We start from the raw sequence: 288,358 nt of genomic DNA, 5'->3' as shown, positions 1-288,358 counted from the left end.
CAGAATGAAGCCACATGATCCCAAGGTTCTCCATTTTTAAAAAAAAATCTTTCATAAATTCCAAATCAGCCACAGATTCACAAACTGACTCATCAAAAGGGTGGACCAATTTTGTCAGTTTTGTGTTTTGAAACATTGTGGTCTTCCACATGCAACAATTTTCTGTGGTTTTCCCATTGCCTCTGCAGCAGCCAGTTCACAGTGGACTCCAGATGATGAGTTTCTCCACACTCCCCTGTTCCTTTCCTCATATTCATCATCCCTCCTAATAAGATTTCTTTTGGTTTTGGTTTGTTTTTTAAATTGGCAGCAGCAAGATTGCTATAACATTGTAATGATATCATATTTCCAGCTTTCTTTTAAAAAACAATCTCAGGCCTCATTTATTGTAGAGATAGAAGAGAACAGGTGTAACATGGCTATGAAAAGGACTACAAACTTTTTTGAAAAAGGAAAGCTGGGAATTCAGATAATCTAATAGATAGATTGAAAGATGACTTGTGCGTGAATGGTGGACATCCCTACAGCTGTAGCAATTTGTGTAGGCACCTAATGTATTTGCATAAATTAGCCCAATCTTGTCAGATCTCAGAAGCTAAGCACGATTGGCCCTGGTTAGTATTGTATGGGAGTACCAAGAACACCAGAGTAGTGACACAGAGCCAGGCAATGGCAAACCACCTCTGAATATCTCTTTGTTTTGAAAGCCCTATGGGATCACAATAAGTCAGCCATGAAATGATGACAAAACAACAACAAAAAATAGATAATAGAATCACAGAGTTGGAAGGTACATCCAGAGTCATCTAGTTTAACTCCCTGCACAATGCAAGAAATTCACCTCCCCCCACACCTCAGTGATGCCTGTTCCATGACCAGAAGATGGCCCAAAAAACCCATACAACGCTCCAGGATCCCTGACCAAACTGGTCTGGAGGAAAATTGCATCAAGTCTGAAGTTGGGAGTAAGCAGTGAAGTGGCCAAGTTTGCAGATGACACTAAATTCTTCAGGGTGGTGAGAACCAGAGAGGATTGTGAGGAACTCCAAAGGGATCTGTTGAGGCTGGGTGAGTGGGCGTCAACGTGGCAGATGCGGTTCAATGTGGCCAAGTGCAAAGTAATGCACATTGGGGCCAAGAATCCCAGCTACAAATACAAGTTGATGGGTTGTGAACTGGCAGAGACTGACCAAGAGAGAGATCTTGGGGTCATGGTAGATAACTCACTGAAAATGTCTGGTGCAAACAATTTTATTAGTAACATATGGTAATCAATTTCTTACATCATTAATAACTACTTTTTTAAATCTATCCCATATATTACTTTCTATCTACCCCTTCCCCCGTTACTTGACCCCCGCCAGTGTTATAAACTTAAATATTAATATTAAAGGTACCCTTAATTAATAAGAACCAAAATTAATATCCTCCTCCCTCTTGTACTTAGTCATTATCAAAAATTGTCCGATGTCCTTTTATTTTCCACTCTTTTTCTACGTATCTTCTGAACTTTTTCCACACCATCTTAAATACTTCTAAATTATAGTCTCTTAAGGTTCTTTGTTAACTTGTCTATTTCACTCCATGTCATAACTTTTACAATCCAATCCCATTTCTCTGGTATTTTTTCCTGCTTCCACAACTGCGCATACAATGTCCTAGCAGCTGAGAGCAAGTACCAGATTAAAGTTCTATCTTCTTTTGGAAATTTTTCCATTTGTAATCCCAACAGAAAAGTCTCTGCAACTTTGTTATATTCATATCCAAAGATCTTAGAAATCTCTTGTTGAATCATCTGCCAATACTTTTTCGCTCTTTCACAAGTCCACCACATATGGTAGAAAGAACCTTCATGTTTTTTACATTTCCAACATCTGTCTGGCATCTTATTTTTCATCTTTGCCAACTTTTTAGGAGTCATATACCATCTGTACATCATCTTAAAACAATTTTCTTTGATACTCTGACATGCTGAGAGTTTCATAGAGTTCTTCCACAAATATTCCCATGTGTCCATCTGTATTTCTTTATTTACATTAATTGCCCACTTAATCATTTGAGATTTCACTACTTCATCTTCCGTAGACATTTTAAAAGTAACATAAATTTTCGAAATTAATTTTTCATTATCTCCAAGCAGAACTTTTTCCATTTCTGTTTGTTCTCATCTTATTCCTTCAGTTTTAAAATCACCTTCCACCACACTCTTTATTTGTTGCATTTGAAACCAATTATATTTATAATTCAGCTCCTCAGCAGCACTTTAATCAATTCCGCAGGGCTTGCAAAACCACTCTCTTTCTGCAAGCATATGAGGAACCCTGAAAGCGATATCTCGCCATCGAAATACGTCAACTGAATATAGCACCTTAACTTAATTTTAGCTGTAATTTAATGTAACTGTTTTAACTGTATGTATTAATTGTATTTTAAAATTGTTTTTAAATCATGGTATACCATGTCATGTTAGCCGCCCTGAGCCTGCTCCGGCGGGAAGGGCGGGATATAAATAAAAGTTTATTATTATTATTATTATTATTATTATTATTATTATTATTATTATTATTATTATTATTATTATTATTATTATTATTATTTTCAACTCTATTTTACCGCTTTGTATTTTTAATAGTTGATTGTATGACATCCATTTTCTCTCTCCTGACTCAGCTGTTATTTTTATTATTTCTGCTGGCACTATCCATAGTGGTTTTCTCTCATCGCCATATTTCTTATATTTCATCCAAATATTTAGCAGATTATTTCTTATGTAATGGTGAGAGAAAAAACCATCCATCTTTTTCTTCCCATAGTACATATAAGCGTGCCAGCCAAATTTATTTCCATGACCTTCCAACGTTAAAAGTTTTTTATTCAATAGCATCACCCAATCTTTTATCCACACTAAACAAACTGCTTCATGGTATATTCTTAAATCTGGTAATTGGAATCCTCCTCTTTCTTTAGCGTGTATTAAAACTTTCATTTTAATCCTTGGTTTCTTTCCAGCCCATATAAATTCTGAAATCTTTCTTTGCCATTTATTAAATTGTTTACTGTCTTTCACAACTGGAATAGTTTGGAATAAATACATTATTCTCGGCAAAATGTTCATCTCAATTGCAGCTATTCTACCAAGCAATGACAAATTAAGCTTGTTCCACTTTATTATATCTTCATCCATTTTATGTCATAACTTTTCATAATTATTTTTAAACAGATCAATGTTCTTCATTGTTATTTCCACACCCAAATATTTTATTTTAGAGGTAACTTCCCATCTCGTTAACCTCTGCAATTCCTTTTGTTTATTTACTTGCAAATTTTTATATAAAAGTTTTGATTTTTCTTTATTAACATAAAGTCCCACCAATTCTCCAAAATATTGTATTTTAGCTAACAACAAAGGTGTAACTTGTGTAGGATTTTCATTTATAAACATTATATAATCTGCAAATGCTCTATATTTATAGGTAAATCCTTTAATTCTCATTCCTTCTATTTCTTCATCGTCTTGTATTTGCATCAATAAGATTTCAAGAGTCATTATAAACAACAGTGGTGAAAGCGGACAACCTTGTCTTGTACCTTTGTTGATTATCATTTCATCTGTAAGATCTGCATTTATACATAGCCTTGCACATTGTTCAGTATATATTGCCTTTATCATTATTATAAAGTTTTCTCCCAACTTTATTTTTTCCGTTACTTCAAACATAAAGTCCCAGTTCAAATTGTCAAAAGCTTTCTTTGCATCCACAAAAAATAATGCAACTTCCTTCTCTGGATGTCTTTCATAATATTCTACAATATTTACAACAGTTCCAATATTGTCTCTTATTTGCCTTTAAGGGAGAAAACCTGCTTGATCTTCCTTTATAAAATTTATTAAATATTATTTAAGCCATTCTGCCAAGATTCTTGTGTATATCTTATAATCATTATTTAATAATGAAATTGGTCTATAATTCTTTACATTTGTGGCATCTCTTTCTTCCTTTGGAATCAATGAAATTACAGCTTCTTTCCATGTATTTTGTATTTTCCCATTTAATCTTATCACATTCATCAATTTTTGAAGTTTCTGTACTAATTCTTCTTTAAGCTTTTAAACATTTTTTGCCGTATATCCATCTGGTCCAGGTGCCTTTCCAATTTTCATTACATTAATCGCTACTTCAATTTCTATTTTTTCAACTGGATCATTCAAAATTTTTTACATATATTCAGTTAAGGGTGCTATTTTGATCTTTTGCAAATACACTTCGATCCTTTCTTTCTTTACTTTAACACCCTTAAATAATTTAGCATAATAATTAAAAAATTCTCTCTTTATTCCTTCTTGATCAGCCACAATTCTATTAATAATTTTACTTTCTCTCTTTTTCTTCAATTGCCAGGCCAAATATTCCCAGGTTTGTTTGCTCCCTCAAAAGATTTCTGTTGTAATTTTTGTTGTAAAAACTCTTGGGCATTCAATGAAATTGCTGAGCAGTCAGGTTAAAACGGATAAAAGGAAGTACTTCTTCACCCAAAGGGTGATTAACATGTGGAATTCACTGCCACAGGAAGTGGCGGCGGCCACAAGCATAGCCAATGGGCCATTGGCCTGATCCAACATGGCTTTGCTTATGTTCTTATGTGTGCCTGTAGAGGGGCGGGGCGACGTGGGTAATGGCGGATGCCTGAAAGAGCTTCTCCCGACAAACTGTCCCTTCGCGCTCCCCCCGCTCCCACAGAACGCGTCAATTTCACCTAGGCATGGGCAGACGCAGCGTTGGAACTCCTAAGGCTACCAAAAAATCGTCTTCTACTACTCAGCAGGTACTGACTTTCCCCCCAGCGAGCTCTGAAGTTCCCGCTCCCTCTCCTGGGCCTTCTCTTCCCCTGGGGAAAATGGCGTCTGACTCTCTCCTGAGCCCAGAAGAAAGCTCCCCACTAACCTTCCAGTCCTTCCAAGCAGCCATGACCCGGCTGGAAGAGACTATTGGGGAGAAAATCTCCAAAGCAACAGCCCCTATTCACTCTGAACTTAAAAAAATAAACAAAACATTGGTGGCTGTTACTCAAACTGCGAATGCAGCTTTTGAAATTGCTACTAAGGCACAGGAGGCAGTGGAGAGCCTCCAACACTCTGATTTATGGCTTCATGAAAAGGTCCTATATCTGGACAATAAATTAAGGGCGGCAAATTTAAAATTCAGAGGGCTGCCTGAGCAGGCCGAAGAAAATCAAGAGATCAAGACCTTCATGGTGTCCTGGCTGGCTTCTGCCCTCCATCTCCAAGATGGCATTGCCCCCCTTATTGACTCTGCTTATCGTTTAGGCGCTTTACAACCCAACTCAAAAGACTTTCCACGTGATATTCTGACTACAATTCCAGACTCTAGGACCAGAACCTCAATTCTACAAAAAGCCTGGTCTGAAGAAGGCTTACTTTACGACAGGAAAAAGATCCTTGTTCTGGCTGACCTTTCCCCAGAGACTTTGCAGCACAGAAAAGACATGAAACCCATCTTAAACTTACTGGCTGAACACAAGATCCGTTTTCGCTGGTCATCTCCTACCCAAATCTTGGTGGTTCACCAGGGTCTTCGTCTGACAGCCTTTGACTTTGCTTCTGGATGTGACCTTCTTACCCGCCTTCACATTGACCCGCCTTCAGCTACTGACCCAAACCTGGCTAATGGACTCCGACCATCTAACAAGCCATTTTTTTCTAAACCAAGAAGACGACGCTAGATGTACTCCATGTGGTCGACTAGCCTAATGTATATCCATATTTTTACTATAAGCCCACTGTTAGCATCATGCCCTAGCTCTATTTTCACATTCTAAAAAGGAGCGGGGGGAGGGGGAAAAATCTTTACTTTTAAAACTTCATTTGGTTGGGACAGTTGGGAGGTCCCTTTTTCTAGCCCTCCTCCTTTTGTTGTACTTTGACTGTTTAAGCAAAATTTCATTGTTCTCTACCCTGAGACAATGAACAGTTTAGAAAGTTTTGAGTTTTATTTAATGTTGTGTGTCTATTTTTTCTTTAGGAGGGAAAGCCATAAGCTGGAATGGTTCCTCCAGCTTGTTAGTTCTAACCACTTTTGGCCAGTTTTGCTAATCTTTAGTTGTGATTCATGTGTCAAATGGATCCCCCCAGCTAAACAATGGTCTTTAGAACCTTTGGCCGTTCAGAAATGTTTTATGAGGTTAAGTTTGAAGTATTCGGTTTATGCCTATGGCCTTGAACATTGGCTTATGTCCTTACTTCTAGTAGGTGTTGGCCTAAGGGTTTCATTGACTCCATATACTTTTGCCTTGAACTTCGTTTTTTCTACATCCACAGGTGTTGTTTATATTCTGCAAAAGGTGCACGTTGTTGTAATACAATGTTGGGTGTTACTTACCTGGTTATATCTTTTATATTTGGCTTTGAAGAAATTTAGTGCCTGGCTATTAGGCCCCCCAATGTTGCTTAAGCTTAAATTTTTACTACTTTACGATTGGTTATGGCTATGTCTGAGTTGAAATTAATCTCTCTTAATTGTAGAGGCCTTAATAATGTTATTAAGGCCAAAAGACTCTCCTCTGTGTTAACAAAATTACAACCTGACCTTCTTTTTTTACAGGAAACCCATATTAAAAAGACAAACTCAAACATCCTTCAAAATGGTTCCAAACACAGTTTATAGCTGCTGGCTCATCGAAGTCACGTGGCGTTGCTATTATACTATCTAGGAGAACTAGATTTGTCCTTTTGGCCCAAGAAGTTGACCCTCAGGGAAGATATATTTTCGTTAAGGGTATGCTTAATGATTCTTTATTTACTTTGGCTTCCCTATACGCCCCCAACTCAGCACAACTTACCTTCATAAAGTCCACTTTATCTAGACTTGCCCTCTTCCAGGAGGGGGCAGTTGTTATAGGTGGTGATTTTAACCAGATAATTGACCCTATCTGGGATAGATCTTTCAAGTCACCCCCCCCCACAACTGTTCCCTCCGCACCCCTGCAAACCATTTTTCAAAATTTTAATTTATGTGATATCTGGAGAATTCACAACCCTGGAGTTAAGGATTACACGTATTTTTCAGCTGTCCACAATATTTTTACAAGAATAGATTATTTCCTTATTTCTTCCTCTTTATTGAACCAAATTTCCCATACTAATATTGGCCTCAGAACTCTCTCTGACCACGCTTGGTTAGAGTGCACGTTAAGTACTGCCTCCCAGGATAAACCTTGTTATAATTGGTCATTGAATAGGTCACTTCTTTTAAATCAAGAATTTTGCACACAAATTGAGCAAGAGATCAATCTTTATTTTGAAAACAATTCTGAGTGCGGGGTCTCCGCCGACATTGTTTGGGACGCAATGAAGGCTGTTCTGCGAGGCAAGTGTATTTCTTTGAATTCGGCCTACAAAAAAAGAAAATTGGAGCTTAGCCAACATCAAATTATTGGATAACATCAAATTATTAGAACAAAAGCATAAACAAACCTGTTCAAAAAAGATTTACCACAAACTCTTGTTAGAAAGGAAAAAGTTAGATCTAATGGAATCCTCTACCATCAGGAAGAACCTTCTTTTTTTAAAACAGAGGTATTGGTACAATCACCCTCGCTCATTGAAATTATTATCTTAGAAACTCAGAAAAGAACTAGGGGAGAGACAAATTAATGTTATCATGGATCACACTGGTAAAAGGCATTCTTCTAATAAAAAAATCCTAGATGTCTTCCATGATTATTTTCAAAAGTTGTATACTTCAACTAATCCTTCTCCTTCTTCAATAGACCACCTATTACAGAACCAACCCATTCTTAATCGCCTATCACATGATCACCAACACTTTTTGGACTCTCCCATCTCCCCCATAGAGGTGCTTGACGCTATCAAATCTTCTAAGCCTAACAAAACACCAGGTAGGGATGGCTTGCCTTCAGAGTTTTACAAAAAATTCGGCCAGTCCCTAACTTCCCACTTTACTTCGATCTGTAATCTAGTGTTGGAGACTGGTCGTATGCCCTCTTCATGGTCTCAGGCGAAAATAATTCTCATACCCAAAAAAGATAAAGACCTCTTAAATACCAAATCCTATCGCCCTATTTCTTTACTTAATAACGACTATAAGTTATTTACGTCCATCTTAACAGCTAGACTGAACAAAATCATTGGTTCCTACATCCATATAAATCAATCAGGATTTATACCAAAGCGTGACATTACAGACAATACGAGACAAACAATTAACCTAATTCAATATTGTACCTTCCAAAACTTTGAATCTTGTATTTTAGCCCTGGACATTGAAAAGGCCTTTGATAGCGTAGAACCACTTTTTCTTCGCAAGGTCCTATACCATATGGGCTTTGGCCCAAAATTTATGAAGGTTATTGATTCCCTTTATTTGGATCCATCAGCCTTTTTACAAGTTAACGGTCAACAGTCCTCTGCGTTCAGTCTGGAGAGAGGGACACGCCAAGGCTGTCCCCTCTCTCCGGTTTTATTTGCATTGGTTATTGAACCGTTCGCAAACCTGATTCGTCTTTCTCCTGAAATCCCAGGCTTGTCGGTTCAAGGCTTCACATTTAAAATTAGCTTATTTGCCGATGACATAGTTTTATATATTTCAAATCCTCTGCAATCCTTAGACGCTATCTCCACTCTTTTAGACAATTTTGGTAAACTTTCTGGACTCCAAGTCAACCATTCTAAATCTATTCTTTACCCAATCAATATTTTTCCTAACTCAAAGAAAGAAATATCCACCAAATATCCCTTCCATTGGGTTACCGAAAACTGGCCATATTTAGGGCTAAAAATCCCTTTAAATCTCTCCAATTTATTAAAGACAAATTATAGTGCCACTTTATCAGACATTTCTATTACTTTGAAACAGTGGGACAAATTGCAACTGTCCTGGATGGAAAGAATCCAAACGGTCAAATCCTTTATTTTCCCACGTTTGTTATATCTGTTTCGGGCCCTTCCCATTGTGATACCTCAAAAGATGTTAAACTCCTGGCAACAAACCTTGACTTCCTTCATTTGGAAGTACAAAAAAGCCAGAATCAAACTAACTACTATTTGCAGATCTAGAGCAAAAGGAGGTCTGGCGGTCCCAGACATTACTCGCTACTACAAAGCTGTTATTCTCTCCCAAATGACTAAAATTTTATATCAACGCCCTCCCCCAGCATGGGCACTTATTGAAGAGGCCCATTTTACTCCCCTTAAATATTACGAACTATTATGGCTCAAGAAAAATGACCGTCCTTTGTAGCATTTTGTAAACCCATTTCTTAAGGCACTTCTTTCTACATGGGATTCAGAACGTTACATAAGAACATAAGAACATAAGAGAAGCCATGTTAGATCAGGCCAATGGCCCATCCAGTCCAACATTCTCTGTCACACAGCGGCCAAATATATATATATATATACACACACACACATACACACTGTGGCTAATAGCCACTGATGGACCTCTGCTCCATATTTTTATCTAACCCCCTCTTGAAGGTGGCCATGCTTGTGGCCGCCACCACCTCCTGTGGCAGTGAATTCCACATGTTAATCACCCTTTGGGTGAAGAAGTACTTCCTTTTATCCGTTTTAACCTGTCTGCTCAGCAATTTCATCGAATGCCCACGAGTTCTCGTATTGTGAGAAAGGGAGAAAAGTACTTCTTTCTCTACTTTCTCCATCCCATGCATTATCTTGTAAACCTCTATCATGTCACCCCTCAGTCGACGTTTCTCCAAGCTAAAGAGCCCTAAGCGTTTCAACCTTTCTTCATAGGGAAGGTGTTCCAGCCCTTTAATCATTCTAGTTGCCCTTTTCTGAACTTTCTCCAATGCTATAATATCCTTTTTGAGGTGCGGCGACCAGAACTGCACACAGTACTCCAAATGAGACCGCACCATCGATTTATACAGGGGCATTATGATACTGGCTGATTTATTTTCAATTCCCTTCCTAATAATTCCCAGCATGGCGTTGGCCTTTTTTATTGCAAACGCACACTGCCTTGACATTTTCAGTGAATTATCTACCACGACCCCAAGATCTCTCTCTTGGTCAGTCTCTGCCAGTTCACACCCCATCAACTTGTATTTGTAGCTGGGATTCTTGGCCCCAATGTGCATTACTTTGCACTTGGCCACATTGAACCGCATCTGCCACGTTGACGCCCACTCACCCAGCCTCAACAGATCCCTTTGGAGTTCCTCACAATCCTCTCTGGTTCTCACCACCCTGAACAATGTAGTGTCATCTGCAAATTTGGCCACTTCACTGCTCACTCCCAACTCTAAATCATTTATGAACAAGTTAAAGAGCATGGGACCCAGTACCGAGCCCTGCGGCACCCCACTGCTTACCGTCCTCCACTGCGAAGACTGCCCATTTATACTGACTCTCTGCTTCCTATTACTCAGCCAGTTTTTGATCCACAAGAGGACCTGTCCTTTTACTCCATGACTCTCAAGCTTTCTAAGGAGCCTTTGATGAGGAACTTTATCAAAAGCTTTCTGGAAGTCAAGGTAAACAACATCTATCGGGTCTCCTTTGTCCACAAGTTTGTTTACCCCCTCAAAGAACTGTAACAGGTTAGTGAGGCAAGATCTTCCCTTACAGAACCCATGCTGAGTCTTCCTCAATAACCTGTGTTCATCAATGTGCCCACTCATTCTGTCCTTGATAATGGTTTCTACCAACTTTCCCGGTATTGAAGTCAGACTGACTGGCCTGTAATTTCCTGGATCTCCTCTGGAACCCTTTTTAAAGATGGGGGTGACATTTGCTACCTTCCAGTCCTCAGGAACAGAGGCAGATTTCAATGAAAGATTACAGATTTTTGTTAGAAGATCCACAAGTTCAACTTTGAGTTCTTTCAGAACTCTCGGATGTATGCCATCTGGACCCGGTGACTTATTAGTTTTTAATTTGTCTATCAGTTGTAGGACCTCCTCTTTTGTCACCTCAATCTGACTCAGGTCTTTCAACACCCCTTCCAATATTAGTGGTTCTGGGGCGGGCAAACACTTCTCATCTTCCACGGTGAAGACGGAGGCAAAAAATGCATTCAGCTTCTCAGCCATTTCCCCATCCTCCTTCAGTAATCCTTTTACCCCATGGTCATCCAAGGGCCCCACTGCTTCCCTGGCTGGTTTCCTACTTCTAATATATTTGAAGAAATTTTTATTGTTGGTCTTTATGTTTTTTGCAATATGCTCCTCATAGTCCCTTTTTGCCTGCCTGATCACAGTCTTGCATTTGATTTGCCACTGCCTGTGTTCCCTTTTATTAATCTCACTTGGACTGGTTTTCCACCGCTTAAAGGAGTCCTTCTTACCTTTTACAGCTTCCATTACTTTGTTTGTTAACCATGCTGGCCTCTTCTTATACCTGTTTGTGCCTTTCCTAACTTGTGGTATGTATTTTATCTGAGCTTCTAGGATTATAGTTTTAAATAGTCTCCAAGCTTCCCCAAGGGTTTTGACCGTATTTACCTTTCCTTTCAGTTTCCTCCTCACATGCCTCCTCATCTCAGAGAATTTACCCCTTTTAAAGTTAAATGTGGTTGTGCCGGTCTTTTTGGGCAACTCCCTATTTATACAAACGGTGAAATCAATAACATTATGGTCACTGTTCCCAAGCGGCGCAATCACTTTTACGTCTCTCACTAAGTCTTGGGCATTACTTAGGACCAGATCCAGGATTGCCCCACCTCTGGTAGGTTCTGAGACCATCTGCTCCATAGCACAGTCATTGAGAGCATCAAGAAACTCAATCTCTTTCTCTCGACCAGAACACATATTGACCCAATCAATCTGCGGGTAGTTAAAATCACCTATTACGACACAGTTTTAACGTTCTTACCTTGCCCCAGGTTTTTCTATCATTTCTTCGTTTATCGGTCAAAAATGGTTTCTCCCGGCCCAACTCCCCTCTTCTTTTAAAACTTGGCGAGACTCCTCAATTGTTTTCCTTTTTGACCTCCTTTCCTCTTCTAGGCAAATTCTCTCTCTCTCTCTTTTTTTTCTCGGCTTGGCTTCACGAACGAAGATTTAAGAAGGGTGCAATAGTTCACATCTGCTGCAGGCTCGCTGGTGGCTGACAAGACCAATGCGGGACAGGCAGGTCCGGCCACAGTGGCTGCAGGGAAAAGTCTGATTTAGGGTTGGTGCTGTAGCAGTGCGATTCTTCCTCAATCTCCTTTTGTCCTCAAGACCAGCTATGCGTGCGTTCTCAAAAGAAGAGACAGCCTGGTGGATGGTGTGCCTCCATGCTTTGCGATCTGAGGCTAGGTCAGACCACTGGTGATGGTTGATGCGACAGGTGCCAAGGGATTTCTTCAAGGAGTCCTTGTACCTCTTCTTTGGTGCCCCTCTATTTCGATGGCCGGTGGAAAGTTCGCCATACAGGGCAATCTTGGGAAGGCGGTGGTTTTCCATCCTAGAAATATGCCCTGCCCAGCGCAGCTGCGTCTTCAACAGCAGTGCCTCGATGCTGGTAACCTCCGCCCTCTTGAGGACTTCAGTGTTGGTCACAAAGTCACTCCAGTGGATGTTGAGGATGGTGCGAAGGCAGCGCTGATGAAAGCGCTCGAGGAGTCGCAGGTGATGACGGTATAAAACCCACGATTCGGAGCCGTAGATGAGGGTTGTCATCACAACCGCTTTGTAAACATTGATCTTTGTGCCTTTTTTCAGATGCTTGTTGCTCCACACTCTTTTGTGCAGTCGGCCAAATGCACGGCTTGCCAGCCTGTTGTCAATCTCCTTGTCGATCTTGGCATCTGAGGAGATGATGCACCCCAGGTAGCTGAACTGCTGGACTGTCTTCAGAACTGATTCACCCACAGTGATGCAGGGAGGGTGATAATCTTCCTGGGGTGCAGGCTGGTGGAGAACTTCTGTCTTCTTCAGACTAACTTCTAGGCCGAATAGCTTGGCAGCCTCTGCAAAGCAGGACGTCATATGCTGCAGAGCTGATACCAAGTGGGAGACGAGTGCAGCATCATCAGCAAACAGTAGCTCTCGGATGAGTTTTTCCATTGTCTTGGAGTGGGCCTTTAGTCGCCTCAGGTTGAACAGGCTGCCATCGGTGCGATAGCGGATGTAGACACCATCATCATCATCTAGATCTACTGCAGCTCTTTGAAGCATCATGCTAAAGAAGATCGTAAAGAGAGTTGGCGCGAGAACGCAGCCTTGCTTTACACCTGTGCCTATTGGGAAGGTCTCCGAGAGGTCGTTGCAGTGTCTGACTTGGCCTCGTTGGTCTTCGTGTAGCTGGATGATCATGCTGAGGAACCTTGGGGGACATCCTAAACGTTCCAAGATTTGCCACAGGCCTTTCCTGCTAACGGTATCGAAAGCTTTGGTAAGGTCGACAAAAGTCACATACAGAGCCTTGTTTTGTTCCCTGCATTTCTCTTGGAGCTGCCTGAGAACAAATACCATGTCGGTGGTGCTCCTGTTAGCTCTGAAGCCGCACTGGCTCTCTGGGAGGAGTTCTTCTGCAATGGCGGGCACCAGTCTGTTCAGGAGTATTCTGGCAAGGATTTTGCCTGCGATGGAGAGCAGGGTTATCCCCCGGTAGTTGGAGCAGTCTGACTTTTCCCCTTTGTTCTTGTATAGGGTGATGATGATTGCATCGCGAAAGTCCTGTGGTAATTTGCCTTGTTCCCAGCAGGTGACAAGTACTTTGTGAAGTGAGCTATGTAGTACTGTGCCCCCATGCTTCCAGATCTCTGGTGGAATTCCATCAACTCCTGCTGCCTTGCCACTTTTCAGTTGCTTGATGGCTTTAACAGTCTCTTCTAGAGTGGGGATCTCATCCAACTCTGTTCTCACTGGTTGAAGTGGGGTGAGGTGAATTGCTGAATCTTGAACTACGCGGTTGGCACTGAAGAGAACCTGAAAATACTCCGACCACCGGTTCAATATGGATGCCTTTTCTGTGAGGAGCACTTGGCCGTCTGCACTACGCAAGGGACTCTGAGTCTGATATGATGGACCATATACTGCCTTCAGGGCTTCGTAGAACCCTCTTAAATCACCAGTGTCTGCACACAGCTGGGTTCTCTCTGCAAGCTTGGTCCACCACTCGTTCTGAATGTCTCGAAGCTTGCACTGGAGGTTGCTACATACAGCGCGAAAGGTTGCTTTTTTCCTAGGACAGGAGGGCTGAGCAAGATGTGCTTGGTAGGCAGATCTCTTTTTCGCCAGTAAATCTTGGATCTCTTGATTGTTCTCATCAAACCAGTCCTTGTTCTTCCTTGTGGAGAACCCGAGGACTTCTTCAGAGATCTGCAGGACGGTAGTTTTAAGGTGTTCCCAGAGTGCTTCTGGAGAAGGGTCTGTGGGGCAACTGGGGTCCTCAATTCTTGACTGGAGTTTTGCCTGGAAGGCAGCTTTAACTTCGGCTGACTGGAGACTGCCAACCTGAAACTTCCTCCGAGGGATACCTCCTCTCCTGGGTGTGGGTTTAAAGTGAAGACGGAGATTGCAGCGTACAAGACAATGATCCGTATGACATTCTGCACTGGGCATTACTCGGTGTGTAAGACATCTCGAAGGTCTCTCTGGCGCACCAGAATGTAGTCGATAAGGTGCCAGTGCTTGGACCGTGGGTGCATCCAGACTGTCTTCAGACTGTTCTTCTGCTGGAAGATAGTGTTGGTGATGGTGAGCTGGTGCTCCATGCAGAATTCTAGCAGGAGGCACCCGTTGTCATTGCAGTTGCCAATGCCGTGTTTGCCAAGTACTCCTTTCCAGGCTTCCGAGTCTTTACCTACTCTGGCATTGAAGTCGCCAAGGATGATCACCTTGTCCTCTGTAGGGGTCTTCCGTACGAGGTTGTGTAGATCAGCATAGAACTTGTTCTTTTCTGCAGGATCTGCTTGAAGGGTTGGGGCATACACACTGAAGAGTGTTGCATGCTGCTTGTTTTGAAGTGGGAGGCGCATGGACATGATGCGATCTGAGTGACCTGTTGGCAGGTTTTCGAGTTTGGAGGCAATGGAGTTCCTGACCATGAAGCCAATGCCAGAAAGGCGGCTCTCAGCCTTTGACTTACCTGACCAGTAGAGGGTATAGCCAGCACCGTGTTCTTGAAGACTACCTTCCTCAGGGAAACAGACCTCACTGAGAGCTGCTATGTCGATATTCAACCTGAGAAGTTCGTGGGCAACTAGAGCAGAGCGTCGTTCAGGGCGACCACTGTCTACTGTGTCAAGCATGGTTCTGATGTTCCAACACGCAAGCTTTAGTCTTTGCACACTTTGTGAGGCAGGTGCATGCCTTTTCTTTGTTGTTATTTTTTGACCGCAAGTAAGGATGCCCGTTGACCGCGGCTAGCCAACTGGGGTGGAGGAGACGAGCTTTGTTTAGGCCACCTTTTCTAGGCCCCTCTCCGTGTGGAGCAAGCAGTGCTGTCCCTAGATAAGGCTGCTTGGTCGTTCAGGGTGCTGCCGAAAAATGCTTTCGTCTCCGGGTTAGCATCAGGCGACCAATACCCTGAACCGCCTACATGCAGGATCGGGACTGCGGCTTCCAATGGCACCTTCCACCTGCCGTTTTGCCCCTTGCCCATCACTGCAGGACTTGATGCGTTGTGGGTTGTGTATGTGGATATGCCCTTCAGGCCAGCGCAGAGGAATTTTTTAGGTGAAGCCCAGTGTGCGCGGTACTGGCTCCACCCTTTCACCTGGGGGTCATCTGCCATGGCCCAGTAAGCCGGGACGCCGGCAGCGAGTCCTCCAGGTGGTAGGTGTTACATTTACGAGCTCTATCTGCCCGGGTTTGATGTTAGAGTTTTCCTTCTCTTAGGCTGGCAAGGTTGGTGGGCCCAGCCTGCCCATCCGGTTATACCGCCGGAGAATTCGGTCGCACCATGACGTAGCAAACTCTGTGAAAAATGGGGGGGACCAGCGAGAAGGTGTTGCTACGGATGCAGTAATGCAGGAGAGGCCATTGCAGTGACCATCTGCCAGGCATAGCCAGACAGTGACCACACGGCATTCACTACACCGGGAGAGGAGAGGCTATGTATTGCGCATACACTTTCCCTGGGGGGGTAGGATACCCAGAGAGAGCCCACCCCCCCAGGCAAATTCTACCCAAAGATAAATTAGACCAAAAATTACTAACCCCATTGCCTTGGTTCCAATATTTCCAAATTAGACATCTTCTCCAAGACACCCAACTAAAATCGTCACTTTCCCGCCCAACGACAGATTTTGAACATTTGATTCTCCATTTGCAAGATAACGTGCAGTCAAAGGGGCTTATTTCACGAATATATCGTATCCTTCTTACGAAATTGGAATCCTCACTTCCCTCTTACACGGCCCTTTGGCATAGGGATTGCGGGACCATACTTTCTCCAGACCAATGGGACTCTATCTGGGCTAGCGAAATTCTACACTCCAACATAATAAATATTTCACAACCGAACTTCAAACTTATGGCCCGTTGGTACCTTACTCCTACCCAACTTTCACATATGGTCACCTCGAACTCCCCTGATTGTTGGAGAGACTGTGGTCTCAAAGCCTCCTACATTCATTGCTGGTGGGATTGCCCCAAAATAAGACCCTTTTGGACTGCAATCTGCTCTCACCTTTCAACTTTATTGGATACCATAATTCCTGAAGACCCCACTGTGATACTTCTTAATCATTGGCCCGGTTCTAAATTGTCACCTTCGAAAAGATCTCTAATTGCCAAACTTTTAACAGCTGCAAAAACAACGGTAGCCCAATCTTGGAAAAACGCTAACAACTTGTCCCTTGATACCTGGCTCCTGAAAATTTGGGACCATATAGCAGTGGACAAAATCCAGGCGACATTAGACACTATCGACCCCTACCAGGCTTATTCCAAGTACATAGCGACCTGGTTCCCTATCTTAGAAAAAATCGATAGTGATCCATTTTATATTAATTCTTACAACAAATCTAAATTATATAAAGATTTTTTGTGGCTATAATTTACTTTAATATATTTAACTATGTAAGCCTACTATTGGTTTTTCCCTTTTATTTTCTATGTTTAATGTGTGTTATTGTATTGGTTATTTTTATTAATGTATGTAACTTTTATACTTATCTATGATATGTTCATTTTCAGAATTTTCATTAATAAAATCATTTGAAATTAAAAAAAAAATTGTGCCTGTACTTCTTTTTTTCTTTCCCACACATCTTTTGCTCCCTTTAGTGGTTGCTTTAATCTTTTACTGCTTGTAAAAAAAACCCCATAGAAAAAGTTAGGAATGATTGAAGTGACCACTAGAGGGAGCAAAGCCATGTGGAAAAGACCCCTCCCCCCCATGATGCTGTATAGGAATACAACTAACAAAATAACTCAGGGAGAAAAACTGTGTAATGACACAGCAGCAAGGAATATCTAACTGCATATAACTGTAAATAGTAGAAAAGCAACCCTTACTGTTGAGACAAAATTTTAATAGTGGACAACTTGTCTAAAGCTTGTCCAAACTGATCTTTTTCAACAGAAGACCCCTCCCACCAGATGACCTCACTTATGTTCAGCCCTGTGTGATATTATGGGCTGAGGAGAAGCACAGATTGTTGAATTTTTAAAAATCTTATTTTGTGAGATTGTTTCAATGGCTTTGGGAAAAATCTGTTGATTCAGCTGAAGGAGCCTGAAAACTGATGTGCCAACCGAAATATTAACTTTGCCAGCTGTATTAGGATAAGCAACTATCCATCAGAATCAGATTGCACAGGACTGGGTTCCAAGCTTAAGGGAACAGATCCCCCTCCTCCAAACAGGTTACATGACTGATCGTGTTATTCCTTGACCCACAGGCTGAAACTCATAATTGGAAGTCTCTGAAATGCACTGCTGATTGCTAAGAAAGCAAAAAGCCCCCAGGATGCAGGTAAACATTTGCAATTCTGATGATCAAGAAGACCAGTCCCACAACTGATAAGAACAGCTTGGACCAGCGTATTGTTTTGGGATACAGGGAAGATGGTACGGATGGGGAGATTCAGTCCCCTGGGTGCCAAAGGAGACATGAACAAGGGGGAAATTAAGTCATGCCTCTGACTCCACTTCTGAGAAGTGGTAGCATTGAAGAGAAATGCAGAAAAGTCCCAGAGAAAGGCATGTTTGGGTAACAGCTTTTGGTAATCTAGAAAAATCACCGACAGAAAAAATGGCTTAAAATGACACCACTATTTACTACAATTAATTAAAGTGAAAAATACTACCACTTACATATATAAAATTTACAGCAAAGCATCATACAAAATACAATTCAATTACAATTTGTATCCATTTACAGTAGCCACCGCTCCAGGATTCTATGTTGACACTGTCTCTTTAAAAGTTCTACAACCCGAGTTTATATGAAGGGAGCTAAACCAGGATCACTTTTTCTTGCTCCCAATGTCCACGTAAGTATCTAAGCTCCAATCGCTTCTTTAGATGAAATCCGTTCTTTATATTGCAGTGTGGCGTGCTGGTGAACAGATGGGAGAATCCACAGGAAATAACTGGAGAGAAAGAGAAGTCATCCTTCCGGAATTTAAAGATGGTTTTGAATGCCTTTGTCAGCTCAGTCCTTCATAATAAAACACATATTCTTCACAGAGCCGCAGAGACACACAATTCACTCATGGATTAATGCATAACCTTCCGTTGATATACTCTTCAGAGTCCTCTTTGCTCCCCAAATTCTGCCTTCAGTCTCCATCACAAAATCTCCAGGAATTTCCCAGCCTGAAACTGGTGATGTAGCCAGGCCTGGACCCAATGCATCCTCCATCAACTGCCAAAAATGGCCTGGCTCAGCTCTCACCCTCCGCCTTTTACTGACAGAACCAAGCCTAGAATAAAGTGGTTGCATAGCCACATCCATTCAGGGAGTCAGTTGCTTAAAGCTATAGGCACTCATTATTTTGGGATTTTTAAAGCCTCCCAATGTTTTTTTTTTTATTTTTATATTTTACATTTTCCTGCAAACCTGGGGCACTATTTAGACTTGTAAAAAGTTCTGTTTTGTCTATTCACCGCTTCAGTCACTGGATTTGTATCCTCAAATGTGACTGACTTAGCTGCTTAAGAATATCCAACTGAGGATATTCACAAGAAACTTGTGGGGAGAGGGCATTTGCCCAACTCTGATTCCTTCCCTCTCCTCCCTTCTCTGTCAAAATTCCATCCTCTCTTTCTGCCCTCAATCCTTATATATCAATCTTCCCTTACCCCCTTCTCCCCTCAGCCCTTCTATGTCAATCTTACCCCTCTTTCCCCCCACCCTCTTCTCTAGGAATCCTCTCTCTCCCACTGAATTTTCCCCCTGCCCTTCTCAGACATTGTCCTCCCTCTCCCCCCTTCTCAATCTGCCTCCTCTTTCTCTCCCCTCTGCCCCTCTATTTCTCTTCCCTAGACAATCTCCTTCCTGTTCTCTCTCCTTTCCCCCCTCCCTCAGGCAACCCCCCTTCTTTCTCCTTCTCTTCCCCAATACAGCCCCCCCTTTTCTCCTTTCCCCCCTCCCTCAGACAGTCTTCCCTTCTGTCCACCCTCCCTCAGACAATTTCCCTCTTCTTTATCCTTCTCTTCTCCTTCCTTAGAAAACCACCCTCTTTTTTCCCCCTACCATGAGAGCTGTGTGGCTGAAACTGCAGCAGGGCCCACAAGGAGAAAGTGTGGGCCCACAAGACTCACAGAGCGGATCCCATGTCCCTCCCCACTCTCTCTCTGGGCCAGCTGCAGCCCCTGGGTTCCACCACACTGCGTCCAGTGTTGCTTCTGGATTCTGCCATTGCTGTCAGGTCCAGCATGTCTCCTGGGCTCCACTACCAGGCCCAGGATGGCTCCTGGACTTTGCCATTGGGCCCAGTGTGAATCCCAGGTTTTACTTCCACCGGGCCCAACATGGCTCCCAGGCTCCACCATCACTGGGCGCAGTACAGCATGCAAACTGGAAACAAGCAAAAACCATGTCATTGTGTGTGTGTGTATGTGTGTGTGGGGATTTAACTCCCAATTTTTGCATAACTGAGGTTTCCTCCAAGTTTGGAGAAAAATCTCCATTCTCTTAGTGTGGGCCTGATCTCTGGATTTAGGTATCTGCAGACCTGCCTGCACTTGAGAAATAGATCTATAGATAATGATATCGAATAAAGGTTGCTGTGGCACAATAAAGCATTATAAACACTGTGGCATAAGCATTCATGAACCAGATCTCATTTGTATCAGATGCATGAAGTGTTAATGCTTATTCTCCTTCCCCTCTGCTCCCTCCCGCCCCTCTCTCACACATATACTTTCTTCTACAGTACAAATAACAGCATGGGGGATAATGTTTAAACCTTTTCTTCCCCTATCACCATGGCTTCATCCCCAAATCAGGGTTCCCCATGGTAGCTATTAATTTAAAAAACTGCAGGTGATCCTATCACTGATCTCCCACTGACCCTCAAAAAAGGTAGTCCTATTACCTGTTAAACTTTTAGCAAGAAATGCCCAGTTTGAAGCTTGCAGTCCACCACTGAGCTTCAGTTCAAAACTCATCAGCTGTTTTGTTTTGTTATGTGGCATAGAAAGACATATCTTTACAGTTTTGGAAAATATGTTATGTTATTTGAGATAATTTGTTGGGCAATTTAGTTTTTAAAACAGTGGCATTTATTGTTAAACTAGTTTCCCAAAACCAATTCTGGAGATAAATAATATCTAGTGTACTATACTTTGTTCTGGGAATGTCTGTGGCTACAGATGCAGTCAAACAGAAGATAACAAAGTCTCAGAAGAGATTAAATCATTCCTTATCAAAGCATTTAAAGATGGCAAATCAGAAGCCATCTGCATGCAAATGAGGAGGCTGAGGTGAGCTGAATACCAGCCATGTCTGGTTCCAAATACCTGTGCTATGAAACAGAGTTTGGAAGTTAGGAACTGTTAACCTATCGATGAGGCTAGTTAGGTTCCCAAAAGAGCTGGGTAGGCTTTTCCGGGGTGGGAAAAGCCATCTGTGCTGAACCAGCAACAGTGAATGAGGTCCCAACAGTGAATGAGGTCCCAACACTGACTACTGTTGGTACCACACCTTCCCACCACCTTCCTCCTTGTTGCATTAGTACAGAAGCAAAACAACAACAGCAATTAAATCTTGCTATTCCCTTCCATGGCTAGGGTTGCCAGCCTTTCGTGGGAAATCACTGGGAGACTGGGAGGAGTGGGACCTATCTAAGCAGCATCCTGTGACATCATGACATTGCTTCTGGCTGTGCAATTGGAAGTGAGTTCACTGAGTCAGAGAACACTCTAGAGTTTACCAGGAACTTTTTGTCCAGAGTTTCCCACATGGTGATTTCACTTCTGATTACGCAGCCAGAAGTGATGTTGTGAGTTATTATTCCCCCCGCCCCTTCCCCACTTCTCTATGGAACATCAGTAGGAGACCAAGGTCAATGGAGGGAGGTAGATGACACAAAAGCAGGCAATCTGGCCAGCCAGCCATGGCTCAGCACCCCTGCTCAAGTGGATGAGGGGTTTTTTTTACTTGTTAAAGGGTTAAAGTATATGTGTGTTGTAGGGTTGCCAATCCCCAGGTGGGGGCAGGGGATCCCCCGGTTTGGAGGCCCTCCCCCCACTTCAGGGTCATCAGAAAGTGGGGGGGGGGGGAAATATCTGCTGGGAGCTTTATTATTCCCTATGGAGATGTATTCCCATAGGAAATAATGGAGAATGGATCTGCAGGTATCTGGGGCTTTGGGGGGGGGCTGTTTTTTGAGGTAAAGGCCCCAAATTTGCAGCGTAGCATCTGGTGCCTCTCCCCTAAATACCCTCCAAGTTTCAAAAAGATTGGACCAAGGGGTCCAATTCTATGTTCCCCAAAAGAAGGTGCTCCTATCCTTCATTATTTCCTTTGGAAGGAAGGCATTTAAAAGGTATTCAGTCCCTTGAAATGTGATGGCCAGAACTCCCTTGGAGTTCAATTGTGCTTGTCACACCCTTGTTCATGACTCCACCCCCAAAGTCCTTAGATATTTCTTGAATTGGACTTGGCAACCCTAGTGTGGTGGGGATCAGAATTTAGCACCACCATTTTGAAGGCAGTGCTAAATACTGATCCCTCAAGAGATTTGCTACAGGCAGGCTGTGAAATGGGGACTTTGCCTGCAGCTGCCATGCTGTTTCTTCTTTAAATTGGAGAAAAGCATGTTCTTCTTTGCTCCAACTTAAAGGGAAAAGCCTGAGAGCCCCAAAACTTGTGCTTGGAAAGAGCATGATGCCATATGCAAACTCCCCCCAAAAGCAGGGATGTTTTGTGCTCCATCTGGAGGAGGGGAAAAAATCCTTGTGTGGAAGTAGCCATGCAAATAAATTTATAGTTCAATCCTGAGCAGGTCTACTCAGAAGTTCTGAGTCAGAATCCTATTCAGGTCTATTCAAACGAGCTATATTCAAGGAATTATATTTAGGTTTGCACTGTTAAATTATGAATACATACAGATAAAAACACAATTCGATATCAGATTCGATATCAGATTCATCTATTAAGAAATGGTTGAGGAAACTGCATCTTGTTTGGTGCTTTCTATCTTTCCAAGGCAAAATACTTAGAATAAGAAATTCAGAGGCCCTGACATGGCAGTCAGTCATTCTTCCTTACTAACAGTTCTGTAAAGTTAATGTGAGCAGACTACAAAGGCAGACAACGCTGCATAGCTCATATTTGGACAGTTCCATTTTGGCAAATCCATGATTTTGTAGGAGGTCTTTTCAAGGAATGACTGGAGACAGAAAATAGTTTCCTTTCCTTTCTTTTTCAGACTTCTCCAATAAAATGATATTGAGCAATGAGTAAAAGAGCACTCAGTTTCTGAAGGAAAATATGATAGAATTTAGCAACCAATAAGATTATATCTGGATCACTGTCTTGCATCAAATAGGGAATAACATTCCTTTGAGAATTACTGAATGATAAATGTGATAAAAGAGGTAAAATCCATTGATTCATAAAAACAGTATAAAAGGAACATTCCAGAGTTTTATGAGATAAAGTATTAATGTTACCTAGGCCACAAGCCCAAAGGTGATCTGCATATGGAATATTACAAAACCTCCCACGCAATGCTTCAGAAGGATTAGCGTTAAAACAAATTAGAACAAATGCTGTAGCATAATAAGGAACTGTTAAATATCTTGTATAGGACAGCAAGGGCTGAGGTGGTAAAATGTCAAAGAATTTGGCCAGCCAAATTCTATGAGCACTAATTACTTTACTATCATAATGGAGCTAGGTGAGACAAAGCTTGACAATATTGAGGGTCTCTGCCTTACCCAGCTGAAAAATTTCTTCTGTAAGGCCCAGCTACTGTAATCTAGTGTCAGCCATCTTCATCCATACTGACAGGCCTCGGATTCAACAGGAGCTCACAGAAGCACAGCTCCTGAACCTTTCTGAGAGTTGCTCCTCCTCTTTCCCACCTTGTCCATTGAATAGTAGGTGCAGTTGCATAACAATTCCTGGATGAACTCCACCATCTATTTTTCTATAAAATGACCCCTACATAGTGAGTTAAAAACATCTTATTTGAGAGAAAAGAGCAATCCATTCATGTCTATAGCAACAATAGTCTTTATTTTGAGCTTAAGAACACTAAGCCATGCTCTAGCTTCCAACAACTTTTGGCCTAGTTCAGCTCTGAGAGACACATCTGAAAAACACTGAGGGACTCCCATGATCCTACACAAAAACTGACAAAGGGGATGATCAATAGATCCTGAAATTACCAAGATCTAGATAGTAACATCATAGAGTAGCTGTGAAATTATTTTGAATTGAAAACCTGAATGAGACAGTAGTTTCTTAGAGTTCAAAGTTTTTATGAGAGCAATAAATCTCTGCACACTCCATTCTTTTATCCATCAGCCATTTGTGATCAAGCAGGTTTTCAGAGCACAACAGACCCCCACAAAACTTGTTTTTCAGAGACAAATCCATCACCAGACCTCTGACAAAAAAGTCTGGTTGCTTCAGAAGTGAATTCTTCATTCCTTAACTAAATAATATCCAGGCTTTCCTTCACCTGTAGTCTGCATTATAAATGAAGTTTTGTTTACATTTACATGTCTCCCAAAGTAGATAAAATACAGGACACTTTTTGTTCCTCTTCATCTAAGTCAGAAAGCAGTTGCATTACAATTACTTTCAGGCCTAGATATGGGGCACACAAGTTGGGTCTGGGGTTCCCTCCCCTCCACCCCCATGTTCTGAGTAACAGTCATGCATGAGCTTTTCAATTCCTGTATGCACAGTGCCTGATTTGGATCATGACTGTGAGATGTGTGTGGAAGGGGCTTCAGCTTTTCCTGACCTGACACAGTCCTGTGGGGCACTATTTGACCACAAACCCTATATTTCGAACTACATTTGTTTTCAAGCACGCTTTACTCTACAAAGTTTTATTCTTTCCTTATTTTTAGATATCCTGAATCTACCAGAATGTCTCCAAGTCTATGAAAGCAGATTTCCCTTTTGATTATTTCCTAGAGTCATTTTTAGCTAGAGTATCAAGCAGCCAATGTGCTTTTTAAGTGTTTCAGTATTTCAACAATACTATATTATCTTTATTTTCCAGCCTAGAAGGAGCAGTGCTGCTGTATTCCATTTTTGTCAAATTCCATAGCAGGTAAAGGAAGAAAATAGAAGAAAGGGAATGTGAAATTCCAAGAGATAATACATCGTGGCTCAAAGAAAACATATATGAGTTGGACTGGGGAAGAAGGAGAGTGATTTTTGCTGCAGGAGTTCTATTAGCCAAAGAAATAAGGTGACTTTTAGAATTAGGAGCATGCCTTTTTAGCAGTGGATCTTGTGCAACATAAATGTCCAAAAACACCTAATTGCAACTGCAGGTAAATGCAAATAGCAGTGAACATTCCATAAGCATGTGCAATTGTTTTGCTTTTACACACATGTAATATTTGGATCATGGTTCAGCATTAGGCCCCACTCTGCAGAAGAATCTATGTGTTAGCCTGCATTCTTCCATATCTCTACAGCCTTGACCACCAACCCGTAACATGCAAGGCATTTCTCGTTATGTCCTCTTGAGCATGTAGACTGACTGTTTTTGCCTATTTATTGCAAAGAGATCCGGTAAGCCATAGCTTTTGTGCTGCTGGCTCCCCATCTTTCCTGGCTGTCTGCCTACTGGTAACGCAAAGCATTTCCTTCTGTCCTCTGTGGGGAATGTGTGCTAGCTGATGTTGTCGACCTTATATGGGGGAATGCCATAGGTACTTCCTCTGCCCTGCCTTACAGCATGTGATGGAAAAGCTTTCTTCCTTATTCTTTAGCACATATGGAGCTCCTGATAACAGCATAGATTGAGCAAACAGGACACACTTCTGTAGAACCAGAAAACCCTCTCAAAGCCAGTGAAATAGTACAATGGTTGATGGAAAGGGGAAAGGCAAACCACACCAAAAAATGCCATTGGAGATGGTCCTGTTCTTGGCAACCTCATGTTGAGCATATCTGTCTCTTTTTACTGCCCTCTCACTTCCTGAAAAATCAAAACTGGACTGCAAATGTGTATGTTCAATTCTACATGTCAGAAATAACTGTTTGTATTTGGAACATTCTTAGTATTTATGAACTGGCTTTGCTCATGTGAGATTCTGATGAATCAATTTCCAAATGCTCACACCATACTGCTATCCATTATTGCTTTCATTCTAAACAAGCAAAGATAACATTTTGGGTACAATTTTGGAAGGGAAGTTTCTTCACTTCCTGACTAAGTTCTTCATTGAAAAGGGAAGGTTGATTCTGTTCCAGACGTTGAACCTAAGAAATTGCAGGAGGTATAGCAACAATGGTTAGCAAACCTATAACTGTGCAGATGTGGTTAGTAGACTATCTCAAGAAGTAGCATTTAAATTAACACAGCCTTAATATAACCTCAGTCTTTCTTAGCTTTGTCTTCAACACCTTTCCTTTTAGTTTAACTCCTTCACTCTCATCCCTATCCAATACAAAGCCCAAGTACACATTGTTATATGTATTCACCCTGAATCTTTGTTGTGGTTGACTTTCCTTCCTAGAGTGTTTTCCCATATATTAAAAAAAAGATTGAAAGTTACTTCCTGAGTCTCCTTTTTTGCACTTTGGTTACTGAGAGACATAGACCGAGTTCACACTCACCTTACGCTGCTCTCACATTCCTCTTCTCAGCAAAGCTTCCTTCCAATTTCCCACTATCTGCCCCGGGGCTGCAGCAAGGATTGGCGTTTTCGTGCAGCAAACAGAAATTGGCTTTTAGCCGTTTCTGTTTGCTGCAAGAAAACACCAATCGTTGCTGCAGCCCCCGGGGCAGATAGTGGAAAATCGGAAGGAAGCAGCGCTGAGAAGATGAATGTGAGAGAGGTATAAAGTGAGGCAAAATTGGTCATTATGAATTATCCTTCTATGACCTTGCCCCTCTAAGCTCACTCTGCCCAAAAAGAGAAAAGGGAGAAGTGGAATCTTTTCTGTATCTCACATAGGTATGCAGACTGCATCAATCAGAATTGTTGATGGGCCTTTAGCTATTCTTTAAATCTCTAGAGGATAGCTTGGAACTATTAAAAGGATACCTGGAGACCAAGATTCCAGGGTGTCCTTACACAACCTGTGCCATGGCAGGAGGGCCTTTTGGATATGCTTTGTATGTTAGTCAAGTTTTCCCTTTCCTGTACTACACTGGTATCTGCTCTCTGCTTCAGCAGACTAAAGGAAAACAAACACACACCAAAGCACAAGCTCATCATCCTACAGAGAAGTTTATCTAGACTAAGAAAATCTAACACTTTCATACATGCAGAGAAGGTTGGACACCCTTATATTACCCTATAAATTGCCATACACATTAATGGTAACATGCAAAAACAAAGACAATTTCTAAAATTACTTCCAGAACTGGCATATTCAGTATGTCTTGCAGCTTTCAGTTGCTGCTATTCATTCATCCCTGTCCAGGTTACTAATGCACACAAGGACATGTGCACTTCAATGAGATAGTGCTCAAAAGAAGAATATTATTGGGATCATGCACACCATTCCATCAAGAATTCTTTTTGCTTTGTGTTTCCTCAAAGCATACAAGAACTTTTATGCATCCCTGACCTTGGTGCAAAAAAAGAAGAGAAAGAGTGGAAAGCTGCCTCATATTGCACATACTCAAAATCCATCAATCAAAAGCAAAAGAATAGAGACACCAGTGACACTGTGCAACAAAACTCCAACCCTCCGTACCATAGAATGTACATGGGGTGGGGGGATGGGAAAAGAATTTACATGAATCTCTAACAATACTCACTACTTATTTATGGCAACCTAACACTGGAACCAAAACATGTGCTAAAGAAATACATCCTAGAATATATCCATTTCCTGTTTTACTGAAGCAATGAGATTATTTATATTATTTATTGGAAACATTCTTACATTGCCTTTCTACCCAGGTTACAGTCCACAAAACAATGAACAATCTAAACAAGTTTTTTTTTAATACATGGAGCTCCCTGGAGAGCGAATTCCATAATTTTGTCATGACCAGGAAGGCCCTTTCTTGTATTGCCACTAGAGATGGGCATAAACCAGTAAATGAATCACAGTTTGTGCACAAATTAGGCTGATTTGAGCTTCATTTTGAACTGATTTGTGGAATTCTATCATCCCCCAATCCTAAAATGAAACACATTTTCCCCATGTATCATTTGTTTCATTTTCACGGTTTGTTTGGAAGACTGCCTGGCACTGATTCAATTAATGCCAAGGCAATGCTGGGGGTGGACTTCTGGGAGCCCTAGAAACACCCATGGAGTTGTCCTTAGCTCAATAGGCAGTTCTAGGAGCCAACCACAGAGCTCCCATTCTGCTCTATGGGAGCAGACACCCAAACTCAGCTGCTTTCACTTTGCAGCACAAAGAGATTAGGGTTGGTTGTTACGAGAGAGCTGAAGCTGAGTTTTCCAGAGGGCACCTTCTTTTGGGGCTATAACTCAGACATTCCAAATCCAAACTTCACCAAACTTGGAGGGTGGGTGGAGGAGAGCCTGCTGAAGACTCCTGGTGAGTTTGGTGTCTCTAACTTGTGAGGGGGCTGTTCTACACCTCCCAAACCAAACCAAACATGAAATGGTTCAGAAAATCAAATGGACCACGAACCAACAGGGTTCAATCAAATGAACCACAAACCAAACCACCATTTTTCTGGTTTGTTGCCACCAGGGCTTTTTTTGTAGCAGGAACTACTTTGCATATTAGACCACACACCCTTGATGTAGCCAGTCCTCCTGGAGCTTAAAGTAGACCCTCTACTAAGAGCCCTGTAAGCTTTTGGATGATTGGCTACATCAGGGGTGTGTGGCCTAATCTGCAAAGGAGCTCCTGCTACAAAAAAACCATCTAGCCTTAGATGGTGGCCAAATAAAGGCTCCCTGGAGATGACTGCAGTAGTCAGATAGGATCATATGGGAGCAGACAATCCTGAAAGTATGGCATTCTTAAGCTGTACAGTGCTTTGAAGGCCAATCAATACCAGCACCTTGAATTGGTCAGGGAAGACAATTGGGAACAAGTGTAAATAGAACAAGATTGGAGTGCTATGGTACATGAGACTCATTCGAGTCATCACTCTGGCTGCAGCATTCTGCACCAATTGTAGCTTCTAAAATGCTTTCAAGGGCAAAGCCATGTACATTGCATTGAATCAAATCTGGATGATTAGTATTTGTTCTATAACTGTTCCAGTCTCTTCTACTTTAATGTAACATTCATTAATTTATGCAGCCAGAAAAAATAGTCTAACTGAGGTTTGCCAGGTCTCCCTTGATGGTGGAGACCTCTCACTATGGCAGCCCTCTATTCCTGCTTCTTCTTGGGCAGCAGGAAATTTAAAAAATCACTGGTATCATGCACAACCATAAAATCTCAGGCAATTTCTAGAGCAATGTGACATCTAGTTTTCCCTAGAAGTGATGTCATGCCACATGCAACATCAGAGCTCCTGTATTTCTACCTGCCCGTGTCCCTCCAGGTACTAGCCACCAGCTGGCAATCCTGAACTGATGTCTTAAGGTCCATATCTGGGACCATTATCATCAAAGTTTGAAGCTAAATTAGCAATTTGTAGGGAGACATGAAAAAAACAAGAATGATTATTTGTGTTCTTGGGGGCATCTGACTTGTCATTATTACAACTATTGTTAACAACCACTTTGTGAAAACAAGTCATACTAGATTTAATCTACAAGAGAAATTATTACATTCACATGTTCTTGCTTGGCTCAAATTATGGGACTTTGCAAACATATCCAACAAGCCCAAGTAAAATGAATAGCAGAGAAAGCAACACTAGACATATAAAAGATTTATACACAAAGTTGTAGAAGCAGGTATGGATCTACATAATACATTAATGGGCTACATAATGGCACTTGAAACACTTCTATAGTTTATAGACAAGGATGTACAGATTTTAAAGTTCAGTCAAGAAAGCGTGGGAGTTGTCAACATAAAGAAAGCAAATTTAGGAATAAAAACTATTCAGAACACAAAGTAAAACTACCCCATTTGGCTTTAATTGACTCTGTAGTTTCTGCATCTCAGTTTGTCTCAGATATTATTAATATGAAAACCAGGGCTATAGTCATGATTTTAAAAGTTGGGGGGCTTTTTAAAAAGTCAGGGGACACCCTTTCCCATCCACTGTGGTGCCTGCCACTTCTCAGAAGCTTTCTGGGGTAGGGGCAAAAGCTGGAGGCTCTGAAATTGGCCAAGTTGACGCAGCCAACTCTAAAACTTTGGAGTCAAGAACATAAGAGAAGCCATGTTGGATCAGGCCAATGGCCCATCCAGTCCAACACTCTGTGTTACACAGCGGCCAATATATATGTGTGTGTATACACACACACACACACACACATATATATACCGTGGCTAATAGCCACTGATGAACCTCTGCTCCATATTTTTATCCAATCCCCTCTTAAAGCTGCCACCTGTAAGCCAAAATGCCCTCAAAACGAGGATGGGGAATTGTCAGGTGGGCACCTGGCTTAATCAGGATCTTTTATCTATGTATACAGGATTCCATGTCCAGAAATTAATAGTTAAATTTATCAAGGACTCTAAGTAAAACAATTAAAATTTATTCCAGAAAAATATAATGTAATGTAAAATTTTATTTATATCCCGCCCTCCCCCGCCAGGGCAGGCTCAGGGCGGCTAACAACATTTAGGCATACATGCAAGGCAATGTGCTCATGAAACATACATACAGTCCTAGGAAAAATAGAGAGAGAGAGAGAGAGAGAGACAACACATGGATGGACAAACAGGGTGATAATTACTGATCATAGTCTTCCAGGAAGGCTCCAATGGTGACGCAAGAGGATGGGGGAAATAGGACCCTCAACTGATCAGGAATCGGTGGTGGATCTATACAGCAGAGATAGGGTACTGCTAGATGCACACATGAGTGGAGCTGGGTCAGAGGTTAAATAGACTACCTTAGACCCTCAGGAGATGGGAGTTACAGGGGCGGAAAAAGGGGAGGCTCTGCAGTGACCATAAGGGCTGGACTTCTGCAGTAGCCAATAGCAAGTTAATTGGTGGTACCTAATTGGGTACCCATAACTGACCAATGAACAAGCTTGGGCCCTGGTTACCTGATTGGACCTCCAGGTAACAATGGACCAAGGTGGGGATGCTCCAAGATGACTGTTGGGGAGAAGAATGGGGGAAATCACTGGGTGGAGGGGTACTTAAGACTATTAAACTTATATAAAAAGATGACAATGGATGGCCAAATTACTACCTAGGTAACACCTGGTTTATACAAAGAACTTGGCTCTGGTTGAAGATGGTCTTTCTCTTCTTCAGTGTTCTGCTTGACACCAGTCTTTGTCCTTAGTTCCATTGGACAAAGGCTTAGGCGTTCTGGCAGGGTCCACGCCTAAGCTTGATGGCCTCATGGATGGGTGACATCTGTTCAGTACGTGAGCTGAAATGGAGTCTTGGCACTGCTGGAAGATAGCTGGTGTTAGCCTCCCAAAGTGGATTCTATGGTCAAGGCTGAAAACCGCATGGCCTGGATAGCTCCTTGCAGCACACCTTCTTCTGCTCCAACGATAAAGATGGTGTTCGCACAAAGCGACTGAAAACCATCCGTTTTTCTTGCTAGCACTCCTCCAGAAACACAGAGTGCTGCTTTAGCGTTGTGGCTGTTAATACTCATAAGTCCTTTCCAGTCTGGCAGCCCAACCCACGTTCTCCTAGGAGATGTGTGTGTGAGTCAAAACTCCAGGCACCCTGGCAACCAGGCGGGTGACTACGATGTTCTGAATATTAGGAGTATTTTCTTACACACCACCTCCTGTGGAAATGAATTCCACGTGTTAATCACCCTTTGGGTGAAGAAGTACTTCCTTTTATCCATTTTAACCTGACTGCTCAGCAATTTCATTGAATGCCCACGAGTTCTTGTATTGTGAGAAAAGAAGAAAAGGACTTCTTTCTCTACTTTCCCCATCCCATGCATAATCTTGTAAACCTCTATCATGTCACCCCGCAGTCGACGTTTCTCCAAGCTAAGAAGGGACTGTATGTTGCAAGCAAGCAGGAGGTTTCCTTCCACCTCCCTCTTCCCCCACCCTGGCACTTTGCAACCAGCAGCTCCATCCGCCTCCTCCCACCCAGCCCATTCCACATGGCTTTCTCTGCCTCCCACTCCTCCACCTCCCTCCTCTCCACCTGCTGCTTTTGCTGCTGCAGTGCACTATGCACTGCTCAGCTTTTCCAGCTCCAGCTGCCACTGATGATGCTTCACTGATTCAGCCATGGCAAAAAGAGGGGGGGGGGAAGCAGTTGCACCCCAGAGGGCCCTTTGAGGGTTGGGGGCCCCTGCCTGGAAGTAAAGGGGCAGTGTCCACACAGCCCCTCTATAGCTACAGGCCTGATGAAGTCTATCAGGTGCTTCTGTTTGCTCTCAACTTTAAAGGGAACTGTGTGTCTCATTTGGCATATGAGAGGCTTTTGGATGGATTTTGGATGGTTTTGTGTTTTCATTGAGTGGACAATGGGTGGACTGCATTACCGGCTACTTCTTCCCAGAAGACATGCTGCACCCAGGCCTCATTTTGGGCAGGATCTCACAGGAGTGGAGCTCTGGAGCCTCTAAATTTTATAGTGTCCTTTCTTTCTTAAGCCCCTCCCCCCCAAATTGCTTCTGAGCTCCATTGTTCAAACCCCCTGTGAGAATTTTGCTGAACTCTTAAGATTTGACAAACTTTCTAGTATTTCCCCCCACAAAAAATAGGAAAATAATGAAAACATATTAAGCTGACAAATTGGAATCTTTATCATGCCACTGTGGCCACATAGGAGAAAGTAATTCAAAAAGTATGATGGGAGTAAGGTTTTATTATGACAATTACAATTCAAGAAGCATTTTAAGGTAGATGCTGAGCTGATATAATTTAGTACACCTTCTGGTGATGTCAGGGGTATGTGGCATATACAAATGAGTTATGCAAATGAGTCTTGCTGATGAGCTCTGGCACCTCTTTTTGTACTGAATGACCTGCCTGCAGCCTTACACCAGCGTTCAAGTTATGCAACAAGTCTGCACATATTTCATAGAGGAAGCTGGACATAAAGACCTGATATGAAGAATATGAGCCCCCTCATCTTTTTACATTTTGTAGAGATCTGGTGAACTTGAAAGGCTGCATGATGTTTTGTGTCAATTTGGTTCCTCCCACAAAAAGATACAACACAGATTTGTTTCTTGTTTTTGGATTTTGTGTGGACTGATATGGCAGTAGACAACTTTTTCAGCTTTTAAAAAGAGCTAGTGTGGCATAACAGATAGAGTGTTGGACTGGGAGACCTGGGTTCAAATTCCCGCTTCTGCCATGGAAGCTTACTGTGGGGCCTCAAGCCTGTTACAAATTCTCACCATGGCCTACCTAATGGGGTTGTTGTGAGAGAATGGAGGAGGGAAGAATGACGTTCTAAACCAATTTTAGTCCCAGTTTGGAGAAAAGTGGAATATAAATAAATAATGCAAATGCATCCTAAGCTGAGTTATACCCTTCTAGAAGTTCACTGAAGTCTTATGGGCATAGAAAAGTATAAATCTGCTTAGGATGGCACTGTGCTGGTAAATCAAAGTAGCTTACAACAGCAATTTCCCCTTTTCCGTTTTATCCTCAGAATAACCCTGTGAAGTAGGTTAGGCTGAAAGACAGTGACTGGCCCAAAATCACTCAGCAAGCTTCCATATCTCTTTTAAGTAAGGATTCAAACCTGGGTCTCCTATCATATCCCAAGACTCTAACCACTACACCATGATGATTTATAGCGAAATATATGGTCTACAACCTAGAACCCTGACCAATATTAGTGCAGTGCTGCTGCTGCCTGACTCTTCATTCCAACTTCTCAACGTCTATTTCATGCAGGTCAGCAAATGAGCTGGCTCCACTGGCACCAGAGTGGTTGGGTGAGCACATGAGAAAAGACAAAAGTGCCATCATAGGCAAGGACAGTCTTTTCCTTACCATTATATTTGCATCATACAGAAAGGCAAGTGTATAAGGCATGCAAAATAGTCTTGTTAAAGGAAAATACAGTGCCAGACAGTCAGTCAGTAAGTCACCTTCATTGGCATGTAGATAAATATAATGCAAGTTAAGGACAAGCAAAGCAGAGTACTTCAGAATCAGGTGCTCTTTCACAAACAATTTTCAGTTGACCTGTAAGAATGCCTCTTTTTATTTGTAAATAATGCTTTTTATTGCATAACATAGAAAAAAGGCATAAATAGAAGCAGTCCAGGAAAGAAAATATAAGCAGAATGCCATCCTAACCCTCACTCTGATTCATTATTAATAACAGATTGCTGAGCTGGCCTAAATCATTAGGAAGTCATTGTGCTGGGAATTAGCCTCTCTTTACATCCTGTATATTCAGAGGTAGAGTCAGGGCTTTTTTTGAGCAGGAATGCACAGGAACACAGTTCTGGCTGGCTTGATGTCAGAGGGTGTGGCCTAATATGCAAATAAGTTCCTGCTGGGCCTTTTCTATCAAAAGCTCTGCATGAAACACTGGTGACACCAGGGATGTGACCTAATATGCAAATGAGTTCATTCTGGGCTTTTTCTACAAAAAACGCCCTGGATGGAGTGATCCACAAATTGAGATTACAAATAAATAAATTTGGTCAGAGCTATAGTGCATAGCATTCTCCCCAAGGGTGGGTTTCTGGCCATCAGGAAAAATTTATTTCCCCCCATAAGGATACCTTGGAGTGGAATTTTCTTTCAGAATTTTTCATCAGTCAGAGGCTGGGAATTGTCACTTGAGAAATCAATGAGTCAGCTTGAAAAAAGGCCCAGTCAAGAAGAGTTATTATGTTTATTATTTAGAAGAAGACAAGGAGGAAGAGGAGATTGGATTTATACCCTGCCCTTCACTTGGAGTCTCAGAGAAGTTTATAATCTCCTTTCCCTTCCTCTCCCCACAACAGACACCCTGTGAGGAAGGTGGGGCTGAGAGAGCTCTTTTGAGAACTACTCTTGAGACAGCAGCTCTTTAAAGAACTGTTACTGACCCGAGGTCACTCAGCAGCTGCATGTAGAGGAGTGGGGAATAAAACCCGGTTCTTCCAGATTAGAGTCCCCACACTTAACCACTACACCAAACTGGCTATTTGCTAAAGCCAACTGCAGCCTTAAAGATATTTCTTAGCCATCAATATATAACTAGGTCACTGGCCACCTATCTGAAAGGACATAGCTGCCAGTAGAATGAATGTGACAAAATTAGGGTTGCCAAGTCCAATTTAAAAAATATCTGGGGACTTTGGGGGTGGAGCCAGGAGACATTAGGGATGGAGCCACGATCAAGGCTGTGACAAGCATAATTGAACTCCAAAGGGAGTTCTGGCCATCACATTTAAAGGGACGGCACACCTTTTCAATGCCTTCCTTCCATAGGAAATAATGAAAGATATGGGCACCTTCTTTTGGGGCTCATAGAATTGGACCCCCTGGTCCAATCTTTTTGAAACTTGGGGGGTATTTGGGGAGAGGCACTAGATGCTATACTGAAAATTTGGTGCCTCTACCTCAAAAAACAGCCCCCCCCCAGAGTCCCAGATACCCTCAGATCAATTCTCCATTATTTTCTATGGGAATAAGTCTCGCTAGGAAATAAAAGAATTCCCAGCAGACATTTCCCTTCCCTCTCCCCGTTTTCTGATGACCCTGAAGTGGGGGGAGGGCCTGCAAACCGGGGGATCTCCTGCCCCCACCTGGGAATTGGCAACCCTAGATAAAATACCTTCTTCTTGCACATTTGAAGAAGAGGTGGTTTTTATACCCCACTTTTCTGAACCCTAAGGACTCCCAGGCTTAGAATCACCTTCCCTTCCTCCCCCCACACCTTGTAAATTAGGTGGGGCTGAGAGAGTTCTGAGAAAACCATGACCCAACGTCACCCATCAGGCTTAATGTTGAGGAGTGGGGAATCAAACCCAGCTCTCCAGATTAGAGTCTGCCACTCTGAACCACTACACCATGCTGGCTCTCTCTGGGATTCAGATAATCAGCAAAGTTACCTTGAAATTTTAGCAGGTGTAGTATCAAAATATATCCAAAGGGGGTTGTTATCCACTGCATACTCTTAGCAAACACCTTGCGTTGTTATTAAACAGTTCTGAGGAATTGGGCATAAAACGTAAATAGCAGTTAGGTATTATAACTAGGCTAGTCAAAATCAGTGAAATGGGCATGCCAGATCCTCCATTATGTTACATGGATCTGTGATGTTCAAGAATAAGTCACAATTCTGTAAAATACAAGATATCTGAAAATGTTTGTCCATCTTCCTGGATAACAAAAACACATATCTTTGTTGCAATCAGTTGTATACATCTTACTCTGTGCTCAGTTCAATTTGTTGTGCGCTGAAAATCGGTGTCCCTGTTCTGTGTGCAAGATATAGGTCCTTGGCTTTCTCCATCCAAAAAACAACAACAATCAAGTCTGCTGTGCTCTTGAGCTGGCCTTCTTTTTTGTTTCCCTTGTTCTTGGTTTGAGGATAAGAATAATCACTGCTGAATGATTCACTTCAGCATTCTTTTATTTAAACTTGGTAACCAAATCTGGGAAAAGAAGGTCAAACATCTCATTAAAAATGAACAAACAAAAAACTTAAAAGCTCCATAGAAGTTAGTTTGAGAATCTCTCCAAACAACCCACCCACATTACAGAACAAACCCTGAGTAAGACAATGAAGACTCAAGGGGGGAGTGTGTGTGTGCGTGCGCAGATTGAGCATAACACTGAAAACTGTAAAGAAATTGTATTTGACCTTTTTACACCAGAAAATATCTTTAAGAATGGGTTCTAATGTAACATATAAAGTGAGGAGGGAAGTTCCATTTACAAGCACCATTTTCTCCCCATTCTCATCATACAGGCAGGCACCTATTTGAGGCTTTGGAGCTAGTACTCCATACTTTACATGATAATTGTGATTTTTACTTCTGATAAAAGCCCAAGGAACAAAGCATTTTTGCATCTAAACAAAATTCAAATGGTGAGCAGGGGGGGAAATTACCATTTTGAGCAAATGAAAGCTATAATTAAAATAGGAATTTTGTCAGCCAGTTTTGCATCCTTCCTCTTTGTTATTGCCCAGCAAAGCAAAACCAATGGTATGTTAGCCTCCCCTTTCTCTTCGTATCACTGCCCAACAAGTCATGGCATTATTGTCTTGATTATCTAAATAACAGTAATGGAAGATGACATTGCCTTTCAGGGGTAATGCCTTTCCTTCCCCTCAGTATTGTTATGAAGTGTTCTGAGTTGGTTGTGGCTACATTGCAAATGCAGAGTTCAGAAGCATATTCTTGTATTTTTGACTGAATGATTTACATTATTGTTGAAATGTTTTAAAGTAGGCACCCAGAAAATAAAATGCCTAAAGGAGAGATTAAGCTACTGAACCCTGTTATTAGATTTATTTGGTTTGTAATATTGGTGGGAGAGGAGAGACTAGAATGGAGGAACTACACAATATATTATGTAAGACACAAGGGCAACGTAGCTACTAAAAAAATTAAAGTAGCCTTTAGTAGAATTCCTTTTATTTGTCTCAGTTGCCTGCAAGCCAACTCGGTAGTAACTTTGCTGCGAGCTAGATGAAAAGTGTGCATACTTCAGATTTCTGCAGTGTACAGATTCTTTGTATTGTTCTGTGCTAGATACAGAAAATGTTTTTTTAAAGGGAGCAAAATTGTTTATTTTATTAATTATGTCTTGATTTTGATAGTGGGGAAACCACAAGACAGTCACCCTTGTTTCTTGATGGCCAGTTACCTGTGACTAAAACTGGAAGTTCATTTTCTACATCCAACAACATTCTACCCGCATGAGAAAATCATGTTTTTTTTCAGAATCAGTGATTGACAGTATTATAATGTCACTCAATAAACTGATAAATGCCATAATTTCTCACTGTGTCGTGAAGATTCTATGAATAATTTCTGGTTATCAGTTTCTGAATCCATACAGAATGACAGTGTAAGAATCAACAGAATGAATCATCTAATGCAACTAATTGGCCTGGTTGAAGCAATAACAATCCATGACAAAAACTCCTCCAGTATTCCTTTAGGGCCCTAATGATTTCAGAGATAATGTTAAAGGTGGATGAGAAAAAGAAAGGGTGAAAGAGCAGTGAAGGAATATTTTGGTATAGGAGATGATGGAGGGGAAGTGAGGAAGGAACTTGACAGCTAAAGGTATGAGTACAAAAGGAGAGTTAAGAAGATATTATTATTGGGTGAATTGAATAGAGTTGCCAGCCTCCCGGTCTGGGCTGGGGTTCCCCCACTTTTGCAGGCTCCTCCCTACTTGCAATGCCCCAAATGCAGTGCAATGACATTGCTCAGAAGTGACACCATCATGCTGCCAATGTTGCATGGTTTGTTGGCAAAGTTCTATGGTTATTTTGGGCTCAAACCATAGAGTTTTCCCTAAAACTAGAGCGTTGCCATGCAACATCTATAACATCATTTCCAGGTGGTATCATTGCATTGCACACACTTTGCACACATGTCAGAATCTCCCAAGGAGGCCAAAGGATCCCCCCACCAGGAAGAAGGTAGGCCCTGGCAATCCTAGAACTAAAAGAGGGCAAAAGGCAGAGGTAGTGTAGACTTCATCATGAAAACATATATACAGAATTTCTTGTATCCAAATTGTCTAGAAAAACCCTGTGGCCAAACTAAAAGCTTACAAAAGACAAGATAATCAGAATTATATATTTTAAGCCTTCTTAGAGGATGGAACTTTTTGTAAGACAAACAGAAATAGTCATTCCACAAACAGTTTGGATGCCAGTCCTATATTCTACATCAGTCTATGTGCACTACATCAGAATGGCTTGGAGTTCTTCTATCCTGATAGCTGAAATAGACAAGATTTTTTTTTAAATGGTGTTGGAATTTCAAAATAATGTCCCTCAGAACTCTGTCACCAATTCAGCTATCTAATCTACATCATGAAGTTCTGGTTATACATGCCCAAGGGAATGACATGCATCTGGAAAGGAGAAGGAAGCTTTTTCCTGTAGCCATTCTGAGATCAGGATGTTATGATACAGGGGCTCCCTAACATTTTAAAATCTGTAATATTTTAAAATGTTGTGACAGAGTAGCAGGCTCCACCATAAAATGGCTGCCACATAAGGTGGAGCCAAGCATGACATACAAGAGAAAAAGAGATGGGGAATATAAACACTCACAAACACATGCACACACACACATATAAACACACACAACCTAATGGGAGGTAACATACACATGAAAGATGATAACCAATAAGGAAAAGGAAAGATAAAACATGCACGCAAAGAGAAAGACTGAGAGGAGAAGGAAAGCTGTGCTCTTATTCTCTAGTGTTCCCTCTCCTCATCACCTTACAGATGATCCATGGGTCTTGTTTACAAGATCCTGGATCCTTCTCCACTGAGCAGTGAAGAGGATCCAAGTGAAAAGCCCCTTTATTGAAGGCAGGCAATCATTATGCATTCACAGAGGCCCTCCTTACTTTCCAGATACATGTTGTAGGCACCTGGCACCTGCATCATATTGGGGAACCCTGTTGTAACACATGATGTACATGGAGAAAAAGGAAGTGTTCTTGTGCAGTTGGTTAACTCCAGCATTGTACCAGCATTGCTGCCTCTATGTTCTCCCATAGCAGTTCCCAAATGCTGTTACAGAAATAGTCTTCCAACATTTTTTTACTCATTTTCGGAGGAAGCTCAGGATTGCCACTAGAATGAATAAGTAGCTGTGGCATCCAAGTGGGTGAGATGCTATTTGCTTCTACTCAGAAATGATATCCACAACTGAAGCAATATTTTGCCTCAGTTTTTAATGAAAAGATTGCATGGTGGCAGCTGCATTGAGTGATGTGCAAAATCTGGTTAGTCTAATCTTATTCGTATGTGTTAAAAGTCACTTCAGCTCTTTATATGGCTATCCAAGCATGTATCCATCCTGTCACACGAGCACAAATCTTTACTAAACCATTTATCCACTTGGAGTCAGTTTTCCCCCAGAAAATGTGTTCTGAGTTTCTTTTTCATACTACAAAGCAGGCCTTGGATTCAGTGGGAGCTCACAGGAACACAGCTCCTGAACCTTTCTGAGAGTTCCACCTCCTCCTTCTGAGAGTTCCACCTCCTTGTCCATTGAATAGTAGGTGCAGCTGCATAACAAGCCCTGGATGAGCTACACCACCTATTTTTCTACATAATGACCGCTGCTACAAAGTTTGAGCTCAAGAGCACATGTAAGATCAGCAAAGTTTAATTCTGGATATAAACTTTCATACTAGTTCACCATACTAAGAATACATGTATATAGTTGGAAAAACTATACAGGGTATATTCTAACTACCTGTTATATGTTTTTAAAAAGCATATATGATCAAACAAATCTCTGAAGGCTACCTTTTCTTTTTGAAAAGTCTTGAGAGGGGTTGACTTGGATTAGAAATGTGATAGGGAAAGGGACCACTGTTCCCTAAGCTGAATTAGCGTGAGCTAGCTCACAGATTTTTAGCCTCCAACTCACACATTTTTGTCATAGCTCAGGAAGGATGACCTCAGAGCACAATAATTTAGCTCACAACTTTAATGCCAGGAGCTCACAAACTAGAATTTTTGCTCACAGGACTCTGTAGCTTAGAGGGAACATTGAAAGGGACCACTTAACCCTTTTCCTGCTTGCCATTTTTCTCCTACTAATCATTATCCATGGTGCTTCCTCTTACATAGGATTCCACTCGTGTGTTTGTCCTAGCGAAATTGCTATCAGAAGCTTTTTACATGCATTTGTGTTGATAGAATGTACCTCAGCCACAGGATTTCCTGTAATCTGCCTTTAGCTCTCCTGCCGTTAAGTTTCACTACTTAGCATTTGGCTTCATATGAAGCACTCTGAGAAAACACAGTTGATTTCATTTAGACACTACCAGTCTGGGCTGGATGTGAACCAGCAACTTCAGGAATGAAAAGTTCATACCAACACATTGTGAAGGAAGCAAAGGAAAAGACAAACAGCATCTGTTAATATGCTGAAAGAGTGCATCCACCCTCCCCCCCAACACTTCAGCAATGCTTTTGGCAAGCACTCTATGCACTGATTATGCAATACAGAAGGATTAAGCAAATGGGCATATGGTTACTTTAATTCCAGGGTGTATTTGTGTGTTTTAATCTCAAACTGTCTATTTATAAGATCGGAACACAATTTAATTGTACAAGAAAGGAATTCTCTTATTAGCATAGAAAATACAAATACTATAAGGTGCATCAGCAGCTGGATTTATTTTAAAGTATAATTCTAAAATATCTTGTAATTATGAGTAGGGCTGTCAGTCAAAAAAGAGCATTGTAAGCTCTTGGAGGATTGGCTACATCAGGGGTGCATGGCCTAATATGCAAAGGAGCTCCTGCTAGAATTCTGCCGCTGGTTTTAACATAATAGAGGGGTGTTAAAAATTGAATTTTTAAAAAAAATTTCTGTGCTGAATTTAGATACTGGGGTGCACTTGTATGCCCTGTATCCTTGTTATCGATGGTCTTGCCATCCTGTTGCAGGAGTCCATGCTACAAGGTAATACAGGAAAGGAGAATGAGTTTCTCTTCATGCCAGAGCACATCGAGCACATCTTGGCATGAGCAATCCACATGAGAGATGCCATATGCTCTAAACTGTCTATTATTACTAACTACAGTCGCTAATTTGTAATATTTATCCCAGGTAGCTCACTCTCCCCAATTTATCCCTATTTTGTTTTGGAGGAGATGCCTTTGTTTTTTTTTTAAAAGTGCTTGTTCTTGTGTATACTAATATTGTCATTCTTGAGGCTTTCTGTACCTCCTCTGAGTTTTCAGAATTAGATCTCTGAATGGGATCTGAGGCATATTTACCCTAGTACACATGTATGTAAAGCACAATGACCATGTAATATGTTGCAACCAGTGAGGCTAATTTTCAAATGTTAAATATGCTGAAATATTATAGGACATAGTATAGATATTAAGGGCACATTACACAGACAAAAGCCTTTAATGATGGTGCAGAATACCTTAGGAAAGGGAGTAATCCTTGATATATAAAAAGAATGTCCCAGGAACACAAGATAATTGTTCAATTTTTGTTTGATGTGATAGTGACTTTGAAAGTGGAGGGGTAGTCTGCAATGAATTGACTATATGCCTTATTCACAAATGCTGCTTGAGAGTAGTAAAAGTTGAGATTACAACCATGAACCCAACATATGTTAGCACAAAATGGAAAGGACTTTTGAAGATGGTGATCTCCAGGTGAGTGGATGTGGCAGCCGGGAAACTCCTTGGCTAGAAAGCTTTTGCATATCCCTTTTTAACAGTTCAGTCTTAAGAAGAGTTGCATCCTTCTAAGCCTATTGACTTAAACGGACTTAGGGAAGTATTGTGCTGTCTATAACCTTCCATCAATTCCATTTAATTGAAGATGTTACCAATTTAGGAACTGGGTTGCTAATTTCTATTGCTGGTGCAAAAGCTCTTGGAAAGGGTCCAGTACAGGCAGGAAAATTGAATAGTAATGATGAAATAAATGTAGCTCAGAGAAAAGGACTTGTTAATTCTCAACATATGCAAGGAAATTTGACTAGGATTACTGTGGTAGGTTAGCTATTGTTGGAACCTGGGATGAAATCAGTGTAGTTTCAATTGCAGAAGCTTTGGATTTATATAACTGTGGCAACTTCTGAATATTTTTTACAGCCCTATACTCTGAAGAAATCCATACGCATGTGGCTTATGGCTATTTGTTATTAACAGCACATCTGTTTATCTTCTGTATGGTGGTATGAAACAGTTGTATGCTAAAAATCCATTCTGAGTCCCTGAGGCAAATTTGGAATTTGTGAAGTATGTGAGGCTGAAAGATTGTGACAAACTCAGGTTCATGTGGTGAGTTTTCATGGCAGAGCAGAGATCTAAACCTGCTCGTCCCAGGAGCTCGTCTGACACTGTAACCACCACACAACACTGGCTATCATGACTTGTAATAAATTTGGTGTATAACCTGGTATATTCCATCACGTAGTATATAACATCCCATTAAGCTCCTGTTAAAAGGGACATTTATTCCACACAAAAGGCAATCCTAACCACAGATGTTAACCACAGCAGCCATACTTACGAGGGACTCAGTGTATCAAATTATATGTGATTATTCCTCAGAATTAAATATTTTTCTGGGTTATTCTCTGGTTGAACACACTGTCTACTGTAATAATCAGTAGTCATTATGCTGCTATACACATCTGAATACCTGTTTCTAGTAGGAATGCATAATAAAGGCACAAAACCTTTTCTTTAAAAAATGGTGTCCAGCCACTGTATTGTCAAGTTCTGTGCAGCACTCATTAACTCCACCTCTTTTGATGTAAATCAAATTAGGCTTAAAAATAATTTTATTATAATAAATATATAAAAATACAATATTGGATCACAAACATGTACAAATGTTTCTGTTGGTAGGTACTACAGGTAAGTATAACGTAGATATAAACAAACTGCAGAAGTCATATCAATGATCTTTGCATGTACATCTTATACATCAATTATAATAATACAAACTAAAATTTAAAAATACATCATCTGTCTATATGTTGGATCCGTTATAATCAGTGAGATATTCAAAGATAGGCTACAATAGATAAATAAATTTTGATTAATATTGCTCAGTGTTCTCAGTTTGCGTATATGCACAGATTTTACTCATTATGAAAAAGTCCCATAGGCGTTGTTGCCAGTTTTCAATTGTAGGTAATGTTTTGTCTACTCACTTCACGGCTAGTGTTGTTTGTGCTACTGAAAGCAAAAAACATACTCTCTCTGTTTTTTGTTTGTCTTTACTAGGATCTACCCAGTTCCCCAGCAGCAAAACCTCTGGTCTTAAAGGTAAGTTAATATTAGTAATATACAAAATATGCTGAGCAAATTAGGCTTTATTTAATGATGAGCATATTCACAGCAAAGACTGGTCTTGCTAGAACTGACCTCCACTGGTCAGGCTGTATCTTTATACTCTACTGTGACCAGTGTTCCCTCTAAGCTGAGTTAATGTGAGCTAGCTCACAGATTTTTTGCCTCCAGCTCACACATTTCGTCTTAGCTCAGGAAAAATAGTCCCAGAGCAAACTTATGTATGCAGTAGCAAACAACTTTAATGCCAGTAGCTCATAACTTTTATGGCAGTAACTCACAAAGTAGAATTTTTGCTCACAAGATTCCATGGCTTAGAGGGAACATTGACTGTGACCATTAATTACATAGTCCTTAAGGCGCACAAGCTTTGGCATGAAAATAATCAGGCGCCAATATTTCAAAGATAGACACTCTCCCTCTTTCCCCCACGATTCAGTTTTCTCTAAAATCGAAAGTTAGCTGTCTCCAGTTAGACAGATAACAGGTGACCTTTGCTGCTCAGGAAAGGAATGCCTGTTGCTAGCCAAGGCAGAGAGATTACTTATAACAATGTTACAAAGAATGTGAGCATACATACAGAACCAAAGTGAATGCATGAAAATGCAAGATACATGAGAATGCCCGTTACATGATATCATGGCAAGACTCGGATCTTGACATGTATATAATATATTCATATGTTTATTGTATATAGTGCTACAGGCATCAAGAAACATAAAAATGCAACCACAGCAAACGCTCATTAAAATATTTAAAATTTAATTTTGAATAAAAATATTTTTAAAATCTCATAATCCTGAATTTATCTAAGAGTGAAATATCGGAATATTGTCCCACCTACTAAAAGCTCTCCCTCAGATCTGAAAGGGTGCCCTCTGGCCTTTCCAGGCTTTTATTGCTATGGTTACAGTTATTATTGTGCCAATTGAAATAGGCATATTTATTGTATCAGCCAGCTAAAAAAGCAAATATGAGGAGGAATTTTTAAAAGTGCAATAAAACTAAACTGTAAGTTGGTGCTGGTTTCCAAAAATGCTTAGTCCTTTGTACATTTAATTTACATATCTTGCCAACATCCTTTGAGTAATGGTGCTTTTTATTGTGTTTTCTTAGGGACTTTTTCTTGAGACTGTGCAATTGCAGTATTCTGTGCTGCTTCTACTCTTATCAGCCCTGATCCCTTTGCCTTCATTAACTGTTAACCTTTCCTAAGATAACAAGAGGAGACTCTTTAATTTTCTTTTGCCTGATGAAAAAGATTTGAGAGGCATACCAAGGCCACACAATTCACTTCCCTTAGATTCTCCCCTGCCTCCTTCAGTTGCTAGGTTTACGCCTGTGACATTTTCAAGAAAAGATAAAGCTATTCAAAATGATGACACTTTATACTTGGTTTGCTCCTGAGCTCAAAGTGAATCAACAGCAGCTGAATAAATGCCATCTCACAGAATTACAGGCTGCTATAATCCTGAGCTAACTAGCTTGACAGTAAGAGCTACTGAAATTCTGACTTGGACCTGCAACTGAATGAGATGGTAGAATGGATTTTTTTTTAACTTTAGATGGAAAGTAAGGGAGGGATCACACTTTTTCATATTTGTTCTTCCTTCAAGAAGAAAGCTGACTCAGCAGGAAGTGGGTTGAGAGAGAACCTACCTTCTTGCTATCTGAGGGTTTTTTCACATTAAAATGGCTTCTCCTGTCTGCATGTTGAAGTGCTGCAGTCTGTTTTATCACTTGCCAGACTGAGAACTCTTGCCGCAAAAATGCTCACCAGCAATACTCCCTCTAAGTTGTAGAGTCTTGTGAGCAAAAATTGTATTTTGTGAGCTACTGGCATTAAATTTGTGAGTTACTACATAAATTAGTTTGCTCTGGGGCCATTCTTCCTGAGCTAAGACAAAAATATGTGAGCCAGAGGTTTAAGAACTGTGAGCTAGCTCATGCTAACTCAGCTTAGAGGGAACATTGCTCACCAGGTGAGTTTATTCTGTTCAAATGCCAGGACCTACAAGTGAGGCAATCATCAGATCAGCTTGACCTCATATCACTCTTTGCTGCCTGAGCTGAACACTCAGCTGAGCAGCTGTGCAGTAGCCTTTGCAGATGTTTCCTTTCTCACAAATGATTTGCAGCAAGCAGCCACTTCAGTACTTGTGCAGTAAGGGGGAGGGGAACAATGTTCTTTTCAGGGTAGGTCATGAGTGGGCTGTTAAAAGTACACACTTTTAAATGCAGATCATTCACTTTTCTCCCAACCTTATACTTGGGATGCCCAGACACAGACAACAACCAGGAGGCAGTCAGTGTGGGTGAATTTATCTTGCTTGAGACAGTCTAAGGGTCAAACTAGACATTACCTTTTACTTGCAATCACAAACATGAACTGGGAAACTCACATTAAAAGTTCTCCATTTTGCTCTGGAGTACTATCATGAGGAAAGAGGGACTTCAGGCTTGCCTCTCATGCCATTTTCACCAGTAGGAATGGCCATGGTGAGGGCTGTTTTACCTTATCTCAGACTCCCCTGGTCCTAGGATCATTTAATTAAGAACATCTGGATACAGAGAAAGGGGGAACTGCCCCCCTTACAATTGTTTCCACTGGTGGAAATGGCACAGCAGGGAAGCCTGACGTCTCCCATCCCCCATTGCAGGGGTCTGGAGCGGAACACAGTAACTAATTTCTTTTAATGTTGAGTTCCCTGGTTATGCCCTGTGGTGCAGAGTGGTAAAGCAGCAGTACTATAGTACTGTGGTCTGAACACTCTGCTCACGACCTGAGTTCTTTTCCAGCGGAAGCTGGATTCAGGTAGCTGGCCCAAGGTTGACTCAGCCTTCTATCCTTCCGAGGTTGGTAAAATGAGTACCCAGCTTGTTGGGGGGAAAGTGTAAAAGACTGGGGAAGGCAATGGCAAACCACCTCATAAAAAGTCTGCCGTGAAAACGTTGTGAAAGCAACGTCACCTCAGAGTCAGAAACAACTGGTGCTTACACAGGGGATGTTTCCTTTTCCTTTCCTTTCCCTGGTTCATAGGTGTCACACATCCCTGACCCAACATCCAGTTTGGCCCAAAATAAATGTGAGCCAAGGATAACCATTGCTCATAACACCAAGGCTGCAATCAAGTGAAGAGCTACCTTTGTTCATGGCAGAGTACACCTATCCTCTTATTATTATTAGGGGATAAAAATCTAGTTGGAAGGAGTGATTGATGGGCAGATGTATGTCTGGAATCTAATTTTATAACTAAGGCACCATTTATTAGCCCTCAGTGCTCTACCCCTAACTTTCCCAACACTCTTTTATTTTTAAAACTTACAATTTTGTCATGCTCTGTAGCATCTCTTGAGAGAGAAAAAATACAAATACATGAGTTCACCTATCAAAGGGATCATTGTGTGATTGTAGGCAAATCATTTTTTCCCTGAATCCTAATAATACAACATAGAACAGTAACGGGATCTTTAAACCCCCAAAGACATTTTTATATATTAGTGGTTTTAAGTCTGTATGCTGTGGCTTCATAGCAGTGCATTCCTATACAAATACTAACATTTTAATAGGATTTATTTTTAATTATTAGCAAAACATGGCATAAAATTCCCTTGGGCATGCAGCATTATGCAGGCTTAAATTATATATTTTCCACCTACTTTATCCCCAAGTAAAAACCTGACCTGCAGGGTATAATGTCATACAGTTCACCCTCCAAAGCAGTCATTTTCTCCAAGGGGAACTGAACTCTGTAGTCTGGAGATCAGCCATAATTCTGGGAGATTTCCAGGCCCCAGCTGGAGGTTGAGTAACCCAAAGAGCAACGTGGAAAAGTGAAGAAAAAACACAGCCCAAAGGCATCCACGAACAACCAACCAACCCTGGAAAACTTATACCAGTATTATATTAAGTACAAATGCATATATAAATACAAATACAAAATTAAAACAAAACACGTAATCCCCTAAAACAAAGTCTTATCTCTCAGATGCAAAGTTGCTTTATAAAGCAGATGTCCAGGGGAAACAATTCTTGAAGAGCCGTGAGCAGGGATTCCAAGAGTAATTCTTTCAGTCAAGAAGGCGTATATGGAATGATATGTACAGCGATATTCCACTAAGGCGACACAACGCAACTTCATAATTTTAGAAGCCGAAAAATTGTAGACGCGAGAAGCAATGTATTGCTATTTCACAAAAGCAGCAGAGCGCATTTGAGCGACAGGGAAGTGCATATAGCCCTGTTTCACTGAAGCTTTAACAAGCTGCATAAGAGATAATATAATAGTGTCACCAACAAGCTTAAACACATAACAAATTATATATAACAAACAAATATATCTACGGACCTTCACTACTCAATACATTTATCAATACATTTATGAAATGGTCTTACAGCTAAGGTATTGTCATCTGATTTTAAAATTACAGTATCCAAAAAGGATATAGATTGGTTGTCAGTCTTGTAACTAAACTGAATAGATGGATGGATGCTATTCATCCAATCTATCCATGGACCCACTTTCTCAACATCAGAAAAAATGTCCATGACATCATCAATATACCGCTGAAACCATATCACAGATGAAAAAAATGGATTGATTAACGCATTACAATAGAATTCCTTCTCTAGATAATCCATGAACAAACAGGCGACACTGGGAGAAAAGGGGCTCCCCATGGAAACCCCTTTGACTTGTACACAGAAGGAATCCTCAAATCGAAAAAAATTATGTTCAAAAATTATGTTTATTAGCTCCAGAAGGAAATGAGTAGGAGGAGAACATTCATTTCTGGAATCTAGAATATTCTCCAACACAAGTCTCACCTCATCATGGGGAAAGTTAGTATACAAGGCATTGACATCAAGGGACACCAACATAGCATTCTCTGGTATTACAAAACCTATTTTAGTAATAAAATCAGTAGTATCCATGATGTAAGTAGGTGATAGTGGCACAAAAGGTTTCAGAAAAAAGTCCACATACTGACTAATAGGTTTTAAAAGAGAAGAGGAAGCAGAAACAACAGGTCTGTCAGGAGGGGGATGGCCAACCTTGTGGATTTTGGGGAGTATATAAAAAACCAGAGTGTGTGGAAATCGGTTACAAAGCCGTTGTTTAAGTTGGTCAGAAATATATCCCATGTTGTTAGCTTCAACCACAACAATTTGAATCAACCTCTTAACTCTATCAGTAAGGTCAAAATCTAGTAATTTTTAATAAGTATCATCATTCAGTTGACGGTGTATCTCTTTAAGATAATCAGAAGTGTTAAGGATCACAATACTATCACCTTTGTCAGCAGGTTTGATAGTGATAGAGTCATTGTCAATAAGGGACTATAACCGCGGTCAGACGCACCATCAAATCTGTCAGCAAGGCTTTCCTGTTTTGCCGAGTGCCTGTCCCGTCCTCCACCTTGCCGAGTGCCTGTCCCGTCGTTGACTGATCAGATGGCCCGGCCTTTGCGCATGTGCATAAACAATGCCGCTGATTGGCTCAACCTCAGGGACTATTTTCTAGAAATACGGACTAAACAATGATTGTGTCACAAAATTCAACCCCACAAAATTAAAAAGAAACATTTGCAGTTGCTCGGAATTCATCTGTTGTAGTGCTTAAAACGCCCAGGAGCCCTTCCGCCTTTTGCCGATCCTTTTGCGGTTATGCGTGTATCGCTAAGATTTTAAAAAAATGGCGCTGAACTGGGATGCAAGTTGAGACGACTCGCTAACGCTGGCGTGATCAGACAGGGGAAATCCGTTTTTGGCCCGTCGTCAAGCATTTAGAACCGGATTTTATCCGCTATCAAAAAAGTCCGACAGTAAGTCGCAGCATGACGGGATACCCACAACTCACCGATTACTCCCAGATGTTGTTGTATGGACGTGCACTTTCAATCCGATGAGCATGCGCTGCTGTGTCGGATAAAAATGTACGTCTGACCGCGGCCCAGGACTTGTTTGTCACTATTTGAGAAGTTACACCATCTGGATTTAAACTGTCTTTCCACCCGCTTATTTATATATGCATTTGTACTTAATATAATACTGGTATAAGTTTTCCAGAGTTGGTTGGTTGTTCCTGGATGCCTTTGGACTGTGTTTTTTCTTCCCAGCTGGAGGTTGGCAACCCTAAATTGGCACAACAAAGGATGCTAAGAGGGAATCCAGAGCTTCTCCCTGCACAGTTTTGCCAACTGAAGTCTATTCTTCCCCCAGTCTTTTGGCTTTCCCTTTCTCTTTATAGGACTAATTGCAGCATGGGAGGAAATCAATTTAAATTAGGAAAACTGCATAGAGTATAATAGTTTAATCTTGATCCCCTGTGTGGGCTCACTCCAAATTAGCCACCATGTAATCTCTATTTGTATTTGTTAAATGTTGGAAGGCTCCAGTTATTATGGCTCTTCCAGAATCTCGCTTAGTTTGACCTTCAATGGTTCCATCTATGAAGTAATTCAGGATTGTACATTTCCACTGCTGCTTTATTTTCCTCATTTCAAGTGTTTAGGCAACTTGAACAGTGAGATCCTATATCTGCGTGCTCAGAAGTAAGCCCCACCACGTTCATGGGTGCTTACTCCCAGTTGCATATGACGGCACCCCTAGTTACTTAACATACTATGTGATGAAATATAATTGCTGCTACTCATGAGGTTGCAGCTTCCAAAAACCATTTACTTATATATGCTAGTGTGCATAGAAAACTATTTTGAATGAAATATCAAGGCCAAAACAGATGTGAATGGCACATACATGTCTGACTGTTGAATACTGTTAATATCTAGTTTAGCCCTCAGTTAGTATCCACTTAGGGGTACTTGGGCACTTAAACTCCACTTCAGTGTAAGTAACTGATGCAATCGTAATCAGAGTTAGACTCTTCTAAACCTATTGACTTCAATGGTAGATAACTCACTGAAAATGTCAAGACAGTGTGCGTCTGCAATAAAAAAGGCCAACGCCATGCTGGGAATTATTAGGAAGGGAATTGAAAACAAATCAGCCAGTATCATAATGCCCCTGTATAAATTGATGGTGCGGTCTCATTTGGAGTACTGTGTGCAGTTCTGGTCGCCGCACCTCAAAAAGGATATTATAGCATTGGAGAAAGTCCAGAGAAGGGCAACTAGAATGATTAAAGGGCTGGAGCACTTTCCCTATGAAGAAAGGTTGAAACGCTTGGGACTCTTTAGCTTGGAGAAACGTCGACTGCGGGGTGACATGATAGAGGTTTACAAGATAATGCATGGGATGGAGAAAGTAGAGAAAGAAGTACTTTTCTCCCTTTCTCACAATACAAGAACTCGTGGGCATTCGATGAAATTGCTGAGCAGAAAGGTTAAAACGGATAAAAGGAAGTACTTCTTCACCCAAAGGGTGATTAACATGTGGAATTCACTGCCACAGGAGGTGGTGGCAGCCACAAGTATAGCCACCTTCAAGAGGGTTTTAGATAAAAATATGGAGCAGAGGTCCATCAGTGGCTATTAGCCACAGTGTATGTGTGTATATAAATTTTTTTGCCACTGTGTGATACAGAGTGTTGGACTTGATGGGCCGTTGGCCTGATCCAACATGGCTTCTCTTATGTTCTTATGTTCTAATGGTTAGAGAGCCTAATGTGGCCTGAAGTTTAAAGAAGATCTTAAAAACCTCCAGAAAAAGTTAATATATGCCCACTAAACCATGTTGTATTTTTGTAAAACAGGCTTGATTAGGGTGATGTTTCCATGAAGGATCCTTTCTACACATGGTTTTCTGTTTTTCTGGGGTTCTATGCCACCCATATCAGTTCACACAGAGAAGTGGCAGGCAAATGACTGTAGTTTTTACATTGTTCAAGAGCAGGCATAAATTAAATTGTACTGGATGCCCCTCCATTGTTGCCCACACATCTGTTAATCTCATCCTGTAACTGCCCTCAAAGACAGCTGGTATCCCTGATCTTCTTTTCTTCCTGATGAATCAGCTTGCCCTGAGACACATAGATCACCCCTTAGATTTCCATCGTTGAAAGAAATGTCACTGTGCTCAATATGTATGGCATCGTTGACAGAGTTCTTTACTTCACCAGCAATTAAGGGTAAGGCCAAGCAATGAATGTTGCGCATTCATTAACTGACTTATCCATAGCTAATATTAGAGTGAAACTTACGTTGAGCAATATAACCGCTCAGGTTCTAATATAACCACACCGGATTGCAGCTGATTCAGTTTGGGAACAATCCTAATAATTCTGGCAGGAAGACTGATATAATTAGGAACATGTTTTGGCATTTTTTGTATATCATTGCCTACAATTCACCCAGCATCTATCTGTTTTAATGAATCCAGATTTGTGATAAAATGCATTATTTTTGCACATCATGTTGGTTGAGACTAAAGGGAGGGATATACATCTCCTTGTTTCTCATCGCACAGAACAACTTGAGACAGTTACCCATCTCCAGCAATCAGTGTGTTGGCACAGATTTCTGCATGTACGTCTTTTGTTGGCTTGGGAACTGTACTTGCAAAGAGGCACTGCATATGCAGTTACTGGCGTAGTTCATTTTCAAGAAAAGATAAGGCTACTCAAAAGGGTGACACAATTATATATCTATTTCTGTTTGTATGTATTTACTTCATTTATTGTCTGCCTTTCTTTTTTAAGACTCAAGACAGATTACAGTGTTATAGGTGACAACACAATAAAGACAGTATAATACATATAATGAAAAAGATGAAAAAAAAACCTCCCTGGATTATACAAATTAAAGAATAATGGCATAGAAACAATACAATACAGTGCACAAGTAGGATTTCACAATTAGAGAATTAAGATCCAGTAAAATGGATTTCACAATTACAGGATGGTGAACTATAGACAATGTAATACTTCTGCTAAGCAATGCAGGATGAAGAGGGAGGAAAAGAAGGCTGCTTACAGTTTCACAGGCAATTAAAATCAAACCTTTATTATCTACACAGAAACTGCCTTCCTGAAGAATTCTACTTTACTACTTTCACATTCCCTCTATGCAAATGTCCACATGAATTGTTCCATTTTATACAGTTTGTGAAATGATAGAAATGTGGGTGCTTTTCTTATGTCAACAGGCAGGTCATTCTACAAGGCAGGGGCCACAACAGACACGGTTCAGGTATGGGCCACTGTGCTTGCATGTTTTCAGCCTCAGGAAGCTTTGCTCAAATGTCTCAGCCAAAGAACATACCAAGAGGTGATCTTGGAGATGCGGTTCCTAAACCATGAAGGGCTTTGTAGCTTAAAATACACCAACTTGTACACAGGATCTAATCAGAGACCAGTAGAGCAACTACAGATAGATGTAATGTGCATATTCTGGTTAGTTCCCAATAATAGATGAGATGTGGCATTCTGCAACTGCAAGAGTATCTAAATTGTCTTCAAGGGCAGACCCATATAGACTACATTACAAGTCAAACCTTGAGATCATTGTGGTATAGGTGCACATGACCAGATTGGCCTGGGTCAAGTTGAATGATAAATTGTTTTACTCAGAGCTAGAACTGAATCGACAAAATCTGAATAATTGCTGTTGGCTGAGAGCAGCATTTCAAGGCTGCTGTAGCCTGCACCCATTTTTATGAGGATCAGCCCTACGTAAGAACTTCAGTTTGGTGCTATCAACTCTGATACCATTTGATCAATTGTTCAGGGGTAGAGAAGATGGAATCCAGCTCCCTGTACCATTGCCTAACAGGAGGCTGGTGCTTCCAGATTTAACATTGCTGAACTTGGTCAGCTGAGGCATGAACTGCCCAGGCACATAGCTTTAATTGGGGAAATGCCTTTCATCTTTTTTGAAAAATTCCTTTTAAAAAGACAAAAAGAAAAAAAATACCAGCCCCAACTGAATGATTAGAACTAACACATCATATTAGGGTTAGGGTCATTTGTTTTTGTTCATTAATTTTCATTTTTCAGCTAAATTTGTCAGCTAAATGAGTATATTTTATTTCAGAAATAAACTGTAGTAATGTGGTTCTGCTAGTAGCCTAAATGCATGTAATTTAATTTTGCAAAGTCTTTCACAAAACATTAAAGGTCAAAGTGTATGAAAGAAGTGAGAGGAAATTCTAACAATTCTTTTATAGCACATGCATGCAGCAGTTTTAGAAAGAACAGATGGCAATTCTACACACTTCTGCTAACATATGGCTTAGTGGTCCAGATGCTTTAATAAATATATGAGTGTATAGGCTAAATTACTCAGTATTTTCGGAGGAGGGGGGACGCTTCCTATTTCAACCTAACAAATGTGCATAGAATGTTACACATTGTAGATAATGGATGTTTTATAAAGTTGTAGCAAACAAAAAGTCAGTATTCCCAAAAGACCAGAGTGTAGCCTCACTGATATCAAGAAGGGGTCTTGAATATTGTACTGGTTAAACTATGGCAAAGGGGACTTGGATGGAGATTTTCATTCAGACTATTAGCCTAATTGCAAACAGGCAAAATCCTGAGTTATTTGATAATTCTTCCATTAAGTGCAATTCGGAATAATGGTGAGTTTTTCCATAAATACATTGGCTGTTTTCCTTATGTAGTAGTGATGGTTCTCAAAGGCTGGGATATAAAGTGTGTGTATGTATGAAGGCTTTTCAGTTCTCTTTTCTGTGGTATAGCCCTTACACCCTTCTAACAGCCCTTGGGATCTCTGAAATGTCCCCTCAAGGTTTGATGTGTTGCCACCAGAAGAAAGAATCTGCCCCCCACAAACACTTTGTGATCATGCATAATCTTCTTTAACCCCAGACAAAAATTATTCCAGCCTTGTGTGCAGTTTTGATCATATCACATTTTAAGTTGGCATGTTAAGAAGAGTAGATAAAGGCTGACAGCAGAAGTCACAGCCTTTTTGAGCCTGTAGGCATCTTTTGAATGGCTGCTGAAGGAGTTCGAACCAATGACAACATGGCTGCCATGGGAGATAGAGCCAACCACAAAATGTCAGGGAGTGAGTTTATGCATAACTTTAATAGTAAGACTTTAACAGTATGATTTCTAAAATGAACACATTATTTAAAATGTTTTATTGCATACACACAGCTTATCTTCAATCACACAAACATCTTTGTGCTGTGGTGGCAACCAATGTTCCATCTAAGCCACAGCATCTTGTGAGCAAAAACTCTACTTTCTGAGCTACTGTATAAATTAGTATGCTCTGGGGTCATCCTTCCTGAACTTAGACAAAAATGTGTGAGCTGGAGGCTAAAAATCTGTGAGCTAGCTCATGCTAACTCTGCTTAGAGGGTACACTGGTGGCAACTGCTTCCCAAGCAATGCTACTATTTCTGTTTTTAAAATTCTGCTCAGCTCATCAGTTCCAGCTCTCCAATGGCCAATCAGAAGCCCTGCTAGACAAGAAGTAATCCCCTTTTGCCCTGCTCACTTTTAAAAAACAGTGGACACCCCAGAGGGTTTGATGGGCACCCTGGTAATCATGGGCACCACATTGGAGACCTCTGGCCTACATTGTTATACTTGAGCTGGGATTTAAACTCTGTTCAGTTCTGAAACTTACTCTTGTGTAACCATAGGATAGTCACTGAGTTTGATCCCACATGTTCTTTGTGACGATAATATTGAATATCCCCTTTATTGCCACCAAGTTCTTTTGGGGAAGAACAGGGTATAAATGTAATTAATAATAACGGAAAATGCAGAATGAAAGACTTCAGAAGAGTGCAGCAGAGATGGATAAAGTGGCAGTATTGTTGTGAAAGCAGCTTTCCATTAAGAATATAGCACATGTAAAAACCAAGCCATAAGGCAGTGGGAACTTGTTGTTTGGCATGTAGTGCCACTTGCTTAATCTAGTTCTGAGATAGGGCTGCTTGGTGGCCCTGACCTACTCTTCTAACGGGGAAAAAAAAGTCCCTTGTGTATCACAGTTTCACTAGGAAATTTATATTCCATCTACACCCATTTAGTTTTAACATGTTATCCAGGTGTGGCAACTAGGGATGGGCACAAACCAGCTCACAAAGTAAAGTTTGTCATGAATTCTGGCCAGTTCATGCTTTTACGAAGTGATGTTCATGGAAGGGAGACCAGCACAAACATTTCATGAACTTTGGTGCTGTTCGTGGTGGTTCATGAGTAGATACATTTCCAGACAGACTGTCTCTGCTCCATTAAACTGCTTACAAAACTCCAGGGCAACAGGGGCATGGAATTCTCCAGCCTTGGAAACACCAATAGGAGCCCCCCAAGGTTTAATAGACAATGCTGGCTGCCAATAACAGAGTTCCCATTCTGATCTATGGGATCAGAATGCTATATATCAGCTCAGCTCCGCAGCCTCTCTGTTGGCTGTGTTAGCAGTTAGATGGAGAGGCATGTTCATCAGTTATTTCTGATTGTGAACACCTTTTCCCTTCTGGGTTTTGAGTCTCAGATGGACTCAGGACCCACCCTGACTCTGTGCTCATGGTTGTTTCTCCTACTGCTTTTCCCCAGCCGCAAAACTGGATCAAAACTCAGAGATAGCTTTTAAAATCTGCCATTAATGTACATGGAGGAAGACACATCAACGTTTGCATTATGTTCACTGCATATCAAACAGTGCAGTCCACAGTACAGGTGACTTTTATTATACATATTCATATAAATAGGAGAATAATCAGAGCAGGTAGTGGCTGGATAATTTATGAACTAGCTGGCAGGTTTACACTTATGATTCTCCCCAGAGGGTCTGAAATGCTTTCTGCCAAAATGAACCGTTTCTAAAGACATCCTTTACCTTGTCTGAGTTTTAGGTTTATTTGCTGGGTGGGGGGGAGATGTACCTTCTATTGATGTACCTTCTATAGCAAAACAATGAAGGCTGATATTTTGTGGAGGAACATTATGTTAGCTTTGAAAACACAGCGGATTGTCAGACAGAAATTAAAATGATGCACAGCACAGCTGCCTGGATGCTGTGTTTTAAAACTGGGTTTTAGCGGTTTACGTTTGCTACGCAAGAGCCGCGGCACTTCCTGTAACTCCGGCGCAGATGGTGGGAAATCCAACCGGACGCTGCGGAGGGAACAGGATTGTGACTGCGAGGTAAGCTGTGTGCGAAAACGGTAAAATTCAAAGCAATATCTGCTCAACTATCCAGACTTCACTGCTCTGCCTACTTTTAAGTATCTCATCCTTTGATCTTAGGAGCACCCCCACCCCCCAGTTTTGTAAGGTGTTTTCCAAAGTGATGCAGCAAACTTCAAGTACCATCATTGGTACAGCATTGTTTATTTATTTCCTATTTATCTATTCATCTCACATGTGTTCCATCACCATTTTATTCTGAAGCAGCCCTGTGAGGCAGGTTTGGCTAAATGTGTGTGACTTGACCCAAGGGCACCCAGTGAACTTGCATGGCAGGTTTCCCTGGTCCTAGTTTGATTTGGGTGAACCTTGCTTTGAGTTAAATGAATCAAGATGTGGCAGAAATTTGTGTGTGTGTGTGTAAAGTGCCACTGTCACAGCTGACTTATGGCAATCCTAGCAAGGGGCTTCCAAGGCAAGTGAGAAGCAGAGGTGGTTTGCCATTACCTTCCTCTGCAAAGTCTTCCTTGGTGGTCTCCCCTTAATCTCATGAGATCAAGCTATACCATGCTGCCTTCCTTCCCCAAATTGTCCTCAACATGTTTTTTTTAATCACAGCAGAACTACAAAAATGTTTCCTTTGCCGTAAGACAGAAGGATACAGGCATGTTAGTAAAACAACTGTGCTAAGATTAAAGGCTTTCATGTATGTAAGCCAAAATGCCCTCAAAACGAGGTTGGGGAATTGTCAGGTAGGCACCTGGCTCACGCAGGATCATTTTACCTGTGTATACAGGATTAACACGTCCAGAAAAGTAATGCTTAACAGATTAGGGACTCTAAGTAAAACAATTAAAATTTATTCTAGAAAATATAGGCATACATACAAGACAATGTGCTCATGAAACATACATACAGTCCTAGGAAAAATAGAGAGAGATATAGAGACAACACATGGGTAGATAAACAGGGTGATAATTACCGATCGCAATCTTCAAGAAGGCTCCAATGGCGACATAAGAGGACGGGGGAAATGGACCCAAAACTGTGGCCAGAATCAGGGATGGATCTAGACAGCAGAACTGGGGTACTGCTAGATGCACACATGAGTGGAGTTGGGTCAGAGGTTAAATAGACTACCTTGGACCCTCAGGGGATGGGAGGCACACGGGTGGATGACAGGTGGTCAGCTGGTACATGACCTCGGAAAAGGGGAGGCTCTGCAGTGACCATAAGGGCTGGACTTCTGCAGTAGCCAATAGCAAGTTAATTGGTGGCACCTAATTGGGTGCCCATGACTGACCAATGAACAAGCATGGTCCATGGATACCTGGTTGAACTTTCAGGTTGCAATGGACCAGGGTGAGGCTCCAAAATGACAGTTGGGGAGGAGAATGGGATTGATTACTGGGTGGGGAGATGCTTAAGGCTATTAAACTTATCTAAAAGGGTGACAATAGAGAGCCAAATCATTGCCTAGGTAAAACCCCGTTTACACAAAGGAACTTGGATCTGGCTGAAGATGGTCTTCCTCTTCTTTTGTTTTCTTCCTGGCACCAGTCTTTGTCCTGAGTTCTGTTCAACAAAGGCTTGAGTGGTCTGGCAGGATCCACGCCTAAGATCTGACTTGGCCTTGCTGGTCTTCATGTAGCTGGATGATCATGCTGAGGAACCTTGGGGGACATCCTAAACATTCCAAGATTTGCCACAGGCCTTTCCTGCTAACGGTATTGAAAGCTTTGGTAAGGTCGACAAAAGTCACATATAGACCCTTGTTCTGTTCCCTGCATTTCTCTTGGAGCTGCCTGAGAACAAATACCACGTCGGTGGTGCTCCTGTTAGCTCTGAAGCCGCACTGGCTCTCTGGGAGGAGTTCTTCTGCAATGGTGGTCACCAGTCTGTTCAGGAGTATTCTGGCGAGGATTTTGCCTGCGATGGAGAGCAGGGTTATCTTCCGGTAGTTGGAGCAGTCTGACTTTTCCCCTTTGTTCTTGTGTAGAGTGATGATGATTGCATCGCGAAAGTCCTGTGGTAGTTTGCCTTGTTCCCAGCAGGTGACAAGTACTTTGTGAAGTGTGCTATATAGTACTGTGCCCCCATGCTTCCAGATCTCTGGTGGGATTCCATCAACTCCCTCTGCCTTACCACTTTTTGGTTGCTTGATGGCTTTAACAGTCTCTTCTAGGGTGGGGATCTCATCCAACTCTGTTTTCACTGGTTGAAGTGGGGTGAGGTGGATTGAAAAAAGCTTTCAAGTTCTTGGTTACTTCATGTGCTCTTTCTACGCTGCTCAGTATGATGTGGAGTGGGGAGAGAATTTACTTTAGGCTAGCAACAGATCTCAACCTGGCTCAGTCTACGAAAGGGCTATATTCCCAATTCCAACTACTTATGTAGCAGATCTGGGTGTGCATCTGGAATTATCAGGCAATTTGCCATCTGATGTTCTGCTTAGGATGGTCCAATAGCTATACCCAAATGCTTGATATGCTTCAGAGACATATTTTGGCCATGATTACATGTAAGCAATCCTTACAATCCTGATCTTGTTACTGGAAATGCATGGGAATATCTACTAAGATGCTGAGCTGCCCCTGAGCACTATATTCAGAAGTAAAGGCAGTGGCTATCTTACCATAGAGACACATTTCTATAGTTCAGGGAAGGAACCATGGTAGAATTTTGATATCCTAGTTGATTGCCTCATTCACCTCTAGTAAATAGGTATGTCCTCTTTCCTGTTGAGTTAACAATATTATTGCTAAATTCTCAAGAATTATAGATTTTTAAGCCATAGATAGCACTGAAAGAAGCAGCAGCTGAGTGCTGGTATGAAAATGTACATTTCATTCTTCTGCCTAGTATTTTTTCCTCCTATTTCCATAAAATGGCAGCTTCCTAAATTAACAATCACTGCATGTTAAGCCTGGCTAGCACACTCGTCACAAAGCTTCTCATGATGCTCACCTCATGAAACTTTAATGAGCATGATAAGCATGGCATGAATCATAGGGTAACCAAACTGCTGCTGTTATAGCTACATCTGCAGGGCACTGCAGAATTTGAAAATGGATATTTGATTTGATTTTGATTTCTTACTGATTTTATACTCATATATTTGGGAAACATTTAATATACACAAATGCAGAACTGGAACCTGTTGTTAGCGATTCTGCTCATGCTAATGATGATTTTCGAAAAACTCATGATCTTATACAGAAAGATGTTCATAGAAATTGATATGATGGAAATGGCATCAAAGTATTGAAAGAGATATAGAAAATAACAAAGAAGACTGGAATAGCTAGTAGTTGAAAGACCGGGGCGGGGGGGGGGGGGAGCTGAGCATTAAAAACTGGACAACCAAAGGCCAAAACTTATGGAATTAATGGAGTGTACAATTACAGAATGGTTGAATCAGGGAACCTTATTTTGCAGGTAGCTGGCAACCATTCTATTCTTACTTATATAAAGAATTAAATTTTTCTACAGATCTATCAAACTGTGCAGTATTTTTTTAAAATAAAATAGGACAGAATATACTTATTTTAGTATGGTTTGTGAAAGTTAGATTGTTAATGAATCTGAATTATAAGAGTTAATTTGAGTCCAGTTGCACTTTAGAGACCAACATTTTCAGGGAATATGTTTAGAAGAGTCAAAGCTCAGTTTGTCAGTTTTGCATCTTGAAATCTTATATACTTCAAAAATCTTGTTGGTCTGTAAGATGGCACTGCAATCAAATCTGTCTTCCACTCGAAACCAACACAGCTACCCTCCTGAAACTAATCTAAATTAGTTATTTATGCATTGACTATTCTTGGTGACAGTAAATTAGAAACTTAGAAAATAAAATGATAAAATAACACGGATTAACTTGGGCCAGAGATAATGTAGGGTAACATGAAAGAATATATAAAAACTTCAGCACTAGGATTACTAGGTCCAACTCAGGAAATACCTGGAGACCTAGGGAATGGCGCATGGAGACATTCCCATTCCCTGAAATAAATTTTAAAAAACCACTGCACTGCAGTTCCCCTGAATACAGTCTTCTTTTCCTCCTCCTCTTTTTTTGCCTTTGATTGGTTCCCCAGCAGCTGTATATCTCCTAAATGAAACTGAACACACCCACACTCACAAAGCAGACAAAATAAATAGTTTGCAAGCCCACACTTTTGTGATCTCACCGGGGCAATTGTACAAATGACTTTTCTCATGGGAGTTGCTGAATATGACAATCTGCTGTATTTCAACCAATTTCTTCAGACTAACACAGAAAAATGGAAGTAAGGAAGAGAGAGGCCTAAGGGGTGGAGTTTCCCCCCACCCCATAATCAGATTCTTTAACCTGATTAACTCTTTATGCTCCATCTTATGAAACAAATGACTTCTGAAACTATAATATAGTGGGTTCAATGCAATGAAGAGGTGCGGTGATAGTGATTATGGCTTTTTATTAGGTATAGCATAGTATAGGGCTGCACTCAAAGACTGGCTAACTGGGCCCACAGGGCCAACTATATACAACTCAGAGTTCCCGTGCAAGCACGTTATTGGATCGTTCAAATCAGCAGGGGACCCGTGATTGGAGCAGGGCAGCAGGGATTTGAATCCTGCTGCCCATTGTTCCCGAGTCCCCAAGCCCAGTTCTTCTGACTCCAATGTCTTTACTTTGGTCCACATACATAACAGAAACACATGAAAAACAATCAGGGACTGTGCTCTCTTCCTTTCTCACACACTCACCAAGAAGAGCCATGTGGCTCTGCCTGCTTGCCCCCCTCCCATGTAGCTTTTGCATCCTACTGAGATTTAAAGGCATACACACACATTCCAAAACACAGTTTGCAAGGTTCTTCTGAACCTGCCAAGATCTAAAGGCATATCATGGCTGTTGGGGCCTGGCTTCCCCCCACCAGCCAGATGGTTTGCGGTGGGGTGGAGCCTGCAAAACTGGGGGATCCCCTGCCTGAACCTGGGGCCTGGCAAACCTATAATCAGCACCTATCACACAAGACTCACTCTATTGAGAAGGAAGCATCCAAGATCACACCCAAACTCCTCACCATTGGCGTTAATAATGCCCCACCAAGAGTTGGGAGCTGGATTTCCAATCCCCACTGCTCCCCCCCCCCCAGTTGACTCAAGTACAGCACAAGGCTGGCAGGAAAAAATAAAGTAAAAAAACCTCACCATCAGTATGATAGTGTTATATCACTTCTGGGCAAACTTGGAAATAAAATCATACCTCTCTAGGGGTCACCAGAAATTCTACGGTAAAACCATAGTGTTTGAGGTGATTTCTGGAGAGACATGCTAATAGCATCCCCTATGCCCCTGCCCTCCCCAGCTTCCCAACCAGTTGTCAACTGCCAGCTGGCAACCCTACCTAGTATGGAGGCAGCACTTCCTGCTCTAGTGTGGTGCAGGAAAGCCATGATTGGTTCTTTGTTTTTGGGAGGAGATAGTTTTGGGAAGAAACAAGTGGATACCAGGAAACACATTAGTGGGCACCATGCTGGGGATCACAGTGCTAGGACTTTGTACACCAGAAATGAGGGCCTGTAAGAGCCAGATTTTAACATTCTGGCAAAATCCAAAAAGGTATCATTTATAGTGCTTTCCCCCTGCATCACTCTATGTTGAAAGCAACAAAAGAAACTATCATCAAGTACATCCAAGTTTTTTGTCAGCTTGTCTTTCATTCTCTCTTTAAAAAAAATAACCCAGGGGCTTCTGCAGGGAGCTTTCGTCCCTGAGTCTGCCTGCATCGGCATTAATGAAAAGAACTCAGCAGCTGATCATTCCTGCTGATACCATCTCAGGAGGTTAGAATGGCAGAGACCTGTTTGTGCAGGAAGAGAAGGGAATGAGGGAAAGCAATCAGAGGAACAGCAAAGAGGGAAAATTGAGTGTGTAAAAGAGAGAATAAGAAACTCGGGGCTCAAAAACATATTGTTGGGATTGTTTGATGAACTCAATGCAGTACCTACAGGTTGTTCAAATCCCTGTGGACTCAGTGAAAAATGTTTGCCAGTGGTTTTGAATTTAGCTAGGGTGAGGGAAAGAGAAGGAAGTTACTACCTTGGGTCTAGGTTTTCCTGGACTTCAACCTCAAGAAAATATGAACTAAATCTCTCTGACGTATAGGATGATGAGAAGTCAGTAGTCAAGGAATGTCTGGATGTGGAGAAAGAGCTGGAAAGCAAGTGATCAGCATACAAAATTACCTTCTAATTTCTGAGGTCTCTGTCATATGTCAGTGGGGTAGAGTAGATGAAGGGTCAAGAAGGGAATTTCTTATATTGAGAAACTTTGTGCAGCATTTCCTAGTCCCTCTAGCTATCCGTTTGCTTTTGACTGCATGGTCTCCACATGTAAACCTGCACCGGAAAAAAGGGTTTGGGGCCTAGCTCTGATAAGTAGATAGGGTTGCTAGGTCTTACCTGGCTCCAAGTGGCGGATTTTCTTCCCAGGTGGGGGAGCTGTGGTTTTCAGAGTTTTTTTCCAAATGCTAGAGCATTCCCCTCACCAAAGATGTGCCCAGCGTGATAATGTCACTTCCGGGTGATGTCATTGTGCCATGCATGTCATGGCACGCCAGCACTCTTCAGGAGTGGAACTTCCCCAACTGGCCAGTTCTATGGCAGCTGGTTGGAGACCCCAAAATCAAGGAACCCCCAACCCCGGCTGGAGGCGTGAAACCCTATTAGTAAAACACAGATACTTAGACCTTAGGCCAGACTGGACTAGCAGATAGCTGATGTGTACATATGCTTGTGTTTATTTGCACATTTAGCAAAGGCTCATGGGTCATGCTTTTGAAAAAGCCATCATGACAATGAGAGGCGGTATAAAGCAGGGCTGGGCTAGCTAAAAGGGCAAGAAGAGGAAACAGCTAAAGGTAGTGCTGTACAAAGGGCGAAGCTTGTTTTCTAGGTCAGAAAAGACAGGTCTGAAATTGCCAGCTGGGAATAGTTGAATAATCCTCCCTGGGAGAGCTGCAGTAACTGCAAAGAGCTGAAGAGCAAGAACTGCTGACAGCTGAACTCTCTATTGACTAAACTGAAATCAGCACCCAAGTACAGAGCTGTCCCCCTTTGTCATGCCAGGAGGAAAGGGGAACTGCTCCTAGGGCAACGAATAAGCTTGAAGAGTCATCCAGCATCTTCATAGGAAGAGTTCCTGCTGTTGCAAGAAGGCCTTGTTGACTCAGATCCAGGCTTAGCCACAGGAAGAACACACAGAGCTGTCTGTGCCTTCTTCAAAGTGGATTGTAAGCAGGACTCTGCTCTGAGACAATGGTTAGGGAACCAGTATTGATATTTTTGGGGAATGATTGCTGCAGTTGGTTTCTGTTATATTTAAATAAATTGGATTTACATTTTGAGTTTATGAATGTTACCCTAGACTTTGAGCTTAGCCCTTGGGACTCAAGGGCTTACACACACATACTGGTTTCCTTCCCATCGGCTGGGTCAAGGAGGACCAGATCATTAATCCTGTTTTGAATACCCAGTAATTTAAGTATAGATGCCAAGTTATGCAATTTCACATGCTATTCTACATAGCATTTTAATTTAATTTAAACATGTAGTTTTGTTTGAGGAAGCAATTCTGTAATCTGACACAAAACATGTCACAATTTAATTTATATTGATCGCTCTGCCTTGCTACCATATGATAACAATGTTATCCTGTTGTAAAAACTACACACTCCATATAATTATTGATTACAGACACTCTCATTTGTTCATTGAATGCTTTTGTATGCCATCTTTCAGCCAAAAAGCCTTCAAGGTGGCTAATGATAAAAATGTATAATAATAAATTAACATTAAAACAAAATCAATTTAAAACATTTACCACCAAAAATATCAGATACACTGAATCAACCAGCATTGCCTCATAACCAGGGACTTCCCCCTTCTGGCCTGGGGGTGGGAAAGAGCCTGCCAAATTGGGAGATCCTCCACTGGGACCTGGGGATTGGCAAGCCTACTGGTGCTGGGAAGTTACTGTTCTGGAAGAGGTGTATGAAGGACTGAGTAGTGACTCACAAAAGTTTATAACCTGCCACAAATTTTGTTGATCTTTGAGATGTTACTAGCTCTTTTCTACTGTTACAGACAGAGTAACAAGATGTCATGATTAGGGCTGCTAAGCTCCTGCCAGGGGCAGGGGATCCCCTGCCTGGGAAGGCCCCAACCCACCAGCAGGGAGCAGGCTGCTAGGGGGATCCCTGCCCCCAAAGAACTCTGTCCCCGGTGTGAGCATGCCCCTGGGAACGTTGCAAGGGGACACTCTAGGACTCACACTAAAAACTCTATGGTACCATAAATCCTAGAGCATTTCTGGTGTGATGCTCTAGGAATTGAAGTAAAACTCTGTGGTACCATAGAGTTTTTAGCACGAGTCCTAGAGCGTCCCCACGCAACATCCCCGACACAATGACATCCCATGTTTCTGAGTGAGAAAGGAGCTAATTCACCTTTCTCCTGTGTAGAACTATGCAGACTGTTCCCCTTTTGTTATGCTGGGAATTGCAATTAGGCTGGATGGGATTTTTACTGAGATATGGGGGTTCCTCTGTGTATGTCTGTATGTTTTGGTATCACCATCTTCACTCTAATGTGTGCCTTCTCCTTAAAGAGGGACATAATTAAATTTTTGCATCAATTGCCTCCACAGATGCTATCTCAGGCCATGTGGTTGACTCTCATGCAGATGAGGATGATTTCACTCCTGAACTAGGAATGGGCACATACCGGGAAGATGGAGATTTGTGAAGGTTCATGGTTTATTTATTCAGACTTTTATTCTGCCCTACCCTGCAAGCAGGCTAAGGGCAGGTTACATCATATCAAAGCACAATAACATTCCATAAAAACCATTAACTGTTAAAACATTCACTTCAATTAAAAAAAAACAGATACAGTAATTAAAACATAATAGCAGGTCAACAAATAACTACATTTGCACAATACTAAACCCATGTCAGGAGAACAACTGACCTGATAGTATGGGTCATAGGGTGGTCAGAACAGGAGAGGCTGAAGTTAATTGACATCTGCCACCTCAACCAAAGGCCTGGCAGAACAGCTCGATTGTATAGGTCCTGCAGAATTGCAATAAATCCCACAGGGCCTTGATCTCGATTAGGAGCATCTTCCACCAGGCTTGGGTCGAGCCTGAAAAGGCCCTGGCCCTGATTGAGGCAAGGTGGGCATCTTTGGGGCTGGGGACTACTAAGCAGTGCTAGACAGAAAAGCACAAGGCTCTTCGGGGCACATATGGGGAGAGACAGCTCCACAGGTATGCTAGTTCCTGGCTACATAAGGCTTTAAAGCAGGGGTGTCAAACATACAGCCTGTGGGCCAGAACCAGCCCGCTGAGCTCTTCCCACTGTATGTGTGTAGCAGTGAGGAAGAGAAGTCTCTTTCCCACCCATTGTTTTAATTTGGGTACATTGTGTGTCTGTCCCCTAAAACTATGCTCTTTGCTCTGGGACTGGAATGACAGTCCCCAGAGTGGAATGACAGGACACTGAGTAGATTGACAGCTCCTGGGATAAGCAGAAGTGTTCTGGGACTGGAATGAAAGTCCCCGTAGTGGAATGACAGCTCCTGGGAACAGAATCTGTGGTCTATGACTGGAATGGTGCCTGTGTTTTCCAGCTGATTCCAAACATCCCATCTTTTGGGGTCTTTGTCAGTGTACTGGCTGCCAGAGCCTTGGCTGGAAGGGAAGGCAGGTATTTGTTTCAGAGAGGTTGTATGGGTTTGCAAAGCTCACAATACCCAGCCATTTCATATTTTTATCTGGTGGCCTGGCCCGACAAAGTCCCATTTGTCAGATCCATCCCTCATAACAAAAGAGTTTAATATCCTTGCCTTAAAGGTTACTACCAGAACTTGAATCTGATTTAGTATTTAACAGGCAGCCAATGCAAATGGTGCAGCACTGGCTTAATGCGCACCCACGGAGACATTGCAGTCATCAGGTGCACTACTGCATTTTGTATCAGCTGTAGTTTCTGGATCAGGTTCAAGGGTAGGCCCGCATAGAGCGAGTTACAGTAGTCAAGTCTGAATTGTGTGTTACAGTAATCAAAACCATTGTGTGGATCACCATTTCCAAATCATGGGTGAGAGGTAGAGAACCAGTTGCTTGACCAGCTGAAGATGAAAAAAGGCTAATCTGGCAACATTAGTGACCTGGGCTTCCATAGAGAGGAAGGTATGGGATCACTCCCAGACTCCTCACCGCCCCACCAAGGACAGGGAGTTAGATTCCTGAACTCAACCCCTTGTGACTCAGGAACAAGACCTCTATCTTAGTTGGATTAAGTTTTAGTCGGCTCTGTTGTAACCAATCAGCCATGGCCTCCAATGCCATAGTCAAAGCATCCATGGCAGAGTCTGTCCATCAGCAGATATAACTTGGTGTCATCAGAATACTGGTGAAAACCCAGCCCAAACCTCCGGATGAGCTGGGCAAGGGGGCACATATAGATGCTAAACAGCATCAGGGAGAGGTTGCCACATATCCAATAGAAAAAGCACACAAAGTATTGTAACCAAAATCACTAATACAATGGACATTTTTGAGAATATGTGGAAATTAGGCGTTTGAAATATGACATATGGAAACCATTTGGGTGAATTGAGTTTATTGAATAGATTGAAATTTTTATTAATAATTTTGGTTATGACACTTCGTGTGTTTTTGCATTTGGATTCTTCTGGCATTATCTTCTCCTATATGCCACGTACCGTCAGGTAATGTGGTGATACCCTCTCCCCAAGCGCCACCCTCTTTCCTCAACCATGGAGAAAGAAGGACAGTCACTGTAAGGCTGCCCCCTGAATCCCTGCATTGGTGAGGTGGTGGGTCAACAGATCATAATTGACCATGTTGAATGTCGCTAAGTCAAGCAGTAACAGTAGTGCTGCCCCATTCTGATCCAGTTGTCTCTGGAGGTCATCTGAGGGGTCTCATGAACAAACCAGTTCGAGGTTGTGGTTCATGATATGGCTTCGCTTCAAAAGCCATTTAAAGAGTTCCCTTTAAATGGCTTTGGCAAGTTGTGCTGCTGCCACTGGGGTAGTGTGACTCACAAGTGAACGCAGAAGGTGCCTTCTGAATTCTCTTGCAAGTTGCACAGCAGCAGTGCAACTTGCAAAAACAATTCAAAGGGATCCCTTTAAATGGCTTTTGCAAGCTGTGACCCTCAAGTGAATTGAGAAGGCATTTAATGCCTTCTCAGTGCACTCACTGAGTTGCACCACTATGGCAGTGCAGCTTGAAAATGCTTTCATAGAATCATAGAGTTGGAAGGGATCTCCAGGGTCATCTAGTCCAACCCCCTGCACAATGCAGGAAACTCACAAATACCTCCCCCTAAATTCACTGGATCTTCATTGCTGTCAGATGGCCATCTAGCCTCTGTTTAAAAACCTCCAAGGAAGGCGAGCCCACCACCTCCCAAGGCAGCCTGTTCCACTGTGGAATCGCTCTAACTGTCAGGAAGTTCTTCCTAATGTTGAGCCAGAAATTCTTTTGATTTAATTTCAACTCATTGGTTCTGGTCCTACCTTCTGGGGCCATAGAAAACTGTGAGAAAATGACCTCTCTGTCACACACATAAGGTTGCCAGGGCGCCTGGAGAAGTGAGCTTGCATCCGCCTGGCCAGTGAATGCGAGTAAAGCTATCCAGGGGACTACATAAGACTCCCGTGTACCTATTACCAAGTATACAAGTGCTTGAGACGGGCACAGAGTGTCTGCAGCTGCACACAAACATTTCCCCGCTACCGCGTGGAATCCGCCATGGCGAGGAGGAGGCTACGCCGCAACGGAGCTGTCCAGGCGGACGGTGTTGAAGCGCTAAGCATGGAAACCACTGTGTTTCGCTTACACCACATGTAGCCATCTTCCTGCCTGGTTGGGTTTTCATTCCTTCCAAGTGGGAACCTCACATACACACCTTGAGTCATTCCTAGCCCGCAAGCAACCTATCTAGTTTATAAATGGATTAATGGTTCCACTATTAATCCTGATTGCCAAGTAATATCCTGAACAACAGGCTTCGCCCAGGAGATGATGAGAAAGAGGAAGGATCTCTCCTGATACATCCAAGCCCTTTTGTCTACACCGGAATACCTAGGTCCATATCTGATTCTCTATTGTCACATTCCCAGTTAATCCCATCTCATCCCAATCACCCAACTATCTACATACTGATATCATTGGAGCCGCCCCAGGCCCTGTCGCAACTTGGAAGTTTCCAGGATGCCCAGGATGAAGGTGATGTTCATTGGTTGAAGCATGCACCCAATCAGGTGTCACCATGGATTCGCCATTGGTCCAGCCGATGTCCAGCCTTCTTGGTCATCAGCGGACCCTCCCATTAACACTCCCCGTTACCTCCCATCCCCTCAGGACTAAGGTAACCCTATATAACCTGTGGACTAGCTACCCACAGGTGTGCTCTCTATGCAGCAATCCCCTTACCCCGCTGTATAGATCCATCCCCGATTCCTGATCAGTTTCGGGCCCATTCCCCCATTCCCTCATTCGTCGCCATCGGAGTCTTCCCTTGGAGTCTGCGAGAGGTAGTATTACCCTGTATGTCCATCCTTTTATGTTCCCCTATCGATCTCTCTATTTTTCCTAGACCTGTATGAATGTGTGAATGTTTTGTATTTTACCTTGTGTGAAAGAACTTTTATATCAAATAAATTACAATTGATTTTACTAAATTAGAGTCCTTTATTGAGCATTGACTCTCTGATTGGTTAAGCCTGGTATACACAGATAACAAAGATTCCTATTGGGACAACTGTCTCTCAGTCTAATTCCCCAATCTCATTTTGAGAGCAGTTTCCCTAACAGAAATTGGTGGAGAAAGCTTGGGCATTATCCTGTTTGTATGAACGCACGCGAGTCGACACGCGTGTCTTCATACAGACAGACGTAAGGTTGCACCGTTCAGAAAGTCTTGCTAGCGAGGCTATCGCGTGAGTGATTGAGTGAATGAGTTCTGTGTGAACGGCTCTAGCGAGCATTTCTATAAATTGTGGGTTGGGCTGCTCCCCTTTCTATCATTCAGCGTTGGACTTCTCAGCCGCACCTAGGAGGCCAGACACCTCGCAAGAGGACTGAGCCCGATAGAACGCAAGGGGGAAGTCCCGTGAAGCCTGGCCGCCGTCCCGAGGCCTTTCTAAACGCGTCTATCGTGGGAGGGAATGTCAGGATAGGTCAGAGCTGTTAAGATCTGGATAGAGCACCCTTCCCTTCTCCCTTTTCTTTAGAGCTTAGTGCACACACGCACACACACTACATACACACTCAGACACCTACACACACACACCCAAGTCCTTACACGAGTCTAGGCCAAGGCTAGTCTAAGGCACCCGACAGTCAAGAAGGCAGGCGGGCCAGTGGACCGATGCAATCTGACTGACGGGCAACATCTTGGGCCGAGGCGCAACCGGTGGTTGGCTCGTGCCTTCATTTTGGGTTGAGGCGCAGCCGGCGGCTGGCTCGTTACCCTAACTGTAGTTGAGGCGCAGCCGGCGGCTGGCTCACTACCCTTTTCTTGGATCGAGGCGCAGCCGGCGGCTGGCTCGTTCTTTTAACTGTAGTTGAGGCGCAGCCGGCGGCTGGCTCACTACCCTTTTCTTGGGTCGAGGCGCAGCCGGCGGCTGGCTCGTTACCCTAACTGTAGTTGAGGCGCAGCCGGCGGCTGGCTCACTACCCTTTTCTTGGATCGAGGTGCAGCCGGCGGCTGGCTCGTTCCCTTAACTGTAGTTGAGGCGCAGCCGGCGGCTGGCTCACTACCCTTTTCTTTGGTCGAGGCGCAGCCGGCGGCTGGCTCGTTACCCTAATTGTAGTTGAGGCGCAACCGGCGGTTGGCTCACTACCCTTCTCTTTGGTCGAGGCGCAGCCGGCGGCTGGCTTGACATTTAAACCCCTAACCAAAGTCAAACAAAGAAAACTAACTAACATACGCCGCCATGCAACGCTTGGCCAAGACGGAAGAAATCCCCAAGCTAGAAAAGTGGCTGATAAAGAAAGGAGATAACCCTTGGAAGAAGGGAGCCTTTGGCGAAGGCCCAGACCCCCTTCAGACCCTCCGAGAGACCTTAGACGAATTAAGCAAAGACAAAAAGATCAGCTCTGGAAAAAAAGATCTTTTTGCCACGTGGGGCTTGTTTGAAGCCCTACGAGATAGCACTACCCTGAATAGACAACTCAGGGAACAGCTTACACAAAGGGAAAAGCAGATAGAAAAGAAGGAACAAGAATTAGAGGCAAGCCTTAAGAGACATGCAGAGGTGCTGGAGGATGAGTTCCGGAAGCATACAGCGGAAAAGGAACTCATGCTCCAGACCCATGAGGCAGAAAAAGCAGAATTGCATAGAAAACACGCCGCAGAGATAAATAGACTGGCGGCGGAAAACAATAGCTTGGACCTCGATTGGCAACGCGCAAATCAAACCCTAGAGGAGATTAAAGCAGATAAACATACCCTAAACTTAGCCTGGAGTACAGTGTCCGCTCTAAATAAGGCCCAATCGCAAATAAAGGCGTTGGGAAAAGAGCTGGAACAAACTAAAGACCGAAATGACAAGTTGCAACATGCTGCTGAATACGTTGCAGAGAAAAACCGAAAAGCTAGAGAAGCAGCCAACCATGAGGCATGTAAAAAGGAGATTGCCGCCCTACAAAAGAAATTAGCTCTGAAAAGTGCTTTCATAGCTACCGCTTCGCCCTCTGGCCTCTATGATTGTACATCAGATGAGGAAAGTGAGGATGAGGAGGAAATACAACCCTGTGAGATTGCCCCCGCCCCAGTATGCCCGATGGTCACCCGACAAACCACCACTAGACAGGGGAACGGCAAGGAGACAGTACAGATAACTAAGGAGGTTAAGGATTGGAAAATTGAAGATATTAAAATGGCACACCAAATTCTCGGCCCATATAATAGGGAAACCTCCATCCGATGGATGATGCAAATGTACCGCGAATACCCGAACATAACCATCAGGGAGTTAAATCAGGTTTTGAGATTGGCCGTAAACGGCCCTCATGTAGAAAAGGTGAGAGAAAAATTGTTACTCTCAAAAACAGACGCCATAACCACCTTGGAGTGGATGGCTGAACTATTGAGAATCACTTGGAATGAAGAGAATGTTAAATATGTGTATACCCAGACCGTGCAAGGTCCAGATGAAGACCCTATGGTCTATCTAGCAAAAAAACAATTCTTAGCCTTAGCCGCCGAAGTAGTATTCCCGGAGGAAGAGGGTCAGGATCCCGACTACAATGACGCCGATTTTATAACAGATGTCATTAAAGGCCTCAACCCAGAAACGCGGCAGTCACTGGGACCCACACATGCACCTAACCCCGAATGGAGCACACTTCATGCCAATCTGGAAAATATTAGTAGATATATGGACACGTTTGCGCAAGGGAAAAAGAGTACTAAGAAGGACCGGGCTAAGGAGGCAGTCCATACTGTCACTTATGCTAACAACGGCCCTCACTCTCAATACCAGAAGGGGGAAATTAATCCCAGCCCATATAATCCTCAACAAACGGTAACAAATCCCCCGATAGTACAAAACCGGAAGGGTCAGGCACGGAACAATGGGAAATATGCGAAGCAGAGACAAGGAACGGAGGGAGAGATTCCCAATTATCAAGTGAGAGCTCCACCTCCGCCCGTCCAGCCTTCGGCTCCCTTACCCCCTCCCATGGCTCCGCCACCTCTGGCCCCACAACCCCATGTAATGACGGGTCCGTATGGGGAGGCATATCAAGACTTACAGGAGCATAGGAAAAGGTACAGGGACCCCCACCAACGGCGGTCTGAGCGAACGCAGTTTTGGAACGCAATGTCACCCGGAGAGCAGAATCAGCGGAAGGCGATTTGGAACTTTTTAGTGCAAGCAGGGGTGAACATGACCAATTTGGATCTAGCACCCACTGCTCACTTGATAGAAAAACAACAACAAATAGTGCAGGGATGGGGAAATCAGCAGTACGCTGCACCCCCACCCCCGCCTGCTCAGCCTTATTTCAATGCGCCTCAAGGGTTTTCTCAACCCGTAGCTGCAGTAACTCAACCCCCGCCTCCTCCAATGCACCCCACCGTTCAAGTGTACCCGGCGCCGATAGCTGCAGTTCAACAGCAAACGGTCGTCAACAGTCCGGAATATGAAGACCAGGGCTTGCGCTAGGGGTGCCCGGGACCCACTGATCTCCCCGAGGGAGTAATGGCTAAGCTTAAGCCAGACACCTGGGGGAGACCAATGGTACAGGCAGGCATTGGGGCTCCCGGGAGGATGAAATCTGCCAATTTGTTAGTAGATACAGGGGCATCGATTAGCGTGCTCCACCCGAAGTTAGTTACACAAGGAACCCAGACAGACAGAACTCTGGAACTGGCTGGGTATGCGGGAGGAAGCCACCTCTCACACATCTGGAGGAAGATTCCCATCACTATAGGGAGACTTAAATCTTCCACCTCAGCCTGCGCTAATGCAGGAGAAGATGATGGAATGATTGGGGCTCCCTTCCTAAAGAAAAACCATTTAACTGTGGACTTAGCCAACGGACTCCTGTGGCACATCCCAGGAGGCCCGGACTTTATTAATGCCATACACCGATGTGCTGCTCTAAAAGCGCCCTTCCCTGTGTGTTCAGTAATCGGAGATCTATGGACCCAAAAGTTTCCCGGGGTATGGATTGCTGACAAGGCGGAATGTGGAACTGTGAGAAACGCTTGTGTTCTCATAGAGGGCAAAGATCCTCCTCCCCAGCGTCAGTACAAATACCCCGCGGAAGCGGAAGCAGGAATAGGGAAAACAATTGAGGGTCTGTTGAAGTGGGACGTCATCCTCCCAATGCAGTCCATCTGCAACGCCCCCTTGTGGCCGGTCCTTAAGGCAGATGGAGTAACTTGGAGGATGACGGTGGACTTCAGAGCCCTCAATGCAGTGACTCCCCCGGTGGCCCCGGTGGTCGCCAAATATAACGAGATAGTGGCAGCCATTGCAGCGGGATCTAAGTTTTACAGCGTGGTGGACTTGGCCAACGCGTTCCACTCGATCCGCTTGCATGAGTCCTGCTGGTATAAATTCGCGTTTACTTTCCGCGGCCAGCAGTACGTATTCAAGCGGACCCCGCAGGGCTTCCATTCAAGCCCGAGCATTTGCCACGCGCACGTTGTACAGATGTGGGACCGACTGCTACCTGGATCAAGGGATTGCGTGCTCAGTTATGTAGATGACGTGCTGATCCATGCAGAAACAGAGGAAAAGGTCCGGGAGGTCACTGAGGAGGTCCTCAACCTCATCCAAGAAACTGGCTTTAAGGCAAGCAGGGAAAAGGCTCAGCTAGTAAAGACTGAGGTGAAGTACCTCGGTATCACACTAGGGGCAGAAGGGAGAACACCGGACTCGCAGAGAGTAGAAGTGATTTCCAAACTCCCCGCCCCCACAGACCCCCATTCACTAAGAGCTCTGTTAGGCACCTTTAACTTTTCCCGGGATTTCATAGAGATGTTCTCCGAGAAAGCCCGACCTCTTTATGAGCTCCTGAAGAAGGATGTGCAGTGGTACTGGGGACCGGAGCAGCAACGGGCGTTTGCAGAGCTCAAAAATGACCTCGCAAAGGCTCCGGCGCTCGCCCACCCCGATGTTACCCAGCCGTTTTTCATTCAGTTGGCTATCTCGGAGCACAGTCTGGGGGCTACTCTGATCCAGAGACGGGCGGGATCTCAGCGGGTGGTGGCTTACGCCTCCAGGAACCTTTCTTCCGTGGAGGAAAAATTCTCCCCCTGTGAGAAGGTCTGCCTCGCTCTGGTTTGGAGTTTAACCCATTGGGAGTTTATAATAGGAGGAGCAAGAGTGATAGTTCAAACCACTCATTCCCCTCTTAAGTATATCCTCTCAGGGAAAGTTAAAGATGGGCAAGTTTCAAACCAGAGGATCGCCCAGTGGACACTGGCGTTGACTAATAGAGGGGTAGATTTCCAGAAGGAGCAAAAGGAACCGCCCTCGCCCTATGGCCTCGTAGTTGAAGGGGAAGAGCATGAGTGCCCGCTGCCAGTGGTACAACATATACCCTGGCCGGTTAATGGAGGAATAACCCTAGCAGAAGCCCGACAACAAGAACTTGTTTGTTGGTTTTGTGATGGGTCTTCTTTCCATGTAAATGGCTCAGCTCGAACCGGCTACGGCGCCATTAGGGTGCAGGATTCCCTAGTCCTTAAAGGAACAGTCCGCCCTCATTCTAGCCAAGCTGCAGAAGTGGAGGCAGTGTTAGCAATCCTCCAGTTTGAACCTCTGGACGTGCCCCTAGCCATTTTTACCGATTCCCATTGGACGGTGCAGGCGATCACAGCCTGGTTGCCCATTTGGAAGAAACAGAATTGGCTGAATAGCGAGGGGAAACCGGTCGCGCACTCTCAGAAATGGCTGCAAATAGCTGAGAGAATAGAGGCGCGAACTGACTCTACCTACGTGACGCACGTCAAGGGACATCAGAGAAACTATACAGAGGAAGGGATGTGGAACAACAGGGTAGACGCTATTGCCAAAGAAGCTGCATTCGCAGACACCAATCCTTTCCGCGCACCCCCCACCTTTCCTCTACACCCGGTCACCACTCGGAACCAGAGCAAAGGGAGAGAAATCCTGATGGATTTGGGCGAGCTCCAGAAAGACGACCCAGAGATCCTGGAGCTCGCCAGGGCACAGAAGGATGAAACTGGGAAATACACCACCACTCAGCAAGATGGTATTTACTGGGCAGTAGATAGCCAGGGCGAGCAACACTGGATTGTACCCCTGCAGGTCAGAGGGGATTTAATCAAGTTTGTGCACGAGCAGGGACACCGCGGTGCAAATCTAACTTTGGAACGGGTAAAGGAGACGGGCTGGTGGCCAGGCATGCGCCAGGAAGTCGCACAGTGGGTTAATAATTGCCTTGCGTGTGCCATGGTTAATGCCGACACATCAGGACCCAAAGCTCCTATCCAACACCAAAGGATAGAGGGACCCTGGGCTCGAATACAAATTGATTTTATCGGCCCCCTTCCCCGCACAGCAAGAGGAAATCGATACTGCCTCACGGTGATCGATCCTTTTAGCAAATGGGTGGAGGCTTTCCCTTGTAAATATAACACTGCCGCTACAACTGCTAAAATTTTATTCAACCACCTATGGACGAGATGGGGGATCCCGAGGGTCATGGACTCGGATTTGGGGTCACACTTCATCGGGGAGGTCACAAAGGAATTGTGCAAAGCCTTGGGGGTGGAGCAGCGGTTTCACATTGCCGGGCACCCCCAAGCCTCAGGAGCGATTGAGAGGACAAACCGGACTATCAAGGAAGCCCTACGGAAAGTAGTAAAATCCACAGGCCGGGATTGGGACGAGAAGCTGCCCATTATCCTGATGGCGCTGAGGGGAACTACTGCCGTCCATGGTCACACACCGCATATGGTCATGACAGGAAGGAAAATGGTGTTACCAGAAGCTTTCTGGCTCAAAACACAACTTCCATCTGACTGGATGCCGGTGGTTGTGAATGACGCGTGGGTGCAATCGCTAGTCACGGAGGTCCACAATATCCACCTGGAGGTAGCTAAACAACTAGGAAAAACACAACAGGCCATGGATCAGAGACTAGGCTGGGTTAAAAACCCTCGGGTATGGGATCCAGGACAGCTTGTGCTATATAGGAAATTCTCGCAAAACGAGCACTCCCTGGAAGCCAAATGGTTAGGTCCGGTCCCAATAACACTGAGGATCAGCCCAGCAGTCTACCAAGTGGAGATCCAGAAAAAGAACGGAGAAACTTGGCGAAAGTACTTCCACTGTTCCCAACTCAAGGAATGGAAGGGGACTGCTCCCGCCAACACTAATCCGATTCAGCAACCTGAGGTGGCGCCGCTGCAGAAAAGAGCTGAAATCCGGCAAATCTCTGTTATGCCATGCCCCGAACCAGTAGATTTCTCCCTAAGCGACACATTCCTGACTATAGGAGTAACCTGAGCAAGTTAAAACATGGAGATTTCTGAGACAGAGACCTGTACACAGAAATCTAGGGGGGGCGGAGGAAATACAAACACAGCTATACAGCTATATAATATTAGGAACTGCAGCAAGTTTTTTTTTTTTCCCTCTTTCCTACCCTCCCCTCATACCCTATACTTTAAAACCCCCTCACTGCGTGTAGAAGCAGCAACAAGGGTCTACAGCACAACTTTATTTTTGTTCTAGGTACACAATATGGATTACCAGAAAACAAAGGTGAGATTTATATGGAAAGTAATGTATGCAATGTATTTAGTGTTAATGCTAATGCAGGAGGAATGTACAGCTGATAGAGCAGTATTGCCCACTATAGTTCCATTCTCTCATTGGAGATGTAAAACCAGTTTATACCCCAAGGAAGTCATGCTATGTAAAGTCATAAAATCTAACTACGGAGAAAATGACAGCAGACTTCCTAGAAGCAGTTATGACTTTCGCAGCTGTGATGAAGAATGGGTTAGACCACCAAATATGATTTTATTATGTGCTGGAACCAGAATGTTAACACAGGAATTGTACTGCTTTTCACATGAGGACACCATGAAACCCTTGGTGCCAATGCATTGTGTTTATGTTCCAAAAGGTCCACGAAAATTAACAACAACCCCCAATACAACCCCTAGTGCCGCCCCAGCCTCTAAAGGGTTTAATGAGGACATGGGACCATACTGCGAAATTGCAATCGTGTCGACCGCAGTATGGAAGGCAAAGGATCCTTTCAAATTTATATTATCAATTGGCTCACGAGTAGAAAAACCACTTGCGTTCTCGATACAGACCCCTAGTGGAGAGACGCACCATTACCAGCTAACAGCATGGACTGAAAGAAACTGGGTGGTTACTGATTCAGAATTAAAGACACAGGGACCTCCTGACTGGTTTATGGTGATAGACCCTCTGTGCCAGCAAGGGCCTGTGGAAGTTATGAAATTTACCCGATTGGGCACTTTCAACACGGAACTTCCGGTTGAGGAAGGGAACTATTCCCTCACGATAGCTAATCTCACTCAGCTCTATTTTAATCCGCTCATCGTAGACGCTGAGACCACCCTAAACGCTGATTCTCACATAATTGGCTCCCATGTGATTAAGCGAGATATAAGGGAGCAGGTTTTAATCCGCCCACAGATGGTACTAAAGGAAATCAGGGTCAGCCTGACGGGATTAAACACCATCGAAAAATTGCCACAATGTGCTCCCTACTTGGAACCCAGTAAAAGGGGTTGGGAAGCTTGGCTGCAGTTATGGGTGGGGAACACACCTCGCAGATCGAAACGATCTGTAGGAGACTGGGTAGCACCAGTTGCTGGAGGAGTAGCGGTCTTAGATTCTATAAATATAGAAACGCTAGCAAATAAATTTGCCTATGCTACTTCCTACATTTCTCAGCTGGGAAAACCCATTAATGACTCTTTCCACACCATCTCTGAAGTCCAGCATTCTATCAGCTCAATCTTAGTAAATTGGGAAAACCAAATTGAAAGGGATTTTGCCTTACTGTTGAGAGGCACTCAATCCCTACAGATAAATATTTCTTTGGCACTGGCGTGCACCCAGGCACAAGCTATGAATTTGGCCGTGACCATGGGCATGATCAGGCAGGCCACGGAGGGAAATATTCCATTAGAAATCAAGCAATTAATTAGACCAGAAATTCCCGCCCCGCAACTGGAATTGGAAGCCTGGTGGACCCTGGTCAATACATCTTTTTCTGTGGACAAGCAGGAACTGAGACTTCTCATCCTTATGCCCCCCGCAAAAAGGTTCTTTTATGTACACCCCGTTGTACCGTTAGGACTGCAAGTAGGGCCAACCGAAGTCTTGTATTCCTCAGACTCAGATAAATGGGCTAGGAATGACAACGGCAGTTGGGAAGCAGTAGATTTACAGGCATGTGTACATAAAGACAACTTGGGATTTATTTGTGATGAGCAGACTCTACAAACTCACCACCCCTGTGTGAACCCCCTAAGGGACTCTCCTCAAGAATGCAAATATGCGCTTAGGCAAGGGAATGCCTCCGCTTTTGTGTACTTGGGAAGAGGATGTGCTTGCGTGAGGACACACTGCGAGTATCTCATCATAAATACCTTCCACATCCAACCCATGTTGTCAGGTGTCAACAGATGTTTCTGCAACTTATCCTCCATTGTAGGATGTGATATAGAATTCACAGTCCCCATATGGACTAGGGAAGAAATCCTGTTGGCCCCTAGCCTGTTTAAATTTATTCAACCAGTCTTTCTGGGCATGGGGCTGCGAGCGATTAGATCCTTGCTGTCTCATCCCCTTTTACGACAAACCTTGCAAGACATTAAGAGGAGCGGAGATACAGCAGCCATGGTGGTTAAACACGATGGGCATGAAATCTCCGGGCTTCTAACACAAATCAAGGACACGGGAAAGCACTCGTTCCTTGACACGCTTCTTGGCTGGAGCCCGACTGGGTCAGCTGTGCTGAACGTAGTTTTACACCCTATCGTGGTCATCCTGGTCTTCCAAATTATACTCTGTATTGCAATAATTGTCTTGGGGTGCTGGCTGAGAAAGCAGCTAAAGAAGGTAGACGAGCTCCAAACCATGTGGAGGTATCGTCCCCTCGTCATTGAGAAGCCCTAAGAACCCCCTTTTAAAACCCCCTTCCCACTCATGCGAGGGGGGGGGATTTCCCCCTCAGTCCTTTTCCCAAGATCTTTCTTTTACTTGTAAGGGAGGGCTGTGTAGCCCAAGGGAAGGGGAGAGGGGAGAAAGGCGACGAAACCGAACCGTGGACTGCGGACCAGCAGTGGCAAGGTAGAACTTGCAAGGGATGCCTCCCGAGGGTTCAGAAATGTTCATTGGAAGACTCCCACATGTTGCGGGGTCCGCCTTGCCATTTCAGGCTCCCATCTGAACTGGATTGCGCCAGGCGCTTCAGTTCAACTGGCCCGCTGAGACCCCCGGTTCTGCAGCCCCACATGTTTCACAACAGCGGGGACCGGTCGGGTCACCGGCTAAAGCCTCCCGATCATCCCCCTCTGGTGCCTCGATCCCACCAAGTGACTAAAAGGTCATAATAAGTCAAATGGCGGCTCAGCCTACACTATATTCTAAACCCCTGCATCCTGTATGGGTTTGGAAAACTTCCCCCTCCTCATTCGCCCCTGGATAAAGTTTTAATGGTTGAAAACCCCACCGCCCCGTCACTCCCAAGTCACCCTGGACTTGAGGCATTTGCATAAACCTCTTCTGCACATGCACCAACTTTTGGACTGGGAAGCGAGGGACGATGGGAAATGCAGTCCCCACAGCCAGTCTAAAATTCTGAATGTCAATATCCCCTCACTCTGCTCCTATGGAAAGTTCTATCTTTCACCATGTAAAGGGTGGGCTGGTTAGCCCAAAGGGGGTGGGGTGAAGGAAGCCCAAATTGGGCAGAACAAACTCAGGGCATTCTTGCAAGTGTTGAATCACTTCTTGGTGGTCTAGATAGCAGTCCCACCAAGTGATCCATCACTACAAGGCCCGAAGTGACTCTGAGACAGAACCTGTTCTGACCCAGAGAGACTCCCAGCAGTCCAGTGTTTGAGCTCTGTGACTCTTCCGGCGCTCCGTGATCCTGAAGGAACACAGGGAACGGAGAGGGGAGGAAGTTGCAGATGCTCAAAGCATCAGGAACCTGGCGCAGCCTCTGTTCTGACCCAGTGGGACGCCCGAGCGTGCAGCCCTACCCACATAACTGTGGGAGGGACTCAGGCTGTGCATGAGCACCCGAACCGAGGAGCTTAGAGAAACCACCTCCCGCAGGCACCCTGCGTCCATCAACTAGCTTTTAGATGTAAGGCAACCCAGGTGAAAGAGCGATTTCGGGGTCACGGTTACACCTGAACAGGGACCTTTCCACGAGCCGCTCTTCCCGCAGGAGCGGACCTAACCCAGGTCCACTTATTTGGAAAATATTGTACAAATGTCTTACTCCCGACCTGCCTCAGGCTTAGTTCATCTGCATAACCGCGCCATGCGCATGCACTAACCCAAAAGGCAGAGCTGGGGACATCTGGGACATAGAGTTCCAACGCCACAAGTTGGCCATGTGCTGTTGATTTTGAGTTATTTTTCTATCTTTTACCAGTGATGTTGGGCCGCCGAGGCGACCCTGAGGGTTAAAAGAGGGCAGGCGGTGACACTTGGCCTCCGGAGCGCGGAGCTCCAGCTAAAAGTTCCGCCCACCTAAGGGTCTCAGGGGGCCAGAACAGACTCTGCACCAGGTGCCATACTTGCAGGGGCACCCTGAGTTTGTAAAGGCGCACGCGAGACCAGGCGGAATGCTTGAACCCGGCCCCCACCGGGAGAGCCAAACGCGCGAAAGCACCCTCAAGTCACAGTGACTCTGGTATTCCCCAAAAGAAAGAAGCGCCACATAATAGGAAAACTGCTTGAGGGTGACTACAAGCCTTTCTGAGGTGATTCTGAAAAGGGGCGCCCCACAATGGCCCAAGAGACTCATTTCCGAGCAAGAGGATATTTGCATATATGCCTCCCACTTGGTCTGCGTAATGAACTGTACGTCATCATTGCCTGGCGCCTCTGTAAACCGCCCTGTCTGCCGATAGACGGCGATGCAATGCGGAAGAAGTGACGTGGCAGTATATCAGTTACCATCTCCCGGGCGGGAGGGGTAGCATGAAATGAGGTCTCGAGTGGTTGTACTCATGTTTGCATGTTTTAAGATCTATTTTTATACCAAGAAAGGGTGCCCGCCCTTGGGTGGGCAGGCTTGTGGAAAAATTAGAGCAGGCTTTTGGAGAAATTGCGAGGCCGAACCAAGGAGTACGGAGTTGGAGGGAGCGAGAATCAAGTTACCCCTTTTTGCAAGGGCTCTTTTCTCGCTTCACCAAGAAACATCTCCCGGGCAAGGGCCTCTCCTGATGTGGTAGGTTCGGAGAAGCCCACCCAATGGAGTAACCGGCCAGCCTCAATACACTCCTCTCCATGATTTCCACCGCATGGTCAGGTTAGCGTGAGGAAGGGAAAATCTCCCACGCTGCTTTGCAAGGGGTCATTTGCATCTCCCCCGCCCACCGACGGGTTGTTGGCACCAGGATATGGGCACGACCTCACAGGAAGTGGGAACCAACATGCAACTCAGATCCCACCCCTGCCGGCCAGAACCTTGACTGACAGGCAGGGAACCTTAGGCCCAATACCAACTTGGACTAAGGTTCCCTTGTGTATATGTTTTACTTATTGAGGTTTATCTATCTTTTACCAAGTAAAGGGGGAGTCCCCCCCTCCCAGCCAGGGAGGGACTCCAAGAGGCCCTAAAAGAGAGCCACGCTTATAGCGGGCTCTCCGGAGCCCACACGGGCTCCCGATTAAAATGGGGAAAGCGGCCCTTGGATCAACTTCCCCGAACCTACAACGACAGGAGAGGCCTTTCCGCGGCCGTGCTCCCCGGTTCGGGTTGCTGATCCATGGGCCCGCACTTCCAGGCGTATGCTTTTCCCCTCCGCAAAGCCGGGGAGGCATGAGGAACGACATGTTTTGAGGTTGAAGGAAGCAATCTAAAGCTAACTAGAAAAGACTGTAAACTCATTAGGCAATCTGGTTTTGTAGAAATGTTTCAACAGAATTTGCTAAATGTTGTCCAACAGATGTATAAACATAAGCAAAGTATGTGAAGATTCCTCCCAGAATCCTATTGCTCCTTCATTTGCATGAGTACCCTGGAGACCCCTCTAGATAGGGTCTCCCCAGGTCATGTGAACGGACCCCCGACGAGGTCCGAGCAACGTCGGATATTTCCGTTTAGAGCATGCTCCGATAGAAACTTGGCTTCACTATGGGCAGCCTGGAGTCAAGGGGGGGTGGGATAAGCGACGCAGGCTACTCGGCGCCGCCAGCCTCTTCCCCTCCAGGAAAAAGAGACTACAGACAAGCCTAAAAAGAAGGGAAGCCTTTCCTGTCCCCAGCGCTGAAAGTTGTCGAGGGGGGGAGAAGAAGAAGCCTGAAGACCAAAGGTCAGAAAAGAGATAGATGAATTATGTATTAGCATAGTGTTAGGATTTTATAAGTATGAGATGTAACACGGAGATCTCGAATGATTTGCCTTGTGACTCCGTTGATAATATGTAATGTTTATTTCCTATCCAATCAACTATTGCAGCCTAGCCGGCCTAGACTGCGCGCATGATTTCGCTTTTAAGTAATCTTTGATTCAAATACTTTGTATTATGTGATTTTACCATGTGTTTTTATGGATTTTATAATGCTACATGAAATGCTGAGTATGCACAATGTATCCCAACAGGCCTCCCTGTAAGCATGAACGCCAAGGAAGGATCTGATGGCCCATTGGCATTTTTAAAATTGTGTTTTGAGTAGTTTTAAGATAGTGGCTCCAACCTTTTTGCAGGTAGCCGGTATTCCCTAGTAGACACTTCACGCTTCAAGGGCTCACCACCCGCTTACTGAAGCCCCCGTTTTTCTTTTTCTATCTTTTATGTATACGAGACTTTGCCACTAGACGGTGACGTCAGTCTCGAGGGGGGGAACTGTGAGAAAATGACCTCTCTGTCACACACATACGGTTGCCAGGGCGCCTGGAGAAGTGAGCTTGCATCCGCCTGGCCAGTGAATGCGAGTAAAGCTATCCAGGGGACTACATAAGACTCCCGTGTACCTATTACCAAGTATACAAGTGCTTGAGACGGGCACAGAGTGTCTGCAGCTGCACACAAACATTTCCCCGCTACCGCGTGGAATCCGCCATGGCGAGGAGGAGGCTACGCCGCAACGGAGCTGTCCAGGCGGACGGTGTTGAAGCGCTAAGCATGGAAACCACTGTGTTTCGCTTACACCACATGTAGCCATCTTCCTGCCTGGTTGGGTTTTCATTCCTTCCAAGTGGGAACCTCACGTACACACCTTGAGTCATTCCTAGCCCGCAAGCAACCTATCTAGTTTATAAATGGATTAATGGTTCCACTATTAATCCTGATTGCCAAGTAATATCCTGAACAACAGGCTTCGCCCAGGAGATGATGAGAAAGAGGAAGGATCTCTCCTGATACATCCAAGCCCTTTTGTCTACACCGGAATACCTAGGTCCATATCTGATTCTCTATTGTCACATTCCCAGTTAATCCCATCTCATCCCAATCACCCAACTATCTACATACTGATATCATTGGAGCCGCCCCAGGCCCTGTCGCAACTTGGAAGTTTCCAGGATGCCCAGGATGAAGGTGATGTTCATTGGTTGAAGCATGCACCCAATCAGGTGTCACCATGGATTCGCCATTGGTCCAGCCGATGTCCAGCCTTCTTGGTCATCAGCGGACCCTCCCATTAACACTCCCCGTTACCTCCCATCCCCTCAGGACTAAGGTAACCCTATATAACCTGTGGACTAGCTACCCACAGGTGTGCTCTCTATGCAGCAATCCCCTTACCCCGCTGTATAGATCCATCCCCGATTCCTGATCAGTTTCGGGCCCATTCCCCCATTCCCTCATTCGTCGCCATCGGAGTCTTCCCTTGGAGTCTGCGAGAGGTAGTATTACCCTGTATGTCCATCCTTTTATGTTCTCCTATCGATCTCTCTATTTTTCCTAGACCTGTATGAATGTGTGAATGTTTTGTATTTTACCTTGTGTGAAAGAACTTTTATATCAAATAAATTACAATTGATTTTACTAAATTAGAGTCCTTTATTGAGCATTGACTCTCTGATCGGTTAAGCCTGGTATACACAGATAACAAAGATTCCTATTGGGACAACTGTCTCTCAGTCTAATTCCCCAATCTCATTTTGAGAGCAGTTTCCCTAACAGAAATAATTCCACACCATCCTCTAGATGACAGCCATTCAAGTACTTGAAGATGGTGATCATATCACTTCTCAGCCAACTCCTCTCCAGGCTAAACATCCCCAGCTCCTTCAACCTTTCTTCATAGGACTTGGTCTCCAGACCCCTCACCATCTTCGTCACCCTCCTCTGGACCCGTTCCAGTTTCTCTATATCCTTCTTAAAATGTGGTACCCAAAACTGAACACAATACTCCAGGTGAGGTCTTACCAGAACAGAGTAAAGCAATACCATCACATCACGTGATCTGGACACTATACTTCTGTTGATACAGCCCAAAATGGCATTTGCCTTTTTAGCCACTGCATCACACTGTTGACTCATGTTCAGCATATGATCCACTAAGACCCCTCGATCCTTTTCACACATACTACTGCTAAGACAAGTCTTCCCCATCCTATAACCATGCATTGGATTTTTCCTACCTAAATGCAGAATTTTACATTTATCCCTGTTAAAATTCATTTTATTGAATTTAGCCCAGTTTTCCAACCTGTCAAGGTCATCATGTATCCTGTTTCTGTCTTCTACTGTATTTGCAACCCCTCCCAATTTAGTTTCATCGGCAGATTTAATAAGCATTCCCTTTATTCCTTTTCTCTGAGCCCCACTGCCAGCACCAACATGTCTGAAGACAAGAACCACACAAAACTCCCAAAAGCACCTGGGAGTTTTGTGGGAGGTTCTTGGGAGTAGGATGGCATGAACTGAGGCTTGTAAACCACAAACTGGGCCCAATTCATGATGAATGTTGGTTCATACCCATCCCTATCCTGAGCATCATCAGTATTAGCAAAACATCCTACATAATCTTCTCCTCAAAGTAGGCTGTGCAGGACTGCCACTCTTTTCAGCTACTCTTTTATTTAAAAATCAACATTTTATTGGATTTTAGCATTTGACAATGAATATAAACAGAATCATTGAAACATACAACATAAACATTATCATGACAGCATAAACCATCAAAGAATACATTATCAAAACAAATTTATTGTACAGTCAGAAACCAGCGTAGATAAAATCTGCAAAAAACAAAAGGTTAAAGTTATTAATTAAAAAAACACAGAATTAAAAATAATAAAATAGACAATAATATAAATAGGCAGTAATATAGTAGTATTTATGTAAACTCTGATAATGGAAGCAACTGACAGATTTTATAGGCTGTTGCACAAAGTTTTGTGACTGAGGCTGTAGTTGTTGGATTTTCGTCTTCTAAAAGTAGCCTAACATATTCCAAACTCATTCTTCCAGGTATTTTGTTGATCAAAGGGGTAATGGTCTTAGTACAAGAATCTTGATAAAAGGGACAACATAGAAGAATGTGATCTACACGACTTCTCCTTCATTGCAGGGACAAAGCCTTTTCCGAAAGAATACATTATATGCTCATGTTAGCAGGTTATCTTAACTGGAATAAAATATTATAAGAGTGCAGTGTATCAGGAGTATCAGGTAATATATTATAGAGTATCCTCAATGATAACCATAGAAGCTTCTCAGGTACAAGAACATACAGTGGGAAATTAAAATATGTTACACACCATCCCCGCACCACAAAGGACCTATTTTACAAAGCACAGATTGTAAAAGTGCTTCAAATCTACCTTTCTCCACTAACTTCAAAATAAGCTTTGTTGGTCTTAAAGGTACACTTGACTCCTACTTTGTTCAAAATAAAGCAGGAATCAAGGTTCACCTTTAAGACCAACCAATTTTTATTCAGAACATAAGCTTTTGTGCACTCTCTTAAGCACACTTCATCAGACGAGGGGATGCGTATTGTGAGCTGAAATACAAGCAGTCTGATAAACAAACTGGTCACATAGTCACATAAAACAGTGTGGCTAGGCCATTTGGATAGCTATAAAAGGTAATAAAATTCTCTGCCAAATGGTGTTTCTGCAAATCTAGGTGAATCACAAAAGGACATGTATATCCAACTTGTAGTCCACCCAATCAACTTATCAACATCAGTCTATACATATTAAACATCATTCTAGTCTGCCATTAGAAAACAAGCATACATAAAATGAAAATGGGTTGAGTATATGTAATGAGATAAATAGCCAATATCCCTTATCTGAGTATGTCAATATAAAACATTATTCTGATACACTATTATAAAAGAGAAATACATTGGAATACTGTGGATGTACGGCTATACTCACTGAGAGTGGGTTTAGCATATGTAATGAGACAAAAAACCAATGTCCCTGTTCAGTCCTGGAGAGGTGTTTGTTCCATGTTTCATAATAATTTGTAACTCAGCAATTTCTCTCTCCATTCTGTTCTTGAAGTTCCTTTGCAGTAAAACAGCTACCTTGAAGTCACCCATTGAATGCTTTGAAAGGTTAAAGTGTTCTCCCACAGATTTCTCAGTTCTATCATTCGTAATGTCAGATTTGTGTCCATTTATCCTTTGGCGTAGGGTTTGTCCTGTTTGCCCTATGTAGAGAACTGAAGGGCATTGTTGGCATTTAATGGCATATATAATGTTAGAAGATGAACAAGTGAATGAGTGACCACAAGGTAGCTGTTTTACTGCAAAGGAACTTCAAGAACAGAATGGAGAAACTGCTGAATTACAAATTATTATGAAACTTGGAAAAAACACCTCTCCAGGACTGAACAGGGACATTATGTATAGATTTAATAGATTAAATATGTATAGATTTAATAGATTAAATATGTATAGATTTAATATATTAAATATGTATAGATTTAATAGATTTTTAATGATGTTTAATATGTTGATAAGTTGATTGGGTGGACTACAAGTTGGATATACATGTCCTTTTGTGATTCACCTAGATTTGCAGAAACACCATTTGGCAGAGAATTTTATTACCTTTTATGGCTATCCAGACCAAATGGCCTAACCACAGTTTTATGTGACCATGTGATCAGTTAGTTTGCTTATATTTCAGCTCACAATACCTGATCCCCTCATCTGATGAAGTGTGCTTAAGAGAGCACACGAAAGCTTATGTTCTGAATAAAAATTGGTTGGTCTTAAAGGTGTGACTTGATTCCTGCTTTGCTCTACTGTTTCAGACCAACACAGCTGCCCACTTGGATCTTTGTTCAACATAAGCATTGAGTTAAGGAGACCATTTTTTCTCTAGCCACTAGATGTCATACTAGTCTTTCAAATTATCTCCACACCAATCTAAACAGGTATTTCATGGGGAATGTTCGTTAATGTAATGAGGATTTTACATCTCCTTTGCAATGAATATAAGCCATTCACTGGCTACTGTTCCTGGGATATTAAAAAACGCTACATTCATGAGAGGTTCTCAGTTCTTGAACCTGCTTTCAGTTAAGTATCTGAAGCAATTATAAAGAAGAGGGACTCTAACCATTCAAAGGGATGTCTGTATTAGCTTGTTGCAGCAAGAATGAAGAGACGGCTTGTGGCACCATCAATATTCAGACAATTTTATTCCAGCACAAGTGGTTGTGAATTAGAGCCCCCTTCTTCAGATGCAATGTAGCTGGCCTTAAATGGGCAGAGCTTTTAATTAGAAGGTATGACAAAAGATAAACAGCAGGTCAAAGAACTCTATAATTCAAGTGGGGTTGGCAACTCTGGGTTGGGAAATTCAAGGAGATTTGGAAGTGGAGCCTGGGGATGGTGAGGAGGGAAGGGTTTGGGGAAGAGAGGGACCTCAGTGTGGTGTATAATGGCATAGAACCCACCCTCCATGGCAGCCATAGCCCCATGGGAACTGATTGCTGTCATCTGGAGATCAGTTATACTTCCAGGAGATCTTCAGGCTCCACTTGAGGGTTGGCATCCCTAATTTTGAAGTACAGGGTGAAAGGTAGTCATATAACATCCATATCAAAGCATGTATTAAGTTTTTCACTGAATTGCCACAGCCAACCTTTTCTCATGGCAATAGAGACGATGGATTTAATGTAAGTGTGACCGCACCCCCAGAATTCAAAAGGGTAGTTTAATTATTTTCATTGGTCGTTTTCGCACTTAGCGTTTGCTCCCCTTATTCCGCGGCGCAATTATGTCCGGATCATTTTTCTCGTTTTCCCACTAGTGACTCTTTGCGGAGTCGCCTTCCCTGAAGCCCCGGCTCAAATTGTTTTCCCACTGGCATCGACTTGAGTTCGATGCCCTGTCAATCATTTTTTTTTAAGCGCAAGTCTGGTTGCGTAATGACGTACTAACGTAACATCGAGCTGTTCCCTCCCCTTCTTTTCGTGGACAAACCGCATTACGTGTGCTGCTGCTGCTTATGGATTGGCTGCAGCTGTAGAATCCTCCACAGCCCTTTATGTATTAACAGAAGCATTCACAGTGGAGAATCCTAGCACTAGATTCCCCCCCCCCCAAATTCTGAAGCACTAGATTCCCCCCCCCCCAAATTTCCTCCGCTCTCTTTCCCCTCCCCGGCTGGCGCTTGCAACGGGGACCTGACTGATTCCTGCTGCCAGAGCTCCCCCCCCGCCCCATTCTCTCCTTCCCCTTCTGTGGCGCGTGTGAAGAGCGAGCTCGCGTCTATTTTCTAACCGAGCGGAATGTAGCCAGGGAGAAGAATGCAGGACTCCAACTTCCCATTTTATACATGGCGATTTTGTGCAGGTCCAGAAATCCTGGTGGCACAGCTGAGGGAGGCATTCCCTTTTTAAAACACACACACATGAACGCTTTGGCCCGCACCGGCACTAGATTCCCCCCCCCCCAACAATGGTCGTTTTCGCATTATCGAGATAACGCAACAGCGAAATAACGCAACTAAAGTCAATAATAATAATAAAAAATTCTAACGAAACCAATTGAAGTGGCAATTGAGGCTATTCCAGGAGGGTTTTTTTTTTCTATTTGTTAATTTCGAAATATCGCTATTACGCAAAACTGTGAAGTTTAAAAAAAAATGGCCGTGCCGGCACTTTGGGGAAGCGCCGCGAAAGGCTGATGATTGGCCAAGGGGGTGGATGGGGTGGGAGGACGGAAAGGGAGAGGGTGCCGCCCACACAGCAGTCGATCCGGCGTGGATGGATTTCCCACAGAAAACTCCGCGGAGTGGATCCGGAGTGGATCCGGAGGTTTTCAAAAACTCCGGAAGGAGGTGGATCTAGATACTCCGGCGTGAAACCCCTGCAGCGCCGGAGCAAACCGCAGCGCCGGAGCAACAGGTGGGAAAACCAGGAAAAGATCCGGAGGTAAATGGGGTGCTACGCCGGAGTAAACGCTAGTGCGAAAACGGCCATTGTTTCTAGTCCTCCTTTCTCACTTGGACTCAAGGCAGATTACACAGAGTGAGTCACTACATTTGACAGGATAGGGCATACAATGAACAACACAATAGGTTTAGGGTTGTAGAACCAGTCAGAAATCTAAAAACAGAACTGCAGCAAAGCATAAGTATTAGCATGACACATGAAATTATGCAAAAAATACATAGTAGAATCCTAGTTTCAGCAAGCTAAAACAGTACTATAGACCATATCCAAGTAACTTTTTGAATAATTTGAATCAACTCTATTGCCTCCATAGAAAAGCCCTCCTGAATAATTCAATTTTGTATGGTTTGAGGGAAGCCAGGAGAGCGGGAGTCTTTCTGACCATCTTAGGCAGGCCATTCCACAAGGTGGGGGCCACAATGAAGGCAGCACTTGTATGGCCAATTGTTGATTTTGGCCATTTGCATGTTAGCACCTGCAGAAGACTTGCTCAGATGGTTGAGACTTCATGGCAGTGCTTAGTATATACTTTAGGCAGCCACCTGTGCCTGTTCCTGAGAACTTCATAAGTACTGCAGCTTGACTCACCTCATCACAACTTGGATAATGACCATTTATTTGTAAAACAGAAGATGAGTTTGATTCATCTACTCCCATCCATCTGGCCCTTGACCTATGTCCTCCATTCACAGTATTAAGCAAGACTCCCTTTTCCCCCTACTGCAGGAGGACTGGGAAATACCAGAAGCAACCACAATCTGATTTTTAGAACTCTATATGGCTTGAGACCAGCATATCCAATGGATCACCTTCTTCCATATGAACCTACCTGACCAATCCTATCACCGTAAGGAGGCCCTGCTTTGGGTGCCCCCACCATAGGGTTGCCAATCCCCAGGTAGGTAGCAGGGGAGCCCCTAGGGGTTCTGTGATTAAACCAGCCTCCAATATAATCAACAGATTTTCATTGAAATTTATAAAGGAAACATAAACAACCACTTAAAGCAGTGAATTGTACATAAGTTGAGTAAATGAGCAATAAATTTTTGGCACAAGGTTATCCTGTACAGGTGGTTAAACAAGCCTTGAATAAATCTAATAGGATTGAGAAATCTAAATTATTTTCTAGCAATCAAATCAATAAGGATAAGACTGTTTTAAGTTGTGCTTTTCAGTTTAACTCTTTATCTTATCAAATCCAGAACATTATTAAAAAACATTGGTTTTTAGTTAAGAAACCTGGCTGTGAATTACCACCTAGGATTAGTTACAAAAGGAGTAAGAACATTTATAATTTGCTGATTCATTCAGATTTTACTGACCATAATGAAGTAACACATGGTCATCATGCACCTTGTGGGACCTGTTTGGTATGCAATTTGTCTTTAAGCATCACTGAATTTGTGCATCCACAAACAGGTTTTAGGATCAAATTGAGGTCTATCACTACATGTTCCACTAGGGCTTGTATATATTTAATTTTATGCCCTTGTTCATTGGCATATGTGGGAAGTACTACATGGGTAGTACGTACACGCTTATTGGAACACAAGAGCAGATTAAAACATCAAACTGATTCAGCTCCTTTGGTGGAACATTTCACAGCAAAAAACCATGCTCCTGAGTCATTAAGATTTTTTGTTATTGAAAAATTCAACTCCAATGTATATAACAGAAATGATGTTACTAAATGGTTATTACAACGTGAGGCATTCTGGATTTTTAAATGCAATTCTCTTCAACCAAATGGTTTAAACAATGAATGTGATTTGTCTTGCTTTATATGAGTGTTTGCAGCATCTGTAGACTTGATGTGGCTCCTTTAAATGAATATGTTAACTTTTAACACCTGATAATGGGTTTATATTGCATGAATGTATAGTGGGTTTTAATGGTCGCTGGAGCACCTCATTATAAACATAACTTTCATTGTACTTGAAGGATTGATTTCCATTATCAAGTTTGTAATCTTTTGCATTAAGGTAAAATGGCTCAAATTGGTTATTTGAAACTATTTTTGTATGGATTATTTGTACACTTAGTTTGCATTCTTCTTCACTCAGCCTGTGGAAGCTTCAGAGAAACGGAGGCAGAGAGGCGCCGCCTTTGTAGCTGTCTGCTACTGTTAGCTTTTTTCTACAGCAGTTTGACTTGTGAAGAAGACTCTACTTTGCCAGTTCTTGGCTGAAAACATTTGGAGGCCTATTGGTCCCAAGAAAGACTGTGCATATTATAATACTTCACCTTATTTTGTCCTTATAAAGGACTGAGCATACTGTATGATTTCACCTTATGTACAATTCACAATTTGTTGATTATATTGGAGGCTGGTTTAATCACAGAACCCTTAGGGGCTCCCCTGCTAGTCATTTATCTGTGATTCTCTATTCATATTGGGTTATTTAATCCCCAGGTGGGGGCAGGGGATCCCCCGGTTTGGAGACCCTCCCAGGGTTGTTAGAAAGCGGGGGGAGGGGAGGGAAATGTCTGCTGAGAACGCTATTATTCCCTATGGAGATTTATTCCCATAGAAAATCATGGAGAATTGATCAGCGGGTATCTGGGGCTCTGGGAGGCCTGTGTTTTGGGGTAGAGGTACCAAATTTTCAGTATAGCATCTAGTGCCTCTCCCCAAAATACCCCCCAAGTTTCAAAAAGATTGGACCAGGGGGTCCAATTCTATGAGCCCCAAAAGAAGGTGCCCCTATGCTTCATTATTTCCAATGGAAGGAAGGAATTGAAATGTGATGGCCAGAACTCCCTTTGGAGTTCAATTATGCTTGTCACAGCCTTGATCTTGGCTCCACTCCAAATGTCTCCTGGCTCCACCCCCAAAGTCCCCAGATATTTCTTGAACTGGACTTGGCAACCCTACCTCACCATAAGAGGCTAGATGAGTGTCAGCCTAAAAATGGGCCTTCTTGGGGATGGTGCCAAAACGTTGGAACTTCCTCCCCAGGGAGATTCATCTGTCTTCCTCTACTGTTGTCTTCTGCCAGCAGGTGAAGACTTTTTTGTTTTGTTTGGCATACCCTCAGAAATCCTTATTGACCCTCTCTCTGTTTGGTGTAGTGGTTAAGTGTGCAGACTCTTATCTGGGAGAATCGGGTTTGATTCCCCACTTCTCCACTTGCACCTGCTGGAATGGCCTTGGGTCAGCCGTAGCTCTGGCAGAGGTTGTCCTTGAAAGGGCAGCTGCTGTGAGAGCCCTCTCCAGCCCCACCCACCTCACAGGGTGTCTGTTGTGGGGGAGGAAGGTAAAGGAGATTGTGAGCCGCTCTGAGACTCTTCGGAGTGGAGGGAGGGATATAAATCCAATATCTGTCTTCTAAATCCAATATCTTCTTTGTCTCATTTGTGTAAGTGATTTATTTATTGGATTTATATCCTGCCCTCCCTGCCGAAGCAGGCTCAGGGTGGCTCACAGCAATTAAACTAAATCAATAAAACAACAGATAAACATTAGAATTTAACAATTAAGACAAGTTAAACAATAACAATTAAATAATTTAAAACAATTTAAAACAGTTTTGGTGCTAGTATCATTAGTTCCAGTGTGTGTGTTTTATGGAATTGTTAAATATTTTCTATATGCTTTATTTAAATTGCTGCTTTAATGTTTTGAAGTTTGCCACCCTGAGGACCCTTTTGGGGTGAAAAGGTGGCACAGAAAATAATAATAATATTAATAATAATAATCATCATCCTTTGTCTCCCAGTTTAGCAGTGCATAACTATGTGTTTCCTTGGCAATTGTAACCAGAGTTTGAGAATTAGCTTCTGTCATTGTTGCTGTTTCTTTTCCTGACAGAACCTGAGGCATTAAAAGGGTGCAGCTTTCTGTGCCTCCACTGTATCAGACAAAGCAATACCTGCCTCTTTCCCAACAATATGCAACTTATAGAATACCAGTGCCTCCATCAAGAAACAGGGTGGGAGACCTACTGTGTAATCTGCCCCATAAGAAACTTGCTTTAAAAATGATCACAATTTTGTTTGGAAAACCCACAAAGCTTACTATAAGAATCTAATTGACATTGTTCTCTTTGATGGAAGACAAAACGTAGACATTATGAAAACAAAACCAGAAAAGTATGGGGCACATTTAAATTCTTAAGGGCTTCTGTTAAAAATATCACATTGAGGGTGAGAAGAAAAAGTAGTAGTAGTAGTAGAAGAAGAAGTAGAAGAAGAAGATGATGATATTGGATTTATATCCCGCCCTATACTCTGAATCTCAGAGCGGTCACAATCTCCTCTACCTTCTCCCCTCCCCACAACAGACACCCTGTGAGGTAGGTGGGGCTGAGAGAGCTTTTTACAGCAGCTGCCCTTTAAAGGACAACTCCTGTGAAAGCTATGGCTGATCCAAGGCCATTCCAGCAGGTGCAAGTGGAGGAGTGGGGAATCAAATCCAGTTCTCCCAGATAAGAGTCCATGCACTTAACCACTACACCAAACTAGCAAACAGTATATAAAACTGAAACAAAGGCTTAAAATGACTGGAATACAGAAAGCAAATGGTTTCATAAACAAAATTGAGAAGTTATAGGGTTGCCAACTCTGAATGGGGAAGTATCTGGGGATTTTGGGGGGTGGAGTTTGAGGAGAGTGGCATTTGAGATGGGGAGGAACTTCAATGGGGTATAAATGCCAGGGTTGCCCACATCCAGGTGTTGGCTGGAGATCTCCTGGGATGACAACTGATCTCCAGATGACAGGGATGAGTTCACCTGGAAAAAATAGCCACATTTGGAATGTGAACACTATGGCATCATACCCCATTGAAGTCCCTCCTCTCCCCATCCACCTCAGGATCCATCCTGCAAATCTCCAGGTATTTCCCAGTTCAGACAGAGCCAGCAGCACTAATAATGCCATAGAGTCTACCTTCCAAAGCAGCTATTTTCTCCAGATGAACCTATTTAGGTTCCCTGGAGATCGGGTGTAATCCCAGGAGTTTTTCAGCCACCACCTGGAGGTTGGTGACCATATTTGACCTTAAATAGAATTCGGTCGAACAAAAATTAAATGCCTTCTAAGCAATCATCCTTTTTATGTTGGAAAAGGCAATGCCTGGTGTACAACGAAGAAGACCCTGAAGGGGGCAGCAAGAAAACAATTAGGATAGTGAGGTCAGCACCTTCTCTCCTGTTAAATGTCATTCTTTGTTTGTCTCCAGATTGCTACTCTTAGGGCAATATCCCCCTTCTTCTCGGAAGTGCCACACTCAGTATTACCATCTCTCTCAGCTAGAGATGCAGTTAGGAACCTATCTCTGTCTCTCCTCTTTCTTATCAAGTATGTTGATTCCTAAATAAACCTTTATCTATTCTTTAAACAGGTGTGCATTGTTGCTGAGTTAATTACTCTGCCAACGCTTTATGCAGGAATAAATAATTTGGAATTAAAATTCAGAGTTTATTTATATTGTTATACAAATCTGCACATCTGAATGTCTTTAGCCAATAAAAGACATACCTCCAGGTGAAGGAGGAAGGAAAAAAAGTTTATTGCAATAAACCGAGAGTGGAGCTAAGTCAGTGTTATCAGGCTACTCTGGAAATTTTCAAAATGGTTACAATCTTATATACCTTTGATGACAAACTGGCACATGCTATCATATACACATACTAATTGTGTATCCTGCCTAGTTTGATCGCAAGAGTCAGCAACCCACTACTAATACAAGTTGCCAGCCTGGCATATCACTCCATTGGATAAAAGTGTGTTCTAGCAAGAAATTCAATACACATGTGTCTACTTTAACCAGATAAATCCAGTTTGGATTATGAGAACTCCTTATTGTTACCTAGAAACATAATAGAAATGCAGAAATACAGTAAGGCATGGTTCAAGTTATATTTATGTTATAGATAAGCCTGGAATGTTGGTACAGTCTTCTGTCTTCGCAGTCAAGCCTAGCTATGTGTTACCCCTTACAGATGTTACTTCAGCATACGTGGCTTTCTCAACTGATAAATATTTAATGCTTATGGAGATGGCATTTGCCAAAAACACCTTTTGGATCTCTTCTGGTCCCAAGGAGTAAAAGAACTGCAAATATTGCCCATTGGTACATACCAAAGCAATCGTTATTTTGTTACACATCATTCACAAGTCCCCAGTTCTTCAGCTATGGTTTTATACAATTCAGCTTCTGATTAATCAAAGGACAAAATGTCTTGTTCGTGACAAAATGGCTCAGTGGAGAAATGCTAATAGGCTGGGTCACATAGATCTCCATTGTAGGGTTGCCAAGTCCAACCCCAGAACTATCTGGGGACTTTGCGGGTGGAGCCAGGAGACACTGGGGTGGAGCTAGGGGGGAGGGGGGAAACAGCGCCGGGGAGCGTGGTGAGCCGCCCCGCAGCTGCCGCCTCTTCTCTGCTCGCCGTGGCTGCTCCTCCGAGATGGGCTCAGGCTGAGCCCATCTCGGAGGAGCAGCCACGGCGAGCAGAGAAGAGGTGGCAGTGGCATGGCAGCCTCACCCGCTCCACCTCTGGGGTGGAAGTGGGGTGTGTGTGGAGGCGGGCCGGGGGCATGGCAAGCCGCAAGTCCAGGTCCTAGAAGGGCCCGGATTTGTGGCTCGCCATGCTCCTGGCCTGCCTTGCCCTCCCCTTCTCTGGTTTTGCCTGCGCTGCTCTTGGCTGCTCCTCCGAGATGTTCTCAGCCTGGGCCCATCTCGGAGGAACAGCTGCGGTGGGCGGGGTGGGGGTGGCAGCGGCGCGGCGGCCTTGCCTGCTCCAGGATCGGGCAGCTCGCCATGCTGCCTGGCACCGTTTTCCTCCCTCCCCCCGCTTCCGTTTTTTTGGGGAGCGGGGGAAGAGGGTGGAAATCCTGGGGTCCCCCGCCAGGGCGGGAGGGTTGGGAAGCCTACTCCATTGGCAGATTTTGTGTTTAATTGGAGCAATGCAGTACATGGTCAGAACTGAAAAATCTCATTTGTGACAATTTCTGCAAGCCCCAAATTTGCAAACAATACCTCTTGAGCTTCTGAAAGTGCCACATTTGAGATTTGTGAGCTCCTCTGAGGGAGGAGGGGAAGGCAGCATTTATGGAAATAGAAAACTAGCATTGGTCAAGACAGTGGTCAACAGTAACATGTGAATAGATCCAAGTATCTTTTTCAATACAGGCCTTCCAAGTCCTTCAGGCTGATTGTAAGATACCACTCTTGAACTGCCAGGTATTTATATCTACCCACCCATTTGTACAGACCTAGTCATACAGAAGAATATTCACTGTGTCTCTGGGGTTGCCACGTATGGCTGGTGGGCTGAGTTTTGATGTAGTGACTCACAATTGGATGGGTCCTGCTCTATTTTAACCTGCTGTCAAGGGCAACACGGCTGCAATTCTAGTTGAAGAGGAGTGGCTAAAAAGAGTCCAGAGTAATACAGCTATGTTGGTCATGCTGTCCTGCTAGCAACCTTCTGACATTTATCTGAGCAGGCCTGATAAAGTTCTAACTCATCAGTCACCTGACATCCATGCTAATTTGTGATAATCAGTTTGGAACATTTTGGCCTGTTTTTTATTTTTTATTTATTATTATTATTATTATTATTATTATTATTATTATTATTATTATTATTATTATTATTATTATTATTATTATTATTATTATTATTATTTTAAAAAAACAGTTCTGTTGTTTCAAATTGGAACAGTTGGGCTTGCCAACACAGATTACTTTTACAAACTTTCTGCAGCTACGGTACTACTGACACTGAGTACAACTTGTAATTTCTGAACATTTGCTGTATTGTTACAAAGCAAATGGCTATCAATAGTCCTGCATGAACCTGAACTGCAGTGAGATCAATGCCAAGTCTCATTGTATAACTGCCAGGTGAAGGAGGTCGTCTAAGACATTACGCTGCCTAAGGACAAAACAAAACAAAACAATCTAAAAATTATATTTGGCTCTTAATGGTCCATGACAATTAGAATTAAAAACCATATTTTAGACCAGAAAAAGTTAATTAGACATTTTATTTAATATTACATATTCTAGTATTCTCTGTACAACAATTTGATATATGAAGGAATTGCTCCACATGGCAGTCATGTCTGCTTTAGTATCCTGATGTTACTGGATTAAACTTTTAAGAGGTTGGCAGAAACTTGTCCCAGGAGCTCCTTGTGAGCCCCAAAAAGGTGATATTGGGAGCTGAGGAACTCTTGTAGGCCACACAACTCCAGTGATGAAGGGACACTGAGTGAAATCACTTATCTGGCTTCTTCTACCCATGGTATCTTTCCTGATGCAAGAGGCTCTGCAGGAGCCAGAGGGGCAATTTTGCTCTTCAATACAGCCAGCTTTTTTGCATGCAGGCCTCTCAGCCTCTAGTGCCATCTTTTCAGAAGTTGCTAAAAAGGGTCTAGAAATTTGGATGACTGATTACCTTCTTTGCCAGTTTGGTGTAGTGATTGTGTGCAGATTCTTATCTGGGAGAACCGGGTTTGATTCCACACTCCTCCACTTGCAGCTGCTGGAATGGCCTTGGGTCAGTTATAGCTCTCGCAGGAGTTGTCCTTGAAATGGCAGCTTCTGGGAGAGCCCTCTCAGCCCCACTCACCTCACAGGGTGTCTGTTGTGGGGGGAGGAGGTATAGGAGATTGTAAACCACTCTGAGTCTCTGATTCAGAGAGAAGGGCAGGGAATAAATCTGTAGTCGTCTTCTTTGATCCATCATCATCCTGAAGAACAGTCACACAAGGTGAAGGGAGAGGAGTGAAGCCATAGAACAATCAGATGAGAGAGCCTTTCACTGTGTTAGAACAGTGTCTTTCATAAGTTGACAGAAAGCAGAATTCTCAGTGGCAGTTGTGTCAGCCAGTGCTTTCCGGTGATTTTTAAAATTTATTCTCTTTATTTATAGCAACTACTCAGCACAGAGTACAGATCTTGCTAAAGGGAAAAGATGATATTCTAAAACTATAGCTAGCTTTTCTGTCTACAGTGTTTTTGAAATAGATGAACAGGATCACACACAAAAAAATGCCAAGAAGATTTTAGCACTCTTCACATTATACACAGGGATGTACGGAATTTATGTTTGCATTAATCAATATTCCAAGGCTTGCCTAATCAAATGTTGTCAGTGAGCTATTCAAGACTTCTTACAATAACAATTATTTCAAATATTAAGCTTCTTGACCCAGACATTTCTAGAGAGACCTCCCTCTAGTGACTAAACATAGTAACTGGTGGCTCCTTTTCACCTATATTTAACCTGTGCTGCAGTAATCTGTGATTGGTTTTTCAAACCATTGAATGTAAGCACTTAAATTTAAGATAGTGCACTAAGTCTTCATTTTGCTTCAAATACTTCAGCTTACCTTGGGTTTGCAAAATTACCCTGGAAGAACTGAGACTAGAAATTATTTTCCTAGCCCACAATAATGCATTTCTATGGAAAATTCATCTGTAACCGCAGACTGTGGGTGTATTTTCCTCATAGCAACAGTGCATCTAAACTCTTCTAGTCTCTGCTTAATCATTTACTAGCACAATGAGTATTAATAAGAATACAGACTGCTCATTGCTCTAACACGTTCACTAAAAGAGAGGTTTTCCTGAGTAACTGTGCAGTGTGTCAGAGGGGAAAAATGTGGATTTGAGGGAGTTTGATTATAATTTTGGAATCACTTTCTGATAGTTACAAACAAACAAACAGTCCTATCTCTGCTTTTGCTGATAAAGAAGGAGCATCACATTATCTTTGTTTTGTCATAATTACATACCATTCTTTTTTCTGAAGTGGCGGACCTAGTTGCAGAATAGAAACACTTTAACACCCTTCTCCATATTTCTAATCCAAAATCTGACTGAAAGGTCATTATTCAGGCACAGAATAATTGTGTGCACATAATGGAATAGGTTGGGAAAGCACTAAAGGAGCTCCTGTAATGACAAGAAGCTGTGTTCATGCCCACCATAGGCAAACTTTCTTTCTTTTGGTGTCTGGACACCATCACAGAGGCAATGCTGAAGTCTCTTCTCACAGGTCCCTCTCTTTGCCTTTATGCTATACAAACTACCAGATTTTGTCCTATTAGAGTAGATTATGCATATGTTGCCCTAACGTTGTAATGGTAGTATACATATCAGGTCTGGTAAGAGGGCCAGGGAGGGGTACCCATCTAGTCATTGCTCCCATGCTGCCTGGCAAATGACTGCAATTGTGAGAGGCTTGTAAACATGCTCAGGATGAATAGTTTATTATAGCATTTCTGCTAGAACAGATGTAAGAGAGACCTGAAAGAAACAACTCTAAGTAGCATATTATCTTCCACTAGAGTATCTTTCCCTGATGTAATGGGGATAAATTATACCTTTAGAGAGCATCAATTACAGCCAATTACTCATATCTAGAACATAATGAGAATTACTGTGATGTTTTAATCAAGATGTAATTTAAAAAAAAACATGCAAAACTCTTGTAATTTATGAAGCTAAACAGTTGTGCAGTGTTTAGCAGGGAAGTATATGGATCGTGTTCTCATTTCAGCCCAATCAATTTGATGCTGAGTGAAGTATCATAGATAAATAAAATACATCTGTTTAGGAAGCAGTCACTGTAACATTTTGTGAGCATGAAAAATGTCTATATCATGGTGGGTAAACTGAATTAAGCATTGTAGTTGTGTCAAACATCTTCCTCACTACTTTAAAAATGACATGCTTTGGGCACAACAATGAAAAAAATCCACCAAGTTTGCAAGAAGCTAGAATTTATTAGAAACCCTGGACCAGGATTCAAAGAAAACTTTTTTCTGCTGGTTCAGGTTTCCAAAGAAGATGCTTATTTTCTTATGCATCAACCTCCATCTGTATATATCCTTTTAAGAATGGCTATGATAAACTTCATGGAGTCACAAAGAGTTGGGCTTGACTGTGCGGCTGAACAGCAACAAATGATAAACCTTTAATAAGGTTGGGTTTTAGGTAGGGAAAGTATAACCTGCTAACGAAGAACACAAGAACAAGATCAGACAAAAAGTCTATTTAACTTGGGTTTCCATAGTAGTCCATAGTACTTGGAAGCTATTTAAAACCATACTTTAAAGCCCAAATAGAATGCATTCCACAGGTTAGTAAAGGCACTTCTATAACTAAAAGAAGGCCTGCATGGTTAACAACACAAGTCAAGTAAACTATAAAAAGAGGCCTGTTTTAAAAAGTGGAACGTCTGCCCCAAGGAACTGGAGGGACCACTCCTGCAAAAGAAATGTGTATATATGGAGAAGGAAACCAGCCAGAAAAGCAATTGGGTCTTTGGATGACAAAGGAATAAAGGGATTGCTAAAGGAAGATGGGGAGATGGCAGAGAAGCTAAATGATTTTTTTTGCTTCTGTGTTCACTGCAGGCATGCCATAGCCCCTTTTTTCAGAAAGGGAGTCTGAAGAACTGAGACAAATTGAGCTGACTGGAGACAAAGTTCTAGACCAATTGGGGAAATTATTTATTTAAATGAATTTTTATAACATAGGGCTCAGGACAGTGTACGTTTAAAAAATCCAGTTCATATAAATTCGCAGTTAAAATAAAATTCATAACATGCATTTACAATTAATAAGTAACCTCAACTGTGCCAAAAATCAAACACTTAATTTAAAGTAGAAGAAATATTTCATTATATAAGTGCATAAACATCATAAATTTATACAACAGCATCAAGATAAATAAAAACAGAAAGTCCCACAAAGAGCATTACCATTCCACTGGGTGACTCTGAGGAAATTTTCCAGTCTTCAAAGGATGTATCACTCCAAAAACTGAATACAGTACAGAGTCCAACCTCAGAAATCGGCTTCAAAGGAAAATTCACCTTCACGCGATCACCAGCTTTATACCACTCTTCATTGATTACAGCGTCTTCATAAGCCGAACAAATAAACTTGTAACATCATCCTGACTAACTCTCATTCCCATTTTCAAATTTTCAAATGAAGCTGCTGAGGACAGCAACTGTTTCCATTATGGCTGGCGCCCTCTTCTTTTCTTCCATTTTTTTCCCACTTCAATCTGCTGCTTGCTCTGGTCATGAAATTGGCAACACAGTCTGGAGCAGGTTTAAGACAAAATTAGTGATGCCACCTGGAGATTATTTATTTAATATTTAATATAAAATATATTTAATAATATATTTATTTAATTAATAAAATTTATTAATTTTAACAATGTTATGATGTTGTTTTAAACTCCTGTTGTACATTGTCCAAAGCCCTGTGTACTCAGGGACTGGATGATATGTAAATTCAAGGTATTAGACAAACAAATAAAATAACTCAATCATCTCGAGACTGAGTTGCTTAACCGAGAGTGGCTTTCTAATCCATGATTGGCCCACAGATGTGAGATCTTCATCCTGCTTTTGATAGTGGTTATTCAACTCTGAGATCCTGTTCATCTATATCTATATATCTTCTGGTGTTAATAGTCACAGTTGTATATATTTTATTTTATGGATGAGTGTGTTATATATTTGTATATATGTATTGTATGTGGTATTTTGATTATTGGCATGCTATGTTAGCAGTAGGGATGGGCATGAACCAGAAAAATGATGGCTCTTTGGGGTTCATGGTTCATTTGATTAAATGAACTATGAACTTACACAGACTTTTTCTGTTTCCTGAACCGGTTCATGATTCAGTTTGTGAGTTCGGGAAGTGGTAAAAAGGCCCCCCAGTGGGCTAGAGATGCCAAACGTTCCTCACTCTGTTTTTGAAGTTTGGTGACAACTGGATATAAGGGAGTCAAGTTACACCTCCCCCTGCAAGCAGATGCCCCAGGAAAGTGCTCTCCTATGAATCAGAAGAGGTGTTTAAAAATTGTCCCATTATGTAGGTGGGAGGGGGAGGGAAAAGGAGTCCCTCAAAGCCTCCCCTAAAATCAGCCATGCAGCAAGCAACTCTAGACTCGTCTCTCTCATGATGACTAATTCTTCTTGCTGCAAAGGATGTGGCATATATACAATCTGCTCCCATAGAGCTCCCATAGAGCAGAATGGGAGCTCTGTGGTTGATTCCCAGACATTGGATTGTTACAAGAGGCTTGTAACCCTAAAAAAAATAGGAAGGACTACTCCTGAGGAAGCTCATTGACGAAATGAGCCTATATCAGGGTGCTCATTGGACCTTTCTTGTAATATTGTTATGTGAATGGACGTTTCTAGTGTAGTTGTAATGTATAAAAAGATGATATGATTCTATAAAGGTTTTTCTTAAATGGTTTTACTAAACATTGTTAGCCAGTACATCACAGTGTTTGTTTCTCTTATTGTCTGTAATATGAACCGTGATCCCAGTTTGTTGGTTATAGGAACTGATTGAATCAGCTCCAGGCTGTCTGGAGAATGAACCACTCTAACAAACCAAATGAACCTCCATGGGGGAGAGGCAGTTGGTTTTTGGATTTGGGACTGATATGAGCAAAAAATAGAATCACAGAAATGGAAGGGGCCATTCAGGCCATCTAGTCCAACCTCCTGCTCAATGCAGGACCAGCTTAGAGCATCCCTGACAAGTTTTTGTCCAGCCATTGTTTAAAGACTGCCAGTGAGGGGAAACTCACCACCTCTCTAGGTAGCTGATTCCACTGTTGAACAACTCTGACGGTCAAAATGTTTTTTTCCTAATATCCAGTCTTTACCTTACTGCTCTTAATTGAAAGCCATTATTGAGAGTTATGAACCAGTTCAAAATGAATCATGAACTGGCCTGGTTCATGTTCTAACTGTGGTTCAGTTCTCGGTTTGTGCCCATCTCTAATTAGCAGATATTCATTTGTCTCTGGAATTGCTTGTTTATTCTGTTTTGGTAGCTCTTTCATTTTGCTTAATGTTTGCATTTGGGACTGTTCCTTTATGCCTTTGATTTCTTTACTGCCAAACCTTGCATAAGAGGCATGGAGGAAGAATGGCATCTAGTTCCCTAGTGAAAATGGAAATAAAAATGTCACTACATTCTAATCAGAATGGAATTTAGCAATGGATTTACACTTTTTCATGCAGAACCCAGGAGATCCAACTGGAATCTGGCGGGTTCTGGAACTCTGTTTGGAAAGCTAAAAGGCTTTCTGGATGTCATGTGCAGAATCATCATGTTTTGTTGATCCTAGAAGCCTGTGCTCATGTGTGATGTGAACCTTCAGGGAAGCCTCCCTCAACTCTGTAGATAACAGACACCTTCAACACATATGTGGCATGGTTAATATAATTCAATGATGGAACTGAGACCCAGAATAGATTCTGAAATGAGTGGCAGAACTTTAGCAGAGTTCTGGATAAAAACAGGTGTGTCTTTTTCATAGCAGAAGCTGGTGGGTCCAGCCTATGGAGCCAAAGCTGACAAGGAGCTGTGCTTAAAAAAATGAAATGAAATACATTCCCACAACTACCCATATATTGGCATTTTTTCACCAATTTTAAACTTTATAACAAGACTTATGGAAAGATTCTAGTGTTTATAGAGGGAAACCATGTCAATTTCAATATGGTAAGAGCAGGTCAACAGTAGTTCAGAAGTTTACACACAAGCACAAGTTGACATATGTGAAGATTAAATATCATTTATTACTGAAAAGCTATAATGAAAAATGACTGATGATGAAATAACATGGAATACATATGCAGTTTTTTGGTAGCACCTTTTAAATCCTGTGCAGATATCCCATCCACACATTGACTAAATGCATGGAGAGGGAGGGAGGGCAGGAGTGCACTGGCCTCACTCCATGTCTCTGCATCAGTGTGTGAGCACAGTCCCTACACATGGAGAAGGTGTCAATGCACATGCTTCCTCCCCAAGATCAGCAATGCCGCTTTCCCAATTTTGCTGATCATGCAGAGGGAACATATATGCAGATGCTTCTCCACATGTGCTCAGAAGCCAGCAATCATAAGGAGGTGGGGGGAGCAGCACACTCATGTTTTCAGTGAACACATAGACAGGTTGCCTGCTTTAGCACTTAAATAAATATGAGGTTGCAGCAAGCAATATTTCCCTATGATGCAAATACAAATTTAGGATGTACAAATGTGAATTTAAGACTATTTTCTAAACCCAGCAAGGATGTGGGTTTCCTTCTGACTGCAGAAGTGATGCTCATCTGGTTTTCATGACAGATGTTTCTGATGCAGATGTGAATTCACAACCACACAGAATCATTAGACACACAAAACAAAATATGCTCCTCTTCAACCAATATCAATATAAAGCTTGTAGTGTTAATAGGTGTGGTGGTCTGAATAGGCTTCAAGCATGAACATAATCTTCGTCTTCCTTGGCTGTCTTCTTTCTTAGCTCAGCATGGAAAGTGTTCTCATTCTCCTTAGCTTTCATTTCTTTTTAACTTCTTTTTCCTTTTATGGGTAATTTTATCTTTCCTTGTTATTCCGATTTTTCTATTTTTCTTAAAAGAATAAGCATATTTAATTGTTACACTGTTAAATAAGAGTTTAAATCCCAAATTATTAAAATAATGTCTGACCAAATCTGTACTACTAATGGAGGTCTCTTTCCTTAGCAGCTCTTGGCTGAAGTTACCTACTCAACATTTGTGTAATATTAATACAGTCTCCTCATGTATATGCTTACACTACTTCATATTAAATCTACTATAAAACAGGATTTACAATGGATGTAGTTCTATAATCTCTCTGGGGTTTGAACATGTTAATTTCCCCTTCCTATCCCTCCCGCTTCTACTATTTCTCAACATCCCGTGCCTCCTTGAGCATGCCCAGTCCTCATTAGGTCATTTTGGATGGGGGATCTTTTTCTTTTGGTTGATCCTTTTCTGCATACCTGAGAAGTCTCCTGGATACACAGAAAACCTATGTTGTCTATACGTGGATTGGTTTTAATGTTTTCATGACTGGCACAAGTAATCTGTTTTGCTATTAGATATTGCAAGTAGGTACTCATGAAACACAGAATGCTTTTGTAATGTTACAACACCCTTTTCCATGCTTGTTGCATCTTCACTCCACCCTTTTAGTATAAATGATAACTTTTAATTTTTTAATCATTGACCAGAGATGTTTTAATCATTGACCAGAGACTCCATGATACGTTTTATTATGACAAGGGGTAGACTTGCAAGGACTTCTAGAGGCATCTTTTTTTTCTTTTTCAACAGTTCCATAGCCTTTTCCCTTTTCCTGCTTTCTTCTCTCCTTCATACCTGCTGGCCAAACAATCTTTGTCTGACATTAGGGTTGCCAGGTCCACATCAGTAAACACCTGGGGACTTTGGGGGTGGAGCCAGGAGACTTTCCCATCTCTTAAAAATAAATAAAAATACAGCAGTGCAGTTCCCCTGAATACAGTGTTCATTTCCTTGTCCTCTTTTTTGACTTCAAAGACTTTTCCAGCAGATGCAGTTCCACTAAATGAAAACGTAATTTGTCATACCCCCACAATCCCTTGTCCGGCTTTGAGTAGCATTTCCAAGCTTGGCTTTATTAAGGGCCATACACACTCACAAAGGAACCAAAAATCCTTTCTCAGACGCAAACAGCTTGCAAGCCTACACTTTAGTGACCTGCCTGGGACAATGGTATAAATTACATCAGGAAAGCTCCATATATAAAGTACATCAGGAAAGCTCCATATACAAAAGAACCTCCTCAGGAAAGCTCGTCCATTAACACGTCATAGCCTGGGAAATTCCTACAAGAGAATGACTCAGCCCTACTCCACCTTCCTGAGTAGATAATAATTCCTACCATTTATTTTTCTTTCCTCTCACTTTTAACACAGAGAAACCTCTTTCTGTGTTGTACCTCTGAGGATGCCGGTCACAGCTGCTGGCAAAACATCAGGTACTATTACGCCAAGACCACGGCCATACAGCCTGGAAAATCTACAACAACTAACTTCCTGGAAAACTCCCATATCCTCACCTTTTCTTGCTTCCTTCTCTTGTTCCCAGCCATCAACCAACCTGTCTTTTATCTGTTTCCCCATCTTCAGCTGTATTTGTTATTTATTTACTTTACCTTCACTCTGCCTCTAAACTTCAGCTATATTTACTATTAGCTATTTCATTCATACCCCACCATTTTCTGCAATGGGGATCCAAAGCAGCTTACATAATTATCCTCTGTGAGGTAAGTCAGCTTCAGCATGTGTAACTGGCCTCAGGTATCCCAGTGAGCTTCCATAGCAGATTGGTGATTCAAACCTGGGTCTTCCAGATCTAGGGTTGCCCCCTCCAGGTAAGGCAACCAAGAGAGAATCACAGAAACGGATTAAAACAAGAAAATAAGCTGTGAACAAAAGCTAACACCAATAACAAGAATTCATCAAATATTATTTCAAAAATTACAATATCACCATTCAAATCCAATATCACCATTCAAATACAATATAAAATAAATAAATAGCCTGAAAGTTCCTATGAAGCTTTTAAAAGTTCATAAAGTGAATCCAATTTCCAAATGAGGTCAATAAGCCTCTGCCAGAATTGTCGACTGAATCACCCTTTCTCCTCACATTTTTGTCAAAGAGGCACACTCAAAAGTCTCCACAAAGGTGCTTGAGATTTAGCTGCCCTGTTTCAAATGAGATGGACTTCTGAGTGTGCCTCTTTGACAAAGATGTGAGGAGAAATGGTGATTCAGTCGACAATACTGTCAGAGGCTTAAAGACACGGGTCCATGCCTGTATTTAAATGTGAAACTGACAAGACATGACTCTATATGGATTTTCACAAGATCTTTATTTAAGAATTGGGATTGCAGAAGCACTTTTCAAGAAAAGCAAAAGAGTGGAAAGGAAGATGCACCTCCGTTGGAATTTGGATGAGTGATGCACTTTATGAACTTTTTGAAGCTTCATAGGAACTTTCAGGCTATTTATTATTATATAGATGTTGTATTTGGATTTGAATGGTGATATTGTAATTTTTGAAATTATATTTTGATGAATTCTTGTTATTGGTGTTAGTTATTGTTCACAGTCTATTTTCTTGTACTAACCTCCAAGTAAGGCCTGGAGATTTCCTGAAATTACAACTAATTTCCAGATGACAGAAATTAATTTTCCTGGAGAAAATTACTATGATGGAGAATATGACATTATACTGCTGAGGTCCCTACCCCAAATCCCACCCTTCAATGAGCACCAGCCCCAAGCATTCAAGAATTCCTCAACCAAGACTGGAAACTCTTCTGAAACTAAACTCTAACCACTACACTAGTTTTTGTGCGGTGCTGAGCAGTGGCAAGCAGCCAGTCCTGGGTGAGTTATGCAGGTCATGTGGTAGCAAGATGCCCAGTGGTTGCTGTAGAGCCTGGCCCCAATCAATCTGCATTCAAAGGCCAAATCAGCCCTGGAAAGTACTCTTCCCCCTCCTCCTCCTGTACTTTCTGAGAGGCTTGAAGGCTTACCTAGAAGCACCCAGTGAGAGATTTGTTTCCTAAAGCTATGGGTGCTGCTTACATTATTAGGGGGGTATCTCACCAATGTCTGTCTTTCTTTAAGATTTCAGGGGGGGGGTTCTTCCAAACCTGGAGCATTTTTCAGGTTTGCAGAAGGATAGGTCTGTCTTGTCTGTACATGGCTCCAGTCACCTGATTTAGGTATCCACAGATTTGGTCATGTTGAGAATTAGATATACTGGTAGGGTTTCCAGGTCTTACCATTACTTTGGTGGGAGGATTTGTGGGGGCAGTCTGGAAGTGGGTGGTTACATAGCAAAGTGATGCCATTGCATCAGGGGCAACGTTCTAGTTTTGAGGCAAAACTCTGTGGTAAATTGGGCACCAAACCATAGTTTTGTACAAAAACTAGAGTGTTGCCATGCCACATTGCCTTCATGAAGATGTTTCTTCTAAGTGACATCACTGCACAGGAGACATTGCACAGCAATGTCCATGTTTGGGAGTGGGGTTTCTCCCACTGGCTAGCTGGCCAAAAGCAGGATGAAGCCCCCCAAACCAGCAATTTTCCTGCTAGGACTGGGAGAATAGCAACTCTATATACTGACAAGCTGGGACCAGCAAAAGCATCCCACCCTCTTGCTTTTTTCCTTTTCCCCACTTCTCTGTCAAGGATCCCTCTTCCTTTCTGCCAACCCCTTATCTATCAATCTTCTTTCACCCCTCCCCCCGCCTGTCTCCCCTCACCCATTCTATGTCAATCCCCCTTTCTCTTTCCCTCCCCACCATGCCAGGGCCTCTAGAAGCCACTGTGATAGCCACAGGGCCCTTGGGAGCTGCACCAATGATTATCAGGAGCTGCAACCACAGTGATCCAGGAGGCTACTTTTAGGCTGGCATCATCTGATAAGTCATTTCTGTGTCTGCAGACACTGTTCTATTTTTTTTTTGGGGGGGGTGTGATTTAATCCCCCCAATGCATTTTTAAATATTTTCAGATTTTTCTGCAATCCTAGGCCCCCCAAGTTTGCACAGCAGTCTGTTTTAGTTACTGTGGGCCCCATCTACAGATAAGTCCACACTTGTCTATTAGAATATAAGATACCTTCATTTGAGAAGCACATATTCAGTGTCCCAGTGGGATTTTTAAAAACTGACTCTTATAGATAGAAGACAAAACATGCCGTTATGCTGGTGAATATTCTCTCGTGAACTCCAAGAGGATTCTTACAAGTTTGCAGGTTTTATAAAATTCTTGCACAATGTTGTGACAGCATACTTAAAATACTTTGATTGAGCAATACTGACAAACATCTATTGAATGGACTACTGATGGTGTGTTTGACTTTCTTGAGGGCCCTGGGTGTATATAATGTATATGACCATTCATTATCCCCTATAGACTACTGCCTGTTTCACATACCTTTACGCTTTCTGTTTCAGAAAGTGGGATACAGGTCTGTAACCCTCTTTTTCTCTCACAACCCCCCCAGCAAAGTTAGCTGCAGTTTTCTGAATTATTCCAACTGCCTCCCCACCTGATCACTGTCAAGGCTTTTAAGTCCTCCTGAAGTCTTGTTCCTGTTGGAGAGTTTGGGTCCTCATGCTCCCCTCTCCCAAGATTAAAGATAGAAGAGATTCTGAGACAGAATTAAGAGGAATCTGCGTCCATACAAGAGGCCAAAAGCCAGCCTAGACATGGGAGGAGATTCCAATGAATTTTATGTTCAATGGTAACCTGCTGGGAATGGGGGATGAATCATATTGCTCTTTCCCATTGCTTGCAAGGGTCCACATTGTAGAGGGAAAATTGTGTGTAAGGGAGGAATGGGGAGGGGGGGGCATTGGTTTTGTTCGCCACTTCTCCCCCAAAATCCCTCCTGCTGCTTTTAAATGTCAGCAAACTGCATATGTCTTGAATTGTATATCCTGTTATTTGGTTATATTGCATATTTTGTAATGCTATGCCATGCTATGCTACTTGATGGGTCTCTGACCGTATTAAACAGAATGTCAGCAACAAAAACAGCACTGAGAGTTCTTTCTGTAACAATATAAAACACTAGATTTTCTAAAAATGAAAAACATTTTTTGGTCTGCAGTAGAAGAGCAATATTCAGTTCCAATAGCACCTTAAAGAATAACAGATTTCCAGGGAATAAGCTTTTGAGAGTCAAAGCTCTTTTCAAAAGATACTGATGAAGGGAACTGTGGTGGTGGAAAGTGCCACCAAGTTGCAAACCTCTTATTGAGACCCTGCTGGGTTTTCAAGGCAAGAGGTGTTTTGCCAGTGCCTTCCTCTGCACTGTAACCCTGCTTAGCTTCCAAGATCTGATTAGCCTGGGCTATCCAGGTTAGGGCAAGGGAGCTTTAGTAGTATCTTAGTACTTGATAAAAAATTGAAATTTTAATTCAAGGCAAGAGGTGAAAAAAGAGACGGCTATTCTTAGTAAACATGACTGTTCTTAGGCTTGGGGCTAGCTATTAGCCACTTGGGGCCCCACAGTGAGGTGAGGTCACCAACATGGCACCAGGATTCAGCTTCTTCTCAGAAACGATGAGTTGGTTTTAATACTCTCCTCTCTTCTCTACAAGAGCCCTGTGGCACAGAGTGGTAAAGCTGCAGTACTGCAGATAGAGTCCTCTGCTCATGACCTGTTCGATCCCAGCGGAAGCTGATTCAGGTAGTCAGCTCCAGGTTGACTCAGCCTTCCATCCTTCCGAGGTTGATAAAATGAGTACCCAGTTTGCTGGGGGGAAAGTGTAGATGATTGGGGAAGGCAATGGCAAACCACCCCGTAAAAAGTCTGCCGTGAAAATGTGAAAGCAACGTCACCCCAGAGTCGGAAACGACTGGTGCTTGCACAGGGGACCTTTCCTTTCCTTTTCCTCTTCACTACCCAAAGGAGTCGCACAGTGACTTACAATTGCCTTCCCTTCCTCTCCCTACAACAGACATGCTGTGAGGTAGGTGGGGCTGAGAGAGCTCTAAGAGAACTGTGACTGACCCAAGGTTACCCAGCTGGCTGCATGTGGAGGAGTAGGGAATCAAACCCTGATGCCATGTTGATTCTCAGCTGGAGACAGCATGCAAGGAGTTGGGAAGCATGACTTGTACAATATGTTGTTTCACTGGCCACATCTGAGGTGAATATGTGAGGTGTTTGCAACACTGCTGGGGCTCCATGCCCGTAGGAAGAAGAGCTAAAGGCGTACTCTGCTGTTGGCCAGGTCTGAGGTGAGCTGTTGAAGTGCTTGCAACAGGGTTCCCAGACACTGGCAGCACATGGGAAAAGGCAATGGAGTAATTTACACATACTGTTGCTTGTTCAGTCTGTGTTGCCAGTGGCTACATTTGTGCTGATCACTGGAGGCACTGGTAGCTCAGGACAACAACTGATCCTGTTAATGTGTGGACTTGTCTCCTCAGGAAGGTGAGTCTAAACAGGAACAGTAAGGAAGGGATCACAGTATCTCCATAAATGGGGCAACAATGTGGCAGATTAAGTTCAGCTTTGGTAAGTGTAAAGTGATGCACACTACAACAACAACAACTTCAAGTATATGCTCAAGTAGTATGAACTTGCTGAGGCTAAGAGGGAAAAAATCTTGGGATTTAGTTGTCAACCCAATTTGCTGCAGCAGTGAAAATATAAACTCTGTGTTAGGGATTATTAGGAAAGGGATTGAAAATGAAATGGCTGACATTATAATGTCCCTGTATAGATCAATGGTGTGGCCTCATTTGGAATATTATGTTCAGGTTCGTAGTTAAGTGGGAAGAGGGGAGGAGGGAGCAGCAGCGATGCCCTTTAGGGATGTGGTTCAGTCGTGCTGCTGCTGGCCTGCCCAGGTGCTGAGTGAGCATGCAGCGTGGTTTTACTCACTGATCGGTGTGTGTGTGTGCCTTTAGACAGCCTGGAGGGGTCCTCGATCGTCCTTCCAGACATTAAAATAGACCTGGGGTGGGGAAGGGAGGAAGGAGGAGGCACGGGGGAGGGGCAAACTAGGCGTTTGCCGGGGGGGGGGGAGGCTGAATTTGGTGCTCCACCCCGCCGGTGCCTTAGGCAACCACCTCGTTTGCCTGGTGGGCGAGCCAGCCCTGGCTGCACCAAAAGAAGAGGAATGTTTACTCTTCCCAGCTTTCACCTTTGCCAGTTAAAACCATGGCCACACTCCCTACTTGTTGTCTTTAGCTCTGAAAAGAAAAAAAATCAATGGTAAAAAATGAACTTCCCATTTTTTAAAAACAAGTTGGGTTCAGTTGGCAAAACAAACAGGAAACAGTCAAAGCCACTCTTCCTATCACCCCCCAAACTGTGATCTGAAGTGGGTCTCCATATAGCTTATGGTCAAACTAAAAAATGCAGCATCCCCAAGTTTGCCATGGTAACACGGTGCCACTGTAAAGCCTGCTTTTTAACTTAATACCAGTGACTACCATGGTCTTTTTCTTTGCATTTCTGCAAGAGCTCTAGCACGTGGAAATTTGTGCTGAATCCAAACCCAAGAACTGGCATGTAGTCATTTGACCCACAGAGATATAAAAATAAGGATGTAACTGTTATTGCAAGATCCTGATTAAAGATATGCATTTAGAAAGCAACTGATCACAATGTCTCTGTTAATTTCTAAACAGTAACTGATCGAAACCTCGCTTGACTTTTGGATCTGAACTGACTAGATCAGATCTTGTCTTTTTTTTTTTTTTTAAAGTGGTGTATGTTTGTAGTTGCATTCTGCTTTCCTTGTCATTTTTCAATTTCCATTTTCTGGAAGCAGTGAGGAGTTGGTCAGGGGCACAGTGTAGATCTGTGTCTCATAGGTACACTGCAAACAAGAACACTTAGATTCAGACATCTTATGATGTCATTCCCCTCACACTTAAAATTAAGACCCCATGCCAACCATCACTCATAGCAGAATGCTGACAGATGGAGGCAAAACTCATAACCACTCCTTAATTTTACTGATCTGTAAAAACATCATCCAGAGCGCAGCATCAGCTGGGATGGAGCGATTCATCAAATGGAATTAAATAAATAAATAATGGGAACCCTTTCCCCTCTGACTGCAATTTGGCATGCAGAACAACTTGAGAATGGTCTGCAGTCCTGAAGAATTTCATCCCATGGCAGGAGGCAGAAATGCTGAGGCCACAATTGAGCTTTGTGTTTTATTGCCTCTAGAACAGGAATGATTTCTTCTAGCTGTCTGAAGTTTGAGAGGAAGGACTTCTTGGATAAGGGCAGAATCCATAGGAATTTGATCTTAATAGTTTGGGAAACAATGGAGTTAAAGGCAGGAATGTGTTTCCCATTGAAAGGAATCCAAATACAACAAAACTTATGGAGTTGGGAGTGAGCAGTGAAGTGGCCAAGTTTGCAGATGACACTAAATTGTTCAGGGTGGTGAGAACCAGAGAGGATTGTGAGGCACTCCAAAGGGATCTGTTGAGGCTGGGTGAGTGGGCGTCAACATGGCAGATGAGGTTCAATGTGGCCAAGTGCAAAGTAATGCACATTGGCGCCAAGAATCCCAGCTACAAATACAAGTTGATGGGGTGTGAACTGGCAGAGACTGACCAAGAGAGAGATCTTGGGGCCGTGGTAGATAACTCACTGAAAATGTCAAGACAGTGTGTGATTGCAATAAAAAAGGCCAACGCCATGCTGGGAATTATTAGGAAGGGAATTGAAAACAAATCAGCTAGTATCATAATGCCCCTGTATAAATCAATGGTGCGGTCTCATTTGGAATACTGTGTGCAATTCTGGTCACTGTACCTCAAAAAGGATATTATAGCATTGGGAAAAGTCCAGAAAAGGGCAACTAGAATGATTAAAGGGTTAGAACACTTTCCCTATGAAGAAAAGTGCTTGGGGCTCTTTAGCTTGGAGAAACATTGACTGCGGGGTGACATGATAGAGGTTTACAAGATAATGCATGGGATGGAGAAAGTAGAGAAAGAAGCACTTTTCTCCCTTTCTCACAATACAAGAACTCGTGGGCATTCGATGAAATTGCTGAGCAGTCAGGTTAAAATGGATAAAAGGAAGTACTTCTTCACCCAAAGGGTGATTAACATGTGGAATTCACTGCCGCAGGAGGTGGTGGTGGCTATAAGCATAGACAGCTTCAAGAGGGGGTTAGATAAAAATATGGAGCAGAGGTCCATCAGTGGCTATTAGCCACAGTGTGTATATGTGTGTGTGTGTGTGTATATATATATATAATTTTTTTGGCCACTGTGTGACACAGAGTGTTGGACTGGATGGGCCATTGGCCTGATCCAACATGGCTTCTCTTATGTTCTTACCCTGTGATAACAATATTAAAGAATCCAAACAATTTTAATGTACAAAACAAGACAAACTGAAATAAAATTTCAATATGGACCCCTGTATTGTTTATAGTACAAGCTTATGCAGAGTTAGTCCAATCAAATCCTACAGACGGACTCTGCATAGGATTGTGCCATCTGTTTCTTGGTGAACACACAATAACTTGAGGTTGTAGATAAGCTTTTCATCCTTGTTATATCTTCTTGATTTATCCTTGACTTTGATTTTTGTTCAAAGTTAAAACTAGCTGATAGTCTGGAAACAATGCATATAATTTTGTTACATAGATTTATTGCAATTAAAACTTAAGATATAATGCAAAAACAACGACAGAGCTAACTTAACAATTTCAAAAACTGAAATTATGCTTTAAAAAGAGACAACACTAAATGGACTTTGAAATGACACTCTGGGGAAAAATACAGAATTGCATTATTCTGTGCTGAAGATATGAATACTGGACCATTCTGTAAAAAGTCTTTTTATAATAATAAAAAAGATGCTCTTTCCTGACTCGTAAAGAAGTTCCTACAGTTGCTATTTGAGGCAAGATTACTTTTTCTTCCCTGCACGTTTTCCTGGCTTTTTTTTCTGTACATCTGGGGTCTTCTTCTCTTGTTCTGCTCGAAGGGCGGCTTCTTCGGCTGCCAGTGCTTCTTGTCTTAAACGCTCAGCCTCTAGTAGCTTAGTTCTGTATGCCTCCCGGATGCTGAGAACCCTGCCTCGTGCTTCATCTAAGGTTGCCTATCCAAAAACAAATACACCCACCCAAGCACAAAATCAGTCTTTAGCTGTATCGTAAAAGACTTGTGTCTCTGCAGTAAGATTTAAAGTTCCTTCCTTATTGTATAAATTTCTTTTCCATTTTTCTTATTTTACTAGGTTTACTAGATTTTGCTATTTAATTATCGCAAACAGGAAAAGCCATTGAACTGCAAGTATATATTTAAAACTTCTTAGATGTACACCATAAAAAAATAATGTTGCCTTCCCTTTGGGCCAAAGTATATGTTCCCTGTGGCACCATTTAGTCTGGGGTTCCCCCATTCATGCAGAGCCCCACAAATGTGGCCTCCCTGTGGCTGTTTCACTTCAGAAAACCAGCACTACGGGGAAGGCTGAAGCTGTTTCCCCTGGGGTTGTATGCTTGAAGCAACTCAAGCCCCAGTGTGTTTAGGAACATTAGTTCTCCAATGTTATATCTGTGTGCAAAAAGGACAAAGACAAGCCAGGAGAATCCTGATCTGACTTGTGCCACAAGTAACTTGTAGTTTGGCCTTCTGTGTTAGAATTACAAACAACTGAAAGAGATTGCTTTAAAAATTCTTTAAAATTCTCCTTCCCTCCTTGTGAAGGTTTTGCACAGTTTGTTTCTCAGCACAACTCAAAGAACTAATTCTTAATTTTAAGACACTAAACAGTTTTGGGCCAGAGTACCTGAAGGACTACTTCCTCTGCTACTGTTCAACAGTTAAGATTTCTTTCCAAGTCCTGTTCTATGCCCCCACTTGCAGAAGTGAGGTGGGTAGCAACCACAAACAAGGTCTTTTCAGCGATGGTGCTTTAGCCTCTCAAATGGTCTTTGAGGTGACAGACACCTAACTTTACTGTCCTTTAGGTATCAGGCCAAAATAGGTATTTTTACCCAGACTTTTAACTGAAAGGTTTCGTCGTTTTAATTTAATTTTTTTGTCATCTGAATCTTTCCCGACGGCTTCTTAATGAGTAAGTATGTAAGTAAATTTTTATTTATACCCCGCCCTTCCCGCCAAGGCAGGCTCAGGGTGGCTTACAGGACATGATACGAAATCATGATATCATAATAACAGATAAAATCAATAACAGTATAAGTACAAATATAAATTATTATAAAAAGTTAAAACAATATTTGTCCGGTGCTATTTGTCCGGCAGCATAATATTTATTCTGGTTACATCTTAAAGGCTTCTTGAAAGAGGGCAGTTTTGCAGGCCCTGCGGAACTGATTGAAGTCCCGCAGGGCCCGCACCTCCTCCGGTAGCTGATTCCACCATTGGGGGGCTTTTATAGAGAAGGCCAGCTCCCTGGTCGTTTTAAGTTTGGCCTCCTTAGGCCCAGGGATTTCCAAAAGATTTTGTGAACTGGAGCGCAGTGCTCTCTGGGGAACATATGGAGAGAGGCGGTCCCTGAGGTAGGCAGGACCTCGGCCATATAGGGCTTTATAGGTGATAACCAGCACCTTGTAGCGAACCCGGTATACAATTGGCAGCCAGTGCAGTTCCTGCAGCCTAGGCCACACGTGTTCCCACCGAGGTAGTCCCACTAGTAGCCTGGCTGCTGCGTTCTGCACTAGCTGCAGTTTCCGCGTTTGGTACAGGGGCAGCCCCATGTAGAGGGCATTACAGTAGTCCAATCTTGAGGTGACCGTCGCATGGATCACTGTTGCCAGGTCGCCTCGCTCCAAGAAGGGGGCCAACTGCCTTGCCCGTCTAAGATGAAAAAAGGCGGATTTGGCAGTGGCCGCTATCTGGGCCCCCATTGTCAAGGAGGACTCCAGTAGCACTCCCAAGCTCCTGACTTCCCGCACTGGTACCAGTGGCGTGCCGTCAAAAGCTGGGAGGGGAATTCCCCCTTCCGGGGCGCTGTGGCCTAGGCAAAAGACCTCTGTCTTCGCTGGATTCAATTTCAACCCGCTCAGCTTGATCCAGTCAGCAACGGCTTGCAATGCCCGGTCCAGATCTATAGGGGCGTCAGCGGCTCGGCCTCCCATCAATAGATAGATACATCAGCATACTGGTGACAACCCAGCCCATGTCCCTGGGCAATCTGGGCAAGGGGACGCATAAAGATGTTAAATAGTATTGGAGAGAGAACCGCCCCCTGAGGCACTCCACAATTAAGTGGGTGCCTCTGAGACCGCTCTCCCCCAATCACCACCCTTTGTCCCCGACCTGCAAGGAAAGAGGAAAGCCACTGTAAGGCTAACCCCTGAATCCCTGCGTCGGCGAGGCGGCGGGTCAGCAGCTGATGATCGACCACATCGAACGCCGCTGATAGGTCTAGCAACAGCAATACCGCCACACTGCCTCGATCCAGATGTCGCCGGAGATCATCCATGAGGGCGACCAACACCGTCTCTGTCCCGTGGCCCGGGCGGAAGCCGGACTGAAAAGGATCTAAGGTGGAAGCGTCATCCAGGAAGCTCTGCAACTGCAACGCCACAGCCCTCTCTATTACTTTGCCCAAAAAGGGCAAATTTGAGACCGGCCGATAATGCGCCAATTCGGCCAGATCTGATGTAACTTTTTTCAAGAGAGGGCGGACCACTGCCTCCTTCAGAGCTCATTTTAAGCAGCTCATTGCATGCTTGTTGCTCTGACAGGTTCTTGGCTTGGTCATTTTTATGATTTTGTTGTATTTGTTTCTACTTGGCAAGTTACTTCCATTAGGTTCCTTTAAAGGCAGCACAAAAGTATTCTAATTAAATTAGTTCTGTTTTTTTCTTTGTCCTGTTATATATCTCTTGCCCCTGGAAAACCACACATAGATCTTTGCTTTCTTTTCATGTTATAGCAATATGATGCCATTTCCAAGGCATCAGCAATCTGACACCTTAAAGTGCCAAAAAAAGTTGTCCCCCACTCCCATTTGCTGATAAACAAACAAACAAACGAGGAAAGCTAAGAATATAATAGAAGTACAGAATATTAAGCAGACATTGTTACTGAAGCAAAACTGGGGGAGAGGGCATGGAGCAGCTGCTGCAGTTGCCCCACTTCTTAGGTGGAATCATGAGGGTTGGGGAGAGCCTATGTAGGCTCAGCATGGGAAAGCTAGCCAATCAAGGGGTGACTGGCTGGCCAGGTCTGGCTGTGGTCACTATCCCCTGATCAGTGTGGTCCAGCAAAAGTTCCCCACCTGCCCGACCTCTTGTTAAGACTGTATGGGATTAGCTAGGCACCAGTTATGTGGCTGAGCAGGAATTTTTTGGGCCTTGCTCAAATTGGCCATGGGGAGGCCCCTTTTTTGCCAGCTCCACATGGTCAGAGGGGGTGAGGCTTAAATAGGCTTGGTATCATTGGTTAGGCTCTAACTGGGATGGTGGGAAAAGTATGCATTGAAGGGGTTTCGAGCTGGCAAGCAACCCAAGATATCGGGGATAGGGGGGTTCCTCAATTGGGATACCTAGATGCTTGGCAGTCTGGGTGGCCTGGTTGGGGCCTCTTTGGGGTTGAGGAAGCATATTGACAAGCCTTAAGGCTATGCAGTCATGGGTGGGATATATGCTCCCATTTCCTCTACACCCTGGTGTGTGGCCCATGATGGGTAGGATCTGGAAGCTCCTGGACCTGGCTTTGAGTCAAGGAGGGTTTGCCCTGTTAGGAAGCTTGCTTTGAAAGCTCAATGCAACTCATGCTTTAAAATGTATGTAACGGTGCAGATCAGCTTATGTGTAAATAAAATTCCCAGTTTAACCCATAACTTGTGTAGTGTTTCATTTGAGGGGTGGGCGGGCAAAAGAACATCCACTTTCATCTAAACAACATTATCAAATATGGCTTCATGGGTTGCTTCCATCCCAAGTATAATTTTTCACAAATTTATTACATGTCAAAAGAGCAGACTGATTATATTGACACTTTAAAAAATTGTATACTTAGATGTTCATTCATAAATGACTTCATTCTATGCTCTTATAACATAAATTGCAACTTCCTCTCTCTCCTCAATAGGGAAATTACTATCTGGTAAGACTGCAAAGTGAGAGGAAATCTAGGAACCAATGCTGAGAGCCAACAATTGTTCAGAGTGCATTTAGCAGAAACACAGTCAGCAAGAACACCAAAGAAACAGAAGCCACCCCAAATAATCAATCAGATTATATATGGACTCACTTGTTGATCTTCATACATTTCAATCACATTTTGCTTCAGCTGATTTCTAGCTGTGTGTTCTTGCTGTCTGTGTTCCAGGACCATCTCTCGAAACTGCCTGAAGAGATTGATTTCTTCTGCTTTCCGCATCTCTTGCTCTTGAATAATAGATTCATTCTTCAGCACAGGCTCAGGAAGTGTTTTTCTGAGGGCAAAACAAAGTTGACACATTTCTTTCCAAAGGCATTGTAAGAGCTGGTTTGGAGGCCTGAAGAACAGTGTGCACAGGAGATGGTTTGTGGGGTGTGTCTGTGTGTGTAATCCAGAGTAATAAATAATAGCTGACTACAGATTATGCTCAAAGGGAACATACAGTGTACTGCTAAACAGAAATGCAACCCTAAGGCTTAGATAAGTTGGTTAAATTTTTTTACTTTTCAGTTCTAAAACTCAGACAAAAACTACGGATGTAACTTTATACAATGATGCATGCTGCACTTTACCTAATGTAGGGGGTAAGGTCCAGAGGCTCCCATTCTTTTCGCTGGGCTCCTAAGCCTGTTTCAGTAGCTGTTGGTGATGTCACTGGTTCTGCAACTGGAGAAGTAGTTTCTGACAAAAGAAAAATTGGCACTGGCATGTGATCAGTCAGTTTGCCAAGAAAACACTGCTGCCTTTTCTAGTACAGAATCTTTTTATACGCACTATAATGAACACTCTTCCATCCGATCGTCACTTTATGTACCCATCCCAGACCAGTGGCTGTAACACAGTTCTAGGTACTGGATATCATGATGCAGTTGCTAGGTGTGTCAGCAACACTTGTTTGAGTGTGTGGTTCCCCATACAACAAGGACAGCCTGCACACACTTTGACACAGGTGTCACTTTTGCAGAATGTGGATTACCATAGCTAATTATTAGTTTTATGAAAAAGGAAAGCATTTTAAAACTTGTATTAGAATATTATTGCTCCCCAAGTCGGAATGAAGAGTTGGGCACAAAGTACTGGTGTAACTAAGGGCCACTTTATTAAGTATAATAATAAACGGCAAGGGCAACCAGAACTGTGGCCTTGTCAGGGCCAGGGGTCTCAACAGACCGCTCCCCTGCCATTAGCGGATGAGAGACCCAGCCCCCAGCTGGAGCTGTGTGGCACAGCTCCTGCCAGGCTGGCCCAGCAAGGAGGCAAGCCCTAGAGCAGTGATGGCTAACCTTTTCAGCTTGGTGTGTCGAAAATTGGGAAAAAGTGTAGTCTTCCTCGGGTCGCGTGTCACTTCACCGTGTCACTTCAACCACACTCACCAAATGAGGGGGCCGCAGGAGAACCAGGCACAAAGGATCCAGTGCGCGGTCTGTGGCCTAGGTCAGACTAGGGTTGCCAAGTCCAATTCAAGAAATATCTGGGGGCTTTGGGGGCGGAGCCAGGAGACTTTGGGGGTGGAGCCAGGAGACATTGGGGTGGAGCCAGGAACAAGGGTGTGATAAGCATAATTGAACTCCAAGGGAGTTCTGGCCATCACATTTAAAGGGACAGCACACCTTTTAAAATGCCTTTCTTCCATAGGAAATAATGAAGGATAGGGGCACCATCTTTGGGGGCTCACAGAATTGGACCCCCTGGTCCAATCGTTTTGAAACTTGGGGGGGTATTTTGGGGAGAGGGGGATCCCCTGCCCCCACCTGGGGATTGGTAACCCTGCGGGAAAGGGTGTATCTTTTTTTCTTCCCGCCTTTTCTCCTCCAGCGCTTGCCAAGGGAAGCCAAGGGGGGCGACCCAATGCTCCCTTCCCCTTGCTCTTTTGCAACCCACACACAGCCCCCATCGCCCACCCCCTTCCTCCTCTTCCAAGCTGAAAGGGGCAGCTTGTCCTTTAAATCTGAAACCCCGCCTCCGGCAGGTGGCCATGAGAAAGAGCGAGAGAGCAAAGTGAGAAAGATCATGTTGGTTGCAAAAAAAAAAAACCAGGACCGGGTGGAGGAGGAGGAGGAGGAGGGGGGGGCAGCCCCACAACAGGCCAAAAGCGACGCCCCCTCGGGCATTGCACCCCACACACACTGCTGCAATGCCATCTCTGCCTCCCCCCCCAGCCGCTCCGTGCAAACAAACGGAAAAAAACACGCCTGCCTTGCTCCTGCATTTGCAAAGCCCCAGCATTGCAAAGGCGCGACCCGCCAAGGAGGGCACTTCTTTCCCCCCGCCTCTTTTTTTGCAATGCTCTTTTTTTCTTTCTTGCTGTACCCACCTATTTCCTCAGGCCCCGGGGAGGGCGGGAAAAGGGGGTTGCAAAGCTCGGCCCTGTTGCGAGGAGGAGGAGGCGCGTTTGGCTGCCTCTGCTTTGGGTGGGGGACGGGTTGCGCCAGGAGGCTGTCTCCTCCCACCCCCAGGTCAAGGCGAGGCGCTGGCAGCGTCGGCCAACCTTCCCTCCCACCCCCAACCTTCCCTCCCACCCCCACCCCCGGCCTGGAGCCGGGGAAAGAGGCGGCGGCGGCGGCAGCCCGCTGCGCTGCTGCCGCCTCTTCTCGCCTTCACCTTAGCAGCTGCTGCTCCTCCGAAGCTCAGCAGCCTCCGAAGGACTCGCGGCTCGCCACGCTCCTTGGTTTCCGGTGTGTCAGCCAAATTGCCTCGCGTGTCACCAGTGACACGCGTGTCATAGGTTCGCCATCATGGCCCTAGAGGGTCCAACACCAGACGCACATCTCAATGGAAGGCGCCCTCTAGTTGAGCCTCAAAGGACCATCTGCATTCTCCCACCCCGGGTCATCAAACCCCAAGGTAGATTCTGCCAGACCCCTAACTCCCCAAAAGGGGGATGCTTTCTGGTCCTCTCCTAGCCACACAGTACCATAAACCCAGTAAAAACCTGCCAAACTAAAGTGACCAACCTATTTAGCAGCACCTCCCTAAAGCCAAATCCACAATCCACTGACCTGCTATGTAGGGTAGGTGAAAAAACAACCCAGCAACTGCCGATTAGCTGGGAAGCAAAATTCCTACCTGGCCCCCCAATACTATGAGGTGACCAACACTTGCCTACATAACAAACAGGGCAAGAGGGAGGGCTGATCATACGCCAGAGACTGCAGAAGGGAGCAGATGGCACAGCCATTACAACGGCAAGCCCTGCCCCCTCAATTTTAATTATTTTTAAAAGAAATATTTAATTGTGTTTGTGTTCTTTATAAAGTTTATATCTCTGCTACCTATCTTAAATAAGATACACACATGGCCTGGCCCAACAAGGTCTCATTTATGTCAGATTCAGCCCTCATAACAAAAGAGTTCAACACCCCTGTTCTAATGCATTCACATTGCTGCCTGTTCTTCTTGTCTCCTTCCATTTTCTCATTGACTTTAGTGTAGACTTGCAAGTTGCTGTGGGGCTCTTTGTCTGTGTTACATCTTCTGTGCAGTGCTTAGATAATTGGCAACATACAAACAACAAGGATGATAAAAAATAATGACTATGCATTATAGTCATCTTAGTATATTGCACCTTAAAAGTTTTAAACTGCACAAAACCAAATTTTTACCCACTTTTCCAAAAATTCAAGGTGGCTTATATTACAACAGAATTACATGATGTAATCACCACAGAAACTGGGATTGTCTTATTGTAGCATTGAGAGAAAAACCCTAAACAGGACAATTCAGGATTTTATTCCCAGGGAAGTGTTCTTAAGATTGCATTGCTAGGTGCTTGAGACGTAGATATGTTAAATTCCCTTCTTTGCTGCTGTTGCTTTAGAACTCCGGCTGATTTTACACTGGGCAAAAAATCCAGTAATGCTGCGCTTCTGAAAGTGGCCACCTACATTACAATCCACCTTCACTTCTGTTTTGCTCTGGTGTTTTGACTGTCATTTACATTTAAAACCCTGAATTGGCTCTGAAAACATTTTCACCACTGAGTTGCTGCTGACTTTCCAAGATTACTTTTGAATGAGGGTTTTCCAGGAAGCTTTGGATCTAAGGCCATAAGTGTAAATGTTTTACTTCTGTTTGGCACATTGTTTAGTTAAGAGCAGATGTCCTTTTGAGCATCACTTGCTACTGGCTGTTGGTACCTATGATGTTTCTCAGACCTATAGATCAGCTATGATAATCTGATTTGTATTAATAAAATTGTTATAAGTAGTAGTGCATATGGCTAAAGCAGAAGATAATATAGGACAGAATGCTTAGGCAAAGTAGTTCTTTTTAAAAGAAAGCATTTGTTTTGACTCTTACCCTGGCTAGAGAAATTGCAAGCGCATTCCACAGGACAAAAGGTGCTGAGGCCATAAAGATGATACCTTTCCTGGGAAACAGGGCAATAAACTTGTTTCTCAAGAAAGAACAAAGGAACTCTTAAACCTGGCCCCTCCCCCCTTCATGGTTTCAATCAGCATTTAAGTTTGGCACGCATATCCTGCAGAAACATATATAAATCAATGACGAATCGCAGTAAAGCAAGCAGGTGTAGAGGAGAAAGTCCCGGAGCAAAATTTTGAGTGTAGATGAAAAAATATACTCCGGATTTAAGGCGATTTCAGTGCTCAGAAAATCAGATCCAAACATGAATGTAGAATCAGCCGGAGCCTCTGCACTCCTTATATTTGCACATAGAAATCAAGGATATTTAAGCAACCACCCTCTTTTTATAATTTTGAAATCTACTGTTACTATACTCTATACTAAATCTACTGTTACTATCTACTGTAACTATACTCTTATTTGTTCACAAAGAGACTGACTGAAAGATCTGTAGATTCTCTGATGTGCACATAGTGTTAAAGGGCCTCCTTATTCCTGTTCATGTTGGTGGCCAGCATCTCTATCTAATATTGGAACACAACCACAGTCTTCTCATGTGCAAATGTTTCAGTGTCCACTAGAATTTCATGCTCAAAATGGAGCCCCTGAAAATGGAATCACTGCATCATGACTCTGATGAAGATATATTTATTTTTAACAGCCAAACCTTGTGCTATCCTGCATCTTCTCGGATTGACATTGTATACATCCTAAAAGCACATCTTTTGTACTACTGCTCAGAAGGAAAATCTAAAAAGCTTGTGGCATTAGGTATCAATGATTGTCTTCCTGAGCACTAGCTTCAGGTAACCAATAGGGATGGCCATGAACTGGGAAAACATAGTTTGATTTGTGGTTAGTGGTGTGCCCGGTTCATGAACCATGGACCACCACAAACTGTTTGATGCTAAACAAACTGGTTCAGTTTGTGAGGTTTTTGGTGTGGCACAACCCCACCTCCTGGCATGCTAGAGACACCAAACTTGCCAGGAATCTCCGACTGCCTCTTCTCTACCTTCACTCCAAGTTTGGTGACCATTAGATTGTGGCACAGCTATATGCAATATGTTCCTTTCCAGATGTGAATCCCACATCTGGAAAGCTTTTCTTCAAGTGTTGCATAGACAAGAAGGGTTGTTTTACAGACACTCATACCTGCTTCTCCAGAACCCACCACAGTACTGGCAGGCTCAGCCTCAGCGTAGACCAAACCTTTCCGCACGCATTTATTGATAAACTGCATGCGCTCCTGAAAAGCCTGAGGAACAGAGATTTATTACACATAACTGAAAAACAGAACACTACAAGCTATATTCATTATCAAGCCTATTTTTGTACAAGAACATTTCAACACTGATAAAAGATATATTCAATAATATATGGATTTTATAAATGCAAAGGATTAAAAGGCATTATATAGTTGTGAAACCTCTAGCTGCCCTTGTACTGGTGAGCCAATATTATCAATATGGATTTGAAGACTAGCTTTCATAAGCAAAAACATGAAACTAGCACCAATATACATCAATTACATTTTTATTCTGCCCCTCTTCTAAGACATTCAGAGAGGCTTATGTAGTTCGTCTTTCCTCCATTTTACCTCAAATGAACTCTATGAGTTAGATTCACCTGTCACAGTATGATTTGCCCAGCATCACCCTGTGAGGAGCGTCATGGCTTCATGCTGATTTGAGTCCTCATTTTACCAGTTAAACTGCAAAGTCAGCCACTGCCAATCCAGTGTGTGTGTGTGTGTGCATGTGTATTTGGGGATGGGGGACTGCTGGTATGACTTTAGACTGGAGAACCAGTGCATTTTTTCCCCATCTCAACCTTTGACAGGGGAACTCTGCCAACCTGACCATAAAACAAATCTATCTATCTCTAGTAAGATAGCAGCATCGTGTACAAAGGCATAGAGCTCTAATAGTGAACAGTATGAAACAAGGGAGTATCACGTGGAAAACATAGGAGTGTCCCTATACTACAATTATTGCACCATTCTAAAGGTGTTTTAGTCACCAGAGAATCTATTATGCCAATATAGTTAAATATTTGGGTAGAAGCTATTGAAATTGGGCTGCAACTCTCATGTATACCAGGAGGTCACTGTAACCTAACTGGGACATCCTGTTCCATAGTCTGACAACTCGTATGTTTAGAATTGGGTGTACAATGTAGCCTCTAGCTGCTGTACACCAATTGCAATATATAACATATGGTAAAGTTTAGATTTTGGGCTGAGTAGATCAATTATTTTAATATGTGATAAAGTCTTTCCTGACAGCTGAGTAATGAGTCACAGAACTAAAGCATACACGTGGGTGAATGATTCATGTCAAACATTCAGCTGCAGTGTTTAGAAAAAAAACAAAAATCAATATTTCCCCCTCAGATTATGCAACTAAGCAATGATTAACTGCTAGCACTAAAACAACAAAGACAGTTTTTGTTAAGTTTAAAAAAAACATGCACACAAGGAACCAAAATATTTTAAAAGCAACTCTAAACAAGAGCAGATTAATAATGCTTACAAAAAAGAGCTAGTATTAAGATCAAAGTATTTGCCATCTTAGTATTATGTTTTGTTTTATGTTGACATTCAGTTGCAAACAAAAAGAGAGCCCTACTAGAATGGGCCAAAATCTTACACAGTTCAGTATTTTGACTGCAACATGCCAGAAGATTTAATAAACATTGTTTCTGGCAATAGCTAAATTAAGCTCTCAAATCAGAAAACAGAATGTAGGAGAAAAAATGGAATTGACATTGTAATAGTTCTAAAGGATGAAATATTTACTGTGCAAAAAGTAGTTCTATAATTGAGAATCATCAAATTGATTTAAACGCCCCCCCCCCCATCAAATCAAGTCACTAATGGAAAAGTTTGACTTAGAATAACATTTTATACTAGATTTTAAAGAGATGTATAGCACAATCCCATGTATATTTATTCAGAAGTAATTCCCACTGGGTTCAAGGAAACTTATTTCCTAGTAAGTGTGGGCTGCGATCTCATTTTGCAAAATTGTTATAAAAACTGTGGTTTTAAACTTAGAATTTATATTCAGTGTAATAAAAAGTATTCTGCCTCAGAGCATTCTTGAGTTTAAATAAATGAAGCTACTGCTTCAGTGGTGGATGCGCAAAACCCAAACAAAATAATGAAAAAAACTGAGGATTAAATACTTTATATTTGTTATAATTTAAGTGTAAAGGTTCACTAAAAAGCACTCTATCAAAACTGTATCTAAACTCTTGTATATGAATTTTCTCAGCTGTGAAATCTTAACAATTACCACCATCACCACTTTGGATCAAACCCCCAGTTAAAAGACTCCAGTTAACGGCAACATTTTGTCAAGATCCCTTGCCATCTGTTATTTATATGCTTGCTTGCTATGTCTGAAAGAAACAAAACTTAAAGATGCGCCCCATGAGGGAGGTCAGCGTCCAGCCCTGACTTGACCTTCAAGGTTGCTGTTATCTCATGGTAACTCTCTGTAACTGTCTCAACTTTCTGTGTAAACAAATTGTTTCGCTAAGTGCGAGCCTTCTTGCTTGAATTCTGGTGCAACCCTAACTGTCATAATGAAAATATATAATCTGTGCACCCCTCAGCTGTGTACTCAGCTGTACAGACCTGTGAGTGTCTGTAGTTCTGTTATTCAAATAAACACTTATCCTTGAAGAATGGAGAGTGCCTATTATTGAAGTCAGTATCAGAGCTGACACATTTCCCCCGTATTATTCAAAATTTTGGTCCTGGGCACATAAGGGTGGAACATCAGATCCCAGGCTACATTTTCCTCTCCGATACTTATCTGAAGCATCTCTTAATCCAGCTTAGCAGCTTTCCTGACATTCTGTGCAACTTCTTTGCTGAGGGCAAGTCTTCACAAGGCTGTCCTTACTGGCCCTTAGAATTCCTTCCTTTTAATTTAAGAATTCCTTTCATATATATATATATATATATATATATATATATATATATATATATATATATATATATATATATATATAAAGAATAGGTTGAGGTTGGTTACCTTGATAGCTCTTCCTGGTTCTGCAGCTTCCCATGCTTGCTTCATAGCTTTGATCTCATCAGCTCTCTCAGTATCTCTCTTTACATCCAATGCTTCTGCTTCATTTTGTTCAATGACAAAACGCAAGATCCAGTTGGGCTTGTTTGGATCAGACTGCTAGAAATAAAGGATTTAAGAGTACACCCATGAGGGTATCTATTGCTTCAGATGCATTACTTCTCAAATTGATGACAGCAATCACTGATAAACCTTATAGCAGGCTGCAATTGCCTACAAATGCCAAAGGGCAATGCTAGACTGTAATATCGTTGAACGTATATCCATACAGGCCAGTTTTGCAAATCATTCCACAAAATTCATTAGTCAACATACAGCATTCCTAGGCTTGCTTCCAGGCATGTCTGTCTTTGTGTTTGTACAAAGAAAATGCTAACTCAATTTTAGTGTTCTGCTGCTGTCAGATGATGTTCTATGGCATATAGCAACAGTGGTAGAATATGGAAGGATTTGAAATTACCCTAAATATGAGTTCTAACTTTAAAACTTGATTCCTAGACTATAATCTCCATTCAGACAAGCTGTTAACTAGGTGACTTTTGGTCAGTCACACACTCTAAGCCTAACCTATCTCAAAGGGTTGTCCTGAGGATAAAATGCAGAAGGATGTAAGCTGCTTTGAGTCCCTATTGAGGAGAAAGGTGGGATATGACATAAATAAAGAGTAAAAGATAGGGGCAGTTAAAAGGTACAATAGTTAATGTGTGGGAAGGAGAGAGGGAAGGAGGAGTGGAGAGGATATGGGGACTGGCAGGAGGAGGAAAACAGAATGGGTAGGGCATACAGGGGAAAGTGAAGAACCACTACAAGTCCTTCAAGTTCCCCACTGTGCAATCTGGTTAAGCCAACACTTGCTTAACCATTGGACCTGACTTGGTGACTGTCTCTACTCAACTCAAGTTTATCGGGGGTGGGGGTGGGGGGGGGAAGCTGAAGTAAGAGAGCAAAGACAGGTGGGCTGGTGGGTGGAAAAGAAAAAAAGGAAGCAGGAAAGGGGGGAAGGCTATGGGACTTTCAGGGAAGGGAAAGAGGAACTACTAAGGAGGGGAAAATGAGATGCCCCCACAAAGTCCTTGCAGGGCCCTGCTTGTCATATCTAACACTGTTCCTAATCATTTTTGACATACTAACAGCCAAGAAGAAAGGAAAAATCAATTCTTTTTCAGTTATCAAGTGCTTTCTCCATCTAGTTTTCTTATGGGGTTTGTTACTGGGCTGGCATAGACAGTAACTAGTGGCTGAAAATTTGGTGACTGGACTGGTGAAAAACGATGCAAGCTGACAAACTTCCAAACTGATAGTTTAATTAAAATACCTGTTTGTGTTACTTACATCCTCTTCCCAATTAAATAAGACATGTTGAAAGCTATTGAAGATATCAGGTTAAGGCATCTAAGGTTATTTTTCTTCTTTTTTCACTGTTAATGTTGCCAATATAAAAGATTTAACAAAACAACCAACTGTGAAATTAGTAACGAAAAAAATTCAAAAGCTTAATAACTATTTAACAAACGCTTAAAGCAATGCAATACTAATATTCCAATTTTATTCATTCAAGTCCATTTAAATGTGTCAATTTCTGACTTTTAAAACTCACGACGATTTACCCGCTCCAACAGGCTGAATTAAAGTGCTGGTCCTCCCAATATGGCCATGCGAAAAAGGTTCCTATAGTTTCCACATTTTTCTTAATCGCCCAAATTCATGGCTTTCAGTGTTCATAAAAGAACTTTTTGCAGACAAAGCTGAAGTGGGTATGACATAAGCCTCTGACAGGAACGCGCCTTTATTTCTGTTTCCGGGAAAACCCTTCTTCAGAGAGGCATACCCACTGTAAAAGTTCTTCCGCCAATCACTTGTGCACAGCACTCAAGCACAGATGGACTTGAATGAATAAAATTGGACTTGAATGAATAAAATTGTTGTATGGGATATTTACTATTGAAATTGTAACCGTGGGGTGTTTGTAATTAATTTACAGTATTTGGAATATTAATATTGCATTGCTTTAAGCGTTTGTTAAATAGTTATTAAGCTTTTGAATTTTTTTCATTATTCATTTCACAGTTGGTTGTTTTGTCTTTGTTCCTTACTGTGATACTCTAGGCGTTCTGAGTATAAGAGATTTGGCAAAATGGGGGACCTAAGACTCCCAAGAAGCAACAAAAAAACAAACGGAGACCTAACAGCTTTTATGAAAAACTTTTTTCCCTCTGGCCTATCTATATTAACACAGCTAAAAACACATGGAGAGGTCACAACAATAAGGGGGAGTCACTTGAATTGTTGTAATATATTTCCAAGCAACAAGAGGTGAGGCAGATGGGGAAGGCCTACACTTCTTAAGGAAGTTAGATAAAGAAATAAAATTGTGGTTGGATTTTCTACATTAAATATCTACTTGGACTACATTCTGTGGGAGAAAACAATAAAGAACACATTGCGAACCTATTGATTGTCATTACTGTGATGTTACTAATGTAAAGTGTGGTATTAACATTTTATTCCTCTGGCCAATAAGCATTATATCACGTGAAGACATCCTCCTTGAATAATATACTATGTTGCATTTCAAAACAGAAATCTATTTAGGTACAGAAGTGAACATAAGATAGCATTTTTTAATTGAACCAGTAAGAAAATATGAGTGATCTGGAATGGGGGAAAAATCAAATGTTGATCAAGTCCATCAATCAGAAAAGAAGATATGCCACACAGAACACTGATCAAATGTTGCTATTGCATTGAAACTGACTTCAAAAACAATCTCATTCATTTATTCTTACCTGTGATTCTGGTCTAGAGGATGCAGATGGAGGTTTTTCTTTGGCAGTTTTTTCTGCCTTGTCCGTTGCTTTGTCTTTTGTTTTTCTAGTTGTTTTTGAAGAGCCAGCAGATTTTTGCCCTTCTGTGTTGCTGTGAACATCTGGATTTAGGATGGATATACTCTCTTCATGTTTCTCAACAGCATGTGCTGCACACATAAAATGTATTTAAAAGACAATGAGAATACAATTAAACACTGGAAATACTCAGAACACAATTATACTTCCAATAAAACAGTAAAGAAATTAATTGAAAACACCTATCATTGTGCAAATACATAATCACAAATAATAACTATTGAAAAATATGTTACCAGGACTAATACAATTAAGACTGGCACTCTTATCCAAACATCTGTACTAGCATATCTATTATGAAACCATCATAACATTGTTATATTGAAGTATAAGATTGTTTTGATACTGTTCTGCTGACATAACTGTTTGTAATTATATGCCACCCAAAGTATTTCAAACTTCATGACAGTGATAGTACATGGATGATTCATGAGACTGAGAACCAGAGATGAATGAGAATTGGTTATATTCTACCCCCCAATTATATGCATCCACCCGCTGAATTCAAAGCATCTGCTACGTGTATGTATATTTATTGTGCCAATGTCCTATGCCCTACTTTTATCCTTTTAGCAATATGTTCTGTGATTACCTTGTAGATGGACTGGCAGATACTCTCCAACCAAAGGGCATAAGCCGGGTAAAGTTAACCACTAAGTCCCATTTATTTCAATATGATATATTTAAGCACATCCCTTTGAAATCCATACCTCAATGACATCCACAGTGTGTTGTGTATACTGGAATAGGGTTTGTGCACTGAAACAGGTTTAGATAATATGGCAACAAAAAGAGGATAATCATTGGTAATTCAACTTGCAAGTCAATCTCAATTAAACAAGCTCTACGTTTTCATTCTTGTCATTAAGTAACCAAAATCAGTAGCAAAACCTCTCCTTACAGTGGAGTTGAATCAGCTTAGTAGGTTTGTTATAGGCAGATGTCACCAAGAAAAACAGAGAGGTATTGTTTTAATGATCTGTACAAGCAGGATCTATAGTTAAATTATCCAAGAGGTCAGAAGCAATACACTTACAGTGATTCAAAACCAAGTAAAATGAACTGGAGCTGAAGCGGTCATTGTCAAAATTCAGAATGAGAGAAATGTAACCCCAGAGTAAATACATATTTGAAATAAAATATTGGCATTATAACTCAAAGAAGCAGTATGATTACACACACGATTCTATATTTAATTTTGCATTATCATTGTATATTGCTACAATAAATCAAGTTAGCATAGGTAAGCAATGCATGCATTATCCTATTCATCATGGCATATCCAGTGCTATGCCTTAATGAAGATATATGAGCCATTAATGTGCTAGCATGTTCACATTTCTGCCAATCCTACTCAACAACTTTAATGCTGAAGCAAAGCCAGTTCCATATAGTATGAGAAGCTGCACCTTCTCATCTTGCATGGCTTCTGCACTGCATCTCTCCCCCGCCCCATTCCCTTGAAATATCTATTTGTAGTAACAAGATAAGGCTTCCAATTGGTAGACTGGTGACATTTTGCAGTGGGTTGGAGTTGACCTGAAACCTAACAGTAGCCACTCTGAAGGTGTAAACTCCAGCTGTTCTACATTTATTTTGGAGTGAACCAATCAATTAATTATGTTTGAGATACCTTACTCCAGATTTGACCCAGAGTGTTGCTTGTGCTCATAAATGTATACTTATCTGGATGACTAGAACTATGTCAATATCTGGAAATGATAAATTGAAATGAGAGTGCCATTTCTTTGAGACTATTGGTTTCACATCAAGCTGCAGGCACAGTTTCTTCACCTACTGGTACTGCATACTGATCAAATGTTAGTAAAGCAACCAGCACAATATCATTTCTTTTCTAGGTCACATTTGTTGTGGTTGTTAATGATAGCATGAACACTCATCAATCTCAACATTCTGGTCTCAGTCCAGAATATCTGAAGGAAAAACAAGATGCTTACCTGAAACTGTTGTTCTTTTGAGATCATATGAATGCACAGACTACCACTTAAATAACAACTTCAACAGATAAGCAACATGTTTTTACTTTTCCACAGTCTCCAGGCATCACACTAATGGATCAAATGAATACCCATAATACCAGAGATTCAGCAAAACAGAATTGAGGACAGCTTGGTTGAAGGATGCAACTTCTCTGGCTCATATGATGACAGCCTAGTGTCTCATAAAGATTCATAAAATGTTTCATAAAGGCTGGTGCCAGATGGTTACTCAACAGGAAGAGGAATCTCTGTACTGACGGTGGTGGATGTAGCCACCATCCCATATAGTGAATTCTTTGGAAATGACGTACATCCAGCTTGTAACAGTGGTAGAACCTCTGCTGTTCCTTCTTAGGGCCCAAGTAAAATAACAAGAGGCATGTATTTTGTCAAAAGGCTACAGTTCTGTAAATACAGAAGGAAAGGACTCTCCTAATGTCCAAAGAGTGCAGCTCCTGTTCTGCACCTAATGAATATGATGAAAAAAAGGTAGGAAAGATAAGGTCCTGGTTGAGGTATAATCCAGATACCATCTTGGGCTTGAGACCCTGGAGAGCCGCTGCCAGTCTGAGAAGACAATACTGACTTTGATGGACCAAAGGTCTGATTCAGTAGAAGGCAGCTTCATATGTTCATATGTTTGGGCAAGAAAAAAATGCTTAGCTGGAGAACCACCTTTGTCTTGTGGAAACCTAGATAAGGGAATCATAAGATAAAAATCACAGGTGGCCAGTGGATTATAAATTTGTCCATGAGTTTGGTGAGGACAAAGTACAGGTTCCATGCAAGCAGCAGTGACTGAATTGGAGAATAAATTGAATAAAGTCCAACAAGAATTATTTCATTAAAGACTGAGAGAACCAGGTCTCAGATTCAGCAGGAGCTCACAGGAGCACAGCTCCTGAACCCTTCTGAGGGTTCCCCCTCCTCCTCCCCACCTTGTCCACTCAATAGTAGGTGCAGCTGCATAACAATCCCTGGATGAGCTCCACCACCTATTTTTCTACAAAGCGACCCCTGGAGAGAACAATGAATATCTATCCAAGGACATCCATTCAAGATGTCAAGTGGCAGAGACAGTAGCTACAGGAATGCTAAAAGATGAGTACACCAATCCTAGAGACTAAAAGTGGAGTAAATTACCTAAGATGGAACTGGACAGGTAGATGGATTCCATTCATGTTGTGAAGATGATAAAGCTTTTCCAGTTTGATTCATAGGACTCTCTGGTAGACAGCTTCTGTGTATTGAGTAGAATATTTTTCAAAACTTCCAAGAATTATTGGTCAGCTGAATTTGCCAGATGCTAGGTACATGGCATCTGGATGAAGGATCCTGTCACAGTGTTGAGAAAGAATATCCAGTATCTTTGGCTGATAAAATTGTAATGAGTTAGCTGCAGGACTTTTATTAACCATGGTTGGCATCAGTCAGTACAGTGTGATCAGAATACAGACTGTGCCATTTCTAACTTCCCTATGTCCTTGGTTACAGTGGGAATGGGAGGAAAGGAACAGAGCAAACATCATGACCAAGACTGTAAAAAGACATCTCTAAGGGACAAGAGATGTCTTGTCTTCTGACATTGGCTTCCTGCCCCAGAGATTTTTTGTGCAATCATAAAAAGGTCAATTTTTAGAACACTGAAAAATGGTGAATAGGTATATTTGATACTGAGCTCTCTCTGCTATGCTGTTGACTGACAGCACCTGCCAGAGTGTTGTCATCTCCAGTGAAATCAATGGTGATGGGAGTGAAATTGTACTTGATGCATCTTTCCTACAGGCAGCAGGCCAAGGTATTCAGAGTGGTGGACACCTGTACTATTTTACTTTGCAGCCTGGGGAGAAAGGCTTGAAGAGATTTGTATACCATCAGAAACTCTATGTGATTTATGCATAGCTTCCTTTCCTGAGATAATCAATGCCAACTGAGTTAAGTCCATGTCTTCGTAGATGACCCATTCGCAAATGGAAGTATCTGTAGTCAGGGTCAGATGTGAAGTTGGCGGTATAAAGGAACATCCCAGTCCATGTTATGCAAACAGTATACTAAAGGAGAGACTGTAATACCATTGGTGTTAGAAAGAGAAGGTTGAAAGAAACCAAAGCTGTAGAGGCCATATTGTAATGTAGATTACAGAAACAGCAGACATTAGACCTATTGGAACTGTCTCACCAGTTGCAATGGATTTCTGAAGAAGTGTAATGTTGAGTATATGAGGGCAGTCCTCATCTGGAAGAAGGTAAAGCCTCCCATTGGCAGAGTCCAGAAATATCACTATGATCTATAGAGCTGGGCAAGATAGGGATGGATAGAATTGGATGGGCTAGGGATTCTCTATATTCACCTGAAGCCCAAGGAGGCTAGATTATGCAAGGTAGTTCTCACATGGTAAAAAAAGATGAAAGAAAACTGTCAGAAGATAGTGAAAGGGAAGATGATGTCAGAAGAGACAGGATAAATGCCAGGGTCACTATCTTGAAATCTTGGTGTTGATGATCATGTATGAGGTGGAAATCCCCATCCAAGATGTAAAGTATCTGTAGTAGAATCCTAGACCCATCAGGAGAGTAAAACCAACTCTTATCACTTCTTTCTCTAACAAGGAAAGTTGAGTTGGGTAGGGTTGACACAAGCATTCCAGACTGGAGGGGGAATGAAGAAAGCTCTATGGCACACCCCAGCTTGGCAATGGCAAAGACCATCTAATGCTATGATTTCCCAGGTGGAAGATACTAACAGAAGTGGGGAATGGGAGACAGAAAGAAGTTGTGTGAATCTTCACACACCTCACATGGGGTCCAAGAATCATTTGGCCTTGTGTGAGAATATATGGGATTTGGATGGAAAGGAAGACTAGCAATTAGAGGAAAAGGGCTTGTGAAATAATGATCTTTCACATAGTGGGGATGGGCATCCGGATACAGCCAAGCCAAAAATATACCCCAAATTAGCAATCTCAGCTCAGCTCTATTCCAGTAAACAAACAACCCCAGAATTCTGGAAGTAATGAAAGGTCACAGGGAGAGAGCTCCCCCTGGAGTCCTTTAAATTTTTAAAAGAAATAACAAGAGGAAGGCATGATTTTACTGGCTTTCCAGGCATTATGCATTATGGTTTCCAGCCCTCCCTTCTTGGAGCTGCTGTGGCCAAACTGACCTGGGTCCTGATAGCCAACCTGTGGATTCCTGGCTGCAAACTGCAACTACCCATGGATTATGTGAGCATCCAGAAGTCATGTTAATATTAATGTTTATGTTTAATTTGATTTATACTTGCCAAGGCAGGCTCAGGGTGGCATACATCAAATCATAGTATACTATGATTGCAATCATAAAATCAATAAAACCATTAAACAGTACAAGTTAAAACAACTACAGTTGGTGCTAACAAATCAGATATTACTCATATTCTCAGGAAAACAGTTGTTCCAGAATTCTCCTACTGTCAACTGAAGGCTTGCCAGAAGAGAGCGGTCTTACAGGCCTTGCAGAACTGAGCGAAGTCCCGCAAAGCCCTAACCTCTTCCAGCAATTGCTTGCACTAGGAGGGGCTGCCACTGAAAAAGCCTGATCCCTGGTGGTCGACAGTCTTGCCTCTTTCAGCCCAGGGATCACTAGATGTTGAGATCCAGATCTTAGTACTCTCTGGGGAACGTGTAGGGACAGACGTGGCAGACAGACATGGCATCGCTTTCGCAGGTAAACAGATCCTTGGCCATATAGGACTTTAAAGGTAATAACCAGCACCTTGTAACGAATCTGGTACACTATTGGTAGCCAGTGCAGTTCCTGCAGCGCTGGCTGTACGTGCTCCCACTTGAACTGCCCCAATAGCAGCATAGCAGCCACGTTCTGCATTAGCTGAAGTTTCCGGGTTCACGACAAAGGCAGCTCCAAGTAGAGGGCATTACAGTAGTCCAATCTCGAGGTGACCATTGCATGAATCACAGTTACCAGTTTGCCATGGCCAAGGAAAGGAACAAACTGTTTCGCCTGCCTAAGATGAAAGAAGGTGGATTTCGCAGTTGCTGCTATCTGGGCCTCTATCATCAGGGAGGCTCCAAAAGCACCCCCAAGCTTCTGACCTTGGATGCCACTGTCAGTGGTGCCCCGTCAAAAGTTGGTAGGGGGATTTCCCTGCCCAAGCCGCCGCAACTCAGGCAAAGGACCTCTGTCTCTGTCGGGTTCAGCTTCAGTTGACTCAGCTTAAGCCAACCAGCCACGGCTTTCAGTGCCTGATCCAGACTTTCTGGGACATTGTCAGGTCGGCCGTCCATCAGTAGATAGAGCTGGGTGTCATCAGCGTACTGATGGCAACCTAGCCCATACCTCCGAACAATCTGGGCAAGGGGGCGCATGTAGATGTTAAACAACATTGGGGATAGAACCGCCCCGAGGCACACCACAGTTAAGCAGGTGTCTCTGGGACAACTCTTCCCCAATTAACACCCTTTGTCCCTGACCACATAGGAAAGAGGAAAGGTACTGTAAGGCTACCCTCTGAATCCCTGCGTTGGCGAAGTGGTGGGCTAGCAGCTGATGGTCGACCGTATCAAACGCAGCCAATAGGTCTAACAGCATCAGTACCGCCGAGCCTCCTCGAGCCAGATGCTGCTGGAGGTCATCCACTAGAACGATTAGAACTGTCTCTGACCCATGGCCTGGGTGGAAGCCGGCCTGATGGGAGTCTAGGATGGAAGCATCCTTCAGAAAACTCTGTAACTATAGTGCTACTGCCCTCTCAATAATTTCCCCCCAAAAGGATAAATTTGAGACTGGTCGGTAATGTGCCAATTTGGTCTAGGGTGGACTTTTTTAGGAGAGGGCGGACCATTTAAGAGATGTTGGAAAAAGCCCTTCCAAGAGAGATCTATTTACGATATCCCGTATAGGATATCGGAGCTTTAATCAACCAGGATGGGCACGGGTCCAGATCATATGTTGTTGGGTGTACTGTGGAGAGTATTCTGTCAACTTCCTCCAAACTGAGCATTTTAAAACGATCCAAAGCTGGTCCGGAAGACAGGCATGGAGCCTCGAGTTCATATACTGTTTCAACTGTAGCGAGGAGGTCGTGATGGAGTGACAAGATCTTGTCCTGTGAAAAAATTCACAAAAGCCTCACAGCCGCTATCCAATTCCCTACAATTTGGCCTGGCTTGTGGCAGTACTGTAAGCGACCGAATTACCCTAAATAATTGTGCCGGGCGCGATGTTGCAGACGTAACCTTGGCCGCAAAGAAAGCTTTCTTTGTGGCTTTGACTGCCATCTCATAGGACCTCATAAACTCTCTGTAAGATGTTCCGGTTGCTTAGTCTTGAGTCCGCCGCCACTGCCTCTCTAGCCATCTGAGCTCCTGTTTCATCAGCCGCAGCTCTGGGGTATACCATGGTGCAAGCTTAGAACAAGGGTGCAGAGGGTGCCATGGTGCGATCTTGTTGATGGTCCTGAATTGTCAATCATGCCACGACTCTACCAGGTCATCTAGAGAATCGCCAAGGGGCCAGGGACCCCTAAGAGTCATTTGGAACTCCTCAGGGTCCATCAGACTCTGCGCCTGAGCTAAAATACGCTCGCTGCCTAAACAGGCTTGAGGTGGGACATCCACATGGGCCTTTAGGGCATAGTGGTCTGACCATGGCACCGCTTCCGCAGAACCCGATCCACTACAACCCCCTCACAAAGATCAGATCCAGCATGTGCCCCGCCTGGTGAGCGGGTGTTGTAACAACTTGGGAGAGTCCCAGTGTCACCATGGATGACACTAGGTCCATCACCTGAATGGAGGCTGGGTCATTGGCATGGACATTGAAATCACCCAGGATAAAGAGCCTTGGGTGTTCCAATGCTCAGCCTGTCACAGCCTCCATCAGGGACAGTAAGGCACTGGCCGGTGCATTAGGCAGATGGTACACCAGCCAAACCGCCAATCCCTCCCCAACATCCCACACCAGGCCGACACATTCAGTGCCGGCAATCTTTGGTGGCGGGAGCACCTGAAAGGAGTAAGCCTCCCGTATGAATAGAGCCACCCCTTTCCCCTCCCACCCACTAGTCTGTGATTGGTGAAAGACTGAGTATCCTGGGGGGGGGGGGGTGACCTGGGAGAGAGTCACTGTCTCTCTGTCGTGCACCCAGGTCCCAGTCATGCAAGCCAGGTCCATATCCTGCTCGAGCAGGAAGTCATGAAGGACTGAGGTTTTATTATTTATGGACCTGGCATTACATAACAGCAATGATAGAGGTGAGTAATTCGACCTGGCCCTACTACCTGCTACCATTGGGATGGGACACAGACTAGAAGGAGGCCGAGCTTCTCCATATCTCTGCCACCTTCTTTTATTACTACATCTGTTCCCACCGCTAACTATACAGCATCCATTTCGGGTGCCAAAATTCCAAAACCTGAAAACTGTGTCCCAAAATAATTAAAAACAAACAAAAACAACAAAAAACTTAACTGAAATTCTGGCATAATAACATGCCCTGTAGAAAACCTAAGTCTGAAATTAAACTGGAAATGTTTGCAGCACACAACCCTATTACGTAGTACATGAGTAAAGCTCATTGTCTAGGTATAAGATTCCAGGGGAAGAGGATGTAAGACCTATAGATCTTGCTGTGAATCAGTTTCTTAATCCTTTCAAATATCTCATCTATCTTCTCACTGAAGAAGCCCTGTCCACAAACAAAAATCTTCAGTGCTTACTCTGGCCTCAGGTTGCAATAAAGTGAAGCCAAGCATGGGGATGAATAAAGATGGCAGTAGCCATGGTCTTCACACAGCAATCAGCTATGTACTTGGTGGTCATCAGCTGTTGATGCACAAGGTATAAGGGCTTTGACCCTGAAGATTATCGCAGTCTGTTTGACATCTTCAGGGAAATGTTCAAAAAAAGAACAAAACTGCTTACAAAGGAAGTGATGGTATTTTGCTGCAAACAGTTGCTAACATTGCTTTCAATTGCTTCTCTAACAATCTCTAGCATAGAATTTGCTGTTTCATTGTTAATGCTCACCGCATCAATATTTTAATTGAACTATTTTAATTGACCCACAATCTCCTCCCTGGTCAGTTGCTTCTAGTTCAGACCCCATCAATGTATAAGTAAAGTTAAGATTTTCCTTCCGTTTACACTTTTGTACAACCTCATTTGCCACACTAGCTGCCGATATCTCTGCTTGGAGGAATCCACTTGAGCTCATCACAATCTGTTTTTATTTTCATCAACCGGAATAATTTGGTGCTGTCTGCAAACTTGTCCGGTCCATTGCACATCCCCAGTTTATGATATAAATACCACTGAGCTCAATGCCACTTCATGCAGGTCTTCAATGCTTCCTTTCATTTTGTCCCTTTAAGCCTATATTATATTTAACAGTTTATTAATCCTTAAAACTAGATATCCTCTTATAACTTTGCTAAATGCTTTTTCAAAGTACAAGTATATAATATCTACTAGATTGTTGCTTGTTAAACTCCAAGACTGGTAAAGCAGATCTTCCGTTTTCAGAAGTCATGTAGAATCTTCTTCAGTAGGATGTCTTCTTCTTATATATAATAGTAATTCTACCTTTTTATAACGCCTCCCTTGAGACCAAATTAAAAAAAAGAATTAAAATGGAGGGCTGCAGGACAATTTCCCTTTTCTGGATCTGTGCTAATAAGAGGGTACATGTGAATAATAATGGCGAACCAAACTGACTTCTGCATAAGTACAATGTGACAGGGCGAGTCTATATACAGGAAATAGGAGGGTGCTTACTAAATCAGTCTACCAGAAGCATCAAAATCATTCATGCAAAATATTTTATTTATTTAAGATTTGTAAATAAATAAATAAAAATATGCACACATTATATACGAAGGCTAAATACATGGTGGGTCTGGCAGGCAGTCTGCCCTCGACCCAGGTTACAAAATAACACTCGTCTATCTAACATAGGGGTTTTTTCTACCTATACCCACGGTTCTTCACTCTTTACATACTCCTTCGTGCCTGTTGGCACAGCAACATCTTTCTTTTTTCATTAATACATTGTCTTTGCACTGTGGTAAGAGGCCCAGGCCCCGGGATTTCGAACGGTTGCCCCGGTGACTAATTGCTCTTTCTCTTAAAAGAATATTAAGGACTCATGATCATTATGGGGAGTGAGCACATGCAGATCCCTGGGCTCCTGGGAGAACAATCACAACCCTGCATAAAGGCACTTGGAAACCTAAAGCAAACTCAAAGGTTAGCTCATCTTCAGAGAAAGCATAGCTTTAGAAGAAACCCAGTTTTTATGGCTGCAGGGCTCGTCAGTAAAGCTGGGCTGCATTCCTTCCAGAACAGCACGAAGTCTTGCTCAGCAATAATACACAGACATGGGAGAAAACTCTGATAGGGCAAGAGATTTTTAATATGCTAAAATGGACTAGAGAGCATCATGGGTACATTGTTGAAAGAGCACAAGAAATTTACCCCTAGCTTATTCATTGAAAGACACAACTCCTAAACCCAATTTTACAAGGTTCCCTCGGTTTCCCAACCCTCTTCTGGTGCTGGTGCAACATACCCATATTCATTATAAACCAAAAGGGACTTCACACTGTAGGGCTGAATCTTGGCAATGCAAGCCTGCACTCTTTTACTTTTCCCCACCATCGGTCGGGGCCCGCGTGGGTCTCGATTTGACAGGGGCTCCCAAAACCAACGTGGACCGAATCCTAACCAGTAACAGGCCAGGGAAGGCCTGCTTCTTCCCGCTTTTGTTCCCAGGAGGCCCTGACATCAGGGTCTTCTACTTTCAAATTGTGAAAGAAAATGTACTTTGTGCAGTCCCATATACATGACTTCGGGAAGGGGGTTGGAGATTCCTTACATAACCGAGCCTCCTGACCTTACTACCATAATCCCTCAGCGTCTTTTCTAATCTCTTTGGAGCATGCCCCATCTTTTACAGGGGCTGTGCATATGTAAAACAGTTGTCTAAAGGCATTATGGGGAAAAAATTTTTCAGGCTTATTTTGGCGGTGATCCTTATTACCAGGTACTGTTACATATATATTGAATATGCGAAGGTGCGCCATTTCATTATTGATTGGTAGCAGCATTAGGCAGACTCACATTAGCATGTTATTATGAAAGTAGGTCTCTGCAAGGTAGGCTCTGAGTGCCAGCGATGTTTCAATATCTGGGGCCATGGCCTCCAGTGAGTCTATTTTGACCCGGGCTTGCCCGACAGGAAAGCAGGAGTGCCTGTCAAACCAGTGACTTTTTTCTTGTGTGGCCATGCATATTAGCAGTCTAAGTTTTCCGCAAAGACTGCTTGAAGGTCAGAGATTACAGACTCTATAATGTGGAGCCACTACAATACAGAAACTGCACTGAGTCGATCACAATGACCCCTACTTTTGTCGTAGACACAGTCTTCAGGTTGGGATCCCAACCACCCAATATAGTAAAGGAACAATTTTGAACATTAAAAAAAGGGGGGGGAAATGAAACTGGTGGGTTATTTTTCCCACAGTATCATTTCCTTGTTTGCAGCAGTTCCAGGGGTTGGGAGTGTGAGAAGCGTTCAGTGCATTTGATTTGCTTACGAACCCAGCAGACGATGGCTATGAATGCTCCCACTACCATGATCTGAAAAATTAAGATTATGATAATGGGGTGCAGCATAACATTAAGAATGTCCTTGGCCATAGGGCTCCATCCAAGAAATACCTCCAACCAAGAATGTTTTGCGTCAGAAATGTTGGCAGAGATTCTTGCTATTTGGGCTCCATTATGCAAAACAGTGAGTGCGGCATCTTCCCCCGCCTCTTTGACCTTTTTCAATGCTTGACTCAAGAGGGGGTGAGTGAGCAGGCTGCGAATGAGTTCTGTTCCTACAATCATCAAAGGAGAGGGCGGCTCCTTTGACTTTTCTGTTTGAAAGTCGATGCCTTTGCTTACCAAGGCTATCGTCCACTGTGCAATTCTGCTGTTAGTGACCTGCCCGTTCTGAATTCTTCCTGACAGAATATATTTCAACAGGGTGTGTATGGTCTGTACTATAACCTTTGCTCCCCCGATAATGAATTCCCACGGTTCCAGACTCCATACTAGGGCTAAGCATACCTTCTCGCAAGGGGTTAAGCGTTTCTCTGGCTGTGACAAGCTGCGGGATGCATAAGCCACATCTCTCATAGCCCCGTTTTGGTTTTGGCTCAGGTGGCAGTGATACTTTGCTCAGAGGTGGCCAACTGAATGTAAAATGGTTTCGTCATGTCAGGGTGTGCTAACGTAGAAAGCTTTTCTTGAGATCAGCAAAAGCTACCTGCTGTTCCTTCCCCCATTTCCACTGTGCTCTTTTGTTAAGTAGTGCATAGAGAGGATGGGCCTTATTGGCAAAATTCTCTATGAAGGCGTGTGAGAAACTGAACGTTACTAGCAGAGCTCTTAGTGAATGCGAATCAGTGGGGGCAGGGAGCTTTGCGATCACTTCTAACCTTTGTGCGTCTGGGGTTCTGCCTTCGGCTCCTAGTGTCAGTCCTAGGTATTTCACTTGTTTTTACCAGTTGTGCTTTCTCTTGGCTAGCCTTGAAGCCGGTGTCCTGCAATAAGCTCAGTATTTCCTGTGTGATTTCACGTCTTTTCCTGCTCATCTGAATGGATCAGGGTATCGTCCATGTAACTGATCACGTGGTCACGTGAGGAGCGGCTTAGCTTGTCCCACATCTGTGCTACATGCACATGACAGATGCTAGGGCTGGAATGGAAACCCTACGGTGTCTGTTTGAAGGAATACTGTTGTCCAAGGAATGTAAAGGCAAATTTGTACCAGCAAGATTCATGGAGCCTAATTGAATGAAACGCATTGGCCAAGTCCAAAATGCTACAATACCTTGACCCTGCCGCTATGGCTGCCAGGCTCTCATTGTATTTTGCCACTACCGGAGCCACCGCGAGAGTGATGACATTTAGCGCTCTGTAGTCTATTTTCATCCTCCATGTTACTCCAGGAACTCTTATCAGGTATTCTGACTCTGTGGCAGACACAGCCTAGGATCAGGAGGCCCTAGGTGGCATGAAAGCCAGATCCCTTGGCAGGCTTCCTTGCTTTAAATGTTCACACCACAAGGTCTTTACTCAGTGCTAGGATCCTATTTGGATGACAGTGGCTTCTCATCCTTTGCATCCACATGTGTTCTCCACAGTCTTGGGGCCTAGCTTCTGGGAGTAATAGTGATGCACCATAAAAAGGGCATAGGTGTCCAGTGCAGCCTCCCAGAACTGGTGTTCTGTTCTGTAGCTTTCCCCCTCTACCAGATACTCTGGGCAGGTCATTTCACTTCATTTTGGGAGCACTTAAAGTTCTTTGTTGCTCAGTACAAGTAATATGTACATATGAACATATGAAGCTGCCTTATACTGAATCAGACCCTTGGTCCATAAAAGTCAGTATTGTCTTCTCAGACTGGCAGTGGCTTTCCAGGGTCTCAAGCTGAGGATTTTCATGCCTACTTGCCTGGACCCTTTTTGGAGATGCTATGGATCCTGCTATGGATCTTCAGAAATGAAAAAGGAATCAGTGAAACCTCTGATGAATCTCGATAACATAAGGTAAGCAGAGGTGGTCATGCTATGAGGTTAACTACCTACATGATTGGGAAATATTTGTAGCCAGCTTTTAAAGATGGGTCTTGTAGAAATTATCAGTGGACAGGCATACCAAATCTCCTTAATCAACGTGCTGCCCATCCAGTAGTCCTTTTGCCATTTTGTGACTGAGGCTTGACCTGGATGGCCCAGACTAGCTCAATCTCATCAGATCTTGGAAGCTAAGCATGGTCGAATTTGGTATGGGAGACATCCAAGAAATATCAAGGGCATGACACAAAGGCAGGCAATAGCAAACCACCTTTGAATGTCTGTTGCCTTGAAAACCCCACAAGGTCTTGATAGCACTTTTCATCTTGCCACCACTTTATGACTGATCTGTTGACTTAGATTCCTGAGTGGCAACCAGTTCTTCAAGAAAACTGCAAAAGAGGTGGTCAGCTGTAGAGGAATGCTATTTTTGAAAAATGGCACGCTGAACATCATATTCACCAAAGAAAGCAGTTTAGTAGCATATATGATGCCGTTGTAGACCCAATTGTTCATTGGTAAATAAATGGGGATATAGTTTGAGCATTTGGTTAGTCCTTCCTGGTTGGATATTAATTTGTAGACAGTGGATACAACACAATGCCTATATGTCAGTCAACTGGAAGAATTCCATTAGAATGTGGGGAAATATTGGGGTCTCAGTCATAAATGAGATGTATGTTTCAAAAGAAGTTGTGCTGGTGGAAAAAACTGGCTGCCTCCTGGGTTATCAGGGCTGGGAGAGAATAGAACCATTTTTGTAAGTGTGTGTCAATGACTGCAAGGATAGTTAATGAAATCTTGGAAAGGCAGCAGGTCTTCATGAAGCCATAATGAGTACCTGCCAGGGCTTGGCTGGATTGGAGAGAGAAAGCAGTTGTCTCTTGCATTTCCAGTGATTTTTAGATCATACTAATGACACGAGGTGAAGTAATACTGTTCTATATCAAAGCATTTTAGGACTACCAGAAGATGATCTGATTGAAGGTCCAAAGTGCCCTTCACAGGGGCAGTCAGTGAACAGTTTCCAAGAACATCTTTGCACAGGAACAGCTGGGATATGAAGCTGGATATCTGGTACAACAGTTCCTGGGGATTGTTAAACTCACTCCTGTGAGAAGGGTCACTTCATTTTCATGGATTTCTCAAAGAGTCTGGCCTGGATGCCGAAGTCTGTATCCTGCCAGATACGGATAGCTTTTATTTATTTATACATTAGATTTGTGGATCACCCAATCCTTGAATGGTAGCAGCACGAAGTTCAAGTGACAGCCATAGAGGTTTCATGTTGAATCTCTTGTTTCCATTCTGCTTTGTGAGGGCATCAACTCCAATGCTGAGTGTATTTTCTTCCCATGTAGTGTAATCATGTTCACAGGGGGTCAGCTACAAGTGTTACAATGGAAATAGCCCACTGGAACAAAATATGGTTTCTATTGTAATGCTAGAGATCTGCCTGCACCACAAATTGGCAAGGGTCTAGGTCATGGAGAACTGAACAAGTACTGCTTTTGCTTTTTGAAAGTGTGTTGTACTTGAGCTGGAGTTATACTGAAATAGTTTGTGGTTCATCAAGAAATTACTCAAAGGATTGGTCATGGTAGAGAAGTTTTCAATGAAGAGGTAGTGGCAGTTTATAAGCTCTCAAAATAGCTACTGAGCTTTCCATGGTTCAGAGATGAGAGTTTGTCACTCCATCACAGCTTTTTACTTTGGGTGTGGTCCATCTGAAGGCTTTATGGAGATACTGCGTTTCTCAATACATCACTGGAGATGAGGTTAAGAGCACACTTCTTTTATTCAGCATGTGGTGGAGCAGTCCTACTCTGACCTGCCCTCCAAAGTTTTCCCAGCACCTGGAAGGGCTTTTCTCTTTCTCTGTTCAACTGCCACCATCACTTGACCTTTGTGGGAATTGCCCCCTGGGAGGGTCAGGACTCCCAGATTCCCTTCCACATTCTGATGCCTTACTTCTGCATCTCCCACTATCCATCATCTGGTTACCACAGGGACAGCTTACTGCCTTGTGCACCACTGGGGGAGTAGCCACTTGCCAACTGACTGTCGTCCCCTTCTCCTGATACTCCTTTTAAAATAGCATATCTGAGATGGTGGAGGTCTATGTGGCACAGAGAACCACTATCAGGATCGAAAGTTATAAAGCATTTATTAAAAAGAAAATGTCTGCAAACATACTTTTAGCACAGAAAAAGACTGAGAAAACGGTAAACCATAATTCCTCTCTATACATGTCCTTGCAGATGTTAAAGCTAAGGCAGGCTCTTTAGAGTAGGAAGTTCCAGGTGTTTTACAGGAGGTCCATTACTTTCAAGCCCCTTTCAGGTGTGTAGGCCAGCACACAACAAAGGCTGCCTCTCCCAGACCTCAGTTAAGAGTTCTGTCTGCCTCGAAAAAAGAGTGCTTCCTCCTTGCTCCCTGAGGTTTTATCATCTCCTCTTCTCCTCTCACTGACAAGATCAGACTGAGTCAAAGAAATATCCTGAAGTGTTCCTAGTACTTAATATCTCCAAATCTCTGTTCCCTTCTTTTTTGGGGGAGACTGGGCCATCCCATTGTCTCTAGCTATGGAGCAGAGGTCCATCAGTGGCTATTAGCCACAGTGTGTGTGTGTATATATAAATTTTTTTTGCCACTGTGTGATACAGAGTGTTGGGCTGGATGGGCCATTGGCCTGATCTAACATGGCTTCTCTTATGTTCTTAGCTAGACCTATAGGGTGGCTGAAGTGAGGGTGGAACACAATAAAATTGACTTTCCCCCTTCTCTACCCAGAGAACAAAAACTTCTAAAACTCAAAGTGAAAAAAAATGCATTTCTTCACCCAGCATGAAAATTGTACTTCCACATTCAATGGGATACTGGGTGTTATGTGGATATTGCTGTACAGATGAATATATTATTCTGTTAGCGATTTTGTAAAGGAGGGACTTTGAAGCTGACCATTTTTATCCTTTTTGTATATTTTAAAATTCTGCAAATCTCCCTTTTTCGAATATTTTTATTCTACTGTAACAACCATGCCTAAATATTTGAGTACTTTGTACATCGGATTTGAATGGACTGGCTTCCTAAATTGTTTTTATTGGTTATGTACAGTGTGGAGAAACGCCATCTGAGAGTGTTGGTGCTTCATCCAAAAAGGCAGGGATCAGTAAATCCATTCAGCAGGCTTTGTAGCCTTCCCCTCACTCCCCCCTCCCTTCCAGAGCCAAACCAACAACGCTAGGGGGAAAGTCTCCTAGAGAAGCAGGAAGTGCTGTTGTTCTTGCCATGTGCTAGGCAGGAAGAGTTTCTCAGTTTGCAGCAGGCGCTCGGGAAGGGAGGCTGCTTGCCTGTGAGCTCCTGCCTGTGGGGGAGGCCTGCTCAGGAAAATGAGGCCTCCAGGCAGTAAGACAAAGTAAGTCATTCAAAAAGGGCAGGGCATGTCTAGATCAGGGCCAACCGGATGCGTTTACAATCAACTTTTCTTTGTTATGCTGTTTGCTGTGCTTTGCTGTGCTGTGCTAACTTTTTAAATGCAACTGTTTTTGTTTTGTTTTTCTTCCCCTATCCTTTTCCCTTTTAAATAAATGCTTTTTCTGTTTAAAATGCTGGCAGTCAAACTCTGTACCACATAGATCCCCAAACCGCTTTAGACCACGCTGTTTTTATAAAGGGGGCCCCGGGGAAGGGGGAAGGCATGCAGGTGGATAAGGTGCCAATCCTCCAGGGGTGTCCCAAAGAAGCGCTGAGGTCCCTGTGAAACCCAAGTGCAGGGTGGCAGAGGACCTTGAGGCCTAACCTCACAGCTGGAGAGGGGGATTGGGAGTCCTGTTCCTCTCAATCTGAACCCCGGGACTGAGCAGGTGGTGGCAGCGAGCCCAAGGGGCAGGAGGAGAAATAGCTCCCTCCAGGAGTTGGCAACTCCATAGGGAGCAGACGGGACCGGGTCTGAAGGCAGAATCGGGCCGGTTCCGCCACATACAGTAATAATAAATAATTTGAATCTGAATATATTATTTAAATAAACCATAACAAAATAACAAATGTTATTTAAATAAATCATAACAAATCGATCCAACAGATCACAAGGCACATTGTTCATAGATGACCTGGACCATTTACACTATCATTCCATATGGATGAATTGTCTCAAACCAGATTCTTCCCAACTCCTGCTTGCTCTCCCCAGGAGCTTGAGAGCTGATTTGCAGCCTTTCTATTAAGTACCAATAGTCTGATATCATTTTGGTTAAAGTGGAACCCATCTTTTTTTTTTTGTACACAGCTAGTTTGTAACAAAATGTTCCTCGATGCCCTAGCACCACCATCTCATTCATATGTTGACAACACTCAATATTGTTTGCTTAGTCCGTCCTGTGTATACGGCAGGTAGAATGTCTAAAAATGCTACAGTTTTCCCCTCTTCCTCAAAATGACAACCTCCTGCCCCAAGATCTCATTCTCTATGAACAGAAGTGCTATCAGCATAAGAGTGATACACCCCTATGCTGTCAGTTTTTAAGGTGCACCGGGCTTCTGTTTTGTTTTGCTACCACATTCTACTACTGAAACACCTCTAGCATGTCTATCTTCACAAATAGTTTTGAGTTTAAGAGTCAAATCTTTCCATTAAATACATGAAATTTTTATGTTTGCAATAGGGAGGCAGGGACCTATTTATTACATTTCCACTATTTCAAAAACACTGCAGTCCCCTGGATTACTCTGCCCTGTTGTGGAACTCAAAGTTTCAAAATCATGCAAGGTTTTATGGTCAATGCTGTTTTTTGCATCATATCTTGTGATTCTATTGCTTTTAATGCTGTTGTAACTGCTACAGGGATCTGGTAGGATAGAAAAGAGGACCACAAATGTTTTCCATAATTTAATAATTGACAACTTGGTATAGCACTCTTACCTTTTCCCTCAGTACTATGTTGCTGTTGCTGTAATGTTGTTAGGACTTCCCAGCAGGTAACACTAAATATGTAGTTTTCTCAATTTGCTCTTGCAGTCAATTAGAGTAAGAAACTTTATCTGTTCCAAAAGGGTGTCTGAATCAACTACTGTGTTTACTGAATAATGAATGGTGATTAAAGACAACTGAACAATGGGTGGTGAGTCAACTGTTTCTTAGCCTCCTTAAGGGGCAAAGAAGGCCAGGCAAGGTGCCTAAGTCACTTGACTCCCTTACCTTTTTCTCGTTGCTTTGCTGCTGATGCGATGCTTCGTCGGTGGACTTCCCTCACATTTGCAGACCTCAGTGCTTGGGAATTACGTGCCAGTGCATATGATCAGTTAAAAAACAAACAAACAAACTGGAAATATCAGCCATAAATGCTTTACACACAAGTAATATCTTTCTTAAGGGACTGGATCTTCCTTGCAAACTTTGTAAATGTCCCATGAATCTGAAGCTATGAGTGGAAGTCCTTACATGTGCTAGACCCATCATAGGAATCACCAGTGGAAAAGAGGATGAAATACAGAGCAAGGTGAACCACTGCTCAACACTTGGATATATGGGAGATAAAAATATTAACCGTATTAGTAACTGAACTGTGTCTTGCAGGTCAGCCGCAAGTACTAGTGAGAAAATTTCTCTTAGGAATCGTGAGATAATAAAAAGATTTTTAAAAATGGGTGGCACATTATAAAGTTTTACAGAGTTTCAGATGTAATCATTTGTAATTTTGCCTTTGTATCTTTGGTAATCAAATGTACAAACAGATATTTGCAGATATAAAAATACTGAAATATTTAATTTTTTTCTTAAATGATTACATCAAAAGACTATTATTATTAGGCAGGATAATCAGAAGTGCTGATTGGAAAAGGATAAAGCATCCCCTTCATAACTTGTCTGCTTCATTATTTCTTCCTCCTGAAGATGCTTTTTTAGAAAAGACAATCTCCCCCCCCCCCAAAAAAAAAACAAAAACAAAAAACTGGACCTCTTATAAATGTACTGGGGTATAACTGTAACTCCTATCAAGAAAACACAGCCTAAAATGAACCTACAATGAAGAAGGGAGGAGCAGGTGCCTCAGCAAGTGTAGTGTAGTGGCTAGAGTGCTAGATTTTAACTGGTGAGACCTGGGTTCAAATTCCTGCTTAGTCAGTAAGTTCAGTGGGTGACCTTGCAGTGTTTACCAATCTTCAGGACGCAACTTTACATAATCCTCATACTGTGTCTAGGTCTACCAGGAAGAATCTGTATCAAATATGTGGAGTAATTTTCCCATTGGGGGCTCAGTTCCCAAGTGCTTAGGGGTCCAAATCAGATAAGGGCCATAATGCACAGGGAAAAGGCACATATAAGTTAGGTTGTGGGGATACAATGAAAACCTTATAGTACTCTGTTCTGAACTACTTGGAGGAAAACAGGGATAAAAATGTGACAGATATATTGATTTAATTTTATTTCTGTCCACATTTGTAGAAATTGCTTTGTCTTGGGTTACATATTATTATTTAGGTAGAAGTTTGTAGTACTGTTTTATGGCTAACTTGTGAAGAAAACACACCACATTTCTTGATTATGCATACCAGTATGCACAGTAGAGTCAGTTTGTGATAAAAAGTAACTCTCTTTAGGCCCGTGGTATGTTTATTTACGCGACATAGTGGACCTCACTGGGCAATTACCAAAAACCATGGAATCTTGAATCACATACTCCTAACAAGTATTACTGATATGAGTTTTACCTGTTGTGGATGACCTGTTATGAGGTTTTGGAGAGAAGACATTGTTTTTTGTTCTAGGTTTCTTTGAGATAACATAGCCAGCTTGTTTGTTTGATTCAATACCCCAGTATTGCCTACTCAACCAGTACGTGTAAGTCTGCCTTTTCTCTTCCTATTGCCATTCAAGGCAATTGAATGAAGGGGACAACTTGGAAGAGAAGGGGCTGCACTCCCCCTTGCTTTTCTCTCCACAGTGGTCCTTATAGCCAGATAGCTTTAGGCTGAGAGTGAATGGAAGACCTCCTTGATTTCCACTCACCACATTGCTCTCTCTCCCCTCACCTTCCCTCGATTCCCTTGCCTTGTTTCTTATCAAAAACCTGCACACAGGGATAGAATTCCACAGGGCTTCCAATTATCAGCTGTTTTTTCCCTGCAAAAATTCCCCTGGCAAGGGATGGACACAAACCAGAGAAATTGTGTTTCACTTTGTTGTGTGATTCATATGGTTGCCTGAACTGGTTCATGGTGCATTTGGTTTGGGAGGTGTAAAGCTCACTGGGAGTCTTCAGCAAGCTCTCTCCTCCACTTGCCTTCCAAGTTTGGAGAAAACTGGATTTGGAATGTCTGTTATTGTTTTCCAAACAAGGTGTCCCAGGAAAACTCAGCTTCAGCTCTCACAACAACTAATTCCTCTCTTCATGCTGCAGAACGGAAACTCCATGATTGGCTCCCAGAGCTGCCAATCAAGCTATGGACAACTGCTAAGGGTGTTTCTAGGACTCCCAGAAGTCCACCCCCAGCATTGCCTAGGAATTGATTGAATCAGTGCCAGCTGTCTGGGAAGGAAAGGAAAGGTCCCCTGTGCAAACACCAGTTGTTTCCGACTCTGGGGTGACGTTGCTTTCACAATGTTTTCACGGCAGACTTTTTATGGGGTGGTTTGCCATTGCCTTCCCCAGTCATCTACACTTTCCCCCCCCCCAGCAAGCTGGGTACTCATTTTACCGACCTCAGAAGGATGGAAGGCTGAGTCAACCTTGAGCTGGCTAGCTGAAAACCCAGCTGCCGCCAGGGATCGAACTCAGGTTGTGAGCAGAGTTTAGGACTGCAGGACTGCAGCTTTAAAACTCTGCACTTCGGGGCTCTTTGTCTGGGAAAATGAACCACAAAAATGAACCAAATAAATCACCAAGGTCCGAACCAGTTTGGAACAAACCATGAATTGGCCCAATTCCTGAACAAATTGTGATTTGTGAATCACTTTGTGCCCATGTCTAGTCACAATGTTATGCAGACACAAAAGTTTGTGCATCCTATTGTTCACCCTCTTTTGCCGATGTAACTAAACAAATTTTCCAATTGCAAGGCCTTACTTTCAGGAAATTGTTCTTTAAATCCCTAAGTTTCCCCCTTTCATCTAACAATAACTACAATTTTTTTAAAAAAGGTATTTATATCCTAGTTAGTACAGATCCTTCAAAGCTACTGTAGATGGCACTATTGTCTTATGCTACAAAGTTTCAAGATGTATACTGATGGTTCATAACAGAAATTTGCCATTTTTGGCTTTTTGAGCTTCTTCCAACAGCCTCTTCCTGAAAAATTATAGTTTTCGCAATCACACTGTACCGGTGCTTTACTTGTGAATATTCTAGATGAATTTAAGAAAAGATGTATGTAGTTCTGCATACCAAGTTTTGTTTGTAAATATCTGAACTATATTTTAAATGTACAACACGCTAAAATGGTCCGGCTCAGGGATTTGCTATTGATATGCCAACCGACAGAGATAGCGTCAAACAATAAGGTTACCGCCAGATGTACTGTTAGATTTAGAATTGTTCTAATTAAGTATTGATTGGTTTAATGTTTTAATGTTAATTCAAAGTTTTTATTACTGTACTATTTATTTTTGAATGCTGTTAGCCACCCTGAGCCTGCTGTGGTGGGAGAGGGCGGGATACAAATAAAATTTTACTTACTTACTTACTTCTTTCTTTAAAGTATGGAAAATGTTAGTATTGTTTCATGTTATAAAACATAATTTGTAATATGTATTCTGAAATTTAACCTGAAATTTAAGTCATAGAGGATCTAAAGGATGCAAGATTGTTTATGAAGCAATAGTGTGACTATATTCATGTCTCACCAGTGAATGCAGTTAGGCATGTTGTTAGTGGATAAGGAATCTTCCTCTGTTCAAACATACAAAAAACTATGCATAGCTGGCTAATTGGATGGAATGGACCCCAATAAAAATGGGTCACAGGAAATTCACAGTAATGTATCCTATTGTAATATATACACAACCTTCATTTTATTACTGTGAGTATACATCCACGTAATACTGCCTATACAGAAACTGGCATTGTGCCTTAAACCAAACATTAAGCAGAATACATCTTCAATGATTTTGTTTTACTCTCAGAAAAGTTTGAGTTGTAACTGAACCATGAATAACTACAATTAAGGGCTGATTTATGAGCTCCACAGGTTGCAACTAGGTCCCCCATTCTGTTACCCTCCCAGAAGTTAGATGTAAACTATAAGTTTCCCTCAATTCCCATACATGGTACCCAATTTGGACTGCTGCCACAGCATGTGGGGAGAAGGGGCTTCATTATGAGGCAAATAGTGCCTCCTGGGGGATTTCACGTGAGAAAAAACAGCATGGGGGAACCACTGAAGCTGCTTCTCACCACACACAACCAGTGTGAACAGCATCATATGAATCTCTAGGTTTGAATCTTGGCTTGGACAACAAAGCTCATTTGGTGGTCTATGAACAGCTACTCTCCCTCAGACAAGTGAACTCCACACTAGTGATGTTGAGAAAACAAAAGGAATAATCATATTCACATACACCATGTTGACTTGCTTAGGTAGCATGTAGCTTGGCATAGTACTACAAATGCCTCAGCTCAACTGATTTCCTAGGGGGTGGATGTGGACCCTCACCCACAAGTTCAAATCTGACCCAGTGTTGCATTCTTTGGATACTTTCAGGTAACTATATAGATGGGTGTATCTTATCATTTCCACTGGCATACAGACCTATTTGAATAATTATAAAAGATAGTTAAAAACAGTAAAAATAATTTCCCTATGTAGAACATTTTCCTACTTGCAGACTATGAAATTCAAACAACTCCCAAGAAAGCATTTGTAACATTATTCTAGAGACCAGAAGTGTAGCTAATATCAAAGTGTACGCTTGTCTTTTGTTACATTAACAACAATATACTTATTTCAGTCCAGATTCAATATTTTTGCTGTTAATATTATAACTAAAAATCTTGTCTTCATATGATGATTAAAGTTAACTTATAATTTGTCTGCTTCAGTATTTATTTAAGAAATTTCTATGCTGCCTGCTCCCAAGGTATAGTATTCAAGATAGGTTCCAAACTCATAAAACCAAACTCACAAAATAAGCACTAAAATAAGAGACAGTATCATTTCAAATGAAGACAAGCATGAATGACACACTTCCTCAGCCACATTCTAAAGGTTTAGCCAGAGAACTATTCATCCAGATTAATTTATGAGGAAAACAGTCTCATTATCGCCTTCATTATTGTACATTTGTCTGTGTACAATAGGGATAGCAAATGAAGACCTGCAAGTAACTAGCAGGGAGGGAGCACTCACCCTAATTTTTCTTCCTTGCCCCTCTCCCCTTCTCTATCAGTGCTTCTTCGCTCTCCTCTCTTTCTCTCCCACCCCTTCCCTGTCAATCTTCCCCCTCTTCTTCTCCCCCATCCCTTCTACAACAATGTTCCCTCACCCCTCTCATTCTAGTCCCACTCCTTCTCAGATAATCTTCACCCCTTTCTTTCTCTCCCTAACCTTCTCTGACAATCTCCTCCCTCTTTCTTTCCCCACTGCTCCTTCTTTTCAGCACCCTCCTATGACTAGGCCAGGTTTGGCTTCCCTCCTATGGCTAGGCCAGGTTTGGGCTTCTGCCAGACTTGGCTGTACTGCAGCTGTCCTTTCAGACCCTGCCCTGATCTCCATTTGGGCTGCTGCAGCTGCCCTTGCTCTGAGAGCCATGGCAGCAGAGCCCTGAGGAGCCAGTGCATCAGTGACAGGACCCTGGGAATCACCATGCTTGTGGCTGGTTGGCAGGAGCTGTGACTGCAGTGAAGATGCAAGAGGCTTCCTGGAGGCTGGAGTAATCTTATTATTGTGTTGGGACAGATCTAACCAGCCCAATGTATTTTTTTTTAATTTTTCAGATCTGTTTTTTGTCAGTGTGTGCCTGATTAGTAGATTTAACTATCTGCAGATTGGCCTGTACTTGATTATTAAATACATGAAGTTACACTTAGCATGCAGAAAATATCTACATATATTAGGTTGGATCAAACAATCTGCTTGCACAAAAACAATCATAGATCTACATGCAAGGATTATTACTCTTTTCTGCTTTACTATCCTCACAGCAGTAATTTCTGCCTGGGAAAGTTGTGGGGACAGGTCAAAAGTAATATTTATGAGGTAACTAAGGTATAGTGAGAAGGGGTAGGGGCTGTAATCAGTCCTTCCTCCTGTGAGCAGAGCTGGATTAGGCAGAAAAAATGACTGCACTTCCTTTCGCCTTCTCACCACACCCCACTGACTCAGATAGGCATTAGTCCACACAAGTCCCACAACCAGAGGAATTAAAAATGGCTGCTGGGAGAGGGGAAGGCAGGGGAGATGCACAACCATCAGTGCCTTCTGTTGCCAGATCATCCAAAACATTGATGGAGATCCTAATAGCCCTTTGTAAACTTATGCAAGAAGGGTTCACTGAATTTCATACTAATCCCAGGGATCACCTGCCCCCTGCAAACACCTTTTCAGGTGATGTAGAAAACTACAGCATGCTGGAGAAGATGGGAAATATCTAATCCATAAACAGAGCTTGCATAACTTAAAATCCAGCCCACTGGTCCCAATTTGGAGAAAGCTGCACCTGAGTCTCATGGAAATCAGCAGCATGGTACTTGAAGAAAAAGTACCACATTTTTCAGTGGGACTTAAGTACAATCAATTTTCTATCATTACATGTTACTAATATTTATCTGAAATGAAACCTTCCTTATCATTACATTACATTAGCATACTATCATTGCAGTTCTAACAAAGGAAGTTTCTGAAGCTACAATCCTATGAACATGTACCTTGGTGTAAGACCCAATGAACAAAGTGAGGCTTACGTCTCAGCAAACATGCATAGGATTACACTGCACATGTTTCCATTTAAAACCTTTTGATAACTTTACACATGTAACACAAGTTGACTTACCTTTAATTTCATTTTTTTCTAATTCTCTCAATGTCTGAACAAATGTCATTTGGCTTTCAGTAAGTGGCCAGCTGTTATGCAACACTTGCGCTTGTATAATATACTTGTGAGGCTGTTAAAATTGAAATGCAAAAAGTTACTATTTTATAATCTCCACAAGCCATTATTCCAAGTCTTATAAGGAACATGTTTTAACTTTCACCCGCTTTACTGCTATCACTCTGAGTTGGAAGAGGCAGAAAAAGAAGGTGGAGTTAAAGAAAAAGAGAAATAGGTTAAAAAATTTCACTGCTATTGAAAAAAAGTAAGAGAGAATCAAAAGGAAAAAACACACATGCTTTTCTGGCATTGTCAGATAATCAGACTTGTAAAACTGCAGTATGGTATGGTATAATGGTTGCAGTATTGACTAGGATCTGTGAGACCCAGGTTCTAAACCCTACTGTGCCATGGAAGCTTATTGGGTGATATAGGGCCAGTCACATACTTAGAGCCTAACCTACCTAACAGGATTGTTGTGAGAATAAAATGGAGGAGAGGAAAGGAATGATTTTGTTGGGAAATGATGTTGGGGAAACAGGTGGCGTATAAATAAAGCAAGTAAATAAATAAATAAATAAATAAATTCTGACAAAAAGCCCTCTTTCAAAATTCATCTTCATCAGCAAACTCCAATTCTATACAGCACATTTCATTAAAAACTTGGTTTGTTATTGGTGTAAATTCTGTTTATTTTGTTAATCTAACTCTTGAAAATCTTAGCTTCAGCTACAGAATTCAATTTTGGCACACAATGAAAGATGAAACAGCAGAGTTACTATTCAAGAGTTATCTGATCATCAGACTTGAGCTGAGTAACATCCTCGAGACCATTTTGGGATTTAGCAGAAAGGGGACAGAAGTCATGTTCCACTGACAGAAATCGCCCCCATCACTTAAAAATCTCTAGTGGACCCAAACTGTATTCAGCTGTTACCATGTGCTATTCTGAAAAAGTTTTATTCAGGATGTGAACTTTCCTTTGCATACACACTTCCTCAGACAGAATAGGATGGGAAAAGAAATTACTGCCCATCTTCTATATGTAAGATTGTTATTTCTGTTTCCTTCAGTCATTTTGTCTTGCTTTGCTGAAATATGTATATCAAATTTCAAATCATTCATTTTATTATGAGTAGAATTTTCCTGCTTCAAACATTATATATGCTGAAAATGGTCATACCTCAACTATATAGCTGCCCTGTGGCTGTGGAGTTAAACACTAAACAAACCCATGTTATAGAACTGGTCTGGGAAGCAGTGGCTGAACTGGAGTAGCTAAAGCCATTTCCTGTGCTTGGCAGCTAGGTCCCAACTGCCACAAGAACCTACTTTCTGCTTCAAAATGAGGCACAACAATGGGTGAATCTCATGGCATTCAGAGCCGGATAAAACCCTGTGGAGGTCCCTAGGCAGTCAAAATCTTGGGGAGGCCCTTGCAAATTATCTCAGAGTTGGAGCACCTGCCCTGCCCCCCATGGTCCCCATTGCAGGCTGCAGGCTCTTTCTTAAAAGTCCTTTTGACAACACTGCAGGGGAGAGGCAGAAAGACGCAAACTTGGTGACAATAGCAGCAGCAGCTGCACCAGGCAAGTTGGGCAAGGAATGGCTCAGTTGCTGGCTGTGCATGCAGGCTCTGAGGGCTGCAAGCAGGGGGAGAACCGTGGGGAAAAGCTGGCCCAGGGCCCCTCAAGGTATGGGGGCCCCTAGGCCAGTGCCTACTTGGCTTAATTGTTAATCCAGCCCTAATGGCACCTGAAGCTCTAAAGTCAAACAACAGTGGATTAGCTCTCAATCAAAAGTAGAGGAAGCAGTACTGTAAACACAGGGTAATCAAGTGCAAAGAGAGATGGATACCTGCATGTTTAATAATTCAGACAAAGAGAACTTTTGGCAGGTGTTGCCTTTTCACCTCAAGTGACACCTGCCAAAATCCTGCCTTGTACACAACTACTTTGCATTGCATCATCCTATGCAAAAAAGAAGGATGAAGTTCCACATGGTTTTTCACAACGATGTTTCTGTACTGTCTCTCAAATGGATTTCTTAGATCATTAACAGCTAATACTGTGTTTTGCTATTTTACACAGCAGCTTGTAAGACTGCTGTTTCTCCCACCCTTTTCAAAGTGTTCCACAGATGTGTAGAAATCTGTCACCTGCTGAGGTATACTGTCTTCTATGACAGGCACAAAAGTGACTGCTTCTTCTTCTACTAAAGCTGGTCCTTCCTGTAGAGGTTTGGTTGCAGCCTTGATGTTCTTCTGTCCTGATACAGTACCTTTTTTCTTCGAAGTTACAACTTCAGGTTCCTTTTTGACATTGCTTTGAATAACCTGACCTTTACTTGCTGGAAGAGATATAACAACATCAATCAAAGTCTTTTAGAATTTAATAGGAATTATTCTTGGCAAAATTAAGACTTAACTGGAATTTTGTATATTATAAGTGAAACTTGTTATCATTTTGTTATCACTTAATTCACTTTAAGAACTATTTATTTTTTACCAAATAGCATGTTTTGTACCAGAGACAGGACAAATTACATGGTGTTGTTGAGTCAGTGTTCAATGTATCTGTGTGTTTTTTTCCTAGTCAAGGGGGTGGGGGTCATAAGACTGACAAAAAGTACATAAAATAAATTATAGGCCATAACCCAAATGCCTACTTGAATCTTTTTTTTTACTTGTAAGAGGAATAAAATTTATGTGACAGCAAAATTATTTTAAAGAATATTCAGTGCATAATTATACTGTAGAAAACTGCAAGAGAGGCATCATTATTTTCATCAATTATTGTTCTTTAGGACTTTCCAGTCTGAAAATAGTCTGGAATTTTTTTTTAATCTCATCTTTTTTTGTCCAGCTGAAACAAAGCTGGGTACAAAACACTGCTTCATAGAACTGTTCAGGCATGAAGAAAATGTAACAGTCTTTTAAAACCCACTGAATTTCACTTAAAGCTGCAAAACTGGTTTTGAAGATTTAAAATGGAATTTATACACCAGATAATATTGGTCATACAAACTTAAAAACAAATATAAAGATGAAATCAAATTCTAACTAAATATTGGGTTAGTTTCACATCACAAAACTCAAATAATTTTGAAATGTTCCAAAAAAAGATGCTCAGGTTTGTGTCTGATAAAAGTTTTTGAAGGAATTAGATAACTACAGGACTGTCATTTCCGTCTACAGGCCCTTGCCACCCAAGTGTGGTATGTAGAGGTTAGGATGAAAGCTGGGCATTGTCAAGGATTTGGAAGTTGTAGCTGGAAGCCTGAGAGTCCTGAGATGAGACCTAACACAGGGAGCTGCAGTGGATTATACTTGGTCAGCAAAGAACCCTCTGCTTCTTGTGCTTCAGGTCTGGCATACACTAGCTCTTTAGTTTTTTGTGAGATACCTCAGTTCTGAAAGGAGTTCTGAAAGGCTGAATCCACTTCCTAGAGACCCATGTTTGAATCCTCACTCTGCAAAGGAAGCTTGGGCCAGTCATCCTTGCTCATCAGCGATGTTGTGAGGGCAGAGTGGAGGAGAGGACAATATATAAGCCACTTTGGGTCTCAATTATAGAAGAATTAGAGAAGCGGGGGTGGGGGAGTTAAAATGGAATAAATAAAGAGTACAGATTTCAAGTTCATAGTGTAGACATTATTATTTGTGCAAATTTGTGCAAATGTATTTGTGCAAATATTTTATGTCTCTTCATTAGTAATAAACAGGGGTGGAATTCTAGCAGGAGGTCCTTTGCATATTAGGCCACACCCCCAATGTAGTCAATCCTCCAAGAGCTTACAAAAAAGAGCCTTGTAAGCTCTGGAGGATTGGCTACATCAGGGTGTGTGGCCTAATATGCAAAGGAGTTCCTGCTAGAATTCCAGGAAGAAATATCCAACATTCAGTTTATAATACTTACACTGACTACTTAATGGTCTCTCATTAGATATGAAATGAAATGCAGGTATAACAGCATGGCCCTTCCCAACGGTGCTCACAATTTCTTCCTCACAATCTAGAATTTGAAGTTTAATTATTACATCTGATTTAGAGGTCTGTACTTGCACAGTAGAAATAACTGGTACTGTTGCTTTTACAGCATACCTATTGTGGAGAAAAATTCAGGACAGACATTTAAGTGAGCCAGGTTTAAGAAAAAATATCAGCTACTAAAATTATTACTATTCAAGAAAGGATACAATAACATAGATGTAAGTGATAAGATTATTTGTAGACATGCAACTGCCAAATTTGTAAGAGTGAAACTGAAATTAAAATTCTAATATTTAGCTAATCAGAATTGAGCTTGTTACTGTTCTTAAGAATAAAAAAAACAGATGGATCTATGTAAGTGAAAATTAGCACCTGGAACAGATTTTGCTTTTGCATAATAGAGTTCATAAAGCAAAGTATAGTAGTTTCTGAATATTATGGGTTGTTTAGGTTCAGATTCACATTTTGCTTATTTAGCTCCAATTCTTTATCATGTATTGTTTTGAGTAGGAAGCCAATGAAGGGAAAGTGGAATGCTCTGGAAATCTTTTCCACTGCAAGCTTGCAGAATACCCCCCAAATATGTGACTGCACAGAACACAACTTGATGAGCCACAATTAGAAGTAACTAAAGCACTGTTTATTCAGCAAAGCAGTAAGCAGTGTTATGGCCAGGTTTAGAGAAGACACAAAGTAATTCAGGATGTTGAAAAGCAAGGTTGACTGTGAAGAGTTCTTAAGACTTTGGGAATGTATCTGGAGAAATGCAGGTACAGGCAAATATAAAAGACAAAACAGATTTCACAGCTGATTTCTGAAGCTATCTGGAAATTTCTAGAGGAGCCAAGTTGTGCCCATTTTAACCATGGGCCAACAGAAGAATTAATATTTTTAATCATTGCATTAATACACAAAAATCCCAAATGCAATTCTGGTCACCGCACCTCAAAAAGGATATTATAGCATTGGAAAAAGTGCAGAAAAGGGCAACTAGAATGATTAAAGGGTTGGAACACTTTCCCTATGAAGAAAGGTTAAAACGCTTGGGGCTCTTTAGCTTGGAGAAACGTCGACTGTGGGGTGACATGACAGAGGTTTACAAGATTATGCATGGGATGGAGAAAGTAGAGAAAGAAGTACTTTTCTCCCTTTCTCACAATACAAGAACTCGTGGGCATTCGATGAAATTGCTGAGCAGACAGATTAAAACAGATAAAAGGAAGTACTTCTTCACCCAAAGGGTGATTAACATGTGGAATTTACTGCCACAGGAGGTGGTGGCGGATACAAGCATAGCCAGCTTCAAGAGGGGGTTAGATAAAAATATGGAGCAGAGGTCCATCAGTGGCTATTCGCCACAGTGTGTGTGTGTGTGTATATATATTTGGCCAGTGTGTAACACAGAGTGTTGGACTGGATGGGCCATTGGCCTGATCCAACATGGCTTCTCTATGTTCTTATGCACTTTCAAAACTTAAATGTACATCTCCATTAACATTTTGTACATTTTCTGAATTTTACCTGAAGACAATATGCTTATCATTTGGCACATAATAGTCTTTAACTTCCTTAACTGAATACACATTGTTTACAGTTTCACGAATGAGAACCGGAAGGGGCAGGTAGGAACCTATGAGCCGAAGCTTCCATTTCCCAGCTGTCACAGGTAGATCACCAGTTTGAACTTCAGCCATGAAGGTATAGCCCTTCTGAAATAAAACCAATAATTTTGTCAAAAACTCACATAAGTTAAATGATAGTTTAGAAAGCAATTATAGCAGCAATTGTCAATGGTAGTATCTTCCTATTCTTAATATGTTATTACTGACTAAACATATTTTAAAATATTTATTTCTAAGTCTCATTGAATTCAATTATCCTTATTTGCCAGTAAATACATTTAGGATTACAGTCTCTGTACATTCCAGTGTTGTCCTGCAAGAAGACATCTACAATATGAAAAATCCGAATTAAGCATTTTATCACTTTATCTAATAGTAAAGGACTGATCCTCAAGTGGATAGCTAAAATCTGTACAATGGGGCCACCGACAGCTACCATTCAGTATTCTTTAAATTCAGAGGATTCTCCAGGTGTGTGTGTGTGTGGGGGGGGGGGAACTTGAATAAGCCCACATTTGGGGTTAACAAATAAAAATAAATTTAGTAAAAGGGAACATTACAATAATGATGTCTGCACATGTGCAGATGTAGTAAAAAGAAAACCACCAGGGTTAGGCAACATTCCTGTTTGCTACGGCTGCCATCGTAGGGGGTAAGGAATGGGCAGTGGCCAGGACAAGAAAGCAACCAGCAGGAAGCAATGAATTGGAGTCAGCAGTGATGACAGAGAAGCCACTAATCTAAAATTTACACATCCGTAAAACAGAATACAGGATGAGTTAGACATTTAATTGAATTAGATGTTCTGAGTATGGAGGGGTACAAACCTGGAAAATGGTGGTTCGTGGTTTGTTTGATTGCTCGAACCGAATGAACCACAAACCAATTGAACCTACCTTGTTCCCAGAAGTGATTTGTGGATTTGTGGTTTGGCATGGCTGGGGGAGAAATTTAAATGCCTCCTCCTCCCTTCTGCAGCCCATAATCTCTCCATTGTACCCTATGGACCCATAAGGTACAATAGAGAGATCATGCCACTGCTGCGGCGCAACCTGAGAGAGAAGAGGTTTAAACTTTAAGCCCCTTTTCTGGAGTTGCACTGCAACCATGGCACAATCTCTCCATTGTACCCTATGGGCCCACAATTGAGGGATCTCATTCCCTGATCTCTCTTCCCTTCTCCAGTCAGCCAGCCCTGGCAGGCCAGCTAGGGAAATGAAGAAAGATCAGGGAGGGGTCCCCCAGATGGATCAGCTGAGGCTCTGCTGGGCTGTCCGTTTGAAACCAGACAGCCCAGAAGAACCTGCAAAACAGTTGGTTCTGCAAGAAGACCTCTCCCCACAGGCTCAACTGGGTTTGGGGGGAAGGCAGCTTGAGCTGCTTCCCCTCCCTGGATCAGCTTATACACGTGCCCTGCAGCCATGGCACACTTGTAAAAGCTGATTCAGGGAGGGAAAGCTGCCTTCCCTTGCTTTCCCCAGGGCAGAAGCCTTGAGGAAGCTGGGGTGGGGGAAGTTTAAACTGCCTCCCCTCCCAGGATTGGCTTCCACAGGTGGCCATGGAGTGCCTGTGGAAATAGATTCTGGGAGGGAAGGTGCCTGCAGCCTTCCCATGGGAGGTTTAGCGATGGTTCACTGGAAACATGTTTCATGAACCAGTGGTTCACAAGCAGAAACCAGCTTCACTCATGTTTCGGTTTGTGCCCATCCCTAGCTCTGAGTATAAGGAAAAGTTGCAAGATGGCCAATGTCTAGAGAAAAACAGGTTTCCTACCTGTAACTGATGATCTTTGAGTGGTCATCTGTGCAGTCACACCAATGGGGAGAGGCGCCGGCACCGACCCTGATCGGTAAACTTCAAAGCTGTGGATTTCCGCGCCCTTGTCGCAGCGCGCATGTGCAGAGTCCCCACTGCGCATGCTTGCTGGGACGGGAGCGGACATCCCGCCAGTTCCTTCTGACCTCTGCGTGAGCCCACCACAGATGGACCGGCAGCGGAGGGGAAGGAGGGTGGGTAGTGTGACTGCACAGATGACCACTCGAAGATCATCAGTTGCAGGTAGGAAACCTGTTTATCTTCTTCGTGGTCTCTGTGCATCACACCAATGGGAGACTAGCAAGCCAAGGACGTACCTGGAGGAGGGCGCAACGGTCCATCAGAAAGAGACATACTGGAGTACAGCACGGCCCACCGCAGAATCCTGACGCCACCTCATGACCAGCGCATAATATGACACGAAGGTATGCGCTGATACCCAGGTGGCAGCCTTGCAAATGTCCTGCAGCAGAACACCCTTCATGAACGCTGCTGAAGTCGCCATCACCCGTGTGGAATGGGCCCGCAGTGGCCCGGGGAGTGGCGTCTTATGCAGAAGATAACACAGCCGAATGGTGCCCGTTATCCACTTTGACAGCCTCTGGGATGAAATCCTTTGACCCAGAGAGGGTGCCGCATAGGACACAAAGAGCCGCGAATCCCGTCGGAGGGTCTTTGTGCGGTGCAGGTAGAACGCTAACGCCCGCCTCACGTCCAGGGCGTGCAGTCTCCGCTCGGCCTCCGTAGTTGGGTTCGGAAAGTACACAGGTAAGTTGATCCCAGCATTCAGATGAAAGGAGGAGATCACCTTAGGTAGGAAAGTGATGTCAGGGCGAAGCACTACACCCTCAGGGGAGAAGCAGAGATACGGTGCGTCATACCTCAGTGCCGCCAGATCGCCCACTCGCCTGGCCGATGTAACTGCCACCAGGAACACAATCTTCCACGCCAGCAGCTGGGGAGAACAAGTAGCCATAGGCTCGAACGGCTTGCCCACCAACACCTTAAGCACTAAGGTCAAGTCCCAAGCCAGCGCGGGCACCCGCACCGCTGAGTACAGCCGAGCGATACCCTTGAGGAACCTCTTAGTCTCTGGATGGGTAAAACCGAGCGCTCCTCAATCTGGGAATGCTCACTCAAAATGGCCGCCAGGTGCACCCTCACCGAGGACCCCAATCCAGCAGGGACAGCAAAAAATCGAAGACTGCAGGCAGGCCCGCCGTCCGCGGCTCCAGCCCCTCAGTCACAGAGAATTGGACAAACTTGGACCATTTGTAGGAGTACGACTTCCACGTAGAAAGCTTTTTACTGCTCAGAATCACGAACCGAGCTCTCTCGGACAACTGCGAGCGTCCAGACGCCACGCCGTTAACTTCAGATGGGGCACATCGTGGTGCACAACTTGCCCCCGATGTGACAGCAGCAGATCTGGAGCCTGCGGGAAATGGTGGAACGTCCCGTTGGCAAGACGCAGGACCATCGGGAACCATTGCTGCCTTGGCAACCATGGCGTCACCAGGATGCCCACCGGCTTCTCTCTCAGAATCTTTTGCACCACCCTGGTGATCAGGGGAAGAGGGGGAAAGAGATACACCTTGTGGTGAGTCCATGGAACGAGGAGACAGTCCCCTAGGGACATGGGGTCCGCCCAGCTCCTGGTGCAGAACAATTCACACTTTCTGTTGTCTCGAGTCGCGAATACATCCAGCGCAGGTGCTCCCCACCGATGAAAAACAGGTTGCAGGAAGTTCCAGTTGAGCTCCCACTCGTGGAGCGATGCTCCCCCCCGGCTGAGAAAATCCGCTTGGGTATTCTGGACCCCCAGGAGGTGGGTCGCGAGCAGCGACGTCCCCAGGGCCACGCTTGTTTCCCAAATCGTCATTGCCAGCCGGCAGAGTCTGAGGGACACCGTGCCCCCTTGACGGTTTATATATGCCATGGCCGTTGTATTGTCCGTTAGGACTGCCACCGCCCTTCCGCTGATGAGTGCCTGGAAGGACTGGACGGCGTGAAAAATGGCCAGCAGCTCTAGGAAGTTGATGTGCTGAAGGGCCTGATGGGCAGGCCACCGGTCCCCTACACACAGTCCCATCGCATGTGCGCCCCACCCCCAAAGGGACGTATCCGTCGTGATCGTAACGGATGGCTGTGGTCTGTGGAAAGGCGCGCCCTCCGTCAAGTTGTGCTCCTGTCCCTACCACTCGAGATCCGTCAACACCTCCGGAGGGACAGTCAGGAACTGATTCGGGGAGTCGAAGTTGAACCGGAACTCCTTGAGGAACCACAGTTGGAGTGGTCGTATGCGAAGCCTTGCAAACATCACAACCGAGGTAGTGGCTGCCATGAGTCCCAGTAGCCGCTGAATCCGGCGGGCGGGAACCGACGGATTCTGTTGGAGGGAGCGAACCGCTCGGACGATGGCGTCCGCTTGATCCAGAGGGAGGAACGCCTTGCAGGCCTTGGTGTCCAGCACCACTCCGATGAACTGCACTCTCTGCGACGGCTGAAGGTGCGATTTCTTCCAGTTGACCTGAAGCCCCAACTCGGCCAGAAGGGCGAGAGTGATGTCGATGTGCTGAAGCAGAGCCTTCCTTGATCCCGCTACTAGCAGCAAGTTGCCTATGTACGGGAATAGGGAAATCCCCTTCAGCCTCAGATGGGCGGCAATGACGACCATCGTCTTCGTAAACACTCTCGGGGCTGTAGAAAGGTCAAAGGGCAAGGCTCTGTACTGGAGGTGGGCATCCCCGATCGCGAAGCGCAGGAACTCCCGGTGTCGGGGGTGGATGGAGACGTGGAAATATGCGTCTTTCAGATCTAGAGTGGCCATCCATTCCCTGTGGTCCGGGAGCAGGAGGATGCAGGGCAGCAAGGTCATTCGAAATTTATTGTACCGAATGAACACGTTGAGGGCCCGAAGTTCCATAATTGGGCGAAGGCCGCCATCCTTCTTTGGGACAGCAAAATAGCGGGAGTAGAACCCACGACCGCGTTGGTCCTTCGGAACCTCTTTGATGGTGTGCTTGAGGAGGAGGGACCGAACCTCCTCCCGAAGGGCTGGGGAGGGTGAGGTGTAAGCGAATGTCAGGGTAGGAGGGTACTGGAAGAATTCTATCTCGTACCCCCATTGAATTATAGACAAGACCCACTGGTCTGATGTGTTGTGGGGCCAAGCCGGGAGGAAACTGGATAGGCGGATAGAGTCCGTGTCTGTGTGGGGGGGTGCAGGTGGTGGAGAGTCAAAGGCCCTGCTTGTGCTGCTTGGGGCCCTTCTGCCTGGAGGACTGGGCAGAAGACGGATAGTACTTCTGCTTAGCCTGGTATTGCGGCCTCGAAAATGTGGCTGCCGATTTTGGACGCCATGGACGCTCCGGAGATTTGGAGTAGGGCTTCTTCTGCCACTGCCGAGGCCACTGGCGCTTTGCTGGAGATGTGGAAACCCCCAGATTCCTAGATGTTTTAATACTCTTGTCCATCTCCTGAAGGACCGAGTCTGTAGTTGCACTGAAGAGGCCCGTACCGTCAAACGGAAGGTCTTCAATATACGCCTGCGTATCAGGTTGCAAAGCAGTGGATCTCAACCAGGAGTGCCGCCGCAAGGATATGGCCGTGGTCAAGGTCTTGGCACAGGCATCTCCCGAGTGCTTTGCAGAGTTCAGCTGCTGCTTAGCAAGAGCCATCCCCTTCTTCTGGAGCTTCTTCAGGGCACTGCTACTCTGTTCCGGCAGAGTGTTCAAAATGGGAGAGATCTGGTCCCACAAGGCATATTGGTACCTGCCCATGCAGGCTTAGTAATTCGCTATTTTGACCCCAAGAGACCCAGTTGAGTACAACCTCCGCCCCATAGCGTCCAGCTTATGGCCTTCCTTGTCAGGGGGCATGGAATGCGTCTTCTTCGCCTTAGAGGAGGACGACACTACAACTGAGTTGGGCTTAGGGTGCATATACAAAAACTCAGCAGTACTTTCTTGCAGACGGTACATGTGGTCCAGCCTGCGCGATGATACCGGCGTGGACGCTGGTTTGTCCCAGGATGACTTGGTCGTGTGTAGCATCACATTGGTGAGAGGCAGGGCAACCGCCGTCGAAGTGTCCCTTTGAACAATGTTAAAGACATTGTCCGTGACCACGGGCTGAAACTGTATGGTGGGTAGGGACAACACCTGCGCCATCCTCTTAATAAGATCACCGTAGGACTTGAGGTCCTCAGATGGGGAGATAGGATGATCCTCTGTGGGCTTTGATGGTGGAGAAGGTTCACCAGCGGAGGAAGCCCCTTGCTCTTCAGGGGAAGACTCTCTCAAGGACCTAGGAGACGCCCCAGGCGACTCTGACGGCTCTGAGGGGTGATGCAGGGGTGGTGACACCGGGCCCGCCGGCGTGGCCTTCGACTTGTCCAGAGAAACGGGCTGATCCGACTCCCGATGCCGATCGCAATGCTCGACCTCGGGCGGTTTCAATAGCGAAGCCGAATGGGGGTGCCGTGGAGTTCTACACGACATCCGAGACCGGTAGGAGGTCTCCGACATCTGGTCCCAGTCCATCTGTCTCGGTGGCAGCCAGGGAAAGGGGGGCTGCATCAGGTAGGCACCACAGAGATACTGCCATTGACGCTGATCCCACGGAATCTGCGACACTGGCCGGTGTGGAGAAGGATCCCTCCTTTTGTAGTGAGGAGAGCAGCTGCTCGATGACCGATCCCGATGTGAGTCCCGACGTCGATCCCGAACCGGACTGCACGAACGAGGAGTCGCCGGCCCCGGTGTGAGTCGACCTGATGGGCTCCTATCGATGCCGGACCGTTGAGCTGGGTCGATCTCGGAGTCCGAATCGGAGATGACCAACTGGGTTGACATCGAGGCAATCGGAGGGCTCGGCCGATGAATGGGTGAGGCGAAGAGCTTCAACGGGGGAACACCGGGTGTCGACGGCTCCGATGGCGATGCAGGGGAAGATTGCGAAGCTGATTTGTGCCTCGGCTTATCGGCCTTCTTCGGCTTCTTCACCTTCTCCACATGCGTCCCCTTATCCTCCTTGTGCCTTTTAGCGGGCATCGAGGATTCCGACACAACTGCCGAGCCCGAACGTTTGCAAGGGCGATCGGCGTCGGAGGGACCACTGTCGGTGTCGACCGATTTCGATGTCGACGGTTCCGCCAAGGGCTCTGCTTGATCGGAGGAGAGTTCACGAGGAGAAAGTGCCCTCTCCATGAGCGCTGCTGCAAGCCTCGCTGCCCTGTTCTTCTTCGTTTGTTTTGAGAACTTGGCGCAGTGGGCACAGGAGTCCGGTTTGTGCTGTTCCCCCAAGCACAACAGGCACAACTTGTCCAGAGAAACGGGCTGAGGGCACTGAGGGCACTGAGGTCATCTGGGAAAAACCAGCTGAATATCCCTGGGCCAAGGGAGGCCAGACTGAAAGCCACCCGGGATCGGGCCTTCTCTATTACTGCTCCACTACTGTGGAACCAACTTCCTGAGGAGGTGAGGGCCATACGATGTTTAGAGGGATTCCGTAGGGCCTGTAAGACCCACCTTTTCAGGATGGCCTTCAACTAGCGAAAATTAGTGGAAAACTGTGACAAAACTAGATATGCTGCTAGAAATGCTTTTACTCTTGAAATGTTTTTACTGCTGAAATTTATTGAAATCTGTTATAACGCCATATTATTATGTGAATTTTAATATTTTGTAATTGTTTTAACCGTGTTTTATAATTGCAACTGATGTAATGTGTGTTTTATGCTGTGAGCCGCCCTGAGCCTGCTTCGGCGGGGAGGGCGGGATAGAAATAAAAAATTATTATTATTATTATTATTATTATAACGAGTGACCATCCGGCGGTGCGATCTTGCTTCCGCACCTCGAGCAGCGACGGAAGAAGCCCCACCGCTTTTCCATGTGAGGATTAGGAAAAACCGGGTGGAAGGCCCAGGAGGGTGGGGGGGCACCCCAAAGGGCGGGAAAACTCACCCCACAGAACAACAGCTAACTACCTAACTCCAGAACAACAGCTAACTACCTAACTCCAGAACAACAGCTAACTACCTAACTACCTAACTAACACTATACTAATAACTAACACTAATACTAACTATACAACAATTTAAACGAAGTTTTAACGAAGTTCACCGACCGTAGCAAAAATATCAACTGATCAGCATGGCGGTCAGAAGAACTGGCAGGATGTCCGCTCCCGTCCCAGCGAGCATGCGCAGTGGGGAGTCTGCGTGTGCGCACTGCGACAGGGGCGTGGAAATCCACAGCTTTGAAGTTTACCGATCAGGGTCGGCGCCGGCGCCTCTCCCCATTGGTGTGATGCACAGAGACCACGAAGAAGATGCAAAAAAAAAAAAAAAAGCTGTTCTTTCACTTAGAACATAACAGTAAACAAGTGTCAAGGAGCTTGGCTGGGCCCCCTGGGTAATTGCTCCCACTTGGTACCCCTAAAAAATTTCCCAGGCCTGTGGGTCCCTGAGATTGGATGCACACAAGAAAACTAGACCTTTTAAAATCTTACTCAGTTCCGCAGGGCCTGTAAGACAACCCTCTTCCGGTTAGCCTACGCCTGACTGGATAAATGTAACTTACTAGATTTTTGTGATTTATACAGTATAGTTTTAATGTTGAAATTTTAAGGTTTTTAGGTCTTTAAATGCTTATTTTTTAATTGTAATAACTTTGCTCCTGTTTTATTGTTTTATCGTTTGCTGTGAGCCGCCCTGAGCCACTCTGTGGGAAGGGCGGGGTATAAGTTACAGAATAAATAAAATAAAATAAATAAAATGTATAAAGGTTTATTAATTTATTATGAGATTTGACTATGCAGTACAGTTGCTTTAGTTCAGCAACAAGAAAACAAAAAAGCTAACTATTCAATCTAATGCATTGCATACCTTGGTATTAGATGGCAACTCTCTTACAGCATAAAATCCAAGTGATAGCATAAAAAGTTTTCTATATGTTGCAGTACATTATGATGAAGCATAACACACCTAAGCATGACATTAGCCTAGCACTCTCTGGTCTATACTCTTCTTATAGTTTTCTGGCCTATGACTTCAGGTGGTTTCTCAGGTACAATGAAGGATCTTCTCAGGAATTTTTCAGAGGATGTTGGCAACTGCTAACCCCCCCCCCCCCAATTGTTATACAATGAGAACAGGTTCTCATGATTTTCCCAGTTACTACATTCTTGTGTTGGGGGTTGAAAGCAATAAGAATGGTGGTTTCAGGAACACTGAAATCACAAATACTTGTGAACAGAACTAGGCCTTCTACGATTCATGTTATCCTTTGAGAGGAAATTAGAGCGCTCAGCCTCACAACAAGCTTTCAAGTTCCCCAGAGCTCTTAGTCAGGCTGAGTGTTCTGTACCAAAAACAAACAAACAAAACAAAAAACAAGCAATCCTTGTAAACAAAGTCCCATTTAAAGATTATCTTCTTCCTTTTGCAGAAATCCTCTCTGACACCTAAATGGGCTCATGAGAATTGCTTGCCCCCAACCACTTAATAATATTCCCAATGTGATTTACATTGATTCTTTACCTGCTGTATCACATAAAAGTAACCTCTGGCTTTGGTAATATGAGGTATACCACTTTTCTGATTCTTTTCTTACACAGGTCCTGCATTCTGATTAGTGGTGCAGAGAATCTGATTAACTGCTGATTTTAATATTCCCAAAGGGAGAAAATAGTGGTGGGTTTGGTGGGTTTTTTTTTTTTTTGGCTTTTCTGCCTCAGTAGACTTTAGTGTATCTTGAAACCTATTTTGCACCCCAACCATCTAATAATTAAGTCACCAACACATCCTGTAAGACTATAAATTGCAGACCAAGGTCGTCTTCATTATGCCCTGAAAAATATTTCACTATCCCCCTCCTTTCCTCCCTCAGTCTGATAAGAAGAAGAAGAAGATGATGATGATATTGGATTTATATCCCGCCCTCCACTCCAAAGAGTCTCAGAGCGGCTCACAATCTCCTTTACCTTCCTCCCCCACAACAGGCACCCTGTGAGGTGGGTGGGGCTGGAGAGGGCTCTCACAGCAGCTGCCCTTTCAAGGACAACCTCTGCCAGAGCTATGGCTGACCCAAGGCCATGCTAGCAGGTGCAAGTGGAGGAGTGGGGAATCAAACCCGGTTCTCCCAGATTAGAGTCCGCACACTTAACCACTACACCAAACTTGCTAAGAGTTCTGAGGAAACTTGCTTACATACTGCTTTGTGTTAGTTTGGTTGGCTCTAATAAAAAGGTTATGACCTGACTGTTCATTTTAGAATTTATCTCTACCACATTTGTATTTCTTACTTTATTCCTTGTATAAAGATGTGGTGGCACTCTGAGGAAGATCCGAGGCATTTCCCTCAGTGTGTCATTGTCAACAACATGCAACGCACAAGTTGGTATAGCTGTATACACCTTTGGCACTATGATCATATCTTCTGGCACATAAAATACTTCCCTAAAACAAAACGGAGGAGAGAAAAGGTAAATAATGTATTTTAAAGGGATTCATAAAAATGCTCATGTCCCAGATCTATAGTTGTGCTGTTAAGCATAGCTTTGCTTCACAAGACTTGAATGGCTGGGTGAGGACATAACAGCAGCCATGCTGGATCAGGCCAATGGCCCATCCAGTCCAACATTATGTATCACACAGTTGCCAAAACCCAGATGTCATCAAGAGGTCCACCAGAAGCCCTCTTTGGATGAAGAACCACTTCCTTTTATCCATTCCAAGCCTACTGCTCATTAATTTCATTGAGTGTCCACAAATTCTTATACTGTGAGAAAGGCAGAAAAGTGCTTCTTTCTCTACCTTCTTTATCCTGTGCATAATTTTGTAAACCTCTATCATGTCGCCCCTCAGTCATCATTTGTCCAAGCTAAAGAGCCCTAACCTCCTTAACCTTTTCTCAAAGGCAAGGTGTTCCATCTCCTTAAACATTTTAGTTGCCCTTTTCTGCACCTTTTCCAGTGCTGTAATTTTTTTTAGGTGCAGTGACTAGAACTGTACACAGTATTCCAAATGAGGCTTCACCATTGTTTTATACAGGAGCATTATTATACCGGCTGATTTGTTTTCAGTCTCCTTTCTAATAATTTCCAGCATAGCATTTGCCTTTTTTATTGCAGTTACACATTGAGTTGACATTTTCAGTGAGTTATCTATCGTGACTCCAAGATAATCAGTAATAAGTTTGTACTTCCACACCAAGTTAGCTAATTAGTTAGCATTAGCCTGCCAGAAAGTGCCATTACTTCCTGTTCTCTTTTCAGGAAGATTAGGTCATTTGACTGCTGAAGAGAATCAGAAACAGTGGTGGATTGGTCTTTGTGACCCCTGGGAAAAATGTCAGTGAGCTGGTGGAGCAGGAGAGGTATATCTCCTGAGCCCCTCTCCTCCAAACCCCTCTGCTATCAGGCCAACTAGGAGGTGAGCAGGCTGGTGAGGATGGCACGGATGCAAGGAAGTGAGAGGTGGGCTCAGTGCTTGTCCTTGACAAAGTGCTTCCAAGAGAAGACAAAAACACTTCAGCCCTCTATCAGGTGAAGGGGCAGGGCTGAGGGAGGGGAGAGGTCATTTCTAGGCATGTTTTGTCCATTCAGTCCACCAGTCATCAGGAACATTTGCTTTTCATTATAAGGGTACAGACAGACACAGCAAAGGTAACAAACCTCCACACTGGTCATCTGTAAAAGTCAAACAGCATATGCATGCAGCCTCAACTCAGATTAGGGTCACAAAGAATTTAACCGCTCATCCCCTTCTCAGTTTTCCTATTTAAACTTGAGTTTGCCATGCTGCCTACTGTCTTTGGTTTTTATTCCTATACAAGCTGCTTCAGAAGCTAATGTTAGCTGAAAAGGTATTTAAATGCAAGAAAAAAAAATAAGAAATAAATGTGTCACTCAATAATGAAGAAATTCATGCAAAAAATATGCAGAACTTACCTGAAAACCACAAACCAAAAATTTGGTGGCTGGTCACCATATGTCACAGTATAATCAGCAAAAGATGTCTTAGTCCATTCATCTTCATGGCAGCGGTATTTTTGCACTGACTTGCAATTACTTTTAAATATATCTCTGATTAAAACACAACACCACAAGGACAGATGAATATCAATTGATATCATCATAAAGATTATTAGATTTCAAGTTTCCTTTGCTCTTTATTAGTCATTACAAGCTAACTCAAGCATGAATTTTATGAAAATTTTTGTGGAATCATTATATATGCTGACCTGTATTGAAAGTCATTTAAAAAAAATATCACAAGGGGCATGATCACACATCCTGAAAATGTGTTCAAGCCCACATTTCTTTTAGAATGTGGGAAATGGATGAATGCATGGGATGGGGTTAACAGCAAAACATATCCAGTTTGGCAGTAGTAGCTATAGTAGCACTTTAAGAATTAGATGTCATGCATCACAATATATATCAACTTAATATCATGAAAATTGAGCAGAATAACAAAAGGATCAACTAAAATAATAATTAGTGCATTCTTTGAACTTCAGGCATGAACTATATGAAAAATCTGGATTTAGGCCTGGTTATGGGACTGAAACAACCTTGTCACCCCGTGGATTACCTGCACTGGGAACCAGAGTGTGACTTTGTTGACTGACCTCTCAGAAGCTTTCAATACTATCTATCCTTTAAGACTGCCTTTCTGGGCTTGGATTGGAAGACACCTTTCTGTGGTGGTTGTGGTCATACCTGGAGAGCAGGTTTCAGAAGGTGGTGCTGAGGGACTGCTGCTCAGCCCCATGGCCCATGGTTTCATCTTGTCCTATACACTCTTCAACATCTACATGAAAATGTTAGGTGAGGTCATCAGGAGATCTGGGCTGGGCTGTTATCAATGTGAATGACCCTCAGCTCTATCTCATGCTTCCAGTTGATCCCAGGGAGACTGCAGTAATGGAGCCAGTGCCTGGAGGCAGTTTTGGAGATGTGGGCTAATAAACTGAAATGTAACCCTTAAAAGATTAAAGTGCTACTGGACAGCAAAAGGGCTAAACTGGGATTTATGTTACCAGTTCTGGGCAGGGTTGTGTCCTCCTTAAAAGAAAAGGTCCATAGTCTTTGGGGGGGGGGGTGTCTTGAACCCAAGCCTACAGCTGCCTAAGCAGGTGACAGCTGTGGCCAAGAGTGCTTTTTACCAGTTTTGACTGGTTAACTAGCTGCAAGCTTTCCTGGATAGAAAAGATCTGTTCACTGTGGTGCATGCCATGGATACATCTAGATTAGATTACTGCAATGAACTCTACATAAGGCTACCCTTGAAAAGCGTTTAGAAACTGACACTGAATCCTGCAGCAGGAATGTTGATGGAGTGGGTTGTAAGGCCTGTATCATTCCAGTCTTGGTCAGTCTACACTAGCTCCCAGGTACAAAACAAGATGCTAGTACTGACCTTTAAAGCCCTATATTGTGACCAACATACCTGAAGGACTGCCTAGTCCCTTGTGAACCCAACTGACCATTGTGGTCATCTTCAGAGGCCCTGCTTCAGTGGCTGCCTTCTGAGATTAGAGAAGTGGCAACTTGGGAGAGGGCCTTCTCAGTCACGGCATGAAAATTCTGGAACTCTTCCCCAGGGAGATTTGTTTGTCCCTCTTCTGTTGCCATCTTCCACCAGTGGATAAAGACTTTTTTTGTTTTATTTGACATTCCCTCAGTGATTCTGCCTTCCTAATGTTTTAATTGTTTTTATGTGATTGTGTGTATTTTAGCTCTGTTTCTAATTGTTTTTAATGATGTGTATTTTTTTGTGGGGAGTTGGTTTTAAATTATTTTAAAACGTGATTTTATTTTGTATGTTTCAATATGTTAGCCACCCTGCTGGCCCTCAGGAAGGCAGAAAGGCAGGATATAAATTTTGTAAATGAATAACTTTACAAATATCTCTAGAAAAATCAAGTTGCAGTTATGGTTGAACATATATGAACATATGAAGCTGCCTTATACTGAATCAGACCCTTGGTCCATTAAAGTCAGTATTGTCTTCTCAGACTGGCAGCGGCTCTCCAGGGTCTCAAGCTGAGGTTTTCCACACCTATTTGCCTGGACCCTTTTTTGGAGATGCCAGGGATTGAACCTGGGACCTTCTGCTTCCCAAGCAGATGCTCTACCACTGAGCCACCGTCCCTCCCTAAAGCCACCGTCCCTCCCAATTGGCAGAGATGTGCTTTAGATACCAGGACAAGCAATGTAATACTCATGGGTTGTATCTGGCCCTCCAAAAGTTTTTCTTATTGGTTATGCAGCGTAGCAGGACAATTATGCTGAAGGTCAAGAGAAGAGGGGGGATTTTTCCGAAGGGAACACAGAGTTCAGGTTATGTGGTGATGCAGAAGCCATAGTGCTCATCACCTCAAAAACGTCAACGAATACTGCTCAAAATTTGGCTCAATTAGAGTCCACAACTTTTGAAGTGTTTCTCTGACTTTAATATTCTCCTTGGTACCTGAAAATTTAAAAAGTTTGGAATTAGTAACCACTACCAAGAAAAAATATTGTCATTTATAATGCTCTGAGTAATTTCTTAATTTGCTATTTAACTAGTGATAGATGTACATAATAATAAGTCAAACAAGATGAGATGTAGGGAGACCCATGTTCAGATATCTTTGCAGGTTTTTAAAGTTTATAAGAGCTGCATGAAGGCATGATACAGATTGGGGCCTAGCAGCGTGAGAGGCAGGGCTTAATCCTACTCCCATACCTTTTTCTTGATGCAATTTACTCTTTTATTCCAGAGCTATTTGCCATATGGGGGAAAACAGATACTCATGTGACAGCTATAGCAAATAGAGTTGTGGGGATAGCCCTAGTCAGAAATGAGGAACCTGTCAGCTTCTGTGTCGCTAGAGCTGCCCTTCTCAATGGAAAAGATCTCCAGGTTGGGTTAATGAGTCAGGTTGGTGGTCGGAGTCTTAGTTTTTCTGAGGCAGGTGGTTTCTTAGAATGACCATCACTCCTACTCCCAGGATCTTGGGGGGAAATAAGACCAGGTTCTCTCTTTCCCTCCCATCTTTCCCTTGCCCCTCTCCTGAGCTTCTCCTCACTCCACACCCTTCTCTTTTATTCCCTCTCATCCCATGTCTTTCCCCCCAAGCCAATCCCATCACCCATACTCATCAACTTTTGGAGTTACAGCGACTTCCGGGGAGGGAAGCTGAGTTGTCTCTCGTAACGGGAGCAAGCTGAAGGTCTTGTTCGGGGTAGTGGAGGGCAAACCAAAGCCCACTGCCTACCTTTCTCAGTGAGAGAAAGGTCCAAGACTTGCACTAAAAACTTTAGAAGAGATTTACCTTGGCTGAAAAGGAGCTTTGGAGAAGGGTCCTTTGAGGCTTTGAGGAGTCTCAGAAGTTTGCAAAATTATCGTCTGCAAGATCTCTCAGAGCCATGGATTTGGCATAAGCTCGTCACGATCCTAACCTTCTGGGACATTTTTAAACAACTAAAGTCTTGGAAGACCAGTGGAACTTGGATAAACAGAGGAAAAAAGGTACAGAAACTCTTCTTTCACTCCGGAGCTATTTACAGACTAAAGAGACGTTTTAAAGGTGGAAATAAGGGGAAAATATAAAACTTGCAAGTAGAAGAAGGGAAGGGTGAAGTTTGGACTATTTTGACATAAAAGACAGTGTTAAAAACTGCTAAAAATTGAAGAGAAATCATTGTTGTGTCTACTTACGATTTGTGGAATGTAAACAACCATACTGCGCAGGAATATACTGGAACAGTCCTCTAACTCTACTGAGCAAGACAGGAAGTGCGTCAAGCAATCTATAAGGTTGAAGGTGACAGAGACAGGAAGCAGTAAAGAAAAAAGCCTACTCTACATCATAGAGAAACATCGGCAGCCATTGCTGGGAGGTCCAATTTAAAACATCGTTTTAAAAAGATTTGGGACTTTAAAAAGTGACAGAAACGACAGGGAAAAGGGTAAGAAGATAAGAACTATTGACTACATTATTGGTGGGCTCCTGGGGTGATTTTAAAAGGGGAAAAAAAATCTTTAAAAGGAGAAAAAATCGCGGCCGCCATTTTGGATTTTTTAAAGACTTTTTTGTTAAATATCTTTGCTTTGGGGGCTCAGAAACCAGCGAAATTGGGCTTGCTGGAAAGGGCAAGCCCTGCTCTATTGAACCTGACTGTCAGATTTTAAATTGGTGAGGTCAAAAATTTCGTCATTTTTTTAAAGGGGAAAAATTCTTCAAAAATTTATATCTGGGCCTGGGAAGCTCAGAAGAAAACAGAACAAAGTTTAATTGAGAGAGAAAATTTAGACCTTCTGAACTTGGTAGTCAAACTTGCAAATTGTGCGACGGAAATTTTTGATATTTTAATTGCATCCCCCTTGCTCTTTGCTTAAATGTCAGAGCCCAGGCAGCTCCGAACAAGAGCCCTTTCATTAGAAAAAATGCAAGACCAAATGGAGGCTATGGAAGCCAGGATTATGAAAGGAGTTAAGAAAATGATGGAAGAGTTGAAGAACTTACTACAGTGATTAAAAAAGAAGTGGATGACCTCAAAAACCAAATTGGGAAAATAGACAAGAAAGTACAGGAGGTGGAGGAGAAAGTTAAAACACATGATACCACCTTGCTGAAAGTACAAGAAAAAGTGACGATTCACGACTGCAAATTAATGGAAAATCAGCTACGTTTGAGAGGAGTACCTGAGGAAGAGAATGATGATTTGAAAGGATATATAACAAACATAATCGCAGAATTCTTAGAAGAAGACCCTGATAAGACTAAAAGCATGTATGATCACATGTATAGAGTCAACTCGTTATATGCCAAAAAAAATAACTTACCAAGAGATGTGGTTGTAAGATTCATGACAAAGGAAATGGTGGGAAGGATTATGAAGAGAAACTTTGAACAATCATTGATAGTAAGAGGTAGCAGAGTGAGAATTATGAAGGAGCTACCGAAAGAAGTGATAAATGACAGGAGAACATATAAAAAGTTGACAGAAAAATTGAAAGACAATGGCACAAGGTATAGATGGATAATCCCCGAGGGTGTGAGCTTTGAACTTCAGGGGAAGAGAGTCACGATCACAAATGCCCGAGAACTGAGGAGATTTTTTGAAGAAAATAAAGAATTTGCACCATGATGGATTACAAACTATTGTCTTGGAATGTTAATGGACTAAATTCACCACAAAAAAGAAGGGCAACTTTTCATTGGATTAAAAAGCAAAATTGTAATATAATTTGTTTGCAAGAAGTCCACATTAAACAAAAGGATTATAAATTTTTATGGAACAAACAATTGGGAAGGGAATTTTTTTCGTTAGCTGACCAGAAAAAAAGGGGAGTAGTTTTTTATATTAAACAAGACCTGGAGCCAAAATTGGTATTTAAAGATAAGGATGGAAGATTTGTAGCAGTGGAAATAACATCAAATGGGAAAAAAACGCTGTTATTGGGACTATATGCACCTAATGGTGCAAAAGATGTTTTTTTTAAAGACATTACACAACAACTAGATGAGTTGACCTACGATCAAATACTCTTAATGGGAGATTTTAATGGAACAGTTGAGAACTCATTGGATAGATCCGGAGGGAAAAAAAATAGTGGAAAAGAAGGAAAATTGCCAAAGTCTTTTTTTGAATTAGTAAAACAGGAAAATTTGGAGGACATATGGAGAAAGTTTAACCCTGAAGTGCGGGACTATACGTTTTTTTCTGCAAGACATAAGACATTTTCTAGAATTGACATGCTATGGGGAACCAGAGATTTAGGCCTCATAACAAGAAAGATAGAGATTTTGCCTAAAATTGGCACTGACCATAACCCAATAATGTGGATTACAAAACTGTCCAAAAGATTGAGAAGATGGAGATTGAATGAAGACTTGCTACAGAACAAAGAAACAGTGACTTTCCTAGGAAAAGAAACTAAAGAATTTTTCCAAGTGAATGATAAAGAAGATATCGATTTTCAGACGGTCTGGGATGCTTATAAAGCAGTAATGAGAGGGTTGCTGATTACTTTGAACAATAAAGATAAAAGGGAAAAAGAAAAACAACTACTGGATATTCAAAATGAAATAAAGAAAAAAGAAAGAGAGCTGAGGAAAAGACCAGGGAAAAAGAAAATTCTAAGGGAAATTTCAATATTGCAAACTCAACTAAGACATTTATTAAACAAAGAAGTAGAATGGAATTTGAAAAGGCTCCAGCAAAAATCGTTTGAAGGAGCAAATAAGACGGGGAAATACTTGGCGTGGCAGCTGAAAAAAAAGAGGGAAAATAAAATAATTAATAGAATTGTGATAGATGAAAGAGACGTAGTTACTCAAGAGGGAATAAAAAGAGAATTTTTTAAGTATTATGCCAAGCTGTTTAAAGGTGCTGAAGTAAAGAGAAAAAAGATAGACGAATATCTACAGAAAATAAAAATTGAGCCATTAACTGAGAATATGAGAAAAATTTTGAATGACCCAATTGAAAAAATAGAAATTGAGGCAGCAATCAACGTGATGAAAAATGATAAAGCTCCCGGGCCAGACGGTTATACAGCCAAGTATTTTAAAATGTTTAAAGATGAATTAATACCAAAATTACAGAAGCTGATGAATGCAATAAGAGTCAAAGGGAAGGTACCAAATACATGGAAAGAAGCTGTTATTTCTTTGATACCTAAAGAAGAAAGAGATGTTACAAATGTGAAAAATTACAGACCAATTTCACTTTTGAACAATGATTATAAAATATTTACAAGAATTCTGGCAGAACGTCTTAAGCAATATTTGATAAATTTTATAAAAGAGGACCAAGCCGGTTTTCTTCCCAAAAGACAAATAAGAGACAATATTAGAACTGTTGTAAATATTGTAGAATATTATGAAAGACATCCAGAAAAGGAAGTAGCGCTATTCTTTGCGGATGCAGAAAAAGCATTTGACAATTTAAATTGGGACTTTATGTTTGCAGTGATGGAAAAAATGGAGCTTGGAGAAAGTTTTATAAGAATGATAAAGGCAATATATTCTGAACAAAGTGCAAGGCTGTGCATCAACGCAGATCTTACAGATGAAATGAAAATTAGTAAAGGTACCAGACAAGGCTGCCCGCTTTCGCCATTGCTGTTTATAATGACTCTTGAAATTTTACTAATGCAGATTCAAGAAGAAAAAGATTTAGAAGGACTACAAATAAAAGGATTTACCTATAAATACAGAGCATTTGCAGATGATATAATGTTTATAAATGAAAATCCTTTACAAGTTACACCTTTGTTGTTAATGAGAATACAAGAGTTTGGGGAGTTGGCGGGACTTTATATAAACAAAGAAAAATCAAAAATCTTATGTAAGAATATGCAGAAAAATAGACAACAAGAACTACAAAGACTAACGGGTTGTGAAGTTACCTCTAAGGTAAAATACCTAGGGGTAGAGATAACAATGAAAAATATTGATTTGTTTAAGAACAATTATGAAAAGCTATGGCGTAAAATAGAAGAAGATATGCTAAAGTGGAACAAGCTCAATTTGTCACTGTTGGGTAGAATAGCTGCAGTAAAAATGAATATTTTACCAAGGATTATGTGTCTGTTTCAAACCATCCCCATTGTGAAAGATGCTAAGCAATTTGATAAATGGCGAAGAAAAATTTCGGAATTCGTGTGGGCCGGGAGGAAACCTAGAATTAAAATGAAAGTCCTGATAGATGCGAAAGAGAGAGGTGGATTCCAATTACCAGATTTGAAACTGTATCATGAAGCAATTTGTTTAGTATGGTTAAAAGAATGGATAACGTTATTAAATAAAAAACTTCTAATGTTAGAAGGCCATGGAAAAAAATTCGGCTGGCATGCATATTTGTACTATGAAAAAAAGAAGATGGACGGTCTTTTCTCTCACCATTATATAAGGAGTAGCTTATTAAATGTGTGGATAAAGTACAAGAAATATGGTGATGAGAGGAGACCTTTATGGATAGTGCCGGCTGAAGTGATAAAGTTAACGGCCAAAACAGTCAAGGAAAAACAACTATCATACAACCAGTTACTAAAAATACAAAGCGGGAAAATAGAATTGAAAACTGCAGAAGAACTAAACTATAAATATGATTGGTTTCAAATGCAACAAATAAAAAGTTTGATGGAGAATGATATCAAAGCTGAAGGAATAAGGAAAGAACAAACAGAAATGGAAAGAGTTCTGCTTGGAGATAATGAGAAATTAATTTCAAAAGTGTACAAATTACTTTTACAATGGGCTACAGAAGATGAAGTAGTGAAATCTCAAATGATAAAATGGGCAATTAATGTAAATAAAGAAATAAAGATGGAATCTTGGGAATATCTGTGGAAAAATTCCATGAAACTCGCAACATGTCATAGTATTAAAGAGAACTGTTTTAAGATGATGTATAGATGGTATATGACTCCAAAAAAATTAGTAAAGATGAACAATAAGATGCCAGATAGGTGCTGGAAATGTAAAAAGCATGAAGGTTCTTTCTACCATATGTGGTGGACTTGTGAAAGAGCTAAAATGTTTTGGCAAATGATTCAACAAGAGATATCTAAGATCCTGGGATATGAATTCAATAAAGAGGCAGAGACTTTTCTGCTGGGATTACAAATGGAAAAATTTCCAAAAGAAGATAGAACATTAATATGGTACTTGCTCTCAGCTGCTAGGACATTGTATGCGCAGTTGTGGAAGCAAGAAAAAATACCAGAAAAATGGGACTGGATTATGAAAGTTATGTCATGGAGTGAAATGGATAAATTAACAAGAAAATTAAGAGACTGTGATTTAGAACTTTTTAACCAAGAGTGGAAGAAATTCAGAAGATATGTAGAGAAAGAGTGGAAAATAAAAGGACATTGGACAATTTTTGAGGATTAAGATTTTTAAGATAACAATATAACTCTTGAAGGGGGTTCTTCTTCCCTATGTTTCTTTTTTGTTTCGTTTTTTTTTTCTTGATAGTTAAGGGTACCTTTAATATCTGTTTTTTTAAAGAAAATAACACTGGCGGGGGTCAAGTAATTGGGGGAGGGGTGGGAGAAAGTAAGATGTGGGGTAGAATGATGGTCTTTTTCTTAATATATATTAAGCTTTTTATAAGTTGTAGTTATAGTTCTACTACCATATGTTACTAATAAAAAAAAATTGTTTATCCAGAACTTTTGGAGTTACAGCTGTGTCTTCCTCGGATGCCCTCTCAGTCACCCCGGAGGAGCCGGTTCTGACTGGCTCAGAGCAGCACTTTCCCTCCTTGCCCAGCTGGAAATTCTCCCCAACAGGTGTAAGGTATCCCAGGGTCATGGGCTTGCGTGGTTGATGCTCCTGCCCCTTCGTCATTGGGAGAGGCAGTTGAGGCTTTGGGACTGTTCGGCCAGTCCACTGCCAGGTATCTGCCAATGCTTCGCACTCCTGCAATAGACTTGGGTTTTGAAAGGGGGCTTGGCAGCGACCTTGAGCTGATGAAGTTCAGCTGCCGGGCCTTGAGAGCCAGACAGGATCCTGTAGTTGCTTCGGGTTTTTTAAAGCAAAACATGCAAGAAGATTGAATTACAGATGTCTGGGCGAGCCAGTGTGGTGCAGTGGTTAAGGTTGTTGGACTAGTATATGGGAGACACAGGTTTGAATCTGCCATGGAAGCTTCCTGGTTGACCTTGGGTCAATTATATACTTTCAGTCTAACCCACCTCATAGGGTTGCTGTGAGGAGAAAATGGAGGAGGAGAATGATGTAAGCCACTTTGGGTCCCCATTTGGGAGAAAGGTGAGGTACAAATGAATTAAATAAATACATGGCATCTGATTTGGCCTTTGTTACATATAGACCAAGGCCATCTATGTTCTATTAGACTATGTTTTGCAGTACACACGTAACACAGTTAATGAGAGAATGTTAGCATATACACACTAAGAAATATTTGAGTAGGGTCTGAATGAGTGAGCCGGTTGTCAGTCCTGTTGTCTAAGATAATGACACTGATTTATGGCATATCATCCAATTTTAAACAAGCATCAAGTATTCATGATTTGCACCACACTGTAGATATAGCACATTCACATCGTATCAGCATCCTAGAATTTGAAGTGACAGCCTCCAGCATTCTGTAAGGAATTCAAAGAGCTAGGTTTGACTTTAAAATCCCAGAACTTTTGTCCAAGCATATCTATCAGTCCAGATCCTTCCTTATGAATCATCATGACAATGTCCACCAGTCGCCATACATCACAGCTGGTTAGGTCACTGATAAACTGAGGGTTTTTTGTAGTCTACTTAGGCGCACTAATGGCCTGTGGATGAAAAAAGGCTCTGGGCTAGCATAAAACACGATGTGATTATTACAAAAGTTTTTCAACTTTTGTAAAAGTCATGTTTGTAATGACTTATTTCTCTTTCTGGAATACACATTGGTAAACTGGAGCCCTCACCAAATAATGAAACTTGAGAAGTTGGAGAAACAGCAATCAAAAGTCAGGTTTCTTGCCAGGATTCAACTCCCTAAGGATTACTTGAACACAACTGTCACTATAAAGATGGGAAGCCACACACTCAGTTATCTTGCCTGCAATCTGATTCCCTCCTCTTTTGTAGTAAGCAGTTGTATTTTTGATGCTGCCATCTTGTTGAAATTTGAGGGAGAACAAACAGAACTGAGATCAAACCATGGAACAATATGAGGAAGTTCTGTGATCAGGATCTCCTATGCGTTTTGTTTTAAAGTTTGTAGGCTTGGAGAAAAGGCATGGCACCTGAGTGGGGACTAAATCTTTCCCCTCGTACAGCTTTACTAATGCAAATTGTCCTTGCCCTCTGGGGCAAACAGCTACTCAGGAAGATAGCATAGGAGAAAATATTGCCCCCCCATCTGATCTGATTTGATCCCCTCCTGTAGGTGGAATTGATGTGTTTTTTTAAAATGCAGATCATGAATATCTGATATATCATCTAGTTTGACTCTTAACCAAATAGTTTCACCTTACAAACTAAACTGCAACTAACTGTATGTTCATACCACATATATACAGAAACCTTTGCAGTATGTATGAGGTGTATGAGGATTCTGCATGAAATAAAAGTTATATATGTACAACCTTGTTTCAGCTAAGTTACATTAAGTTACATAAGGAATGGACTTCAGTGAAAGGTTGAAATAAGAGATATTATCCAGATGCTAGATGTCTATGTAGGAACAGAGTTGTCCATTTGAGTAGAAAAGGAGTCAGTAGGAAGAAGAATATTTGGTTAGAACTTTGTTTCATTGTTAAAATTCTTGACTGTGTATCAGATAGTTGTAAGAACAGCTCAAAGCAATGGTATTAGTAATGCTGAGGAATTATTCATTTAGTAAACGCCTCCTTGAAACTGTGGGGTGCAAACTGAAACAGACAGAGCAGAATGGACCTCACAGAGATCTGAGTTGTGGATCTTGCTTTTCCCTGGATGGGGAGAAATCCTAACCTGGTCTCCTGCCGTTAATTATCTGCCTCACATAAGTTCCTCTCCAAGCAGCCTGTATTGTAAGCACAGCAGCTTCTTCTTCAGGTGTGGAAACTTGGTTATGCCACTGAGAAACACTCATCTCTGTCGTCACTAAAAAAGAACAATATGGAAGTCATCTATCAGAGAAACTGTATCACTGTTAGGTTTGCCAGAAAACAACAATTTATTAAGAACATTTGTACGCTGCCTCACCAAACCAGTGCAAGGCAGATTGCAACAATAAAACAAAGCATGAAGCAAACATCAAATAAAAATAAACTACACTGACAGTAGATATCAATTAAACAATCCATACAAATAAAAAGCACCAAAAAGCCAATAAAAGCCAAGGCATAAAAGCACATAAAATGGAACAATCCAAAATGATACAGATAAACATTTCCCAGCTTGTGAGTGCTGACTCAAATGGTTCTCTGAAGGCAGTGAGTTGCAGGATTTTGCAGCTTTATTGTACATACTCTTGTTTTAAGTGGGTCTCTATACCATGTGAATTTAGACTTGTGGGTCACCATGCCAAAACATTTGGGAACTAGGGAACAGATAAAACAGTCCTTAGGCTAGCACTCAGGTTTTTTCTGCCTCTCTTCTCCCATGACACCTCCTCCCCCAAAAGCAAGAAAGATACATGATGTGTTGCCATCTTCAGCAGAAATGAGAACTCGTTCTCTCATTCATGTGCACTTCTCTAAACAGAGTTAATCTCTTATTCAATAAAAAGTTCATTATTTGATACTATGTGACATCGCTATGATAATTTAGATCATGTAGTAAAATCAGGGAGGGGTCTCCAAATGTTGAACTCGCAGGCCTACTGGAATTTTGAGAACAAGCAGTGTGTCTACCACACAACAGCTGCCATGGGAGTAGGGACCAATCACAAAGTGTTGATAGGTTTCAAACCAAGAGTCCTCTTATGGTGAAGCCAGTTATTTCTAAATGCTTGTGCCCTGTTGAAATAAAAGTGATGCCTTCTGGGATGTTCAGAAGCAACTCTTTGTCCAATTAAGTTAAATTTATTTATTTTATTTATTACTTTACATTTATATCCCGCCCTCTCCGCAAGCGGACTCAGGGCGGCTTACAACATCATAAAAACAATCAATTCAATAAAACATATAAAACCATAATTTACTTATCAATTTTAAAACTATTAGCGCTGTCCAGGATTAGTTCTTTGGTTTGGGGAAAAGATGGTTTAGTGGAGAAGGAAGTAGGTATAGCAAATACATTGAGAGGCACCATGGCACCCATGGGCATTTTGCTGAAGATCATTATAGTAAATAAATATTTAGAATAATCACTGCATTCAGAGATACACGAACTAACTGAAAAGATGTTTTACTCCTAGATATATACCTTTGTGTTATGTGTGGTTTTTTACATAACATATAAAATGTCAGTGTTTTTTAAAACCAAATTCTGAAATAATGTGTGCAGTCCCTTTTATGAACATTCTTTATAATATCTAATCTTCTTGAGACTCAATCACATGGCACATCAAGTCCAAAAATCAAAATAAGTACTGGCACTGCAACCTGATAGCCTCCTTATTTCGACAGACACTTACCACTGCCAGTCATAAACATACTTGGAGTTTGGAATAGCACAGTTTATAAAAGAGATATACTTTAATTTTCTGGCCTCCAATCCAAGCTTAAATTACAAAACATTGTCCTTGCATAAAGAATGTTAAGTTACCAAGCAATACTGTCACCACTATGCTGAGCATGTGTCATTATGCCATTAATAGAATGGGGTCATGGTTAAATAAGAGAATCTTCCTATATTCCAGGAGGTTTGTGATACTTTTTGTATTTCCCTGTAGAAACTGAAAATAAATCAGTGTCACAATGTCACTGTAAATAATCCATGATTTTTTAAACATATGGTATCATGATAAATTCCCAGAGAAAAATTAAGTCATGGCAAGATATCAGGGATGAAGGAATAAATATTCAAAGGTTGTTATATCACTAATTAGCTTCAAGATTAAAGAAGGTCATAAATACTGAAGGTGGAGCTTTAAGAGAGATGACAGAGTTTGAACAGTTGATCACAAAATAATATTTTTTTGCTATGCCTCTATCATAGAAAGTGCTTAGCTTGGAACCTCCCAACATTTTGAAGAGTCTCCCAACTTTGGGATTGGTTGAACCTCTCTTGCTCTACCTCCATGGCAGCCATTTTGTAGTTATGCCCACTTTTGTTTCTTGCAATCCCAAAGGTTTTCACATGCTCAATTTGACTCAGAAGCATAGGCTGGTTAATACTTTTTTGTCTAGAAGAAATATGACTGGAAGGGGAACACAATAGTCTTTGGCACTGGATAATTTTATAAGGCTGAGGTTAATGTTCAGTTGTAAACATTTCTCATGCAAGATGATGTTTTTTCCCTTTTTTGCTCAGGAGGGACAAAATGTCCCCTGAACCATTTCCTTATTTCTTACTTTTTCCAAGCCTGTTTGCAACCTTGGAAACCTTTTTTTTCCTGGTCAAATTGGTCTCCTCTTTTCCTGGTTCAAATTAGTCTCCTCTCTTCCTGTAAGCACCATGAAGCTATTACACAGAGAGATTTGGATACGTGCAGATGGCATGGAGGGCAAATCAACCTAATGCAAAGTGAGGGCAACTTCCTCACTTTCCATTAGCTGTATTTTTTCCCTCAATGGCATTGACACATAGCCAGTTCTCACTGGGCATGTGCCAGCTTTGCACGAAACGAAGAAACTAATCTGATCATTAAAAATTATAACGATAGAGTGCCAATGAGAACTTTAAAGGTGTTTGTCTTTGGAAAATACTGCCCCAAAGGAGATAAGGTTGGTGCTACAGCCAAAAAAAGGTGAAAAGAAAAATAGAGATATTTTAATTTCCTTTAAGCCCCCCAAAAAGTGGCCAAAAGAGTCACAGTTTGCCCAGCACAAAAATATTGATGAAACATGCCCCCTCATTCATCTGAACTCTAAAATTTGACACTATTTGGGGAGGGAAAATGGAGGATACGGTTTCACCTTATATTTGATTTGTTCCATTCCTTCCAGTTCTCCACTTTTGTCAGATGACAGTCAGGTGTGACAAAAGTGCTGTAGTCTGACATAAATAGAGTACTAGCTTTTTAAAATATGGTGAACAGTGTGCCAACAGCAAATAGAGAGAAATCAATCTCTCATTTAAAAATGAAAATCAGGGTAATACAACAGAAGTTGTTGGCTGTAGGTCCAGGATACACAAAAGAAAATTCTTCTTTGGATAGTGGAAATTTAGCTCATAGGATTCATTTCCACGAGAAATATCCTAATACATCCGTGAAGTTTTGGGGCAAATTCACAGAAGATGAGTCATGATTGCCAAAAAATGGAATCCCCAAGTTCAGAGGCTATATACTAGTAAATTTATTATTTATTTAAATCACCAGATTCAAGGAACAAATTACAGGAGACATTTATTCTAGCACACCTGGCTGGCCAGAAAAAGTACACATGATGGGTCTTTGATGTAGTCTAAACTTGAAAATTCACATCTTACAAACCAGATGCAATGTATTTACACTCAGTTTGGGAACATAAAAAAGTTATTTTTCACTAAGTTACTTTTGTATTGAGTGCCAGACACATGTCTTGCAAATTCAGGTAAGTGATGCGCTTTGTGTCAGGGACTAATTAAAATTGCAATCCAATTAAAGTTCAAGAAGGTGTATACACACACACACATTATTCAAATATTTCTCTGGTCTTGCACGCTGCTTGCATGAGTGTATTGGTGTTGGAATTATGGAACATTCTAGGAGTACAGTAAGAAATAGTGTTTTTGAGCACAAAGATACTTTAGCTTTTTTAAAAAAACCTTCGGGCAAAAAATGTAAAGTTTAATTTGCTCTGAAATTTTAGAGTACATGCCAAGACCATGACAAATATCCACAGATGCTTATTCTGTACATTCTGCACACACAAATCATGGCTGGGTCCAGTAGCGTAGTGGCTACCTGGCCCACACAGCACTGTGTGGGTAGTAAGTTTCTGGTAGTTACTACTGGGCATGCCCCTGATGAGTCCTCGTCCACCAGGGACATGACAGTGGAATGGGGGCTGAGACCTTTTACAGGGCTGTTTTGGTCTCCCAGTCCACGCCTGTTTCCTCCCTCCCCGCTGCCATAGTACTGCTTTGTCTAGCAAAATCCCAAAGCCATTAAGAGTTCAATGAGCATTCTTTTCTTAAAACTACAGGTGTTTCTGTTATTTGGAGGCATTTAATCTGTGTGGGTGGGTGGGTGGGTGTAAGATTTCAGGTTTTTCTGCAATTCTGGGACTTCCTTCAGATTTGTAGAGAACCCCCCTCTCTTCTCTGCCCCATCTCCATTTTGCAGCTCTATCAAATACCTTCTATAGCATGGGTTGGAAATAGTTATATTGATCCCTGCTTAATAATTGTTCATCTGCGTGACTGGCTTCTGTATTAGGAATGCAGATTTGGTGATATTCAGCTGCATTTTACCTTCACTCAATACATTATATCAACAATTTTTTTTTCTCCATACAATACCTGAGGATACAGTATCAGGCACTTCACTGTGTTTGAAATCCAAAGTGAAACATTTGTAAGCAAATTCATAGTTTGGAAGAACATTTCCTAACACTTGTTTTATCAAATGCCATAAAGCACTATTGAAAGCCTGAAATGCAAAAGAGAAATAAAATCAGCAAACTGCTATGAACAAATATTGCTAGAGTTCATACTCATAATTTTAAAATATATACACATGGATTTGTATCTTGTTAACACTCCACAAAATACGAAGTACATTTATTCCTACTAAATGAGATACAAAATGTGAAATTAAATGATCAGGAGATTTCAACTAATGAACTACATTAAAAAGCAATTGGAAGAACATGGACATTTTCTACAATTTAACAGAAAAATTAGGCACTTCTTTTTTCACCTTGAAGTGTTCTCTAGCTATTCCTGTTCCACAGAGGCCAGGAGGGCAGTGTGTTAATTCCAGACCCCTCATGGCTCTGGAAAGATCTGGCCAGTTACCAAAATTATTTAGCACACTTCCAATGGCTTTCATGATAGATGTGGCTTGCTCTATAAACCGGAAGCTCTCCTGAGGACAAAATGCATGAACAATCATTACTCAGATCAACAAGTATTCCAACAATACATTTTAAATACAATCCCCTAAGAGTGAATGAAGTTATCACACTCGTCCTCATCCTCATGCTGGTATTATTTGTTCAGAGGTCAAGACAGCTTACCAATTGATAAGTACATAGAAAAGACTGAGAAGGAATCAGTGTTATCAGGTTGTGCTTTTTGTAGCAGCATTATTGCCTTCTCTCATGGTTTGTGAAGTCAGAATACATATTTATGACAGTTACAGATACACTTGAGAGCTCCATTCCTCCCCACAAAATCCCCACCATTTAGCTACAACATTAATAAAAGCTATAGCCCAGTTAAAAATTCATATACAAATATAACCACCAAAATACCTGGAGGCAAAAAGTGCTGAAAACACAAGACTGCTAAATGGTGCAGGCTGTCTGTTGTTCAACAAAAGAAGTCCAGTATCTCCTTGGGCACACCTAATGTAGCTCTTTGCATCCTGGGCTTTGTTTTAATTACAGTAACCACATTGACTAGAATCAGCTACGACTGTGCCTTCTGGAGACAATTCTTTGTTGTGCCATTTTATCACTGCTTCAGTCTAACAATAATGGGGGGGGCATCACTTCAAACTAGATTTCATTCTTTGTCCTGTCTGAATTGCACAAGAACCAATGTTCATATTCTGTTCCTGTGTAAGCTGAATATATAATGATTAAATAGATGCTTTTTTTCTTATACTAAATGCAAAATGAAGTCTAGAATACTGCAGCATAACAGCTTTACTGCATTGCTTTCCAAAACTAAACACTGAGAGGAAAAATGTTAGAGCTCTCTAAAGTCAATAGTGATCAATGAATATAGCTCCAGTTGCTACGGTAACCACTACCTTGTCAAGACTTGGCAGAACAACATCCTCTTCACCAAACACACATGGCACCATACTGCACAGATGGATATGGTGCCCGATGGGAGAACTTGCAGTCAGGAGTAACACATGGCGTCTACATTTAAAAAAAAACACATGCACACAAATTAGCTAAATTACTTAATTATAACTGTAATTCTAAACAATCTCAATGCAAGTGAAGTTCTAATTGATTGTCTGCTTGAGTGTCAAAAGATTTATTGGGCAGAATAAAAGAATAGAAATATTTGAAATGATCCTCCCACCTGTTTTTCTCAGTAGGTCTTTGGGGTGGTTTACAAAGAACAATTTAAATAAAGAGATACAATAAGTATACAATAAACTACATTCTGGTCTGGTCCTGCATCTACTGGGGTAGCTTGCTGAGGGCCACATGTGACAATGCGCAAGAGAAGAGCCCAAGTCTAAGATAGTTTTGGCCCTGGACCTTTGGCTTATGCCTCTAGCCATGTCTGGACTTTTAATACCCAGAACAGAAAGGGAAAAAGAATCTCAGCCTTGATCTTAAACAGCTGGCTGAGACATTCCCACAATCCCCTCCCGTTAGGAGTGCTTTTGACACTTCCTACTTCCTGTTGCAGTCTACACCCTTCCTGAAAAACCATTCCTGAAGGTTGAGGAGATGTTGGGAATAGCAAGTTTTGTGTTGTATGGTGCAACAAGTAAAAAGCAGCAGAAATTGTTCTTTCTTCCGCTGCCTGAGCCATGTTTGCACAAGACAGCTACATGTGGGAGGAATTTCTGCTAATTCCCCATTCTGGCTTTTTCCCCTTTAGCATATCCCATGCCATTCCCAAAGATCACCTCAAGAACAGTAAAATTCTCTTCCACAAACTCACTCTATTCACAGTTCTTAAGGCTCCAACTGAATGAAAGAAGCATGATGTAGATCACCACCAGGCCAAATTGGCATTTCATCTATTTATTGGCATGTTATGTGAAGTAAATATTTATAACTACGTACATGTGATACTTAAGTGTATTGACTAAGAGCATGAGATGGGAAATCTGTTATTTAACTTTTACCTCAGCCAAGTGCTTTATAGCCAGAATCCAGTCACTATCCATTCAGTTTCATCCCCTATTGTGCAGTTCAGGATTAATAATAGTTGACTCCCTTGTTGTCAGTATTACAAAGATAGCAAGAAAGTGCAGTGCGGTAACTGAGAATGAATTTGGGATCAGGAATCTCCTGACTCACATCTCAGTTCTGCTGTGAGCTCACCAAGTAGCCTGAGACAAGTCTTCATTGATAATCATTGTCTGTATTGATGTTGAAAACTTTGAATAAAGCATATTTTACAATTTTTATCAAAAAAATCATTGATAATCCTCAATTTCCCATATCTGAGTCTGCAATGTGAACATAACTCCATTGACCTACCTTACAGGGTAGTAGGATAATACTAGGATTAGTAGGATAATACATATGAAGTGCATTAGTAGGATAATACATATGAAGTGCATTAAGCACTCTAAAACATTACATCAGTGCTAAATTATTTCAATTATTATTTCTTAATGGCTGTGCTAGAAAGGTACACAGACTGGCACATACCCAGGAGGGAGATTTATCATAGCAGCCTTGGTGGCATATGTATGAAGCTTTAGGATTAATTTTCCTGGAACCAGATTCTTCCATGAAAATTTTTCAACCAAAAGAAAGCCTTTGGGTATAAAGTGGTAATCTTTTTGTCCAACTGTTAAGATAAAAAGTGTACAGATAATAATATTTACAGTCATACTTTAATCATACATGATTCAGGCTCAGAATCACAAGAGCTGATGCCATAATAAATTTGTGGTTCCACAGAGCTATTGTTTTGATTGCAGCAGCTTCCCATGCCCAACAGGTCAGTTATAGCTCCTCAACACTCTGGTCCCAGTCTTACTGGACCCTACAATTTGTTGCAGGTCCCCATTTGTTTATCTTTATAGATATGTAGAACAACCCATTTTTGTTGCTTCTAAATATCATGAAAACAACCATTAGTTAATAATCAGTTTTTGAATAGTAGAGATGGGCAAAGTTAAAAATGAATGACCATTTTGGTTACTGATTCTACATTTCATCTCTGATAGAAAGCTAAATAAAGCCAAATTAGCACTTTGTATTTGAATTGTATATAGCACAAAATGTATTTCCTTAATTTTTCCTCTCAGTATATTATGGCGTGGTTCCAGGAAAATGGGTGGAATATATTTGAAGACACTACTAACAACAGCAACATGTTTTACTCAGGCAAAAAAGAAAACAAAGAAATATCCTTTTCCCTTTGCCCTCTTTGTACAGGTTAAAGCATTTAGCATACATGGGAGTATGAATGCTAGGGATATGCCTTTGGCATCTTTGTCTCAATGAATGGTCTCTATTCACGTGTGGATGAAATAAGGCCCATTAAAAGACTCTGAGGCTTAAAGAATGAATCTAATTTGAGCACCTTCCCTCACTGCACCCTTTGTCAATGTAATTTCTTTTGCATTCTGGGCAAAAAATGTGTCTCAAAAACTGTCATGTGTGTCTGTGTGAGCATGCAGGGGGCATCTTATTTTCCTCTCCACTACTATTCTCTCTTTATTTTTCTTGAAAGCTACCATAGCCTCTCCTGCTTTTCCTGCTTCATTCTCTCTCACCAGGCAACCTACCTATATATGCCCCCATGTATTCAGTTTTCCATTCTTCCCTCCTGCTGGCAGCCTCTTCCTGGGAAAGTCTGTCCCAGTTGTGCAGTGCCAGCTTCTAGGCTGGTTCAAGTTGTGTGATGGGGATCCGCACTGCAGATTATGCAAGGAATTGCAGGGGAACAGGCCTCACTTTTCCCTGGATCACCATCTTCAAACTATTTCCTTTTTTTGTCCCTCTGAAAGCCCCATATCCTCAGTTTTCCCTGTTTCCTTCTCTCCTTCTCACTCACCAACCTACCTTTTTTCTCTTCCCCATCTACAGCTATATTATTTATTTCACACATATCCCACCTTTCTCCATAATGGGGAACAAAAAAAGCGCTCACATCATTCTCCTCTCCTCCTTTTAGTTAGGATTTAACTTGTTTGTTCCCTGCCTGGCAGATCTACATTAGTTGTCAATGAATTATTAATTACTGGTTGAGAATTGTTGTGCTCTATTGAGATATCAGCTGTTGGATGTTAAGCTGAGTACACGATGGGTGCATAAGATCTGGCAGAAACAAATGGATCCTATTGGTTTCCAGAATGCTCTGTGGGATCTGATGCTCCTGGCAGCATGTCAGATGAGCTGGTGGAGGTCTGGCATAGCTGACTCTCTGAAGTCATCAACAATGTTGCTCCCTGATGCCCTCTTTGATCCCACACCAAACTAGCTCCATGGTATACCCCAGAGTTAAGGAGGATGAAATGGGAGCTAAGATGGCTAGAACAAGTATGATAGAATGAGACTGATTCCCCACTCGCCTTGTTCCAGTCTCAGTGCTCCTTTTCCTGCGGCACTTCAGCTGGATGTCACACAAGCTGCCCTGGGGCAGCAAGCTTCTCTTCAAGTTCCCTCCGCAGCAGGTAGGATCCTCTGAAAACCGATTTCTGCCTACCATGGAGAGAACTCGAAAAGAGATGGAGCAACTCATCACCCCAGGGCAGCATGTGCGAAATCCTGCAGAAGCACCGTGGGAAAAGTTGCAAAGAGACCAGAACAAAGTGAGTGGGGAATCGGTCTGAGTGTGGTTGTGACAAGGCAGCAAGAGCATCTTATAGAACACTTATGAAAATCTATGAGACGACAACAAAACTGCAAAGAAGGATTTATTTGCATCCTCCATTGCATCTGCGAGCTCTAACCCAGCATATTTAGAATAATCAGACCGCTAACTTCCCTTCTGCAGGGATCCCAAAGTGTTAGGGAACTGGATATTAGCTGTGAAGCTTTTGTGAGCTATTTCACAAAGTTCTGACATTCCACCAGCGCTTGAACTGGGAACCCTTTGGCCATCTTCTAGCCCAATATTGGACCAGTTCAGTCAACTCTCCCAGGATGAAGTCAGCAGGATCCTGGCGGCTGTGGACCCATGTCCGTCATGGCTGGTAAAGGCTAATGGATATGGAATACAGGATCCTCTGGGAGATATCATCTATCTCTGACTTCAAGGATTTTTCCAGGGACTTTAAAGGAGGCAATGGTGAGGCTGCTCTTGAGAAAGTCATCTTTGGACCCTTTGGTCCTACCCAACTACTGCCCAGTATTGAACCTTCCGCTCCTGTGCAAGGTAGTTGAGAGAGAGGTAGATGAACAGCTTCAGGTTTTCCTGGATGACTCCTCTATCCTGGAGTCATTCCAATCTGGCTTCCACCCCAGGTATAGGACAGAGATGGCCTTGATTGCCCTCACAAATGACCTCTGGAGATGCCTGGATTGAGGTGGGTCAGCACTGCTGTTGTTGCTTAACAGTAGTGTCTGACACAGTCAGTTACGATCTTATGATGCACTGCCTTGCCAATGCAAGGATACAGGAGATGACCTTACAGTGGCTGGTCTCCTTTCACCATAGTCGGGGACTGAGGGTGGTGTTTTGGGAAAGGGTTTCACTGTGTTACTTCTTGGTGTGTGGTGTCCCACAAGGGGTAATCCTTACCCCGAGATGGAGCAGAGGGACAAGCTATCTGTGTGGGCCATTTAGGGGCCAGCAGAGGCACATGGGTGCAGGACAGTGTGAGCTGTTTGTGAGGCATTCTGTGGGAGAGCAGACAGTGATGTGTCTGTCTGAGCTAAGAGGGCCTCTGAGGGTTTTAGCAGTTCTTTTCAACATTCCGAGCTGAAGTGGGTGCAGGACAAGGGGACTGAGCCAATAGGTGTGTACAGGTGCAGAGTGACAGGTGATGGGCCAATGGTTCTGGAGCACAGCATTCAACCAATGGGAGAGCTCAATTTTGCCAATACCACTACACTTTTATTATTGTAAAGGATGAACTTTGAGTCCAGGCGCAGCTTTAAGACCAACCAAGTTTTATTCAAGGTATGAGCTTCTGTGTAAGTGCCATACTTCCTCAGATGCACTGAAATGGAAGTATGTATGCACACGAAAGCTCATACCTTGAATAAAACTTGGTTGGTCTTAAAGGTGCCACAGGACTCAAACTTTATTCTATTGCTTCAGACCAATATGGCTGCCCATGGAGCTAGCTTTTATGTATGTAGTTTCAGTGCACGAGGAATGATCTAGCGAGTGGAATGGAACTAGCAAAATTTCAGTAAGAAAATTTGCTCAGGGTTTGGGAATAATTTCTTAGGTTACTTTCATTGCTACTGTGAATGCCAAGGTATTCAAAGTAGCAGCAAAAGAGCATTCATAGAGGAGATTCTCCATGCTTTCCCCTTGTACCTGCCATTCCCTGCTCTCCATCACCAGAATACTTTGTGCTTTTTTTTTTTTAAATGACAGTAGGCATATTGCTATAATACAATTACACTGTAATGATATATCTACTACTAGGGTTTTTTTTTTTTTTAAGTGTGGGGGGGAGAATGACAAAAAGTATAGCATAGGATGTGTGTGGAGAGGTGTGGAAATCCACACATCCATATGGATCCTAAACCTGCTTATAGTATGAACTTTACAGAAACACAGCATTGAGCTTGGGGAAAACCTGAAATGTGGACAACTGTACAATGTCATTTGGAAACAGCCCCTTCTGCCATTTTTAGGGGGATACAGAGCAAAATCTGCATATTAAATCCACTTTTGAATGAGTACTAGGCAAAAGCTTTGCACTCAGTAACATGCAAGAACAGGAGCGTTGAACCGGATCTGACATAAATGAGACTTTGCGGTGCTGGGCCATGAATGTAAAAAAAATGTAATACCAGGTAATGGAGATATAAACTTTATAAAGGATATAGACAAACAACTAAAGACATTATTTTTTACTTAAAATACAAACATGTTTAAAATTACTGCAGAATTTGATAACTGAATCCTCCAAATCTCCCCTCCCCCCTTAAAAGATGCCTACCTAAACTGGAAAGATGAGGGAAAAGTGAGATTTGGCAATGCAATTTTTAAAATAAAGCATCAAGGAAAAGCATAAAGATCACAGCAGAAACTTAAAATATAAACTTAAAATATTAAATGTTCTAAGCCTAGGAAAACATGAAATGGCTGGGCACTGCAAGGTTCTCCCACCTCCACCACACCATGGCTTGCCAATGTAATGTCCCTCGTTGCTTTTGAATTCCCAGGTTAGAGTACTCACTCAGGAACCTGTTCTCAGGCCATTCGGCAAAGACAAGTTAGCTCAAAACATCAACCGTTTATTTGCAAGTTGACAACTCCAGCAAGCAACAACTTAGGCAACATACAAAACTGGAAAATTAAATTACTTGAGCTCCACTCCATTGAAATTGCAAGACAGACTAAGTTGCAAGGAAAGTGTGGAATGGATTTTCCATTAAGGTTTCTGGGCCCAGATAGACTTCTCTGGGACTAGAATGACAGCCTGCAGAGTGAAATGACAGTCCCTGGGAAAGCAGAAGTGTTCTGGGATTGGAATGAGGGCTCCCAGAGTGGAATTCCATTTCCAGAACACTGCTGCTACTCTCAGGGGCTGTCATTCCACTCTGTGCCCTCTCATTCCAGTCCCAGAACACAGATTCTTTTGCTAGGGACTCTCTTGCTACTCTGGAGGCTGTCATTCCAGTTCCAGAATAATCTATCTGGGCACAAAGACCTTAAAAGAAAATCCATTCCCCATTTTCTTTGCAACTTTGCAAGCCCAGAAGAGCTTTCTGCCAAAGCAGGCAAAGGCAAGAGCTGGGAACTTTGACAGCCTCCAGCTTCAAAAGGTGAGAACAGGCAGCGGAGAGAGGGGGAGAAAAGAGCCGCGGGCTCGATTAAAGTTATGGGCGGGCCGGTTCACCTGTGCAAGAAGTTACACAAAATACTCTGAGTCAAAAAGTAAGAAATAGCAACAGGACTTCCAAAGACTTGGTAAAAATGGACACAATAAAACAGGGAAGGCAAACAAAGAAATAATATTGGAGCTCTAATTGGCTGTCTTTGAGTACCCTTTGGAGGAATCCAGGAGAATCAATATTAATATTTGCTTTCTGCTTAATACTCAGCTTACCTCCTGAATCTCCCCAGTGTACTAATGCCGAAAAACTAATTAGCATTTCAATAGGTTTCACACTGTCCACACACAAATAATAGGAGACACGATCATCTACCATCTATAAGGAGAAAAGGGATCCATGTTTAATTTCTGTTCAACATTGTTAACTAATATTTGACTTATGTTACAAACTCTGTGATTATAGGATATAAAGTGAATACTGACTTTGTTCAAAGTGTTTTCTTTAGCACATCCTTCAGCAATTAACTTGTTTTAACCATCGAAAATGTTTGAATTTCTCTTATGAAACATTTTATGTATGTTTTCCTGAACTATTGATTTTAATTTTAGGAAAACAGTACCATAACAAAGTAATTGGTTTGAGAGTTCTATAACTGAATATTAAGTAAGTACAACGAAATTATTAAATGCAACACATGCCTTGAAATCAAATTGGTTCATTAGCACAATTATGGTGTTCACTTGGTGGACTAAATCTTCGTGAACTAAATCTCTTGCAAGCTGAAATGTATTTTATATACTTATTTGGAGCATGCTAATCTACCCTCCCATGAAGGAGCTTAAGTGGTGCACATGGTTGTCCCCATCCTTTTTATCATGACCAGTGAAGTAGGTTATGCATTTTAATCCACTGTACTGCACAATGTAATTTGGTGATAACCAGGGCTTTTTTTGAGCAGGAACACAGTTCCAGCTGGATTGGTGTCAGGAGGTGTTACCTAATATGCAAATTAGTTCAAGTCAGGCCTTTTCTATTAAAAAGCCCTGTGAGAAACAATGATAATGTTGGGGGTGTGGCCTAATATGCAAATGCATTCTTGCTGGGCTTTTTCTAAAAAATACGCCCTGGTGATAACAGTTGTTCTTTGGAGTAAAGGGTTGCCAGGTCTTACCTAGATCCATTCTGGGATGTTCCTGCATGCATGCATGAAAAGAATTGCACACAAGAAGTGATGTCATCATGCCAGGCACATTGCACATGGATGCACTAGCATTCTGGCCAAAAACTCTTATGGTAACCACGATGAGCTTTGCATGATGACATAACTTCTGGATAATGTAATCACAATGATGTCGACATAAGAGTGAGCTGACTTTAGGGATCAAACCATTATTGTATCTATATTAAATTACCTTTGATCTGTTGGCAGATATTTTTAATGTCAATGACTGAGCTGTATGCTTTGAATCAATCTTTCTTATACTGGCCTGTTGTTCTAAGTAACATTTTATTGGTTAACAAAATACATTTAAAGCACATATGTAAAATTATGCTACAGTTTGCTGGTTACATAGAGATCAATAAACCATGCAATTTATACACTTACCCTAAAATCTGATTTCTGATAGCTGTAAGCATAGGTATTGGGTTTATGGAAAACATAGATATTCCTAGATGGGAAATAAAGAACAAGGTGCTTATTTAAGCATTAATTATGAACAAATCTCTTTCTTGTGCCACATTTTGTTTAATTACAGTGCTGACTCATATAGTCACTCTATCTCCTTAACAGTTATTCAGCATTGGCAGATTACAACAAATCAAACTTTGTAACTGGGAATATAATTTCTCTGTCTCTGAGAACATACAGAGAAAATCATCTGAATATTCTGATTGTGTCCCCTCCCTCACTTATGACTAGTTGCCAGATGTGAGGGTTTTCTACCAAGTGACAGGGGAAACCAGCTTTAAAACTATTTAAGTACCTTTTAAGAAAAAGGGATTTGATATTCTGTGCTTTAAGATTTTTGCAGCACTAGAGTCACAGCCAACAGTAGCTTTCATTTTTAGCCTGAACTTTTCCTGTGCCTCAGAAGCAGCATTTCTAAACACTAAAGCTGCAGATGCAGAACAGCAGTATGTACATTGTCAGTAAGACATGTTTGGTATGATTGGCAACAAGCAGGGCTTTCTTTGTAGCAGGAACTCCTTTGCATATTAGGCTGCACCACCTCCCCCCTCCGATGTAGCCAATCCTCCTCGAGCTTACAGTAGGCCCTGCACTAAGAGCCCTGTAAGCTCTTAGAGGATTGGCTACATCAAACTCTTGGAGGATTGCTACAAAAAAAGTCCTGGCATCAAGAAGCATAATAAAATACTTTAGCCTACCAAGTAGTAGTGTGGTAATGTACTGGCCTGTATAGAAGATTAACAGTGCAATCCTTTAGTTAGTTACTCACATTTAAACTAATTGAAATCAGTGAGCTCCAACTGGAATAACTGCATTGGATCACATTTGTTAGGCTTGGATCCAGTCAACAGATGGTATTGACAAATGTGGATTTTTTTGCATTATCATATCTCAGAAATCCCTTTCAATCTGCATGGACAAATAACTAGATGTGTTGGGGGGTGACTGGCCGAACTGCTCCTCCTTCCTCTTTCATCAGCAGAACTGTGCTTTTAGAAGAAGCCTCCTCCCTGCCTACCCCACCTCCTTCTTGCAACTACCCTCCACCTGTCCTTCCACCTCCTCTTTGTCTACTCCAACTCGACCTATACAGTTTTTTACCCATGTGACTTCCCCCAACTTTTGACATCATTTTTCTGGGGATTGAAAGGGGCTACTGAATGCAGGGAAAACCTCTGTGCATCTTCTGATAATGACTGGATGCATCAGTGGCAATACAACACTATAAATTAGACAACATAACAATATTTCTTACTGAAAACAAGTACAGAAATCTTCATAGTCTATCCATATTTCTTTTGAAATGGGATTCTTTTCTGTCTCAATTTCTTCCTGAGACTTATTTATCAAATAATTGCCTAAGCCAGGATCAGTTAATTCTAACAACTGAACAGCATCAGTACTTATTTTTTCAGTCGATTCATCTGTAAAGGTAAGAAAGAAATGCAGTGAGATGTCCATAAGACTATGTTCTACGTGTGAACCTAAAAGACACACACAAGACAAAGTTCATAATCTTTTTTTTTTGTTTAAAACAATTTTATTTTAGTAACATATGGTAACAATCATTTCTTTGCATTATTAATTACTTCTTTTTATCTATCCCATATATTACTTTTCTAACCTCCCCTCCCCCCATTGCTTGACCCATGACGGTGTTGTATACTTAAAATACTAATATTTAAAGGTACCCTTAACTAATAAAACAAAAAATTCTATTTTTCTTTCTTTTTAGACTTAATCATTATCAAAAATTGTCCAATGTCCTTTTATTTTCCACTCTTTTTCTATATAACTTCTAAACTTCTTCCACTCCAACTTAAAAGTTTCTAGATCATAGTGTCTTAAAATTCTTGTTACTTTGTCCATTTCACTCCACGTTATAACTTTTATAATCCAATCCCATCTCTCTGGTATTCTTTCTTGCTTCCACAACTGTGCATACAATGTCCTAGCAGCTGAGAGCAAGTACCAAATTATAGTTCTATCTTCTTTTGGAAATTTTTCCATATATAATCCCAACAGAAAAGTCTCTGGAACTTTCTTGATTTCATATAGCAAGATCCTAGATATTTCTTGTTGAATCATCTGCCAATATTATTTTGCGCTTTCACAAGTCCACCGCATATGCTAAAAAGAACCTTCATGTTTTTTACACTTCTAACATCTATCTGGCATCTTATTGCCAACTTTTTAGGAGTTATATACCATCTATACATCATTTTAAAACAGTTCTCTTTAATACTATGACATGTTGAAAGCTTTATAGAATTCTTCCAAAGATATCCCCAAATTTCCATCTGTATTTCTTTATTTACATTAATTGCCCACTTAATCATTTGAGATTTCCATAACGGTTTTCTCTCATCACCATATTTCTTATATTTCATCCACGTATTCAACAAATTATTTCTTATATAATGGTGAGAGAAAAAACCATCCATCTTTTTTTTTCATAGTACATATAGGCGTGCAAGCCGAATTTATTTCCATGACCTTCCAATGCCAAAAGTTTTCTGTTTAATAGCATCACCCATTCTTTTATCCACACTAAGCAGACTGCTTCATGATATAATTTTAAATCTGGTAATTGGAATCCTCCTCTTGCATCTGTTAAAATTTTCATTTTGATCCTTGGTTTCTTCCCAGCCCACACAAATTCTGAGATCTTCCTCTGCCATCTGTTAAACTGTTTGCTGCTGAGCTGAGCTGCTTCTCATAAATGGAGCAGGCTGGAATTGCTGTTCGGGGTAGTGGAAAGCAAATTAATGCCTACTGCCTACTTTTCTCAGTCAGAGATTAGTCCAAGATATGCACAGAAAACTTTGAGGAGATTTACCTTGGCTAAAAGGGAGTCCCGGGGGTGGGGTGGGGCTCCTTTGAGGCTTTGAGGGGTCTCCAGAGAAGAGTTGCATTTTCATCATCTGCAGAAGTTTCCAGAGTCATTTATTTGACATAAGCTCGACAGAATCCTAACCTTCTTGGACATTACTAAACATCTAAAGCTACACAAGACCGGTGTGGATCTGGATAATTTGCAGAAAAGGTACAGATTACTATCTTTCATTCCGGGACTATTTAAAATTAAACAGAATAAATTCAAAAGGTGGGAAATGGAAATCTAGAAAGCTTGGAAGAAAAAGGGATGAAGAAGTGAAATTTGGACTTTTTAAATTTAAAGGACAGTGCTAAAAGTGAGAAGGAATTTATTATTTGCTCTACTTGCGGTTTTGAAAAAAGAGCACCATCGTCACAGACCTGCAGCATACACAGTCAACACAGGAAGTAAGTCAAGTATCGTGAGATCTCTCTACCAGCGAAAACGGGATTTGGTGGCAAGTAAAGCAGGAAGCATTAGATAAAAAGCCTACTCTAGGACTATAATACCATAGAAAAACATCGGCGGCCATTGCAAGGAGATCAAAATTAAAATAATAATGTTAAGGTGTTTGGGACATTAATAATTGTTGGAAATAATTGGGGTGGTGTTGAAAGGATAAATACAATTGGACATTATTGTTAATATTGGATTTTAGAAGCTTTTAAAGGAAAAAAGAATTTTTTTTTAAAGAGAAGCAGAAAGTTGCGACTGCCATTTTGAAAGAAATAAAAATGTTAAAAATTAATATCTCAGCCTAGGAGGCTCTAGTCAGATTGAGGTGACAAAAGAGGAGGTCCTACAACTGATAGACAAATTAAAAACTAATAAGTCACCGGGTCCGGATGGCATACATCCGAGAGTTCTGAAAGAACTCAAAGTTGAACTTGTGGATCTTCTAACAAAAATCTGTAATCTTTCATTGAAATCTGCCTCCGTTCCTGAGGACTGGAAGGTAGCAAATGTCACCCCCATCTTTAAAAAAGGTTCCAGAGGAGACCCGGGAAATTACAGGCCAGTCAGTCTGACTTCAATACCGGGAAAGTTGGTAGAAACCATTATCAAGGACAGAATGAGTAGGCACATTGATGAACATGGGTTATTGAGGAAGACTCAGCATGGGTTCTGCAAGGGAAGATCTTGCCTCACTAACCTGTTACATTTCTTTGAGGGGGTGAACAAACATGTGGACAAAGGAGACCCGATAGATGTTGTTTACCTTGACTTCCAGAAAGCTTTTGATAAAGTTCCTCATCAAAGGCTCCTTAGAAAGCTTGAGAGTCATGGAGTAAAAGGACAGGTCCTCTTGTGGATCAAAAACTGGCTGAGTAATAGGAAGCAGAAAGTGAGTATAAATGGGCAGTCTTCGCAGTGGAGGACGGTAAGCAGTGGGGTGCCGCAGGGCTCGGTACTGGGTCCCATGCTCTTTAACTTGTTCATAAATGATTTAGAGTTGGGAGTGAGCAGTAAAGTGGCCAAGTTTGCGGATGACACTAAATTGTTCAGGGTGGTAAGAACCAGAGAGGATTGTGAGGAACTCCAAAGGGATCTGTTGAGGCTGGGTGAGTGGGCGTCAACGTGGCAGATGCGGTTCAATGTGGCCAAGTGCAAAGTAATGCACACTGGGGCCAAGAATCCCAGCTACAAATACAAGTTGATGGGGTGTGAACTGGCAGAGACTGACCAAGAGAGAGATCTTGGGGTCGTGGTAGATAACTCACTGAAAATGTCAAGACAGTGTGCGTTTGCAATAAAAAAGGCCAACGCCATGCTGGGAATTATTAGGAAGGGAATTGAAAACAAATCAGCCAGTATCATAATGCCCCTGTATAAATCGATGGTGCGGTCTCATTTGGAGTACTGTGTGCAGTTCTGGTCGCCGCACCTCAAAAAGGATATTATAGCATTGGAGAAAGTCCAGAGAAGGGCAACTAGAATGATTAAAGGGCTGTAGCACTTTCCCTATGAAGAAAGGTTGAAACGCTTGGGACTCTTTTGCTTGGAGAAACGTCGACTGTGGGGTGACATGATAGAGGTTTACAAGATAATGCATGGGATGGAGAAAGTAGAGAAAGAAGTACTTTTCTCCCTTTCTCACAATACAAGAACTCGTGGGCATTCGATGAAATTGCTGAGCAGACAGGTTAAAACGGATAAAAGGAAGTACTTCTTCACCCAAAGGGTGATTAACATGTGGAATTCACTGCCACAGGAGGTGGTGGCAGCCACAAGTATAGCCATCTTCAAGAAGGGTTTAGATAAAAATATGGAGCACAGGTCCATCAGTGGCTATTAGCCACAGTGTATGTGTGTATATAAAATTTTTTGCCACTGTGTGACACAGAGTGTTGGACTTGATGGGCCGTTGGCCTGATCCAACATGGCTTCTCTTATGTTTTTATGTTCTCTGAGGATGGCGAAATTAGGCTTGTTGGAAAAAGCAAGCGCTAATCTTTTGAATTTGATAGTTAAATTTTAAATTGGTGAGAACAAAACTTTTGTTGTTTTTAAATGTCAGAGCATAAGCAAACCCATACAAGGGCAACTTCTTTGGAGAAAATGCAGGAACAATTAGAGGCAATGGAGGCCAGAATGATGAAAGGTATGAAAGACATGATAACTGCCTCTAAGAAAGAAATTATAGAAGAGATTTAAAAAGATATTGAGGATCTCAGAAATGAGACGGAGGAAACATCTAAGAAAGTGCAGGAGGTAGAAGGGAGAATGAAAGTACATGATTCCACCTTGTTGAAAATACAAGAAAAAGTGGCAATCCATGACTGCAAATTAATGGAGACTCAGATACGTCTGAGAGGAGTACCTGAAAAGGAAGAGAGTGACTTGAAAGAATATATAATAAAAATAATTGCAGAATTTTTGGAGGAAGATCCTGAAGAGACTAAAAACATGTATGACTATATGTATAGAGTGAATTCATTCTATGCCAAAAAAAATAATCTACCAAGAGAAATGGTGGGAAAGATCATGAACAAAAATTTTGAAAATACATTGATAGTGGCAGTTAGTAGAGTAAGAATCATGAAGGAATTACCAAAGCAAGTGATAAATGACAGAAGAACATACAATAAACTGACAGAGAAATTACGGGACAATGAAATGAGGTATAGATGGATAATACCTGAAGGTTTGAGCTTTGAAATTCAGGGAAAAAGAATTACAATTACAAATGAACAGGAACTGCGTAGATTTGATGAAGAAAATAAAGAATTTGCACCATGATGGATTACAAATTATTATCTTGGAATGTAAATGGACTAAATTCACCGCAAAAAAGAAGGGCAACATTTCATTGGATTAAAAAGCAAAATTGTAATATAGTTTGTCTACAAGAAGTACATATCAAGCAAAAGGATTATAAATTTTTATGGAATAAACAATTGGGATTAGAATTTTATTCCTTGGCTGAGCAGAAGAAAAGGGGAGTGATTTTTTATGTTAAACAGGAATTGGATCCGAACTTAGTATTTAAAGATAAAAATGGAAGATTTGTAGCAGTAGAAATAAATTTGAATGGGAAAAAAAGTTATTGGGATTGTACGCGCCAAATGGAGTGAAAGCTGTATTTTTAAAGGATATTACACAACAACTTGATGAACTGACATATGATCAAGTTTTGATAATGGGGGACTTTAATGGAACAATTCAGAATGCATTGGATAGATCTGGACAAAAAAAATAATAAAGAAGGAAAATTGCCAAAATCTTTTTTTGAATTGGTTAAACAAGAAAATTTGGAAGATATATGGAGGAAATTTAATCCTGATGTACGGGAGTATACCTTTTTTCAGCAAGACAATTTTTCAGCAATTTTCTAGAATTGACATGTTGTGGGGCACTAAAGATATGGGCCTTATAACAAAGAAAATTGAGATTTTGCCTAAAATAGGAGCTGATCATAACCCAATAATGTGGATTACAAATTCGTTGAAAAAATTAAGAAGATGGAGATTAAATGAAGATTTACTACAGAATAAAAAATAGTGACATCTCTAGAAAACGAGACCAAAGCTTTCTTCCAAATAAACAACAGAGAAGATATTAAATTCCAGACGGTGTGGGATGCCTATAAGGCAGTAATGAGAGGAATAGTGATAACATTGAACAATAAAGATAAGAGGGCAAAAGATAAACAGATGTTGGACATTCAAAATGAAATAAAGACAAAATAAGGTGAATTAAGGAAAAGGCCAGGGGAAAAGAAAATTATGAGGGAGATTACAATATTACAAACACAAATTAGACATTTGTTAAATAAAGAACTGGAATGGAATTTGAAAAAAATTACAGCAAAAGTCTTTTGAGGGAGCAAATAAACCTGGAAAGTACCTAGCCTGGCAATTGAAAAAAAAAAAAAGTGAGAAAGTAAAATTATTAGTAAGATTGTGGTTGATGGAAGAGAGATGGTGGATGAAGAAGAAATAAAAAGAGAATTTTTTAAATATTATGCTAAACTATTTAAGGGTGTTAAAATAAAGAAAGAAAAGATAGAACTGTATTTACAAAATATTAAATTAGCACCCTTAACAGAAAATATGAAAGAAGTTTTGAATGCGCCAATTGAAAGAATAGAGATTGAAGCAGCGATCAATGTAATGAAAATTGGAAAGGCACCTGGGCCAGATGGATATACAGCAAAGTTTATTAAAACATTTAAAGAGGAATTAATACTGAAGTTCCAAAAATTGATGAACATGATAAGATTAAAAGGTAAAATACCAAATAAATGGAAGGAAGCAGTGATTTTGTTAATTCCAAAAGAAGATAGAGATGTCACAAATGTAAAAAATTATAGACCGATTTCATTATTGAATAATGACTATAAAATATACACAAGAATACTGGCAGAATGACTTAAGCAATATTTGATAAACTTTATAAAGGAAGATCAAGCAGGGTTTCTCCCCAAAAGACAGATAAGAGACAATATTAGGACTGTTGTAAATATTGTAGAATATTATGAAAGACATCCAGAAAAGGAAGTAGCATTATTCTTTGTGGATGCAGAGAAAGCATTTGATAATCTAAACTGGGACTTTATGTTTGCAGTTATGGAGAAAATGGAGTTGGGAGAAAGATCTATAAGGATGATAAAAGCAATATATACTGAACAACGTGCAAAGCTATGTATAAATGCAGACCTTACAGAAGATATGATAATTAGTAAAGGTACAAGACAAGGGTGTCCGCTCTCTCCACTGTTGTTTATAATGACACTTGAAATCTTGCTGATGCAAATTCAAGAAGACAAAGAAATAGAAGGATTAAAAATAAAAGGATTTATTTATAAATATAGAGCATTTGCAGATGATATAATGTTTACAAATGAAAATCCAACTCATGTCCAATCCAAACCTTGCTATTAGCTAAAATACAAGAATATGGAGAACTGGCGGAATTTTATATAAATAAAGAAAAATCAAAAATTTTATGTAAGAATATGCAAGTAAGTAAACAAAAGGAGTTACAAAAGCTAACAAGTTGTGAAGTTACCTCGAAGGTAAAATATTTGGGTGTGGAGGTAACAATGAAGAACATTGATTTGTTTAAAAATAATTATGAGAAGCTATGGCGTAAAATGGATGAAGACATGATAAAATGGAATAAACTTAATTTGTCATTGCTGGGAAGAATAGCTGCAATTAAAATGAATATTTTACCAAGAATAATGTATTTATTTCAAACTATTCCGATTGTGAAGGACAGCAAACAGTTTAACAGATGGCAGAGGAAGATTTCAGAATTTGTGTGGGCTGGGAAGAAGCCAAGGATCAAAATAAAAATTTTAACAGATGCAAAAGAAAGAGGAGGATTCCAGTGACAACGTTCATAATCTTTAATAGTTTAAAATAAGACAAAGAGGGCATGCTCAAAGAGGGTGCATTCACACTACACTAAATAATGTGCTTTGCAACTGTGTAAGAACTGCAAAAATCCAATTGCAAAACTCATTATTTAGCGTAGTGTGAATGCACCCAGCAAAAGAGATGCCAAGTATATGCTTGCAATAAACTAATGCAGATTTTACACTGGGCAAAAGATCCAGTAATGCTGCGCTTTCAAAAGTGATCATCTACATTACAATGTGCCTTAACTTCTGTCTTGCTCTGGTATTTTGATTGTCATTTACATTTAAATTCCTGAATTGGCTCTGACACTGTTTTCAGCACGGAGTTGCCCCTGACTTTCCAAGACTACTTTTGTATGAGGGTTTTCCAGGAAGCTCATTCCACAGGACCATAAAGATATCTTTCCTGGGAAACAGGGCAATAAACTCGTTTCTCAAGAAAGAACAAAGGAACTCTTAAACCTGCCCCCCTCCTCCCCTCCAGTAAAGCAAGCAAATGCGGAGGGGAAGTTTAGGAGCAAAATTTTGAGTGTAGATGAAAATTATACTCTGGATTTCTAGAAGCCGATTTCAGTGCTCAGAAAATCAGACCCAAACATGAATGTAGAATCAGCCTCTGTCTCCCCCTCTCCAAGCAGAACTTTTTGTCATTAAAGAAAAGCAACCAATGAGTTACTGGTGATACAAGTAGGCAGGAACACAAGTGCAGCACTATGAATGTGCAGCCATTTATTTTAAATGGCATCCTGCTACATTTTTATGAATTTGGGTAAATAACTGGCATTTTCTCAATGTGCTTTCCTAAGCTGTTTGATATTTGCTTTTGTGGTGTCTGACAACAAGGATTTTTTAAATATGCTGTTTCCATTATTAATATTCATTACAGAATTGTATAGGTCAAACTACTAAAACCAATTTAAAATTCTCTTCTAATACTAATAAAATAAATTAAAAATTATGTTCTAATAATTTGCATTACATTACAAGAGAGTTTTGTGCCTTGGAAACAGAGATGTTGGCAACATGTTTAACTGCATAGGCTGGAATACAAATTTGACCTGCTCAAAACATGTGTTACAAACTGATCTGCACTTCCCAGAAGTTTTCTACAGCTTGATATGTAAAATGAGATTCCACACATGGGCATGAACCAGCAACTCCATACATGCATGTACAGATTTTAAAAAATGTTAACTCCTTACTCTAGATGCAACACTACACTGCTGTGAACTACATGCCCAGCAGTGTCATGCTAAGCAGAGTGATATCCTTCTATTGAAATCAATGAGCTAAGAGGGTTTTATTCTGCTCAGAACAGCACTGCGCTGCAGATCAGCTAAGAAGCCACTTGTTTGGTGAGTATCTGCTCTCTGTTTAGTTGGTTCTTCTCTTGATTGTTTCTTGCAAACATTTTATGTAGTGTCTGTACCTAGACATGGGGCCAAACTTACACTCCCTTTTGCTCAGAAATACAAATATCAGAATACTATAATGCTCATCTTCAGTATAAAAGTGATCAATACAGTCGTTTATTATTTGTCTGACATAGGTTGTATATTTTTATACAGTTTACATATCTCTTCTTGTTCCCAGGAGTGCTCCTTTTAGCAGAGTTGAACTGGTTAAGTTTCCAGCTTGGTGGTGCTGGGAACTATAGTTGCAGGGTGTGCAATAAGGCACATGCACTTAGCTGTAGCACCACTTGTGTGTGCATGTGCAGGCATTACAAGCTCAAACACAGTTCCTGGAAACATCAGATTTCCCCTTTAAATGCTTGCCATAAACTTTTCTTTTTTGCTCATTAATACAAAACCAGTTCTAAACCAAATGAAAGAGTTTATCTATAATAGCTTGAAACAAAATTCTGCAACGCTCATGCAGCACATATGTTGAAAATTGATTTTCAGAAGGGATTGAAAAAAGAAAGAATAAATGTTTTCTTGGCAGATATTCTGAAGTTTGTAAATGAACCAATAAAGATTATGGATACCATAATCTTCTTCATGAAAATACTGGATAAATAAAAAGCTGCAGACTACAGCTTTCACCTCTAGAGGTCTCTCTATATCAGCATTGAAATCTTATTCTGCAAATGCTTGTACGGAAGTTACTGAATTTGAGTGTCATCTTTGATTCAGTTCAACACGGCAAACTTCCTTTATGGTTTCTTCACACTTGGAAGTAAACTGCAGCCATTCTTTACCGTTGACCACATTAATAAAATCTGAAACATTTTGAGCTACCTGTTCCTATAGCAATTGTGAAAAAATGGCATAGAATGAAAAAGTGGGTAAGGGAAAGAAAAAATGATCTTGTACAAAAATTAAACAGAGTGAAACAATACACATTTTTGCGTATCCCTACCTGTAGGCTGATCTAGAATGTCTCAAGAAAAAAAATTAAGCCATAATATATGCATTATGGGATAGACTAATTCAAACTTCAGATTAGGGATGGGTATGAACCAGGGAAAATAGTGGTTCATTTCATTTGATTTCTGACCCAGTTATTGGTTCACTGGTTTGTAAGGGGTAAAACTCACTGGGAGTCTTCAGCAGGCTCTCATCCACCTGCCCTCCAAGTTTGGCAAAGACTGGGTTTTGAATGTCTGAGTTATAGCCCTCCAAGCAGGTGCCCCATGGAAAGCTCAGCTTCTGCTGTCTTCATGATTGGCTCCCAGCCACATTGTTGGTTACCAATGAGCTACCAAGTTCAATTCAAGGCTGAAGCTGTCATCTATGAATGTTCTTAATGGCCTTGGGCCCTCATACCTTCAGAACCAGCTCTTTAGCTATATTCCTCGGTGGCAGCTGCATACATGTGAGCAAAGTTTTTAGAAGGCACTACCTTTCAAATAGGTAAAATTGGCAACTGCCTATTCATGCACATTTTCTGTGGTGGCTCCCATCACGGAACAGCCTATGACAGGTTATCAGGAAGGCTAGCGTGCTTCTATCATTTCACAGAATGTGCAAACTATAAATATTTAAGAGGGAATACTTATAAAGGGATCAGAACTATAATATAAGGATATTAGGTAGTCTATTTCAATGTTCATTACACGTATCACCCCCTTTTAAATGCAGTGTCTTCATCCTTTGTAATCTTCCTGCAATACAGTTTGTCAAGCTTCAGACAGTTTCACTCCTAAAAATATTTTTCTTCAGTGACAGTTTTGTTGTCTTAGATGAAAATTCCTCAACATGGTGCCAACCAGTACTTCTCCTAGTGCATAACAAGCTTTTCTGATGGGTTTTTAAGTTGTAAGCTTCCCTGAGCCCACTTGTGGGAAAGGGTGCAAATTAAATTAATAAATAACATACAATAAATATGGGTGGGGCTTTTTAAGACAGGGCTTATTGGCTACACTAATTAAAATAAAAGAGGTTTCCATGGTTGCAGTAGTGGCTGCAGCCTCTGAAGAATCAAGAGGACTGGTAAGCATCTAGGTCTATGCTTCCATCCCCACTTCAGGTTTTCCTTCATTTCTTTTTTATTCCCCTTTTACTATTTTTTTTGCAAGGTGAGGAGGGAGGTATTGTATTTGGCTCCATTCTGGATGCTGCTCACCTCCCCCTCTTCAAAGTCCAAAGGCCCCCAAAGGCCAAAGAGACAGGGGACCTTTATCTTAGACAATTCTTTAATTTCTACTATTTTCAATTCTATAATCAGCCCTAGTGCACTGTTTTGTTTATTACAGACCTTTCCTGTTTGATTGTTTCTCCTATTTTGTAATCTGACTTTCTCAGTGAGAAGGATAAGCTATACATGAAGTTAGTAAAAATAAAATAAATAATAAACTCAATTTAGTTAACAGACTTTCAGAACTATCCTAAACAAACATTTATAGCATGGATCACACATAACGCACACACAGCCTCCTCAAACCAGGATGATACCTTATTTATTCACACTGCATTTAAGCTTTCATATTTTCAGAATTCACATACTATATCTGAGATTCTATACTGCGGCTTGTTAAACTGTTCTTATTCCCTCTTCCATCTGAAAAATGTTTCTAAAATAATCATAGTACATACATTTGTTCAGAGACTGTATTCTGACAACTTGAATTACAGAATAATTTCACCTCTATCAATTTACCATGTTGTATTAATCTTAAAGTTTTCACAAACAATAAAATAATAGCATTTCCTGAACTAGTGCTCTATTTTAAGCAAAAAAACCCACAAATATGTTTACCTTTTAAGGTTCCTTCTATAATATGTTGCTGACCAAAATTAGATTCCTACAAAATGGGAAAAAACTTGTTTATAACCATTTTAAAATAATTGCAAAATCACAGCATTATCAAAAGATTTTCAGAAGCAATTACTGCAAATGGGCTATTATGTACTTTATTAACAGTTGCAATACATGCATGATCAGTGGACTTAAAATGGTAGAACTCCATTGTTCAGGGTAGCACTGTAAATCATCTACATCAAAGTTGCAATCATCAGCATACATGTTGTTCTGCTGTCAAGTCACAGATTACTTTTGGTAATCTTGTAGGGCAGCAGTGGCTAAACTTGTTTACCTTAAGAGCCACATGGAATAAATGGCAGATGTTTGAGAGCCGCAAGACAGGAAGGCAGGCAGGAAGATAGATGAGGGGAACAAGGGAGGAAGACATGGAAAGAAAGCAACTTTAACTTTAAATGTATTCTCCAAGCTGCCAGCTGGCTTGGCTTGGAGAAGTGATTTAGAGACAAATGCCTTCTCCAAGCCAGCCAGTGGGGTAGTGAGGGCTTTGGAGTCACATAACATGTATGAAAGAGCCTCATGTGGCTCCCAAGTCAGAGTATGGTCATACTGTTGGATTTTCAAAGCAAGCAATGTTTAGAAGTGGTTTGCCATTGCTTTCCTCCATGCTACAACCCTGGTATTCCTTGGAGGTCTCCCATTCAAATACTAGCCAGAGCCTGCTTACTTCCAGTATCTGGCGAGACTGGGCTAGCCAGAACTAGTCAGCATACATACTTGGAAGTAAAATTGATTACAACAAAATGGGTCTTACTTCTGGGCAAAGATGGTTAGGAACACGTTTCAAATATTGAATTACTGAAAATAAATGCTAGGCTCGATTCTCAGGCTATTTACTCTGAAGGCAGTTTCAGAAGATGGAGTGGCAGCTTATACAATCACAGGAGATATAGTGATCTATCTATTAGATATTTTCATTCTGCCTCCTCCTCACCCTTGCTGTCTTCCCAACCCCCAAGTGAAGGCATTCACTTCCCCTATTTTTGTTATCTTCCCACCCACCCAATACCCATCCCTCAACCGCCTCTTCCTCACAACTATCCCTGCACCCTTGGGACTCCACTACTTCTCCCACCCATGGCATTCACTCACTCCCCCACACACCTCCAGGTGGAACCTGAAGATCTCCTAGTATCACAACTGAACTCCAGACAACAGGTATCTCTCTCTCTGGAGAAGATAACTGCTTTGGAGGCATTATATGCAGCTGAGGCCTCCTCCTCCCCAAACTCTGGCTTCCTTAGACTCCATCACAAAATCTCCAAGAATTTCCCACCAACGTGGAGCTGGCAACCCTAGTGAGGACTGGTCCCAATGAGTTTTCCCTCAAAGGCCAAAATAAGCCTGGAGTGGACTCCTCTCCCTGACTTCTACTGACAGAACCAAGCTTGGAATACTATGGTTGCCTAGCAACATCCACTGAGGGAAAATAGGAGGCCCAGCAGGACAGGCCAATAGGACACTAAGGCAGCTTCCCCAGTGGCCCAATCCTTGTCTGTCCTGTAGCTGGGGTGTAGGGTTGCTCTCCGTCGAGATTGAGTGACATGTGGCTCAGCCAAAGGGAGGGGAGGTGACTCATCGCCAAGACAGCTTGCCTTGAATATAGGATTTAGACACTGATTCTCTCCCCAATTGGAACCCAAAGTAGATTACAACATTAGCCACTGTTCCATTTTATTTTCACAGAAATTGTTGTGAAGGAAGTTAGGCTGAGAGTGCGTTACTGGCCAAATGCATCCAGCAAACTTCAAAACAGAAGGGATATTCATGGGTGCCATAACATCTAATTCTGGGTATGGACAATATAAACTTTATAAAGGACTCAGGCAAACCCAATTAACAATATTATTTTTTACTCAAAAGACAAGCATGCTTAAAATATTAACATTCTTATAGTACTTCCTTAAACTATCTCCTAATGCCACCTTTTATTTATTTATTTATTTATTTATTTATTTATTTATTTATTTATTTATTTATTTATTTATTTATTTCCTCCCTCCCTCCTTCGGCTTATATTCTGCCCTCCCCACCAAAGCAGGCTCAGGGCGGCTTACATTTCATAAAAGCCACATAAAAACCAGTAACGATATAAACCTCAATCATAAAAATATAAAAATACCCTCCTACTTCTACCACCTATTACTCAATAGCACTGGGTCAGCATACAGGGACATAAAGCACAGCCTCTGTAATCTGACAATGAAAGTAATCAGTTGTTTAGAGGCTGGATAAGAGGCCTGGATAAGAGGCCCAAAGAGCATATGTTTGACACATCTGCTCTAACCTCTGTACTGCATCTGTTCTTCCCAGGACTGTCTCTTGCCATACTATCCACTAAAGATCTGCCTCTCAAATCCAGCTTTCTGTGTTCCCGCTTCAGAGGTGAGGTGCCTAGTGACTAGAGGCAGGGCACTCTTTGTGGGGTCAGTTTGTATTTGGAATGCCCTCCCCCTTAAGGTTCACCTGGCACCTACTTTTATTTTATTTTAGGTGCCAGGCCCAAACACATCTTTTAACCCATGGTTTTAATTAGGGGTTTTATTTTATCAGCTTTTAAATAGCCTGCTTCTGTTTTTATGGAGAGTTTTATGCTGCTTATGTTCAATCACTTGCTTTTAATGGCTTTTAAAAATACTGTGGTGGTTTTAATTTTAAGCTGCCTCAAGCAGAACAGGACTGTGAAGAGGAGAAATATTCTAAATTAATATTTGTAGCCACCAATCATACCATTTGGCCAATGCTACTGTACTCCCTTGCTTCCACATTTCCATAACATGGGCAGAGGAGATTATTGTTGACCACCTCATGATTACTATCACAAAGGAACAACAGTGTAGAAAACTACAAACTGAAATGTATCACTGCAAAATATATCTAAAACTTTGTGGACACAGTGGGTAACATTACATATAAGAACTGTAGTATATATGTATTGTACCATAACAGGAGTCTGGTGTCTGGTAATCTTCCAGTTTCAAAGAGAACCCTCTTCTTCAGATGTTTTTTGTAACAGTATCAGAAGAACATCATACTGGCATCTGAATTTATTGTATTTGAAGCTGTACATTTTATATCATTTTTACAAAGCTTCTGTTATTATATTATGTTCACTGGTGTATTTCAGCATCAGTATTTTTGTCTGGTCTTAACAGTCTGAACAATGGCTCTCTATGGGAACACTGTCACTCTATGGTGAGGTGATAATGGCTTCTGATTATCAACAGGTTGCCTCAGCCAACACCGAATTATTTCTGTTAGGACAATTATTAATCACACTTCCCATTTCAGCCCAATTAATTAAAAAAAAATTATGGCAAATACTGCAATCCTAGGCCAGTCACAACTCTACCTACACAATATGGTCCCATCAGCCCTACTCTAACATTACTCTCCCACCTCCAAGCCCACTTGTCATCCAAGCACTGGATATCACTTTGGAAGAAAAATTTAAGTCCATATTTTTGCACTTCTCTTTTACAAACCAGTTTCTTCCTAGTCCTATAAACATAACAGAGATTTTTCAAAACAAGATTTAAGCAAAGGTCAAAACAAAATCAAGTTGCTACGCCTGCCTTTTTTAATAATTATGTGAGACACTTCTCTATCTTTAGGGTTTGTAGAATCTTTCGGGCTCAAGTGCCGTGTTCTACTGGAGAAAATTTTCCTTCCAGACGTTTCGTTCTCAGCTGCGGAGAACATCCTCAGTGGCGTTGCAGCCGGAGCAGGCGCTCTGACCTTCTTGGCTGCTGTGCATTGAGTGGGGCCAGGGCTGCTGGAGAGCTGCTATTTATAGGCTGGAGGGGCTGTGATGAAAGGGCAATTGGTTTGTGGATGTGCCCATTGTTTGGTGGGGCTTCCTGGAAGGGTAGTGATAAGGAAACTGGCTGTTGAATGTGACCATTGTTCTGTGTTAATTGCTGGGAGGGTTGGAAGGGGTGTGAAGATAAGGAAGACTGTGATGATTGTTCTGTGTAATGTGCTGGTTGTTCTGTGACTTTCTGCAATTTATGGTCTGTAGGGTGTTTTGCAGAGCTGGGTACCAAGATTGGTGAATGAAAATGCCTTCTTCCTTTCTGTTAAAATTGTGCTGGTGTTTGTAAATCTCAGAAAGGAAGAAGGCATTTTCATTCACCAATCTTGGTACCCAGCTCTTCAAAACACCCTACAGACCGGCTGCAACGCCACTGAGGATGTTCTCCACAGCTGAGAACGAAACGTCTGGAAGGAAAACTTTCTCCAGTAGAACACGGCACTTGAGCCCGAAAGATTCTACAAACCCTAATGATGTTACCAGCCGTGAAAACCTGAACTTCTCTATCTGTTTTGCATCCCACTATTTTGTCATTGTCTCTCAGGAATTTGTCCTTGACCTTTCTTGCTCACATACCCTTTCAAAAGAAAACCAGAGTTCTATAATTATATTATTTGGTGCAGACTGGAAACATAACTGACAATTAAATGACAACTTAAGAGCATTTAAAGCTGCAGGCACAGCAGTTTATCTTTTAATTAATTACTTTCAAGATACTGATCAAAACCCAGCAACTCTTAAACTGAAAATAATGACAGACAATAGTCAATAAAAAATCTCTTACATATAATATAAAAATCTATTACATATTACATATATATACATATACATACACACACACATATAAGTCCCTGCTTATTATATCTTATTATTCCTGCTTATTATATCTGCTTATTATATCTTTCTTTTTGTCATGCACAGGTAAGATTTCAATACATGATCATATACTGGGGGGAAAAAACAGCCATTTGTGAACTGCCAGTTCCCATAGCAAGATGCCAGTCATGTGTTACAAAAGTCCTTCTGTATCATATGTGGCCCCACAGGCCCTATCAATCAAAATGGGCTTCAAGTTCTGTACTAGGAACATAATTCTAAGGAATGTAGGGGCCTGATTAGAGCTAGGATGGCAGTGCATAGACAGAAGAGGCTTAAGCCTTTTTCCTGCACCATTTTCCAGACATGAAGCAATCCTGGGAAGCCAGTATTTGCCCCTTGGGGAAACATGTATGCAGTGACAGCTACATGTTACGTTCTCCGACATGACAAACAGCAGCTCTGTGGGGTCATCTGAGATCAGGAAAACAATACTGCATCCATAGTTTCAGCCCTCTCTCCTTGTGAATATAACCCTGTCACACAGAACTGTGGGGAACACAAGGCTGATAAGCACTACACTCATGGAAAACAAAGCAAGTACTTTATAAAATGTGCAGTTAATGTAAAGAAATTCACAGCCACAAGTTGCAGTAATTGGAAATCTGATTAGATAGCTTTAAAAGAGAATAAGGCAAATTCATGGCAGACAAAGTCATTAATTTAATTGGTTTTGACTGCTGATTGTTGTTTTATGACGTAACCTGCCCTGAGCCTGTTCTATGGGAAGGGCGGGTTAAAAATTGAATAAAATAAAAATAAGTAAATAAAATAGCTACCAGCAAGAGTGGTAAAATGGAACCTCTTTGTTCAAAGGCAATGAACCCTTGAACACCTGGTGCTCCAGAGACAATAACAGTGGGAGGCCCTACTAACACATTTTTCTGTGAATATTTATTTCAATTAAAAGAAAACATTTGCTGGTTGTTCTGAGACTTTCTGCAATTGTTCTGTGGAATTTGTGGAATTGTTCTGTGGAATTTGTTTGTTGATTGTTCTGTGGAATTTGCTGGTTGTTCTGAGACTTTCTGCAATTTATAGTCTGTATAGTCCTACAGACTATAAATTGCAGAAATTCTCAGAACAACCAGCACAGAACAATCAGCACAGTCAACAACCATCTTCCTTATCTTCAAACCCCTTCCAACCCTCTCAGCAATTAACACGGAACAATGGTCACATTCAACAGCCAGTTTCCTTATCACTACCATTCCAGTAAGCCCCACCAAACAATGGGCACATCCACAAACCAATTGCCCTTTCATCACACCCCCTCCAGCCTACAAATAGCAGCTCTCCAGCAGCCCTGGCCCCACTCAATGCACAGCAGCCAAGAAGGTCTGAGCGCCTGCTCCGGCTGCAACGCCACTGAGGATGTTCTCCACAGCTGAGAACGAAATGTCTGGAAGGAAAACTTTCTCCAGCAGAACACGGCACTTGATCCCGAAAGATTCTACAAACTCTAATAATATACACTTGTCACAATCTTACCAATATAAAGAGAACAGTTCGCATAAGAAAAGAATAAAGGTCTAACCTGGGAATTTTCATCTGTACTCGTGGGATTCATATCTGTAGAAGCGTCAAGTACATTTTCATCATTTTCAGTGACAAATGAAAGGCTACATGCAGGAAGTGATCCCTTTTTAAATGTAGATGGTGGGAAATGGCTATATAAAATAAAAGCAAATCAACCATCAACTCTAAAACTTAAAATATTTGCACATATTATGTATCTCATAATTTCTGCCATAGTTCTGCAGTGTTCTTATACCGAAAAATTGCAACAAAAAATGAACACTAGAAGTTCCAATATTTCCAAAGGATAGTGGAATCCGCTCCTGAAATAATACTATGCTCTGCTTCAAAGATTCTCCAGTTCAAAGAGATTCCAATGCACTCTGATGTGATATCACTCAATACAGTTAGATCCGAACTCTCCCTTTCTGTGAGTGGAAGGACAACTCTGCTTGCGTAAAAAGGAATGATGATTTTTTACTGATTCCTCCTTGTCGGCACACATCTCCATTTAACATCCTATGCCATTTCTAACAGTCCCTTTGGAGGGGGGGAGGGGAATAGTTCAAATTACCACAACAGGAAGGAGGAGGCAGGAATTATCAGATTTTAAATATACATTCTTCAGTATATTAATGAGGCATTAGTTACTGTTACTCCATCTTCATACACAATGACCAAAATCCAATGCACAGTTAAGAGTACCTGTACTGTAAATGGCCTACTTACGTATCTCTTGGTATAGGTATTGGAGAAAGTTTAAAGTTCAGAAAAGGACTAGCAATCTCAATAAATTGGTCAGGCTTTTTAAAGATAGGTTCTGAAAAAGAAAGGAGCACAAAAGAATTCCAACTTGAAATTCAAAAATGAAACAAGCAACTTTCAAATAAAATTGTTCCCTATGAACATATAAAATAAAATAGCCCTAGTCAAAGGAATGAGTTCACAGAAGGTTCATATTCTAAAGATGTCCAGTTTCAAGAGGTTGTTTTTTTAAACCTGTTATTTTCCATGGCTAAAGGGGCTGTGCCAACTTTTAACACTACAGATTTAACTTTAATAAAACTCCTTCATATGTAACCACAAATCATGGCAAAGAATTTAATTATTTCTGCATTTGCAAACTATAATTAGGTTTGGAGGAGAACAAGCCATTTAGCCAAAACGGACCATGGACTATTCCAATGTGGAAGCGATTGTGTGAGAGATGAATTAGGGAGAGAAAATGAATGAGGCCAGGCATTTCCAAAGTTTGCTCCCCTACTGACACATGAATGCAGCCAGGTTCAAGTGAGGAAGCTTTTAAAAATTCACAATTTGTCAAAGGGGAACAGGTATCTCTAAGAAAAAGAAAGAGACCAGTTGTGTATGCAGATCTCTCTTCACGGATTTCTGGACTGTAGGTGTACTTTGCAATAAGTATTATAGCAGCAGTTCACCTGAAGCATATTCATACACGTGTTGGGTAGAAACATTCTGCAAGTATCTGTATAATACCCAGTATGTGCCAAATACTGACTCTTCAAAAAGATGTGTGAATTACTGAAGGTAATTATGCTCCAAGTATGTCCTTCATATTTTGCATGCTGAGAAAGGCCGGAAAAGTAAAGCACTCAACAAGAACCAGAGGATAGTATTTACTTCATTACTAGTATTTGTTTCTCTGATATAACATAGCAAAATACATTCTTAATTTTTGTATAGAAGAATTTTGAGCTGGAAAGCAAAATCCTTGTTTGAATGAATGAAGACAAATACAAATATGATATTTTGGCTCACAGATAATTAGAAACACAACACAAAAGCTTAGAAAAGAAAAACCTTGGGGCTCATCTGTCACAATAGTTTCCTTTTTTTGGCGGATAAGCTTCCAACGAGGTACAGGCAGTGGCTTCAGTGGTGCTATCAGAGGACATGCCCTTGCTCTGCTTATCAGTGCTGGATGACTGTATATATGTGAGAGACCATACTGACGTAACTTCTCAGAAGAATCAGCCTGCAAAACACAAAGAAGTACAATATTCAAAGGAGGCTATGTTACAGTGTGAAATACCAAAACGAGAAACACTCTAATTCTGGAACAATTGTAAGATTCTTTTTCACATTAAGAGGTCAATTGTATGTTCAGTAATTGGAAGGAGCAGGATTAAATACTGAGCTATCAAAATCGGGACAATTGATGCTGTGCCCATGTTAATAAGAAGTCTCTTAGTGAACCACCCATAGTGCTAAGGACAATTAGAGTAGTCTGATTTCTCTTGCTTTGGCAAGTTAGCATACCAAGTAGGTATCTATTGGGGTGCCCACTGGAACAACTGAGCAGTTTTACAAAGGCTGAATATTCCCAGGTTCAGAATGAAACAGAACAGTCACTTTTTAGTTCTCCCAAATATGGCCAGAAAAGACAGAAGGCCAACAGATTAATTATAGCATGGTCCACTTTGAATTAACCCTTGTTACAACCTGAACTTTAGCAAGATCTCACATTGTCTTCAGTAATACATGGGAATCAGGCTATCAATGACTACTAGTCAAGATCTACTACCTCAAGTACCAGAGGCAGTATGCCTCTTTTTATCAGTTGCTTGGGAGCATGGGCAAGAGGATGCTGTTGCAGTCATCTTGCTTGTGGGCTTCCTAAAAGCAGCTGGTTGCCTGCAGTGTGAACAAAAAGCTGGACTTGATGGGCCTTTGGTTTGATCCAGCAGCACTCTTCTTTTATTCTTATCTGTTCTTGAACAGAAATACCATAGGTGATGGGTTTCCAGGTACCCATATGTTGTCACATAATACTTACAGAAGGAATGAGATACAACTTTCATCTTTAAAGTTGCAGGGGGGCATCTGAACTAGACACGGAGAAAAATTATCTACAAAGACCACCTTTGCAAATGTATGTACCTTTCTCTGAACTGGTATATTTATAAATTGTTTTAATCCTGTTATTAAGGAGCCATTACAGTGGAGTGCCAGACAACAAAGTTGGAGAGCCAGGTCTAACTCCCTCTTCAGCTATGAAACCCACTGAATGGAGTGACTTCAAGCTGATCTCTCTATCTCTCCCTCTCTCTCTCTGCCAAACCTACTTGTGAGGGTAAAATAGAGGAAAGGGGGAGAGAATGATGTATACTATTTCAGAGCTCTTTAGATGAAGAGGAGGAAAAATGTTACAGTTCATATTCAGAAGACAATATATATATAAAAAATTCTTACCATTTTCCCTAATTCAAAGATCTTTCTTTCAGATACATAAAGAGGCGAATAGCAAGCATACAGCACCATTTGTGGTTGCAGTGGAGCTGCAGAACCTATTAAAAAGAACCCATTAAACCTATTAAAAAGTAAGAAAAATGATATTAATACTGAAGTACATAATTAAGCATTCCTGGTTAAGAGCTATGATTCTTAAAAAAAAAAAAAGACAAAAAATAGAGGCAGAATAATCTCTTTCTCCGGTTTACTAATCTGAAACAAGCACTGGTAATGACACAGAATAAGTGGTTTCACTGTCCCAGTCAAGAAGAGTTAGGGCTTGATTCTTAAACTGCACATACTTTTTAAAACCTTAAGATCACACACAGAGTAAAAAATTTACAATGCAAACATAAGTGGTCTACTCAGATTCCTACTGAAGCTTACTTAATAGGACTTATTCCCAGAAAAGCATATTTAGGATTCATGCATTAAAAACTCTGATAAAGATTAGCTACAATCCTTATATACAAAGATCTCATTTAATGTTTGTTACTTAATTTTTAAGTTTTCATTTGTTTTAAAATATTTTCCATGAATGACATATAATTGAGAACTCTTCAATATTAAAACACGAGGCTACATTAACTTCATTTGCTGTCTCTCATGTGACTAAATCTTCTTAGCAAGTAGAAGGGAAAGTTGCAGGGAAGATTGCCGTTCTAAAACAGAAAGTAGAGAGCCTGGCCCTTGATCCTTCTTTCCACTGGTAAGGAGATGTTCCTGTTGTGGTAAATACATGACAGTGTAGCAGGCAAAAGTATGCTAGAAAAAAATGAGTATTTCAGGAATCTCCAGTCTTTCCTGTCTGCAGGGAGAGAGAAGTGAGAGACTTCAGAATTCCAAAGAGGCAGAGCTAACTTCCTGGTAGCCTAAGGTTGCCAAGTCCCCTTGTTGCGCCAGCTAGGGGATTTGGGGGGTGTTCTGGGAATGGATGGAATGTTGCCACCTGGAAGTAACATCATTTTATTTATTTTATTTATTTATCTAAGATTTATATCCCGCCCTTCCCACTAGGTGGCTCAGGGCGGCTTACAACATATAAAACTAACATAAAATCTAAAATTAAGCATTAAAATCAACATTTCATAAGTTATAGTTAAAAATCTAAACATTTGTTATATACATAGACATTAAAATCACAAAGCGGACCTACAGCTACACTCATCAGTTGCATGTTCAATATTCGATGTTCCGTGTTTGATGTTCAGTACTCAGTGCTCTATGCCGATTAGTTGTGGGCCAGCCGGAAGAGGGATGTCTTACAGGCCCTGCGGAATTGGGTAAGATCCCGCAGGGCCCTTACCTCTTCCGGCATTGTGTTGGTGACGTTGAGGCAACACTCTGGTTTTGGGGCAAAACTCTATGGTAAAATTGGCATCAAACCAGACTTTGGCCCTAAAACCAGAGGATCCGCAGGCAACACCCCTGATGCAATGACGTTACTTCCATGTGATGTTATTGAATCGGGGAAAGAGATAAAACATACAATATTTAAGTTGGGTACCGCTATATGTCTAGGAACATATATGATTTACCATCAAGAAACATCTGAAGAGAACTAGGAAAATCAGTAGACATCAATCGTGCAGAATGAACTCCTGGCTTTATTTTTTCCCCATCCTTGCTTCTCTTCTTTCCAACTTCTTTTTGTTCTGACTTTTCGGCTGAAGAAAAGTAATGCATGCACGAATATCATCATACTTACACAACATTTAGTAGTCTTTCTCAAACAATGGCCATTGAAATCACAGACTGATGCACTGAAAATCATAGATTGATTCATTCAAAAATTATTTCCCTAACTCTGATAAAGGTTTAAAGGCACCAAATGTCATACATACCCAACGGCTTATCACTCATGAATCTTACCCAGATATATGTCCAGATTTCTTTTATCATTATTGGCAACCATAGACATCATTGAGGACATCAATGTAGATTACTGAATTAGAATTACTAACCTCAAGGCAGAGTCTGGAGATCTCCCATAATTACAACAGATCTCCATATTACAAAGATCAGTTCTCCTGGAGGAAAGGCAGACTATGGTATACTACATGTCCTAGCGTGACATTACATACAACTGAGCTCCCACCCCTTCCCACAGTCCACTCTCCACAGAAACCACCCTAAAACTCCAGGAAATTCCCAAGCCAGAGATGGAAACATGCACTGACTCCCAACAGATCTGCATGTTATGACAGAAGGTTCACTGGCTGGAAAATTAAGAAAAGGTTTAGCATTATGACAATCCATTGCTCTGTTTAGTTTATAGAAGAGAAACTCTTAACAAAGAAATATAATACAGTTTCTTATTTGCCAAAGTAAAAGTTTAAAAGAAAAGTCCATTTAATATGTAAAAATGAAGGGGAGGGGGAATGTTGTGATATCACTTTCAGATTGGTTCCTGGAAGTGACATCACAGTGTCATAAAATGTTCTAGGAATTTCCCAAATATCTATGGTAAAAAGAAGTGAGAATACACAATCCTGTTTTTCCCCAGTTTCCATTCCCACCTACCCCCCCACTGCTGGAGTTGTTAATCAAGAGAGGGCAAATCTAGGAGAAGAAGATGAAGATATTGGCCTTATATCCCACCCTCCACTCCGAAGAGTCTCAGAACGGCTCACAATCTCCTTTACCTTCCTCCCCCGCAACAGACACCGTGTGAGGTGGGTGGGGCTGGAGAGGGCTCTCACAGCAGGTGCCCTTTCAAGGACAACCTCTGCCAGAGCTACGGCTGACTCAAGGCCATTCCAGCAGGTGCAAGTGGAGGAGTGGGGAATCAAACCTGGTTCTCCCAGATAAGAGTCTGCACACTTAACCACTACACCAAACTAGCTCACACACAGTTCAGTTATGTATCTTTCAGTCCCACACATGCTAATGTTGCATTAAAATAAATGCGCTTAAGTGTACCTATTCAGTGCTGGAACTTAGTCCCAGAAAATAGGTGAGCATGCTTAAAATCTGTTGACTTCAAAAGGATGCATAGACACCAATTTGCAACATTCAACAAAGTCCCTGTAGTATCTCTGACCAGCAATTCCCATGCAAAACATTTAATGTAATTACTTGATTACAGAGAAAGTGGCAGAAAAATATACTGTCTCTGAACATGAACCAGTAAGTTATCTTAAAGTTGCAGTAAAGTCTGTATACCTTTGCTAGTTTTCTCAGCTTTATCTGTTTTCTCTGGCTTTTCTGTCTGCTTAATGGGAGTTGGGGTGTCATTTTTAATGTCAGAACCTTTTTTTGTATCTGCAAATGATGATTTGGGTTCAGCAAGTGACTCTTCTGGCAGCTTAAATTCTGGAACTACATCTCTTATGAATTCCCAAACTTTATCCAAATATCCAGACCTTTAAAAACACACATCAGCATTACTGATTTTAAAATGTAATTACTGCCTGTTGCTCAGTTATTGCAAATGCAGTACAATTGTTGTTGTTCAGTTGCACAGTCGAGTCCGACTCTTTGCAACCCCATGTACAAAGAGTACAATACAACTCATAATTTAATTCATTGGTCTACAGGAGCCAATAAAAATGTCCACATTACATTTTGCTATTGTTTAAATGATGTGGTTATTACCACAACAACTCTACACACAGTAGATTTCACTCCCCTGATGGCAATTCTTTCTGGTTCTTTGAAAAGAAAGGTAAGCAAGCACAGTCATTCTTCTAGACTATAGAGAAAGGATGTAGTAAAATAAAGAATACAAGTTATCAACTAAAATAAAGATCAATCAATCAATAATTTATTATAGTCATAAACAGTATGAATAGTAAAATAAATAATACAACTTATCAAGTTGTACAGTAAACCCACTTACAAATAAATAAAAACAAATAAGCTGAATCAAGCCGGTTCAACAGCTATCAGTAACCACAGAAAAATAGATATAGATTTTCTCCTATACATTATACATGAAAAACATTTGCCACTAGGTGGACACAACAAATCAAAATTATATGTATGACCACAATTGTTAATATGTAGTTAAAGGAAACACAGAGAGTGTCAACTATGATGGCGTCACAGCTGGAGTAAAACTGGCAGACAGAAATATAATAAAAAGTCTTAAACAATGAACCTGAGTTCATTTCCACATACACAAAAGAGTGGATTTTTAAAAAATGACTTTTCATATAATGGATTTTGATGGCTTTAAAGGCTTGTGTCACAATACAGATCTATTCCACCCACCATACCAGTTGGCCCAAATGCGAGGAAATCAAAAGAAATGAACTCCTTTCAAAAGTAAGACTTACCGGAGAGGAATAATTTCTGGTATCCATCCAGTAAGTGCATGCAGAACTGTGAATTCTCCCAGTTCTCTTTTTCTGACTTCATTTATGCTGCAATAAATCAAAAATATACCTATAAAACACACAAATTCTATTCAAAATTTAAACTCTGTTATCTGCATTAACTCTATGGTGTTCTTCCTTGTTTCCTATATAATTTTCATTGTTCATACATTTAACTTGCAAGAAAAGATCAATACTCAGAGATGCACTTATAGGACAGTAATCACTCCTTAAAAGGTTGCAGAGCTTCTTTCTGATTTCCTAGAAACAAGAGCCCAGCAGATGGTCAAGCTGTACTCACATCTATTTAGGTTTTCAATACTCTAAACTAGAGACTAGAGATGAATGAAAACATTTTGGATATCTTTCTCTTAGCAGTATGAGTTCTCAAATGTGAAACAATTTTTTACACTGCAATAAGTCTATTAATATCATAGGATTCACTTATATAATTTGCATTCTCAATTTTTATGACATTACATTGCCAAACTGCATGGTCTCAGTACAATTCTGCAACTTAACATTTATCTGCATTAATCTTGTTAACTCTTTATTGATTTTGTACTCAGAACAGTAGCTTCAAATTTTACTCAGAACAGTAGCTTCAAAGGTATTGTTAGGTAGATGAAACAGCAAAAAAATATAAAGCAAAATACTATGGAAATACTGGTTGACTAAGAACCAAGGGTGGAAAATCACTGGCACCTGATGCTATAATTGCAGTAAACTCTTCAACCGTGAACAAATATAAAAATCCACATAATGGCGGATACTTATAATAGAGCCATGGGCTACTTCTCATGTGGACAGCCAAACCCGTGGCATGGAGCCAACCACAGCTGTCATTTAAGGTTCTGATAATGCAGGAGAAACCTCAGGTTGGCAGAAAAAGCATAAATTGCCCAAAACAACAACAAAACCAAAACATATGAAGGGTGTAACATCTTTCCCACCAAAACCTTACTTGTAACACCTTTCCCACCAAAACTTTACTTGTAACACCTTTCCCACCAAAACTTTACATGCAATATCAATCTGTGCAAAGATATTAATAAAAAAACAAATGATTGGCTTTTGGTGGTATTTTAGATTGCTGCAATGTTCAAAAACTAGCAATGGTTAGAATGAGGAGCATGTGGAGGCAGCAGCTAGCAGGAAGAGGGGGCAAGATGAATGGGATCCAGCCAAGAGGCAGAGGGAGAACTAGAGGCAATAGAGAGGAAAAATGGTATTTCTCATGAGTCTTCCCAGGTGCCCTTCTTAAAAACAATTGTTTTCCCAGTTTATTAGTATTCCCTCATTTTAGTGGTTATGGGCTTTGACAAAATATGTCTAGAGCAGCAACCTCTCTGAACAAATCAGAGCTGTTTGTCCTTTAATATAAAGAGGCACTGCCTCATACCATGGCAGAGGATTTTCTTGTTTTTGCTGTATCATAAGGTTGAAAAAAAACACCCATTACTAGGTCATTAATTCACAGCAAACAAAGAAGCACCTGCTGTTTGTATTGGGTTTTTTTTAGTTTACTACTCTTTATCTAAAAAAATGACAGACAAGTGGCTCAGGAAGCATACTCTGTGTTTGCTAGTTTAATGATGGCTTTGGATAATATCAGTGGCCAAAGTTCAATTTCACAGGTTGTAGCTGGAAGCAACATGTAATTGTCTTCGCTGAAAGGTATACTGTCATCCACAATAATTTTTCGCCAGCTTCCCTATAGAAGAGAGAAAAAGGAAATGGAATATTATGGGGTAGAAATGAAACAACGAATTAACATTCAAAAAAATCTGTGTGGCATTTAAGGTATTACAGATAGGTTTTAAAAGGAAAACAAATTTGAAAGTCCAGTAGATTCCATCTATACAATATATACCAACATTCCTAGTATTTTTGGAAATGTTCCGCAGAATATCGATAAGCTCTTCCTCAACTGTCATATGTTTAAGTTTAATTTTATTGGATTTATATCCCGCCCTCCCCGCCGGAGCAGGCTCAGGGCGGCTCACAACACGTAAAAACAGAACAGTTCACATTATATTAAAACCCTTAAAACAGTTAAAACATTCTGGTGCTAATATCAGTTGACACTATTATGTTTCAGATGGTGTTCAGGATGTAAGATATCATTCCCTAGTCCCATATCAGTCATTCTGGATTAAAGGCCGGCCGAAATAGTGTCGTTTTACAGGTCTTGTGGAACTGGGCAAGGTCCATTATGGAGCAGAGGTCCATCAGTGGCTATTAGCCACAGTGTGTGTATATATATATGTGTGTGTGTGTGTATTTAATTTTTTTTGCCACTGTGTGACACAGAGTGTTGGACTGGATGGGCCATTGGCCTGATCCAACATGGCTTCTCTTATGTTCTTAAGGTCTCGCAAGGCCCTAACTTTTTCCAGCAACTGATTCCACCAGAAGGGGGCAGCAATCAAGAAGGCTCTCTCTTGAGTTGACTTTAATCTTCCCTCCCTTAGCCCGGGGATCACTAATAGATGCTGTATCCCAGATCTAAGTACCCTCTGGGGAACATGTGGGGAGAGATGGTCCATAAGGTAAGCAGGTCCTGGGCCATATAGGGCTTTAAAGGTGATAACCAGCACCTTGTAGCAAATCCAGTATACTATTGACAGCCAGTGCAGTTCCCACAGCCTCGGCTGTATGTGCTCCCACTTGGGGAGCCCCAATAGCAGCCTAGCCGCCACATTCTGCATTAGCTGCAGTTTCTGGGTTCAAGACAGGGGCAGCCCCATGTAGAGGGTATTATAGTAGTCCAATCTCAAGGTGACCATTGAATGGATCACAGTTGCTACGTTGCAGTGCTTGAGGAAGGGAACCAACTGCCTCACTCGCCTGAGATGGGAAAAGGCGGATTTGGCAGTGGCTGCTATCTAAGCCTCTATTGACAAGGACGGCTCCAGCAGCACCCCCAAGCGCCTGACCTTGGACGTCGTTGTCAATTGCGCCCCATCAAGAGCTGGGAAGGGAATCTCCCTGCCCGGACCACCACAACGCAAACAAAGGACCTCCGTCTTTGTCGGATTCAGCTTCAGTTGACACAGCCTAAGCCATCCAACCACAGCTTGCAGCACCAGGTCCAGATTTTCTGGGACACAGCCAAACCGGCCATCCATCAGTAGATAGAACTAGGTGTCATCAGCATACTGATGGCAACCCAGTCCATACCACCGGGCAATCTGAGCAAGGGGGCACATATAGATGTTAAACAACATCGGGGAGAGCACCGCCCCCTGAGGCACATCACAATTAAGTGAATGTCTCTGGGACGATTGTCCCCTGATCACCACCCTTTATCCCCGACCATAAAGGAAAGAGAAAAGCCATTGCAAGGCCAATGCCTGAATCCCTGCGTCGGCAAGACAGTGAGTCAGCAGCTGATGGTCGACCGTATCGAACGCAGCCGATAGATCTAACAGCATCAGTACTGCTTAACCGCCTTGGTCCAGATGCCACTGGAGGTCCTCCGCTAGGGTGACCAGTACTGTCTCCATCCCATGACCTGGGCAGAAACTGGACTGATGGGAATCTAGGATGGAAGCATCCTCCAGAAAACTCTGTAACTGTAGCGCTACTGCCCTCTCAATAATCTTGCCAAAAAAGGGCAAGTTCCAGACCAGCCGGTAATGGGCTAATTCAGCTTGATCCAGTGTGGTTTTTTTCAGGAAAGGGCAAACCACTGCCTCTTTCAGAGGCATTGGAAAAAGCCCTTCGGAGAGGGATCTATTTACGATGTCTTGCATAGGCTACTGTAGCTCCATCTGGCAAACTTTAATGAGCCAGGATGGGCAGGGGTCCAGATCACACGGTGTTGGGCGCACAGTGGAGAGAATTCTGTCAACTTCCTCCAGGCTAAGTGTTGTAAAGCAATCCAAAACTGGTCCAGAAGACAGGCACGGAGCCTTGAGTTCACATACTGTTTCAAAAGTGGCAGGGAGCCTCGAGTTCACATACTGTTTCAAAAGTGGCAGGGAGGTCGTGATGGAGCAATGAGATCTTATCTGCGAAAAAAGTTGCAAAAGCCTCGCAGCCAATATCCAATTCCCTATGATTTGGTCTGCCTTCTAATTGTGGAATTGCAGCACAAACAGTATAGGATGCTTTAAAAGCACTCATTAGAGAGAAATGTATTTCTGCAGCTTCTAAACTATGTAAGGATAGACTGCAATTGGTTTCACAACTGCAACTGACTATCCAGAAATTGGAATGTAAACACAAACAGACAGGTTCCAATAAAATCTATCAAAAGCTGCAAATAGAACGGAAGAAGCTAGATATGATGGAAACCTCTAGAATCAAAAGAAACTTACTCTTTACAAAACAACAGTATTGGTTCAAAAATCCTAGGTCACTAAAACTGCTTTCTTGGAAGCTTAGGACACAAATCGCAGGTAGACAAATTAAAATGATTAAGGACCCCACAGGGCATTTACATTCTTCAACAGTAGATATTGTTAATGTTTTTAAAGATTTTTATATGAAATTGTACAAAACTACCAATCCTGGTCCAATAGCAATACAAAATTTCCTGCATTCCAATCAACTTATAAAACAATTATCTGAGGCCCATAAGGCATATATAGATTCAGAGATAACTGCTGAGGAGATTTATATGGCACTACAGGGTTCTAAGAATAATAAAAACCCCGGTAGGGATGGACTCCCTGTCGAATTTTATAAAAAATTCCAAACATCTCTCATATCTCATTTAACAGATTATGTAATTTAGTGCTACAGGGTGGTCATATACCAGACACCTTGGGTCAAGCAAAGATAGTTTTGATCCCAAAAAAAGACCAAGACCCTCTGTGTCCGAAATCCTATCGTCCCATTTCCCTCTTAAATTCTGACTATAAATTATATTCTTCTGTCTTGTCTAAAAGACTTAATAATATAATTTCTTGCTACATACATAAAAAACAGTCAGGCTTTATTGTAAATAGGGAAATTACTGATAATATAAGACAGACGGTTAATATTATCCAATTAGCCAAAAACCGGTTTACATTTGCGGCGCAAAAGCCGTGGGACTTTGCGGCTCTTCCAGGTGCTCCGCAGCAATTAGTGCGAAAACCGTGCAGACACTGCGCGGTGAAGAGGGATGTCGCTCTGGCTTAAGGTAAGTGCGAAAACGCCAATTGTTTCCTATTAATTAGCCAGGTTTTGATCTGCAAGAGGACTTGTCCTTGTACCCCATGACTCTTGAGCTTACTTAGGCACCTTTGAGGAATTTTATCAAAAGCTTTCTGGAAGTCAAGTTAAACAACGTGGCATTAGGTGTTCTATTTTAGATAGGGCTAAATCCTTTTGCAAGGCAGATTCCATGTTTGTGTTAAGAAGGGCTCTATGGGGAAAGAAGTATCTACTTCCACCCTTAGAAGATGGGTTGGGTTGTATCCATCCAGCGTTCAAAGTCATAATGACACATTTTTCAAGGGGAACAGCAGCTTCTGCAGCATACTGGGCTTTTTCCTCCTTAAAGGTGGTCTGTTGTACATCTGGAGATTGGTGTATTCTTTCACCAAGCACTACCATATTGATAAGGCATCCTCTGCAGATGCAGCTTTAGTAGAAGCGATTTGCATTGTACCTTTTCAGACTAAGGTTCTTTGTGTCCCTCCCTCTCAAGGAATGTTGCTTTTTTAAGTCCCATGGGTTCAGACTGCCTTACCCTGGAGCACTGGAGAATGGAAGCTTTGTTTCACTTACCATGAATCTCTCTTCTTGGTGGTCCTAGGGTGGGGAAGTCTCTTTCTTCCTTGTCAGTTCACTAGGTTTTGCCTGTGACCTGTTTAAGGTATGCTGCCAGATCCTGGGGTCTAAATCTGATCAGTGGGTCTCCTGTAAGTTTCCTGCTAGATTCCTGCCCAGGTTCTCCCACTTCTCTCTGCTGGGTGCTTCTCTCTCTCTCTCTCTTTTTTTTTTGGTCTGACGGTTGTGCGGGGGTTTGTCCTGTTTGTGGTTCTTCTATGTTTCATTCATGAGAAGTGGACTGCTTCAGATCCAGACTGGGACCTGAAGAAAAGTTCTTCCCTCAATGGGATCAAAATTTCCAGTGACCCTGCCTGCCTCCAGGGAGGAGCTATTTCTCATAGGTTCATTTTTATAAAAAATTTTATTCAACACCACAGAAAAACGAACATAAAATAGAGTTGTATACATACAAAATAGTCAAAAGAGTCATTCTTAAATATATGTATACATATATCCTCAGAAACCGATAGACAAATTATAACCAAATATTTCAAATTAAAACCAAAAGGCCTGCCCAAAACTAACCGTATTTACAATAGTAACAGAAATTTATAACTCTCACATTTCAAGAGCGAATTTACATAGCAAGGATCGTTATCTAACTTCTCAATTATCGGAAACCATTTTGCAATAAACTTTTCATGGGCCATGCAGGGATCTATAGAATTAAGACCTGATGCTATTTTTTCCATGGCCATATGGTCCCAAATTTTGGAAAACCATTGATCAACGCTTAAATAATTAAGGCTTTTCTATGTGGTAGCTATGACAGATTTCGCTGCTGTCAGCAGAGTTACCAACAATGAGCGATACCTAGATGGAATTTTCGATTTTCACACTGGGGGGTGGTAAGCAGTGGGGTACCACAGGGCTCAGTACTGGGTCTAATGCTTTTTAACTTGTTCATAAATGATTTAGAGTTGGGAGTAAGCAGCAAAGTGGCTAAGTTTGCTGATGACACTAAATTGTTCAGGGTGGTGAGAGCCAGGGAGGATTGTAAGGCACTCCAAAAGGATCTGTCAAGGCTGGGTGAGTGGGCATCAACATGGCAAATGAGGTTCAACATGGCCAAATGCAAAGTAATGCACATTGGGGCCAAAAATCCTAACTGTAAATACACACTGATGGGGTCTGAACTGGCGGAGACTGACCAAGAGAGAGATCTTGGAGTCGTGGTAGATAACTCACGGAAAATGTCGAGACAGTGTGGAACTGCAATAAAAAAGGCCAATGCTATGCTGGGGATTATTAGGAAGGGAATTGAAAACAAAGCAGTCAGTATCATAATGCCCCTGTATAAATCAATGGTGGGGCTTCATGTGAAATTCTGCTCACCAAACCTCAAAAAAAGTCCAGGAAAAGGCAACTAAAATGGTTAAAGGGTTGGAATACTTTCTCTGTGAAGAAAGATTAAAGTGCTTGGGACTCTTTAGCTTGGAGAAACATCGACTGAGGGGTGACATGACAGAGGTTTACAAGATTATGCATGGGATAGAGAAGGTAGAGAAAGAAGTACCTTTGTCCCTTTCTCACAATATAAGAACTTGTAGACACTCAATGAAATTGCTGAGCAGTTGAGTTAGAACTGATAAAAGGAACTACTTCTTTACCCAAAGGGTGATTAATACATGGAATTCATTGCCACAGGAGGTGGTGGCAGCTACAAGCATAGACAGCTTCAAGAACGGATTGGATAAACACATGGAGCAGAGATCCATCAGTGTCTATTAGTCACAGGGTATAGATGGAACTCTCTGTCTGGGGCAGTGATGCTCTAAATTCTTGGTGCTTGGGGAGGCAACAGAGGGAGGGCTTCTAGTGTCCTCGCCCCACTGGTGGACCTCCTGATGGCAGTGGCACTTTTTTTTGCCTCTATGTGACACAGAGTGTTGGACTGGATGGGCCATTGGTCTGATCCAACATGGCTGTGCCTAGTTTACATTCATTCTCTTTCTTGAGGATATTTGGGATTAGGATGGAAAGAGGAGAGGACTAATTCCTCCAACCTATGAAAGCTTGAATTGACCTCTGGAACAAAGTTTGGGTCAGTATGTAGGACCACCCTGTTGCTATGAAAAATGCAGAGCTCTTTATCTACAGAGAGGGCCTGAAGCTCTGACACTGTCCTAGCAGACAGATGCCTACCAGGAAGATGGTCTTAAAGTAAACTGGCCGGTGGCTATGGGCTAAAAGGGGGCATGAGAGACAGCTTTCAGTACCATGTTGAGATTCCAGGAGGGAAACCAATGGGAACAAATAGGGTTCAAGAGGAACTTCCTGACATGTGGTTGGTGAAAGAACTCCACCTCTTCTTGGCCCCTCTAACTGTGGAAATGTCATTTAAGGATGCTTGTAAAAAAAAGGTAAAGGTAGTCAGACCCCTGTGCAAGCACCAGTCGTTTCCTACTCTGGGGTGACATTGCTGTCACAACGTTTTCATGGCAGACTTTTTTATGAGGTGGTTTGCCATTGCCTTCCCCAGTCATCTACACTTTTCCCTCAACAAGCTGGGTACTCATTTTACCGACCTCGGAAGGATGAGTCAACCTGGAGCTGGCTACCTTAACCCAGCTTCCACCGGGATCAAACTCAGGTCATGAGCAGAGCTTAGGACTGCAGTACTGCAGCTTTACCACTCTGTGCCACAGGGCTCTTAAGGATGCTTGTACTCAAACCCTTACCCAAACCTGGTTGGGGAAAGGCTAAGAGGTCATCCACTTCAATCCCATGGTGATCTAGTCTTCTGCCAAAACACCAGGATTGAAAAACCTGCCAAGCAGTGTCAGCCTATTGGTCAGCCATTCCTAGAGGCCACTAAGACATCTATAACTTTATCTGAGTAACTTATCTGCCTAAACTGAGACTGCTGAACCTCCAGGCTGTGAGTCTTAACATCTCAGGCTGAGGATGGAGCAGGGGCCCTTGATGTAGAAGGTCCTTCCTGACTGGAAGGTGTCATAGTTTCTTGGAGTAAAGTCTCATCAGGTCCTAGAACCACGGATGACATGACCAAAATGAGGCTATTAGAATTACTTCCGTTCTTAGGTCTATGATCCTCTAGAGTCTAGACTACCCTCTGAATTAAATGAGTAGGAGGGACAGCATACCGGAGTTGATCTGGCCACTTGCAGCTTCGAGCATCTGCTCCTATGGCTTGAGGACATCTCTTCTGTGTCATGAATTTTGGAACCTGATGGCTGATTTCTGATCCAAAGAGGTCCACCTTTACTGAACCAAATTTGTGGCAGACATGAAGGAAGATCTCCCTGTTCGACATCCATTATGAGTGATTCAGGGACGGCCAACTGAGCCAGTTCATCAGGGTGTTGGATGCTCCCACCACATGGATAGTTTTGCAGGACTGTAAATGGGTCTCTGCCCAAAACAAAACCTTGGTCATCTCCACGTGAAGAGAGCTGGGTCTTGTGCCTGATGTAGCATCTGGCAGTCATGTTGTTTGTGTAGACAAGGGCATCCTTCCCAATCAACCACTCTTGGAAAGATAACAGGCCCTACCTGATCACCTTGAGTTCCAGGAAGCTGATACTCTGATTGGCCTCGTTCTGGGACCGGAGCCCGAGTCACCTTCTTTGGGAATGGGCATTCCACCCTTGAAGGTTGGCATCCATGGTCAGAAGTGTCCTGTTTGGTTCTCAGAGGGGTGACCCTGCTAGGGGTCTGGGAGGACGCATCCACCCATTGAAAATCCTTCAAGAGGTTGTCTAGAACACGGATGGCCAATGGTAGCTCTCCAGATGTTTTTTGCCTACAACTCCCATCAGCCCCAGTCAGCATGGCCAATGGCTGGGGCTGATGGGAGTTGTAGGCAAAAAACATCTGGAGAGCTACTGTTGGCCATCTCTGGTCTAGAAGCTTGATCCTCAAGTGCCTCCTCAGTGCTAATACTTCCTTGAAGAGAAAAATGAGCCTCTGGAGAGGACAAGCATGAAAACTTGCCCATGGAATTACATCCTGACTGGAGACAAGCAGCCTCAATAGATTCACTGGAAGCATAACCTCCAAGTGGGGCTGCTGACTGATCTCTCTCATCAGGGAAAATATATTTTTCCTCCTCTATCTCTCGGCTTGGCTTCGCGAACGAAGATTTAAGAAGGGTGCAATAGTCCACGTTTGCTGCAGGCTCGCTGGTGGCTGACAAGACCAATGTGGGACAGGCAGGTCCGGCCACAGTGGCTGCAGGGAAAAGTCTGATTTAGGGTTGGTCCTGTAGCAGTGCGATTCTTCCTCAATCTCCTTTTGTCCTCAAGACCAGCTATGCGTGCGTTCTCAAAGGAAGAGACAGCCTGGTGGATGGTGTGCCTCCATGCTTTGCGATCTGAGGCTAGGTCAGACCACTGGTGATGGTTGATGTGACAGGTGCTAAGGGATTTCTTCAAGGAGTCCTTGTACCTCTTCTTTGGTGCCCCTCTATTTCGATGGCCGGTGGAGAGTTCGCCATACAGGGCAATCTTGGGAAGGCGGTGGTTTTCCATCCTAGAAATATGCCCTGCCCAGCACAGCTGCGTCTTCAACAGCAGTGCCTCGATGCTGGTAACCTCTGCCCGCTTGAGGACTTCAGTGTTGGTCACAAAGTCACTCCAGTGGATGTTGAGGATGGTGCGAAGGCAGCGCTGATGAAAGCGCTCAAGGAGTCGCAGGTGATGACGGTATAAAACCCACGATTTGGAGCCATAGATGAGGGTTGTCATCACAACCGCTTTGTAAACATTGATCTTTGTGCCTTTTTTCAGATGCTTGTTGCTCCACACTCTTTTGTGCAGTCGGCCAAATGCACGGTTTGCCTTTGCCAGCCTGTTGTCAATCTCCTTGTCGATCTTGGCATCTGAGGAGATGATGCACCCCAGGTAGCTGAACTGCTGGACTGTCTTCAGAACTGATTCACCCACAGTGATGCAGGGAGGGTGATAATCTTCCTGGGGTGCAGGCTGGTGGAGAACTTCTGTCTTCTTCAGACTAACTTCTAGGCCAAATAGCTTGGCAGCCTCTGCAAAGCAGGACGTCATATGCTGCAGAGCTGATACCGAGTGGGAGACGAGTGCAGCATCATCAGCAAACAGTAGCTCTCGGATGAGTTTTTCCATTGTCTTGGAGTGTGCCTTTAGTCGCCTCAGGTTGAACAGGCTGCCATCGGTGCGATAGCGGATGTAGACACCATCGTCCTCATCTAGATCTACTGCGGCTCTTTGAAGCATCATGCTAAAGAAGATTGTAAAGAGAGTTGGCGCGAGAACGCAGCCTTGCTTTACACCTGTGCCTATTGGGAAGGGCTCCGAGAGGTCGTTGCAGTGTCTGACTTGGCCTCGCTGGTCTTCGTGTAGCTGGATGATCATGCTGAGGAACCTTGGGGGACATCCTAAACGTTCCAAGATTTGCCACAGGCCTTTCCTGCTAACGGTATCGAAAGCTTTGGTAAGGTCGACAAAAGTCACATACAGAGCCTTGTTCTGTTCCCTGCATTTCTCTTGGAGCTGCCTGAGAACAAATACCATGTCGGTGGTGCTCCTGTTAGCTCTGAAGCCGCACTGGCTCTCTGGGAGGAGTTCTTCTGCAATGGTGGGCACCAGTCTGTTCAGGAGTATTCTGGCAAGGATTTTGCCTGCGATGGAGAGCAGGGTTATCCCCCGGTAGTTGGAGCAGTCTGACTTTTCCCCTTTGTTCTTGTATAGGGTGATGATGATTGCATCGCGAAAGTCCTGTGGTAATTTGCCTTGTTCCCAGCAGGTGACAAGTACTTTGTGAAGTGAGCTATGTAGTACTGTGCCCCCATGCTTCCAGATCTCTGGTGGAATTCCATCAACTCCTGCTGCCTTGCCACTTTTCAGTTGCTTGATGGCTTTAACAGTCTCTTCTAGGGTGGGGATCTCATCCAACTCTGTTTTCACCGGTTGAAGTGGGGTGAGGTGGATTGCTGAATCTTGAACTACGCGGTTGGCACTGAAGAGAACCTGAAAATACTCCGACCACCGGTTCAATATGGATGCCTTGTCTGTGAGGAGCACTTGGCCGTCTGCACTATGCAAGGGACTCTGAGCCTGATATGAGGGACTATATACTGCCTTCAGGGCTTCGTAGAACCCTCTTAAATCACCAGTGTCTGCACACAGCTGGGTTCTCTCTGCAAGCTTGGTCCACCACTCGTTCTGAATGTCTCGAAGCTTGCGCTGGAGGTTGCTACATGCAGCGCGAAAGGTTGCTTTTTTCCCAGGACAGGAGGGCTGAGCAAGATGTGCTTGGTAGGCAGATCTCTTTTTTGCCAGTAATTCTTGGATCTCTTGATTGTTCTCATCAAACCAGTCCTTGTTCTTCCTTGTGGAGAACCCGAGGACTTCTTCAGAGATCTGCAGGACGGTAGTTTTTAGGTGTTCCCAGAGTGCTTCTGGAGAAGGGTCTGTGGGGCAACTGAGGTCCTCAATTCTTGACTGGAGTTTTGCCTGGAAGGCAGCTTTAACTTCGGCTGACTGGAGGCTGCCAACCTGAAGCTTCCTCCGAGGGATACCTCCTCTCCTGGGTGTGGGTTTAAAGTGAAGACGGAGATTGCAGCGTACAAGACGATGATCCGTATGACATTCTGCGCTGGGCATTACTCGGGTGTGTAAGACATCTCGAAGGTCTCTCTGGCGCACCAGAATGTAGTCGATAAGGTGCCAATGCTTGGACCGTGGGTGCATCCAGGTTGTCTTCAGACTGTTCTTCTGCTGGAAGATAGTGTTGGTGATGGTGAGCTGGTGCTCCATGCAGAATTCTAGCAGGAGGCGCCCGTTGTCATTGCAGTTGCCAATGCCGTGTTTGCCAAGTACTCCTTTCCAGGCTTCCGAGTCTTTACCTACTCTGGCATTGAAGTCGCCAAGGATGATCACCTTGTCCTCTGTAGGGGTCTTCCGTACGAGGTTGCGTAGATCAGTAGGTCTTCTGTACGAGGTTGCGTAGATCAGCAAGGACAAGCATGAAAACTTGCCCATGGAATTACATCCTGACTGGAGACAAGCAGCCTCAATAGATTCACTGGAAGCATAACCTCCAAGTGGGGCTGCTGACTGATCTCTCTCATCAGGGAAAATATATTTTTCCTCCTCTATTGAGACAGGAAGACTTGGTCCTGAACAGTATTTATGACAACACCCAGCTGAAGCACCCTCTGGGTTGCTGACAGATGACTTCCAACATCTGCAAAATGTTGAAAGTGACCTCTGATATTTGGCAGGTCTGGTTGGTTGTCAGAGTCACATGGCAGAGTTCTCCTTTGCATCTTGGGAGCTCTGATAGTTCATTTGATTTTTTAAAAAAGAGTAAGAGACCCCAGCTGATTTGGGCTGCCAATGGCCCTTGGAGGACTTAGAGGGTCAAAAACTAGTGTTTCTCTTGGCCTGATTCCTCACAGGCAGCTACTCCACCTCCAGGCTTCTGCTTGAGCTGGCTCAAGCAATTAATTCCACACCAGTTGCTGCACAGGCACCTTTTGATCCGCAGCTACCTCCCATTCCCCTCGTGGCGACCGGATCTCAAAAAAACCAGATCTGGTTGTTGTGAGGGGAATGGGACTTAGCTGTGGATCAAAAGTTGCCTGTGCAGCCGCTAGTGGGGAATCAATTACTGAAACCTTTATTAGGCATTTGTTCATAGTAATCCAGATAAGAGGAAGTAGGAGACAATACAATTATATTATAAAAGAAGATGCCATTTAAAACTATAAACATCTAAATTTAGTAAAAAATCAAGGATAGACTAAAAAAAGATCCTGTCAATACCTTGTTTCTTCCCTAAGCCGATACACCCATCCCACTCAATTTTATTATTTCCCAACAGTGAAAATTGTCAAGAAAATAGTAATATTCGTTGAGACATGCATACAAGTAGAGTAAAGACATATTTGTTTAGAGTTAAAACAACACAGATCTTACTTTCCAACTTTGCTGGAAATACTCCACCTCAGTTAATAGCATCCAAATAGACAGCCGTGTTGGTCTGAAGTAGCAGAACAAAATAGGAGTCGATTGCACCTTTAAGACCAACTTAGTTTTATTCCGAACTTAAGCTTTCGTGTGCATGCTCACTGTACCTCATTCCTCGTCTGAAGAAGTGTGCATGCACATGTAAGCTTACGTTCTGAATAAAACTGTTGGTCTTAAAGGTGCAATCGACCCCTATTTTGTTCAGTTAATAGCAATACTGGGGGAGGGGGAAATAAACTGAAAGGGATAAGATGGGATGGAATTGGAAGAGTGAATGGAGAGGGAGGAACAGGTAAGGCTAAAAAAAAAAGCAAAGTAGAGGGAAGGATGTATCAAAGAGGTGGGAAAGAAACAGTGGATGCCAGGGGAAGAGATGGGAGGGAGGATAAGGTGGTGGAGAGGAGGAAGAAGTGGGGAATGGATCACTTGAGCTGACTCAAGCAGAAGCCTGGAGGTGGAGCAACTGCCCATGAAGAATCAGTCTTGGTGTCATGAAAGGAATGGAAATGTTTCTTTGGTTTAGCTTCCATTTTAATGTCATCTCTGAAGAGACTGACACCATGGAATGGGACACCAGTCACATGAGCCTGGAAAGAAGAACTGACTTTCCAATTCTCGGTGTAAAACAATTTTATTTAGTAACATATGGTAATAAATTTCAATTTCTTACATCATTAATAACTACTTCTTTTTCTATCCCATATATTACTTTCAATCCACCCCACCCCGCGTTACATGACCCCCGCCGGTGTTCTATACTTAAAATACTAATATTAAAGGTACCCTTAATTAATAAGAACCAAAATTAATATCCTCCTCCCCCTTATACTTAATCATTATCAAAAATTGTCCAATGTCCTTTTATATTCCACTCTTTTTCTTCGTATCTTCTAAACTTTTTCCACTCCATCTTAAATACTTCCAAATCATAGTCTCTTAAGGTTCTTGTTAACTTGACCATTTCACTCCATGTCATAACTTTTACAATCCAATCCCATTTCTTTGGTATTTTCTCTTGCTTCCACAACTGCGCATACAATGTCCTAGCAGCCAAGAGCAAGTACCAGATTAAAGTTCTATCTTCTTTTGGAAATTTTTCCATTTGTAATCGCAACAGAAAAGTCTCTGCAACTTTATTAAATTCATATCCCAAGATCTTAGAAATCTCTTGTTGAATCATCTGCCAATAATTTTTCGCCCTTTCACAAGTCCATTGTCATGGGCTGGGGCTGGGTCAGGCAAAGTCCAGGGGCAGTCCAAGGTCTGTAGCCGGTGAGCAAAGAGGGTCCAAGGCGCCAAAACCAAATCACAGTCCAGGTATCGGTCAGAGGTTCAGAAGCCGAAGTCAGGGGGTCCAGAAGTCAAAGCCAAAGTCAGGGGGTCCAGAAGCCAAAGTCCAAATGCCGAAGTGGATGCTAGAACGTCAGGTAAGTGACTAGTTGCTTCCACAAAGCCTCCTCCCAAAGCCCACAGCTATATAGCCCTCTGCTGTCTGTTGCCCATTTGGGCTAATTGCTGGCTCAGAGAGGCAGCCAGGATCCTGCTGAGACTCAAGCATCCTCACTCCTAGAAGGGCCAGAATCCTTTCAAAACTCAGGGCTCAGGGAGCATCTTGCTCGTGAGCGTGCCGCACTCCTCCGATCCCTGAGGTCCTGACGAAGGCGGTCACGCACACGAGCCACCCGAGAGGGCAAGGCAGGGGGGCTTGGATCTTCTCCAGCAGGAGGCAGGGACACTGGTGCAGGTGGCAGGGGCACAGTTTTTTCTGCAGGCTCAGCTTCTTCTGCAGGGTCCCCAGTACCCATGACATCTATCACATATGGCAGAAAGAACCTTCATGTTTTTTACATTTCCAACATCTATCTGGCATCTTATTGTTCATCTTTGCCAACTTTTTAGGAGTCATGTATCACTGTACATCATCTTAAAACAATTTTCTTTAATACTCTGACATGCTGAGAGTTTCATGGAGTTCTTCCACAAATATTCCCATGTATCCATCTGTATTTCTTTATTTACATTAATTGCCCACTTAATCATTTGAGATTTAACTACTTCATCTTCCATAGACCACTTTAAAAGTAACTTATAGATTTTCGAAATTAATTTTTCATTATCTCCAAGCAGAACCTTTGTTCTCGTCTTATTCCTTCAGTTTTGATATCATTATCCACCAAACTTTTTATTTGTTGCATTTGGAACCAATCATATTTTTAGTCAACTCTTCAGCAGTTTTCAGTTCTATTTTTCCACTTTGTATTTTTAATAATTGATTATATGACAACCACTTTTCTTCACCTATCTCAGACGTTATTTCTATTACTTCAGCTGGCACTATCCATGACGGTTTTCTCTCATCCCCATACTTTTTATATTTCATCCATGTATTTAGCAAGTTATTTCTTATATAATGGTGATAGAAAAAATCGTTCATCTTCTTTTTTCCATAATACAAATATGCGTGCCAGCCAAATTTATTTCCGTGACCTTCCAGCACTAAGAGTTTTTTGTTTAACAGCGTTATCCATTCTTTTATCCACACTAAACAAACTGCTTCCTGATGTAATTTTAAATTCGGTAGTTGAAATCCACCTCTCTCTTTTGCATCTGTCAAAATTTTCATGTTAATCCTTGGTTTCTTCCCAGCCCACACAAATTCCAAAATTTTTCTTCGCCATTTATTAAATTGTTTACTTTTTTCACAATGGGAATAGTTTGAAACAAATACATTATTCTTGGTAGAATATTCATTTTAATTGCAGCTATTATACCCAACAGTGACAAATTAAGTTTATTCCATTTTAACATATCTTCATCCATTTTACGGCATAGCTTCTCATAATTATTTTTAAATAGATCAATATTCTTCATTGTTATCTCCACACCCATATATTTTACCTTGGAGGAGACTTCACAGCCCGTTAATTTCTGTAATTCTTGTTGCTTATTTATTTGCATATTTTTACATAGAAGTTTTGGTTTTTCTTTATTAATACAAAGTCCCGCCAATTCCCCATATTCTTGCATTTTAGCTATCAACAAAGGTGTGACATGTATAGGGTTTTAATTTATAAACATTATATCCTCTGCAAATGCTCTGTATTTGTAAGTAAATCCTTTTATTTTTAATCCTTCTATTTCTTTATCGTCTTGGATCTGCATCAGTAATATTTCAAGAGTCATTATAAACAACAATGGGGAAAGCGGACAACCTTGTCTTGTACCTTTGCTAATTATCATATCTTCTGTAAGGTCTATGTTGATACATAACCTTGCACGTTGTTCATTATATACTGCTTTTATCATTCTTATAAAGCTTTCTCCCAACTTCATTTTCTCCATTACTGCAAACATAAAGTCTCCGTTTAAATTGTCAAATGCTTTCTCTGCATCCACAGAAAATAATGCTACTTCCTTTGCTGGATGTCTTTCATAATATTCTACAATATTTACAACAGTTCTAATATTGTCTCTTATTTGTCTTCTGGGAAGAAACCCCACTTGATCTTCCTTTATAAAATGTTATTTAAGCCGGTCTGTATATATTTTACAGTCATTTAATAGTGAAATTGGTCTGTAATTTTTAACATTCGTGACATCTCTCTTCCTTTGGTATCAACGAAATAACAGCTTCCTTCCATGTATTTGGTATTTTCCCTTTCATTCTTATCATATTCATCAACTTCCACAATTTTGGTATTAACTCATCTTTAAAGGTTTTAAAATATTTAGCAGTATATCCATCTGGCCCAGGTGCCTTTCCATTTTTCATTGCATTAATTGCTGCTTCAATTTCAATTTTTTCAATTGGATCATTCAAAACTTTTTGCATATTTTCTGTTAAGGGTTCTATTTTTATCTTTTGTAGATACTCATCAATCTTTTCTTTCTTTATTTTAATACCTTTAAACAACTTGGCATAATACTTTAAAAATTCTCTTTTTATTCCCTCTTGGCTGACCACCTCTCTTCCATCTACCACAATTTTATTAATAATTTTATTCTCTCTCTTTTTCTTCAGTTGCCAAGCCAAATACTTTCCAGGTTTATTTGCTCCCTCAAAAGATTTCTGCTGCAGTCTTTCCAAATTCCATTCCAATTCTTTATTTAACAAATGCCTCATTTGCGTTTCTAATATTGTAATTTCCCTTATAATTTTCTTTTTCCTGGCCTTTTTCTCAGCTCCCCTTCTTTTTTCTTTATTTCATTTTGAATGTCCAACAACTGTTTTTCTTTTGCTCTCTTATCTTTATTATTCAAAGTAATCAATATTCCTCTCATTACTGCTTTATAAGCATCCCAGACCGTCTGAAATTCTATATCCTCTGTGTCATTAACTTGAAAGAAAGCTTTAGTTTCATTTTCTATGTATGTCACACTTCTTTATTCTGTAGTAAATCTTCATTCAATCTCCATCTTCTCAACTTCTTAGACAATTTTGTAATCCACATTATTGGGTTATAGTCAGCCCCAATTTTGTGTAATATTTCTATTTTCCTTGTTATAAGACCTAAATCTTTAGTACCCCACAACATGTCAATTCTGGAAAAAGTTTTATGTTTTGCTGAAAAAAAAGTATAGTCCCGCACTTCAGGGTTAAATTTCCTCCATATATCTTCCAAATATTCTTGTTTAACCAATTCAAAAAAAGACTTTGGCAATTTCCCTTCTTTGTTATTATTCCCCACCCCCCAGACCTGTCCAATGAATTCTTAATTGTTCCATTAAAGTCTCCCATTATCAAAACTTGATCATAAGTCAGTTCATCAAATTGTTGTATAATGTCTTTAAAAAAAAACATCCTTTGCACCATTAGGCACATACAGTCCCAATAACAACTTTTTTTGCATTTAAAATATTTCTACTGCAACAAATCTTCCTTATCTTTAAATACTAATTTTGGATCCAATTCTTGTTTAATATAAAAAAATCACTCCCCTTTTCTTCTGTTCAGCCAATGAAAAAAAATTCTAACCCCAATTGTTTGTTCCATAAAAATTTGTAATCCTTTTGTTTAATATGCACTTCTTGTAAACAAACTATATTACAATTTTGCTTTTTAACCCAATGAAACGTTGCCCTTCTTTTTTGTGGTGAATTTAGTCCATTTACATTCCAAGACAATAATTTGTAATCCATCATGGTGCAAATTCTTTATGTTCTTCATAAAATCTACGCAGTTCCTGTGCATTTGTGATTGTGATTCTTTTCCCCTGAAGTTCAAAGCTCAAACCTTCAGGTATTATCCATCTAAACCTCATGTCATTGTCCGATAATTTTTCTGTCAGTTTTTTATATGTTCTATCATTTATCACTTGCCTTGGCAACTCCTTCATAATTCTTACTCTGCTGCCTCTTACTATCAATGTCTTTTCAAAATTTTTATTCAAGATCTTTCCCACCATTTCTTTTGTCATGTATCTTATGACAACATCTCTTGGCAAATTATTTTTCTTGACATAGAGTGAGTTCACTCTACACATATAGTCATACATATATCTATTTCCTTCAGGATCTTCCTCCAAAAACTCTGCAATTATTTTTATTATGTACTCTTTCAGATCAGATTCTTCATCTTCTGGTACACCTCTCAGACGAATCTGTGTCTCCATCAACTTGCAGTCATGTATTGTTACCTTCTCTTGTAATTTTAATAAGGTGGAATGTGTGTCTTCACTTTCTCTTCCACTTCTTGTACTTTTTTGTTATTACTACAGTCTCATTCCTGAGATTCTCTATTTCTTTTTTTAATTCTTTTTTTGAGTCCTCAATATCCTTTCTTATTTCTTTTTTAGAGGCAGTTATCATTTCTTTCTCCCCCTTCATTATCCTGGCTTCCATTACATCTAATTGGGCTTGCATTTTCTCCATTGAAGCGGATCTAGCACGGGTTTGCTTCGGGTCTGACATATAAAAAAGATCGACATTTTTTATCTCACCAAATTAAATTTGGACCATCAGGTTCAATAAAGTGAAGCTTGCCCTTTCCAATGAACCCAATTTCACCGTCCTCTGAGCCTCTCAGGCTCAGATATTAATGTTTAAAATTTTTATTTTTCCCAAAATGACGGTCGCGACTTTTGCTTCACTTTAAAAATTTTCCCTCCTTTCCCTTTAACCAATTCAAATCTTCACCACCACTATCCAATAGTCCTTATTTTATAATTGCCAATTCAATTGACTCCACCAATTTTTATTGTCCCAGTCACTTTAAAAATGTTGTTAAAACTTTGTCCTCCCAGCCATGGCCACCGATGTTTCTCTCTGATATTATAATCCTAGAGTAGGCTGTTTACTTCTCTGACTTCCTTCTTCTTTCTTTAGTACTTCCTGCTTTTCCTGACACCGAGTCTTGTTTCACTGGTAGAGAAATCTCACGATGTCTGACGTACTTCCTATGTTGACTATGAGTGCTGCAGATCTGTGACGATGGGGCTGCCTCCTCAACCGCAGATAGACTAAACAATAAATTCCTTTCTCCTTTTAGCACTGTCTTTTAAATTTACAAAGTTCAAATTTAGCCCTTTTCTTCTTCTCCTTTCAGGCTTCCATTATTTCCAACTCCCACCTTTTAATTTTGTTTTGTTTAACTTTAATTAGTCCCCGAGTGAAAGATAGCAATCAGTACCTTTTTTCTTGTAGTTTATCCAGACCAACACCAGTCTTTTGTAGTTTAGATGTTTAAAGTTGTAAAAGAAGATTCGGATCCTGTTGAGGTTATGTCAAATAAATGACTCTGGAAACTTCTGCAGATGATGAATATGCAACTTCTCTCCGGAGATCCCTCAAAGCCTCAAAGGAGCACCCCCCGAGACTCCCTTTCAGCCAAGGTAAGTCTCCTCAAAGTATCTGTGCATATCTTGGACAATTCTCTAGCTGAGAAAAGTAGGCAGTATGCATTGATTTGCCTTCTACTACCCCGAACAGAAGTGCCAGCCTGCCCCCTTTAAAGAAAGCAGCTCAGCTCACCATTTTCCAATCCCGGAAGTGAACTGACTTCCCAATTCTGAAGCTAGGTAGTCCACTTAGCTGCAACACTGGATGTCACTGCCATGGCTGAAAGCTGAATCACTTCAAGTAATGCATCTGTGGAAAAAGACATAGCTAGGGTGATCTTTAGTTCATTCTTCAGACTTTTGAGAATGTCATAATCCACTGCTGAAAGATCTGAAGCCCTGGAGAAAAGGGAACTGGCTGTGGAGGCCCTCAAAGTGTCTGAAGAGGCCTCAAAGTTCTTGCACAAGTATTGTTCAATCTTCTGACACCAAAGAGCAGAAATAAGAGATGATCAGATGGTTAGCCTTTGTTTGATGTGTCTGGCTCTTGTACTTCTTTCTTGCCATATGAAATCTCCATGGTGCAGAGCACCTTGAGAAAAAACTTGAGAAAGACTTCCTACAGAAAAAGTCAAGTCTGCATGGTGGTTACTCACCGCTTTTCCTCATTTGAAGATTTTATCTTATTTTTAACAATTTATTGATAGCATATGGTTACAAAGCTTAATTATTTCTTAATTATTTCAGTATTAGCCCATATGACATTTCAATCCCCCCTCCCTCCAATGTTGACTTCCCCGAGGTTATAAATTCAAATTCAGTACTAAAGGTACTACTAACTGATCAAAATTCAAAATTCAATATATATGTTCTTACTACTAAAAAATTGTCCAATGTCTTTTTACTTTCCACTCCTTCTCCATATATCCTTTAAATTTCCTCCACTCCCTTTTAAATATCTCTAGATCATAGTCTCTTAGTGTTCTAGCTAGTTTGTCCATTTCACACCACGATAAAACTTTCATGGTCCAGTCCCATTTCTCTGGTATTTTTTCTTGCTTCCAAAGCTGCGCATACAATGTCCTAGCAGCTGACAGCAAGTACCAAATTAGAGTCCTGTCTTCCTTTGGAAATTTTTCTAATTGTAATCCAAGCAAAAACGTCTCTGCAGTTTTCTTGAAGTCATAGCCCAGAATTTGGGAGATTTCTTGTATCATCTTCCAGTATTCTTTCGCTTTTTCACAAGTCCACCACATATGGAAGAAAGAACCTTCATGTTTTTTACATTTCCAACATCTATCCAACATTTTCTTGCTCATCTTAGCCAGTTTTTTTGGAGTCATATACCACCTATACATCATCTTAAAACAGTTCTCTTTTATACTCTGACAAGTTGATATCTTCATTGAGTTCTTCCAAAGGTGTTCCCATGCATCCATTTGTATTTCTCTATTCACATTGATTGCCCATTTGACCATTTGAGACTTTACTACTACTTCTTCTGTAGACCATTTCAATAATAACATATACTTTTGATATCAGTTTTTCATTATCACCAAGCAGGACCCTTTCCAGTTCTGTTTGTTCTCGTCTAATTCCCTCCGATTTAATATCATTTTCCATCAAGCTTTTAATTTGTTGCATTTGAAACCAGTCATACTTATTATTTAGCTCTTCCGAGGATTTTAATTCAATTTTGTCTCCTTGAATCTTGAGCAGTTGATTATATGACATTTCTCTTTCTTCATCGGATTCAGCTGTTATTTTTATTACTTCTGCTGGCACTATCCACAGCGGTTTTCTCTCGTCACCGTATTTCTTATATTTTGTCCAAGTACTTAGTAAAGTATTTCTAACATAATGGTGAGAGAAAAAACCGTCCATTTTATTCTTCCCATAATACATGTATGCGTGCCAGCCGAATTTATTTCCGTGGGCTTCTAACCATAAAGGTTTTTTGTCTAACAGCATTATCCAATCTTTGATCCATATCAAACAAACTGCATCATGATACAATCTTAAATCAGGAAGTTGGAAAGCCCCTCTCTCTTTGGCATCCGTTAAGATCTTCATCTTAATCCTTGGTTTCTTTCCGGCCCAAATAAAATCAGAAATTTTCCTTTGGCATTTGTTAAATTGTTTGGTATCTTTTACAATCGGGATGGTTTGAAACAAATATATTATTCTTGGCAAAATATTCATCTTAATTGCAGCTATCCTGCCCAGTAAGGACAAGTTAAGCCTATTCCATTTCATCAAATCTTTGTCCATCTTACACCACAGTTTTTCATAATTATTTTTGAATAGATCAATGTTATTCATTGTTATCTCTTTTCCAAGGTATTTAACTTTGGTTGTGACTTCACAACCCGTCACCTTTTGTATTCTTTTATTTTATTTGGTTGCATGTTTTTACATAAGAATTTTGATTTCTCTTTGAGCGTTTTCGCACTCACCTTCAGCCGGCGCGACGCCCCTCTTCACCGCGCAGGATCTGCGCGGATTTCGCACTAAATGCCGCGGAGCAGCCGGAAGAGCCGGAAAGTCCCGGCGCTTTTGCGGTGCAAACGGAAACCACCAAAAAGCAGTTTCCGTTTGCGCGGCAAAAGCGCCGGGACTTTCCGGCTCTTCCGGCTGCTCTGCGGCGTTTAGTGCGAAATCCGCACAGATCCTGTGCGGTGAAGAGGGGCGTCGCGCCGGCTGAAGGTGAGTGCGAAAACGCCCTTTGTTTATATATAATCCTGCTAATTCTCCATACGCTTTTATCTTAGCTAGCAACAATGGTGACACTTGAATCGGATTCTCCAGTATAAACACTATATCATCTGCAAAAGCTTTATATTTATAAGAGAATCTCCTGATTTTTAAACCTTTTATTTCTTCGTCTTTTTGAATTTGTTGTAGCAAAATTTCAAGAGTCATTATAAACAACAATGGTGATAACGGACATCCTTGCCTTGTTCCTTTACTCACTTTCAATTCTTTGGTAAGATTTGCATTTATGCATAGTTTTGCATACTGGTCCATATATATTGCTCTTGTCATTTTTATAAATTGTTCCCCTAAATTAATTTTTTCCATTACCGCAAACATAAAATCCCAATTCAAGTTGTCAAAGGCTTTCTCTGCGTCGACAAAAAATAAGGCCGCTTCCTTTTCTGGATGCTTCTCATAGTATTCCACAACATTGATTACAGCTCTTACATTGTCTCTTATTTGTCTTTTAGGAAGAAATCCGGCTTGGTCTTTGTTTATAAAATTGATCAAATATTGCTTCAATCGCTCTGCTAAAATTCTTGAGTAGATCTTATAGTCATTAGTCAATAATGAGATTGGTCTGTAATTCTTTACATTTGTGATATCTCTGTCTTCCTTAGGAATCAAAGAAATTACAGCTTCCCTCCAGGTCTTTGGAATTTTCCCTTCTTCTCTTATCGTATTTAACAACTTCAACAGTTTGGGTGTTAATTCATCCTTAAGAGATTTATAAAATTTTGATGTAAATCCATCTGGCCCTGGAGCTTTACCCTCATTCATTGCTTTTATTGCTGCTTCTACTTCAATTTTCTCTATTGGGTCATTTAATGTCTTTTTCATATAATCCGTCAGAGGCGCCACCTGAATGTTCCGCAAATACTCTTCTACTTTTTCTTTACTAATGTTCACACCTTTAAATAAATTTGCATAATATTTAAAAAATTCTCTTTTGATTCCTTCTTGATCCACTATTGCTTTCCCATTAGCCATAATTTTATTTATAGTCTTATTTTCCTTCTTTTTTTTTAATTGCCAGGCCAAATATTTACCAGGTTTGTTTGCACTTTCAAACGATTTCGGTTTCAGATTTTTTTAAGTTCCATTCTAGTTCTTTGTTCAGCAAGTGCTTAACTTGGGATTGTAATATCGTAATTTCTTTTATTAATTTCTTTTTCCCTGGTCTTTTTTTCAAGTCCCTTTCTTTTTTATTTATTTCATTTTGCAATGCTGACAATCTTTCTTCTTTTGCTCTTTTATCTTTATTATTCAATGTAATTAATAGTCCCCTCATTACTGCTTTGTAAGTGTCCCATACTGTTTGAAATTCCATATCTTCCGTTTCATTTATTTGGAAGAATGCTGCAGTCTCCTTTTCTAAGAATGACACATTGTCTTTATCTTGTAGTAAATCCTCATTAATTCTCCATCTTCTTGTTTTCCTTTGCAATTTTGTAGACCAACATATTGGGTTATGGTCCGCCCAGACCTTTGGTAGAATCTCAATTTTTTTTGTTATGAGGCCCAAGCTTTGGGAACCCCATAACATGTCTATTCTGGAGAAAGAATTATGTCTTGCTGAAAAAAATGTATAGTCTCTTACTTTGGAGTTAAACTTTCTCCAAATGTCTTCCAAATTTTCCTGTTTAATCAACTCAAAGAAAGATTTGGGTAGCTTCCCTTCTTTTTCATTCTTCTTTTGGCTTGATCTATCAAGATTATTTTGTATTGTCCCATTAAAATCGCCCATCATCAATACCTGATCGTATGCCTTTTCATCCATTTGTCGATTTATGTCCTTAAAGAATTTATCTTTCGCCCCATTGGGCGCATATAATCCTAATAATAACGTTTTTTTGGCCTCTATCATCACCTCGACAGCAATATATCTTCCTTTTTATCTTTAAAAATTAATTTTGGCTCAAGTTGTTCTTTGATGTAGAAGACCACCCCTCTTTTCTTTTGCTCTGCTAATGAAAAAAATTCCAACCCCAAATTTATATTCCACAAAAATTTACTGTCTTTGCGTTGTATATGAACTTCCTATAAACAGATTATATTACATTTTTGTTTTTTAATCCAATGAAATGTTCTCCTTCTTTTCTGTGGTGAATTTAGTCCATTTATATTCCAAGATAATAGTTTGTACTCCATTATGATGTTGATTCTTTGTTTTCTTCAAAAAAGCTATGCATCTCTTGTTCACTCCTTATTGTAATCCTTTTGCCATTTTGTTCAAATCCAAGACCTTCCGGTATTATCCATCTATATCTTGTGCCCTCTGCACGCAGCTGGTCCGTTAACTTCTTGTATTTCTTCCTATCACTGATCACTTGTCTTGGTAGCTCTTTCATTATTTTAACTTTGCTCCCTTCTATAGTCCAGGCTTTTTGGTAACCTTTACTCAAAATCCTCTCTGCCACCTCTTTTGATCTTAGTCTTATGACAATGTCTTTTGGCAGGCCTTTATTTTTCACGTATACTGAGTTGACTCTATAGGCACCCTCCAGCATACTCTTAAATTTATCAGGGTCTTCTTCTAAGTATTCAGTGATGATGTTCACCATATAGCCCTTTAAGTCTGCCTCTTCCTTTTCAGGTACCCTCTCAGACGAACTTGTGTTTCCATCAACTTGCAGTCATGTATTGTGACCTTCTCTTGAAGTTTTAACAAGGCAGAGGCCTGTGTATCCACTTTCACCTCTACCTCCTTCACTCTATTTTGTGTCTCTTCCTTAAAACCCTCTATCTCTTTTCTAAGATCTCCAACTCCTTTTTAAAAGTCTTTTTTCATTGCCATTTGCAATTTGTCCATCGCTTTTAACATTTTCGCCTCCAGAGCATCAAATTGGGATTGCATCTTGTCAAATGATTGGGCTCTTGCACGAGTTATTCTTCCTACTGACATATAAAAAGTCACCAAACCTTTAAAAAATCGCCAAGTAGAATTTAGCACCCAGTCCAATAGCTTAGAACAAGTTCTTTCAAATGAGGTTAATTTCGTTTTCCTCCCATCTTCCTAAGCAAAGATATTGAATTTTAACAATTTTGACAGTTTTTCTCCCTTTTAAAATGGCAATCGTTCTTTCTCTATGGTAAAGTTCAAATCCAGAGAGGCCTTTCTTGGTCTTTATCTCAATTCCTTCCTGGTTCAAAGGTCGGATGTCACAGCTTTTGTAATCCTTACAGACTCTGTATTATTGGCCAGCCCCTTTTATTTTTACTTCCTGGTACAGCTTGCTCTAATCTCGTGCCTAGGTCTCGCAGTCTTTGAACTTCATGAAGAAACCGAAGCCACAGGAATCCAAAACAATGTATCTTTTCTTCAAACATCTTTCAAGGCTATTATTTTTACAGCATCCAATTTTCACAGGCTGAATTCACTTCCAATTATGCCTTCATTCAGTTCAGTCTATTTAGAGTTCAACAGTTTGTGGGCGTAAATACACAACAAATCTCTATTCTTCTTTGTGCGTCACCAACCGCGAGCTGCCAACTCCCTCTCTTATTTTCAAATTCTTTTACTGCTGTTCACTTTCAAAGTTACAGAGTTCAAGCTTAACAAGGTAAAGGTTTTTTTTATTCAATTATGCTTTGCCTTCGTCTGTTTATAATCCACTCAATGTTTAAACTGTATTCAAAGTCTCTCAGAGTGAAGATAAGAATAGATTAATGTACCTTGGAGATATTCACAACACCACGGCTCTCGTTATCTTGCAATTAAAGTCAGTCCGTTTTATAGTGTTTGGATTCCGACAGGCTTGAGTCAAATTAATGACTTTAAAATCACTGCAGATAATGGTTGACAAGTCCTATAAACGCCGGACATCAAAACCTGAAGGAGACAGCTCCCTGTCTCTCCCAGATCGATATCAACAGCTAAAGGAAAGAAACGTCTTCTTGGATTAACCCTTGACTAGGGTTAATGGGCATAGACCCCCCCAAAGAGGTCTTTAATACCCTGAACAGTGAAAATAAAATCCCCCTTTGTTAGGGAGCTGCAGCCTGTCTTCCAGCCAAACAGGAAGCCCATTTGAAGATTTTATCTTGTCTCTTGATGAAGAAGAGTCTGAAGAATCAGAATTATCAGACTCCAAGCCCATTAGGGAACTTGGATCTCTAACATAATACTCAGAAGGAACCCCCTCTGGTTTCTTTGCATGCAGGGGAGAATATGAGGATCTGCTTTCTCCCCTTCTCCCAGAGGTAGAACTGGGAGGTGAGTGGCGCCTAACTCTGTTTGGGGGTCTGGCAGAATCATGAGGGCTGGATTGAGCTCCAAAGGGAGGCTTTAATTTCTTTTTGCATTTCACCCTTAATCCATGCTAAAAGGTTGGCATGGGCATCACCCCCCCCCCACCAAGGTCTGAAACAAAGGTTTCTACTGAGTCCAACCCCTGTGATGAACCATGGGCGGATGTAGGAGAGGAGGACAGAGGAAGATCTAGGCCATGGGCCAACCCCTCCTGAAGTGCATTGTCCGAAAGGTCAACCAGTGCTGCCATTCCCACCTTATTTCCTTAAATTTCTATCCTGCCCTCTTCACAAAAGGACTCAGAGCAGCTAACAATCAGTTCATACATTTATATTACAGTGGCTTTCCTCCTTCCTCGAAGGACGGGGACAAAGGGTGGCCATTGGGGGGGAACGGTCCCGGAGGCACCCACTAGTATGTGGGGTCCCACAAGGGGCAGTTCTCTCCCCGATGTTATTTAACATCTATATGCGCCCCCTTGCCCAGATTGCCCGGAGGTTTGGACTTGGGTGCCATCAATATGCTGATGACACCCAACTCTACCTGCTAATGGATGGCCGGCCTGGCGCCGTCCCAGAAAGCCTGGACCTAGCATTGCAAGCCGTGGCAGGCTGGCTCAGACTGAGTGGGCTGAAGTTGAATCCAACGAAGACAGAGGTCCTGTGCTTGGGTCGCGGTGCCCTGGGAGGGGAAATCCCCTTGCCAGTCCTTGACGGTGTGCAGCTTAAAGCGGCACACAAGGTCAAGAGCCTGGGGGTTCTTCTGGAGCCTTCATTATCAATGGAGGCACAGATAGCGGCCGCTGCCAAGTCCGCGTTCTTTCATCTTCGTCGGGCGAAGCAGTTGGCCCCCTTCCTAGAGCGCCGCGACCTAGCAACAGTGATCCATGCTACGGTCACCTCGAGACTGGACTACTGCAACGCCCTCTACATGGGGCTGCCCTTGTGCCGAATTCGGCGGCTGCAGCTGGTGCAGAACGCGGCGGCTAGGCTGTTGCTGGGGCTCCCAAGGTGGGAGCACATACAGCCGGGGCTGCGCGGACTGCACTGGTTGCCAGTGGCATACCGAGTTCGCTACAAGGTGCTGGTTATTACCTTTAAAGCCCTATATGGCCGAGGACCTACCTACCTAAGGGATCGTCTCTCCCCATATGAGCCCCAGAGGGCACTGAGGTCATCTGGGAAAAACCAGCTGAATATCCCTGGGCCAAGGGAGGCCAGACTGAAAGCCACCAGGGACCGGGCCTTCTCTATTACTGCTCCACTACTGTGGAACCAACTCCCTGAGGAGGTGAGGGCCCTACGATGTTTAGAGGGATTCCGTAGGGCCTGTAAGACCCACCTTTTCAAGATGGCCTTCAACTAGCGAAAAAACTGTGACAAATCTAGATATGCTGCTAGAAATGCTTTTATTCTTGAAACGTTTTTACTTCTGAAATTTATTGAAACCTGTTTATAACGCCATACTGTTATGTTAATTTTAATACTCTGTAATTGTTTTAACCATGTTTTATAAGTATAATTGATGTAATGTGTGTTTTATGTTGTGAGCCGCCCTGAGCCTGCTCCGGCGGGGAGGGCGGGATAGAAATAAAAAATTATTATATTATTATTATTATTATATTTAGAGTTTAAAACCAATAAAATACAATTACAATTAAAACATTCCATGATGCTGTACAACTTTGATAAAGGTGGGCTCTTTTTTCCTGATGATGATCATATAGTAATTGTAGCTCTTTAGCTGTGTGGGGTGGCAGTCCTCTCCGGTTTAGATGTTAAAGGCCTGTCGGAACAGTTCAGTTTTGCAGGCCCTGTGGAAAGTAGAGAGATCCCGCAGGGCTCTTATGGCCTCCAGGAGGGCTTTCCACATTTCTGGTGCTGCCACCGAGAAGGCCCTAGCCCTTGTGGAACACAGCCTGGCCTCCTTTGGTCCAGGGATGGACAGTAGGTTTTGTGTCCCTAAACACAGTGCTCTCTGGGAAACATGCAGAGAAAGGCAGTCCCATAGATAGGCAGGCCCCCGACCATAAAGGGCTTTAAAGGTCAATACCAACACCTTGAAACGGACTCGGAACATAACAGGTAGCCAGTGCAGCTCTTAGTTTGCTCTGGGGCCATTTTTCCTCAGCTAAGACAAAAATTTGTGAGTTGAAAGCTAAAAAAATGTGAGCTAGCTCACATTAACTCAGCTTAGAGGGAACACTAACAAGCAGCCCGATAAGTGTGCTAAAAATAACTGTAAGGCAGCAGGAGCTACACTACAGCTGCCGCCAACACTCTGCAGGCCTTGGAGCAACTGGGGATGCTCCTAACATGAAGTCCCTGCAACTGTCACCTGTTAAGGAGTAGTGGGGGGACCATGCCTGTGCAATCTACCTTGATGATGATCCAACAGCTTTTCAGAAATGTCTCAAGCTGGCCCCCTTTACTCATGAGGAAGAGCCTGATGGCTTAATTCTCCTCCAACTCAGAAGAAAAGGGGGGGAGTTGGAGTGACAGGAAGGCCCCTGCTTCCTCAGCTCCTGCCATGAGGCAGCCCTCTCTCTTAGGAAAAATCCAGCCCAGGCCCTCCAAGATGGGGGAGAAGGAAGAGAAGAGGACAGATGACACAGAAAAAATAGAAGAGACTAAAAAATAAAATTATAAATTTATTGTTAGTTAGGGGAATCACAGAGCTCATAAGGAGCTCAGCCAGAGACGTCAAACTGCCTTGCAGGAAGGGCCAAGACTGGAACCTGGAGAGAAGCTCCTCCCCCAAGGGGATCAAAATTGCCAGTGACCCTGCCTGCCTCCAGGGAGGAGCTATTTCCCCTGGACCACCAGAGAATACCATAGAGAAGCAGGGCCAATTACTGCACCCTACAACATATGTACACAATGTACATTCTGTCTTAAAACAAAGGGTATGGCTCCAGTGTTATAAAGATACATATTGGTGATTTTAGTAACATGTAAAGAGTCCAAGATAAAGCTTACTGTTCATGCAAAACATTTATTTATTCATTTATGCTGCTTTTCTTCTCCTCCGTTTTAACCCATGCACAATGGACAGCTTTATATTGTTTTCTTTTATTCTTGGCATTACATACAAAGTTGAAGTGGTGTGAATGATTACACATGTTAAACTTAACCACTTTTGTCTGAATTTTAAAAAGTTTACCTTTTAAAAAACCTTAACTCCTTCATAGCATTGTCACATTTGATTTTGACACGTTTTTTCATTCAACTTTAGCAAACAACTGTATACCAAACTAATATATTTTGGAAGACAGATAAGTACTTACCATCCAATAGAGTTTTACCACATATTTTCCATAGCTATTATACAATGGCATATGTCCTTTGACAGCTTTGCATAATGAGTATATATGTTCCCATGGTTTCCATAATAGTGTAGGCATTTCACTTATATTAGCTTTACCATCACCACTTAGAACACTTGCATTATATATTCTCCAGGCTGCACAAATTTCACAGATTATCCATCTCATCAGCTAAAGACAGTGGGTAGAAAATTAAAAAAAAGTCAGATATAACAAATCTGAAAGCACTAGTTATTTTTCATGAAGTACACAATGATGTATTCATTTATTATTATTTGTGAATTATGGAAAGGGAAATAAAGGCCCAAATGCTATTTTATTTATAAAGCACCAGAATTTCATGAAAGTGTTCACTATTAATGGGCAGCACAGATTTTTTGGTGAGTTGAGTAAAAAAATAAAGCAGAGAAATGTTTGAAGTATATGAAAAAGCAAAAACAAATTCTTTATATTGTGAGCAGATATTTTGATTTTTTAATTATCTGTGTTCTGAAATAACCAGTCCACTATACCATGCATGCCATATAAAAAGCCACTACTGCTTCTAGGTATCAACTCACAGGCCTTCTGAATAATATTGCATGTCCTTCTGAATAATATTATTTAGCTATTATGGTTTATTCATTTACATGCAATCCTATCACTAAGGTTTAGTGGTTTTTGAAAACCTTACAATGTTTTAAAAATATAAGATGTGAACTGAGAATCAGCAATGATATATGCAGATAAAATGTGTCTGATATCTATAAAGTTTATTTTAAAAAATCCAAACATAGATATGAAAAATTCTCTGCCTTTCTGTATCCAATAAATATCTGCATTTTAGTGTTTTATTCATTACAGACTGCACTTTGGGTAAACAGAAAATTGCAAGCAATAAACTCCAATAATTTCCTAGCAGTGACTTTAAAAATGTGGTTGAACAAAGCAGGAGTCAAGTTTCACCTTTAAGACCAACCAATTTTTATTTAGAATGTAAGCTTTCGTGTGCTCTTAAGCACACTTCATCAGACGAGGAATCCAGCACAGTGAGCAAAGCCATACATAGCTGAGCAGAGCCAGCTTAAGAGCACACGAAAGCTTACGTTCTAAATAAAAATTGGTTGGTCTTAAAGGTACAACTTGACTCCTGCTTTGTTCAACTGCTTCTGACCAACATGGATCTATTTAAAAATGTGGGTAGCTGCAAGCAGTCTGATGCAGACTCCTGCAACCTTAAATGAAATCCTTCAAGATGCTTTGTTTTAAGCACAGTTGAATATAACTACATGAATTACTGCGTTCCATATAATTTCCGATATATTTGTATATTTCAGATATATTTGTATATTTTCTGTACTTTTCAGAGAAAAGTCAAACTGTGTACAATTTATTTTAAAATCAGAACTATAATGTAAATTGCAGCAAAGTTTTTCTCTCTTTCCAGTCTTTCTGTTTGCTGATGAAGTCAATATTAGTTTCCATACTGGCACTGCCTTTATTCACTATTATACAAAAAACTTAACCGTAACATATAGGAAGACAATGGACAGCTCATGCTGCTCCTGACATTGTGATTACAGTTCCTGGTGGCAGCACTTCTATAGGACACTTTTGCAACAGAAACTGTACCATCATGGGCTGTGGAAATTGATTCACATCCAAGATTTTTGGGATGTCGGTGTCTGACTCATGCATATACATAGTCCAACCTAAAGGCATACACTGCTACATGTTCCTCTGTCAATACCCTTTTTAAAAAGTCATGAGTAACTTCTGAGTTGCACATTCTAATAGAAATAATCTATCAGAAGGCAGCCTTAAATGCAGTATAACGTTTACATTGGTATAAGATTTGCTTTTGATCAAACACTTTTCCTACAACCTCAAATTTTATTTTTTAAAGCTGAGGAATGTGTTCGGTCCAGGCAGTCCTTATATTTCCTTTGCCAACACTTGTTAGTAATTTGTCAAAACTTCTGCATAAAGAAAGTCTTGAAAAATTCACAGATGAATAGTCAGACATACAGCATCCTTTTTAACGTCCTGAGATTAAATGGACCCTTCCACCAAGTGACAATATAGATCGAGGTAAATGTTTTTATAAACAATGTAAAATTTTGATTCTCTAATTATGCCATAACACAAAAATGAATTTCCATTTGCTCCATTTTTATATCAAAGGACTTTGCCTATTTTGCTACAATGAATGTCTTCAATTTACTTACAAATTCATATATTTTATTTAAAAACTTATTGTTTACATACCTCACTGCCCATTAAATGTTCATTGGCTGAAAAGAGGTCAAACCAGTTTTCATTTTTCACTACCACAGGAACCTTAAAAGATAAGTTTTTAATTACATTCATTATAAATTGTTTAGGAAAAAGTCAGGACATTTGAATGAAGGTTATGTTTTAAATCAGTGGTCTCCAACCTTTTTGGCACCAGGGACCGATTTTGCTGCCACTGCCGCCGTCATGGTCTGCCCTAGGGTTACCAAGTTCAATTCAAGAAATATCTGGGGACTTTGGGGGTGGAGCCAGGAGCAAGGGTGTGACAAGCATAACTGAAGTCCAAAGGGAGTTCTGGCCATCACTTTTAAAGGGACCGCACACTTTTTTAAATGCCTTCCTTCCATAGGAAATAATGAAGGATAGGGGCACCTTCTTTTGGGGCTCATAGAATTGGATCCCCTGGTCCAATCTTTTTGAAACTTGAGGTTATTTTGCAGAGAGGCACTGGATGCTATGCTACAATTTTGGTGCCTCTATCTCAAAATACAGCCCCTCCAGAGCCCCAGATACCCACGGATCAATTCTCCATTATTCCCTATGGGAATAAGTCTCCATAGGGAATAATAGAGTTCCCAGCAGGTATTTCCCTCCCCTCCCCCTGCTTTCTGATGACCCTGAAGCGGAGGAGGGCCTCCAGTCTGGGGGATCCCCTGCCCCCACCTGGGTTTTGGCAACCCTAGCCCACCCCCTCCCCTCCCTTCCCCAACGTTGCATTGTGTTTCGCCCCCTTCCCTGCCCTCGCAAGGAGGATCAGAGGAGTCAGCCCTACCTGCTTCAGCAGGAACCAGGCTGATTCTACGGCATTTGAAGAGCAGGCTGGAGGAGGAGTTTCACCCCCTCCCTCACTTCTGGAAGTTTAAAGATAGTTTAAATCCGTAAACCTCCTTGGTGGTCTCCCATTCAAATACTAACTGTATTAGCTGCCAAGATTGGTTGAGGTTCTATAAATTACAGGTTCTTCATGGAGCTGGCCATTTAACTAAGAATCTCCTCCAATTTAGTCAACAGCTTTTATTTATTTATGTACTAATACTCCACTTTTCTCCCTATGAGAACCCAAAGGCTTTCAGCATAATTCTCTCCCTTCCATTTTATCCTCACACATAACCTGTGAGGTGCGTTAGCCTGAGAAAGAGTCAAAGGCCCAAGGTCACCAAGCAGTCTTCCAAGACATCGTGGTGATTCAAACCTGGGTTTCCCAGATCACAGACCAACATACTAATCACTACACAATACTGACATAGAGAAGTTAGAGGCTGTGGAAATACAAGCCCTATATGGGGATGAACATTTCCGTGCCTACATTAAAGCCATCTTAATATACAAAATGACATTTCAGTGGCCAAAAACGCTTGATAACCTAGTTAGAGATAATAAATCAAAATATGGATTACATCAATGACTCTTTTTTCTGTCACAGCTTCAAGTTTCCTAATCAGTTCAGTGTTGGACTACCAAAAATTTCCATAACATTCTCTATCCAGGAGTTTTCAAGCATAAACTCCTTAGGATTTCTTCTCAATCTTGTGAAAAGATGAGTAACATTGAACAAATTTCCTCTCATATTCTTTACCTTTCCAGTTCTTGGGCACCCTAGAATCCATGGATTAAAAATCCATGTTTTTAATAGCTCAGACAAGGTCTTAATTAATTTTAGGACTGTGGGTTTCTCCCCCTCAAAAAAGAAACTGCTATATGAGCTCTGATTTAAAAATACTCTAATATGCAATCAGATATGCCATTTCTGTTAAAAGTTTCCCCATGCTTCTCCCATGCTGCATTCTTAGTATACTTTCCACCTTAAGTATCTGCTGTTTTATATCCATTCCCCCACTTCCACCCCCAAAACAGCTCTTTATATAAACCAGTGCAACAAGAAATAATTAAGTTAGATGGAAAAACACCAGGATCAATACAAACTAAGTGAAATTAAATAGCATTTTTCACTCCACCATTTTGAAGAAACCCTCTTGGGCAAACAATGAGTTGCATTTGTGGTCCAAATTTAGCTGATGCTGAACTGTGATTAAATCATGATGAAAACTCCTTTTCTGGTAAAACATAAGACTGTTCTACTATTTCATTTTAAAACAACCAGACATTAAATGCTGAACTGTACCAGGTATTAATGAACGTCTTGAAGGTTTTTCTCAAGCAGCTTTGGATGTTGCTATGTTGTGATATTATGATGCACACCTGCACATTTTAAGAGCCACTGCACAACTGCCAGAAGTGGGCAGGCAACTGACCTGCAGATCCATTGTGTCACAACACACCAAGTCTGAATCACCAACAATTGCAATTTTGAACCAACTTTGTAATAAGTCAGTAATAATAGCAAAGTACTAATAATTACAGCAGTGGAACTGAATGAAAAGAAGGCAGTTCCCACATACCAGAGGCCACCTAAATATAAAGAAAAATATTGGGGGGGGGGTGTTCCTTCAGGAAATGGGGGGAACAAAGGTAGGAGGACTAGAGGCTGTATATACTTCCATGGAATCTGGACATAACGCAAGCACAAGCCCTCAGAGCTTTGTGTGGCTGTTCACTCAAAGAGAAACATCTGCATTCTTACCACAAAGCAGAGCGAGAAATGTAAGCTATCTGGCATACATCTACTAATGCTACTTTCTCCTTCCAGAATCATTTGGTTGGTTGGGGAGCTACCCCCTATTGCAGATTAAAGGGTCTTGTGATGGAGGGCCAAGTGCTCCCTTTATATAAACCTAATTAAGCTAAAGACTATTAAAATTGTATATAAATTAGCTACATCCCCTAACAGAGGGGACAACAAGCAGTCAGGGCATGCATGCTGTGAGCCCACATCTCCCTGAGTTCTCGAGTTTATAATCCATCCTTCAAGCATGGCTGGCTCTTTCACTAGGCAAATCAGGTATTTGCCTAGGGCAGCAGCCTGTAGGGGGCGCCAGATTAGGTGCTCCCCAGTGACTTATTATTTTCAAAATAGTTTAAATAGTTTTTAAGTTATGCTACTGTGCCCTCCAATTCCAACTCTGGTTCCCAGCGCAATCTTGAGCAGGGCTGGCTGTGCGGTTGTGCTGGCTTCAAGGCTCCTTCTGATCTCACTCTCCTCTTTAGGCCCCTGGAAGTGCCTACTGCATGCACCAAGTACAAGGATCTTCTGTTCAGGGCTGCCAGGAAGCGCCAGTTGCTGGGAAGTTGTGTCTCCTGAGTTCTGCTGCTGCTTGCTGTCTCACTTGGCTCTCTTCACGAGCACATGCAGTTGTGTGATGAAAGATGGCAGGAGGAGGCCCACAGTGCCATCCTTCTGCTCTGTCTGGGCTGCTTACGCAGTAGGTGGGAAGCATTGCTGCCGCCAGCTGAGCAGAGCCTGGGTGTTATGGGCAGCTGGCCGCACCACTCCCTCCATCAGCACTTGGGGCTGGATGCTGCTGCGGCCCGGGGTGCTTTCTGGGCAAGTGGCGCCAGCTAATAATAATAATAATAATAATAATAATTTTATTTTTATATCCCGCCCTCCCCCGCCGAGGCGGGCTCAGGGCGGCTAACCTCCTCCTTATCTTCCATCTCCTGCCTGGTGGCAACACTGGCACTGGATAATAAAGTTGTGTAGAAGTGCCACTGATAAAATGGTTGGTTGGGAGGGGGAATGAGAGCAAGCAAGCAACTGCACTAGTTGTGACACCCCCTCCCTCCTCCATGTGTTGTTAGGAAGCAAAGAAAGCTCCTCCTGTGAGATGGGGAGGTTGCTTTTCATCTCCCTCAGTGGGAACAGCTGCAGCTTCAATGTGAAGGGAGGGAAGGGTGATGAAAAAGAGACAGACCAGCCTGCAGAAGAAGGGCCAGTGCAGGAGGGACAGTGGGTGCGCTGGCAGAAATTTCAAAACAGTTTCAGCTTGTGCTGGTTAGTTGTGGATGAAGAGGTACTGGGGAGTGACTGTGATAGAGCCATCACAAGAGACGGGCGAATCCCGGGGTGGGGGAGACGGGATTCCCACCTAGTGGAGCTTGTTCCCAAGTAAGTGTGCATAAGAGGTCAGCCATTAAGCGCCTTCATTAACTGTTTCTGTTAGGTTCTGTGATGCGCTTAATGGTTGCAGGATTGGGAGTCCAGAGGTGTGGTTGATTTTTCAGACTGCTGTGCAATTTTTCAGATAGTGTGCATCCATTAGGTAGCTAAGTACTCCTCTTGTACATTAAAACTGTACACTGATCAAACTCAGCAAAGATTGCAAGATTATGACACATGCCTGGTTATATATTAGGGTTTCAACTGGCAAGCAGTGCTGCTTTCTGGCCACTGAGCCTATTGGGCTACTTTTGTCAAAAGAAACAAGAGAGGAAGATCAAATAGTTGTATGTTGAACCGTGAAACTTGTTAGATATTTGTTTCTTACCTTATTGATTAAAAATTCTTGTGGTCGTCTCCAGGAACTGACTTTTAAGGAAAGTGGCAAATCAATCTTCCCTTCTGGATCTTCAAAGACGTGCTGTACAAAATGTGTATTTACAAAAATTAAGAAATAATGAAAGCCTATGCTTAACCTCAATAATGGAGGTCATTTATACACAGTTCAAAGAGCAGATCGTTATTTCTTACTAGCCAGTGATCTCTAAGCAGAATTGTCTGCAATCCTTGTAATGGTTTAAAAATAATAACTGATATTTTTAAAATGTAAGCCACACTGATACAATTGCTGTTAATCCTCAAAGGTATATTGAGAACACCCCATATCAAATACAAGGAACAAAACATGATCTCATATATTCTGAGAACATTTATGTAATAAATATTAAATCTTAAATACAGCCTAGCACTGGAGGAACATAAATTCAATAGCATTATTCAGTCAAACTGAAATACTTTTAAATTCAATTGATGTAAATGAGACATATGTTAGAACAGGGGTTGACAAATTGTGGCTTGGGAGCCACATGTGGCTGTTTCACACATAATACGTGGCTTTTGAAGCCCCCACCACCCCATCAGCCGGCTTGGAGAAGGCATTTAAAGTTGCTTTCTTTCCACCTCCTCCCATCTATTTGCTTTCTTTCCACCTTTCTTACCACCCTTCCTTCTTTCCTGTCTTGCGGCTCTCAAGCATCTGACATTTATTCTGTGTAGCTCTTATGTTAAGCAAGTTTGGCCATCCCTGTGTTAGAAGAGCCAGTTTGGTGTAGTGGTTAAGTGTGCGGACTCTTATCTGGGATAACCGGGTTTGATTCCCCACTCCTCCACTTGCACCTGCTGAAATGGCCTTGGGTCAGCCATAGCTCTGGCAGAGGTTGTCCTTGAAAGGGCAGCTGCTGTGAGAGCCCTCTCCAGCCCCACCCACCTCACAGGGTGTCTGTTGTGGGGGAGGAAGGTAAAGGAGATTGTGAGCCGCTCTGAGACTCTTCGGAGTGGAGGGCGGGATATAAATCCAATATCTTCTTCTTCTTCTTAGAAGGTATTCAATATCCCCATTGGATTCTATGGTATTCAGAAGTGTTTAACTTTTGTAAGAGTCCCCCTCCCCGCCACACTGTATATTTAAGATAAATAAAATGATTTATCTCAACAGTTCTGTATTGTATATACTGTAATGGTTTGCTATTTCCTGTTAACTCCTAACCTGAATTAACTAAACTTGCATGTGCACCTATGTATCTTCACATAATTTAGCTCAGAAAGTCAGAATGTCAGATAAAGCAATCCTAGAGAGATCAGGCTTCAGTCAGTGATAAATTGGCTCTGACATACTGTAAGAAACAAGTACATAATCCATGCAAGTGAACTCTTGCTCCTTCTGGCCACCCACTATATATGTATAACTAATCCAAAAGGGGAGATCGGCATGTGAAGCAAAAGTTTCTCTGCTCATATCTCCCTCACTGCATACATTTGCTACATGCAGATGCACAGCTACAATGATAATTCTCCTCTCTCCAGAAACAAAAAACCACAGATGTTATCTAAGGAGAAGGACTATTTGCAGATAACTTCTACCTCCTGCTTGTGGATAATTCTTTCAACAACGTAAATCAGCACCATCCAGAACACTCTTGTTCTCTGGTTTAGGGCACTTATCTTTCCTGTTCTCATTATTCAAAGCTGTAATCAGTTGATTACAAATGAGTGGTAATCTTTAAATAGGCAGAATGAAAGCATGACAGTGAACAGATTCTTTCAGTTGTTGATGAACAACTGATGACGGAACAGGTTTCCTCAGTTCTGTCCTGGTTAAAGTATGATTCTCTTCCACTCTAGGGATTTGATGTAAAGAGCTTCCATCAAGCAGGAGGCAAAAGTCATGAACATTGACAGAACACAAACCCTGAAATACAGGAATTTCTCTTCACCCCTTTTACCCCTTTGGGCTTAGCGGGCCAGAACCACTCTGCTCTCTGTGGTGTTGCCACACTAAATGGAGACCAACAGGTCTGGCATCAGGCTTTTTGGCAGCCTGGTGGAGATGGTAGAGGCAGGAGTGCACTCCAAAGCCCTCTGTGGGGCCACAGTGGTGACGTCAAGGGTTCACCTCCCTTGGAGCTATGTCAGCAGCCAGCTGCCCCCCCTCCTGCCTGGAGCAGACTTGCATAGGAACATAAGCCAACCTTCGTTGAAACTATCCCAACGTGATGCTGGTGGAATGGTTGTTGTTGGTGTGGGGGGGGGGGGAGGTAGTAGTCATATACACCAGGCAGAAGAAAGGCTGTGGTAAGGATCCAAAGGAGACCTGGTGAGAATGGAGAAAACATCTGGGGTGCCTTCTGCCATGGAAGGAGGGAGGGAAGGTGGCAAGTCCTGAGGTACAAAGAGCCAGATGAAAGTGCAGTGCAGTGATTCCTGGCCCCTCCTCGCTTTGCTTTTTGGCCAGCAGGGAGGGGAGGTGAGAAGAGGGGAGGAAGAGGTGGTAGCAAGTTTGGCCTTGGCCCTGGAAGAGCCTCCCACAAAGAAAAGGGTTGTCTCCCAGGAAAAGAATCCTCTATTGGCCATCCTAGCCTGGAATGGGATGCAATCTGCCCACTGCCTCCCCTCGCATACTGTCAGGCCTGGAGTGGGAGAGACTGTGGTGCTGGGAGGGGGAGCACCCCCACTTAGTCCCTTTCCTGTTGCTGCCCACCGAGGTGGTGTACTGGGAGGCGGAGGGGGCACCCGCTGTCCCGTGGCCAGGTGGCACCCAAGGCAACAGCCTACCTGGCCTACTGGGTTCCATTGGCCCTGGAGACCACACTGACAGCCATTCCCACACCAAGCCTCAGACGGTCCTGCTGCTTGCATGGCTGCCATCTCTTCAAGGGATGCAGTGAACCTGGAGGACAGACTCCCCCAAGGGAACTGCCAAGCAACCTCAGACATGATGATGATGATGACGGTCACTGGGGTCAGAGAACTTTTTTTGCCAAAAGATAATCAGATTTCTTATAATGCAATCTCATTTTAGCAGTAGCCTTTAATTATTTCTGCAACTATAAAGCAGCTAATGTTCCTTATTTTAACAAGGAAGGGAATGCTCCAACCAAACTCCAATATTAAAAACATTTTAACTCCAATATAAATTTAGTTATAAGAACCTCTTTTAAATACCCAATTTACAGTTACGTACAATTTACGCAGTTACGTGATTCTAAGTCTATTGGTCTTATTGGCTTTGGGCTTATGAAGGATCATACTGCCACTGACTTAAAAACTTTTAAAAATACAGTATTTATTTTTCTTTTAAATAATGGTGTATCTGAAAAACTCAGAAATGACAGGAAACTTACGAGAATAGGACTTCTTCCAGCTTTATCTTTTTCCTTTCCACCTTTCCCTGCATCCCACTTCTCTGCATTTATGTCCGCTTCATTCCATTCTGGCCAGATAGGAAATCTTCCCTTCTTTGCTTCAACTGAAGCAACTGAAGGATTTACAACAGAGGCTGATCCAGTAAGATACCAAAGACTGAAATAAAATATGAAATGAGAAAACTTGCACTTGTGTTTTACCTGCAATAAACTTTCACATGGTTTATTCTAATTTTAATTTCCTAATTGTGCTAAGCACAATTTCTTTGTCCAGTTTGAACTATGTTATTACCATCTGTAAAAATAGTATCAAAAAGCACTCAAAGCAGGTTTCATTCAAGCAAGTGCCTCATAACTAGGTTTGTCAGTAACAGTGCCAACACCAGAACAGTTCATTGTGAACAGCCAGATTCAAACTGGGAAGTTTTGACATTGTACCTAATACAGTAGTGACACCACAACTGACATCATAAGACATAATGGGAAATGCACAGTACTGGTCTTCCTAAGCTCCCATCTTGATTCTGCCTCAGCAGACCACTGGTTTTAATTAAGTCAACTTGGCTGGCCGGCCAGCCAGTTCTAGGTGTAGTGAGAGCCAGTTTGGTGTAGTGGATAAGTGTGCGGACTCTTATCTGGGAGAACCGGGTTTGATTCCCCACTCCTCCACTTGCACCTGCTGAGATGGCCTTGGGTCAGCCATAGCTTTCATAGAAGCTGTCCTTGAAAGGGCAGCTGCTGTGAGAGCCCTCTCAGCCCCACCCACCTCACAGGGTGTTTGTTGTGGGGGGGGGGAGGTAGAGGAGATTGTGGCCGCTCTGAGACTTTGAGATTCAGAGTATAGGGCGGGATATAAATCCAAAATCTAAATCCAAAAAAATCTTCTAGGTCTTGGCTTGAGCTACCTTCAGGACTTTGCTGTTTGTCTCCTTTAAAAATTATCTGAAGCCATAGATATCTAGGTTCAGAAAGGAACAGCACCAAGGAGGATGTTTTAGTCACATGAACCATGATACAAATGGACATCTCTTCACCCCTTTTACCCCTTTGGTATACATGATGAATTCTACTCAGGAACAGAGGCTTTTCGGGTACCCCTTTCAAAGGCAATCACCATGCTCTCAAAAGAGAGACCCCTTAATCAGGGTCAAGAGGGGTTCCAAACTGGCTCCCCATAAGACAAGAATGATTCTATCCTCTCCCCCTCACTCTAGCATGTTAATGTTTTCCATTCATGCAACATGGGGATGGAGATGAACATAGCCATTGTCTAAAACTGTGAATTGATTACATTTATTTTTAATAGATGCGATTCACACAACACTGTATGTCCCTATGAGTAATCCTGAATGTCTCTCCTATGTGCATCCTCATATGGAGAAACAGGGGTGCTGGCCCATACAATCATATATTCGAAGGCAATTCCTGGAAAATTGTACTGCTATAGTTAGGGGCATTGTTGCCAACTGTTATACATGATACAATGGTCTGCATGTTATGCCTCTTCGTATCAGCAAATATGTAAAGAAGATCAGGACTCCTTTGGATAGAAACCATGGTACTTTTTAAAAAAACCCTTTAATTTCTGTTAAAATGGAATGGATTTTTGTTTGTGTACTGTGAGCCAATGCTGTTAGGTACAGCCAGTTTAACAAGCTCCAAAACAGTAAACTGCAAGATATGGCACATTGTCAAACGAATGGCTGTGTCAGAAAATGTAAATAATGCTTAATGAATCATTTGCGGGACTATAATGCTTCCTTGAATGCTTGCTATGTTTTCTGTGTGCTTACAAAGACACATTCTAAGTATAAATATTTGTACTGATATGTGAAATCTGCTTATTTATTCCCAGAGAATTTACTTCTCAGGAGCCCCGTGGCACAGAGTGGTAAGCTGCTGTACTGTAGTCCAAGCTCTGCTCATGACCTGAGTTCAAGCCCGACGGAAGCTGGGTTCAGGTAGCCGGCTCAAGGTTCCATCCTTCCAAGGTTGGTAAAATGAGCACCCAGCTTGCTGGGGGTAAAGTGTAGATGACTGGGGAAGGCAATGGCAAACCACCCTGTAAAAAGTCTGCCATGAAAACATCATGATGCAACGTCACCCCAGCGTCAGAACCGACTAGTGCTTGCATAGAGGACTACCTTTACCTTTACCAGAGAGAAATCTGCAGATTGGAGCTAGCTTTTCTGAACAGCTGTAGCTCAGCAAAATCTCTCTTAAGCTTCTGAAAAGGTGGTTATACAGTTTATAGTGGTGGACCAATATATATATGTTGAGCAGCTGACACTGGCACTTGGATGCGCCTCCAAATACATATTCATCCTAGTTTTGTTCATTTAGCTTGCACAAGAGCTTTACACCCAGCTGTCAAAATTTTGTCCCAACAAAAAAATCAAATCAGAAGGTACTGGACATGAGGAAGTTTCAGAATAACAGTTCGCACAGGTGAAACAATAACCAGGCAATGTACCACAACATCCCTAACCCTCCTGCCAACCTTAGGGCAACAAATAGGCAGGCTTGTTTTATTAGCAAATGGTACTTCTGGGCTTATAGAATAGGGATGTTTATGAATATATCACGACTTCTTTGATCTGAAAAATCTGTTTTGACTTTGTGTGAATTGAACCCATATATTATGCCATCTCCTGTTTGCATTCACAATTACCTGTAAAAAGTATTATCTTATGTTCCCTGAAGGACATTTATGCTTGCTAGTTAGGGTTGCCAGGTCCCCTCGTTGCACTGATGGACCGATTGGGGAGGGGCATTACAGGAGTGGGCGGGACTTCATGCAATGTGCTGATGTCACCCAGAAGTGACTCTGTAGTAAAACTGGAATCAAACCATAGAGTTTTGCTCCAAAACCGGAACACAGTGGTGCGATGCCCCTGATATGATGTCACTTATGTATGACATCATCACACCAGGGATGTTGCACGGTGACATTGATGTTTGAAGTGGTAGCTCCAAAAACCATGGGACTCCCCACCAGGACCTGGGGAATGGCAACCCTATCAGGTCAGCACAGCCTATCTATCAGAGGAAAGAGGAGACTGATATTCTTTTATTATCTTTTCTCCCTATCCTACTCTGCATTGATTCTAGTAGGTGAAATCAAAGCATTTCTACTGGAACTGTAGCACTTTATAAAGGAGGTTCATTGGGTTGTGACTGTTTTAATCAACTGGTTTTATTGATTGTATGTGTATTCTCTTGTTGTACATTGCCTAGAGCCCAGCATCAACCAGGATCAGACAATTCATAAATTTAATAATAATTATTATACTTGCCTAGCACGTACATGGCCTTAGAAAACAGAATAGCTCATGTTGATAGGATATACTTATGAAAAAGCCCTGCTAAAGCCTCTGAAACAGTGAAACGTCCTTTACAAGTATGGTAAAGCATTCTTGCAGAACAGTGGAAAATTGGCTGCATGGACCTTCCTTTAGCTGAGGTTTGCTTCAAGTGTTCCAGAGTTTCCACACTGTGGAAATCAGGTGAAAATCAAACTAGTTTCTGAGATATGTATGTGGCCCAAGATATGACATACCTTAACTCTATGAAAGAAATACCTTAACTGGATGAAAGAAAGAGATTAGCAGCAGGCTCCTTTATTAATCCACTGAGATAATAAGTTTCTATAGTTCCTAATTTCATGATATATTTGTACATTTGCTATGTCCAAGAGTCTAAATATTAAAATGTTCTTAAGAAAAACCCCCTACATTTTCATCATTTTCTCCAAACTCTTTAGATTTGCACAGGTTCAAGCTAGTTGTATATACAACATCTGCAGTGTACAGGCAAGGTTCAGAAACTGGAGAAGAATGGGATATCCTGCTGTTGAAAACATGATTGTTTAAACCAGTTTGAGAGCCAGTTTGGTGCAGTGGCTAAGTGCGTGGACTCTTATCTAGGAGAACCAGGTTTAATTCCCCACTCCTCCACTTGCACCTGCTGGAATGGCCTTGGGTTAGCCATAGCTCTGGCAGAGGTTGTCCTTGAAAGGGCAGCTGCTGTGAGAGCCCTCTCAGCCCTACTCACCTCACAGGGTGTCTGTTGTGGGGGGAGAAGATATAGGAGATTGTAAGCCGCTCTGAGTTTCTGATTCAGAGAGAAGGGTGGGGTGTAAATCTGCAATTCTTCTTCTTCATCAATTGTTCTGGCAATTGGAACACCTTTCACCACCAAGATAACAAGGTTCTTAAAAAGCTACATTTTCTAATCTCAAAGAATGTCAGAAGTGAATAATACTGGGTAAAATTAAAGTCTAAAAAGTAGTCCTTTTGAAAAATATGGACATATGAACAATGAATGGACATTTATTGGAGAATCCCAAAATCGGCACAGCATTCAGAGAGGACATTTTCACCACCCTTGGGAAAAATAAATTCATTTTAGATTGAGTTAGTAGTTTTCCTCTTGCTGATTCAAATGGTGATAATCTTGCCAGACTTAAAAGTCTGGTACAGCACCCTGAGTTGTATCCAGGCTTTCTGCTACATCATTTTTTTTTAACAAGTGGAAAAGCAGCTGTTGGGAAAGAAATCGTAGTGTAAAAGTAACTTGTGGAAACAGGATTCATGCATGCATGTACACACACACGTTCTCTGTGGCCTTTTTACCAATAAAACTTGTTCCCTCTGTTTGTTTTCCACTGGACAGATATTACCATTGTTTTTTGTTACATGAACTTTCATATAACATGTAGATAAACAAAATAATAAATAGCTGTCAACAGACCTATAAGTTATGATATCTAAATAAAATATTCAAATCCTGAAATAATTTATCTCTGAATACCATATGCTAGACACAAGGAAGTTGCTACGTTTGTGCCCTGTTGGCAGCTGCCACTGGCAGCTCTGTCTGAGGAAAAATGTTACACTGGCTACCACCATCACTACCACACTGTAAGCATAAAAATCTGCTCCAAAGTGTGTTTGGTCATATTCAAACAAATTCTTCCATAGACTCTCAAACTGTGGGTATCTTTAGTGCCCCGTGCTTCAAAAGACCAAGGAACAGGACGGTCTCCACGAGTGATCATGTTTACCAGGGCTTCAGCGAAACATTAAGACAAGTCCCAGGAATTCAACTGAAGCCACCAGATTCTTGGAATGCACTAGCTTGGGTAGTACCTTGCTATATAGCATTTTTAAGTTCCTGTAAGCATAAACCTCATCATTGTGCAGAAAGAACAAAACTGTACATCTCACTACTTAGATTTTAAAATGTGATGAATTTAAGTTTCTTTTGGTGCCAATTTGGCTGAGAAGTACATTATTCACTCATTCAAACACTACTGGACTAGCTGTGCCTAGTCTGTTCTAATAGGGCTCTTCATTTTTACCCTACAGACTACCTAGGGACGAAAGACAGGCATGACTAGGGAAAGCAACATACTGTTTTTTACAGAGTTTTCGACTGTCACTGGAATCACCTGGAACTCATGTTGACATGATTCATCTCTTTCTTTCTATCCAGACATAAATTCTCAAGTGAAGCAGAAGGAAAACAAGTATTGGGTAAGCCAAGAGAGAGAAGAAAAATTGGGTAAAAAGAGTTCTAACCAATGTTCAACCTTCTGCAGCCATCTCTCTCCTCCCACAGGCTCCTAAGTGAAGGTGAACAGTACAAACTAAGAGGGGTTGGGAAGAGAAGGCAAAACACTGCCTAGCCCATGTAAGAAGGTAAAGGTAGTGCCCTGTGCAAGCACCAGTCGTTTCCGACTCTGGAGTGACATTGCTTTCACAACGTTTTCAGACTTTTTTACAGGGTGGTTTGCCATTGTCTTCCCCAGTCATCTACATTTTCCCCCCAGCAAGCTGGGTACTCATTCTACCAACCTCGGAAGAATGGAAGGCTGAGTCAACCTTGAAACAGCTACCTAAACCCAGCTTCCACCGGGATTGAACTCAGGTCGTGAGCAGAGTTTAGGATTGCAGTACTGCAGCTTTACCACTCTGCGTTATGGGGTTAGCCCATCCTTGACCCATGTCAGTCTGGTTTCCGGCCGGGCCATGGGACGGAGACGGTGCTGGTCGCATTGGCAGATGACCTCCAGCGGCAACTGGATCACGGCGGCGTTGCGGTACTGATGTTATTAGACCTGTCGGCGGCATTTGATACAGTCGACCATCAGTTGCTAAGACGTCGCCTCTCCGACATTGGGGTTAGGGGGTTAGCCTTGCAATGGCTCTCCTCCTTCCTCTCAGGCCGGGGACAAAGGGTGGCCATTGGGGGCGAGCGGTCCCGGAGACACACACTAGATTGTGGTGTGCCTCAGGGGGCAGTTCTTTCCCCAATGTTATTCAACATCTACATGCGCCCCCTTGCCCAGATTGCCCGGAGGTTTGGGCTGGGTTGCCATCAATACGCAGATGACACCCAGCTCTATCTGCTAATGGACGGCCGGCCCGACTCCGCCCTAAGGAACCTGGATCGGGCTCTACAGGCGGTTGCGACGTGGCTCAAGTTGAGTGGGCTGAAGCTGAACCCAGCGAAGACAGAGGTCCTTTGTGTGGGCTGCGGCACTGTAGGAGGGGAAATAGCTCTCCCAGCTCTCGATGGCGCGCCATTGAAACCAGGGCGCCAGGTAAAGAGTCTGGGTGTTTTGCTGGAGCCTTCATTATCAATGGAGGCCCAGATAGCAGCCACTGCCAAGTCAGCCTTCTTCCATCTGAGGCGGGCAAGGCAGTTGGCCCCCTACCTGGAGCGTCGCGACCTTGCAACAGTGATCCACGCAACGGTCACCTCAAGATTGGACTACTGTAATGCCCTCTACTTGGGGCTACCTTTGTGCCGGACCCGGAAACTGCAGCTGGTGCAGAACGCGGCAGCCAGGCTACTGTTAGGGCTCCCGAAATGGGAGCACATACGGCCAGGGCTGCGCGAACTGCACTGGTTACCAATTATATACCGAGTCCAGTACAAAGTGTTGGTTATTACCTTTAAAGCCTTATATGGCCGAGGACCAGCCTACCTGAGGGACCGTCTCTCCCCATATGAACCCCAGAGGGCACTGAGATCAGTTGGGAAAAACAAAATGATTATCCCTGGACCGAGAGAAGTCAAACTGCAAAACACCAGAGTGCGGGCCTTTTCAGCTGCAGCCCCGGTCCTATGGAATCAGCTCCCAGAGGAGGTGCGGGCCCTGCGGAATCTCGACCAATTCCGCAGGGCCTGCAAAACGGTCCTCTTTAAACAAGCATATGCCGGCTGCTGAATTAGGACCTAGAGTAACCGTGTCTCAAGATTCTCGTCAGTATAGATACTTAAACTGGCAGGCACCAGCGTCAGAATATTATTATGCTGCCAGATTAATTTAACTCAAACTGTGAATTTTAAATTTTTTTAACTATTAACAGGTTTTTATAATGTTTAGATGTTTTTACTGTTAACTAAGTCTTATTTATTACCTATTGTTGTACATGTATAGATGCTGTTAGCCGCCCTGAGCCGCCTCGGCGGAAAGGGCGGGATACAAATAAATTATTATTATTATTATTATTATTATTATTATTATTATTATTATATTATTATTATTATGTACCCCTTTAAGAACATAAGAGAAGCCATGTTGGATCAGGCCAACGGCCCATCCAGTCCAACACTCTGTCACACAATGGCAAAAAAATTTATATATACACACACACTGTGGCTAATAGCCACTGATGGACCTGTGCGCCATATTTTTATCTAAACCCCTCTTGAAGGTGGCTATACTTGTGGCCGCCACCACCTCCTGTGGCAGTGAATTCCACATGTTAATCACCCTATGGGTGAAGAAATACTTCCTTTTATCCGTTTTAACCTGTCTGCTCAGCAATTTCATCGAATGCCCACGAGTTCTTGTATTGTGAGAAAGGGAGAAAAGTTCTCTACTTTCTCCATCCCATGCATTATCTTGTAAGCCTCTATCATGTCACCCCGCAGTCGACGTTTCTCCAAGCTAAAGAGTCCCAAGCGTTTCAACCTTTCTTCATAGGGAAAGTGCTCCAGCCCTTTAATCATTCTAGTTGCCCTTCTCTGGACTTTCTCCAATGCTATAATATCCCTTTTGAGGTGCGGCGACCAGAACTGCACACAGTACTCCAAATGAGACCGCACCATCGATTTATACAGGGGCATTATGATACTGGCTGATTTGTTTTCAATTCCCTTCCTAATAATTCCCAGCATGGCGTTGGCCTTTTTTATTGCAAACGCACACTGTCTTGACATTTTCAGTGAATTATCTACCACGACCCCAAGATCTTTCTCATGGTCAGTCTCTGCCAGTTCACACCCCATCAACTTGTATTTGTAGCTGGGATTCTTGGCCCCAATGTGCATTACTTTGCACTTGGCCACATTGAACCGCATCTGCCACATTGACGCCCACTCACCAAGCCTCAACAATTCACCCAGCCTTTCCAATTCAAAAGTTGCTCTGTATATTAAACATTTTTCTTTAACTTCTATAACATTGTTATTGTGCATGATTAAAGAGACATGTATTCATAGGAGCAGGGCCCACTACCTAATTAGAGTCATACTAGGATATCCCAGTATAAAGAACATCTTCTTTCTGCCACCCATTAGTCCTAACAGCTGCCACCTTTTTACACCCAGTACATCATATCTGGAGCGATAACCAACACAAGCAGCAACTGTGGGATTATGACAAGTAAAATGTACTAGGTTCAAAGCATCAGATAGTGAGTTCAGCTCTTTATTCAGTGATTCAGAATAGTGAGATAGGAACAGAACTGTCTGGCAGGACCAATGGCCCTGCTTATATGCATGCAAACCTCCCCACCCAAAAACTCATTACTATCATCCATTACACACAACTATAGGTTAATAGCTGGCCTAACGATCCCTGATGGGCCTCCTTCCTGAATCCAGGTGGCTATTGTTTTAGGGTCTCAAGCTCAGCCAAGTCTCTGCTGGCCCTAAAGCCAAACTCCAGTTCCAATACATGACACTCCTCCCCCCGGAGTTTCCCAACACCTAACAAACATAGTCTCTAAGATGTGCTGGTTTCCGTCGCTCCCTGTTGGACTGACGAAGCCCCTCAGGTTTGGCCAAGGAGTCTGGTTCCCTTGTCTGGGCTGCCAGTGCTGCGCTGCTGGAAGGCTGTGGCGGTGGAGCGGTTGAAGGGTTCCCGATGTCGGAGGTGCCGTGGTGGTCTGGCTGAGTGCTGACTCCTGCTGGCTCCTGCAGCGGCACCAACCGGGGTTGCTCTGCAGTGTCCAATGTAGCGTCTGGCTCGGCAGGGAGCATGCAGCGGCGGAGTTGATCCAGGTGTCTGTGCAGGACTTTGCCACCAACGGTCGAGACCTCGTACAAAACTGATCCCATGACTCGGACAATTCGGGCGGGGATCCATACTGGGCCACTGCCAAAGTTCTGGGGATATACCAAGTCTCCAGGAATAAAATCTTGGGGCGCTTCCTGGTACTTCAGTGACAGCTGAGGTTTGGGGGTTGTATCTAGGTGGAGACAGTCCAGTCTGGTCGTCAGGCAGCGGCCCAGGAGAAGCTCTACTGGACTACAACCTGTGGTAGCACTAGGGGTCACTCAATGGCTGAAAAGGAACGCAGCTAATCGGTGGTCCCAGCCCCCGTGAATTAATCTCCAGAGAGACTCTTTTGTGGTGCTCACCATCTGTTCCACCTGTTCGTTGGTGGCCGGGTGGAATGGGGCAGAACGGATGTGCCTGATGAGGTAGCGACCCAGAAACTCTTGGAACTCTTCTGAAGTGAAGGCCGTTCCACTGTCTGTGACCGCCGTGTCTGGGATAACATGTGTGCAGAAAATCCTACAGAACACTCGGATTGCCGCTCCAGACCTAGTGTCACAGGAATGTGGTATGCTGGGTGCTGGTGAATTGTGATGCCCTGGATGATTCAGATAAATTGTATGAAGTGTTGAAATACATGTTAGAATGATGCATTGTGTTGGTTACAGATAAGTGGAATACGTCTCTAAGATGAAGACACCTGAAACGGTATTACAGACTTTACTGTTAGAGGCTGATGACTATCCACTATATATCAAACTTCTTTAAAGGATGAAAGTCTAAAGTAACATCTTAAAATCAAAAACTTTTTTGTGAAAAACAAGAACTATCTGCATTTGCAACACGGTTGACACTGGCACTTTATTTGTCCCGCGGAGTCAGGTGAGTAGTCTTCAAGCATCTTAAGTCGGCAATGGACATGATTAACTGCAAGCACTTTTGAAAATTTATTCTCTGCACTTTATACCTTGTATTCATGAATTCTTGATAATATGCTATTATATGTGATGTTGTAGTGTTTAAAAATTAATTATGTTTTTGAAGTATTTTTCATGATTTATTTGTTATTTTTCAGTTTTTTGTGTTGTTGTATAAGTTGCTTTGTCCTGTGGAACTCTACGATTCCATGTGGTGGGCTGCCGTGGTGGCCATCTTGGAAACTGGTGGGCTTGGAGGCAGACGGACCTCTGCGGTGAACTGGTCTGCTGCCTCTGCAGCGAGGGCCTATTCCATCACGACCTGGAACGCGGGGTCCTTCTTGGCAAGCAGCCTCCATTGGATTCTCTCATTCCTGAGGCCGCACACTAGCTGGTCCCGGAGGACCTCCTCCAGGTTGCTGAAATTGCAGTGGTGAGCCGCCCTGTGGAGAGCCGTAACAAAAGCCGTAATCAACTCACCCACTGCCTGGTTCCTTCCGTAGAACGAGTGGCGGGCCACTATGATGGAGGGTTTAGGCGCAAAGTGCTCCTGAAGCCGATTCAAGATGGTCTGGTATGGCATGTCTTTGAAGTCGGCCGGAGCCAGCAGGGAATGGGGGATCTCGAATGTCGAGCGACCGCAGACTCGAAGAGGGTGGCCTGCTTTTTTGCCTCATCCATGATGTCCAAAGACTCCAGGAAGAAAGGAAAGCGGGAGGTGTAGGATTCCCAGTCCTCGGTGGTGGCATCGAACTCATCGAAGTGTCCTGGAGCGGCAGCCATGTCATCCAGTGGGTGCAATGCGTTGTGTGCTGCTGGATGCAGAGTGCAGCGATGTACGGTGCGGTGCCAATGGCCGCTCACCAGGATCCCACCTTCATCGCCAGTAAAATGTACTGGGTTCAAAGCATGAGGACGCCCAAGAAATAGTGAGTTCAGCTCTTTATTCAGTGATTCAGCGTAGTGAGATAGGAACAGAACTGTCTGGCAGGATCAATGGCCCTCCTTATACACATGCAAACCTCTCCACCCAAAAACCCATTACCATCATCCATTACACACAACTATAGGTTAATAGCTGGCCTAACGATCCCTGATGGGCCTTCTTCCTGAATCCAGGTGGCTATTGTTTTAGGGTCTCAAGCTCAGCCAAGTCTCTGCTGGCCCTAAGGCTAAACTCCAGTTCCAATACATAACAAATTTGAAAGAAATACTGAGACCTGCTATACAGTGAAATCAGAGACAATATATTGAGGGTAATAACTAGCACTCTTCCTCATTCACCATATCATGAGGCATACAGAAATATCATTAGGGTTTGTAGAATCTTTCGGGCTCAAGTGCCGTGTTCTACTGATATTACCGTTGTTTTCAGTTACATGAACGTGTAACCCATGTTCATATTGCCTGTCGTGGAAATTCTCCAGACCTTGGGGCAGTCACTCTTTCTCAGCCTAACCTACGTATCCAGGGTTGTTAGAACATAAGAGAAGCCATGTTGGATCAGGCCAATGGCCCATCCAGTCCAACACTCTGTGTCACACAGTGGCCAAAATATGTTTCTGGCGACTCTGAAGCAAGAGTGGCCTCTCTACTCACGAGTTGCTGCCAACTTCCTTCAAGTAACACAGACACACCATTCCAAGAGGAAGCCTTTCAATCGGAGACTGAAGCCTCCAGAGGTGGAAAGGCACATGGTACTCTGGGGGAGAGGCTTCCCCCCACCGGCCAGCTGACTGGGGGACGGGAAGGAGCCTGGGAAAGCGGAAGAACTCCCACTGGGACCTGAGGATTGACAAGACTACCTCTGCTCCATATTTTTATCTAACTCCCTCTTGAAGCTGGCTATGATTATAGCTGCTACCACCTTCGGTGGCAGTGAATTCCACATGTTAATCACCCTTTGGGTGAAGAAGTACCTCCTTTTATCCGTTCTAACCCGACTGCTCAGCAATTTCATCGAATGCCCACGAGCTCCTGTATTGTGGGAAAGGGAGAAAAGTACTTCTTTCTCTACCTTCTCCATCCCATGCATAATCTTGTAAACTTATATCATGTCACCCCACAGCTGACGTTTCTCCAAGCTAAAGAGCCCCAAGCATTTTAACCTTTCTTCATAGGAAAAGTGTTCCAAACCTTAAATCATTCTAGTTGCCCTTTTCTGCACTTTTTCCAATGCTATAAGAGCCTTTTTGAGGTGCGGTGATCAGAATTGCACACAGTATTCCAAATGAGACCGCACCATCGATTTATACAGGGGCATTATGATACTGGCTGATTTGTTTTCAATTCCCTTCCTAATAATTCCCAGCATGGCATTGGCCTTTTTCATTGCAATTGCACACCGTCTTGACATTTTCAGTGAGTTATCTACCATGACCCCAAGATCTCTCTCTTGGTCAGTCTCTGCCAGTTCACACCCCATCAACTTGTATTTGTAGCTGGGATTCTTGGCCTCAATGTGCATTACTTTGCACTTGGCCACACTGAACCGCATCTGCCACATTGACGCACTCACCCAGCCTCAACAGATCCCTTTGGAGTGCCTCACAATCCTCTCTGGTTCTCACCACCCTGAACAATTTAGTGTCATCTGCAAACTTGGCCACTTCATTGCTTACTCTCAATTCCAAATAATTTATGAACAAGTTAAAGAGCATGGGACCCAGTACTGAGCTCTGCGGCACTCCACTGCTTACCGTCTTCCACTGTGAAGACTGCCCATTTATACTCACTCTCTGCTTCCTATTAATTAGCCAGTTTTTGATCCACAAGAGGACCTGTCCTTTTACTCCATGACTCTCGAGCTGACTAAGGAGCCTTTGATGAGGAACTTTATCAAAAGCTTTCTGGAAGTCAAGGTAAACAATATCTATCAGGTCTCCTTTGTCCACATGTTTGTTCACCCCCTCAAAGAAATGTAACAGGTTAGTGAGACAAGATCTTCCCTTACAAAACCCATGCTGAGTCTTCCTCAATAACTCGTGTTCATCAATGTGCCTACTCATTCTGTCCTTGATAATGTTTTCTACCAACTTTCCCGGTATTGAAGTCAGACTAACTGGCCTGTAATTTCCGGGATCTCCTCTGGAACCCTTTTTAAAGATGGGGGTGACATTTGCTACCTTCCAGTCCTCAGGAACGGAGGCAGATATCAATGAAAGATTATATATTTTTGTCAGAAGATCCACTTCTGACAAAAACACTTCTCACCTTCCACAGTGAAGACGGAGGCAAAAAATGCATTCAGCTTCTCAGCCATTTCCCTATCCTCCTTCAGTAATCCTTTGACCCCTTGGTCATCCAAGGGCCCCACTGCCTCCCTAGCTGGTTTCCTGCTTCTAATACATTTGAAGAAATTTTTATTGTTGGGCTTTATGTTTTTTGCAATATGCTCTTGGATGTATGCCATCTGGACCTGGTGACTTATTAGTTTTTAATTTGTCTATCAGTTGTAGGCCCTCCTCTCTTGTCACCTCAATCTGACTCAGGTCTTTCAACACCCCTTCCGATATAAGTGGTTCTGGAGCAGGCAAACACTTCTCGTCTTCCACAGTGAAGACGGAGGCAAAAAATGCATTCAGCTTCTCAGCCATTTCCCTATCCTCCTTCAGTAATCCTTTGGCCCCTAGGTCATCCAAGGGCCCCACTGCCTCCCTGGCTGATTTCCCGCTTTTAATATATTTGAAGAAATTTTTATTGTTGGTCTTTATGCTTTTTGCAATATGCTCCTCATAGTCCCTTTTTGCCTGCCTGATCACAGTCTTGCATTCGATTTGCCACATTCTGTGTTCCCTTTTATTAATCTCATTTGGACTAGCTTTCCACCGCTTAAAGGAGTCCTTCTTACCTTTTACAGCTTCCATTACTTTGTTTGTTAACCATGCAGGCCTTTTCTTATACCTGTTTGTGCCTTTCCTAACTTGTGGTATATATTTTATCTGAGCTTCTAGGATTGTAGTTTTAAACAGCCTCCAAGCTTCCCCAAGGAGGATAAAAGCAGAGGAAGGGAGAAAGATGTCCTTACTGGGGAGAAAAGCAACGTATAAGTAGCCAGATAAATGGATAAAGGCATCCCAATTAAGAAATAATAAAACTGAATCTCTTTACTGAGCTAAAGGTATTTATTCAAGATTTGGGAATTTAGGCCCTTAAAATTCCAGGCGAACATCACTCCTTCCCCAAGGACACACCTTATACAGTAGGATCCTTAAGATCAGTTCTGGGACTAGCAATAGGCCCCAGCACAAAGAAGAGGACTGTGCCCTTGTTTCAGCCCTGTAACCCTTCTACCCTACCCCTTCAGACACTATCAGTAACTGTTAACATAACATACATGAAGTTCACTGAACACCTGAAAAGCATGATAAAATGTTAAAAATATGAAACTTGGTTTCAGAGTGTGCTACTTTACCTAACAATATTCTGAGATGCATACGCTACATTTCACTGTAAGGATACAAACTCTAAAGTAGAATCCAGCTTTAGTTTCGGATTCCAAGCATCTTTTGTTAAGAACAAAAACAAAACCACTTGCGGAGAGGGCAGGATATAAATTTAAAGTAATAAATCAACAAATAAATAAAACAAATCCCAACCATTTCCATATAAAATGGCTGTAAAGGCCCTAATTTTCATCTCTGATCTGTAAGGATAAGTACTGCAACTGAAAAGTAACATAAGTGAAGTGCAAGACAAAACATATTGATTAATCATTATTTTCTCAATGTGTATTATTTTGTACAGCTCCAGTAATCCATTTTCTTCTTATTAAATAACAAGTCTATAGATAATGGTTAAACCTTTAATCATTCCACATGAACATTTCTTCTCAGAATAAAGAAACCTTAACTACCTGTTCTCCAAAACAACCAATTTAATCTGTATAAAGTATTAGCTAGTAATGGATTCTCTTTTTTCACAGTAATACATATTGCTCAAATAAAAGTGCAAATGAATGTCTGATATTTTAAAAATGGGGACCATCAACATTTTGAATACTAACATCGATAGATTTTAGGTATTCCTTATACCTGTGAGGTAACAGATTCTATCGCATTCCATAATTTAATCATCTGTTCATATGGACTTGTTTTAACTTCCTAAGCAAGGCCATTAGCTACCGACTTTTTTTACATTGTCTGAAATTGCGTATGTCAATTTGTTTGTAATACAGTGGCTTCCTTAATATGTTCAATCCAGAACACAATTCTTCATAGCATGCTTAAAAAGCATCCATTTTCAAAGAAGGGAGGGCAAATACAAAATACAATACAATCCCATCATTTCTCATAAAGACTGAGGCATCAGAATGGAAGTTGCTGGGAGCATTCAGGACATTTTATGCTTCAAAGGCAAAAGCCATGCTCAGCCCTGTACCTCTTTTTAGAGGAAGCAAGTAATGACATAAAATGAAAGCAATCTTCAGTCCCCTGAATACTGACATACTGGAATAAAAACTGATAGGTACATTCAGAGTTAGGTTTTTTGCCTAAACAGGAAAGTTTAGCCTCTACACCCACTCTTGGGGATAGTGGAGTTTGTCAGAAAAGATATTCAAAATCTGGGCTCTGAGATCTTGGAACGAAAACTACATTCTCTGAGAACTGATGTTGAGAAAGACCTCTATCTAAGACCCTGAAGATCCATTAGCAATCACAGACAACCATGCTCAGCTGTGTATGAACCTATGGTCTAGCTCAGTGCAATGTAGCTTCATCTCTTTCATATGCTCACATTCTGAACAACATTTAAGGACAGACTACAGATCAATCTCCACATTAATGTACAAGGGAAGATGAAAACCAAATATCGGAATTGACAGCTTGGGTACACTACTGACAGCAACATATTACGTTATATATCCAAACATATGTTCCACATTTGCTTTCAAGAGTCTAGGAGTGAACACTTTTTTAAAAAGATTGTGCTACTCTAGTAAATAAGTATAAAATATCCTGCAAATACTCAAGTATGACCTGCTCAGTTCCTTTGGATGTTGTTCATGACACCCAGTGCTTTAAAGATGTAGTCGATCGGATACAATTAGAACTCAATACGACAATACCTGAAATTTTACAATCACATTCGTATTTCAGGCCCAAGAAAAGTAAGAGCTTGCTGACTTAGTAGCTTATTAAATTCCCAGTTTTGTTGTTGTTCAGTCGCACAGTTGAGTCCGACTCTTTGAGACCCCATGGACAAAATCATGCCAGGTCCTCCTGTCCTCTACCATCCTCCAAAGTCTGTTCAAATTCGTGTTAGAAAAATTCCCAGGTGGCAGGAAGGAAATTAAAAGGTCTGGGCATCTCCAGTAGCATTTAAAAAGAGAACTTCATGTGATTTTAAATCAACACCAAAGATGGAAATATCTGTAGCTGTTGAAAGTTGAGCTATTTGTGTAGCATAATTAAGTATCAGATAAGAAAGCATCCTGGTATAAATACACACCCAGAAATCCCTGGAGACTGCTGTGTTATCTCCTCTTCTAGTTTATTGAATTTTTTAATATATATCTCAGCATAGATTATGACAACCCAGAATTTACTCAACCAAAGCTCCAGCAATCTCTGATTCTCAGTTTATGAGCACTCACCCATCATCCCAGTTCTTCCATACCTGTAAACAATTTACCCTTTACAGCAAAGGAGGTCACATGACATGGGAAGGGGACAGCATGTCTCCAACAAATTAGCAATGATCTGCAGTTTCCCAGCACAGATTTCCAGCTGTTTAAAAATATAAGACCTGAGATCCATCTAGGTCAGTGTTTGATTTCCAACTCTTAAGGGCCAGCTAGGTGATCTCTGGGAACCCTTTCTCCCCTTCTAGTATTCAGAGGTTTGCCTCTGGGCCTCAAGGTTCCATCTAGTGAACATCCACCATGAATTCACAAATGAACTATTTTATAAACTCATCTAAGCTAGTGACCATCATCACACCCTGTGGTCATGAATTACATAGGAGAAGAAAGTTTTGAATGAGATAATTTTTCCTTTTGTCATCTCAGAAGCATCTTCTGATTAATTTTTATGAGTGACCCAATGAGTGACCCAACCTTCTAATTTTACAAGTTTTCCACAACAAAAACTGCTGCAAATATGGCACACCCAATCACTGCTGACCCATTTGAGAAAGAAGAAAGACTGGTCACCAGGTAAGTTCTGCAGCTTTCTCTGTCTCTGACTAAAAACTTGTGCTGATGCCACAGAAATCTTCCAGAATAGATTTTTGTGCAGCAGAACACACCTTTACAGCAAAGCTTTACTGAGGGCAAGACAATATTTTACATTTTTAAGGAACAGAATCAATCATTGGGGAAGTATAGGAAGTTGGATACAGTGTTGGATTTAGAGCAAGGAGACCAGGTTCCAATCCCTACTCAGCATTGTGATCTGTTACTATTTGGAAGGGGTGTTGAAAGACCTGAGTCAGATTGAGGTGACAAGAGAGGAGGTCCTATAACTGATAGACGAATTAAAAACTAATAAGTTACCAGGTTTGGATGGCATACATCCAAGAGTTCTGAAAGAACTCAAAGTTGAACTTGTGGATCTCCTGACAAAAATATGTAATCTTTCATTGAAATCTGCCTCCATTCCTGAGGACTGGAAGGTAGCAAATGTCATCCCCATCTTTAAAAAGGGTTCCAGAGGAGATCTGGGAAACTACAGGCCAGTCAGTCTGACCTCAATACCGGGAAAGTTGGTAAAAACCATTATCAAGGACAGAATGAGTAGGCACATTGATGAACACGAGTTATTGAGGATGACTCAGCATGGGTTCTGTAAGGGAAGTTCTTGCCTCACTAACCTGTTGCATTTCTTTGAGGGAGTGAACAAACATGTGGACAAAGGAGGCCCAATAGATGTTGTTTACCTTGACTTCCAGAAAGCTTTTAATAAAGTTCCTCATCAAAGGCTCCTTAGTCAGCTCGAGAGTCATGGAGTAAAAGGACAGGTCCTCTTGTGGATCAAAAACTGGCTAATTAATAGGAAGCAGAGAGTGAGTATAAATGGGCAGTCTTCGCAGTGGAGGATGGTAAGCAGTGGAGTGCCGCAAGGATCGGTACTGGGTCCCATGCTCTTTAACTTGTTCATAAATGATTTGGAGTTGGGAGTGACCAGTGAAGTGGCCAAGTTTGCAGATGACACTACATTGTTCAGGGTGGTGAGAACTGAGAGGATTGTGAGGCACTCCAAAAGGATTTGTTGAGGCTGGGTGAGTGGGCGTCAACGTGGCAGATGAGGTTCAGTGTGGCCAAGTGCAAAGTAATGCACATTGGGGCCAAGAACCCCAGCTACAAATACAAGTTGATGGGGTGTGAACTGGCAGAGACTGACCAAGAGAGAGATCTTGGGATCATGGTAGATAACTCACTAAAAATGTCAAGACAGTGTGCGATTGCAATAAAAAAGGCCAACGCCATGCCGGGAATTATTAGGAAGGGAATTGAAAACAAATCAGCCAGTATCATAATGCCCTGTATAAATCGATGGTGCGGTGTCATTTGAAATACTGTGTGCAATTCTGATCACTGCACCTCAAAAAGGATATTATAGCATTGGAAAAAGTGCAGAAAAGGGCAACTAGAATGATTAAAGGGTTGGAACACTTTCCTTATGAAGAAAGGTTAAAACGCTTGGGGCTCTTTACCTTGGAGAAATGTCGACTGTGGGGTGACATGATAGGGGTTTACAAGATAATGCATGGTATGGAGAAAGTAGAGAAAGAAGTACTTTTCACCCTTTCTCACAATACAAGAACTCGTGGGCATTCGATGAAATTGCTGAGCAGTCAGGTTAAAATGGATAAAAGGAAGTACTTCTTCACCCAAAGGGTGATTAACATGTGGAATTCACTGCCACAGGAGGTGGTGGCGGCTACAAGCATAGCCAGCTTCAAGAGGGGGTTAGATAAAAATATGGAGCAGAGGTCCATCAGTGGCTATTAGCCACAGTGTGTATATATGTGTGTGTGTATATAAATATATAAAAATATATAAAAATAAATATATATAAATTTTTTGGGGGCCACTGTGTGACACAGAGTGTTGGACTGGATGGGCCATTGGCCTGATCCAACATGGCTTCTCTTATGTTCTCAGTGTGATACACTACACAGTACTGCAGGAGAATGAAATGGAAGAGTAAATACAGGGTGGAGTGAGGAGAAAACGGAACTTTTAACTATCAATAACTGTCAATGTAGTACAAAGTTCTGAATTCTAGAATGCAGGAGAAAGAACGACTGAATTATCTAGTAACGGGAAAGGATGTGTGAGGGTGGCAAGAGAGTGGCCCATCTTCTTGTAGAAAGGAGCACAGAAGCAGATTGATATTGTGTCTAAGAACAGAGTAGTCTTCCCAGATGCATAGTCACATTATCAGATATGGAATTCCCCTCCCCTCCAGATACTCCAGGTAAAGAGGCGATTACTCAGTGGTAACCTTTCAACCAATGCAAGTGCTCAACTGCTTAACATAAAACAGGCAGACTGTACTGTCACCGACTGCAGCTCTTGTTAATGGCCACTGTTGTTGATCTGGTATATTTCTCCGTTTTACATTCATTGCTACACTTTCCACCTTATGCATTTGATAGTCTTTCAAACCCACAGTTCAAAACTCTTCCCCCCCTTCTCCACATTGCCTATATGGTTTCCTTTCATTCCTCTGATGAGCTTGCCATACAATAAGTCAGTCATTAATGGGCCTCCTTGGCAAAGGAAAAAAAAAAAGCAAACACAAGGCACGGGCGCTTTCATTGCGTCCCATGTTACAGGAATAGGTCTTAATATTAGAAATAGGCGCCAAGGCTCAGAAATGTACTTGAAAAAAGAGTTTAGACTGGGCAAAAGAATTTTGTAAATGGCGAGAGGGAGTGAGATCACAGAACGTTCCTTGCGGCAGTGGCGCACGAGACAGGGAGCTCTTGAGGGCTGCACCTGCAAAGGGGGGAAGAAGAAACTCCACAGATTCTTACTCTTTAGCGGGAATGCCGGTTTGCAGGACGTTGTTGCTCTTCACCAACTCCTTCTTTTTGCTTAACTTCGACATGATACTCGGCTCCTCAGTGTAACTTCAAGTTCACAACTGTTCCTCTCTAGAGCAGCCGCGTCCTCTCCGTTGCTAAGACGCGCTCCTCAGCCAGCATCGTCGTAGAGGTAAGGGAAAAATGCTAGTATCAAACTCAGCTTCAACTTCCGGAAAAATTGGAGGCCACCCATTGGCTATGACATTCCCATAGAGAAGGGGAAATGCAGGCCGTTTCATATATTTCCGGTTCGAAATTGGTTTTCACTCTGCCCACTTCTAATGAAAAGTAGAGGGGAGTTTTCAACTTGGGAAAGAACGGCGATAGAGCGGCTCCATTGGGCACTCAGGAGAACGCAATCAGATAGAAAAATACAAAAGTATCACATGTCCCGTCGCCCCGGCTTTTTATTCATTCGAAAACTGTAGTTCTGTTAAGGCACAAACACAAAGCTTGAACATGAGCATATGAAGCTGCCTTATACTGAACCAGACCCTTGGTCCATCAAAGTCAGTATTGT

General features: G+C 41.9%; 1 protein-coding gene across 1 annotated transcript; it reads right to left on the bottom strand.

The window, feature by feature from the left end:
* Positions 1 to 115,020: 115,020 nt before the first annotated feature.
* ADGB (androglobin) lies at positions 115,021 to 287,984 on the bottom strand. Its single transcript, XM_060240692.1, has 36 exons — positions 287,788 to 287,984; positions 267,568 to 267,745; positions 264,216 to 264,308; positions 259,804 to 259,875; positions 257,518 to 257,727; positions 228,282 to 228,421; positions 226,669 to 226,755; positions 225,554 to 225,753; positions 223,927 to 224,055; positions 222,350 to 222,444; positions 220,958 to 221,132; positions 219,866 to 219,956; positions 219,156 to 219,288; positions 212,866 to 212,911; positions 201,174 to 201,342; positions 199,835 to 199,898; positions 198,501 to 198,603; positions 192,964 to 193,105; positions 191,367 to 191,481; positions 190,308 to 190,475; positions 189,908 to 190,037; positions 185,327 to 185,458; positions 176,238 to 176,331; positions 173,805 to 173,939; positions 172,158 to 172,311; positions 161,932 to 162,119; positions 160,337 to 160,521; positions 158,578 to 158,768; positions 156,381 to 156,492; positions 149,592 to 149,663; positions 130,654 to 130,841; positions 127,811 to 127,966; positions 124,920 to 125,022; positions 119,972 to 120,080; positions 119,490 to 119,673; positions 115,021 to 115,359 (listed from the first exon to the last, which is right to left on the bottom strand). The coding sequence occupies exons 1-36, from the start codon at positions 287,859 to 287,861 to the stop codon at positions 115,168 to 115,170; spliced, it is 4,809 nt and encodes a 1,602-aa protein (XP_060096675.1). The 5' UTR covers positions 287,862 to 287,984; the 3' UTR covers positions 115,021 to 115,167.
* Between the last annotated feature and the right edge of the window lie 374 nt (positions 287,985 to 288,358).

This window comes from Heteronotia binoei, chromosome 1 (genome assembly GCF_032191835.1).
Source record: "Heteronotia binoei isolate CCM8104 ecotype False Entrance Well chromosome 1, APGP_CSIRO_Hbin_v1, whole genome shotgun sequence".
Taxonomy (NCBI): Eukaryota; Metazoa; Chordata; class Lepidosauria; order Squamata; family Gekkonidae; genus Heteronotia; species Heteronotia binoei.
This window is presented reverse-complemented; position numbering and strand designations above follow the sequence as displayed.

Coding starts and splice junctions, on each gene's coding strand:
- ADGB (XM_060240692.1), bottom strand. CDS start 287,861: ATGTCGAAGTTAAGCAAAAAGAAGGAGTTGGTGAAGAGCAACAACGTC. Junction 264,309..267,567: donor CTGGAAGAAGTCCTATTCTC/GTAAGTTTCCTG, acceptor CATTTTGTACAG/CACGTCTTTGAAGATCCAGA. Junction 226,756..228,281: donor ATTAAACTAGCAAACACAGA/GTATGCTTCCTG, acceptor GATTTATTGCAG/CATAAATGAAGTCAGAAAAA.